The following is a 288,358-nucleotide window of genomic DNA, read 5'->3' as shown; positions in this document are numbered from 1 at the left end:
GGAAAAGCCAATATTAGCAACCACAGTTAACTGAAAATACGCATGAATATAGGCAGAGAACATGAAAAGTTTAGGGCCTCTATAGATGCATCAAAAATCCGTTATATACTTGAAACTGTACTTATTTTAATTTAATCACTTTTCATAAATTTCAGAAAGATTTTAATCATAAAAAACGAAGAACAAAACATCTAAAAACAAAAGGCTTGCCAAAAAAAGCTTGGACATCAAGCGCTAAGGCTATGAAGACAATCGTACGCTGGATTCCACTGTCAAAGATGACATGAACTTTTTTTGCTAGAGCTTCAAGCACTTGTCAATTTGACATAGTTTTAAAAGTAAAAAAATGAACGATTTACCAGCTAATTTCAAGTAGTTATTGAAATGGAAAATCCAATGTTACCAACAATTAGCTGAAAATATGCATGAATACCCTTCAAAAAAAAAAGGCATGAATATAGGTAGAGAACATGGAGTATCCAATACCTCAAAGTATCCAAATGACATTGAAAGCTATGTGTGATCACATTAAATCACACACACCACAACTAAGAGAACAATTCCTATACTCCCAAGTTCCCAAACACAAGAAAGATGCATTTACTTTGGACATGTTTGGCAATTCTGTAAAAAAAATTCACATAAAGTAATGATCACTCTATATGAACATAGTCCACTGACAATTTCAGAAGTTTTTTCACAATTTCCAGATCATTTTCCCTTTTCTTTGTTTTTCATTTATTTGAAATACTCTTTGTTACAATATCTTGTGTGCAAAAACTTCACATTTCTTTTTTTATGGTAGGCAAGCTGGGATTGAACCTCTGACCTCCAGGTTGAAGAACAAAGCCTTGATCATTGAGCTAAAGGCTAAATCCTTAACTTCACATTTCTTAGTGCATAATATTTTTAGGACATGAAGAAGCTCCTAATGTCAATTGATAAAAGGGAAGGGAAAAGGTACGTTTGAGTCAGCTGGGAACATTCATTTTTGTTATATACTTTTTTTTTGTCATTAAAAATATTTCTATCAGATCTAGCCCAGGTTTCTCAAGTAGTAACAAAATATACCCAAGCTTCGCACAATTTTAAATAAGGTTCCATAGAAGAAGGGCCAAGCAAAACCTTAGTAAGCTAAAAGTAAGCCTAAACACCATCTCAAGGTGAGCAATTGATCTCGTAAGAAAATGGCACTACGCAAGAAGGGATGTCAACAAAACATGTCTCCAAAGACGAAGTTGTAGTTACCAAAAGCCATACATCGAGGACTCACAATTCCTATAGTGAAATAGCATAATGTTTTGATAATGACAAAAGAAAACCAGTTAGTGGGTATAGGTGTTTATCACTTAGATCATAAAAATGAAGACCCAACAAAAATTCCATGAATCCTCATTCACTATAATACAAGTTGCTCATCCAACAACCACTATGTTTGTTGCTTCCAATAGCGAGCATGTATTTATGTGATAACAGAAATGTTAAGCAAATAAAAAAGAAAAGAAGAAAAATTCCTATAGTGCAATAGCATAATGTTTTGATAATGACAGAAGAAAACCAGTTAGTGGGTATAGGTGTTTATCACTTAGATCATAAAAATGAAGACCCAACAAAAATCCCATGAATCCTCATTCACTATTATACAAGTTGCTCATCCAACAACCACTATGTTTGTTGCTTCCAATAGCGAGCATGTATTTATGTGATAACAGAAATGTTAAGCAAATAAAAAAGAAACGATGAAAATAGAAATATGCTAGTGGCTCACCATGGCAATATCCATGATCATGACAAGGAAAGCCAACACTAACCAGTTCTCTGCCGTGGTTAAGAGCAGAATCACTGAAAATCAGGTATTGTTTGGTGCAAGAGAATCTGGAGGGCCTCCCGTAACAGGAAAAAAATTATAATCAAAGAAATCTGAAATGCCATTCTAGTGGCAGGCGCCTTAGCACCCTCTTCATCTTCCTGGTGTACATCTCGGGGAGAATTATAGAATTTTGTGTTAGGAGAACCACGTCAAATGGACGGCTGAATTTCTAAAAGGCATTATATGTTCAACTATTAAATTAACTCCTTATTGGATCCTTTGGTTTTGATGATCTCAAATGATGTAATGTGCTTCTTGTAAATTTCTGAAAGACATTATAGGTTCTGCTTCTAAATTAACATGTTATTGTATCCTTCCTTTGGATTAATAGATATCAAATTATGCGATGTGCTACTTGCCAATAAAGAGCAAAGCCGTCCATTGGATAATTGAAGCTCATATATTGATAGAAATAGGTATAAACATATCATGCCATAGCTCCTATGATTAAAGTGAGAGGCAGGTATTTTAACTCGAAACAGACTGGGTAGTTATGGTGCATTGCTCTTTCCACACAACGGTGGAAATCCTTCAATCGCTTTCCATAGCAACATCCGGATGCATGAATTGGAAACCCCAACAGTAGTTAGTCTACAGAAAACAAGAGGGCAAAGCTGACATTTAGATAAGCATATGATTAAATTAGCTTATCACGCTTATCACAGTGGAAAAAGTTATCCTTGCTGCCAGCTCTGTATCAAGGAACAAGAATGGAGAAATGTGTGACAAATATAAAAAACCACTTCTTAGAAGTTCCAATTAACAAAATAAGAAACCCCCTAGCAGATTTACCAACTAAATCTACATAGGAAAAGTTCACCTTTAGGTCCCATCTTCTCAACACCTTTATTTATGTAATTAAGTGGATTAATCATTGGTCTAGGCAGCTCATAAGTCCACTCGATGCTATTAACCAGATTACTCACATCTTGAAGCAAATGGTTCTTACAGGGAAACAAACTCTATGTCTAATAATTATGCTAGTTTTAAGGTCTAACTTGAATTAGGTTTTTAGAGGCGGGAGTGAATTTGAAAATATTCGTGAGTGCCCATTGCTCACTTGTTTAAATACTATACCTACTACTGAGAGAGAGAGAGAGAGAGAGAGAGAGAGAGAGAGAGAGAGAGAGAGAGAGAGAGAGAGAGAGAGAGAGAGAGAGAGAGAGAGAGTTGGGCATCATAAATAATTAAATATATCCAAAAAAAGCAATTATTTTACACCAAGTAATGAGTTACGGCACGTAAAAAGGTAACAAGAATACGTGCTGTATTTCCAATCAAATTTTTAAGGAAATAAATCTAAAGAAACCTTGAATTTTGCTAGAGTCTCACCTCTCTTTACCATTTCTCTAATTAAAGGCAGTTGATCCAATAGATCATTTTCAGGAGGCCACATTTCTCATAAGCTGCAAGTTAGACCAAAGTTAATAAGACTTGCACTTATCACTAACCTAAAAGATGAGAAACATAAATAATAACAGCAACAACATCAATAATAGTAAAAATAGATAGTAATAATCGGAGGCAAATGTTCAGAGTCACCCTCTAGATTCACATATTAAATGTATTTCTAGTTTTGATGTTTCACCTTTTTCCAAAAATATTGACCCTGTGCAGAAATCAATTGTTGATTGCTATTGTAAATGTAGGTACTAAAAATTGAAGATTCTCCGGACTTCTTCCATTAAGGCAGCATTGGATAACCATTATTATGGTTGGCAACTGACAATGCAATATTTCAATCCAAGCAAGGCCTGTGGAACCATGCCAAATGTGCATAACTCATTATGATTGAAAGTGTTCAAGTTATTGGAGGCATATTTGAGCTTAAAACCAGTAAGACAGGGAAAGTGTATTTCAATTGTTCCAGGCTTCGACCAAAAAAGAAGGAATACGATAGATATTAAGCATGAAGCAACTTACCAACCAACCGAGTATTGCTGAATATTTTCCAAAGCCCTGACAATTCTCCCTGATAAAAGCATGTTGGTGAGCATGGGAGACTTTATTTTTCAGAACTGCCAGTAAATAATCCTCAGGTTATGAAAATCACAGGATTTCATTTTGGAACTTGAGGGAACAAATTTGAAAAAAAGAAAGAAGAAACCCACAAAAGATTTCTGATTCCGTACCTGAAATTCTTTGATCTATATTGAACATATGCTTGGAAGAAGAAGCAAAGGAATTCTTTTTGAAACCAGTGGAGGAGAAGGTAATATCGGAAATGAGACACGGAGAAGGAAAGAAAAGATATACCTAGGGTTCTTCTCGTCGAAGAGATATGGGGGCTAGGATTTCCAAGCAAAGAATCCGCCAAAGAGGAGAAAAGGAACTGCACACAGATAAAAGAGGGTGTTTTTTCTGAACAGGGACGCGTGTTCTAGTGACGGAGAAACCAAGATAGGAAAAACACACAAGACACGCAATTGAAAACGCGTGGCCTGGAAAAGGAGATTACAAGTGGTGGTTTTTTGCATGCATCGAAGAAGAGTTGAAATGGCGAAAATGACCCGAAGAAATTGGATATACCGGGAAGAAATAGCAAAGCAGGGGCAGGTCATTACGGCAAAAGTTGGTTGACGAAATTTGAAGGTTTAGGCTTTTAGAATAGTAAGGATTTTTCACTTTTTTAACGTTTACGGATTCGACCTCTCTTCTTGGTTTTATGGAAGACACTTTCTCGATCAAAACCAAAACTCGTAGTCTTGTATGTTTTTTCAAAAAAGGGATGGTCCAAACGTTCCACTTGATGGCAACAACGTAAATAGGTCGTCCCCAAAAAATCATTTCTATAGTATGATATCTCAACCCTCCGATCTTTGAGGTTTTCATAAATTGAAGTCCTACATAGGTCGGAGGGCTAGGATCATCCTATGGAAATGTTTTTTTTTTCTTTTTGGGCACAACCTATTTACATTGTAGCCCATCTAATGGACGGTTTGGATCATCGATCCTATGGTGTGGAACGTGTTGGGGTTCCACGCGAAAGCAAATAGTCCCACATCGGTAAAGTGATGGGGATGGGTTATAAGGGAATGGGCACCCTCCCTCTAATGACTAGCTTTTAGGGCTGAGTTCTACCGGGTTAAATTCCCAACAGAACGTACAATATTTTTTGAAAAATAATGGACTATAAGAGCTTAAGCCATATAAAATCTCTATTTTTAGAATGCATTTTTAGATTTGTTAGGATTCTAGGTCTATTCCTTGTTTTCTTGCTCACCTAGTCACCTGTCAAAAAAGGATCGATCTCTTATTTTTTTTGCTAAACCTATTACCGTTTTGCAAGCAGTCCTCTTGTGTCTCAGGATAAGACCCGGTCTATTGTTACAAAACCTGTTCCTCTCCAACCATCTCAAAGTCATAAATTGAAGTCCTGAAATATCAATGCTATATCTGTATACCTCTTTGATTTATTTAGGAAGAAAGAAACTATTGGATTTAACAAGAGCGAGAAATATGCTATGAGAATATGTGAGATACACGAAAAATCGGGAACGTGAATGCACTGTGAAAAACGTGAAAGCAACACTCTGAAAATTCTATTCACTCGTCCAAATCTTATATACATCAACTTCGTGACTTTGTTGGATAACCATAACACCTGGGCTAGATAAAGTACAACTCTTTAAATTAGTCTAGTAAAAGAGTAAAAGACCTATACTGACACAGCTCTTTAAAAGCAGTACAAACCGTTTAAGGAAAACCACAAAACAATAACTAATAAGGACAGGACTCTAAGAGAGTCGGTGGTGACTCATGTTCACAATTCTCCCCCTCAACACCGACTCGCCAAACTACTCAAATCCGTCGGCCCGGCCCCTCTGACGCCGTGCACAAATCAGTGATGACTCTAGCACTCCCCTTCAGCGTTAACTCTCCACAAGTCACGCTTAGTTCCTTCCGAGCATTGACTCATACTCATCAAAGTGAGCTCTTCACCAAACTTTCTGAATTTGTCGATCAATAGCCCCTTCGTGAAAATATCCGCGACCTGCTCATTGGTTTCAGTCGGTGTTAGTGAAATTTTGCCACACAAAACCTTTTCTCGAATGTAATGATAATGAACTTCGATGTGTTTGGTTCTTGCGTGGAACACTGAATTCTTTGCGAATCGAATTGCACTTTCATTATCATAATTCAATCCAACCACATAATCAGTATCTTGCCCAACATCCCGCAACAGCTAAAGTAACCACGTACATTCTTGAGCTACCATCGTTGCTGCTCGATATTCCGCTTCAGTTGTTGACAACGCAACCGTTGATTGTCGCTTGCTACACCAAGATACTGCTCCAGATCCGTCACTGAATATGTATCCAGTTGTTGATCTGTGTGTAGAACATAACTAGCATCACAACAACCATAAATCTCAAATGGAACCCCTTTTTCATAAAGGATACTATAATCAATCGTGCCTGCAAGATATCGTAATATTCAACAAACTGCATCCAGATGTGGCTTTCTTGGTTTTCTGTGAATCGACTCACAACACTGACTGCATGAGTTATGTCAGGTCGTATAAGTGATAAATATATAAGACTCTCAACTAGCGGTCTATACATTGTAGTATCCTTCAAGATCTCACCATCTTCTTTCCGTAGTCGTTCTTTCACCGCAATCGAAGTTGAGATCGACTTGCAGTTTGTCATACCAAACTTCTCTAAGATGTCAGATGTGTATTTCTTCTGACACAAAAATAGACCCTTAGATCTATAGATTACCTCCAAACCAAGTCGTTGTTCCAAAGATAATTAGTTACGTATAAGGCCGCGCGTATACACTCTGCCCAATATTGAGGATGAACATTCTTCCCATGTAACATACTCCGGGACGTCTCAACTAAGTGCATGTTCTTTCTTTCCGTGTAAGCCCAAGGGTTAATCATTCCCCTTACCTTCTTTTTTTTATACTAGCAAACCAAATTGATTAGCATTTATGGACTAATGTGTTCCTTTGAGGTGTTGTGTTGTATATAGGAATTTCATATCATAATCGCCATTACACAACTCTTAACAACACATGGCTTGTGGATCAAGGAGCAAAGAAACCAAGAGCTTACACCTACAGTGAAGACATCCTCATTTGAAGATGTTCAATCAAGAAGCTCATCATGAAGATTCCACAAGTTCCTAACAAGTGTCAAGAAGGAGTTTGGAGTTGAACCAACCATTGGTGACACCTCATATACCATTCAACATGTATTGAAGATTGGAGGAGAAAATACAAGAGCCAAGCAAGGTCAAGAAGTTCACTCACAAGCTAAAGAAGTCCAAGAAAGTGCAAAAGAGCTTATACTTCCAAGAAGACTCAAGATTTACATATTTTAGATTGTATTTTGGAGTCCTCTTGATTTCATATTTAAAAACACTTTCAAAAGGTTTTCAAATGATTTTTATACTTAACATTTTACATCTTTGAAAACCATTAACACACCCAAAAATGTGTTTGAAAACCTAGGACTTTAGCCCAAAGACCATGGCCCAAAAACCCCTGATCTTTAAAGTTAAAAATGAAATTTTACACAGGGCCGGTCGACCGGGCTATGCCGGGCGACCGCGGGATGGTACCTGGAATTCCAGGATATCTCGAAATTTATAGGGCCGGTCGACCGGGTCAAGTCGGGCGACCGCAGATATGTTTCTATTTCAAACAGAAACAATCCAGCATGGTTTGGGCGGGCGACCGTCGTGGGTCGGTCGACCGAGATAGGTTTTTGAGACGGATTTTTGAGCAACCAGGTTAACCTCGCCGGATGACCGCCATGGGCCCGGTCGACCGTGACGGTAAGATATTTGAAAATATAAAAGAGCGCCCGACAGGGGCGGGCGACCGCGGTAGCTCGGTCGACCTCGACGGTCGGGCAAACTAGCCGTTGGGGCTTGCGCATGTTGACTTTTTCAATCCAGTTTTTTACAGTTTTACCCATAAACGGTCATATTTTCAAATACACTATATTTACATCATTAAAACCTATCTAAACAAGCTTTTGAACGTTTGAGAAAGATCAAATCTCATTTCTCTTTGAGCTTCATCTTTCAAACGAAAGCAAAAATCTCTTTAAGCTTGTATTTTTACATTTCATCAATAGGCACTCCATAGGGCTTTTCATTTGTATTTTCTTGGAGTGATTATGAGCTTATAATGTTGTAATCCGCCTATTAAGAGACATTGAGTGTTTTCCATTTTATTCTTTGTTCTTCATTGAGGGTCTTCTCTTCAGCCCATTAATAATTGTGAAGATGAGGGTCTTCGGTTCGGCCCGTTAAGAATAGTGAATCCAGCATATGAGGGTGTGTCCCCTTGCGGCAGACTTAGTGCAGATAGACTTATTCTTAGTGCAGATGGGCTTATTCTTTGGCTCTTGAGAAAGAAAAAGCTTGGTCATTGTAAATGGCTCATTGATCCGGCCTTGAAGGAGGATCGAGATAGTGGAACTCGCGCAAAGACGTGAAGAGTGAAGTAGGTCTTGTGATAGACTGAACCACTATAAATCTTGTGTTCATTGTCTCATTCTCTCGTCCTCTCCTTCTCTTGCACGTGTGGTGATTGGTAAACTCTAATCCTAACTTGTGTTTGTGCTTTTAATTAAACAAGGGTTAGTAAATGCACTTGATTAGAATGTTTAAACCTTAATTGTATTATAAACAAACGTTAGCAATTGTGCATGATTAGAATGTCAAAACCTAGCTTCCATTAATATTCCTATTTGAACAAGGGTTAGACTAATTAGTACTTAATTAAATGGATTAATTTTCAACCTTCCCTTAATTAAGCCTAAAATTTCTAATTGACCAATTCACCCCCCTCTTGGGTTGTCACACTTGTATTTCATTCCTCAACTTCGTTCTGTTGTGGAGTTTCAAAACAAGTGAATTGCCTTTTGATTTTGTGATCTCTTAGATAGGTGGAAAGAAACTGAGAAGTGTATTCTCCACCATTATCGGTTCTCAAACAATCAATCTTAAATCTTGTTTCAGCTTCTACACATGCACGGAAATCTTTGATCTTTTGAAAGACTTCAGATTCTCCTGTAGAAAATACACCCACACATATCTTGAAAAATCATCAACGAATATAAGAAAATAACGGTTTCCACTTACAGACTTCTGCTTAATTGGACCGCATACTTCAGAGTGAACCAACTCCAATGGTCGTTTTGAGTGAAACTCTGATCGAGAAAAAGGTTGACGGTGTGCTTTTCCAAACTGACATCCAGCACAGACCGTCTCGCCTATGTTCTCGAGAAGTGGTAAACCTCCAACAAGATTTCATTTCTCCATAATTTTTAACTTGTCATATGCGACATGGGCAAGACGCGCATGCCACAACTCTGGAGTTTCATTACGGCGAACTTTATCAACATACGCCGTTCCTACTAATAGTGCGTACATCATCTCCATCCGCTTCCCAAACATGATCGGATTGCAAGAAACATCCACTTTCTCGAACACCTTTACATCATCTGGTCCAAATAGCACATATATGCCCGCTGATGTGATCTACGCTACCGATACTAGATTCTTCGCCATACCCGGTACGTGATACACATCTTTGAGGATGTTATTTTCCCACCACACCATGAGGTAACCGTCACATCACCCACATTCTTCACAGCATGGACAGAATTATCCGCCGTGATAACCGCATGATTTCTATGATATTTTTGCAACCGCATAAACTTATTTCGATTTCCAGTCATGTAGTGCGAACATCCATAATCAATCAACCAATCATTCTCGTAGTCAACGGTCTTCTTTTCAGAAGAACTTGTTGCACACACTTGACTTTTCGTACTAGGAGATTCTGCAACATTCAGCGCAAAAGAAATCTCCCCCTCAAAGTCATATTCCGTAGCAGTATCTTCCACTGCCACATCACATGCAAATGAAGCTTGCATGTCCCATTCACCATCATCATCATCCTCCTTGTCTTTGGATTCGACGATAAAATTCTCATCATCGGTCTTAATCCTAGCCCGATAATTTCTTCTAATATGACCAGGCTTGCCACACCCATAACAATAAAAATCACATTTTTCTTGTGATTTTTCATTGTTATTAGCCCAATCACCTTTCTTATAGCCCTTCGGCTTTTTATTTTTCTGCCACTTCCGCTTGCTATTCACCGCAAGTGCTTCTTCACTTTCTTTCACAGACAATCCGGCCATCTGTCTTGCCAACATCTCTTGATTAATCAAGAAATTCTCCAACTCCATGAGAGACGCTTGCGTTGGCCAGCCACATATAGCTGTGATAAATCCGCTAAACTCGGGCCTCAAGCCGCGGATAATCATTCTCCTCATCCGGCTTTCACTAATCTTAAACTCCTCATCTAATTGAGATATCTCATTACCCAAGTTTTTAGCTTTCATAAAATAATCAGAAAAAAGATAAATTACCTTATGTTAATGAGCCGATTTCGTTCTCCAAGAATTGCAACCGTGCATCGTTTGCCCGTGAAAAGAGAGATGAGAGTGCCTCCCACGCTTCTTTCGGAGTTTTCGCATCTCTAATATGCTCGATCAACTCCTTCGGTGTTGACGCCTTCAAGACGTACAATGCTTTTCCGGCACGGATCTTCCACTTCCGTAACGTATCTGCTCACTCTTTTGGTACCTTGGTGTCGTTGCCATTCACTATCTCCCATAGATCCTGGCCTTGAAGATACGACTCCAAGCACGACTTCCAATAGATGTAATTAGTATTGTTGAGCTTTTCATTCCCCGACAACATACCAACACTTTCCGCCATCTCTTCTTCCAACTTCGATATCACCTCGAAGCAACCAAAGAACAAACCGGTATTCCCACTTCGATCCCCTCGAAGCAAATCCAAGAACAAACCGGTATTCCGATCGAACACCTACTTTGATACCACTTGTAAACCTCTTTGGTTTATTTAGGAAGAAAGAAACTATTGGATTTTACAAGAGCGAGAAATATGCTATGAGAATATGTGAGACATACGAAAAATCGGAAATGTGAAAAACGTGAAAGCATCACTTTGGAAATTCTATTCACTCGTCCAAATCTGATATACATCAACTTCTTGACTTTGTTGGATAACCATAACACCTAGTCTAGATAAAGAAGAACTCTTTCAACTGGTGTAGTAAAAGACCTATACTGACACAACTCTTTAAAAGCAATGCAAACCGTTTTTAAGGAAAGCCACAAAACGATAACTAACAAGGACTCTAAGAGAGTCGGTGGTGGTGGTGACTCATATCCACAATATCAGGACCCATCAAACATATAATTAATCAAGGGAAGTGATAAATCGACCCCCAAATATGATAAATCGACTCCCCATGTGTCTTTCTCTCTCCTCCGGGTTAGAGAGAGAAAGAGGAGAGAGATAGACACATTGGGAGTCGATTTATCATTTTGGGGGGTCGATTTATCACTGCCCTTAATCAATTGATAAATGATAAATTCTAGAAAGCGATATATTCAACCCGGCCCGGGCCGCACCCCTCTAGTGTATTCATCACTATATTCTTTTCACATTTCCCAGCTCAACCCGGCGTGAATATCGTCACCGACGTTGACGTTCTAGTGTTTTTTATTAGTTATTTTCTATCTTAGATAAGTATTGCTAAGAGGAGTTTTATTTATGTAGGGCTTTTATTAGATGAGGAACTCTAAACTGAAGGGAGCCCTTGCAAAAAAGAGGTGAAAGGGCTCTCCTATTGGCTACACATCACCATCATGCATTAATAACGGCTGAAAAGTCAAACGTGATGGTGATGTGCAGCCAATGGAGGTGCTCTTTCACCTCTTTTTTGCAAGGGCTTGTGGACCCAGATCCGGGACGGGGCGGGAGGACGTGCCCCCGCGCGAGTCTCAGGATCGTCCACGTGAAGGAGAGCCCCACCAAGGAACTCTCGAAAGAGTGCCCCTCACAGCATGAGCGGCGATGTAAAGTGAGATACCTCTCGATTCGGGGACTAGCCCAGATTCGAGGCGTACCTTAAACAAAGAAGAGTCGCCATCCAAGGAAGTGGGCCCTGGATCCCATGCTGTGCTCTATCGCAACAGATAACCAGAGATACAAAGGGTTCGTGCCTGATGACGAATGGGGAAGGGATTAGGCGCCCCCAATTCGCCCAAGTGCTAGCACCTGGTCTCTTATGCCATTTATTATTAATTTTGAAGAGTTTTGGGCGAAAATCATGCGAAATGGGAACGAATATCTCCGAGATAACGTCTAGCTAATCATGCATGTCTCGGAGATGAATAAGAAGCACACACAAAAGAAATGAAAGATATGTCGCCTAAGAATAGCTAGGTTATGAGTGCCATGCCTAATTGGTGTCTAAGTTCTGGTGGACAAGCACATGCATGTTACAGCTAAAGGTATAAGATCTGTACATAAAAATAAGAAAACACAGCAAAACACACAACACAACACGACTCGACACACGACCCGACACGACAAACCCTAGACTCTAATGCAATACTTGACTCGGACCAGAATGGCCATCCATCCTAGCTGCACTACGTATCCCGGCCTCGGGAAGAATCAGAGCCAACGTAGTTCGGTGCCCTATTCTAAACTACGATGCCTAAAACTCTAGGACCGCTATCCTAGACTCGATCCACTAGACTCGACTGATGTTTAAAGCTTTTTGTGCGATTGCTTAAATTCAAGTGGATTGTAATTTTTAGGACTCTATATGCCCTAACTAATGCAAGTTGATTAGCCTTGAGCTAATGCAGGTGGGCCCTATATCCTATGTGTATCTAGGCTGTGCATTCTAAGGAAAACCATGGGTTGACTATATGCTTCCTAGTCTAGCCATCGGTTCGACTAAATGTCTAACCGATCGACTTGAGGCCTCCTAACTCTAGGGACACTCACACGACAGGACACACCACATCAATACAAATCAAGACCGACTCCTAACTCTAAAACACCCTAAATATCTAGGACAGACTCCTAACTCTAGGGGAAGATCTTTTTGAAAAGGTTTTGAAGTTTTTTGTATTTTTGGGAGGTTTTGAAGTTATGAAAAATGGTGAAAGTTGTGAGAAATATTTACAAAAATGGTGACTGAAAATGGTGAAAGGGTGTAAAAATGGTGTCTAAAAATGGTGACTGAACTCAGGGTGCCAGCAGCACGCCTGAGCTGCCTACGTACCCCTCAGCTAGGGATCAAGCCATCCGTAGTTCGGACCAGAATTCCTAACTACTCTGCACATGACTCAAGATTTTTTTTGAAATTTTGATTTTTAAAATGCTTTTGGATTTTGAATTGTTTTTGAGATGTTTTTGAATTTTCAAGTGTTTTTTGGAATGTTTTTGTTGTTTTCAAGTATTTTTGAAATGTTTTTATTGTTTTTTGACACCAGAGAATAAAATCCTATCATCATACGGGTAGGGAGACTTCTGGAATCCCGCAAAGGTTGGATAGCATCCTATGCTTTGCGGGGGAACGAACAGGAAAATAACTCGGCACGGGTTGGACAGCATCCTATACCTTGCAGGAGCGGGTAAAGATCACGACTTGATGAGAGGATGGACAGAATCCTAACCCCTATGATGATAGGAAAAACTCCTGGACTGACTGAAGGACTGACTCCTGTGCTGAAGACTGTTATAATTACTATTTATAATTACTATACAAGATTACTATTCAAAAATACTATTCATAATTACTATTTATAGGTACTATTCAAAACTACTATTCATAATTACTATTTATAAGTACTATTCAAAACTACTATTCATAATTACTATTTATAAGTACTATTCAAAACTACTATTCATAGTAGGACCCGCTGATGTGGGACCCGCTGTTGTGGGACCCGCTGATGTGTGACCTGCTGTGGGACCCGCCGATGTGGGACCCGTTGTGGGACCCACTGATGTGGGACCCACTGCGGGACCGCTGGGACCCGCTGTGGGACCCGCTGGGACCCGCTGTGGGACCCGTTGTGGGACCCACTGATGTGGGACCCGCTGATGTGGGACCCGCGGATGTGGGACCCTCTGTGGGACCCGCTTTGGGACCCGCTGTGGGACCCGCGGATGTGGGACCCGCTGTGGGGCCCGTTGTGGGACCCGCTGTGGGACCTGTTGTGGGACCCACTGATGTGGGACCCGCGGATGTGGGACCCTCTGTGGGACCCGCTTTGGGACCCGCCGTGGGACCCGCTGTGGGACCCGCTGTGGGACCCGTTGTGGGACCCGCGGATGTGGGACCCGCTGTGGGACCCGTTGTGGGACCCGCGGATGTGGGACCCGCTGTGGGACCCGTTGTGGGACCCGCGGATGTGGGACCCGCTGTGGGACCTACTGATGTGGGATCCGCTGTGGGACCCGTGTAGTGCAAAGAATGAATAATTAAAAAATAAAAAAAATGAACTTACACCACAAGAGATCCAGGAAGGTGTTGACAGAGTCGTGCTTGTGTGGGGCCCGCTGATGTGGGGCCCGCTGGAGGTGGGGTGGAGGAGATGGGGATGATGGTGGAGAAAATAGGGGAGAATGATGGTGGAGGAAATGGTTTTGGGAGATGATCTCAAAGATCTGTAAAAAAAGATGGATCTAATGGTGAAGATGTGAAGGTAGGTGCAGGGTGACGGTTAGATCTCCGGCAAGATCGCCGGTGAAGGAGATTAAGAACCCCTCTCTCTCTCTCTGCCTCTCTCTCTCTCTCTCCAGATCTCCCCCTTTCTTTTCTTTTTTTCTTTTTTTTCTCTCTGCAGATCTCTCTCTCCCTCCCTCTCAGATCTTTTTCTCTCTCTCTCTCTCTTTTCTCTCTGCAGATCTCTGCAGATCGTTGGCGACCACCCGATGGTCGAATCCCTTTTTTTTTTTATTCGGGTGTTTTTCGGTTCATTTTCTTATTTTTTTATTTTTTGTGGTTTGACGTTTTGAAAGAGTGGTGGTAGGTGAAGAAAAAATGAGGAGGGAGGGGGGACAATGATGATGGGTTTTGACCCTTTTTATTATATATATTTTTTTTTGAAATGGGATTCCTTTCATTCAAAACCCCACTCGTTATTATATATATATTTTTTTGAAATGGGATTCCTTTCATTCAAAACCCCACTCGAGGCCCTTTTACAAATGAGAATGGGAGCTGATAAGAGCAACCTTTTAGCTTGGTAATTGCACTCCCCCTCATGTAATATTTTCACTCATTAGTTGCAACCACACAGTAATTGGCATTGGCACACCCATATGTGGATAAATCTAAAATAACCCTCCTTTTAATAGCAAATTCAGCCCCTCTCTCACTCTATGTATTGCCACTCACGCCCCTCTGCTTTCTGCAGGGTATCTTGGAAATAATAATGACCATTGATGGCTCTTTAAACATCAAAACAAGATTGTACGGGTAAGCCTCGGAGTTTGGGGGACCTCAATAGGGGAGTGCCAATACCAATGCTCAGGGGTATATTATTATTATTATTAGGGTCGAGACAGAATTATGATCGGTCAAAATGGGGTGTCTACAGATGCCCCTCTTTGGCAGAGCGCGCTTGTCGCGCGAATGTCAAAGCTGAACAGACAACACATTTTGACTGGCCCAAAATCAGAGGGTTTTTTTTTTGTTTTTTGTTTTTTTTTTTTTTGGATTTTTGAAAATGATACTCACAAAGATAACATGGTGAAATAGCCTTTCACCGGACTCTGACTCCACAAACGCGGGTGAGATAGCCTCTCTTGAACTCGTAACTCAAAAATAGATATATGGATGAGATAGCCTCTCTTGCAAAACTTTAAAGGATTGATTTGGCTGCGAGATAGCCGGGAAAGATATTGGTTTGGTAGCGATTGAACCAGAAGCCGAGAATTGACTTGACTGCGAATGAGTCGGAAGGTCAAAATTTGCTTGGTTGCGAGCGAACCGAAAAGCGAAGGGTTGACTTGACTGCAAAGGAGCCAAAATCAGGGATACTGGCCTAGTTGCGAATGAAGTATAAAGTGAGGGATTGACTCGACTGCGAATGAGTCAGAGTCAGGGAGATTAGCTTGATTGCGAATGAATCAAGAAATCAGCGAGAACTTTGGCAGCGAACGTGCCGAAGAGTCTAAGATTTGGACCCGATTGCGAATGAATCAAAAAGGCCGGAATGATGACTTGGTTGCGAACGAACTGAAGTCAAAGAGATTAATTTGACTGCGAATGAGTCAAAGGAACGGGAACTGGCTTGGTTGCGAACGAACTGAAGCGAACGAACCGAAAAGCAAAGGGTTTGACTTGACTGCGAGGGAGCCAGAGTCAAGGATACTGGCCTAGTTGCGAATGAACTAGAAAGTGAGGGATTGACTCGACTGCGAATGAGTCAGAGTCAGGGAGATTAGCTTGATTGCGAATGAATCAAGAAATCAGCAAGAAACTTGGCAGCGAATGAGCCGAAGAGTCTAAGATTTTAGCTTGGTTGCGAATGAACCAAAAGGATGGAATTTGATTTGAGCTGTGAATGAGTTAAGAATTGAAAGATTGACTCGACTGCGAAGGAGTCGAAGTCAGGGAGATTATCTTGATTGCGAATGAATCAAGAAATCAGCGAGAACTTGGCAGCGAATGTGCCGAAGAGTCCGAGATTTTGACCCGGTTGCGAATGAACCAAAAGGCCAGAATTATGACTTGGCTGCGAACGAACCGAAGTCAAAGAGATTAACTTGACTGCGAATGAGTCAAGAAATTAGAAAACAGGCCTGACTGCGAATGAGTCGGAAACCTAAGATTTTGACCCGGTTGCGAATGAACCAAAAGGTCGAGGATATGAGCGAGACTGCGAATGAGTCAAAACTCAAAGGATTGACCTGGTTGCGAATGAACCGAAAGGTCGAAGATATGCAAACCTGAATTTGGATCTGAGAAGATAGCATCTTGGCAGATGATCAGGGCGGAATGATTAGACAGTTATCATGATCAAACCTATGACCTGGTTGCGAATGAACCGAAAGGTCGAGGATATGAGCGAGACTGCGAATGAGTCAAAACTCAAAGGATTGACCTGGTTGCGAATGAACCGAAAGGTCGAAGATATGCAAACCTGAATTTGGATCTGAGAAGATAGCATCTTGGCAGATGATCAGGGCGGAATGATTAGACAGCTATCATGATCAAACCTAAATTGGGATCTGGGAAGATAGCATCTTGACAGATCAACATGGTGGAATGATTAGACAGCTATCATGATCAAACCTAAATTGGGATCTGGGAAGATAGCATCTTGACAGATCACCATGGCGGAATGATTAGACAGCTATCATGATCAAACCTAAATTGGGATCTGGGAAGATAGCATCTTGACAGATCAACACGGCGGAATGATTAGACAGCTATCATGATCAAACCTAAATTGGGATCTGGGAAGATAGCATCTTGACAGATCAACACGGCGGAATGATTAGACAGCTATCATGATCAAACCGAAATTGGGATCTGGGAAGATAGCATCTTGACAGATCAACACGGCGGAATGATTAGACAGCTATCATGATCAAACCGAAATTGGGATCTGGGAAGATAGCATCTTGACAGATCAACAGGGCGGAATGATTAGACAGTTATCATGATCAAACCTAAATTGGGGTCTGGGAAGATAACATCTAGACAGATCACCATGGCGGAATGATTAGACAACTATCATGATCATACCTAAATTGGGATATGAGAAGATAGCATCTTGACAGATCAACATGGCGGAATGATTAGACAGCTATCATGATCAAACCACTCTAAGAATCAAGAGCACGAAACTCAAGGAGGAACAATTTTGATTCAAGAAATCGAGATTTCGATCGATTCCATTACATGATTGATTGTCTCTTGCCAAGAACGTTAGGAGTGTGCGATCTCTGCTGAGAACCAGACACAGGTAACTTGCTGAGGTTTTGAGTATTGACCATTTTTCTGATTTTGCCGGGGATTGAAGGCTGCGCGAGCAAATTCTAGACTCTGCTTAGTGTAGACACCCCATTTTGCTCTACCTTAATCGATAAAGAAATTAGGGTTTGTTTTCCGTCGGTTTTCCAATGTCTTTCTTTCCCGCATCCGTTTGTTACATTTCTAAATATTTTTGGTCGTTTCCGTCGTGTTTCGTATTTTCCCGCTAAATGTTGAGAAGGATTATTCAGAAAAATCTAAACCAGAGAGAATTGGGACCCGTTTGGTGGGCCCGCATTGGGTGCTTCGATTAAATTTGGATCGAGAAAGTTGGACCCATTTGGTGGGGCCGCATGATGCATTTTGATTAAATTTGGACTCGTTTGGTGGGCCGGCATTGAACATTTGTTTAAAATCGAATCAACCGAGGGCCCACATTGTGGGGCCCGCGTTGTGGGGCCTCAGTGGGGCCTCTTGTGAGGCCTCTTATGAAGAGCAATGATGGTAGCTCTCCACTAAGACAACATGATGGGCCCTCCACTAAGAGCAATAATGATGGACTCTCCACTAAGAAACATGATGGGCCCTCCACTAAGAGCAATAATGATGGACTCTCCACTAAGAAACATGATGGGCCCTCCACTAAGAGCAATAATGATGGACTCTCCACTAAGAAACATGATGGGCCCTCCACTAAGAGCAATAATGATGGACTCTCCACTAAGAAACATGATGGGCCCTCCACTAAGAACAATAATGATGGATTCTCCACTAAGAGGGACAACATGATGAGCTCTCCACCAACATATCTCTCTCTCTCTCTTTCTCTCCCTATATATATCTCCCTTCCCATCCATAAGAGGGAGGAAAAAAAAAAGAAATTTATCTTCCATTATCTCTTTCTCTTCCATTATCTCTTCTAATCACTCCCTCCAATCCCTTTCCTCAATATATTCTTCCATCCCTCTCCCTAATATTCTTCTTCCATTATCTCTTCACTCCCTCAATCACTCCCTCTAAACACTCCAGAGAAAGCGAAAGACGGCGGAGCGGATCGGCGGCGGCAGGATTTTTTATATTTTTTTGGATTGGGCGGAGATCTTCACCACAGGTAGGTGCATTGTTCTCAAAATATTTCTGTATTTTTCCGAATTTTTCTGATTTTTTCCGCAAATTGTGTTTTAAAAATGGAAAACTCTTCAAAAAACATCTTTTGACGAAGAAAAATTAAATTATATACCAAACAGATTCTAAAATTAATGAAATTTCGTGGGAAAATAATATGTTACTGATTCATTTTACCATGAATTTGTAAAGATTTTTGGAGTTTATTTGGTATATTATTTAATATTTTCTTTGAAACTCATCAGATTTTAGGAGAATTTTTACTAACATCAGGTCATCATTAAAATTCATAAAATTTTTACAGTAGTCTTATCTTCCATATTACTTGTTACTGTAAACTTTTCGTGTGATTTGGATCTATTTGAATATGGGATGTAGTGTTAATTTATAATCTGGTCTGGAAATTGTAAAATCCGAAATTGGTAGTAAATAATTTCTACAATTCATGAAACTCTCACTGCATGCTATTTTGATTCATATAGTATTTCTGTAGAAATTTCATAGAATTTAGAGTTATATTTCTACTAGTTTATGTGTTAATTGTGCAATCTGGACATTTAATGGTTTAATCAAGATTAAATATGAATTTAATGTAAAAATATGCAAAACTCATCCTGTAAGCTACATACATTTTCATCTTGCTGCTGTAGAAATTTCAAATAATTTCGAATTCATTTGCAACAATTTCACTTGTAAAACCGCTCATATGCTTAAAATTGATAAAATCCATGGAAAATTCGAAATTAATTGAAAATCATATAAAAATTCCTAAAGAACTTTAAAATTCTGTCACATGTTCACTCCTTAATCCATTGAAACAGAAATTTTAGGATCTTTAGATTTTCCTGGAAAAATGGCCCGTGCATCCATAATCGTATCCCAATTGCAACTTGATCTTTGACAATTTGAATATTTAAGTTATAGCATGTTGTTGGCTCCGAGGTTAGTGTCCACGGAAATCCTGAGATTCTGCCAGGCAATAAGATGCTATAACCTAAGTATTAAATTGCACAAGGAAAGAGCGCACGATTCCCTCCTTTGGATGCCATTCAAGGCCGAAATTGGTGAACCCTAGAACCATTGGTAATCCTTAAATGTCTAGAAACTGAAAATCTTCGAAATCTGAAACTCATTAACCTCGAGAACTTAAATCGATTTATCTTGTGTCTTTCGGAACCATTGGATTATGGTTTCCAATCTAAGAACCATTAGAGCCCAATTTAGGAACACTGGTGTCGTGCCGTGTCCTAGGTTTTAGGGAGTCCTAGAGTTAGGAGTCCAGCCTCATCACGGACGCTTGCTATGAATAGCAACCGTACCATAGGTCCAGTTACACTAGTCACCCGATATTTCCCTAGGACAAGCCTAGTAAACTAGGATGTAGGCAAAACCTGCATTAGTCTAAGGGACAACTTGCATTCAGATAAGAATCATATAGCATCTTAGATGAAATCCTAAGATAATAAAATCCTCAACTTGAATTAAATAATTCCTCTTAAAACTGTTGAAACAGTCAAATCCGTCTAAGTCGGTGTCCTAGTTGAGTTAGGCATATGTAGCTTAGCTTAGGTGCACCGAACTACGTCGACTCTGATCCAGTGAGGCTTGGGTACGTAGGCAGCTTGGATGTCTGACGGCATACCACCCGCGAGTCGGCACCACAACAAATTGTGGTGTTTTGTATATTAATTTTCTTGTAAATACTTAATCAAATCAGTTAGGGTTTTCCATGAAATTAGAATTCTAGGAGAACTTTCACGTAGAATGAATCCAGACAAATTAATAAATCAAGATACACATCTAGGATTCACATTGAAATTAGATTCTATGATGCATGTCACTTAGTTCGCACATTAACATAGAGTTGAATGAGCCATTTAAAATAAATTTAAAAGAGTTAGCTTTTGGAATCGAAGACCGATTATCGGACAAGAATGGTGCATGTGGTGGATAACTCCCCATACCTTCCATTCTCGTAACCAGGTAGCGAGTCTAGATTTCTGGTTAATTACGGGTCCTAGATCCCACATCTAGGTGGCGACTCTGTCAGTCTCTTTCGTGTGGAATTCGGATTGCCTTAGTGATCCCAAGTCCACAGGAAAGACGAATTCAAATCAATATTAAAATGCACACGCCAATCGCGTGGGTACGAGAGACCAAGAGAGAGCGCGCGGCGGCTCGCGCCCCACGCCCCTCTCGCGGGATCATGTCCCACAGTCTGAAATTCATGAAAATCTCACTGCATGCTATTTTGATTCATATAGTATTTCTGTAGAAATTTCATAGAATTTAGAGTTACATTTCTACTAGTTTATGTGTTAATTGTGCAATCTGGACATTTAATGGTTTAATCAAGATTAAATGTGAATTTAATGTAAAAATATGCAAAACTCATCCTGTAAGCTACATACATTTTCATCTTGCTGCTGTAGAAATTTCAAATCATTTCGAATTTATTTGCAACAATTTCACTTGTAAAACCGCTCATATGCTTAAAATTGATAAAATCCATGGAAAATTCAAAATTAATTGAAAATCATATAAAAATTCCTAAAGAACTTTAAAATTCTGTCACATGTTCACTCCTTAATTCATTGAAACAGAAATTTTAGGATCTTTAGATTTCCCTGGAAAAATGGCCCGTGCATCCATAATCGTATCCCAATTGCAACTTGATCTTTGACAATTTGAATATTTAAGTTATAGCATGTTGTTGGCTCCGAGGTTGGTGTCCACGGAAATCCTGAGATTCTGCCAGGCAATAAGATGCTATAACCTAAGTATTAAATTGCACAAGGAAAGAGCGCACGATTCCCTCCTTTGGATGCCATTCAAGGCCGAAATTGGTGAACCCTAGAACCATTGGTAATCCTTAAATGTCTAGAAACTGAAAATCTTCGAAATCTGAAACTCATTAACCTCGAGAACTTAAATCGATTTATCTTGTGTCTTTCGGAACCATTGGATTATGGTTTCCAATCTAAGAACCATTAGAGCCCAATTTAGGAACACTGGTGTCGTGCCGTGTCCTAGGTTTTAGGGAGTCCTAGAGTTAGGAGTCCAGCCTCATCACGGACGCTTGCTATGAATAGCAACCGTACCATAGGTCCAGTTACACTAGTCACCCGATATTTCCCTAGGACAAGCCTAGTAAACTAGGATGTAGGCAAAACCTGCATTAGTCTAAGGGACAACTTGCATTCAGATAAGAATCATATAGCATCTTAGATGAAATCCTAAGATAATAAAATCCTCAACTTGAATTAAATAATTTCTCTTAAAACTGTTGAAACAGTCAAATCCGTCTAAGTCGGTGTCCTAGTTGAGTTAGGCATATGTAGCTTAGCTTAGGTGCACCGAACTACGTCGACTCTGATCCCAGTGAGGCTTGGGTACGTAGGCAGCTTGGATGTCTGATGGCATACCACCCGCGAGTCGGCACCACAACAAATTGTGGTGTTTTGTATATTAATTTTCTTGTAAATACTTAATCAAATCAGTTAGGGTTTTCCATGAAATTAGAATTCTAGGAGAACTTTCACTTAGAATGAATCCAGACAAATTAATAAATCAAGATACACATCTAGGATTCACATTGAAATTAGATTCTAGGATGCATGTCACTTAGTTCGCACATTAACATAGAGTTGAATGAGCCATTTAAAATAAATTTAAAAGAGTTAGCTTTTGGAATCGAAGACCGATTATCGGGTAGGAATGGTGCATGTGGTGGATAAATCCCCATACCTTCCATTCTTGTAACCAGGTAGCGAGTCTAGATTTCTGGTTAATTATGGGTCCTAGATCTCACATCTAGGTGGCGACTCTGTCAGTCTCTTTCGTGTGGAATTCGGATTGCCTTAGTGATCCCAAGTCCACAGGAAAGACGAATTCAAATCAATAATTAAATGCACACGCCAATCGCGTGGGTACAAGAGACCAAGAGAGAGAGCGCGGCGGCTCGCGCCCCACGCCCCTCTCGCGGGATCTGGCTCCCACAGTCTGGCGACTCTGCTGGGGACCACCTAACTTCATTAAAATTCCAAAAGATAATTCATTTGAATTTAATTTAACTGGCTCATAAAAACTCTATATTTGTTAGATTAGTTTGTCTTGTTTTATTTTCTCATCACATTTTACTTAAACTCAATCTAACAAAACCTGAAGGCATCATAGATTGCGTAAACTTATTGCACACACTTATATCACTTGCATCTAAACCCTTGCATTTCACATGCACACACATCCTATTTTAGGAACCCGGAGTGTTATCTAGCATGGTTGACTGGGATTTCATCACCTGGTGCCTCTGTGCTAGAGAAGCATTCCACCCTTAGCCTAGTACCTTTATGGTACGTAAACGGATCTCTTGTTCACGTACTGATACGCCGGACACTGGTACAGTATATCGAACAGGGATTCGCGCTAAGGGAACTCTTGGCCTTACCCCTAGATTAACCCACACATGCATGTAGTATACGAACACATGTGCATCACGTGTGTGAGCCTAGTTTAGGATATCTTACCCATTTGTGTCTAGATTAGGCCGTAGTCCATTTTCCAATGGCTACGATCGGTCCTTAGATACACGAACAAAGTAATGAGTCGAGATCCTCTCTCCACTCCGCTAGATTAGGAGTAAGGTTGATGCCTTCAGGTAACACTGATAAAATGTGTGAAGATTAAAAATTTTCCCTTTGGGGTTAGGATATAAATCCCATCATTTTCAAAGATCTCATAGGATTAGTCATTCATGATCTATCTGTTGAAAGCAATCTTATACTATCTCATCTAATCTCTTGATCGTGCGTCTTTCATTCTCCTGTCATACGATTCGATCGTATCTTCATGCCATCCCCTAACTGGCAGGAGCAGAATCTCACAATCTTTCGATTATGCAATCTCATGATCTGATCATGCCTGGTCCAGATGATCCAATCTTGCTTGTACCTTTGGTCCTTTCTTACTCTAAGGGCAACCTTTTTCAAGAATATTTTGCTAAGTCCTTCAGAGTTCACTATCATAATCCTTGAACTAGGGGCATTCCCCTATGCGAATCAGTCATCATGGTCAGTACAATTGTTGAGTCCGGTCTTACATTTCAAGGTCAATGCCTAGTCCAGGCAACTCATCTCTCTTTTTTATTTAGAGTTGTGAATCCTGAGCATGTTCAGGATAGGTCGTGTCCAATAATTCACTTGTGTCTGTTTCTTAAGTTTGCTTCTGATCTTAAAGTAAGACTCCCTCCTCAAATGAGGACAAAATTGACGAAACTCCACTTGAGTCACATCAATTACTTGAATAAGAGGAGGAGCGCCAATCTCAGCCTTTCAAAGATGAAATTAAAGTGGTAAACACTGGCACTGAAACCTTGATCCAGTAAATGCCGATTGAAAATACATTACCCTCTGAAAAGTGTGAAGAATTGGTAAACCCATTTTGAGGATAAAAAGATGGTCCGGTAAGTGTTACCATTAATGCCAAGAGAAAGACCCAGATAGAAGGTTCAAGAAAGAATGAAGTGAATATCATATGCTATGCAAGGGGCATGGAGTGGAAACAACTTTCATATTTCCAATCAATGACCTTGGTTCTCAAATTCATAACATGAAGCCATCAAATTCGAGATAAGAAGTTCAAGAGCAAGCATTGAAAAGTGATCATCAGATATCAAGAGTTACAAATCCATAGATGGAGGATGTCGAAGAACAAGTTTCGCTCTATGAAAGTCGAAGGCACGTATTAGAATCTTGAAAGAAGAAGATTTATTATCTCTTACCTGGAAATGCCGTCAAACTCCGTAAAAAAAAGAAAAAGAAAATAAAAAAATAAATAATCAGTACCAGAGGGACTCTAGTAAACTAGATCGACTCCCAATCTGAACATCGGAAGGCCTCCTTTGGCCGAATAAATCCCAAAATCAGAACCCAACGTCAAAAGAATACTGGTTTGCAAACCCTTCGAGCCTAAATGAAATTTTCTTGAAAACCCATCAAACTAGGGGCATTCGCCCCGAACTACGCGAGACCTGATCCCTACACTGGGGTACGTAGGCAGCTCGGTTAAACTGAGTTCGGTCAATTCAAAAAAGAAAAGCAATTCAATCAATCCAAAAAAAAAAAAGAAATTCAATCCTTTCAGGAAAAAAAAAAGGGGACAAGTTCCTAAAGAAGAGAAGTCAATTATTCCAGAAAGAAGAAAAAAAAGAAAAATCAATAAACTTTCGAACAATTTATCTTCAAACTAGGGGCATTCGCCCTGAACTATACACGACCTGATTCCTACCTTGGGATATGTAGGCAACCTATTCACAGGTTCGGTCGAAATCTTTGTTGAACCTTAAGCCATTCTTTGAAAAGCCCTATCCTACCTATAAAGTCCTTCCGGTGTTCAGAACTAATGATCTAGGTCCCGAAACAAAAAAAAATGATGATGAATAAAAAAAAATGGAGTTTGAAGATCTGCTAGACTGAAAACCTGAAAGGGCGGTTTAGGCAAAATTTAAGATCATTCCCCTGTTAAGTTGAAAACCCGAAAGGGCGGCTTAGGCAAAAGCTAAGGGGATAGCCTGCTGAATCGAAAACCTAGAAAGACGGTTCAGGCAAAAGTTAAGGCTACCACGGTCCGCCAAGTTAAAAACCCTGAAGAGGTGACTTGGTCACGGTAAGAGAATCATTATAAGAAGGCTACAGCCAGTATCAAGACTGAAGATCAACTGAAGTTCAAGCAAATTTATAAGAAGGTTACAGCCGGTATCAGGACTGAAGATCAATTGAAGTTCAAACAAATTCAAGCGACATCCTCAAAACTGGGGGCATTGGAGCTAAGCAATCCTAGGAGTTGTAATTAAATCATTGAGGCATTACTGTTTTAAGGAAAAAGTCCAGTGTTTACCAATTGAAAAAAATATTCCTTGAAAGGATAGACTTACCAAATAAAATGTTAACTAAGTCAGAAGCATTACTGTGTCTGTCAGTGTAGTTAATCAATCGTTGTTATTCTATGTTCACTCCTTTAGAGCTCCTCAATCCTTTGAGTAGTGCCTTTTATCTAAGTTTTCTATTTAAAAAGAGTCAATCGTCATCCATATGTCCAAATGATGCAACTGTCTCGGTGAAGGAGGCCCGGCCTCATCAGCTCCCTGCGATTGTACCTGAAAAAGTTCGAGAATCTAGTCAAACAGCTATATTTCAAAGATGATCAACCCAGAAGAATTCAGAAGTAGAAACATCAGAAAGCCCAGCTTCCGTAAAAAGATCATACCCCAGGAAGGCATCTTAAGCTTGGAAGAGCCTCAGATGCAATGATGGTCGAGCCAATTTCTCAGAAAGATGAACCGTTAAAATTCAGAATTTTCTTCCAGTTAGTTAAATACTTTCCTGATCAAGAAATGTTTATCTAAACACCTATCAAGAGGCAAGTCCCACTTTTCCATGATTATATCCAAGAGAGCCGTTGTTCTAGATTACCAATTTCAAGTGTCTTGTTCAAGGTTTCAGTCATCCAAATCCCCAAAGACAAGACCAGCAGTCTCTTTGAGAAAAATCTTGTTGAAGTTTCATAAAAGTGTTTCTAATCCATTCTTGTTAGTAATGGTTCTTCGGTTTGCCGTTTCATCATTCGTCAAAGTCCTAGTTTCCGATATCTTTGTCAGGCACGATCTATAACATCCTCGATTTCATTAAGTTCAAAAAAATCAAAAATTCATCAAATCCAATCCTATGTCAAATTCAAGTTCATGAAAAATCTCTAAATTCTTCGTTATTGAATTCATCAATCAAAGCTATCTTGTTTCTTTGAGCCTGTTTGTGAACGGTGCCTCTTTTCTCGAGTCCATTTGTAAATGGTCTCGTCTTCTCCTTGAACCCGTTTGTGAACGGTGTCTCATTTTTCTGAGTCCATTTACGGTCTCATGTCCTCCTTGAGCCCGTTTGTGGACGGTGCCTTATTTCTGAAAAATCAAAAATTCATCAAATCCAATCCTATGTCAAATTCAAGTTCATGAAAAAACTCTAAATTCTTCGTTGTTGAATTCATCAATCAAAGCTATCTTGTTTCTTTGAGCCTGTTTGTGAACGGTGCCTCTTTTCTCGAGTCCATTTGTAAATGGTCTCGTCTTCTCCTTGAACCCGTTTGTGAACGGTGTCTCATTTTTCTGAGTCCATTTACGGTCTCATGTCCTCCTTGAGCCCGTTTTTGGACGGTGCCTTATTTCTGAAAAATCAAAAATTCATCAAATCCAATCCTATGTCAAATTCAAGTTCATGAAAAAACTCTAAATTCTTCGTTGTTGAGTTCATCAATCAAAGCTATCTTGTTTCTTTGAGCCCGTTTGTGAACGGTGCCTCATTTCTCGAGTCCATTTGTAAATGGTCCCGTCTTCTCCTTAAGCCCGTTTGTGAACGGTACTTCATTTTCTGAGTCTATTTGTGAATGGTCTCATGTCCTCCTTGAGCCCGTTTGTGGACGCTGCCTTATTTCTGAAAAATCAAAAATTCATCAAATCCAATCCTACGTCAAATTCAAGTTTATGAAAAATCTCTAAATTCTTCGTGGTTGAAGCTATCTTGTTTCTTTGAGCCCATTTGTGAACGGTGCCTCATTTCTCGAGTCCATTTATGAATGGTCTCATGTTCTCCTAGAGCCCGTTTGTGAACGGTGCCTCGTTTCTCGAGTCCATTTGTAAATGGTCTCGTCTTCTCCTTGAACCCGTTTGTGAACGGTGTCTCATTTTTCTGAGTCCATTTACGGTCTCATGTCCTCCTTGAGCCCGTTTGTGGACGGTGCCTTATTTCTGAAAAATCAAAAATTCATCAAATCCAATCCTATGTCAAATTCAAGTTCATGAAAAAACTCTAAATTCTTCGTTGTTGAGTTCATCAATCAAAGCTATCTTGTTTCTTTGAGCCCGTTTGTGAACGGTGCCTCATTTCTCGAGTCCATTTGTAAATGGTCCCGTCTTCTCCTTAAGCCCGTTTGTGAACGGTACTTCATTTTCTGAGTCTATTTGTGAATGGTCTCATGTCCTCCTTGAGCCCGTTTGTGGACGCTGCCTTATTTCTGAAAAATCAAAAATTCATCAAATCCAATCCTACGTCAAATTCAAGTTTATGAAAAATCTCTAAATTCTTCGTGGTTGAAGCTATCTTGTTTCTTTGAGCCCATTTGTGAACGGTGCCTCATTTCTCGAGTCCATTTATGAATGGTCTCATGTTCTCCTAGAGCCCGTTTGTGAACGGTGCCTCGTTTCTCGAGTCCATTTGTGAATGGTCTCGTCTTCTCCTTAAGCCCGTTTGTGAACGGTACCTCATTTTCTGAGTCTATTTGTGAATGGTCTCATGTTTTCCTTGAGCCCGTTTGTGAACGGTGCCTCGTTTCTCGAATCCATTTATGAATGGTCTCGTCTTCTCCTTGAGCCCGTTGGTTAACGGTACCTCATTTTCTGAGCCCATTTGTGAATGGTCTTTTTATTCTCCTTGAGCCCGTTTGTGAACGGTACCTCATTTTCTGAGTCTATTTGTGAATGGTCTCATGTTTTCCTTGAGCCCGTTTGTGAACGGTGCCTCGTTTCTCGAATCCATTTGTGAATGGTCTCGTCTTCTCCTTGAGCCCGTTGGTGAACGGTACCTCATTTTCTGAGCCCATTTGTGAATGGTCTTTTATTCTCCTTGAGCCCGTTTGTGAATGGTACCTCATTTTCTGAGTCCATTTGTGAATGGTCTCATGTTCTCCTTGAGCCCGTTTGTGAACGGTGCCTCGTTTCTCGAGTCCATTTGTGAATGGTCATGTGTTCTCTTTAAGCCCGTTTGTAAACGGTACCTCATTTTCGAGTCCATTTGTGAATGGTCTCGTCTTCTCCTTGAGCCCGTTTGTGAACGGTACCTCATTTTCTGAATCCATTTGTGAATGGTCTCTTATCCTCCTTGAGCCCGCTTGTGAAAGATGTCTCATTTTCTTTTTTTTTTTTTAAAAAAAAAAAAAAAAAAAAAACCGCTTGAGAACGATCTTTGTTCTTTCTGTTCGGAATCCATTCGAAAGTGGTATCTCATTCTCTCGTTGCCCGTTTGTGAACGGCACCGCATCAGGATTTCTTATTATGTTCTAATTCTAGGATTTCATTTAGGGCCTTGCATTAGGTAGTAAATGTTTGCGTCTAAGTTCCGTTTGTGTAGAGTCTTTTGTCGATTAAAGCTACGCAAAATGGCTCTGTCATTTTGACTTTGGTATTCGATGACTACGTCATCTCTACCAAAGAGGGGCATCTGTAGACACCCCATTTTGCTCTACCTTAATCGATAAAGAAATTAGGGTTTGTTTTCCGTCGGTTTTCCAATGTCTTTCTTTCCCGCATCCGTTTGTTACATTTCTAAATATTTTTGGTCGTTTCCGTCGTGTTTCGTATTTTCCCGCTAAATGTTGAGAAGGATTATTCAGAAAAATCTAAACCAGAGAGAATTGGGACCCGTTTGGTGGGCCCGCATTGGGTGCTTCGATTAAATTTGGATCGAGAAAGTTGGACCCATTTGGTGGGGCCGCATGATGCATTTTGATTAAATTTGGACTCGTTTGGTGGGCCGGCATTGAACATTTGTTTAAAATCGAATCAACCGAGGGCCCACATTGTGGGGCCCGCGTTGTGGGGCCTCAGTGGGGCCTCTTGTGAGGCCTCTTATGAAGAGCAATGATGGTAGCTCTCCACTAAGACAACATGATGGGCCCTCCACTAAGAGCAATAATGATGGACTCTCCACTAAGAAACATGATGGGCCCTCCACTAAGAGCAATAATGATGGACTCTCCACTAAGAAACATGATGGGCCCTCCACTAAGAGCAATAATGATGGACTCTCCACTAAGAAACATGATGGGCCCTCCACTAAGAGCAATAATGATGGACTCTCCACTAAGAAACATGATGGGCCCTCCACTAAGAACAATAATGATGGATTCTCCACTAAGAGGGACAACATGATGAGCTCTCCACCAACATATCTCTCTCTCTCTCTTTCTCTCCCTATATATATCTCCCTTCCCATCCATAAGAGGGAGGAAAAAAAAAAGAAATTTATCTTCCATTATCTCTTTCTCTTCCATTATCTCTTCTAATCACTCCCTCCAATCCCTTTCCTCAATATATTCTTCCATCCCTCTCCCTAATATTCTTCTTCCATTATCTCTTCACTCCCTCAATCACTCCCTCTAAACACTCCAGAGAAAGCGAAAGACGGCGGAGCGGATCGGCGGCGGCAGGATTTTTTATATTTTTTTGGATTGGGCGGAGATCTTCACCACAGGTAGGTGCATTGTTCTCAAAATATTTCTGTATTTTTCCGAATTTTTCTGATTTTTTTCCGCAAATTGTGTTTTAAAAATGGAAAACTCTTCAAAAAACATCTTTTGAAGAAGAAAAATTAAATTATATACCAAACAGATTCTAAAATTAATGAAATTTCGTGGGAAACTAATATGTTACTTATTCATTTTACCATGAATTTATAAAGATTTTTGGAGTTTATTTGGTATATTATTTAATATTTTCTTTGAAACATATCAGATTTTAGGAGAATTTTTACTAACATCAGATCATCATTAAAATTCATAACATTTTTACAGTAGTCTTATCTTCCATATTACTTGTTACTGTAAAAGTTTCGTGTGATTTGGATCTGTTTTAATATGGGATGTAGTGTTAATTTATAATCTGGTCTGGAAATTGTAAAATCCGAAATTGGTAGTAAATAATTTCTCAAATTCATGAAAATCTCACTGCATGCTATTTTGATTCATATAGTATTTCTGTAGAAATTTCATAGAATTTAGAGTTACATTTCTACTAGTTTATGTGTTAATTGTGCAATCTGGACATTTAATGGTTTAATCAAGATTAAATGTGAATTTAATGTAAAAATATGCAAAACTCATCCTGTAAGCTACATACATTTTCATCTTGCTGCTGTAGAAATTTCAAATCATTTCGAATTTATTTGCAACAATTTCACTTGTAAAACCGCTCATATGCTTAAAATTGATAAAATCCATGGAAAATTCGAAATTAATTGAAAATCATATAAAAATTCCTAAAGAACTTTAAAATTCTGTCACATGTTCACTCCTTAATTCATTGAAACAGAAATTTTAGGATCTTTAGATTTCCCTGGAAAAATGGCCCGTGCATCCATAATCGTATCCCAATTGCAACTTGATCTTTGACAATTTGAATATTTAAGTTATAGCATGTTGTTGGCTCCGAGGTTGGTGTCCACGGAAATCCTGAGATTCTGCCAGGCAATAAGATGCTATAACCTAAGTATTAAATTGCACAAGGAAAGAGCGCACGATTCCCTCCTTTGGATGCCATTCAAGGCCGAAATTGGTGAACCCTAGAACCATTGGTAATCCTTAAATGTCTAGAAACTGAAAATCTTCGAAATCTGAAACTCATTAACCTCGAGAACTTAAATCGATTTATCTTGTGTCTTTCGGAACCATTGGATTATGGTTTCCAATCTAAGAACCATTAGAGCCCAATTTAGGAACACTGGTGTCGTGCCGTGTCCTAGGTTTTAGGGAGTCCTAGAGTTAGGAGTCCAGCCTCATCACGGACGCTTGCTATGAATAGCAACCGTACCATAGGTCCAGTTACACTAGTCACCCGATATTTCCCTAGGACAAGCCTAGTAAACTAGGATGTAGGCAAAACCTGCATTAGTCTAAGGGACAACTTGCATTCAGATAAGAATCATATAGCATCTTAGATGAAATCCTAAGATAATAAAATCCTCAACTTGAATTAAATAATTTCTCTTAAAACTGTTGAAACAGTCAAATCCGTCTAAGTCGGTGTCCTAGTTGAGTTAGGCATATGTAGCTTAGCTTAGGTGCACCGAACTACGTCGACTCTGATCCCAGTGAGGCTTGGGTACGTAGGCAGCTTGGATGTCTGATGGCATACCACCCGCGAGTCGGCACCACAACAAATTGTGGTGTTTTGTATATTAATTTTCTTGTAAATACTTAATCAAATCAGTTAGGGTTTTCCATGAAATTAGAATTCTAGGAGAACTTTCACTTAGAATGAATCCAGACAAATTAATAAATCAAGATACACATCTAGGATTCACATTGAAATTAGATTCTAGGATGCATGTCACTTAGTTCGCACATTAACATAGAGTTGAATGAGCCATTTAAAATAAATTTAAAAGAGTTAGCTTTTGGAATCGAAGACCGATTATCGGGTAGGAATGGTGCATGTGGTGGATAAATCCCCATACCTTCCATTCTTGTAACCAGGTAGCGAGTCTAGATTTCTGGTTAATTATGGGTCCTAGATCTCACATCTAGGTGGCGACTCTGTCAGTCTCTTTCGTGTGGAATTCGGATTGCCTTAGTGATCCCAAGTCCACAGGAAAGACGAATTCAAATCAATAATTAAATGCACACGCCAATCGCGTGGGTACAAGAGACCAAGAGAGAGAGCGCGGCGGCTCGCGCCCCACGCCCCTCTCGCGGGATCTGGCTCCCACACTTGGGAAACTGATTTTCTGGGGAAGTAGACCTTTTAGATAGTGCACTCGTCTGAGAAGTTTGAAGTTTGGCTCGAGATATACTCGTACATCTCTTATCTCAAATTACTGAAGACATTGGCACTGATTGCCTTTTGTGCTTGATATCTTTTATGACGCAAGTCATAAAAGATGCCCCTAGTATATTGTGTTTCCATGACAGGAGTTTTAAGGAGGCAGGGCAATGATGGTTGAAGAAAAGATGCTTCGTTTCATGAAGGCTCGAGGATGCAAAGTTCTTTTGTATGGAGAGAATAGGACAATAACCATGATGGCTGAGTCTGGAAATCTCTTCTTTCGCATGGCTCACTTTTGGAGGCTTAAGGTCTCTGGTAGGTTTGAACAAGATGTCTCCCGCCCCTTCTGATACCTAAACCAGGATTTACTCTGAATTTTCTTCGCATTTTGGATGGCACGCTCCCATTCTTCCAGCATCTGACAGTTTGGACTTCGCAAGGAGAGGGAACACAAATATGAAGGAGGAACAGATTTCCAAAGACTCAATCAAAGAAGATTCTCATTGTTCCAAGGACTCGACTCGCTTTTGACTCACTCTTGGATCTGATGTGTCATTTTTTAAGGGTATGGCTTAGCCACTCTTAGAGTATTTTGAAGACCGTGTCAAGATGCACAACTCTCCTTTTTCGGTGTTTATGTCATGGTTATTATCCCTTTTGGATTGCTCGGTTTCGATGCCCTCAGTTTAGAGGAATGTTAAAGTAAGCTTGCTGGCACTACTTGGACTCCGAGATTTTACCCTGGTTGAAGACTGTTTCTCCACCTCAATGATTCACTTTTTGCTGGAAGTCATTGCCATTGACCAGATTGCCTTTTCAGGTTTTCAATCTGACGGACCGCTTGCCCTAACTTTTGCCTGGTTCGCCCTTTCGGGTTTTCAATCCAGCGGGCTCGATACCCTAACTTTTGCCTAAGCTGACTTTTCAGTTGTCAACTTAGCGGGTGAATGGCCCTAAATTTTGCCTAGACCGCCCTCCCGGGTTTTCAGCCTAGCGGGTCTTCAGATTCCATCGTTTTTTGTTCTTGACTTTGAACCTCTGCTTGTTCACCAGAAGGACTTTCTAAGTGGGCTGGGGTTCAAAACGGTTGGATATTTCTTTTGGATTTCAAAGTTTCGACTAGACTTGGATTGGCCAGGTTGCCTAAGTACCCTAACAATGGAGGATCAGTGATGAACACATTTATGTGTGAATGGTAGTGATAGGAAACACACATATTTTGTCCTTTAAAGCAGTGCTACTAAGGTATTTTCTTGTTTTTGGTGTTTCAGGGTTCTAAGTGGATTTTTGAAGGAATTGAAGCTAAAAGATGAAATATTGAAGAGAAATAACCAATTTCCAATGTTGGCTGAATTTCACAAGAGACCAAGAGGGTGGAAATTTTGACTATATATGATGATCCAGACCATTTGTTGGGCAACCCAACTGTTGGATTTGTTGATATATCCGGACAAGATCATATTATTGGAATTGTAATGTCCCAATAAAGTGAATGGTTTGGATCGGCCGTGGGAAATGATTTGAGGGGTTTTACTAACATTCATTAAAATTGATGGTTCGGATCAAGTTATGGAGATGAATTAGAGGAGTACAACCAATTTACATTATCGCCCACTATTTGGACGGTTAGATTGCTCTATGAAAACCACTATGGAGACTTTCATATTGGTGGTTTGGATCATGCCATGATGCGCAATTCACTTTCTCTAAAAGAGGGAACTACATTAGCATTTTTAGAAAGTGATGGAATTTTTAGAAAGTGATGGATCAAGAAAAAGTAAACATTCTCGAACATGGAAAATAGCATATCTATTCTTTGATAAATAGAAGCTTCACTTTTATAATTTGGGCCCACTTGAGGTTTGCCTCAATTCAGAAAACGTTGGGAAAAAGGGGTTGTGGTTACTAATTTGAAAATTCTAAAAACTTTGGAATTGTTGACCATGGCAGTGAGCAAGATGCCATGTTTAGAATTTTCTTGTTCTATTCTTGCTTCAAGAAATCACATGCAGCCACTTTTTGGAAGGCAATATTTCCTAATTGCTACACATGCATACTCACGTGGGACCCACTTGGACATGGGTAAAAATATAGCATGCATGCAGCCCACGTTTTTGAATTTGTAAGAAAAGAAATACTTTGCAATTTTCTACATGCAATGGTGGGACCCACGTGTGGCTCTCTCTATTGGATTGGGAAAGCATCCCACGTTTTTGGTTTTTGGCTTGCAATATATATTATATAATATAAGTGGAACCCACCAAAGAAGGAAACAAAGAGTTGCCAAATTCTCCACCTTTCCCACGTATTTTCTAATTGCATGTAATTTATATATATTCAATTATGTGGGACCCACTTGCATTTGCTAAAATTCATTCCCTTTATGTATGAGATTTTATATGGTTTATAATATATGCATAATCATTCTATTTCGTCTTGTAGCAAAAATCTTAACCCATATTCCTACGTTGAAAGGTCAAAAAGGAAGAGACAACTTACCAAAAATGGGTGCTAAGTTGCTGAAATTGTGAAGAAAGAAAAGAGTAAGTTTGCTCTTACCAACAAATACTAAAAGTTTCAGAAATTGCCAAAGACAGGTGGGGTTGCCAAAAATACAAAAGATGCCAAGATTGTGTCTTTTCTTGGAGATAAAAATAGAAGGGGAAGAAAGCTACATATGGGAAAAAAGAAGACATTCTTTTCACTCTCTATTCTTCTTTTTTTTTCTCTCCACTACTCTCAAGCTCTCTCCCTTAGGTCTTCTTGTTCTTTTCTTTTTCTTTTTCTTTTCAACTCTCAATCCAAGGCATCATCACCACCATTCAAACTCAAGGTGACATTAAAGCTTGAAGGAGGAAGATGCAACCAAAGTTGGAGGAGAAAAAGACTAAGTTCTATTTAATTTTTGTTATTTATTTTAAGTTCAATTTGATGTAATTTTGTTTCAATTCAAGTTAGTGAAGAAGTAATTAGTTTTTGTTTAATTTTCTTTCAAGTTCTATATGGCAATTCTTCTCCCATCTATCTCGTTTATTTTTGTTTTTCTTCCCTTCTTCATGAGTAACTAAATCCTATTTACTTAGGGTTTAGTTGAAACCATGGGGAAGGAGAAATAATTACAATTAAATCAATCTACTCAATTGAAAAATTGTGTAGGAGTTTATGTTTGGAAAATCCCAATCATTCATGCCATTGGCTTTCCCCTTTCGTATGAATGATTGTTGATTAACAAATATAAAGTTCTATATAATCAATGTAAATTGGAGAGTGGATTTGATTAATTACTTATAAGGAATGACATCCCTTTGATCTTATTCTTTATTGACTAGTTAATCGAATTTTCAACCCAATTCAAGAGTTGTTTTAATTAATCAATTTAATCCAAACCCATGGTGGATTCTAACCCTAAGTAATCTTTTATATTGAATTAAGGTTTTTACACTATTCCAAATTACTTTCGCAATTTTTCAATTAACTTAGGCATTTAGAATTTTAGTTTTCTAATTAGATTAGATAAGTAGTTAATAAAGATCATTAGAATTTTGGTACACTTCCTAAATTAAGATTTCCAAATCAAGATCGCAGTTGAATTTGATTCTTAGATTGAATAGAATACACGCTTATATATAGTGTTGGCTCCGAGGTCTAAGTCCACGGAAATCCTGAGTCCATTCCAGGCAACATTATATCATAGCTAGTATTCTAATCGGTAAAAGAATAGGATTGACAACTAGATTTCTCTTCCTTGAGTTCGACCCGTATTTACACGATCCGTGCACTTGCGGTTATTTAATATTTCAAACAAGTTTTTGGCGCCGCTGCCGGGGAAGAGAGTTGCATTATAATCTTAATTATTCGAAGTGTTAGATTAGTAGTTATTTTTAGTTTAGTTATATTTTTGGTTTCTTGCCTATCCATCTCTCTTACTTGGTTTTCTTGTGTTTATGAGTGAAGGTTGGGTGCGGAACTCGGCCAATCGACTAGAAAGATCAAACCGGTTAGAGACGGCGGAAGACATCGCACCAAATCCAAATCAAGTAGTCATGGCGGAAGACCAAGAGACGCCCAAGAGTTTGCGCGATCGCTTCTATCCGGCCCGAACCGCGCAACCTTCTTGCATTAGATTGCCAGTTGCGCAGGGCAATAATTTTGAGCTAAAATCGCAATTTATTTCTTTGCTTCCTCATTTTCATGGCCTCCCTTCGGAGGATGCTTATTTATTTTTGCGTGAGTTTGAAGATGTATGTGCTTTAATTAAGATGCAACAACTTACCGATGATGCGGTAAAGTTGCGGTTTATTACGTTTTCACTCAAGGAGGGAGCTAAAAAGTGGCTCTATGGCTTACCAACGAACTCCATCACCACTTGGGAGGAGTTCGCCGTCGCTTTCCTAAAAAAGTTTTTTCCATTGCATAAAACTAATAAGCTTAGGAACGATATTTTACAATTCAAACAAAAGCCATTAGAGTCATTTTCTAAGTTTATGGAGAGGTTGAAAGACCTACTCCAAGAGTGTCCTCACCATGGAATTGATTTGTGGCACTTATGCCAAATTGTTTATGAGGGCATAGATTACCAAACAAAGCAACTTCTTGAATCCATGTGTCCTAACGGTTTTACATCTTTCACGGATGAGGCCGCGGCATGGAACTTCTTACTTGATTTGGCAGAAAAAACAAGAGAGTGGGAATCCACTCAAGACGGTGAGAGAGCCACTTCAAGTAAGGGATTTCTAATAGAGGGTGCCGTGGCAAAAGAGGCCCATCTTGATAGCCTAATCAAAAGGCTAGAAGCCATAGTTGTCAAAGGACCTTCACAGGTCCATCAAATTGCACATAGTGTTCCTATGTGCAATTGGTGTCAAGCCACGGACCATGTCATGGAAGAGTGCCCAACTCTTGCTAAATTTGGTAATTCTAATGAAAATGCAAGTGCCATGTTTTTAAATAATCCATATAGTAGCACTTATAATCCGGGATGGAGGAATCATCCTAACTTTTCTTGGAATCAAGGGAATTATCAAGGAGGGCCATCAAATTTCCAAGGTCAAGGCCAATTTGTCCAACCTAGGCCCACCTTCCCTTCTATGCATGTTCGACCACCCCTAACCACACCTCCACCTTTTCAAAACCCAATTTTAAATAATGTTTCAAATCAGCAACCACCGGGTTTTCAAAAACAAGGGGAGTCGGCACGCATAGCTTCCTTAGAAAAGAGCATAGAACTTCTCACTAGCACTTTCATGACAAGCCAACACAATATGGAGAAGCAAATCTCCCAACTTGCCATGGCTTTGCATGAAAGGGAAAAGGGGAAGATGCCAAGTCAACCCGTTCCTAATCCAAGGAACGTGAATATGAATGTGAATCAACAGGTACCGCAAAATCAGTTGAATGTCATTCAACCAATTCTGCCGCTGCAAGAGCCCTCCAATGAATGTAATGTCGTATATGCTTTAAGGAGTGGTAAAGATTACCACAATGAGGAGGTCAGATCTGAACCTTCTATAGATCCACAAGATACATCCAAAGAGGTAGGAAAAGACTCCCCTGCAACAGGGTCGATTGTGGAACCCAAACAGGTAAGTGAAGAGCAGGCAGTTTCTCCACCTGCAAAGGAGTATGTGCCTAAAGCTCCTTTTCCAAGGAGACTTGCTAATAATAAAAAGGTGGATGCCATGGATAAAATATTAAATGTGTTTAAACAAGTGCAAATTAATATTCCTTTATTAGATGCGATTTCCCAAGTCCCTACTTATGCCAAAGTGTTGAAAGATTTGTGCACACAAAAGCGCACAACTAATGTGCCCAAGAAGGCTTTCTTGGCCGCAAATATAAGTTCCATTTTATCTCAACAGATGGTGGCTAAGTATAAGGACCCGGGATGTCCCACTATTTCTTGCACTATTGGTAACACTAAAATTGAGCATGCTCTTTTAGATTTGGGTGCTAGTGTGAACCTCTTGCCATTTTCTGTATATATGCAATTAGGACTAGGAGACCTCAAACCAACCACCGTCACTCTCCAATTGGCGGATAGATCCATAAAGACACCTAAAGGGATGGTTGAGGATGTGTTAATTAAAGTAGGAGATTTTCTTTTTCCAGTCGATTTTATCGTGTTAGATACGGAACCTGTTGCTAATATCAAGGATCAAATCCCTATCATTCTTGGGAGGCCTTTCCTTGCTACTAGCAATGCTCTCATTAACTGTAGAAATGGCCTAATGAAACTCTCCTTTGGTAATACTTCAGTAGATTTTAATGTTTTTAGATTAGGTAAGCAACCCAATTTTCATGAAGATATTAATATGTTGCATGCCTTTCCTGAAGATGTTATGACTAATTTTGAAATCAACTTTGATGCAGGTTATCAAGAATGCTTGGATGCACTAGGAGATGATGGAGGAGATGATTTCTTTTCCAAAGCTTTTGCCATTCGAAACGTAGAGCCGGTGGGACCACTAGCCACATCGCTTCCAAAGCTTTCCATTGAAGAGGCCCCACAGCTAGACTTGAAGCCGCTTCCCTCTACTTTACGTTATGCTTTTCTTGGTGATAATTGTACTTTGCCTGTAATAATTGCTGCGGATCTAACCTCCACTCAAGAGGAGGAACTCATTAAATTGCTAAAAGATAACAAGGAAGCCATAGGTTGGACAATGGCCGACATCAAAGGAATTAGCCCTTCGATTGTGCAACACCACATCAACCTCATTGAGGGTTCCAAACCTTCAAGGGAACCTCAAAGAAGGGCTAATCCTGTGATGAAGGAAGCCATCCAAAAAGAAATTTTAAAATGGTTAGATAACGGGATCATATATCCCATATCGGATAGCCAATGGGTGAGTCCCGTTCAAGTAGTGCCTAAGAAGTCGGGAGTCACAGTTATACAATCTGCCACCAATGAACTCATTCCTACTCGTATTCAAACGGGGTGGCGGGTTTGTATTGACTACCGAAAGCTTAATGCCGCTACTTGGAAGGATCACTTTCCTTTGCCTTTTATTGATCAAATGTTAGAAAGGTTAGCGGGTCGTGAGTATTATTGCTTTCTTGATGGATATTCCGGTTATAACCAAATTCCCATAGCTCCTGAAGATCAAGAGAAAACGACCTTCACATGCCCCTTTGGAACGTTTGCTTATAGACGCATGCCTTTTGGGTTATGCAATGCACCGGCAACTTTCCAAAGATGCATGATGAGTATCTTTTCTGACATGGTGGAGACCTTCTTAGAGGTTTTTATGGATGATTTTTCTATTCATGGCTCCACCTATGCCGAATGTTTACATCACTTAAAATTGGTCTTAGAAAGGAGTAGAGAAAAGAACCTTGTCCTCAATTGGGAAAAGTGTCATTTTATGGTAAAAGAGGGCATCGTTCTAGGACATGTGATTTCTAAAGAGGGAATTAAGGTTGATAGAGCCAAGGTGGATCTCATTGTCCATCTTCCACCGCCCAAAAGTGTGAAGGATATTCGATCATTTTTAGGCCATGCGGGCTTTTACCGGCGTTTTATAAAAGATTTTTCTAAAAATGCTAGGCCTCTAACCAACTTGTTAGCAAAAGATCAAAAATTTGAGTTTTCCAAAGAATGCTTCGATTCTTTTGAGTGTTTAAAAAATGAGTTAACTACGGCTCCCATCATTCAAGCACCAAATTGGGCCGAACCGTTTGAAATTATGTGTGATGCTTCTGACTTTGCCATAGGAGCCGTTTTGGGCCAAAGATTCAATAAATTACCGCATGTCATCTATTATGCAAGTAGGACTCTCAATGATGCACAACTCAACTACACCACTACGGAAAAAGAATTTCTAGCGGTTGTGTTTGCATTAGAAAAATTTAGGTCCTACTTGATTGGATCGCATGTGATAATTTATACCGACCATTCGGCAATCAAGTATCTCGTTGGAAAGAAGGATGCTAAAGCTCGCCTCATTCGGTGGGTTTTACTTCTTCAGGAGTTTGATTTGGAGATTAGAGATAAAAAGGGTACGGAAAACTTGGTTGCCGATCACTTGTCTAGACTTCCTAATGCAAAGAATGACGAAGGTCCAATTAATGAAAACTTCCCTGATGAGCAATTGTTTGCTATTTCTAGTGAGCCATGGTATGCAGATATTGTGAATTACTTGGTTACAGGTGCTACACCGGATCATTGGTCCAACCAAGACAAATACCGGTTTCACTCACAGGTAAAGTATTTCTTTTGGGATGATCCCTATTTGTTCAAAACTTGTTCGGATCAAATTGTCCGACGATGTGTGTCCGATCATGAGCACCAATCGATTCTATCTTTTTGCCATGATCAAGCCTGTGGTGGCCACTTTAGTGCAAAGAAAACTGCGCACAAAGTTTTACAGTGTGGTTTCTATTGGCCAAGTCTTTTTAGGGATGCTTTTGATTTTTGTAAGGCATGTAGATCTTGTCAGTCATTAGGTAGAGTTACTAAGCGAAATATGATGCCCCTCAACCCAATCTTAGTAGTAGAAATCTTCGATGTGTGGGGTATTGATTTTATGGGTCCGTTTCCAAATTCATTTGGGAATTTGTATATTTTACTTGCAGTAGATTATGTTTCAAAGTGGATTGAAGCAATTGCTTGCAAAACCAATGACCACAAGGTAGTGGTCAAGTTTTTAAAAGAAAACATCCTATCGCGCTTCGGTACTCCTCGTGCGATCATTAGTGATAGGGGTAAACACTTTTGTAATAGACCTTTTGAAGCTCTTATGAAGAAATATGGTATTACTCATAAGTTGTCTACACCTTATCACCCACAAACGAGTGGCCAAGTGGAGGTTTCAAATAGGCAAATTAAGCAAATTTTGGAAAAGACAGTGAATCCAAACCGCAAAGATTGGTCCATTAGATTAGTGGATGCCTTGTGGGCTCATAGGACGGCATTCAAGACTGATCTTGGTCAGTCTCCTTACCGCCTTGTGTATGGCAAAGCTTGTCACCTCCCGGTTGAATTGGAACATAAAGCTTTTTGGGCTATTAAGAAACTAAACTTTGATTTGTCTTCTGCAGGTGTTCAAAGGCGATTACAACTTTCTGAATTGGAGGAGTTGCGCAATGAAGCGTATGAGAATGCAAAGATCTATAAAGAGAAGACAAAAGCTTTTCATGACAAACATATTTTGAGAAAATCGTTTCAAGAGGGCGAAAAAGTGCTTCTCTACAATTCAAGATTGCATATCTTTCCAGGTAAGTTAAGATCCCGTTGGGATGGACCATATGTGGTTAACAAAGTTTTCTCCCATGGTGCGGTCGAGGTTCTAAATCCCAGCAATGGTGAGATTTTTAAAGTTAATGGTCAACGTTTAAAGCCGTTCATTGAGTTGTCACAGCCGAATATGGAAGAAGTCATGGATCTCCATGAACCTTCCTATTCCAATTCTACTTAAGAAAATACGGTACGTACCCTCCTTTCTATTTTTAGTCCTCATATTTTTGTTTCTATTTTTAATGCCTTGAGGACAATGCATAAATCAAGTATGGGGGAGTAGCTTTTGGAAACTTTCTTTTCTAATCTTTTCTATAGTTAAAGTTAGAAATTTTCTTTTCCTTTTGTTTTTGGTAATTTTTCAAATTAGAAAGAACTTGTATTCTTAAAAAGAAAGTTGTTTTCCTATTTTAAGAAAGAAAGTTTGTGGATATTTTAATTTTGGAATTTAAAAAATTAGAAAGAATACTTTCCTTTCTTAGTTTTGTTTTCTTTTGGAATCTTTCTTTTAAAAGGATTTGAATAAGAAATAGAAATAGAAACTTGCTTTTTATATGGTATGGATAAAAAGGAAAGAAAGGTTGAAACAAAAGAAAGAAAGAATGATTTTTAGAAAGTTTGCTTCTTGATTATAGTTTTGATTTGTAGCCTTTTTGACTTGAGCTATTAAGTCTGAAGGGTTTTTATGCCTAGTTCCTTAAAGCCAACTGGCTTGAGAGCAACTGACTGAAAACTACATACATGGGTCAATTAGAAAGCTTAATAAATCAAAGCATTGCACATAATCAAAGGTAAAGCTTGAACTCATATGCATCAATGTCTATGACATATGCAAATCAAAGATTAGTCGGACACTGCTTAGTAGCCTGGGTGTCTGGTGCATGCCCTGCATGTCATTCACGCCAAAAGCAGTAGAGGATTACAAAAAAAAAAATGAGTTCTATTCTTAGAAACTATGGGAAAAGTTGAAAGTATGGTGGACCATATAAATTTGTAAGTTTTCTACGAAGTTTCCGAATCAAATTTCTTTTATGGTACGATTACATCAGAGGCAAGTTTAAGGGAGCAAAGTAGGACAAATTCAAAAGAGGATTCCTTAATTAAAATATTTTTCAAATTTTTCTGACTTGGGATAGGATGCAAAGTTTAAGTATATAGGTATTCTTGTTCTTCTATTTTGAGTAATTTATCAAACAAATAAAAAGGATTAGAAATTTTTAGCTTTATTCTATAGGGAGATTTGGAAAGAAAAGTTTATTTTTAGAATTTTGTGTGTATATTCACTGCAAACACTCACGAGACAAAACTCGTCCACTAGGGTAACCTAGGGGTTTAAAGGCTTATTGCACCTGCTAAGTGCAATCGTGATTCCTACGAAAGTGAGTTAGGATTTTATTTTATTCCTATTTTGTTTTAGTTTTTCTTTTTGTTTGCTTGAGGACAAGCAAAGCTCAAGTATGGGGGAATTTGATGAACACATTTATGTGTGAATGGTAGTGATAGGAAACACACATATTTTGTCCTTTAAAGCAGTGCTACTAAGGTATTTTCTTGTTTTTGGTGTTTCAGGGTTCTAAGTGGATTTTTGAAGGAATTGAAGCTAAAAGATGAAATATTGAAGAGAAATAACCAATTTCCAATGTTGGCTGAATTTCACAAGAGACCAAGAGGGTGGAAATTTTGACTATATATGATGATCCAGACCATTTGTTGGGCAACCCAACTGTTGGATTTGTTGATATATCCGGACAAGATCATATTATTGGAATTGTAATGTCCCAATAAAGTGAATGGTTTGGATCGGCCGTGGGAAATGATTTGAGGGGTTTTACTAACATTCATTAAAATTGATGGTTCGGATCAAGTTATGGAGATGAATTAGAGGAGTACAACCAATTTACATTATCGCCCACTATTTGGACGGTTAGATTGCTCTATGAAAACCACTATGGAGACTTTCATATTGGTGGTTTGGATCATGCCATGATGCGCAATTCACTTTCTCTAAAAGAGGGAACTACATTAGCATTTTTAGAAAGTGATGGAATTTTTAGAAAGTGATGGATCAAGAAAAAGTAAACATTCTCGAACATGGAAAATAGCATATCTATTCTTTGATAAATAGAAGCTTCACTTTTATAATTTGGGCCCACTTGAGGTTTGCCTCAATTCAGAAAACGTTGGGAAAAAGGGGTTGTGGTTACTAATTTGAAAATTCTAAAAACTTTGGAATTGTTGACCATGGCAGTGAGCAAGATGCCATGTTTAGAATTTTCTTGTTCTATTCTTGCTTCAAGAAATCACATGCAGCCACTTTTTGGAAGGCAATATTTCCTAATTGCTACACATGCATACTCACGTGGGACCCACTTGGACATGGGTAAAAATATAGCATGCATGCAGCCCACGTTTTTGAATTTGTAAGAAAAGAAATACTTTGCAATTTTCTACATGCAATGGTGGGACCCACGTGTGGCTCTCTCTATTGGATTGGGAAAGCATCCCACGTTTTTGGTTTTTGGCTTGCAATATATATTATATAATATAAGTGGAACCCACCAAAGAAGGAAACAAAGAGTTGCCAAATTCTCCACCTTTCCCACGTATTTTCTAATTGCATGTAATTTATATATATTCAATTATGTGGGACCCACTTGCATTTGCTAAAATTCATTCCCTTTATGTATGAGATTTTATATGGTTTATAATATATGCATAATCATTCTATTTCGTCTTGTAGCAAAAATCTTAACCCATATTCCTACGTTGAAAGGTCAAAAAGGAAGAGACAACTTACCAAAAATGGGTGCTAAGTTGCTGAAATTGTGAAGAAAGAAAAGAGTAAGTTTGCTCTTACCAACAAATACTAAAAGTTTCAGAAATTGCCAAAGACAGGTGGGGTTGCCAAAAATACAAAAGATGCCAAGATTGTGTCTTTTCTTGGAGATAAAAATAGAAGGGGAAGAAAGCTACATATGGGAAAAAAGAAGACATTCTTTTCACTCTCTATTCTTCTTTTTTTTTCTCTCCACTACTCTCAAGCTCTCTCCCTTAGGTCTTCTTGTTCTTTTCTTTTTCTTTTTCTTTTCAACTCTCAATCCAAGGCATCATCACCACCATTCAAACTCAAGGTGACATTAAAGCTTGAAGGAGGAAGATGCAACCAAAGTTGGAGGAGAAAAAGACTAAGTTCTATTTAATTTTTGTTATTTATTTTAAGTTCAATTTGATGTAATTTTGTTTCAATTCAAGTTAGTGAAGAAGTAATTAGTTTTTGTTTAATTTTCTTTCAAGTTCTATATGGCAATTCTTCTCCCATCTATCTCGTTTATTTTTGTTTTTCTTCCCTTCTTCATGAGTAACTAAATCCTATTTACTTAGGGTTTAGTTGAAACCATGGGGAAGGAGAAATAATTACAATTAAATCAATCTACTCAATTGAAAAATTGTGTAGGAGTTTATGTTTGGAAAATCCCAATCATTCATGCCATTGGCTTTCCCCTTTCGTATGAATGATTGTTGATTAACAAATATAAAGTTCTATATAATCAATGTAAATTGGAGAGTGGATTTGATTAATTACTTATAAGGAATGACATCCCTTTGATCTTATTCTTTATTGACTAGTTAATCGAATTTTCAACCCAATTCAAGAGTTGTTTTAATTAATCAATTTAATCCAAACCCATGGTGGATTCTAACCCTAAGTAATCTTTTATATTGAATTAAGGTTTTTACACTATTCCAAATTACTTTCGCAATTTTTCAATTAACTTAGGCATTTAGAATTTTAGTTTTCTAATTAGATTAGATAAGTAGTTAATAAAGATCATTAGAATTTTGGTACACTTCCTAAATTAAGATTTCCAAATCAAGATCGCAGTTGAATTTGATTCTTAGATTGAATAGAATACACGCTTATATATAGTGTTGGCTCCGAGGTCTAAGTCCACGGAAATCCTGAGTCCATTCCAGGCAACATTATATCATAGCTAGTATTCTAATCGGTAAAAGAATAGGATTGACAACTAGATTTCTCTTCCTTGAGTTCGACCCGTATTTACACGATCCGTGCACTTGCGGTTATTTAATTTCTCAATCAATCAGGTTCGAGTGGTTCGCTGGGGTTTGGAACAGAATGATTTGGCTTTTAAGCTCAAAGGTTGAAAGGGAATAATTTGACTTTTATCCCAAAGGTTGAAAGGGAATAATTTGACTTTTATCCCAAAGGTTGAAAGGGAATAATTTGACTTTTATCCCAAAGGTTGAAAGGGAATAATTTGATTTTTATCACAAAGGTTGACCGAACCTGAATTGATCAGGTTGCCTACGTACCCCCGAAGAGTTGGGGATCAGGTCAGACGTAGTTCGGGCCGAAATGCCCCTAATTTGCGGGTGTTTGAAAAGAATGTTTGATTTTGTTGAGGCTCGAAGGTGTTCGCAAAAGGATTTTTTTTTGAACTTGGGATTTTTGGCGTTTAAGGCTCAGGCGTCCAAGGATGGCCTTCTGATGTTTTGGCATACAAGCTTCTTGAATGGCTAAGGTTCAATGGCTTTGAACTTTTTTCCTTTCTCTTTTTTTTTGAGGAGTCTGGCGGCATTTCCTGGCAAGACTTCATCTGCACTGTGCAAGCTAGACTGATTGAATTCCCACTTTTTCTTTGGGATCTCGCACTGATATTCAGGATTCTACGGCTCTGGGTCTTCTATGAATGCTGAAGATGATTTTGAAATTTTCAATCCATTTATCGACTCTGCTTCCTGCGATTCTGACGTTCTTGAGGAGTTGACGTGGGGCATGCTCCCTTCTCCTTTCTTCTCTGGATTCTATCTTATTTTTCTTTGTTCATTCTGATTTTTATTTTTTTGCTTGGATGTGGGGAATGCCCCTACGCCTGGAATGCTTTAACTTGAAATTCCATCGCAATGTATAGCCCAAGTATTCTTTTTGGGGTTCATGCTCTATGCTCATGACTTTGTTGTCTGAAAGTCTTCTCTCAATTTTTCATTCACTGCATTTGATGTTTGGTATTCTTCATTTGATTTTTTTTGCTTTTTTGACCTGTCTGAAGCCGAGGGTGACTCACATTGAACGATGCCAAGGCACGCTTCTGGTTTATCCTCATAGGACCAAGCAACACTTCTTTGAACCCTCTAAATAGGTTTATCGATTCTTTGCGCTCTTCGGGAGATTTTGCCAATCCTTACTTCCCGAGTTTCGGATTTCGATACCACTATCCACGGTATCGATTTCATCTGCAAGTGGCTTTGCTCGACGCTCTTCCTCTCGTTTGATTATCTTTCAAATCACGAGGAGAATTTCATCGGCATCCTCGTCCGAGGAGGGTGTCTTTAGTTATTTTAAACATTAGATCCAAGAGTGAATCATAAAACATTGAAGATATTGAAATCAAACTTTATTGAATTGAAAACTTTCAAGTACATCAATAGTTCTCAACACGCCTCAGTGGGCTCTTCATCAGACTTGACAGAAAATAAAACACCGACTCTAAATGAAAAAGACTGACAAACAGGACACCCCCTTCTTTTTTTTTCTTTTTTTTTTGACATTGACACTATGACTCACCAACCTTCAACACAAGAGTTGGTATACACTCGATAGAAGTTAAATCTTGAAACATGACATTTGGAACACCTCACTTGAAACACGACACTTGGACGCGGACAAGGACTAGGCACTGAAGTTCAGAAGTACACGTCTTTCTCCATGATGTTGTCGGCTAGTGGTTTCGGTCCTGGTATAGGAATCTCGGAAGAGGTGGTCCCATGTAGTTCTGTCGACCTGGCCCAAACTGCCCCTGAAAACCTGCTGGTGGCATCATGCTCTCTGCCCTGACATTCTTCGGAGGCTCACATTCTGACATTTTTTCTTTCCCTTTTGATGCATCCCTCTGCTTTGATGCAGCATAAACAGAGGTGGTGGAACCGTTGAAGGGTTGAATAGGTCTAACCGGTGCATAATTCATGAAAGCACAGAGTTCAGGAAGAAGGGAAGAGTCTTCATCTATCTCGTCCTGAATTTTGTGTTTCAATGCCAGGCACTTTTCTGTTGTATGACCAATACCTCTATGGTACTCGCAATACTGATCTCTTCTCCAGTGCTTGGGGAGTGGGTTAGGAATAAGCTTCGGATCTAAAAGTGTCAAACGACCTTCGCTGACCCATTTCTTCATGATAACTTCCTGAGAACATGGTAGCTGAGCACATTCCCTCCTCAGTCTCTGACCCATCCTCTCTTCCACTGCTATGATTGGCTTCTTAAAAGGTTGACGATAGGGTTCAACATTCTGAACTTCACTGGGAACAAATACAGGCTTCGTCCCACTATGCAAATCAACATATCTGTCAAGAATTAAACTCTGAACTGATGTTTCTTCTGTCATAGTACCCATATCGGCAAACTGCTTAGGAGCTGAATCACATCCGGTAGACAGATATCGTATCTGAGTTTTCATCTCCTTCACTTCTTCAGTTAACATGGACATCTGACCAAAGAGTTTAACCATCCAGTTTTCCATTCGGATGAGGGCCGACCTTTCAAAAGATTCCTCCATTGGTCGAAAGTTTGATGGAACAGGTGGCATTTCTGAGATAGGACGAATAAGGGATGCAGGATCCAATAATGGTTCATCTGTAGAGATAGCTCCTACCATCGGTAAAGGGCTAACTGATCTTTGCACTGGTCTTTTGGTAGCCCCGGGTTCTCCAACAACTACCTTACCATCCTTGATAAGTTTTAGGATCTTATGCTTCAAGGCTTGGCAACTGTTGGTTGAATGTCCATGAACTCGATGATACTCACAGAAGTCTCGTTCATAAAAGTTGCTAGGAAGAGGATTTGGAGGAGGAGAAGGTTCAGGAAGTTCAAGTTTACCCACTTCGACCAATCCTCTCAAAGCTTTTTCAAAATTCTTCGGCAATGGAGGAATCTCTTTACCTGGTTTCTGAATAGGCTTATTTCTTTTCTGAGCCACCTTCTTGAAAGGTTGACGGGAGGTCTCCACATTACTGACTTCTTCAGCTGCTACCATAGTCCTCTTTCCGTCTCTAACATCAGTTGAGGTCCTTGTCTTTAGGCCTTTAGCCAGTGCATCCTCTACTTGGATTCCCGTCTTGATGAGATAGTTGAAATCGAGAAAGTATTGGATAGCCATATGATGGTAATACGGTGGAGACAGATTTTTCACCACAATTTTAATCTGATCTTCATCGGACAATCTGTGGGTCATCTGAGCAGCTTTTCTCCTCCATCTTCGGATGAAGGAAGTGAAAGTTTCATTATGCCCCTGTTTCAACATTTTCAGATCCCTTTTGGTTACCTCTATCCCTTCCTCCATGGAAAATTGATCCACAAACTTGTTAGCAATGTCTTCTAAGGTTCGGATCTCTTCAGACTTCAGACTCAAAAACCATTTCTTTGCAGTTCTGACTAGAGATCGAGGGAATACGAGGGCAATCTGCTCTGGAGAAAGTCCATGTTGCTGTAGAAGAGGAATGACAGATTTCAGATGACTGGTGGGGCATCCCGTCCCATCATACTTGTCAAGATCAGGTACTGTGAACTTAGGAGGAAGAACAACTCCCGGGACTATCATGAAGTCGGACATGCTCAACTTCTTAGGGCCTTGGAACTTCATGCTTTCCATTTCTCGGGTTAGCTTATCCAACCTATCTGTTATCGCTCTGCCCTCATTGGCTCTCTCCAGATGAGGGAGACAATTATCTTCTGCATACTGCTCATCCTCGACATCGTCTTCGACATTCAAAACAGCAAGCCTGGCCATTGCAGGAGGTGGGGGAGGTATAAGTGGAATTTGCCGGGGTACAGGTTCTTCAGAAGCAGAACCTCTATCACTTTTCAGACGGACTATCTCCTCACTCATACTATTCATCTGTTGGAGCATAGACTTCATCAACTCATTCATCTCGGCCAGAGTATTTCCAGATTCAGCCATAGGTTCTGGTGTGGGTTGAATAGAAATAGGTACTGCAAATGAGTGAGGTCAATAAGGTCAGACTCTCGCCATGGAATCGACAAACACTAGAGTTCAATATAGGGCAATCAAATGAAAATCCCATATACAAGCTGAGACAAAAGATGATACGAGTATATCCTCCCATGGATAAAATCCGGCAGCATAACATCTATGCAAGGAAATGTGGTAAGATAAGCACATAGAGTTTGTGAGCAAGTCTAAAGGATAATGACCAAACCCAAGGTATCTGAAAGAAAATCGGCAGCATGACGGCTATACTAGGAGGGTCTCATCAACTAAACATGAAGAGTATGCCGTCATGGTCAAGATAAAGCAGGGCTCTCAGCAAGAACACACACTCCGGTAATGATGATGGCAAGATAGACTCATAATCGACATGCGGAGTGATCTGATCAGGATCGATCAAATGATCAGGCTTACGGAAAACAGATCATGACTAAAAGAGCCAAGAATCTGATGATAATCCACAGAATGGATAGATGGGGAAAAATTGATTAGATTAGAAGGAAACCTAACTAAGAAGCAAGCCCTAATCTAATAATAAATATATACATATATATACATCCTAACCAGGGGCACCAACCCTAGTCTAATCTAGCGCAGCCAAGAAAATCTTGACCCAGAAGTGTCTGTGAGTGTACTAGATAACGCGGCGGGTAACCACGGTGTGACTTACCCTTCTACACTACATGGGTAGGCTGACTTCTATCCTAGGCTTACATATGCTGGTCGCACATGTTCGTCCTATATGAGTACATATATATAGTGTCCTAGCAAGGGTTCCCTAATTTTGGTTCTAAAGGGAGAAACTAATATATATACATAATATAATGAAATAAAAGTAGGGCCCGGGCATTTCTGCAGGGTACTATGCTTATGACCATACCCTTGATGTATAACGCCAGCACACCCAGCATTATACAAAGTATGTTCATTGCTCATCGGCTGCTGTAGAACACCAGCACACCCAGTGTCTACGGCTGCAGCTCCGGCGCATAGCTCGGAAATAGATACAACGGTTCCCATCTGGTACGCGTCATATCTATTCCCTGAGGCCAATAATGAAAATGATGAAAGAAATAAAGAATATGACAATGTATGATGTGCGATGTGTGAATCCCTTGTTTTATTTACGCGCCTACTTGGTGCCCCTGGATTTCTAACGATAAAGTTCCCATTTAACTCGATTTTGGCCCAAATTTCCTCAAAATTAGTAACAATGGCATTTTTACAGAGTTAGGCAATGTTTCAAGAAATCCCCAGCAGAGTCGCCAGCCTGTGGAACCAGATCCGGGACGGGCGTGAGGGGACGGGCCCCCGCGCGAGTCTCAGGATCGTCCACGTGAAGGAGAGCCCCACCAAGGAACTCTCGAAAGAGTGCCCCTCACAGCATGAGCGGCGATGTAAAGTGAGATACCTCTCGATTCGGGGACTAGCCCAGATTCGAGGCGTACCTTAAACAAAGAAGAGTCGCCATCCAAGGAAGTGGGCCCTGGATCCCATGCTGTGCTCTATCGCAACAGATAACCAGAGATACAAAGGGTTCGTGCCTGATGACGAATGGGGAAGGGATTAGGCGCCCCCAATTCGCCCAAGTGCTAGCACCTGGTCTCTTATGCCATTTATTATTAATTTTGAAGAGTTTTGGGCGAAAATCATGCGAAATGGGAACGAATATCTCCGAGATAACGTCTAGCTAATCATGCATGTCTCGGAGATGAATAAGAAGCACACACAAAAGAAATGAAAGATATGTCGCCTAAGAATAGCTAGGTTATGAGTGCCATGCCTAATTGGTGTCTAAGTTCTGGTGGACAAGCACATGCATGTTACAGCTAAAGGTATAAGATCTGTACATAAAAATAAGAAAACACAGCAAAACACACAACACAACACGACTCGACACACGACCCGACACGACAAACCCTAGACTCTAATGCAATACTTGACTCGGACCAGAATGGCCATCCATCCTAGCTGCACTACGTATCCCGGCCTCGGGAAGAATCAGAGCCAACGTAGTTCGGTGCCCTATTCTAAACTACGATGCCTAAAACTCTAGGACCGCTATCCTAGACTCGATCCACTAGACTCGACTGATGTTTAAAGCTTTTTGTGCGATTGCTTAAATTCAAGTGGATTGTAATTTTTAGGACTCTATATGCCCTAACTAATGCAAGTTGATTAGCCTTAAGCTAATGCAGGTGGGCCCTATATCCTATGTGTATCTAGGCTGTGCATTCTAAGGAAAACCATGGGTTGACTATATGCTTCCTAGTCTAGCCATCGGTTCGACTAAATGTCTAACCGATCGACTTGAGGCCTCCTAACTCTAGGGACACTCACACGACAGGACACACCACATCAATACAAATCAAGACCGACTCCTAACTCTAAAACACCCTAAATATCTAGGACAGACTCCTAACTCTAGGGGAAGATCTTTTTGAAAAGGTTTTGAAGTTTTTTGTATTTTTGGGAGGTTTTGAAGTTATGAAAAATGGTGAAAGTTGTGAGAAATATTTACAAAAATGGTGACTGAAAATGGTGAAAGGGTGTAAAAATGGTGTCTAAAAATGGTGACTGAACTCAGGGTGCCAGCAGCACGCCTGAGCTGCCTACGTACCCCTCAGCTAGGGATCAAGCCATCCGTAGTTCGGACCAGAACTCCTAACTACTCTGCACATGACTCAAGATTTTTTTTGAAATTTTGATTTTTAAAATGCTTTTGGATTTTGAATTGTTTTTGAGATGTTTTTGAATTTTCAAGTGTTTTTTGGAATGTTTTTGTTGTTTTCAAGTATTTTTGAAATGTTTTTATTGTTTTTTGACACCAGAGAATAAAATCCTATCATCATACGGGTAGGGAGACTTCTGGAATCCCGCAAAGGTTGGATAGCATCCTATGCTTTGCGGGGGAACGAACAGGAAAATAACTCGGCACGGGTTGGACAGCATCCTATACCTTGCAGGAGCGGGTAAAGATCACGACTTGATGAGAGGATGGACAGAATCCTAACCCCTATGATGATAGGAAAAACTCCTGGACTGACTGAAGGACTGACTCCTGTGCTGAAGACTGTTATAATTACTATTTATAATTACTATACAAGATTACTATTCAAAAATACTATTCATAATTACTATTTATAGGTACTATTCAAAACTACTATTCATAATTACTATTTATAAGTACTATTCAAAACTACTATTCATAATTACTATTTATAAGTACTATTCAAAACTACTATTCATAGTAGGACCCGCTGATGTGGGACCCGCTGTTGTGGGACCCGCTGTTGTGGGACCCGCTGATGTGTGACCTGCTGTGGGACCCGCCGATGTGGGACCCGTTGTGGGACCCACTGATGTGGGACCCACTGCGGGACCCGCTGGGACCCGCTGTGGGACCCGCTGGGACCCGCTGTGGGACCCGTTGTGGGACCCCACTGATGTGGGACCCGCTGATGTGGGACCCGCGGATGTGGGACCCTCTGTGGGACCCGCTTTGGGACCCGCGGATGTGGGACCCGCTGTGGGACCCGCGGATGTGGGACCCGCTATGGGGCCCGCTGTGGGGCCCGTTGTGGGACCCGCTGTGGGACCTGTTGTGGGACCCACTGATGTGGGACCCGCGGATGTGGGACCCTCTGTGAGACCCGCTTTGGGACCCGCTGTGGGACCCGCTGTGGGACCCGTTGTGGGACCCGCGGATGTGGGACCCGCTGTGGGACCCGCTGTGGGACCCGTTGTGGGACCCGCGGATGTGGGACCCGCTGTGGGACCCGTTGTGGGACCCGCGGATGTGGGACCCGCTGTGGGACCTACTGATGTGGGATCCGCTGTGGGACCCGTGTAGTGCAAAGAATGAATAATTAAAAAATAAAAAAAATGAACTTACACCACAAGAGATCCAGGAAGGTGTTGACAGAGTCGTGCTTGTGTGGGGCCCGCTGATGTGGGGCCCGCTGGAGGTGGGGCCCGCTGGAGGTGGGGTGGAGGAGATGGGGATGATGGTGGAGAAAATAGGGGAGAATGATGGTGGAGGAAATGGTTTTGGGAGATGATCTCAAAGATCTGTAAAAAAAGATGGATCTAATGGTGAAGATGTGAAGGTAGGTGCAGGGTGACGGTTAGATCTCCGGCAAGATCGCCGGTGAAGGAGATTAAGAACCCCTCTCTCTCTCTCTCTGCCTCTCTCTCTCTCTCTCCAGATCTCCCCCTTTCTTTTCTTTTTTTCTTTTTTTTCTCTCTGCAGATCTCTCTCTCCCTCCCTCTCAGATCTTTTTCTCTCTCTCTCTCTCTTTTCTCTCTGCAGATCTCTGCAGATCGTTGGCGACCACCCGATGGTCGAATCCCTTTTTTTTTTTATTCGGGTGTTTTTCGGTTCATTTTCTTATTTTTTTATTTTGTGTGGTTTGACGTTTTGAAAGAGTGGTGGTAGGTGAAGAAAAAATGAGGAGGGAGGGGGGACAATGATGATGGGTTTTGACCTTTTTATTATATATATATTTTTTTGAAATGGGATTCCTTTCATTCAAAACCCCACTCGTTATTATATATATATTTTTTTGAAATGGGATTCCTTTCATTCAAAACCCCACTCGAGGCCCTTTTACAAATGAGAATGGGAGCTGATAAGAGCAACCTTTTAGCTTGGTAATTGCACTCCCCCTCATGTAATATTTTCACTCATTAGTTGCAACCACACAGTAATTGGCATTGGCACACCCATATGTGGATAAATCTAAAATAACCCTCCTTTTAATAGCAAATTCAGCCCCTCTCTCACTCTATGTATTGCCACTCACGCCCCTCTGCTTTCTGCAGGGTATCTTGGAAATAATAATGACCATTGATGGCTCTTTAAACATCAAAACAAGATTGTACGGGTAAGCCTCGGAGTTTGGGGGACCTCAATAGGGGAGTGCCAATACCAATGCTCAGGGGTATATTATTATTATTATTAGGGTCGAGACAGAATTATGATCGGTCAAAATGGGGTGTCTACAGATGCCCCTCTTTGGCAGAGCGCGCTTGTCGCGCGAATGTCAAAGCTGAACAGACAACACATTTTGACTGGCCCAAAATCAGAGGGTTTTTTTTTTGTTTTTTGTTTTTTTTTTTTTTGGATTTTTGAAAATGATACTCACAAAGATAACATGGTGAAATAGCCTTTCACCGGACTCTGACTCCACAAACGCGGGTGAGATAGCCTCTCTTGAACTCGTAACTCAAAAATAGATATATGGATGAGATAGCCTCTCTTGCAAAACTTTAAAGGATTGATTTGGCTGCGAGATAGCCGGGAAAGATATTGGTTTGGTAGCGATTGAACCAGAAGCCGAGAATTGACTTGACTGCGAATGAGTCGGAAGGTCAAAATTTGCTTGGTTGCGAGCGAACCGAAAAGCGAAGGGTTGACTTGACTGCAAAGGAGCCAAAATCAGGGATACTGGCCTAGTTGCGAATGAACTATAAAGTGAGGGATTGACTTGACTGCGAATGAGTCAGAGTCGGGGAGATTAGCTTGATTGCGAATGAATCAAGAAATCAGCGAGAACTTTGGCAGCGAACGTGCCGAAGAGTCTAAGATTTGGACCCGATTGCGAATGAATCAAAAAGGCCGGAATGATGACTTGGTTGCGAACGAACTGAAGTCAAAGAGATTAATTTGACTGCGAATGAGTCAAAGGAACGGGAACTGGCTTGGTTGCGAACGAACTGAAGCGAACGAACCGAAAAGCAAAGGGTTTGACTTGACTGCGAGGGAGCCAGAGTCAAGGATACTGGCCTAGTTGCGAATGAACTAGAAAGTGAGGGATTGACTCAACTGCGAATGAGTCAGAGTCAGGGAGATTAGCTTGATTGCGAATGAATCAAGAAATCAGCAAGAAACTTGGCAGCGAATGAGCCGAAGAGTCTAAGATTTTAGCTTGGTTGCGAATGAACCAAAAGGATGGAATTTGATTTGAGCTGTGAATGAGTTAAGAATTGAAAGATTGACTCGACTGCGAAGGAGTCGAAGTCAGGGAGATTATCTTGATTGCGAATGAATCAAGAAATCAGCGAGAACTTGGCAGCGAATGTGCCGAAGAGTCCGAGATTTTGACCCGGTTGCGAATGAACCAAAAGGCCAGAATTATGACTTGGCTGCGAACGAACCGAAGTCAAAGAGATTAACTTGACTGCGAATGAGTCAAGAAATTAGAAAACAGGCCTGACTGCGAATGAGTCGGAAACCTAAGATTTTGACCCGGTTGCGAATGAACCAAAAGGTCGAGGATATGAGCGAGACTGCGAATGAGTCAAAACTCAAAGGATTGACCTGGTTGCGAATGAACCGAAAGGTCGAAGATATGCAAACCTGAATTTGGATCTGAGAAGATAGCATCTTGGCAGATGATCAGGGCGGAATGATTAGACAGTTATCATGATCAAACCTATGACCTGGTTGCGAATGAACCGAAAGGTCGAGGATATGAGCGAGACTGCGAATGAGTCAAAACTCAAAGGATTGACCTGGTTGCGAATGAACCGAAAGGTCGAAGATATGCAAACCTGAATTTGGATCTGAGAAGATAGCATCTTGGCAGATGATCAGGGCGGAATGATTAGACAGCTATCATGATCAAACCTAAATTGGGATCTGGGAAGATAGCATCTTGACAGATCAACATGGTGGAATGATTAGACAGCTATCATGATCAAACCTAAATTGGGATCTGGGAAGATAGCATCTTGACAGATCACCATGGCGGAATGATTAGACAGCTATCATGATCAAACCTAAATTGGGATCTGGGAAGATAGCATCTTGACAGATCAACACGGCGGAATGATTAGACAGCTATCATGATCAAACCTAAATTGGGATCTGGGAAGATAGCATCTTGACAGATCAACACGGCGGAATGATTAGACAGCTATCATGATCAAACCGAAATTGGGATCTGGGAAGATAGCATCTTGACAGATCAACACGGCGGAATGATTAGACAGCTATCATGATCAAACCGAAATTGGGATCTGGGAAGATAGCATCTTGACAGATCAACAGGGCGGAATGATTAGACAGTTATCATGATCAAACCTAAATTGGGGTCTGGGAAGATAACATCTAGACAGATCACCATGGCGGAATGATTAGACAGCTATCATGATCATACCTAAATTGGGATATGGGAAGATAGCATCTTGACAGATCAACATGGCGGAATGATTAGACAGCTATCATGATCAAACCACTCTAAGAATCAAGAGCACGAAACTCAAGGAGGAACAATTTTGATTCAAGAAATCGAGATTTCGATCGATTCCATTACATGATTGATTGTCTCTTGCCGAGAACGTTAGGAGTGTGCGATCTCTGCTGAGAACCAGACACAGGTAACTTGCTGAGGTTTTGAGTATTGACCATTTTTCTGATTTTGCCGGGGATTGAAGGCTGCGCGAGCAAATTCTAGACTCTGCTTGGGAAACTGATTTTCTGGGGAAGTAGACCTTTTAGATAGTGCACTCGTCTGAGAAGTTTGAAGTTTGGCTCGAGATATACTCGTACATCTCTTATCTCAAATTACTGAAGACATTGGCACTGATTGCCTTTTGTGCTTGATATCTTTTATGACGCAAGTCATAAAAGATGCCCCTAGTATATTGTGTTTCCATGACAGGAGTTTTAAGGAGGCAGGGCAATGATGGTTGAAGAAAAGATGCTTCGTTTCATGAAGGCTCGAGGATGCAAAGTTCTTTTGTATGGAGAGAATAGGACAATAACCATGATGGCTGAGTCTGGAAATCTCTTCTTTCGCATGGCTCACTTTTGGAGGCTTAAGGTCTCTGGTAGGTTTGAACAAGATGTCTCCCGCCCCTTCTGATACCTAAACCAGGATTTACTCTGAATTTTCTTCGCATTTTGGATGGCACGCTCCCATTCTTCCAGCATCTGACAGTTTGGACTTCGCAAGGAGAGGGAACACAAATATGAAGGAGGAACAGATTTCCAAAGACTCAATCAAAGAAGATTCTCATTGTTCCAAGGACTCGACTCGCTTTTGACTCACTCTTGGATCTGATGTGTCATTTTTTAAGGGTATGGCTTAGCCACTCTTAGAGTATTTTGAAGACCGTGTCAAGATGCACAACTCTCCTTTTTCGATGTTTATGTCATGGTTATTATCCCTTTTGGATTGCTCGGTTTCGATGCCCTCAGTTTAGAGGAATGTTAAAGTAAGCTTGCTGGCACTACTTGGACTCCGAGATTTTACCCTGGTTGAAGACTGTTTCTCCACCTCAATGATTCACTTTTTGCTGGAAGTCATTGCCATTGACCAGATTGCCTTTTCAGGTTTTCAATCTGACGGACCGCTTGCCCTAACTTTTGCCTGGTTCGCCCTTTCGGGTTTTCAATCCAGCGGGCTCGATACCCTAACTTTTGCCTAAGCTGACTTTTCAGTTGTCAACTTAGCGGGTGAATGGCCCTAAATTTTGCCTAGACCGCCCTCCCGGGTTTTCAGCCTAGCGGGTCTTCAGATTCCATCGTTTTTTGTTCTTGACTTTGAACCTCTGCTTGTTCACCAGAAGGACTTTCTAAGTGGGCTGGGGTTCAAAACGGTTGGATATTTCTTTTGGATTTCAAAGTTTCGACTAGACTTGGATTGGCCAGGTTGCCTAAGTACCCCAACAATGGAGGATCAGGTTCGAGTGGTTCGCTGGGGTTTGGAACAGAATGATTTGGCTTTTAAGCTCAAAGGTTGAAAGGGAATAATTTGACTTTTATCCCAAAGGTTGAAAGGGAATAATTTGACTTTTATCCCAAAGGTTGAAAGGGAATAATTTGATTTTTATCACAAAGGTTGACCGAACCTGAATTGATCAGGTTGCCTACGTACCCCCGAAGAGTTGGGGATCAGGTCAGACGTAGTTCGGGCCGAAATGCCCCTAATTTGCGGGTGTTTGAAAAGAATGTTTGATTTTGTTGAGGCTCGAAGGTGTTCGCAAAAGGATTTTTTTTTGAACTTGGGATTTTTGGCGTTTAAGGCTCAGGCGTCCAAGGATGGCCTTCTGATGTTTTGGCATACAAGCTTCTTGAATGGCTAAGGTTCAATGGCTTTGAACTTTTTTCCTTTCTCTTTTTTTTGAGGAGTCTGGCGGCATTTCCTGGCAAGACTTCATCTGCACTGTGCAAGCTAGACTGATTGAATTCTCACTTTTTCTTTGGGATCTCGCACTGATATTCGGGATTCTACGGCTCTGGGTCTTCTATGAATGCTGAAGATGATTTTGAAATTTTCAATCCATTTATCGACTCTGCTTCCTGCGATTCTGACGTTCTTGAGGAGTTGACGTGGGGCATGCTCCCTTCTCCTTTCTTCTCTGGATTCTATCTTATTTTTCTTTGTTCATTCTGATTTTTATTTTTTTGCTTGGATGTGGGGAATGCCCCTACGCCTGGAATGCTTTAACTTGAAATTCCATCGCAATGTATAGCCCAAGTATTCTTTTTGGGGTTCATGCTCTATGCTCATGACTTTGTTGTCTGAAAGTCTTCTCTCAATTTTTCATTCACTGCATTTGATGTTTGGTATTCTTCATTTGATTTTTTTTGCTTTTTTGACCTGTCTGAAGCCGAGGGTGACTCACATTGAACGATGCCAAGGCACGCTTCTGGTTTATCCTCATAGGACCAAGCAACACTTCTTTGAACCCTCTAAATAGGTTTATCGATTCTTTGCGCTCTTCGGGAGATTTTGCCAATCCTTACTTCCCGAGTTTCGGATTTCGATACCACTATCCACGGTATCGATTTCATCTGCAAGTGGCTTTGCTCGACGCTCTTCCTCTCGTTTGATTATCTTTCAAATCACGAGGAGAATTTCATCGGCATCCTCGTCCGAGGAGGGTGTCTTTAGTTATTTTAAACATTAGATCCAAGAGTGAATCATAAAACATTGAAGATATTGAAATCAAACTTTATTGAATTGAAAACTTTCAAGTACATCAATAGTTCTCAACACGCCTCAGTGGGCTCTTCATCAGACTTGACAGAAAATAAAACACCGACTCTAAATGAAAAAGACTGACAAACAGGACACCCCCTTCTTTTTTTTTCTTTTTTTTTTGACATTGACACTATGACTCACCAACCTTCAACACAAGAGTTGGTATACACTCGATAGAAGTTAAATCTTGAAACATGACATTTGGAACACCTCACTTGAAACACGACACTTGGACGCGGACAAGGACTAGGCACTGAAGTTCAGAAGTACACGTCTTTCTCCATGATGTTGTCGGCTAGTGGTTTCGGTCCTGGTATAGGAATCTCGGAAGAGGTGGTCCCATGTAGTTCTGTCGACCTGGCCCAAACTGCCCCTGAAAACCTGCTGGTGGCATCATGCTCTCTGCCCTGACATTCTTCGGAGGCTCACATTCTGACATTTTTTCTTTCCCTTTTGATGCATCCCTCTGCTTTGATGCAGCATAAACAGAGGTGGTGGAACCGTTGAAGGGTTGAATAGGTCTAACCGGTGCATAATTCATGAAAGCACAGAGTTCAGGAAGAAGGGAAGAGTCTTCATCTATCTCGTCCTGAATTTTGTGTTTCAATGCCAGGCACTTTTCTGTTGTATGACCAATACCTCTATGGTACTCGCAATACTGATCTCTTCTCCAGTGCTTGGGGAGTGGGTTAGGAATAAGCTTCGGATCTAAAAGTGTCAAACGACCTTCGCTGACCCATTTCTTCATGATAACTTCCTGAGAACATGGTAGCTGAGCACATTCCCTCCTCAGTCTCTGACCCATCCTCTCTTCCACTGCTATGATTGGCTTCTTAAAAGGTTGACGATAGGGTTCAACATTCTGAACTTCACTGGGAACAAATACAGGCTTCGTCCCACTATGCAAATCAACATATCTGTCAAGAATTAAACTCTGAACTGATGTTTCTTCTGTCATAGTACCCATATCGGCAAACTGCTTAGGAGCTGAATCACATCCGGTAGACAGATATCGTATCTGAGTTTTCATCTCCTTCACTTCTTCAGTTAACATGGACATCTGACCAAAGAGTTTAACCATCCAGTTTTCCATTCGGATGAGGGCCGACCTTTCAAAAGATTCCTCCATTGGTCGAAAGTTTGATGGAACAGGTGGCATTTCTGAGATAGGACGAATAAGGGATGCAGGATCCAATAATGGTTCATCTGTAGAGATAGCTCCTACCATCGGTAAAGGGCTAACTGATCTTTGCACTGGTCTTTTGGTAGCCCCGGGTTCTCCAACAACTACCTTACCATCCTTGATAAGTTTTAGGATCTTATGCTTCAAGGCTTGGCAACTGTTGGTTGAATGTCCATGAACTCGATGATACTCACAGAAGTCTCGTTCATAAAAGTTGCTAGGAAGAGGATTTGGAGGAGGAGAAGGTTCAGGAAGTTCAAGTTTACCCACTTCGACCAATCCTCTCAAAGCTTTTTCAAAATTCTTCGGCAATGGAGGAATCTCTTTACCTGGTTTCTGAATAGGCTTATTTCTTTTCTGAGCCACCTTCTTGAAAGGTTGACGGGAGGTCTCCACATTACTGACTTCTTCAGCTGCTACCATAGTCCTCTTTCCGTCTCTAACATCAGTTGAGGTCCTTGTCTTTAGGCCTTTAGCCAGTGCATCCTCTACTTGGATTCCCGTCTTGATGAGATAGTTGAAATCGAGAAAGTATTGGATAGCCATATGATGGTAATACGGTGGAGACAGATTTTTCACCACAATTTTAATCTGATCTTCATCGGACAATCTGTGGGTCATCTGAGCAGCTTTTCTCCTCCATCTTCGGATGAAGGAAGTGAAAGTTTCATTATGCCCCTGTTTCAACATTTTCAGATCCCTTTTGGTTACCTCTATCCCTTCCTCCATGGAAAATTGATCCACAAACTTGTTAGCAATGTCTTCTAAGGTTCGGATCTCTTCAGACTTCAGACTCAAAAACCATTTCTTTGCAGTTCTGACTAGAGATCGAGGGAATATGAGGGCAATCTGCTCTGGAGAAAGTCCATGTTGCTGTAGAAGAGGAATGACAGATTTCAGATGACTGGTGGGGCATCCCGTCCCATCATACTTGTCAAGATCAGGTACTGTGAACTTAGGAGGAAGAACAACTCCCGGGACTATCATGAAGTCGGACATGCTCAACTTCTTAGGGCCTTGGAACTTCATGCTTTCCATTTCTCGGGTTAGCTTATCCAACCTATCTGTTATCGCTCTGCCCTCATTGGCTCTCTCCAGATGAGGGAGACAATTATCTTCTGCATACTGCTCATCCTCGACATCGTCTTCGACATTCAAAACAGCAAGCCTGGCCATTGCAGGAGGTGGGGGAGGTATAAGTGGAATTTGCCGGGGTACAGGTTCTTCAGAAGCAGAACCTCTATCACTTTTCAGACGGACTATCTCCTCACTCATACTATTCATCTGTTGGAGCATAGACTTCATCAACTCATTCATCTCGGCCAGAGTATTTCCAGATTCAGCCATAGGTTCTGGTGTGGGTTGAATAGAAATAGGTACTGCAAATGAGTGAGGTCAATAAGGTCAGACTCTCGCCATGGAATCGACAAACACTAGAGTTCAATATAGGGCAATCAAATGAAAATCCCATATACAAGCTGAGACAAAAGATGATACGAGTATATCCTCCCATGGATAAAATCCGGCAGCATAACATCTATGCAAGGAAATGTGGTAAGATAAGCACATAGAGTTTGTGAGCAAGTCTAAAGGATAATGACCAAACCCAAGGTATCTGAAAGAAAATCGGCAGCATGACGGCTATACTAGGAGGGTCTCATCAACTAAACATGAAGAGTATGCCGTCATGGTCAAGATAAAGCAGGGCTCTCAGCAAGAACACACACTCCGGTAATGATGATGGCAAGATAGACTCATAATCGACATGCGGAGTGATCTGATCAGGATCGATCAAATGATCAGGCTTACGGAAAACAGATCATGACTAAAAGAGCCAAGAATCTGATGATAATCCACAGAATGGATAGATGGGGAAAAATTGATTAGATTAGAAGGAAACCTAACTAAGAAGCAAGCCCTAATCTAATAATAAATATGTACATATATATACATCCTAACCAGGGGCACCAACCCTAGTCTAATCTAGCGCAGCCAAGAAAATCTTGACCCAGAAGTGTCTGTGAGTGTACTAGATAACGCGGCGGGTAACCACGGTGTGACTTACCCTTCTACACTACATGGGTAGGCTGACTTCTATCCTAGGCTTACATATGCTGGTCGCACATGTTCGTCCTATATGAGTACATATATATAGTGTCCTAGCAAGGGTTCCCTAATTTTGGTTCTAAAGGGAGAAACTAATATATATACATAATATAATGAAATAAAAGTAGGGCCCGGGCATTTCTGCAGGGTACTATGCTTATGACCATACCCTTGATGTATAACGCCAGCACACCCAGCATTATACAAAGTATGTTCATTGCTCATCGGCTGCTGTAGAACACCAGCACACCCAGTGTCTACGGCTGCAGCTCCGGCGCATAGCTCGGAAATAGATACAACGGTTCCCATCTGGTACGCGTCATATCTATTCCCTGAGGCCAATAATGAAAATGATGAAAGAAATAAAGAATATGACAATGTATGATGTGCGATGTGTGAATCCCTTGTTTTATTTACGCGCCTACTTGGTGCCCCTGGATTTCTAACGATAAAGTTCCCATTTAACTCGATTTTGGCCCAAATTTCCTCAAAATTAGTAACAATGGCATTTTTACAGAGTTAGGCAATGTTTCAAGAAATCCCCAGCAGAGTCGCCAGCCTGTGGAACCAGATCCGGGACGGGCGTGAGGGGACGGGCCCCCGCGCGAGTCTCAGGATCGTCCACGTGAAGGAGAGCCCCACCAAGGAACTCTCGAAAGAGTGCCCCTCACAGCATGAGCGGCGATGTAAAGTGAGATACCTCTCGATTCGGGGACTAGCCCAGATTCGAGGCGTACCTTAAACAAAGAAGAGTCGCCATCCAAGGAAGTGGGCCCTGGATCCCATGCTGTGCTCTATCGCAACAGATAACCAGAGATACAAAGGGTTCGTGCCTGATGACGAATGGGGAAGGGATTAGGCGCCCCCAATTCGCCCAAGTGCTAGCACCTGGTCTCTTATGCCATTTATTATTAATTTTGAAGAGTTTTGGGCGAAAATCATGCGAAATGGGAACGAATATCTCCGAGATAACGTCTAGCTAATCATGCATGTCTCGGAGATGAATAAGAAGCACACACAAAAGAAATGAAAGATATGTCGCCTAAGAATAGCTAGGTTATGAGTGCCATGCCTAATTGGTGTCTAAGTTCTGGTGGACAAGCACATGCATGTTACAGCTAAAGGTATAAGATCTGTACATAAAAATAAGAAAACACAGCAAAACACACAACACAACACGACTCGACACACGACCCGACACGACAAACCCTAGACTCTAATGCAATACTTGACTCGGACCAGAATGGCCATCCATCCTAGCTGCACTACGTATCCCGGCCTCGGGAAGAATCAGAGCCAACGTAGTTCGGTGCCCTATTCTAAACTACGATGCCTAAAACTCTAGGACCGCTATCCTAGACTCGATCCACTAGACTCGACTGATGTTTAAAGCTTTTTGTGCGATTGCTTAAATTCAAGTGGATTGTAATTTTTAGGACTCTATATGCCCTAACTAATGCAAGTTGATTAGCCTTAAGCTAATGCAGGTGGGCCCTATATCCTATGTGTATCTAGGCTGTGCATTCTAAGGAAAACCATGGGTTGACTATATGCTTCCTAGTCTAGCCATCGGTTCGACTAAATGTCTAACCGATCGACTTGAGGCCTCCTAACTCTAGGGACACTCACACGACAGGACACACCACATCAATACAAATCAAGACCGACTCCTAACTCTAAAACACCCTAAATATCTAGGACAGACTCCTAACTCTAGGGGAAGATCTTTTTGAAAAGGTTTTGAAGTTTTTTGTATTTTTGGGAGGTTTGAAGTTATGAAAAATGGTGAAAGTTGTGAGAAATATTTACAAAAATGGTGACTGAAAATGGTGAAAGGGTGTAAAAATGGTGTCTAAAAATGGTGACTGAACTCAGGGTGCCAGCAGCACGCCTGAGCTGCCTACGTACCCCTCAGCTAGGGATCAAGCCATCCGTAGTTCGGACCAGAACTCCTAACTACTCTGCACATGACTCAAGATTTTTTTTGAAATTTTGATTTTTAAAATGCTTTTGGATTTTGAATTGTTTTTGAGATGTTTTTGAATTTTCAAGTGTTTTTTGGAATGTTTTTGTTGTTTTCAAGTATTTTTGAAATGTTTTTATTGTTTTTTGACACCAGAGAATAAAATCCTATCATCATACGGGTAGGGAGACTTCTGGAATCCCGCAAAGGTTGGATAGCATCCTATGCTTTGCGGGGGAACGAACAGGAAAATAACTCGGCACGGGTTGGACAGCATCCTATACCTTGCAGGAGCGGGTAAAGATCACGACTTGATGAGAGGATGGACAGAATCCTAACCCCTATGATGATAGGAAAAACTCCTGGACTGACTGAAGGACTGACTCCTGTGCTGAAGACTGTTATAATTACTATTTATAATTACTATACAAGATTACTATTCAAAAATACTATTCATAATTACTATTTATAGGTACTATTCAAAACTACTATTCATAATTACTATTTATAAGTACTATTCAAAACTACTATTCATAATTACTATTTATAAGTACTATTCAAAACTACTATTCATAGTAGGACCCGCTGATGTGGGACCCGCTGTTGTGGGACCCGCTGATGTGTGACCTGCTGTGGGACCCGCCGATGTGGGACCCGTTGTGGGACCCACTGATGTGGGACCCACTGCGGGACCCGCTGGGACCCGCTGTGGGACCCGCTGTGGGACCCGCTGTGGGACCCGTTGTGGGACCCACTGATGTGGGACCCGCTGATGTGGGACCCGCGGATGTGGGACCCTCTGTGGGACCCGCTTTGGGACCCGCTGTGGGACCCGCGGATGTGGGACCCGCTATGGGGCCCGCTGTGGGACCCGTTGTGGGACCCGCTGTGGGACCTGTTGTGGGACCCACTGATGTGGGACCCGCGGATGTGGGACCCGCTTTGGGACCCGTTGTGGGACCCGCGGATGTGGGACCCGCTGTGGGACCCGCTGTGGGACCCGTTGTGGGACCCGCGGATGTGGGACCCGCTGTGGGACCCGTTGTGGGACCCGCTGTGGGACCTACTGATGTGGGATCCGCTGTGGGACCCGTGTAGTGCAAAGAATGAATAATTAAAAAATAAAAAAAATGAACTTACACCACAAGAGATCCAGGAAGGTGTTGACAGAGTCGTGCTTGTGTGGGGCCCGCTGATGTGGGGCCCGCTGGAGGTGGGGCCCGCTGGAGGTGGGGTGGAGGAGATGGGGATGATGGTGGAGAAAATAGGGGAGAATGATGGTGGAGGAAATGGTTTTGGGAGATGATCTCAAAGATCTGTAAAAAAAGATGGATCTAATGGTGAAGATGTGAAGGTAGGTGCAGGGTGACGGTTAGATCTCCGGCAAGATCGCCGGTGAAGGAGATTAAGAACCCCTCTCTCTCTCTCTGCCTCTCTCTCTCTCTCTCCAGATCTCCCCCTTTCTTTTCTTTTTTTCTTTTTTTTCTCTCTGCAGATCTCTCTCTCCCTCCCTCTCAGATCTTTTTTTCTCTCTCTCTCTCTTTTCTCTCTGCAGATCTCTGCAGATCGTTGGCGACCACCCGATGGTCGAATCCCTTTTTTTTTTTATTCGGGTGTTTTTCGGTTCATTTTCTTATTTTTTTATTTTTTGTGGTTTGACGTTTTGAAAGAGTGGTGGTAGGTGAAGAAAAAATGAGGAGGGAGGGGGGACAATGATGATGGGTTTTGACCCTTTTTATTATATATATTTTTTTTTGAAATGGGATTCCTTTCATTCAAAACCCCACTCGTTATTATATATATATTTTTTTGAAATGGGATTCCTTTCATTCAAAACCCCACTCGAGGCCCTTTTACAAATGAGAATGGGAGCTGATAAGAGCAACCTTTTAGCTTGGTAATTGCACTCCCCCTCATGTAATATTTTCACTCATTAGTTGCAACCACACAGTAATTGGCATTGGCACACCCATATGTGGATAAATCTAAAATAACCCTCCTTTTAATAGCAAATTCAGCCCCTCTCTCACTCTATGTATTGCCACTCACGCCCCTCTGCTTTCTGCAGGGTATCTTGGAAATAATAATGACCATTGATGGCTCTTTAAACATCAAAACAAGATTGTACGGGTAAGCCTCGGAGTTTGGGGGACCTCAATAGGGGAGTGCCAATACCAATGCTCAGGGGTATATTATTATTATTATTAGGGTCGAGACAGAATTATGATCGGTCAAAATGGGGTGTCTACAGGGCTCCCTTCAGTTTAGACTTCCTCTTATTAGATTAGTTTGCAATAGTATTTTTTATCTAGAAGTTGGTGCTGTGGTTATAAGTTATAACACTAAGCAATATACTTCTGTGTATAGAGTTGACCTAAAAAATCTGAGTGCCGTTTTTGTTTTCTTTTACCGAGTTTGCTTTTACAATTTTCTCTTCTCACGTTTATTTGAAAATCCACTATTCTCACTTTGTTGCATTGCAATTTCTCCCTTTTGTTATGTTCTTTCTTCCAAAATACCAAAGTGGTATTAGAGCAAAGTGGCTGCTTCGAGGTGATATCGATGTTTGAAGAAGAAACTGCGAAAAACGTTATTATGTTGGCGGGGATTGAAAAGCTCAACAATAACAACTATATCTACTAAAGAAATAAATGTTTGCTCACAATTGCACCCCTATTTGCTCGACCCAAGTTGCAGAGTTATCCTCAGACCCTCAATTTAACTACCAAAAGTGATATATCCGCCCCTTTTGATCACCAGGAACACCCCCTGTGAGTGTTTGTCGCAATCAGGGGCACTGAATTTTTCTGACATAAGTACAACATCCCCCCTTTAGTCATTGATACACTGACAGAGGGTGTTCCAGGTGATCAAAAGGGGTGGATATATCACTTCCCAAGAAATTAATGTTTGCTCATAATTACGAATGCATGACACCACATGTATGAATTTCTCAACATGTGGCACAGTGTCAAAGTAACTCGTGTGATCCTTAAGCATTAGGCCATCTTAGTTGGATGCCTCGTGTCTCACTTGGCATTAAATAAGTTTACGTTGGATGCGAAATATAGCTTGCCTACATTTGGGCCCCAGTTTCACCTCATTCACGTGTCCATTTGTCAGTATCCATCAAAGGGCCCCACAACATGTTAGGTCATACGGATTGGATAATAATTAGTGACTTGAAAATGGGATGGAAGGTGATCGTCCACAGATACAGCATGTAACATGCTTAATTCCACCGTATCTTTAGGGCAGTGATAAATCGACTCCCCATGTGTCTTTCTCTCTCCTCTTTCTCTCTCTAACCAAGAGGAGAGAAAGACACATGGGAGTCGATTTATCAATTCGGGGAGTCTATTTATCACTCTCCTATCTTTATAATCTCACTAACTTACCTTTTCTTTTATGATTTATCAGTGGTCAAACGTTTATTACAATTCCCAAAAAGTTTTAGGCCGGAAACGAATTGAAACAGAAAAGAAGATGTAAGTTTGTGTAATTATCAAAACATAAAAAGCAGAATACACTTCCTAAAACATAAGGGTAGATGCTTACAGGTGGGTGCAACTATTAGAAGCGATACGTCATACGTGTGACGTGACTGCATGAGATTGTTGTGCTTAAAAACAGGCGGAAGGATTTTTACAGAGTAACTCTCGTCGACCCCCCCCCCCCCCCCCTTCTTTAGACTTTAGTCGACCTCAGAAAATATATCATTGGAGACAAATGTGGAAGGTAACGACAAAATAAAACGTTGGACACAGATCGATGGATGGATATTGAAGTAGAAGGTTCTACTTTTGACTTGTCTAAGTGAAGTCCCCGTGAATACAGAGGTTGGGCAATTTGTCTTACTGATTTTTTCACTTTTAATTTAAGAATAAAGGCCATTTAGAAATTCAAAATCTATTTATTTATTTTTATATGAAAAGTCATGCATATTATTAAGGTTGAATGTTCCTCTACAATTCCTATAAAGTCTTGCATATTTTTAAGGTTGAACTACAATTCCTATTGGAGTTAGAAATTATTTTTTTTTTTTTTTTTTTTATGGGTGTAATTCGAATTTTTACCCCAACAGACACACACAGTATGTAAATTAGGGTGGTGTTTGAATAAGTTCCAAAAATGTTTTTTTTTTTTTTTTTTTTTGTAAAATTTTAAAAAAATAATAAGAGAAGTATGTTTGGTATGTAGAATCAAGCATTAGTGAGAGAGACCGGGAGAAGGCCAGGAGAGGCTTGTGAGGCAATGAGAGAGGGGATTGTGACAAATGGCTGAAAATAGGAGAAAACACTATATTTTGAGTGTAGGTTTTTTTTTCTCATGCTATTCTCAGTCACTTCTCAGCCTCTCCTTACAGGCCCTCTCAAGTCTCTCTCTCTCACCTTCCCTACCCTTTTATCACGACTAGGTAAACTGTATTTCTCAAACATGGCCTAAAGGTTATGGAAAGACGAGAGAGTTGACTACAAAGATCCCAGAGCAATATAGCAAACCCTAAGACACAAGCTTAGCAAAGAATGAGCCTTGTGTAATGAGTTGACAAAAGAGGGCCAACATGACATGCTGAGCAGTGAATGCGCCTAATTTGACAAGTGAAACAAGAAAAGAAAGAGAGTAGTTAGGAAGACACACTTATGCTAGGGACATCCCCTGCTATTGCACCATGTGTTTAATCACAATAACAATAAAATTTTCATCGGAGAATAACCCTTGCTTTTCATGAAATGATATACATACACTTATCCTAGCAAACGATATCTGTTTGAAGCGATCCTAAATGCAATATTTGATGGGTGATGAATTCGCACCCCTTTAGCGTGCATTTTGTGGCAGACTTTAATGCTTTTTTCACCTTGAAGTGGTGCGAATTATCCCATAGGGGGTGTGAATTTATCATTGCCCTATTTGAAAATAGGAAAACACTTTGAAAATTAAACTGGGTGTTGAGAATAAAAAGGGATGGATTTGACTGTTGATTTGACCTTATAAAAATATATTTATGGAGATGATAAATTCGCACAGTCTGTAGGATGATTCGCACTCGTGTGAATTGTGGTAGACTTTTAATGCTTTTTGTCATAAAAAAAACTAGTTATGAGGGGTGCGAATCATCCAACAGAGGGTGCAAATATATCATCACCCTATATTTATTGCTTTTATGGGGATTTGAGCTCCCTTCCTTCGTATTTTAGTGGGCGTGGCTCTAATGAATGATCCCTTTTTTTTACACAAAATGGATTCCCGTTTTCATGACGGTGCTTTTTGAAATACCAAATATTGGTATGTGAGAGCCGATCGAATGAATGCTTTGGATCAGCCAAACAATGTGGCACCCGCTGTATTTTAAGCTCGTGTGTAGATAACTTATCTACAATAGTGTGGGGAAACTCTTCTCTCGTTATAAAATTAAGTACTGGACAAATATCAATCTCGATTTTTTTATACGTGGCAGTCGAAAATACAAACTACACCATCAGATATTTGGCGTTCCATGTCATTAATTTTCCTCAGCCTCGGTATGCAAAAAGGACAAAGAAAATGAAACATGTGGTGACCTCAAGGCCACAACATTTGATGTGGTCCCCAATTTCAATTTGATGGGGTCCCCAATCTCGACCAACCAACTAACTACATTATGAAACACACGTGTCCCCATCTGTCAGTATCCATCAAAGGGCCCCACAACATGTTAGGTCGTACGGATTGGATAACAAGAAAATGGGATGGAAGGTGATCGTCCACGATGTGTTCCGAATCTATTGACAATTCAGAAAGAGCATGTAACGTGTTTAATTAGAAACCATGAAAAAGAAGAAGAAGGGAGATGATATTTTCACCCCCCTTGCAATACGCATATGCTCACTTGATTTGACGTGAACATTGTGACAACTTTACAAGTGGGGGCGCATGCCTGCTGCAGGAGGGCGAAAATATCATTGCCCAAAAAAACTTGGGCTATTAATATTCGGGCAACCATATCCTTTATAAACGCAATAACTCACCTTGTCTTTTATGACTTATCAGCGGTCAAACGTTTATTACAATCCCCAAAAAGCACTCGGAAACCAATTAAAAGAGAAAAGAAGATGCAAGTTCGTTTAACTATCAAAACATAAAAAGCAATGGGAAATGTTATCAACACTACTGTATTTTGATGATGACACTCCTCGTTTTATTAAAAGTAGGGTATGGCACACACCATAGGATGATCCAAGCCGTCCATTAGATCGGCCGCAGCCTAGGTTGTGCCCCAAAAATCATTTCCATAGGTTGGTCCTAACCCTCCGATCTCCCACAACATAGGATGATCCAAGCCGTCCATTAGATGGGCCACAACCTAGGTTGTGCCCCAAAAATCATTTCCGTAGGTGGATCCTAACCCTCTATAGATCGGAGGTTTTCGATCAACCTATGGAAATGATTTTTGGGGCACAACCTTATTTAGGCTGTGGCCCATCTAATGGATGGTTTGGATCATCCTATGGTGCGGGCCATACCATACTTTTAATAATATAACGAGGAGTGCCATCATCAAATTGCAGTAGTGCTGGTAACATTTTCTGAGTTTTTATACGGTGGCCGACCGTCAAAGCCCCTGACATTTGATCCAACAGCAGCTCCCTTTTTAAGATTCTGCTGTTGGATCAAATATCATCATCACTTTTGAAGTACCGGGTTCATGTGACTCGACGGTCGGGCATTATATAATTTGTCACATTTCCCAAAGCAAAATACACCTCCTAAAACATAAGGGTGGATGCTTGCAGGTGGGTGCAAGTGTGCAACTTTAGTCGACCTCAGAAATTATTTGAAGCGATACGTGTGAGGTGACTCTGGTCGACCTCAGACATTATCATCACTGGGAGAAAGAAATGTGGAAGCTAACGACCAAATAAAACGTTGGACGCAGATGGATGGTTGTTGAAGTAGGAGCTTCTTCTTTTGACTTTTCCAAGGGAAGTTTCCGTGAATAAGGAGATTCGACTAGTTTGTCCTATTGATTTTTTCCCCTTAAATTTAAGAATAAAGGCCATTTAGAAATTCAAAATTTATTTCTTTATTTTTTAATTAAAAGTTCATGCATATATTTGAAGTAGGAGTTCCTCTACAATTCCTATAAAGTCATGCATATTTTTAAGGTTGAACTACAATTCCTATTGGAGTTCGAATTTTTTTTAAGGTTGAGCTACAATTCCTACTGGAGTTCCAATTTTTACCCCAACAGCAATTATGAAATTTTTTAAAAAATGGAATATTAGTTTTTCGGCTGCATCTCATGCTCTCCCCAGTCCCCACAACTTCGTCAACTCTCTCTCTCTCTCTCTCTCTCTCTCACACACACACACACACGCACACACACCACACACTATAGGTAAATTAGGGTGGTGTTTGAAAAAGTTCCAGAAAATGTCCCTTTTTTTTTTTTTTTTCCTGATTGTAAAATTATATAAAAATAATATGAGAAGTATGTTTGGTATGTAGAATCAAGCATTAGTGAGGGAGAAGGGGAGAAGGGGAGGCTTGGGAGGCAATGAGTGAGGAGACAGTGACAAATGGCTGAAAACAAGGGAGAACACTATATTTTGACTATAGTTATTGTTATTTTCAGCCACTTATCAACCTCTCCTCATTGGCCCTCTCAAGTCCCTCTCCCACCTTCCCCTACCCTTCTCTCACCACTGGGTAAACTGATTTTTCTATTGAAAAAATCCATGCTTGCCAAACATGGCCTAGAAGGTATGGAAAGACGAGAGACTTGACTACGAAAATCCCAGAGCAATATAGCAAGCCCTAAGACACAAGCTTAGCAAAGAATGAGTCTTGTGTAATGAGTTGACAAAAGAGGGCCAACATGACATGCTGAGCAGTAAATGCACCTAATTTGACAAGTGAAACAAGAAAAGAAAGAAAGTAGTTAGGAAGACACACTTATGCTAGGGACATCCCCTGCTATTGCACCATGTGTTTAATCACAATAACAATAAAATTTTCATCGGAGAATAACCCTTGCTTTTCATGAAATGATATACATACACTTATCATTGCTCTGTTTGAAAATAGGAAAACAGCTTGAAAACGGGATTCGGTGTTGAGAATAAAAGGGGGATGGATTTGACTGTTGATTTGACCTTTTAAAGATATGTTCAGGGAGATGATAAATTCACACCATTTAGGATGATTCACACCCCTGGTGAATTGTTACAGACTTTTATGCTTTTTGACGTAAAAACACGTTATAAGGGCTGCAAATCATCCCACAAAGGGGGTGAATATATCATCACCCTATATTTATTGCTTTTATGCGGATTTGAGGTCCCTTCCTTTGTATCTTAGTGGGTGTGGCTCTAATGAATGATGTCATCGGATTCCTGTTTTCATGACAGTTAGTTTGAAATATCGCGATGAGATTAGACGATATGATACCGGCATGCCTTCGAAATTGATATCGGCATGCCTTTGAAATTGATATCTCAACTGATATTTCGGGATATTTGAAGGCCAACCGTCAAAGAGGTGACTCAAGCGTATAAAGGCTCCCGGAAGAATAAAAGGCAATGTATCAAATCAAATAGCAATTGCAACTACGATTGTGGAAATGATATATGAAATATTCGCCCCTTTTTCTTCCCTGGGCCACCCCTTAAGTGTAAAAAAGTAGTCATAAAGACACTAGAATGAAGAGTAAATTAGAATATCTTATCTTTAATGAAAAGTTGGGGTAATTACAGGTTGATGTTAGCTGCAGTCGCTAGGTGACAAAACTGCAAAAAAATTAAAACTGATTTGAATAATTTGTTATACATGAAACGTTGATTGTAATGGTGTATTTATATACAAATTATCCCATATTTTGGGTGGTGAATAGTGATGGAAGGAGGCTGTATCTTTTGGGTTGCTAATAGAAGGGGATTAGGATCCTAAATGAGATGTGGAAAGGGAATGGTAGGCAACAATACTAATCCAATCCTTCCTAACCCCCAAAAATCAGGAATTAGCACGAATTGTGAAGACGTGTACGCGCGTGTCATAGGGTAGCATTCCTCCCAAAAAATCAATGAACTAGAATTAGATACAAGCATTCAGTCATCCCACAAAGAGAAGTCCACGTGGCAATCCATGTCATCACAATCCAACCCATTTTGTACTGGTGGAGGAGGTGAAAGGAGCAACCCCTCGGCCATGTCAGCAAGCACAGCTGGCATGTTGAACACCTCCTCTTCATCAATGAAGGACGTCGTAGGTTCTAGAAGCATCTTCGAGCAATTGACATGTGGCAATTCAACAGCAGAGGATGACGTCGACGATGACTTTGCAGGGTGAAACATATCGGCAGCTTCTAGTGCTGCCACCTGTATATCCTGGGCCGATGCTGACTTGGCGCGTGGCAAACGCGAAGTGGAATCCGGGAAGTTGAGTGGCGCCGAGTTACCCCGAAGTGCAATGGCCGCCACATCATATGCCCTGGCGGCCATCTCGGGGTACGGGAAAGTGCCGAGCCAAATCCTCGACTTCTTGTGGGGCTCGCGCACCTCGCACACCCATTTCCCGCCATTCCTCTCCCGGACCCCTCGATAGACCGGGTGTCGTGTCTCCCGGAATTTCTTCCGGCCCGCCTTTCGTTTGATCGACGTAGGGGACGACACGTGTGAGGAGGAGGTAGAACTAACATCAATTGTCACGTGGGAATTGGGTGAAAGTTCTTCTGACGGCACGTGAGAGGGAGAGAGGTCCTTAGATGAGGAAGATATGGAGGTAGTGTCTTCTAAGTTCATAGAGATAAGAGAAAAAGAGAGAGAGAGAGGTGGTGAATTAGAATTTAGAAAACTGTGGTAAGGAATATGAGAGAGGCAGAGTATAAAAGGAGGGAGAATGAGTTTGCGAAACGTACCGGTATCGGCCACAGAAACACGAGGCCGACCCGGTTACTGGTTTTGAGCACGAGGAACATATTTAAAAACAGCGCGTTAGAACAGCTGTGGTTTCTTAAGCGGATCAATAACCTTAAAGGGAACAGGGAATTATTAGTCGGTAGTTTGATGTTTGAATCAGGCTTGGGGCCCACTGGATTGATGGCAGAATTACAAGATTAGGATAAATGGAAACCTCTTTTTGGTGGCTTGGGCCCCACTACTTTGACGGTCTTAAAATCGTTTCTCACGAGAGTGGACCCACCGCCTGAAAAAGGATGTTAAACACTTAAACTTGGGAAGCCATACTACCAACTGACCCGTTCGTGCAAATATAGTTAACGGTTGCTGATTAGGGACAGGATATTTTATTATAAAAAAGCCCCCCCCCCCGGGGGGTTGGTCGGGAAGGATTTGTGCGACCTTTGCGTGACTTGAAGAGTCGTGACTTTTCAAAGGAATTTTAAAATAACTCCTTAGTAGCAAATCCGCGTACGGCATAGAATGTTTGTTGAAATGCCTAAATGGGTTATGGTTGAGGATTGGAGAATGCAGGCTTGAATTTATTCATTAGAAACTGATTAAGAATCGTAGAACTCCTGAAGCTATACGAAAAGCCCCATGTACTTGTCTATTTTTGGGTGCTCTGAGTTCATCATTAGATTCACATCCATTTAATGAAATCTGGCTATGAATCCACCTCCATTGTTTCCAATACATGAACTACAAACTTTGTAACAATGTTTTTTCCACCGGCTTTGTCTTGCTTTTGAACCTCATAGTATAGATAGTAAAATGAATTACACATTGAAGATGATCCAAAACAACCATATCAAGATGGCAGTTTAGATTGCCGGCATAGTTGGCTTGATTTTGGGGTTATAGGAGATCCAAACCAAGACCTATAGAGTGGACGGCTAAGATCAAACTAAAAAATAACTTATTATTGGCCTAGACAGATGAGCCTATAACCCTATCCAAAGTGAAATGACTACTTTAACAGGACCCACAAATGCACAATATTACTTCTATATTTTAGTAGGGCCCACAAATCCATGGGATCATAATAAAAATTGATTATTAAAACTCTAGGACTTCAAATTCACATATTTGTTGATGACTAACGGGTGATTTTAATGTCCTCGTGACTCTAAAAAGTCTCCTCCAAAGTCCTAAAAGTCCCAAGTGTCCGCAGATTAAAGTCCAAGTCCCCAAAGAGTCATGGACAATATGGAGAAGTCCGCACATTAATGTCCGCAAATTAAAATCCCCCCCCCCCACCCATTGCCTAATATGTCCAACAGCCTTTCTATTCAATTTTGGCCAATCCTTATCAGACATGCCAGTTGGCTTGGCCTTATCACCTTCAATGGGTTCATACAAATCCTTACAAAATATAATATCCTCCATCTTTGGTTTCCAAATCATCCAATTTGATCGAGTCAACTTGATCATAGTTCCTGAAGAACTCTCAATCTCAATCCACACAAACAACTATGCTTCCAAACAACCTCGGCTTTAATACCACTTGTTGGGTTTTTCACCAAAGAAAATCCACTTTAATTACGAAGCAAATAAATGTGGATTAAAGAAACCAAACCAACAAGAGAGCAATCACACAAGAGAACACAAAAGATTTAGGTGGAAAACCCTCCAACGAAGAGGGAAAAACCACGGGGCGAATCTGACAAAATATCCACTAATCAAATAAGTAATACAACGTCTTTCTCTCAAGTTTTCACCCGAAACTTGAGCCAATACAAGAAATAAGAAAGATAAAAGGGTTACCTCGTTGCGAACAACAAAACCCACTTTCACCAAAAATACCCACTTCGATCTTCAAGTCGAAGAAACCCAAATCCTCACGAAGTCTCCGTGCAACGAAAGGATTTGATGGCACGGTGAAAATCTCGAAGAAGAACGCTCCAAAATCTTGGTTTTGATTCCACACAAAACCCTCAAAAGAGCCACCAAGAAAAAACCCTTACTTTTCTTCTCCTTCTCTTTCTTTTTTCCTTTTCCTTTTTTTTTTCTTACTACGCACACACCCACGACACCACTTTCGTGTTTCCACTTGTAAAGTCTATAACTTCCTATATCACATAGGAACAAAGTAGTGGATGTGAAGCCTACATGGGCTGGACCCACAACAGGATCATCCTATGAAGTGGGCCAAACAGTACTTTTTGAGAAATTAGTAGACTATACGGCCACGCCGTATAAAAACTCGAAAATTTGTCCCATGGAATGTCCATGGCCCCATTGGGTGTGAGGGACAGATGAGGGAGAGTGAGCGAGTTGAATTGGTGTGACCGTGTGAGGGGAGATAGCATTAGAATTCCCAAAAATATTGAAAAAATAGTATCTTTTTAAAATTAGTAGTTATTTTTTTCTGATTTTCAAGTGCCTTTTACTTATAGGCCCCCCCTCTCAAGTTTATCCCTTTTGCACCCATTCTCACAATTGGCCTTAAAAACATTCCATGGAATTATTTTTAGGAAAAGTTGCCAAACATGGGCTTAATGGCTTAAAAAAGATGTGGGTATAAGGGTATTGATGGTAAATTTGCAATGAATGAGCTCACTTTGGAAATGAAAACAATAAACCCCACTAAGGAAAGCACGTCGGCTAAAAACAAGACGTGTGGATTTTTCTTTCGGCCACTACAGACGTCATCCATGACTCAAAGCGACTAGAGCAAGAAAAATGAAAAGGGATAATTACATTTACACCCCCTCTAGTTTCTGACACATCCACTTCCACCCCTATAGTTTAAAATGTGACAAATACACCCCTGTAGTTTCAATTTGTTTAAGGTAGGCCCCCTCAGCTGAAGGTTCGTCTATAGATTGAAGGGTTAGGATGATCCGATAGAGCTGGTTTTTTTGGCACACCCTATCTATGTCAGGACCCATCAAATGAACGCTTTGGATCATCCAAACAATGTGGACCCACATTGTTTGGATGATTTTTTGGTAGTGTTTGGATTCGGGTATGGGCCCACATTGTTTGGATGATCCAATGCGTTCATTTGATGTGTCCTGACATAGATAGGGTGTGCTCAAAAAATCAGCTCCATCGGATCATCCTAACCTTTCAATTTATGGACGAACCTTCAGTTGAGGGGCCTACCTTAAACAAATTGAAACTACAGGGGTGTATTTGTCACTTTTTAAACTATAGGGGTGGAAGTGGATGTGTCAGAAACTAGAGGGGGTGTAAATGTAATTATCCCAAATGAAAAACCTAGGTAAGGAACGTGACGTGCGATGATGATGCATCGAACCTCTCTTCGTTATTCCCAAAATACCCTTCCACCCGTATTAACGGACCCAAAATGCCCTCACGAATAGAATCCAGAATGGTATGTAAATTCTTGAAAAAAATCCAGAATGAATAAACCCCTATTTTAAGTGTGAATAGATCCAAACGGCCAAGATCTAGACACATTACCCCTGAAATTATTTTAATAGGATGATCCTAACCCTCTGATCTGGACGAATGCACGTTTTAGAAACCTATGGGTCATACGATGGTGGGTTAGGATCATCCTATGGAAATGATTTAGGACATACAGCCTCTTTACGTTGTGGCCCAACTAATGAACAGTTTGGATCATCCTATGAAGTGGGCCATATAGTACTTTGTGAGAAATACTAAACTATACAGCCAAACCATATAAAAACTCGAAAAATTGTCCCATGGAATCTCCATGGCCCCATTGGTTGTGAGGGACAGATGAGGGAGACTGAGCGACTTGAATAGTTATGAGAAATACTACACTATACGACCAAACCATATAAAAACTCGAAAAATTGTCCCATTCCCCATTGGGTGTGAGGGACAGATGAGGGAGACTGAGCGACTTAAATTGGTGCGTCTGGAGATAGCATTCGAATTCCCAAAAAATATTGAAAAAATAATATCTACTTAAAATTAGTTTTTTATTTTTCTGATTTTTAAGTGCCTCTTACTTTTAGTTTTAGGTCCCCCTCTCAACTTTTTTCCTTTTGATCCCATTCTCACAGTTGGCCTTAAAAACATTCCATGGAATTTTTGTTTTGGAAGTTGCCAAACATGGCCTTCATGGCTTAAAAAAGATGTGGGTTTTGATGGTAAATTTGCAATGAATGAGCTCACTTTGGAAATGAAAACAATAAACCCCACTGAGGAAAGCACGTCGGCTAAAAAATAGGTTTGGGTTTTTCTTTTGGCCACTAGAAACATCATCGATGACTCAAAGCGACCAGAGCAAGTAAGAGTGTCGATTTTAGCTCGGGCTCGGAAGCTCGGCTCAGTAGGTAAAATGTCAGCTCGAGCTTGGCTCGAATCCTTAACGAGCCGAGACGGTTGTCCAGGCTCGTTAAGCTTAACGAGCCGAGCCCGAGCGAGGCCAGGCTCGGCTCGTTAAGGATTTAATATATATATATATATATATATATATATATATATATATATATACACACACTAAAAGGGTTGTCCAGCGAGTGAAAGGAGAGGCAAAATATGTCACTTCTTTTTTGGAACCCCATTTGTTACTTGGACCACCCCCTTGGTGTAAAAAGAGTAGTCAAATTATACTAGATAGGGCTGTCCAGGGAAGATGAGGGGTGTGAATATATCATTGCCCTTAATATAACCCAAGCTAAGTAAGGCTCGAGCCTGGTTCGAGCCCGAGCCGAGCCGGGCCAAGCTCGACTAGGAACGTGACGTGCGATGATGATGCATCGAACCTCTCCTCGTTATTCCCAAAATACCCTTCCACCCGTATTAACGGACCCAAAATGCCCTCGCGCGAATAGAATCCAGAATGGTATATAAATTCTTGAAAAAAAATCCAGAATGAATAAACCCCTGTTTTAAGTGTGAATAGATCCAAATGGCCAAGACCTAGACACATTACCCGGGAAATTATTTTAATAGGATGATCCTAACCCTCCAATATGAAGGACTGCAAGTTATAGAAACCTATGGGTCATACGATGGTGGGTTAGGATCATCCTATAGAAATGATTTACGAGATACATCCTCTTTACGTTGTGGCCCAACTAATGAGCGGTTTGGATCATCCTATGAAGTGGGCCCGTCACTACTTTTTTTTTTTAAGTTTCCGGACTTCATGCCCACACAACATAGGTTCGCCTTGCACGCGTGCAGCAAGTACAGTGGGCCTACATGTTTGGATGATCGATACCATTGACTTGTTGGTCCCCACTGTAGATAGGTGGTGCCCAAAATAATTATTTCAACTGGATGAACCAAAACCTTATACTTGTAGAGATGCAACAAATTGACAGCAAAATTGATGAACAAATGGGCATCAAACATTATTCGATGAACTTTATAAAAGTTCATTACTTAAATAAAAATGGGGCAAAGCAAAGGATCTATTTCTGATGGAAGTTGAAGAATGAGGGTTGCCAAAGACCACTAGAGTTAGCATCAGAGGAGATCTCACTATTTCCATAGAGAACCACATAGAGCAACTAGTTTCTTGTCAAAGGGGGTGCCTCTATCCATTGCAGCAGACAATAGTGATGTGATTCAGCCCAGACTACACATGTTTAGAGAGACTCTATATTGATTCTATTTTCATTTTAATATTTAGGATCCTTTATTTTAGCAAATTATTAATCTAGAGTGTAGATATGGGGGATGTCCACATCATCTCTCATACTTTTACCTTGTTAGCCTTGAGGATGTTTATTCTTTTGTTAAGTCATTCACCAATGATTTAAGTTATCTTGTAACCTATTGGTTCATAGGGTAAACCCATTCACTGAAGCTATGTGATATCCTAGTGGCTAGTAGGGAGTGTTCATCAGTCCATCACTAAAAATATTATAGCATAGACCTAACACAAATTTTGAAGTTATTTTCGTGGAGCCCCCAAGGAGCAGCAATAAGTGGAGTTTCTCCACCGCCTTTGATGCGAAAAGGGGAAAATTCTCGTTAAGGTATCCATCCCTGGTCAGTTTTCTCCTCTATTTCTTCTCTCTTCCCTTCTTTATCTACAGCTGTTTTTGCAGTCTTGAGTTTAAGAGACCCTTTTCTCCTCACTTTTTTCCCCTTCTTCCTAACCCTTGTGTCGTCCTCTCCTTTATTGGTCCAACAGTGCATAGGACTGTTGTCATAACAATCATCTATTTTCTTTCTAGCGGGTATTACCTTGCCCGTTTCATTCTCAACCTCCTCCTTTATCTCTTTTTCCTTCTGTTTTTCTACACCCATTTCACTTAAACTCTGTTTGGTTGCTTGTGGATGCGTGGGAGATTAGGAGAAAAAGAAGTCAACGGGAGATAAAAGAAGATCTGGCAACGGGAAGATTAGTGGTGGATGTTAGGAGAAAAAGAAGTCAACGGGAGATAAAAGAAGATCTGGCAACGGGAAGATTAGTGGTGGATGTAAGGAAAGTTGTTGGTTGCTTGAAGATTTGTGGGAGATCTCCCAACTTCTCAACTCTATCTCCGCCAGATTTTCTCCTAAGGCTCTGTTCACTTGCCTTCTTGAGAAAGGAAAGGAGAAGAAAGTAAGCCAAATTTTCCCGTGATTGGACATGATTTGACATTTTCCGCCGTTCACTTGTTTTCTCGGGAAAGCAGAATTACACAGGTAGAACATATAAATAATGACATGGAAAACTAACTTTCTTGCACTTTCCCTCTAAATTTTCTCACTAAAAGGATGGAAAATCACTTTCCTAAGAAAACCACTTTGCCTGCATACTTTCTTTTCCTTTCTCAGCCAAGTGAACAACGGAATTTTCTCACAAAAGGAATTTTCTCACAGTTACTTTTCCTTTCTTTTTCAGTTTTTCACGTCAGATTCTTTTCCTTTCTTTTCTTTTCCTGCAGTTAGAAAACAAGTGAATAGAGACTAAGATTTCTTCATTTTGGTAAAATTTGCGAGCGAATTTAGAGGGCGCCACATTACCCGACCGGCTCCCGACAACCCCGGTGGTCAAAGACCCCAAAATTGCTAAAATAACGACCAAACAACCTTCGGCAAATTAGGAGAAGATCATGATCATTCCCCCATATTTTTCTCAAAAATAAGCAACCAAACAGAGCAACTGTTCGCTTTGTTGCCCGGGGTTTTGCAAGAGCATATCTCCATCATATTTTCCACTTCTTTGGTCTGTACAATGGGTGGCGGTTGCGGGTTCTGGACTGCTCGATCTTCCCGGATTCGCTACCCTCTTGGACCTCTGGTATACCAGCTTAGGGGTAATGCTCTTACTTTCCGGGTGAGATCTGTCTCTTTTTATTTTTGTCCCTATTAACCCTGATTTGGTTTATTGATACCCTTTTGACCCTACCACCTTTGCACCTATTTTAACCTTGAGACTGTTTATTCTGGGCCATAGAGTTCTCATTTTCTCTATTTTCAGATTGTAACCTAAACCATTATTGGCTGCTGCTCACATTTATCTAATTGTCATTTAGGTGTGGATTATTGTTGCTGATGATGCTTGGAGTGAGTTATATCTATTGATGATTTATCTCAAATGCTAACTTACGGTAAACACCCTAATATAACTTTGATTAACTTCTTGTTGCTTAATCTGAATTTTGGGACTGGTTGTGCAACTTTACTTGAAGTTTGACCTATCAAGCTCCTATGAATTCTCCAGAGTAACCTGCAAACCCTTGGGTTTATCGTAAGTTAGCTTCTCTTAAGGCAAGCCCAAGCTAGCTATCTCTTCCTTGCTCAACTTCCGACGTGCCTTCATGAATCAAAATTCAGAAGGAAGAGATAGCTAGCTTAAGGATAATAATGGAGTTGTATATACAACATGACATCCATTGCAATGGAGAAAGCAGTGAATATGGATACAGAGATGATCTTAGTCATGGAGTCCAACAGAAAATCTCCCCGGAACAACAATAGTATTCCGACCGCGAACTGCTAATATCTATGCATATTTGATCTGATCCTCCCATCGAAAAGTCCAGTAGGCATTTCAGTTTTCATATCACAAGGTTTGGGAAATCTATCATTACAGTGCATTCTTGATGTTAATTCAGAGTACGGATAGGTGTACCTGTTGGCATCGGGCATTCTGGTTCCAAATAAGGATCGAAATATGGCCTGCTGGCAGATACGGATGATGATCTCAGATCCATGAGAACGTGCCTGAAATTTCGAATCACTGAACGTTTTGCTGTCAGAATTGTTGTCTGACCAATCTGGGGTCTACTTCCTTTCATTTTTGGCTCCTTGGTATTCTTGGCCGGAGAGTAAGAATTCTTGAAAATCAGCATTGACCGTCTTTCTCTCATCATGTTGGTCCTGCAAGTGCTCAATGTTCGCATGCAAACTGTGGGTTGTTTGATTAGTAGGCGTAAGGCTATTTTCAAGAGCTCTAGAATCTAGATGTTACCTCTTCACTTTCACAAATTTCATCTACCTTCTGTTTTGCTCTATTGTAAGAGAGAATAACCAATAACGTCACCCGGTGTGAGGTGTCTTACAATGGAATTGTGTCAACTTGCTCTGCTGGATCTGTCTTTGGTTTATTCCTTTCTTCATTTATATCTTACTGGTTGCCAGGTTCACAAGAATCCTACAGGTTAGTATCCAAAAAAATTATTTAGTCTTTCACTGGTAAGGTGATAAGTGATCATAAAACAGTTTCCAGATGCAACATAACTGATTTGCAGAACATAACAGAAGAAAGTTTAAAGCTGCTGAAAGAGAGATCAAAAAATTAGATGAGTAACATCGCCACACCACTAAATAAGGTCTTCCTCATGTAACCTGTGGTTGGCACTGACATACACCAAGTGGGGCTCATCATAAACGTTCATCAATCTTAAGTCTTAAAACTATGGATCTATATTTCATACATAAAAAATGAAGTCAATAAAGAGCCACTACAAGTGAAAAGAACCCAATGCCTAATCTACATGCTTAGCTTGGTCATGATCCTAAATTACTCTGGAATTATGAAAGAGTGAAACCCACAAGAACCCAGAAGCCAAAGTTCGTCACTGCATCAAGTGAACAAGTCACATATCATCAATGGTACAAAAAGACAGATTTACACTTGCTTGGTCTACTTCTAATAATGTGTATGTGCTAATGAGGCAAGGAAGCAATCTCTTAAAGCATTGTTAATCAATCCCAGTGTCCCTTGACCTGCATCTTATTCCCTCCAGCATTGAATTGGCATGGTTTGTCCATGTATTAGTCAGTGCTACTCTCCCAAGGATTCTATGGGTTTCTTATTTTGGGGATTTTGGCCATAGGAAAAATGATATGAAGACAAGCATGTTTTAGGATTTGGCCCAAACAACCATCTTAGGCCCCTTATGTTTTGGATTTCGAAAATCTATTTTGAGTGCAAAACTGATTATTGGACTCAAAATTAAATGTTACTTTGGAAGAAACTCATTTTCAGAGCAGATACAAGGGAAACTAGATTCAGAACTGTATCATTACTTTCTAATCCATTGCCTTTAAAGTACCGTTTTTCGTTTGGACTTAAAGAGTAGCAATTGGAATTTATTTAGGGAAATGATATCTGCGCCAAGTGTTTCAATAAACATGCGCTCCACTTGTTTGTCGTGTAGTATTTAAAGGTTTTAAAGAGCTTTTTGAGAACCGCAATATCCTCTGAAATCCCTTTAAATACTACACGACAAACAAGTAGAGCGCTTGTTTATGGAAACACCTTGGCGCAGATATCATTTCCCTTTATTTATATTTGCATTTATGCAATAAGCATTCTTGGACAAAATTTATTTCATGGACTTCAGAAGCAATAAAGTGATAATGCCTCCATGGTCTTGGAGTTTGAGCTCCCTTTGCCAAATAATTGACATTTCCAAAACATTAGGAAATCTGCAATCGAAGGTCAAGGGATATCTTCTGGCTCTCTTTCAGAATAAGGGAAATCTTATAGGGGAACAGCTCAAGGATTTGGGATTTCTGAAATTAAGTAGTTTTATCATATCTAAAATTGAAATTTGAGAATGGATAGAGAGAGAAGATACATACCGGGATACAGCTGTTATTCTCTCTGATCTTCTCTTCCCATTCTCTTTGAGCATTTTCTTCTGCTTCATACTGATCTATGAGCTGGGCCTCCTGCTCTAGTGATTTTTCCATCTCGGCATCTCCATCACTTCCATGAATTCTGCCATCATTTTCTTTTCTTTGATATTCTAGATGGCGTGATTTTAGACCATTAGTAAATGCCATGCCATTCTCATTTTTAGACTCTTCATTTGAGATCTCAGGTTTCTGCTGCCGTCTTTTCAGCTTTGTTTCTCTGGATACTCACAATTTTTAGTTGTTCTTCTAGTTCCAGAACCTACGTTAATGGGATATATGGGTATTCAAAGAATTAAAAGAGTAACCACGAACATGGCCTTACCACATTGCAGTAATACTTAATGAAGTTTGGCAACTAAACGGAAGCAGGCCACAAAGAAAACTAACAGAGAAAGATATGCATAATAAGAAAGTAAAAGGCATTGCAACATTGCAGCAATGCTTCACGAAACATTCCTGATCCAAAAGAGAAAAGAAAAGAAACTAGAAAAGATGGAACAAAAGAAAAACATTACTGAATCCAATTATTAAGAGGTAGATAGAACAAGGGGGAAAAGACAGCTAAAACCAAACAACCCATTGAATTAACCCTTTTGGCCAGCTGATCAGCTCTGTCTTGCAGTTCTGGAAACAGATCTTCCGGACAGCAACCGAGCACTAAGGAATTCAATAGTCATTGCTGTGGAGTCCTCCATAGCAGAACTGTTCATGAAAACCACAAAAACCATAAACACACCTGTTGTGTTCAGGGAAAAGGGGGGGAAATACAGATACACTCCCTCAACTTTCTGACATTTTTGATACACTCCCTCAACTTTCTGACATTTTCAAAGATAACCCTGACTTTTCGAAGTCATCAATGACACCCCCTAACTTTTCATTGTCCATGACGTAGACTCACCGACTTTTCACCTTATAGTTCAAATTTCATCAAATACATCCAGTGAAAATTTCTTGGTTCCCGTCCACCCTTTATAAGCATTATTGAACACTAATGGGCTGTCATTGATGACTTCAAAGAGTCAGGTTTATCGTTGAAAATATCAGAAAGTTGAAATAGTGCATCTGTATTTTTCCCAAAAAAAAAATTCCCCCACGCTCACTAGTGATATAGTTCGCCAAGCTTTTAAATGAACTAAACAAGAGTGAAACAAAAGAAATCCAACAGGCTAAAACATAATAAAACGAAACCAAATCCCAACCTTAATTCCCTATACTTCCTCTAACCATTGATTTCAGGCATAAATAGAAAAATTAAAAGCAGCTGAAAATAAGATCAAAACTCGGACCCTGAAAACCAAACTTCCTATTACAAAAATAACCCTGAAACCCTCCTCTATGCACTTGCTAACTGAAAAAATTCAAAACAATTATTTCGTACTTACATCTATTTTTCTTCCCCTAAAATCAATCAAACAATGTCTCAAAAGAACTATAGTCCATTTGGCAGAAACACCGGATTCAAAGAAGCCCAATATAAATGGGGCGGGCTTCAACGTCCAATGGGTCCTAGCCCATATTCGAAAGGTTGCTGGGCTTCTCAGACCAGTGGATCCGAGACCATATAATTAATTAGGATGAACCTAACCCTCCGATTGTTTGATTTTTATAGAAATGTCTACAAATCCGAGGGTTAAGGTCATCCTCTGGAGCTGAATTTTAGGGCACAACTTATATATAGTGGGGCCCAACAAATGAGTAGTTTGGATTGTCCTATAACTATAGGAAGTGATAGATCCGCCCATTCCTTTCCCTGGCCCAGCCCTCTCTAGTGTATTCATGAATCACGATTCACGGGTCATGAGTCATTTCCAAGGTTTTAAATTTCGACCAAAATCTGAAATTTCAGGTTTCGGTCAACCCTGAAATCGAAATCTGTGATACCCGAAACGTTACATTATTTCAACCGAAATTTCGATTTCCTGAAATTTCAGTCTGAAATTTAAGGAATTTCACCAAAAAATCCGGATTTTATTCATTCTTTAATATTTCCCGAAATTTCGGTAATTAAGGCTGAAATTTTGTACGGGATAAAATATTAGTTTTTTTTTTTTAAATTTCATCCAATTTCAACCGAAATTTGAAACCTCGGTCGTGACTACCTTTTACACTACAAGCGGGTGGCCCAAGTAAGAAAAGAGGGGGAATATATCATTTCCCTTAAAATTATTTTGCAATTTGGGCGCTTTGCATAATTTAGCATAGACTAGAAAAAAAACCTTTACGATAACACATTTGGCTTAGATTTGAATGATTTCTTTTAGAAGAATTAATAAAATAAGGTAATTTGTTTAACATATACTCATTTATGAAACGTCCCTCCAATCATCCAGGTTTAAATTCTACTAAGCTTGTTGCATCAATATGAAGACTATAGCATTCAACTAAGTAATTTCAAGTCAAGCAAGCCATTGAAAAAAAAAATTGTCAATCAAGCAAAACAAAATGAGGAGTCTAGAGGCCAGAATAGTCACTACTTGGGTGCCCTGCATGCCATCACAATCCAGTGACATTCTATGGTGTCCTGAAATCATTTTCCTCTTGAATTATCTTTCAAGATGTGTTTTCTTGGGGATTACAAGATGGATTTCTATAAAATGAAAGAGTGGTCTTTCACGAAGTGAAGTTACCTTGATGCAGAGAAATTATATGGTCCCAGACCACCAAGTCCAGTGCGGGCGGTGCATCAAAAGTACAGCCCTTGATATTTGATCCAACTGCAGCCCACTTTTTAAGAGGCTCAAGGTCGCCCACACGGGACTCGACAGTTCGCGGCACCGTATAGTCACCAGCCGGGCCACCCCCTTACCTATTACACATATTAACGGACCAGATCAACAGGCTAAGCGGATCCAAGCTTTACCTTACATTCGGATTAGAGTTGGATTCGGGCTACTCATTTTTTCAGCAAACCCGTTATTATTTCCAGCCCATTGCACCCTACTTTTTCAAGCCCGGCCTATTACCTCATGTAAAAGGCTGGCCTTGCATCATCAAGGCCCAATGACCGGCCGAGCATGGCCCATTGACAATCCGAAGCAAAAAAGACAAGGATATTTCTGTCATTGTATGAGAAGGTAAGGATACACAGAGAAACCCAGTCTCCCCCAGTACATACACATACATACATACACGTCCTAATGTCTCTCTAGTTAATCTAACATCCCCTTCTGCCCGTTAGAAACCACCAATCAAATAAACAAATAAAGCAAAAACCTCAAGAAAAAAAAACCTCATCCACCGAGATCGACATAATGCTTGATTATTCAAAAGAGATCAACGTAAAGCTCCTCCACCAAGAACCCAAAAATGGCAAGCTCAATCTGAACCCCAATCTCTTGCACTTCCTTGTGATACCTACTCCAACTATCACCCTCTCTTCTAAGATCCATACCCACCATGGTGTTCATGGTGTTCGACTTGACGTCCTTCCACGATTTGATTCTCTTGCACACCTTTGTCATGGCTTCCATGCCTTCTGAACCCTCTACTTTCTCATCCTCGATTAGATCGGCAACTAGCCTCTTCATGGATGTAGGAATTCTTCGGAGATTAGAACAGCTGATTGATTGATTTAGAATGTCTCTCACAATTTCCTCTACTTCTTCATTCTCTAATGGTAGTGACTCAACTTCATCCTCATTTTCATCATCCTCGTAGTCAATGTCATCACTGTCATTATCATAATCTTCTTCTTCTTCTTCTTCTTCTTCTTCTTCTTCTTCTTCTTCTTCTTCTTCTTCTTCTTCGGCATATATCTTCTCTAATTCAATTGGATCTAAGTTGGCTAGTCTCTCGAACCGACGGAGTCTGTTCAATAGCAGATGTTTTGCTCCTGCATCATTTAAATACATTCAGTGGATGTTAGCATTTTTATGATTTGCGTAAATTGTTTAGCAAAAGGAGATCTAAAGCAAGGTCTATCAAATGGACAATTCAGAACATCAGATCAATCATAGATGAGATTAACAACGACATAGTGGGAACACCTGATTATATTACCATAAGGTCTCGCCTTAAGGCCTTGTTTGTTTTGGATTTTTGAAATTTATTATCAGTCCAAAACCGATTCTTGACAAACTGAGGTGCTTTGTTTGCTGTGCAGAATCAATTTTGAACTCACATTGATTCTACACCCCAGTAATATGTGTATTTTTTATGGGATGAAGAATCGATTAAGGACTGAAATCAACTCTACAGCTGCAAACCAAATGCCCAATTTGTCAAGAATCAGTTTTGGATTCGAAATCTAGTTTGAAACAACAAAATAAACAGGCATAAGGCTTCAATTATAATAAACTGGGTACCCCTTTAGGTGGCCCAAGAGACTAATCACTTATTCCCTTCAGGGGCTGGTCAGGTCTCATATTAATTTTCTCTGAGACAGTCTAATGTTACCACTTCCCTAATTAATAGTATCATAAATGCTCACATAGCCATTGCCTAGTATTTTCTTTGGATAACACCAAAATCACTCTATATATATCCAAATAAGGCTATCCTTAAACCTAATTTGTAAATAGGACATCAAGTTCACTTTGGAAGCCGTTAACTAAGATAGACATAAAACTATTATAACCATTATTTGCATATACGATTATATGCAAATAAGACTAAACGAATAAGATATGCAAATAATTTTTAGAGGTCCCTTAGGAGCCCCTAGAAATCCCATTTCTTTGATGTAGGCCTGTATTCATTGGTTTGGCCCGCCTGATGAACAGCCAAATCATGTCGATGACACATGGGTGGGTCCACCCAATAGGGTGTCACTCTCTAAAGACAAGATAAAGAGAAGTTTTTACGTACTTTGAACAGTGGCAAAGGTGTCTTGAAAGGTCTCCTCTTCCTCGTCGTGTCCTTCGTCATCTTCAAAGGGAGCGTCCAATACGGAAACAGGACTGAACTGGTCCTTTTCTTCTTCCTTTTCCTTTTTGCACTCTTCACCATATCTACTAAAGCTTCCATCATCGCTGCTCGTGCTCTTCCGTGAAAGAAGCTGACTGTCCTCTATCACCTGAGAAATCCAAACTTATTAACAGTCTAAATTAAGAGTTAACGTAAATTCATTAAACACTAATGCAAGTAGTAATAAAAGTAATATGCGTTTTTCTAATAAACAGAGGTCCAAATGTTAGAGAATTATATGGATCATTTTCATTTTTGGAAAAATTGAAATGATTTTCTCAATTATCTAGTGTGTTCTGTTTTCATTCTTTGTTTAGACAACTGGGTAGTTATGATACCACCTTTCTGTTTTTTTATTTGTCTTATATTTTTCGTTTTACATGGGAGAAATATTAGAGTAGTTGTGATCAAGGTTTAAAATTTCGGTTTCGGTACCGGTTTCGGACCTTGAAATTTCGAAACACAAATCAAACCAATATTTTATTCAATATTAAATTTCGGCCGAAATTACCGAAATTTCGGTGAAATATTAAATTAATTAAAAAAAAGATTTTTTGGGTCAAATTTCAGAAAAACCGAAATTTCGGCCGAAACAAATGACCATTTCGATTTTGGGTGGTTTCGGTGTCGGTCTCCACCGAAATCAGAAATTTCGGATTTCGGTTGAAATTTAAAACCATGGTTGTGATCCCACATGTTAGTTTGGTTTTAGATGTCAGGCAGGTTGCAGTTTTTTAATTATTCAAAGAAATTAGGTAGTATAGTTCAAAAGGAGGGTAGTTTCAGGGTTTGTCATTTTTCCATTTCTGGAACTCCAGAATGACTTCTACAGTTTACATAATCTGCTTCATTCTTTTAAACCAGACACCATTTTTTAATTTTCCATTCTCTGTAAGTAGAATTGCTCTAGAGAATATTTAGAAAAATAGACATTTTGTAGGTATTTCTGAGGGTTTTTGATAGGTATAATGGTCAGGCGTTTCGTGAATAAAATGGTGGCAGCTTAGGTTTTTAATGAAAAGCAAAAGGTAGAGGTACTTTAGGTTTCTAATTATTTTTCAAAAAATTACCATATGGCCCAGTTTATATGATGATCCAAACGGTTTATTTTGTGGGCCACAACCTATGTAGGTTGTGAGCAAAAGAATGATTTCCATAGGATGATTCTAACCCTCAACATTATAGATCGGAGGGTTAGGATCGTCCTATGGATATGATTTTTTGCGAACAGCCTATTTACGTTGTAGCACAACAAATGAACGGTTTGGATCATCTTATGAAGTGGGCACTTTTCTTTTTTATAGTTGTCTTAATTCTTAACTACTTTTAAAGCTACATGAATGAACAGAGAATGAAAAGAGCTTCTGTCTTTTCCCATAAATGATTTGTAAGTAAAAACAAAGGAAAAAATAGGAGAAGATAGTAAGAGTATGGTCAATACTGCCAATAAATAACCGGATGACGGAAATGCCCTGAAATGCTGAATTATTAACAAAAGGTATTTTTGTCTTTCAACCCTACATTTGTCTTTCTGGGAAAATAGAAATCAGACGTTTGAGTACCATCAAAATAAGGTTATAAAATGCCGATAATGACAAGTAAAATGAAAGAATTATCCGAAATTACAGCGTAAATTATATTTTTGGGAAGGGTATTTCCGTCATCCTGAGATGTCAGGTGAAACGTCAGTATTCCCAACCGACAACCGTGCCGACACCAACGAGGACGGAGTTCCGGCGATAAGTAGCCGGAAACATCATCGAACAGCGTGATTGAAAATATAAATTCACCCCCTCTAGGATGAATTCACCCCATATTTTTCCAAATGGACAGTACAGCCCACAGCATAGGACGATCCAAACAGTCCACTTGATGGGCACAGATGTAAATAGGTTGTGCCCCAAAATTCCTTTCTATAGGATGATCCCAACCGTCCGATCTATAGGAGTTTCTATAATGTGAGTCCCTCTTTAGATCGGGGGGTTAGAATCATCCTATGGAAATGATTTTTGGATTTGGATCATCCTATGCTGTTCATTTTTAAAAAAAATAAGGGGGTGAATTCATCCTAGAAGGGGGTGAATTTATCACTGCCCAAATATAAAATGTACTCACAATCCCATGAAATGACAGAAATACCCTTAAACAAAGCAAATTCATGCCCTTGTTACAAAGGGTATTCTCGTCATTTTATCGTTAACCTTCTCTGTTATGCTTTTTAAAAATAATAATAATAATAATAACACACCTCTGTTTTCCGGCGACCAGGAGACGACGCCGACGATGGGAATTCCGGCGTCCGACTGCCGGAATCTGGGCTGCTTTGAAGGTTCAAAAATCTAAAAGGGGTCAAACAAAACCCCTTTTCAAAAGATTCAAAATCTACTGTTTCTTCATTTACAACAAACACCCTCTCTTCAAAATCCTCCTCAGACCTACTGCTCGAACTCTCCAAATCCAACGATTTCTCTTGATAGCTCTCAGGCCAAAAGCTACTATTACAAGAACACGAAAAACCCATCTCAGAAACCTTCTCACCCTCCAAAAACTCCTCCATTTTCTGACCTTTTTCTACCCTTTCTTCTCTAAATTTCATTAACCCATCAAACGAATCCCACCTCAAAATATCCTTCACACAGATTTCCGGCTTCCGAGTCCGTTTCCGAGCCATTCTCTTCAGAAACGATCCGAATAACCCAAATCCAAGACTCTTAGTATTATTCTTGGGTTTTGAAGAAGACTGATTCTGAATCCTTAAAGCAGCTTCTAAAAGCAGAGCCATGGTTCTAGAAGGAATGTTAAGAAAAAGGGTATTTGGATTTCGAATGGGGCTTTTTACGGGTGAAGGGAAATCAAAAGGAGGGGATTTTTTTACGTTGGAATCACGGAAATGGAAAAAGCAGAAATTAGTAGGGGAAAAGGTTGGATTTTTAGAGATGGGTTTTGTTTTAAGATGTAGTTGGGGTTTAGATGAGATGGGTGTTTTGAGCTTACATCGTCTTTCATTGATGTAGTTTTTGAGGATGAAGGGCTCTTGTTCTTCGTTTAAGAGCTCATGCAGATGCTTTTTTTCCATGGGACTGATGATAATTTGTAACAAGAGATAATAAAATCTCTATACTCTATATCAATTTGTGGTTCAAAGAAAAGTTGAAGAGGTAACAACTGAAAGTAGTAGTTTGGAGAGCAAGATATATATAATGAAAAGGAATTGAAAAGGAATAAGCTATTTCAAAAAAAAAAAAAGGAATTGAAAAGGAATTGATCTGTGAGAGAGAGAGAGAGAGAGAGAGAGAGAGAGAGGAAAAAGGAAGGGGTGGGGAGACTTCCTTTGAAATCTCGTTGACGGTTTCGAGGCGTGAAAAAATAATAAGAAAGAGGCCCAAGAGCAGAGGTGGGATCAAGAGGCCACATCTCTCTCTCTCTCTCTAGTCTCTGCTGCTGTCTGAATAGTATTCCAGCAGAAAACTGTCACAAACATACGCGAGATATTTTTTTTCGTTTGCATTTTGCAAGTTGTTTCTCACATGAGGAGATCCCGTGGTCTCTTTATTACGTGACATCTATTATTGATAATTCCTCATTTTAACGCACTGTTACTTGGTCAAGGGGATGAAAAGGAAATTGCAACGATAACAATTACAAGAGGCTACTTATGTTGCCACAGCCATGGGTTGATAGTTGCAATAACTTACCTTGTCTTTTATTATTCAACCCTCTGTCAATACTTTTCACAACTCCCAAAAATCTCTAACAAGCCATCTAAAAAAGAAAAGAGAAGGTGATTTAATCCAATTATAAAAACATGGCAGTGCCAATATCGGTATTGACACTCCCATTTTTAATAATGGGACGAACTCACCTTCTCTTTATTACTTAACAAAGTGTCAACCTCTTACAAGTAACAACAAGCTCTCAACAGCCAATTAGAAAAGAAAGGACAAGGTGTATTGGCCCGTTATCAAACATGGGATGACGGATATTGGTAGTCTTGAAATAAGGGAGATGATATTTTCAACCCCCCTGCATTACTCGCACACTCTTTTATTATGTGAGTTGACGTGAAAAGTGGGCAACTTTAAACTCTTTTTGACGTCAAATCACCTTATAAGGTGGGCCTACTTAATGCAGGGAGGGGTGTGAAAATATCATCGCCCTAAAAAACAGAAATCCACCCTCCACTAAATTATCAACCATGTGAAGTAATATATTAGCCTCAATTTCCTCCCCAGGCCATCGGGTATCTTTATCACTACTGTGTTTACACTATAAAGGGGTGGCCTGGGAAGAAAAGGAATGGATAGGGGTGTAAACGGATCGAATTCGAATCGGATATAGCTATATCCGAATTCGATTACCGTATACAATATCCGAATTCGGATTCGGATTCGAATTTGACGGATATTTAATATCTATTACCGAATTCGTATCCGCCGGATATTGTTTGAATTCGGATATTATCCGTTAGGGCTGCACACGGTTCGGTTCGGTTCGGTTTAGGGGGATTTCTGGAACCGAACCGATGCCATCGGTTTGGAAGAATTCCAAACCGTAACCGAACCGTTTGGGGGGTAGAACCGAACCGAACCAAACCGGTTTTGACCGGATCGGTTCGGTTCGGTTCACGGTTTATCCGAATCCAAAACACAAGGCAAAAAGGGCTGCAAATGTGACAAATCCAAATCAAAATCTTCTTGGAAACCAAACAATTTCTTAACAGTGTAAATGTAAAGGGCTGCAATGCATAGTTTTCAACGTGAAATTCATGATATTTTATATTTTTCGCCCCTTTATTTAGTTGGGACACCCATTTGGTCCTCTTTCCAGTCAAAGATACACTAGATTTGGGTGTGCCAAGTAAAGAAAAGGGGCTGATATATGTGTATTTTTCGCCCCTTTACTTACTTGGACACCCATTTGGTCCTCTTTCCAGTCATAGATATTAGATATACTAGATTTGGGTGTGCCAAGTAAAGAAAAGGGGCTGATATATATGATTAAATAAATAAAACAAAAATTGCAAAAATGCCATCGGTTCGGTTCGGTTTTTCCGGTTCAAAAATTTTCTAAACCGTGACCGAACCGATCCAATCGGTTTATGAATAACGGAAACCGCGACCGAACCAATGGCACTAAAAACCGAACCGAACCGAACCGAAATGCCCGGTTCGGTTCGGTTTATCGGTTTAGACGGTTAAATGTGCAGCCCTATTATCCGTATCCTTTTATCCTGTAAATTCAAACATTTTATTGTAACACTTTATCTTTCTTCTCCTTCTTACTCCTCAAATGAATTTTCCAAACCCTAAAACCAGACCTCTACATTCTCTTCACAAAATTAACTCTCAAACCCTAAAATATATGAGATCATCTTCTTCCTTTTAAAACAAAGGAAAAAGAAAGGCGGTGGGGATAAATGATGGTGTTCGTAGTGGTCTTTGAGTTTTTTCTTTCTTTTTTGTGTGTGTATATGATGGAATGGGTTGGGCTATTTTGAACAGGGGAAGTGGGGGTGCTGATTGTGAAAGATGAAGAGAGATGGGGATTGGGTTAGAGATGAAGGTGACTGGCCGTGATGGAGGTGGCTGTGAGAAGGTGGAGACGGACGGCGGTGGATTTTTGTGGGGTTGGAGGCACCAAGAAATGCCGAAGATGGTGTCTCAGCCTCCTCATTTCTCCTCTCTCTTGTTTCTCCTTGCAAACCTTAGAAGTCCCCTCTTTTAATTACATTTTGTGATTTTATATAACCCTAAGTTGGAAAATTGATATGAGCCGTCCATTTACCATCAATGACCTAGATGGTCTTTTTGCTTTAGAATTCTCTAGAAACTATGACATCTTCTTTCAATCATCATCATCCATTTGTCTCTTTCATCCTACAGGCCACATTTATTGCTTCATAAAGAAGCCATGTCAAACTCCAAGAATGCCCTTAAAATGAGAGATTACTTCATTTCCTACCCAAAACACTTTTTGTTTTTGTTTTTTTCTAAAAAGAAAATTCAATTTTCTTTTAGAAACAAAAGATAGTGTGTCATTACTAAAAATAAATATTAATGATATTATTAATAATAAATAAACCGGATTCGAATGTTAACCGGATCGGATATACCATTTACCAGATTCGCATCCGCTAAAAGCCGGATATCTCATAAACGGATTCGGATAACATCCGCTTGAAACAGATCCGGATAATATTCGCTTTAAACGGATTCGGATGCGGATGGTAATCGAATTTTTAAATATCCATTTACACCCCTAGGAATGGATATATCATTTACCTACACAATTAGTCTGGCCAATTGTGAGAGAAAGGCAGACATGGAGAGACTTGAGAGGTGGGAGTGATGGAATCATCAAAAAGCTCTATAAAAACAAAAACAAAAACAATTTGAAATAGCTTTTTTCACTAATCTTTAGAAATTTCTAATGAACTCTCCACTCTTGCCCTCTCAAGTCTCTCCCCCTCCCCCTTCTCTGCTCCAAATTCAGAATTGGGTCACTGAATCTTCCAAGGAATAATATTTTCATGATTGCCAACAAGTGCCCTCAACCTCGAGGGCTATTCTGTAGCCCTAATCAAGAGCTATGCTATAACTATAAATCAAGTCTCAATCAAATATAACCCAAATTGAGAATTGTACATATGCAAATGTTTCGTTTTTGTTCATCTTATGGGCCATACACCGGATCCACTTAATCAGAGCTTCCCAACGACGTCACACCAGTTAGCAAAAGTACAATCATGGCCACTTGCTCAATGATCCAAACTATTTATGCTGTTCGTTTGAGATTGTACAACCAATTGTTAACCCCCAACCTAACCAATTGTTAACCCCCAACCTATCATGGGACTCGTCCAATGATAGGTTTTGAGCTCACAATCGGTTGTCACAATCTCAAACAAACATTCCCTTAATTTCTCAGCTAACAAAATCAATATTTGCTCCACGGTCCAAACCATTTAAGCCCTATTCATTTAAGATTATGCCAACCGGTTGCGAGTCCAAAACCAATTATTGGACTCACCCAAATTTACGTTTAATTTCAAGTCCAAAAAAAATTGGTTTTGGACTCACAATCAATTGGCATAATCTCAAAAGAACATGGCCTTTCTTTTTTAACCCGGAATTTATCTAAGAACCCAGGGCAACACCTTAAATAAAATAAGGCCATGTTCCTTCAGCCTTATTTAATTTCTCAACGACCAAAATCAATATCTATTCGAAGATTCTAACCCAAAATTTTGAAGAGCTTTCTTGATGAAAATAGACCACTGCTATTTTATCTTCTCATCATCCATTTAATGACAACAAATTGGACGGTTAGAATCATCTGATGGGGTCGATTTTAGTCCACGGCCCTCCATAGCAAGGCCAAGAAATTAAAAAAAGAAAAAGAAAAAAGGACAGATCATCGTGAGAATAGGCCCCGACTTGTACTTTTGTACGCTCAAATAAATGGTTTGGTTCATCGTGAGAATAGGCTCCTATCATGTACTTTTGTGCACTCATATATCTTTACTAGTAAAAAACCCGTGCGATGCACGGGCCGACAAAGAACGGTACGGACCACGTGATAGGTTGATCCAAACCGTCCATGTGATGGAACACAACATAAATAGATTGTGCCCCAAAAATCATTTCCATAGGCTGGGCCCTCCAATCTATAGATGTTTCCATAATTCATCTTATCTTAAATCGGATGGTCAAGATCACCCTATAGTTTTTTAATTAAAAAACCATAAAGGAGGGGGGTAAGATCGAAATTATACGCCTTTAATGAGTGCCTTTGTTAAAAGCATAAAGGGGGGGTAGGATTGAAATTATATGATTCAATGGGTGCCTTTGTTAAAAGCATAAAGGAGGGGGGTAGGATTGAAATTATATGAGTTGAATGGGGGCATTTGTTCAAAAAAGTCAAAAAATGTGACGTGTAATTCTCACGTGATTTTCAAAAAAATCGAAAAAACCCTCCTCTTTTCATCCCAGCTTATTATAGTAGATTGCTCCTCCTCTAGATCGTACCTCCAGTGTTTGTAGACATCTATCATGTTCTTGAGTTGATTATCTTGAGCAACCTATAACTAATTGGGATAGTCATTTTTTTTCTAAAAAAATCTATTACATAAGCTAGCCCTACTGCAAAAGTGGCAAAAATAAAATCTTAAATCCCACTTGTGAATAATTCAAGATACATGATGGATAATGAAACAGGGAAGGTACTAAAGAGACAAGAACAATGATCACTAATTCATTACCCAATATAGACTAGAAAAAAAAAATCCTAATTGCAAACAATGCTTTTTAATTTTTATTTTATAATTTGATTATTAGTTTAAAAGTCTTTTGGCAGACTAGAACTTCATAATTTTCATGAAATTACGATGCCTAAAAAACCTTATATTTTATTTAAAACCCACTTTAAAGACAAATTATTAATTCTCTTATTAAAACAAATGATTTACACCCTTTCTGAGGCGGCACGGCACGGCCCTTGGCCAAATCGTGCCGTGCCGTGCCCATGGGCCACACTAGGCCGAGAATTTTCATGCCGTGCGGCACGGCCCGTTTGCCACCTTGACAGTCTTTCTACCATGCCCACACATCAACTTTTTTTTTTTTTTTTTGCGAATTATTCATCGCCTGAGTGTATGAGCTGTAACAGTTATAACGGTGAATTCGTGATAGGAGTAGGGGTGTAAACGAGCCGAACTTGGCCGGGCTCGCGAGCTGCTCCCGAGCCTTACCGAGCTCGGGTTATATTAAGTTCACACCCCTCATCTTCTCTGGACAGCCCTACTAGTGTAATTTGACTACTTTTTTTACACTATGGGGGGTGGTCCTAGTAACAAATGGGGTTCCAAAAATGAAGTGACATATTTTGCCCCCCCTCCCTCCGGTTTCACTCCCTGGACAACCCTTTTAATGTATATATTAATATATATATATATATATATATATATATATATATATATATATATATATATATATATATTTAAATATATTAAATTCTTAACGAGCCGAGCCTGGCCTAAATCGGGTTTGGCTCGTTAAGCTTATTGAGCCTAGCGAGCCGGCTCGGCTCGGCTCGTTAAGGATTCGAGCCGAGCTTTTTTCGAGAGCCGAGCTCGAGCTCGCTTCCGAGCCCGAGCCAAAACTGACACCCTTACCGGAGATGATGTGATTTGAGGCCAACACAGAGATTCTTTAAAATATTTATAGTACATTGATAGGATATGAATCATCCAATCACTTTTCCAATCATCAACAGTTAATTGACTCGAGGTACGCCTGTTTTTTCCCTTGTACTCTCATCAAACTGATAATCGAGAACGTTTTGGTTTCTTCCTTGAAATTCTTATTATTATATGATGATTTGACACCATCTAATTTTTCTAATAGTAGGTAACTTGTCCTCGTTTCTACATATGACTCCACCAATATTACATGGTGGACCCATCTTTGCTGATCCTGACCGTCCACTTGACCAATATTAACATCCAATAATATGTATTTTGGTTGTTGAACGTCTATTGTTGGTTTTGGGACTTCTACTAGCGACAAAAGATTCAAATTATTGGATGTGATGATAGTCATAGTCTAATTAGTGTGATAAGTAGGCATTAGAGATCTGGCTTAGCGTGTATTTGATGGAAGGTGCAGGTCAATAAAAGGTGGAGTCATCTGCAGGCAACCATACAAATCAATGGAGATTACTTGTTTAGTTGGGATTTCTTATCTCCCCTTTGTAGGTTTTCCCAAGCCTTTTGTATGCGATTTATCCAATCCTAAAATCAATCCAAATAAAACAAGAAAATATAATAGAGTCCCTAACTGTTAGGTAGCAACCTAGCTAGCAACTCCAAACAAGATAAATTCGAATAATTTCTACCTTGGATTATTGGGCATCTACATTAATAATTTTTCTTGGCGTCTCTCCTCGTCTCCTATCAGTGCAAATCATTATTGGCCTTCTGAAGTACCAATTACACACATCAGTTAATCATCTTGGTCATGACTTTACGAGAATCGGTTACCGTGATCAATGTACATGTGTAGGAGCCCTACGTTAGCTCGTCTAGGCAACTATGAAGAGAAACATTTACATGTCTTCTCCCTTCAGATAAACTACACATCAACTTCGTCTGCCACCTGAAAATACATCACATTTCTCTCTGCCCCAATTGAAAACGTGACCATGCACGAGGCATTTATCAATAATATCTGCATTTTATTTTCATCCACCCTCGAGATCATAAAATTACTATAAGCCACTACATTCATCACTAGACGATATAATCTACCACACTCCTCTCCATTCATTAGAACTATGCAGGCATGTGCGATCTCTACAACCCCAATTGTATTTGTGTATCTGTAATCCCTAGAGTCTAACTAGCTAATGGATATTAGATTAAAGTTGAGGCCCTTGCTGCCATTTTTTACTAACCCACAGCACCAAATAATACTATGTTAAGTTGGTTGCCATAAGCAAAAGTAAAAAAATTGGCAAAGAAAAACGAAAGAACCAAACACAAGCAAATGCAAAAAATGTACGAAGATAAACATGATTTGGAGTAAAGCTTACATGCACCGTAGAGGCGACGAGAAGATCAACTATAGAAACACGAGATTACAAGAGAAGATCATCATCTCTCACCAAAACCCCGAAAAACCCTAGTATACCCTTGTCCACCTTTTTGCTCTAAACTCTCCTCTCAAAGAACAAGAGACCAAAACTAAGCCCTAACGCCCCTTTATATAAAACGGGCCAAAACTTACTCGAATCGGTTCAAAATCACTTAAAATGAGCCGGGCCAAGCGGCCCACCAGGTTAAATTCACGACACCTGACTCAATAAGCATGAAACTCTTTTTAACACATTGATTAATCTTAGCAATCTTAAATTAATTCATGAACCTCCAAAAATTAGCAAAAATAGTTTAGATAATAAATACATTGTTGAAAAACTCCACCTGCAACAAGAATCTCTCAGACAAGCTTTCTAATGCTACCATTCTCTAATGTAATCTGTCCAATAATTCTGTTTCTCCATTGCAGAAATCTCAATGGGCCAAATTTGGTCCAATCGGAGACAGAGTAAATGGTAACTTATCCTCTCCTATCTATTTTTCTCAATGATAATAAAATGCACTTCTTTCTTCTCTTCTCCAGGAGAGTACCCTGTATCTCAATGAGAAAAATGCTCCTCTGACATTTGGTCACATGATAATAGCCCCTCACCAACTTAACTCGTGCATCCTATTTTGTTCTTTACCAAACCTTCTGTATACGCTTCATCAAACCACACAATTTTTTGTAGTAAAACTAGTAAATTATTAGGGCCCCCAAATCTAACGCTGGAAAGAAGTCAATTCTCAATATGTGAAATGTCAAGAGCTTGATTTTTGGACTACATGAGATTCATACCCCAGGGCTACCAAATGAACAGTCGAGATCAATCGCTGGTGGGACCCACTATGATGTAGTGGGAGCACCACATTGTATTATAAATTTATAATCATATCGTTCTCCTCTAAAAGAGATGATTTCAAATTGTTTTTAAAGTAGTTTGGTTTCATATTATTTTACGGCGACTGATACTGTCACTGCCATGTTTTTATAATTGCATTAACTTACCTTGTCTTTGCTTTTTTTGGTTGCTTTTGAGAACTTTTTGGGAATTGTAACAGCCTTTGACAGCTGGTTAATAACAAAAGACAAGGTAAGCCGGTGCAATTATAAAAACATGGCAGTGACAATATCAGCAGCCATAAAATAATATGAAACCAACTACTTTGAAATCATCTTTTTTAGAGGAGAATGGTTCAATGTGGTGGTTCCACTAAAGCACAGTGGGTCCCACATCGATTGATCTTGACTGTTCATTTATGAAGCATCCTTATTTTGATACCTTGTCTATCTTAGCCTATTTTATTAGTATGCTCTTTAATCTTTATGTTGTAACTAATCCGATCAAGATTCTCTCCAACTTCTCTTCTCTTGTTAAATACTTTATGTATTTTATCCCAATTTCATGTTTCAACTTTCAATAAAAGGGCTTACTCTATTGTTTTCATAAATGTGGTTAATAAAGTGGAGAGAGTGCAATTACAAAATATAAGGAAAGTGCCAGGAGATTAGGTGGGGGGTGACCGGGTGGGCTCCAAAAAGCATTATATGCATAAAGACATTCTATTAGGCTTATTTATAACTACAAAGTTTAGGTGGGCCCACCGACCTTATTTTATCAGGCTTTATGGTAGTGTTAGAATTCAATCCATGTACGTCTCCCCTCAATTATTTATCCGTAAACAATATATAATTGGGCCCACAATGGATTTGCTATTAAAACTGAAGTGTAAAAATGAGGTATTTTTCTCACTTTAGAATTTAGATAGCAAAACCTAAAATGGGCAAACTGATTTGGGGAAAATTGGGTTGTATATTATATGTGGGCCCCATATTAGCTACCAGTACTGCCACATATAAGTTCCAGATGATGATTGGGGTTAGAAAAGTCTCCTATGATTTTCTATGTAATTGAATGCATCAATTATATGTTCTGTTCATTTTCTCTTACATTTCCTACCAAATGAAACACCAATCTCACAACTCTTTCTTTCCATTTCCATCATGTCATTTTCTTTTCCGGGGTTTTTGCAAAATAAGTCCTCTACTTTGCTCTATTTGCAAAAAACAGCCTTCTCGTTTGACAATTTGCAAATAGGGTCGTCACGTTTCAAAGAAATTTGCAAATCAGGTCAAGCCAACAATTAGTGACCAAACTACCCGTTGTAGATTTTTTGACTTGCAAAAGACCAAAATGTCCTTATATGTGAAAAGATAAAAAAAAAATACCTTGTAAAAGACTAAAATACATGTAATGCTCAATGATATGTCTTCATAGGGTGGGTCCCACCAGCTCAATTCAAACGATCATAGGTGGGGCCCACCATTTTGCCTCATGTTTTGATGGGGTACGTCCCACAATCCCCAACTGAGCCCACTTGTATGTTGGGGCCCACAATTTTACACGCCGTGTGTTTCATGGGGCGTGCCCATTTTTTTAGTACAAACTCATAAGAGAAAGCTAGTATATACAGAAATGATATTCCCACACCCTTTGATTCAAAACTTATCATTAACTGTCATGGGTATTTTGGTCACAAATTATTGGCATGACCTGATTTGCAAAATTCACTCAGACATGATGTCTCTATCTGCAAATCTTCAAACTAGAAGACTCCTTTTGCAAATAAAGCAAAGTAGAAGACTTCTTTTGCAAAAACCCCTTCTTTTCCTCTATGCTAACAAAAACTGAACAGACACTTAGAAGATACTTAGAGCACGCTTGATTAAATTATCCAAAGCCCTTATCCATTATACCTCCTTTTCATATAAATTCTCCCTGCAAGTGACTTTTTGAAATATCAAAGATTCAAATAGGAAAGAGTGTAGCACGTTCATGTAGGGGCCCATCTAACCAAAGACCCTATATAGCAAAAGAGTCGTGGGCCCTCCTAGCTGTTTTTACAGTGGGCCCTCCTAGCTGTTTTTACAGTACGTAAAAACGCGTGCAAGTCAAAAAGGATTATTTTCGGAGAGAGTGGAGGACATAATTCCGAGACGAAACGATACTCCGAATTTCTCACGAAGCGCGAGAAAAGAGAGAGAAGGAGAGGAGAGAGGGGGTGCCGTACCGGGTGTGCACCAGAGCCGAAACGGTAGCAAACAAAAAAATGAGACGCGTGCCGACAAATACCGATTCCGACAAGCGGGAAACCGCATCTTGACGCGATCTTTGACGGTCTCCCCCCACTCCGCTCCCCTCCACCAAAGTACTTACACCACTTATTCTGTATATTTTCCACTCCTAATCTTTATTTTTAAAACTCACCGTCATCATTTCATGTACTTTGCCTCATCTTCTTTCCATTTATAGGAAAGGTAGGGTGAGTATCAATGTGGAGTTCGGTGAGGACCAAAATATAGACCGAAATGTCGAAATTTTGGATTTTTTTTGGAAATTTTTTGACAAAATATTAATTTTGTATCCCTTTACATAATTTCAGCCGAAATTACTGAAATTTCGGCCCCAAAAAAAGACATTTCGAGCGCCTTTATCGAATGTCAACCTAAACTTGGGGATTCCGGCTAAAATTTCAATTTCGGTGAGGACCAAAATTACCCCCGAAACCAAAATTTAAAACCTTAGTTATACGCATGGTTTTAAATTTTGGTTTTGTTTCCCAATTTCGGTTGGAATCTGGTAATAGAAAAAAAAGTAATATTTTACTATGTCTAAAATTTCGAATTTCGTTAAATTTCGGTTTTGGTTTCAACCGAAATTCGAACGAAATTTAAACCATGGCTATAAGGGTGCAACTTGGGTCGGGCCCTACCCCGAACCAGGTTCAACTAGATTTCGGGTTGGCTTAGGGGGCAACTCGCCCCCGCAACCTCTATCCTCCAATTTTATCGTAATTATAGAGATCTCAAGGTTATGTTTTTTTTTTTTTTTTGGGTTTCTGCATGCCCTCCACTGACTTGAACCCAACCTAACCCGATTCGGGAAAAAAAAAGGTTAGATTGGTTGGATTAGAGTATGGATCATGTTTTGTTTCCGCTTGTGCAAAGTATCAACAAATATCAATACATAAGCCTTGTTGATTGGGCTTCATTGAATCTTGGAGACGAACTCGTGAATCCCCATTGCACATCATTCAAGTGGTGGGGAGATTGGGCGAGTATCATCTTAAGTAAAGCAACAAATTGTAACGTCCCTTGACCTTCATTTTATTCTACGTCTCCACTTAAAATTCATCCCTAGCTAACAAATTTTCTCCCACAAAGATGAACAGACTCAAGATGGCAAAAATTACTCCGAGGTGGAACAAAGGGAGAAAATGTCATATTCTATTTTCTGCCCAAGAGATGGTCAAAATTAAAAATTTATTGGATTTTTAATTATTTTGAAAATAATCATTCCATTTACAAAGGAATTAGAAGATGATTCCAATTCTTTATTCCGGCAATCCAAACTCAACCTTAATATTTTTTTTCCATCATCAATCATAGTGGACCTACATATTTTGTAGAGAAGAGTATATATATTTTTTCTTACGCATAGGCTTCGACTTGGCCACAGTAAAACAATGAGATATTTGTAGTACTCGATATGAAGAGGGCAATGATAAATATGCACCCCCTGTAGGAAAATTCGCGGGTACGAATTATCCTAAGGGGGGTGTGAATTTATCATCACCCATTGAGGATTTTACATGAAGAATTTAGTTTCTTGTGCAGTTTCTACTGACCACTCATTTGCAAGCCTTGAAAGTTCCTTTGATGGAACCAGTAGGATCCACCACCGTTCAATCGGTGTGGTTAATTTTTTTAAAATACGACAAAAGGTTTGTTCATGATAGGGCCCACCACAATGAATGGTGAGGACTCTATACAAATATAGGGAAGTGATAAACTCACCCCCTTTTCTTCCCTGGGCCACCTTGACCATTGTATTTATGACTACTCATTTTAGTTTTTACACGATGAGATAGTGGCCTGAGGAAGAAAAAGGGGCGAATATATCATTTTCCAAATATGGGATGAAATTACTGATATATAGGACAAAAGGCTTCCCAAATTACAATATTTTACCTTTATCCAAAATCTAATAAAATGACACTTGAAATTTGAAAAGACCTGTGCTTCGAGGCATTTCACTCCCCTGCATTACGCGCACGCTCCCCTTAAAACGTGATTTGACCTGAAAAGTTGGCAACTTTTAACGCTTTTTGACGTCAAATCACATTATAAGGGGAGCGTGCGTAATGCATGGGGAGTGAAAATATCATGTCCCTTTATCTTTAGAGTTTTTAATCTCTCATATCGGTTTTTCATCAAGACAACATAAGGTCAGGATATGATCCTAAAACAGTCCTTAACCTCCCCATTGATCATAATCTCAGCGCTCTTGGAATAATGGTTAACTCATTGAAGATGAAATCAATCCTCAATGGCATGTGTAGTTATGAACCATCAATCCATAAAATTGACGTAAATTCCATGTGTCGTGTATGGGCATGAGGCGAAGAGAAGAAAAAGGGGCGATATTTCACTTCCTTAGTAATTCATATCATACTAACATTATGTTAGTGGTAACATCATGTTAGTGGGCCCAAGCATCATTCTCCTATTAAAAAAAAGACCTTAATTATGTTTATCTATTTTTTTTCGAAATTAGAAGTTAATCTACATAACCCAAATTATTGTTTAGTGCTTGATTTATGATAATATAAGTTTTAAATGATAATTCTGTCTGTGTGTGCTAGAAGCTGTCGATTCCGAGGTGAACATGTTGAATAAATACCTTGATCTTTCTGAGGTTTGTTCTTTAATACAGAATTTTCTTATGCTTGACAATTATAGTACTAATTAGATACCCTGAAGTTAATTAAATGAAGTCACTCTTCATAAATAAAATAATGCTTCGCTAATCCAAGAACAGTTGTAAATTTCATGGAAATCAAGCTTACTCTATAGATGCGCAGCGAGTATTAAAAACCATTTTTGATTGAAAAATAAAAAATAAACCTTCCTTCTATTTGACAGAACTATTGTCGCCTTTCCTTACCAAGTGTAATTTTTTAAATAAATGGATCGTGATAATCTAGTAAGAAATGAAAAATGATCAACACTTTATATTCAACGAGTACAAATCCATTGAACCCGCTTATGCCAAACCAATATCTGCTTTTATTGTGACCCATCAAGTGATAGAGTCCACTGTATAATGACTGTGTATTATTTTTCCTATTGGCTGGTGGAAAAATTGGCTCATGAGGACGATAGATTGGCATGTATTATTAGATTTTTTTAAATATTTTTCAAAAAAATATAGTGGGGCTCATCTTGTTCGAAGATCCAAACCATTCATCCGTTGGGCCTTAATGTAAATTGATCGTGCCCGAATATCATCTCCATAAGATGATCCTACCCTTCCAATCTATGAAGGTGAGCCTCGTTGTCCACTTAAAAATCCCAGACATTCCCAGATGACCAATAATAGTCCACAGAACTTTACCAGAGTCACGAATAGTTCGCGAAGTCCACTTGGCGTTCAAAATCCTACCCAACTAAGCCACCCTTAAGCACAACAACTATCATGAAGAAACGGTACTAGGCATTATAACGCACAAGTCATGATTTTGATCTCTGATTCCACCAATAAATCATAATTTTAATCTCACATTCAGCAATTTCCATCCCCTTTCATAGCTCCATGGTTTAAAATTTTGGTTTCGGAATGTGTTTCGGTGTTCCCCAAAACTGAAATGTTGGCCGAAATCTGATGAAATCGATTAAAATAATATTTTATCTCATACAAAATTTCGGCCCGAAATTTTAGGAAAATAAAATATTAAATATGAACAAAATCGAAATTTTTGGGTGAAGAAAAACGAAATTTCAATCAAAATTTTGTATTGTTTCCGGTGTACCCAATTTCATACCTAAATTTCGAATTTCGGTCGAAATTTAAAACCATGCATAGCACTGCGACGTTTTTTTCTAACTAAGAAAAGATTAGTGAAAGACAAACGAAAGAGGTAAAAATACAACAAATTACCAATACTTAAACCGGGTCTTTAGAAATTATTTTGTTCTATTTTTCAAAGACTACGAGTAGAGACGACAAAATCGTATAAATGCACCGTCATTGGCCGCCTTCCCATACTATTTCGCAACGTCGAATCCCCACGTGTTAATGGTCGGGAATTTGTCCCACTATATATGTGGGCCCACCACCGTACCAATCTCGTTTAGTCAATGACAAACGCCATTACGCCACCGTCGTTTACGTGAAAGCACACCTCGGATACCCACGTCGCTAAAGGCCAAAAGAACAAAATGGATTCCACGAAAGGGCAAACAGAGTGAAACCCCCCAGAAAATACAATAAAATTGTTACACTCGAGACCACCGTAGTTGTAGTCCTTACGGTTCATGTGGCGTATAGGTGATTACAAAATGCTGTGGGACCATTGGGATTGGAGATTGACTAGTCGTGATCAAGGTTTTAAATTTCGACCGACCGAACAACACCGAAACCGAAACGTTCCCAAACAAAAATTCCTGAAACGTACCAAATTTCTGTTGAAAAAACGACATTTCGAACCCCCGTTACCGAATTTCGGCTGAAATTTCAGGATTTCGGCCAAATTTTCAGTTTCGGATAGGACCAAAATTACCTACAAAACCGGCATTTAAAACCTTGGTCGTGATAATCTCATCTTCAAGTGCGGAGATAGGAATTTTCACTTGGGGGGCCGGACTAATTTACACTTTGCCTGCATTGGTCATTGGAGGGCCGTGGTCATATCACTTGGAATTTCTGTACATATCAGTACTAATGAAAGGGATTTTGCAAATCATTGGGGGGCTGTGGCCCCCACGCTATATGTGCTTACTAACTCAATGTAGCATGTAGCATAGATATTTGCTTAGGCCCGTTTTAGATTAAGGCAGCCGATTGGTAGTCCCAAACCTCTTATTGGACTCAAAATCATAATTTGTTTGGGACTGACAATTTTGATGAACAAAATTACATTTAATTTTGAGTCCAATAATGGTTTGGCAGTTGTCATGATCTAAAATAAATGTGGCATTAGTGATTGATTTGATGGGCCATCATTAGGTCAAGAAGATATCATTTGCAAGATAAAATCAATGTCTTAACCACATCTTAAAAGATATTTTTATTCAATATGCTTGATAAAGGTCTAGAATCATCTAGTGATGGTAGGACCAAATGAGCAAATAAATACACTAGTGATTGTAGGATAAACAGAGTAGTCTGAGTAGTCATAAATATACTAGAAGGGGTGGCCTAGGAAGGAAATGGAGCAAATATATTACTTCCCTATTGATAAATTGGTAGAGTATTGAACCGGACTACCAATCGGTCCTACCATCACTACCAATTGGTCCTACCATTATCAGAAAAGATTTCCTAGACACTAGTGTAGATAAGTTATCTACACACTAGCTTAAAATACAGTGGGGACCACATTGTTTGGGTGATCCAAACCATTCATTTGAATGGTCCTCACAGAGATAGGGTGTGCCCAAAAAAAATCAGCTCCATTGGATCATTCTAACCATTCAAACAGTAGAGGCAAAAAATGGACAGATTTGTGAAGGTTTATACATATACATTTTACCGCCACAAATCGAATTGTTGGAATGATCTTATGGAGCTGAGTTTTTGGGCACACCCTATCTAGGTGAGGGCCAATCAAATGAATACTTTGGATCACCCAAACAATTTAGCCCCCACTGTATTTGAAGCTAGTGTATAGATTATCTACACTAGTGTGTAGAACACAAGTAGAAACCGTTTTCTCATATATTATAGTAAGGTATGTTCCCATTTTTTATTTTTTTTTCCACATGCCCTATCTTCCACCTCAAAGTTAGAAAAAACATATTGAATGGAAAAAAAACAATGGCCGGATCTTTTATTTTCGTATCTCTTTGTCTGCACTGTTCAATTTATGGAAAGCCAGTTATGGTAGATCTGTTTTCCGTATTGAAAATGTAAATGTTGGAAACTATTAAGACATGCAATCCACATGTCAACATAGGAAGAGACGAAAGAAGAGACACCTTTCGAGCCACCCATGTAACTTGTGTGCTTGGAATGGACCACCCTAATGGTAAAAATTTGGGTGCACTGTTTGCCACTTGTCAGTTTTGGAGTATAGTTGTAGAGTGTTTTATTTTTATTTTTTTTCCTGAGGGAAAGAAAAACAAAAAGGGGTGAGGTGGAAATATCATTTCAGTCACACATGTATGTTTTCTTCTCAAGGTTTAACATGTTAATGGATGCAAGTTACTGAGGTTTAATTTTCTTAATGGGTTATTTCACTTTATTAGCAAGTTAACTAGTTTTAGACCCAGTCGAGTCAACTCAAACGAGTTTAATCAATCTTGGCTCAGGTTATTTTTTAAGGCCCTGTTCATTAGCCCTGTTCATTTGAGATTATGACAAACGATGGGGAGCCCCCAAACCGATTACCGGACTCAAATTACATTAATTTTGAGTGCAGTGATCGGTTTGGGGCTCCCCATTGGGTATCATAATCTCAAACGAACAGGGCCTTAAGATTATGACAACCGGTTGTGAGTGTCAAACTGATTATTGAGTTTAATCTAAAACCGAGTCAAATAATGAGCTTGGCACTCATAATCGGTTATAATCTTAAACAAACAGGGCATAAGTGGACACCGCTCACCTTGCCGGGGCTTCAAACTCTGCCCACTTAGGCTAGGGCTAGGGCTTGCATATGTTGAATGGGTCAGGTTCTATGGAGTTCATCCTGTACTGGGCTCGACCCAAGTCGCCAGTTGCACACAGAGCCCTACTAAGCAAACGGTACCTATCTAAGGCCATATTTGTTTTGTATTTTGAGAACCAATTGTGTGTCAAAAACTGGTTATTGGAGTCAAAATTAAACATAAATTTGAGTCCAATAATCAATTTTGGACTCGCGTTCAGTGCTCAAAAGCCAAAACAACCTAGGCCTTGTGGAGGTTTGACATTTTGTCAAAGGTAACTAATTAGACATCTCATTTGCAAAATCATGTGACATAATCCTAATCCTATCACAATTAAAGAAGTGAAGATGGGAATGGATCAAAGAGTGCTAAGGACTGAAATGAAAGGCCCCTGGCCCGACATCTAGCTACAACATCTTTGAAGGTCATTGTAGAAGCTCAGGCTCTGTTTCTTTCAGCCGCAGTTTCTTTCTACGTAAAATGGGCGTTTTTTAAGTTGAAAGAAGCAGAGCATGTTCAAGTATAAAAGATATAGAACGCCTTTCTCCAATAGCTTAAGCTATTGGAGAAGTTGGTAAGTTAACATGGTATCAGAGCCAAAGGTCTTAAGTTCAAACCTCCCGGATAGCAAAAATCCACATGTGATGGTCAGTCCAAAGTGGGGCCACACGTGCGGGGGAGTGTTAAAGTATAAAAGATATAGAACGCCTTTCTCCAATAGATAGCTTAAGCTATTGGAGAAGTTGGTAAGTTAACAGAGCACAAAAAAAATTTACTTGAGTTTTTTCAAAATAAAAATAAAAATAAATTTTAAGCTCACTTTTTGTCAAAAGGAACGGAGCCTTAAGAAAACTGCACCACCTACGCTCACCCAAATATCAGCAATCCCCCATGTACTCAACCCTCTAATCCCGAACAATCCTGGTTAACCAAGTTACTAGAGCTCTTGGAAGAATTTTTATATTGAATTTTGGGGCGGTCCTCAAAATGTATAGATGATATGGAACTAACAAGAGGAGGATGAGCCCCAAGCTAGCCTCTGGGAAGAAAAAGGGGACGCAGCCCTTTACATGAAAGAAAACAAAAACGAATGCTTCCAAGTTTCAGCCATGTTGAATGGATACATAAAGTTCACTAATTAGCATAAAACAGCTCCAACTGATGACTCAAAATAGGATATGATCTAAGAATAATCAATTGTCACAGTGTGATCATAAAGCTTCACCCCACCAAATTTCGGCTTAACCAATGATGAATCATGGTGTGGGATTAACTCTCAAATTCTAACCACACTTGATATAAGTAATTTTTATGCTATATATATCCTTTGTATAGTCTTTCACCAATCCAGATGTATTCTAAGCACCAATATATCCACATAGCTCTCTAAACATCTATGAACTGTTAACTTAGCTCCCTAGTAAGATTCTCAAGTTTTCCTTTGAAGAAATCCCAAATACACAGCCTTCGTAGAGAATTGAATACTTGTAAAACGCACTTCAGTTCTAATCAAGTTCCTTGAAACATTTTCTTCCAAATACCTGTATAAACCATAAATTCAGTATTCGTAGTGTTGATTACTTTTCAAACTCTCCCTGTTTTCTATGGATACACCCTTTGACAAGGATTAGAATTGGATTCAGTAAATCTAAAACAAACTTTCGAAATCCAATTGGTGGTATTTGGATTCAATTAGGACTATTATCATATATGTCCTAATTGTATTCTAACCTCAACTTAGTTGAGAATGTTGGTAGTCCAACTTTCAGACAGCCCAAGTAACTGTATTATACTCAAATGAACCTCATTTACTCTCTGAGACTATATTTCTCCATTAATTTCCACAGAAGCCATCCCATCCCTTCCCTACCCTTTGGACACTAGGCAATCATCTAGACTCTCTTCAACACTAAGGTGTAGTATAACCTTTGGCTGATAAGTGATCTTCGCGCTGTTCTTGAACCTGGCTTAATCCTAGATATCGAGTTGAAATGACCCCATTAGTTTGATTTCTAAATAATAATAGCTCTCCATCCAAAATCACCTAAAATAGGCCCTACAAATCTAATAGCAACTACAAATTATAAGATAATTTTCGATTTGATATGTACGATTAAAACATATTAGAGTTGTAATATGGTAAGAAGAATTTGTATTGTTATAACTATAATATGTTATTAACCCAAACCAGGAGGGTTAATTACCACATTATTCACAACAAATCTGATGAAGATAGGCTTCAAACTTCCATCAAGATGCAGTATATGCACTTCTACTCAGAATCTTCCAACTACTAATGCTTCTAATATACATAGCTGAAATCTGGAATATATTTTCCAAACTTTTCTCAATTCAAATTAGCTGCTGTTTCTAACCAACATTCAAACTTCAACCATTCTTAGCTGGTATGTCAAGATTCAGAGAAGGATTCCAGATAACTTCTTTTGATCTGCTCCAGTGCAACACCATGGTTTGATCCCTAGACTACTTGGCCCTTAAAGGAAAAAGAGAAAGTACATACCAGCTTGGATTGCAAGAATTTTCTAGAAATGCTTGGAAAATACTTTTTTTTTCAAAAATTTTGTGCTTTTTGATTGTTTGATTATATATGAAAAGAGAGACTTGAACAGCCATAGTTCAGGTTTTATTTACAGGGACACTTAATTTACAATGATGTCCATAAAAATTATCATTTCCCTCTACATTATAGAAACAAAAAAAAATCCTAGAATAAAATTTGGGCAGTGATCAATCGACCCCCATATATCTTAAATCGACTCCCCATGTGTCTATCTCTAACCCAGAGGAGCTTTCTCTCTCCTCTGGGTTAGAGATAGACACATGGGGAGTCGATTTAAGATCTATGGGGGTCGATTTATCACTCCCCTAAATTTTTCCTTAAAAAATGTTTTTTCCAAGGCGTAAGAATATCAAATTACATGAATTTCAGTCATTGAAGAAGCATCTTCATCACATGTTATAGCTACTGAATGCCCATTCAATTTTTCTAAATGCAACGCCCAAAATTTGCCCATTCACTTTCTTGTGGATAGATGAGAGTAGTCTAACTTAAAAACAGTCTTCTTTTTTTCTTTTTTTTTAAATCAGCTCACTATTTATAGCTACTGAATACCTTACATGTAAGAGCAATGTTTTCACCTAGTAAAAATTTAGCTACTGAATACCTTATATGTATGAGCAATGTTTTCACCTAGTAAAAACACTTGTGTTTTTGCTGCATTTTCTTGTTTTCCCTAAAAAGAATTAAAAATCATCCTCGTTCCTACCAGTTGAACTCACGATCCACACAGTCTTTACTGCCGATTTGTCGAATTATTCATAACTGTTCATCGGTTCGATCCAACTGCCAACATTACATTGCCAAGATAATCTTAGCCATTCAATTTTGGCATGCAAAATGAAAAATGGATAGATAGATTGGCACTGCACTCAGCTGTTTACTACCTGTTTGTTTTGGATTTAGAGAACGATTTGTGAGCCTAAAATTGATTATTGGACCCAAAATTAAGGTCTTGGTTGTTTTGGATTTTGAGAACTGATTATGAATTCAAAACAAAATCTTAGACTCAAATTTATGCTGAGGACATGCTTGTTTTGGATTCTGAGAATTGATTGTGAGTCCAAAACTGATTATTATACTCGAATTTTTGTTTAATTTTAACTCCAATAATCACTTTTGGACTTAAAATTGGTTTTCAAAACCCAAAGCAAACATGGTCTGTTGATGCTGAAATCTGGTTCAGGGGTTGGTGGAGGGCAGAGCTCCAATCCGTGCTCTTCTTGCACTCAAAGAGCATGCGTCAGGGATCCTAGAGTTTGGATTCTGAGAGACCACTCCGACACTCAAGTAAGAAATCAGCACACTGAAACCCAAGCAATGGGAGAATAATAGAGTTGGAAAGCTGGAAGCTAATGTAGCGAATGAAGGTGATGAAGATGATGCATACCTTTGAGCTTGGGGGTCCTTTTATAGAGGAGTCGTCCTAGGCAGTTTAAGAGACTTGCCTTGGTGGGAGTCTTTCCTTATTGTCGACTTCCCTTAGAGTTAGTTTCCATACAGGTTTCCTCATGGGACTAGTTGCTATATTGGTCTACCGATCTTACAGGAGAGTACTCGTTCATGACAAGGACTTTGCCTTTGGAGCACTTTCCTACTTACGCGACATTACTAAATCAGATGAGTGCATATTTTAGCATTTTGACTAAGTGCCACGTGTCATACGCTTATAGGGAGTGAATATTTTACCTTAACATGGCCTAACCATAATTTTGAGTCCAATAATCAATTTTTGACTAACAAACAATTATGAGAATCCAAAGGCTCTGTTCATTTTGGATTTTTGAGATACTACTGGGAGTCCAAAATTGTTTATTGGAATTAAACATAAATTTGAGTCTAATAATCAAAACAGTTTTAGACTCACAATCGCTCTCATACGGCAAAAAATATAAATAAACAAAAAAAATGAAGAAGAGAGAAGTGAAGAAGAAAGAGGGCAATGAATGTATTTTGGACCTCACAGAAGTTCTTATTAGATGAAGGGTAATGATCACTGGGAACATGAGTTTACACATGCTTTGATGAAAAAAAAAATATCTCTCAAAACGGGTGTAAAAGTATGGCCGTTTGGATACACGGATTTTAGAATCCAAGTTTTTAGTTTGAAAACAATGTAAAAGAGAAGTTCATGATCAAGCAGTTGTATGCTGTCCTGGTAGCGTTTCTTTGATTTTAAGTGAGAAATCTAGGTTTTAAAAATCTCTCATGGACACTGAGATTTCTAGAACCTGAAAATATGGGACGATCTGCTACTCTCTTGCTGTTGGAAAGAAGGGCGAGAAGTAAAAAACGAGTCAAGAACGAGTGTTAGTCCCCTTCTCTCTTAGCTACAATTTTGAAGAAATCCTAGATTCTAAAATCTTCGTATAAAAATCATGTCACAGTGGTTATTAAATCATGCTTAATCAGTGCCATAAGGGGGGCTTTGTTAACAAAAAAAACTCTTAGATGAATGGTTCCGATTACCCCTAGTAGGCCACGTGTACGGACGTGATTGAAGAAACTAACTAACTGGCATTGCAGGCCCAGTCCTCACAACCACGTCTCCACGTTTCTCGATCCCCTTTCTTACGAAATTAGAAGGCGCCGATCTCAATCGCCCTTTATCAGTAGGTTTTCCGAAACCCCTTGTAAGAAAAAAATAAAGCTGTCGCGCAGAGAAGCAAAGGTGGAGGGATCCAGAAAAAAACAAATGAAAATGGCTTCCCGCCCTTCTTTGCAGAAGGTCAGAAATTTCTCAGATTTCTAGGGTTAGGGTTTCTTCTTTCTCACTCATGCACAATTTCATGTTCTTCGACGAATCCGTGATTGTTTTTTCTAGGGTTAGGAAATCGTTTCTAGGGTTAGGGTTTCTTGTTTATCATGCACAATTTCATGTTCTCCTTGAACAGATGCATGCATGATTGTTTTTTTCTAGGGTTTGGAATTTTCCTTTATCTATTGTTTTTGTTTCCCCGTCTCGTTCGATCTCTGTTGTTTTTCTAGGGTTTTGTCGCATCTCTAGGGTTTTGATTTTCCTTTATTACGATTGCTTGTTTTTCTCAGTGCTGGGGTTCCTTTGACGCACAGATCCTGTAGAAATCTGGGGGATGATATTCGCCTTTGGAACGATCAAAGCAAAACCTTAGTTTTGGAAAAAAAATAATTTCTTTTCTTTCTCGCTGGTTCTAGCTAGTCTTAAAGATGCGTTCTCGAAGGCCTGGGGGTGGTAGAGATCGTTCTCCTCCCCCTGCGAAGATTAGGGATCATCGATCTGAATGGCGTTCAAACCCTTACCATGGTGGCCGCGGCAAGGCACTACACTCTCCGCGGCGTGCATCCCCCCGGAGTCTTAGCCCTATGGGGCGCGAAAGGAATCGAAGGGCTTTAGGTGGTGGAGACCGGAGTCATAGCCCTATGGGGCGCGAAAGGAATCGAAGGGCTTTAGGCGGTGGGGATCGGAGTCTTAGCCCTATGGGGCGCGAAAGGATTCGAAGGGCTTTAGGTGGCGGAGATCGGAGTCTTAGCCCTATGGGGCGTGAAAGGATACGACGGCCTTTACATGGTGGAGATCATCGGAGCACTTCAGTTGAGAGGAGAGACTACAACAGGCATTTGAATTCTGATGGCAATAGAGACATTGGCTTCGACCGATTGCGACAGTCCCCATCTGGACTATCCCGAAACGGGTTGCAGCTCCAGGATCAGTTTCCATATCGAGACTCGTCGTCTGGCAAACTCCGTCATGAGTACTTTTTACCGGAACCCCCTGCTAGTTTGGACATCAAACCAAACCATAAGGATCATCACATTGGCATTAGCGGAGGTGGTGGTAGTTCCAGAGCTAATAAAGATAAGGATTTCCAAGGGAATGGTGCTTTGGGTCTTGATGGCCATGGGATGCTAGTTCAGAAATCTATGTGTTTGGATGATGGGTCAGTCAGGACCTTCTTTACACTGCCTCCTGATGCTGGGTGTTCATCAGGTCCTGCTTTGAATTTGGGTAATTTGAATATTGGCTTTCATGAGGATGAACACCTTCGGCACCACGACAGCCTACATCTGAGCAAAATGACGCTGAGAGAATCTTATGAAGAAGAAAATAAGTCATTTTATCCAAGGGACGCTTCTTATCATTCAATTCCATCCTCACAGTCCAAGGCTTATGGGCATGCCGCAAGTGGCCTTGGAAGGGAAGACTTCTTTGGTTCATATAGAGACGGTATGCATCCACAATCTGGTGGTTTTGGTAGGAGCAATGAAAAGTTCTCTGATCCTTTGGACTCCGATGGATACGGTCGTACACAACTCTTTGAATCTAGAAATGGCCCTGACCTTCCTTCAAAAGATCCTAACCCTTATCAGCGGGTTCCACTTAGTCCAGCTCGAGATGAGCCCCGGGATTACGGTTACCCCGAACTTAGTCGAAGAGACAGGGGTGACGCAAGCTTTCTCTCTGACGAATTATACAAAAATGTGCAGCCAGGTGCTCGAGGGGACTATGCTCATAGGGGGGAGCCGTCAGGATCAACTTTCATGGACCTTGTTGGAGACAGAATTGTTGATACTGAAACTTCTCGTAGAAACCTGAGAGAGGGTGGTGTATGGGATCACCATTCTCTTCCCAGAGATCCAATCCCCAAATACCATGATTTGAACCCATCAACAATGGATCGGTATGGGGATTTTCTTGGTTCTAGAAGCACCAATCTTGAGTTTGGAACAAAAACATCCCAAGAAAATGGAATCATGCATTTTGGAAAAGATTATGATTTTGGAAGAGATGCGGGTCCAGTAGATTACAGAGGAAGATTAAAGAGTCCACCATTGTTGGAACGTGATCTGGATATCTACAGACTCGATGCAAGCGCCCAACGGAGGTCTAATGCAGAGGAGATTGGTGTTTATGACACATCTGAGAGGACGCTGAAAAGAAAATATGTTGTAGACGAGATGAATAGGCATAACCCAAGAAGCACAGGACCAAGTAATCTGGATACCTTTGGAAGAATCCAGGAGCTGGGTGGCAGTGATGAGCCGTGGATTGGTCAAGAGCGTGTCAGGTTATTGCCATCTAAAAAATTGGGACTTGGACACACCCAAAATAGAATGCCTGGGAGGTTGTTTAATGGCTCACCTAAAGCATCTGTATCTGATGCTTGGCAGCCACCTGAAGATGTACCAGCACGTGCCAAAGGGAGATTGACCGAATTCCGTCTTCGCGGTGGCCGAGATATTAACATAAAAAGCCGTTTGAGACCTGGTTCCTCAGATTCTCATGGTTCATTTCCATTCGATAACAAACAAGAATTCCGTAGGCCATACAAGTTTCGAAAAGGGCACGGAGAAGATAGGCATGGCAGTGCGAATGAACAGAGGCATGGCTATCGGAATGAGCATGTTGGAGATCCACTAAAAGATGCAGTGGTTCGTGTGAAGTCTGATCCTCCGGAAGGGTCAGAGGAATTTAGCCAGCAGGTCCATAGAGTCTTCCTTCGGTTTTCTAAGCACTTGTATGAGAACCCCGCTCAGCAAAGGAGATACCAGGAGCAAGGAAAATTTGGTAGCCTGCTTTGCAGCGTATGTGGCAGGTCTGTCTTTCTAATTTGTGATGTTTCTGGAAGCAGAGCTCATTTTCCTCCCTATATTTTGATACAGAAGTTGCATATATGTCGTTTAATCAGTTGCCTCCAATCATTAGATGTTAATAGCACTTTTTTTCAATTTAGAAGGATGTTATCTGTTAGGTATTGTTTGTGAGTTCGTTCTAGTTGCAGGCAAGTTTTGAAGGATTGTTACTGTCCCTGAGAGGTTTTCATCTCATGTAAAAGAGGATAAAGCTGAAAATCCAATGGTTTATAGTCCCTAGCAAATCGTCATTTCTGATGGAACACAACTCTGCAAGGTAAGGAGAAGCTTTGCATATTTTGAAATATGCATATTTCAAGCATTTTATGGGGGTCGTTGCTCGGATATTAGTCGCGCTGTGATCAATAGTAGAGGGCTGTTGGTCAAGGAGTAACTGCAGTTGTTCCTAACAAATGGTGAAACTGCTTCTTTAATCTGAATGAACAAATTCTGGGAACATGAAAGAAAAGTATGAGATGTTTGCCACTGGAAGTTTGTAGCTGTTGGAATATGCATACTTCAAACATTTTTGGGGGCCGTTGTTCAGATATTAGTCGCACTGTGATAAATGATAGATGGTTGCTGGTCAAAAGAGTAATTGGAGTTGTGCCTACCAATTGATGAAACTACAACGTAAATCTGGATGAACAAATTCATGAAAGAAAAATTATGTTATGTTTGGCACTGGAAACTCTTTTTAGATTGTATGACCACCAATTTTCTTTTAATTGGTTGCTGGTTTCCAGTATCAGAGAATGTTTGCATACTCGGGGGATATGTGACTCATGTCAAGTGAACCCTGCCAGTGAAGTAACCCTTTTGTTAGCACTTTGTTGGTGCCTTTTTTTTAATATTCTAATCAGCGTCATGAGATAATAGAACATCGATTGTTCACTTGGATTGTGTACTTAAGCCACTACTGATGGAAATAGTCTAGAATCTAGCTGCATGGCTGTAGTGCATCTGTTGATGGATTTCTTTGAAACGGGATGGAGCATGTTATTGCAGTCACATGGGATTTATAGAGGGCACCTTCACTGAATTTCAAATGTGAACAACTCGAGTCTAAGCCTCCAATTATATAATCCCACCACCATGATAAGAGGAGGCACTCCTTTTGGTTTCACCTGCTAGTATTTCAGCATCAGTCGGTCCAATATGATCGATGGTTGCATACTTGGGGAAATAGTATGCTATATTGTTAAACTTTGATATGTATTTGACATTGCACTTTGATTCCTCCATCGTATGATTGAGTGTCATGTTACAGTTGATTGGCATTTTGATTACAGCGTACATATTTTTAACATTTCACCTTCTCTATGCTTCGATGTAGGTTTAGAAGGGTACTGATTTTTACACTGTTTAATTGCAAGCAATTCATGTAGTTATTGCCCAACTATACCATGATCAGTACCTCAGGTAAGCATTCTGGAATGCTGACTTTTGAGGAAAGGGCTTTTTATGTGTTATTTTTGTGTACTTTGGCTGTTTGGCATCATAGAGACTTCACTATTAAGATCAAATTAGGTGTAAAGCTACACGAGATGTGGTGAACAATTGTGTGGAAAAGCTGTAGTTTCCAAAGTGGGAGGCGAATGCGAGAAGTGGTGTAGTAGGCAGCATCAAGAGGTTAAGGCCCTGAAATAGAGAAATGCAAGAAGCATAAGTACTAAGCGAGGGGAAAGCAAAGAGAAATGTGTGAGGGGAGCATCATGGCCCTCATGGGAAGTGAACGTGAAGCATGTAAGAAGCATAATTGGAAGTGAAAGTGATTGTATAGAAAGAGACAAGGTTATAGTAGTTTAGATAGGGAGAGTGAACGTAGGTTAGGGTTATAAGTTAAGGAGGACTTCTCAGTTGATTAGGGGTACAAGTTTTAGGGATTTGTAGATTTATAATTTTGACATTTTAGTCATTAGATTTGATTTTAAGCTATGGTCTAAAATCCACCCTTAATATTTATTTTTTCAAAAAAGTAAAATAAAAAACACTCCTTCAGAGTGTATTTTAAGGAGTACCAAGTTTTAAATACACAATGTTGGTATTACCAAAGGAAAAATAGTCTTTCGGAAAAGTAATTACCTAAATAAGAACCATACTCTTCACTGAAAAAGAGTATTACTGGTTACTGCTAAAATTTGGAAGCAATAAGAATTTGTCTTATGAAGCAAGCTTCTAACCTTAATAGGAAAGTGAATATGATTTTGATTTCATCAAATGAAACATTGAATTATTCATGGAGTATTGTTTTAGAAATGACACTAAAAAATTACTAGGTCGCGAAGATTAGGATCTCAAATATGTTGTTAAAGTAAGGCCTGTGTTGCACAACTTGATTGAAATTAATAAGTTGTAGCTAACATTTCTATATCAAGATCTAATACTTCAGTCTATTATATGTCATTATTTAAGATCCTGTTTACGGTCACAAAGAAATTGAAAAAAGTTCAAAAGGATTTTCTTTGGGAAGGCAAGGAAGAAGGGAAAAGTTAAAACACTAGTTAACTTGAAATCAAGTGTGCTTACCAAAGAAAGGAGGAGGTTTGGGCATTGGAAATTTAATCAGGAGAAACAAAGCTCTCTTGGGGAAATGGCTTTGGCGCTTTGTAACTGAAAAGAACGCTCTTTAGAGGAATGTTATAAAAAGCAAATATTGAGAATCAAAGCAAGGGGTGAGAGGTAGGTAGATTAGGTAGAAGTCGAGGCTTAGAGGCGTGAGGTCTATTTTTCCTATTTTTGACGCATTCTGTCAAACGATTAGATTTAGTGTGGGGGATGAGAAGAGTGCGAGTTTTTGGAGAGATAGGTGGTTAGGTATTATTTTGTTGTCCCACGTTTTCCCGTGTCTTTTTATGATTGCTTGGAATAAAAATATGAGAGTGTTTCCGAAGGGTAGGGGGAAGGGTGGTGTGGGGAGTAGAAATGTCTAGGGAACCTTATAGACCCCCAGTATATTTGTTATACTAGCCTTCTATGCAGGTTGGAGGAGATCTACATTACTTTGGATAAGCCAGATCATAGACTTTGGGCCTCGGAATCAAATGTCATATTCTCAGTTAAATCGCTATTTAGATTTTTTTGGCAATCCCTCGGTGTCTTCTTTTACGTGGCATATTATTTGAAAATCCCTTGTTCCGCCAAGAGTTCAAGTTTTTTGGACTCTTAATAGTATCAACATGAAGGATAGGCTTGAAGATCGTCTTCAACTGGCGAATAAGTGCTACCTTTGTGATTCATTGTGACCTAGTGGTCATGGGTTCGAGTCATGAAAACAGCCTCTCTGCAAAGCAGGGGTAAGGCTGCGTACATTTAACCCTCCCCAGACCTAGCAATGGCGGGAGCCTCGTGCACTGGGCCGCCCTTTTTGTGATCCAAATGAGGAATCCTCTTCACATCATTTCATTCACGACGGGTTGCCTACTCTCATTTGGGACTAGGTTCTCAGTTGGTTTGGAGTCAATTGGGTATTTCCGAATTCTATTCAAGAACTATTATGTAGTTGGAGAATAACAGGTTTGGGCTCTCTCAGTCTAATGCTATGGTGCCTCACACCTTTTGCTATATTCTAGAATATTTGGAAGGAAAGGAGTTCACACATCTTTGAAGGAAGAGGCTCCTTTCTTGATCTGGATGGTTTGGAACATTAGATCAATAATAGTATCTTGGGCTTTTCATCATCATTTGGTTTCAGGATACTCTGCAGATATCATCATTAGAAATTGGAATACAATTTTGAGAAGAGGCGTACCAAATTTAAAGTGGTAGCGAGATGACAACTCCCTCCTAGAAATGTCATAAAACTCCATGTCGACAGTTGCTCCCTTGGTAACCCGAGCAATCCAGGCATTGGAGGAATCTTTAAGAATTCTTTGGGTGACATATCTACTTGAATGCGAGCCCAATCATTGATTCCACTGCAGCCGAGAACCATGCTCTTTACCAAGGATTGACCATTTTCATCACAAGGATGGAGGGCAGCTTGGAAGTGGAAAGCCGTTTCTCTAACACTATTTCGCGGGTCAAAGGGATATTTGATGGGCCATGGAGACTTCCCATTGTCATCGATGAGATTACATTTCTGTGTTTGCATGGTGTTCTTATTTTCTCTCATTCCTAGAAGTGCTAATGATTTGGCTGATCACCTAGCCAAATCAGGAGCATCTAGTGTCTCACTGTACATGGGGCAATCTTTACACCCCGAAGTGCACTTGTAATATTTTATTTTTGAAAAAAGGGAGATGATTTTTTCGCATCCCCTTAAGGATAATGTGTCCCCCTTTTAACGTGATTTGACGTTGAAAGGGGGGCGCATTATCCTACAGGGGGCAAGAAAATCATCACCCTAATAAAATTGTTTATTTATTTCCCAAAAAAAAGAAAGATCAAGGATGCACTGGGCATGGGCAATAGGAGTGATTTGACCCTTCCAGAGAAGGAAGTTATCATGGGATAATTTAATAGTAACCAATCGAGAAATGAGGATAAAGTAGCGGAAGAGGAAGCCATGTGAATCATGGGTTTCAATGTGGGATATGGATATCTAAGGTTTCAAAGGGATATCATGGGATTTTGGAATGGTCAAAAGGAGGAGAATGGAGATGGAGTTAATGGGAGAGAAGAAAAGGATGTTGGAGATGGGCAAAGGGTTGACTTAGCATTATTGGAGAGTAATTCAAAAATGAGAGTTGCGATTTTGGGGTGTTTGAAGATGAGGTTAGGTTTTTCGTGGTCGAATATGGGTTTTGGTGTTTAGTTGGTTCAAAGATGAGATTTGGAATTTAGGGTGTCCAAGGGCTGGGGTTTTGTGAGTAAAGAAGGTATGATTGAGAAAAAAGAATAGGATGCTGGGGATTGGATAAAGTGAAGAAGAAGAGATGATGGATCTAGGTTTACGAAAGAGAGTGAAGAGGAGAGGAGAGGAAAGAGAAGACGCAAAGATAGATTTGAGTGTGCTAGTACGTCTGTTTGATCAACTGGAATTGCCATTGAGTCTTGATCAACGTTGCTCAGATACCATGTTATTATCAAGAACTTTCATTGGTGGGGCTAGAACTTTCATTCATTGTGTTCTAAATGTACAATAGCTTATATACAACCAAGTTTAAAAATACCATACTGCCCATATTGAGATGCATCGTAATGCTATGTTTTGTTTCCAACAGTTTCTGCCTGTTCTTTTGCAGTTCTCATTTTGGCATGTTGCACTGCAGCTCCTATCTATAGCTCTTCTAGGCTTGATGTGTGGTTAGCTCGACATGTTCTCTCTCTGTCTCTCATCCTGTAGCCTTATTCATCCCTATCTATACCTTTACACTTGCCCGTAGTGCGAACCCAACTGTGGACTTCCTTGCTAATAGGGCTGTATATGGATCTTTATTGTTTGTGGGGCAATCTCTAACCCCCTATTTAGCTCTCTAGTTTTTTTTTTTTTTTTCCAGTTCTTAATAAAGTTTTCTGCTAACTTTTCAGAAGAAGATACTTTTCCTTGTAGCTGGTGCCCACTTTTAGTTTGTTTAGTATGTCGTTTCATCTATTTTTTTGAATGGCATGAATTTATTTTGTCTCTTGCTTTTTTATATCCTACGGGAGGTCTTTGTACTTGGGAATATATTGGAACTATTGAATTAGGACAGGGAGAAAGGTTTCCGCTGGTAATCGAACAAACCTATTCTGATCTCAAGAAAAACGTGAGATTTCCTCTCTAGTTGGAGCAACCACCACAGGAGGCCATTATCCTTCCATATCCATCTTAAATAGGATTAAGATTCAATTGTATCATCGTCAATGTGGAGGCAATAAAGAGACATCTAGTTACCTGAAGATCAATGAGTCAGTGGTAACTTCAGCCATGGATTTGTTATCAGAGAAGCAAAAAACAATATAGGGTTATCATTCTATGCCATGTGCCCAGTGGCTATGATATTGTTCTGCCAGGATCTTAGTTGAGTGAGCTTGGGTTTCTCGTGAGAGTGTATGGGTGCTTTCAATTTTCTTGTTTATCATACTCAAATTTCAAAATACATTGGCATTCATTTCTCGTCATGTTGCTCACTGTTGTTGATGATATTCACGATGCTCCCGAACTCAGTTATCTTCCTAACAATTGCTAGTTCGATCTGAATTTGTTTTGTTCAGCCACTCAAAGGAGTTTGTGGACACACACAGCTTGGTAACCCATGCATTCCATTCTCTCAAGGTTGGCTTAAGAACAGATCACTTGGGTCTTCACAAAGCCATGTGTGTTATGATGGGGTGGAGCAGTCTCGTGGCTCCTGACACTGGGAAGGCGTACCAATCCATGCCTGTTTCCGAAGCTTCAGCTCTGAAGGAGGACCTCATTCTCTGGCCTCCACTTGTAATCATTCATAACAGTTCCATGGAAAACAAGAACACCAATGCACACAAGGTCATAACAAATGAAAGGATGGGGGAGATACTCAAAGGTATGCAACTCACTTCAGTTCCACATATTCTGTTTTTTTTAAAATGGAGTTCCACATATTCTGTTGATTCTAGCAAAAGCAATAAAGAAAACGTATCTCTTGTTTTCTTTATGTGGCCTTTTGGAAGTACGAAAAGCATTCCCAATTTTCCTTTTTATTCCATATTATTATTTTTTCAAGTTTGAACTTCCATTGGAATAATCTGGGAGTGTCCCATATTTTTCATACATGACTAAAAGGCGCTTGGGTTCTTCGGACTCAACCCATGGAAGTAAGATATCTTTTGCTTATTTTTTCCCCCTTTTCCAAAAGCAGAATTGTATAACCAAAACTCTCAAAATCAATAAATGGCAGATCTCTCTAGAATATTTATCTTTTATGCTGTATTTCTTCTGTATTTTTACAAATAAGTTGAGCATATTCAGCCAATGTCTTTGTTTTTATTAGTATCAAAATGCTATTATTTTATTTGATTTCTTCTGTTAAAAAATATGTACATTCACTGAGTATGCAGAATATGGAACAAATATGTATATTATTCTAATGCTTTAAAGATTGATGTGACTCGTAATTTATTATTTGTCTTTTAGCAACGTTTGTTGTCATTTTACTCCTTTTTATTGTTCTTTTTCTTTTTCTTTGGTTGCAGAGATGGGATTTGGTGGAGGAAAAGGCAAAGTTTGTCGTGGGAAGCCTGCAAATCAGAGCATTTTGTTGGTGAAGTACAATGGAACCTTTTCAGGACTGCAAGAAGCAGAAAGGCTACATAAATACTATGTCGAAAACAAGCGCGGGAGAAAAGAGTTCCAGCGGTTTGCACTCAAAGACTCTAATGGTGGCAGCGAAGTGAAGGGGGAGAAGGTGGACTTGCTATTGTATGGGTACTTGGGGATTGCAGAAGACTTGAATAAACTCGACTCTGAAACCAAGAAGAGGTGTCATATTAGGAGCAAGAAGGAGATTGAAGCCATTGCAGATGCTCCTCTCAAAGCTGATTGAGAAAACTCAACCCACTGTGAGTAAAATTGATTGGTTGATCAATGCTTTACTCACCACAAAGAGCAACTTATCAATTGAATTTTGATTTTGGTTACTGATTATTTGATTGTTTTCTTATAGGTCTACATTGGTTGATTCACTTTCTTTTGGTGCTAAGTTCCAGTTGATGCTGAAATATGTCTTTGTCATCAGAGGTTCTTGGAAATGTGACAATTATATGTTCTTTGATATGCTTTTGCATGGTTTGGTTATGGAAGAATTGTACTAAAGGTTTTTAGAACGAAAGTATAGTATTACTGTGAAGAGTGTTTCAGAGATGTGTTTAAGACTTGGATAAAACCCTAAGCCACGTCATTTTGATCTGATTTTTCGCATGCGATTGAGGCTAGACAGTAATCTATCTTTTAACAGTTGGTCCTTGCATTTCTAACAGTAGTTTCTGGCGAAGAACTTAAAATGTCTCTTCTCTATCACTGTTTTTTGCTTGAATGATTTTATGTGAAGCATTTATATCGAAATATTATCAGCCAAGTTTTGTAGTATTAGTGCTCAAGTTTGATTGACTCACCTTTGAATGATCTCAACTGTTCATTTGACACGTCTTGCTTTGGATCTCCTACAGCATAAAAATTATGCTGTCCTTCATCATAACATCCAATTATATCTACTTTTCCTCATGGAAGGCAATGTGCACATTCAACAAAAAATTCACTTTGGTAGTGGTAAGATTTTATGAATGGCGTAATTTTGGGCTACAGGAGGATCCACAGCAAGTCATGTCAGATGGACGGTTCAGATCATTCAATAGTGAGACCCCTTTTTATGCTGTAGCTAGCTGTGCTACAGTGGGGTGGCTCAATAATACTAAGAGCGTTCTTATCCTCCTATTTTTGGAAACAATTGTCTGATTCCGGCCGTAGGTAAGCTGGGAAATCTCGACTGATCAAACAATCAAAGTCAAGCCAATCACTAATCGGATTATTTTTTGGCAGAACTCAATCTTGCAAAATGGGTTTCCTATTTAAGGTAGCCCGAAATCAGCACATTCACTTTCCCGTGAATGGCTGAGATTATTATAATTGAGAATGGGTTGATTTTGGACGAGACACACTCAGCAACGGAGGTGAAATCAACTCTAAATTCTTAATACCATTATGCAAGGGAAACCCCCAAGGTTTATTTAAAAACCTTATAAATATGGAGCTACTCTTAAGTATTAAATAAAAAAAACCTGTATTTTTTGTACATTATTTATTGTCGACCAACATAGTAGCAGCCCTGGAAACAGTTTATATGCTCAGTAATGTGCTTATCGTGGATATAATTTATTTTGCTAATCAGTACAGCTATACAGAAATCGAAAAATTGAAGCATCAAACATCAAAGCACGTAAGAGGAGGCGAACAGATGCGCCTTCTTTCTCTGTTCAGTGCCAATCTCACAGGCTTCCAACTGTGTACTTCTTGAAGTTCAGCATTCTTTGCATATTTGAGAAGACAATCCAAGTGGAGAAAGCTAGAAACCTCGAATATTCAAAGCACTGAGATTGCTAAACTGCATCATATTTACAGAAACTCGTTTCTTACATACTAGATGGCTCGTGGCCTCGGTCCTTCCCTTTAGTCCAGCTCTCTGTTAGGGCGTAGACAACAGCTGTTCTAGATGGGGCATAGATCATGAAAGAATTGGGCCGATTATCAAACCACCCTTCCTACAGATCAGCAATATAGAAATTAAGGATGATTTATTGTGTTTGAGTGTGACAGATTTTGGGAAAGTAATGGCTAAAGTGAATAATCTTACAGCGCTTAAGTATTCTGCTGTGTGGTCTATTCTACTAAATCCACCAAATAGTTTGTCATCCGAGTCCAAAATCACCTGCAAAAGTAACATAATTTAGTTCAGGACAATCTGTGCATGACTGCAGCATTTTAGAGAAGTTCAGAAAGGTCCAGACTATTTAGACATGAAAAATAGCTGGAATAATCAAATGCCTGTAATAATGTGTGCTATTCAGTGTTAGAACTCGACTCATAAATCGGCTAATTTCTGACTCCAAGTTCGACTCAGCTTAAGCAACTCGGTCAAAGTTGACGAAATCCAATTAGTGGTAAGAAATCGTTGAGAAAAGAAAAACACAGAGATTGGTAGAAAAAAAATTGTGTGTAAGCCTTGGTTTTTGGGATGACTTCGAGAGAGAAAAAAAGAAAGATAATCCATTGCAACATTTACATCAGCACTCATTTTTGGATTAGTGGCAGAAAGAACTTCACGTCGAATGCATAGAATTTAACCCTCACTGTGGAAATATCATAAGAAACTACATTCAGCTATCTCATTAGATGGCTTCAGATGAGTAACCCTTGGTTCCGTGATGATTTGGAGAAAAAGGGTAATCCATTACAACATCTACAGTGGGCCTTAAAAACCTAAATATGATTAGTTAGACTATGCCATAAAGACATTGCCTGTGCGTGGGACGTGTTTTGATATGGTAGGGGAAGAAATCATAATTATATATCTCACTTTTGATATAACCTCTAGTAGGAAAGATTGGTAGTATGAGATTCTAAGTTGCACAGGGACAGGTAAGAAGTATTGAAATTCGTTACCGGCACTGATGTGATTCAGGGAAGGGAAAATAGAAGATAGAGTGGAAAAGAGACGAAGGGGAAGGTAAGAAGAATGAGAGAAGAAGAAACACACAGTGGGTTTTATAGTATAATTTAATCAATTCTAAAAATTCAATATTTTTATAGAATAATGTGGTCACAATAGGTTTTCTTTAATAAAAAGTTTTAATAGGTAAAAGAATATAATGTTTTATTTTTTATATAAAATCTTATGATTGAGATGGGTAGAACTAAAAAATGATGGTAATGGTAAAGTCAAGACTCATGAAGCGTGTGGTTCATAAAAAACTACGGACAAAAGTATAGCAATTAAATCTGTGGGGTGCCGGTATCAAACATGTGTCCAAAATGAGTACTTTGCCCATTTAGAAAAATCCATGCAACATAGGTGCAATTGTTACAGGGACACTCAATGGAGGAGGTGGAGGTACTGGTTAAATGCCTATGCCAAAAGGCGCACCTTTGAGTGAGTGTCTTAGTTATGGGATTTGGTTTTGTTTCATCCGGGATTCCGGAATCCTCCTATACGCCGTTTTGCCCCGAGTTTCGTCCTGATTCGCCCTGTTTCATTTTAAAAGAGGCGGCGAAATGCCCTGTTTTGGCCGAAAAACTTTTCACTTTTTAAGTAAATGTCTTTACTATTTTTTTAATATCCATTTACTTGAGATTTATATGTAAATAGGGGAATACCCCCCATTTGGATTTATTAAAAAAACTTTCAAGACCCAATTCTAAAAGGATAAAAAGTCAACTCTCCAATTCTAGTACAAAATTCGACCTTTTTCGCTCAGTTCGGGCTAGGTCAAAATCTTAACTTCCAAACGATGGGGTCATTTTTCAATTTTAAAAATTCATAAATTTTATCATATGTAAACACTATCCCAAAAGTCGGGTAAAAGAAATCTCATAATTTAACCTCTAAAATTTTTTCATCTGATCTGGCATAGGTCAACACAAGGCAATTCAGCTGACATTGATTTTCATTAAATATTGGATCTTTACTACGTTGATGTTATGATGGATTGGGTTGCATAGGATGACCTGTTGTTCCAATTTTCAGCAATATTTTATTTTTTGATTTTTTTACTACTAATTTTTTTTGCTCGTCGCGTCTTTTCCAGAATGAAACGCCTAAATATCCCGTTTCACTAACAAAAACGAAACGACAACTGAAACAAAATCGATAACTAAGGTGAGTACAGTCACAACTGTTGAGATATTAAGGCATATGCCTGCTAACACCATTTCTGGAAGGGAGACCTATCAACACAGACAAAATTGAGGAGTATCATCCCTCCTCTCACCATTTTTTCTTTCCTTTGTTTAGCTTCCACCTAATCTAATACTTGTGTGCAAGAGGATGGGGCAGATAAAAATGTTTTGAGAAAAAGATTTAATCTTCATTTGAGGGTTAGAGAGGAGTTGGGATTTGGGGGGTTAAAGTTTTGTTGTTTCACTATTTTCTCAATTACTCTACAGACATGTTAACCGTTACGATTTTCTAAGCTTGTTGTCTGGCATTGAAAATTTCCATTTTAAAATTGCCTAGGTTAGAGAGGAGTGGTTTTCTGTTAAAAACTGAATTTACTTGAAAAAATTATACACTATCTGCTATTTCTTTTTCTTTTTCTTTTTTTGACTGATTTGCAACTTTCTTTCAATCTTCATCAATTATTTCTGAAACTTTCCTCAACCACTTGCACATGTCAAATCAGCAGTCAATTCAAAACCCAGAATGAGGTGGTATTGACAAAACTAGGGAAGAATACCATACCTTATACTTTCCAGGCTTTAAACAGCCAACTCTGTAATTTGTATAACTGTTAGTGCAGTGAAAATTAAAAACAAATACCAAGTCTCCTCGCTCAAAAACGATCATCTTTTCTCCTCCATCTTTTCGTGATATATATTGGTGCTTTGAAGTCATAAACTGCAAAGACAAACCATAAATACTAACTAAGCTTTCACCAGAAATACCACGTAAATTTCATAACATCATACAAAGTTTAAATATACAGAATATCATAACTACATCAAACCAAATTTGAATATAATGATGACATTATGGTTCATAAGCGCGAAAAAACTTAATGGAATTGCAATCGGGAATTATACATATAAGAATAATGCTTTGGTCATTCCACCAAAGCAACTGAATAAAACACTCAAACCATAAGTTGCAAAAACAAATGAACTCCATTAATTTCATAACATGTGGAAAGTGAGAACTTTTTTTTTGAAGAAGAAGAAGGTGGAAAGTGAGAGCTTAAACCATAAGTTGCACAAAATCGTTTTGTCGGAACTTTAAGGGCATCACCAGTCAAAGGCAGCACAATGCCAGTGCTTTAGTCATCCAAGTAGAAAGATTGGCAGTCGGAAAGTACGGCACTTGCAAGCAATGGGAGTGACAAATGCCAATGTTGATCCTCACTTCCATGGTGTTGGAAATATCATATACAGAATTAATACGAAAATGTGGAGGTTTCAACTATTACGTAAGTTAATCAAGCAAAGCATGCAGTACAAGATAAACCTGCAATTTGTCAAAAACTGGGTTTTGTTTGAAGGAAAATCACTGCTTGCCTTTTGCTTCAGAAGTTATAACTCAAAACTATTATGAGGGAGGTTTAAATTATGAGGAATGATAGAATGAAAGGCACCCTTGCAAAAATCAGCTTCAAGGGCGCCCTTATTGGTTGATTTCTGCAAAGTCAACAAGGTTTCCACTTTTTTAGGCATCATCCACTTTTATTTGGTGCCACAGGGGGCGGCCCAGTGCACGAGGCTACCGCCATTGAGGGGTCTAGGGAGGGCTAGATGTACGCAGCCTTACCCCTGCTTTGCGGAGAGGCTGTTTCCGTGACTCGAACCCGTGAGCACCAGGTCACAATGGAGCAACCTTACCGTTGCGCCAAGGCTCGCCCTCTTTGCGCCACTCTTTTGCAGAAATTAAGCAGTAGGGGCGCCCTCGAAGCTGACTTTTGCAAGGGTGCCCTTCATTCTATCATTTCTCTTAAATTATAAACCATAATAGAACAGCAGATGTTCATGGATCCATAGCTCCTTTTCGTTAAGAATGACCAAGCTGGTAAACAATGCCAGTAATTAGCGTTAAAATACATACTTCATAAGTCTCCTCAAGATGTTGCATCGCTCGATCAAACTCTTGCATTCCATGATATCTTAGATAATCTGCATCACCCTGCGTTCACAGAACAAACAATTGATAACAAAATTAAAATCTTATGCTCCAACATGAAGACCTTAAAAGTTATTCTATAAATGTCTACAGTTGATAACTAAATTGAACTCTTATGCTCCAACATAAAGACCTTTAAGGTCATTCTACAAATGCAGTTCTACATGAAATCTATCTGGAAACTTTAGAACTGGAAACAATCATTGATTGGGTTCAATATATGTTGAATGAACGGGGTCATTATAAAAGATGAAACGTGCATAAATTTGAGATAAGGAAATGATATTCACTCTCCTTTCTTTTGATAGTGGCAGACCTCTTTACAATTCTTTCCCATTGGATATTACAAATCTGAACATGCTACCATCATCAAATAGAGGAAGTTTAAAATGGAGAGAGGGTTGCAGATATCAAAACAAGGGAGTGCAAATATCACCGCTACGAGACTATTAAAAGTTGGACTGACTCCAACTTTAAGAGTAGAACAAGAACAAATGCTAACAAACACATCAAATTATATACAGAAATAGGAACACTGAGAACATGATTTCACAAGAAGAAAATTAATCAACCCGTATCTCCAAATTTAGAGCCAAAGTATGGTGTTGGCCTTAAGTTTCATATACTAGTCCTTCTAAGCAATAAGTTAGAAGATTCAATGTTTGAGGGCCTACGTATTGTATTCTATCATCATCTTTGTAGTTTGTGATTCATACTTCTGTCTTGTGTGCTATTTGTCAATTGTCAAACTCATACACTCATAATCATAGTCTCAATAATCTCAGTCCCTGTCTCATGCATAGACAATTATGGTTCAATATAGACATATAGCATACAAAACTGGCACTACTGTACTAGTCACTGGCAAGTAGTAGTTATATAGTAAAAAAATCAAAAAATGAAAAAGCTTATGGAAGACAAACTCTAAGCAGAAGTATCATTTAACAGGTAAGTAGGTAAATTGGTAAATAAAACTGACATATCATAGAACTAAAGGCTAGGATAAACACTTGATTTTGAAAAGTGACATTCCATTCCCATTTTCCATGTTCTTTTCACCTGTCCAAATGTCTCAGAGATCCCAGACTTTAAACATTGCAATGGAGTTACAACTTAGGTGCCAAATAAAAATTCTTGACAGAATGAACTATGGGTCTGAATGTGTAATTAGTACTCCATTTTGTCCTCCATTTGGATAGGGTTTTTTCTTTGTAGTTAGCCATTTGGGCCTTAAACTTTCGCATATTCCAGTTAACTTTATTACCCTTTTGATATATTTTGCTTGAATTGATCAGAAACCATAAAAAAAATCAACAAAAGAGAAAATGAATTATATTAAACAAATTGCATACCCCATAGAGAAATAAAGATATACATGAAACCAAATTAATTTCTACTATTTGTTGTTTCTTATAACCCAGATCACTGTTAACGAAATAAAGCCAAAAACATATGAGCTTACTAAGTCAAATCTACGCCGGCACTTATCATAGCTATTATTGTTCCCTGGGATAACCTTCCCAGTTGGAAGGCGTTGTTCACACCTAGGAAAGTCTATCCACTCTGCAAATATCAAAGGAAAAAAGAAACATCAATACATGGTGGCCATTAAAACATAGAAACAGTTCAATTTAGTGATGCTAAACAATGGTCAAGGATCATGGTAAAAAATTCAATTTAGATGAACTAAACAATCCATTTTTACCTGGATGCCCAAATTCATTTCCCATGAAATTGAGATATCCTTCTCCACCTAGCCCCATTGTGACTAGTCTGATCATTTTGTGCAGAGCTATCCCCCGATCTACCCGAGGAGTTGATGGTCCATCGAAAGCCATGAAATCATACATATCCTGCATAAAACACAAAACATGGATGATTTAATAGATCAATTATCAAATTTAGTATAACAATTTCCTCGTCTCCATAAGTTTTTTGTTAATAAATTAACATGGACTATTGATGCATTTTCTTTCACACTAGTGCAATTCAAACAAGCAGCAAACAGAAGGGTATAATAATCTCTGTACACGCAGTAACTACATGTAACCCTAATTTGGGCATATATATATATATATATATATATATATATATATATATCGGGGCGAGGTTTCTGCTCAGCCTGAGCAAGCCACTATAAATACACCATCTCCTATAGAATGAATGGGTTGGATGAGTCAAACAACATGGAAGATGGTGTATTTAGTGGGTTGCTCAGGCTAAGCGATACCTCAGAAATCATCTCCATAGGATCATGGTAAGCGTTGATTTGTGGAGTTTTAAAATGGATGGCTCCATTTTGTGCTTCTATAGATCGAATGGTTAGGATGATCCTATGGAGATGATTTGTTAGGAACGCCCTATCTATGTGAGGTTCTATGGAATTAATGGGTTGGATGACTCAAATAAAATGGAGATGGTGTATACCTTATATATATATATATATATATATATATATATATATATATATAGAGAGAGAGAGAGAGAGAGAGAGAGAGAGAGAGAGAGAGAAGTGTAGATAAGTTATCTACTCTGTCGGCTTAAAATATAGTGGACCCACATTGTTTGGGTGATCCAAACCATTCATTTGATAGGCCCCTCACATAGATAGGGTGTGCCCAAACCATTCAAAAATGGGCAGATTTGTGAAGGTTTATATCCGTCCATTTTGACCTTCACAAATCGAAGGGTTGGGATGATCCTATGGAGCTGATTTTTTGGGCACACCCTATCTATGCAAGAGCCCATCAAATGAATGGTTTGCATCACCCAAACCATTGTTTTGAAAATCTTACGATTTACGGTTCGATTTACGATTCAATTTACGATTCTTAGGCAAAACGATTTGAATCCCATGATTGAATCTTAATTTGTATGAATCTTACGATTCGATAGTGAATCGTACGATTCATACGATTTATGCGATTTATCCAAATTAAGTTTTGTATTAAAGAAAATATGTCTTTCTTTCAAAAGACCTCATTTCCTTTCTACATTACAAGAAGCCTTTGAAATCCCTCTCTTTAGAAGGAAGAAGACAGAGGAGTAGGACTTCGAACGAATTGAACCAGTCGAGCACAAAGCATTTGGTGAGGCCTAAGCGCATTACTCACATCGAGGTGGAAGTCAAGGTGGGAGACTACCATGATAAGGACAACATTGATTCCTGTCTTTTATGATTGATATTTGTCATTTGATGTTTGAGACTTTGAGAATTGATATGATCTTGTGTCTTTTTTTAAAGATTATTAACCAAGATGCATGGGTTTGGATGAGAATTAGATGATTAGTATGTGTCAAGTTTGTCAGCAAACAATTCATATTAAAATGCTAATCATGGTAGTTTCTGTTTGAATTAATGAATTTGGATGAAAAATGAATAATTGGCTATTTTTATTCTTTAATTTATTTATAATTTTTTATTATACATATTTTTTATATTTTTGAATGAATCTTACGATTTACGATACGATTTACAATCCGATACGATTCGACCCCAATTACGATTTACGATTCGATTCTGATTTTCAAAACATTGACCCAAACAATGTGGGCCCCCACTGTATTTTAAGCCGATGAAGTAGATAACTTACCTACATGATCGTGTAGGAACACTTCTCTCTCTCTCTCTCTCTCTCTATATATATATATATATATATATATATATATATATATGAGAAAACGGTTCCTACACATATGTGTAGAGAGTTCTCTACACACTCGCTTAAAATACAGTGGGATGTCTTTAAACCTTTACAAATTAGTCCATTTTTTTGCCTCCACAGTTCGAATGGTTAGGATGATCCTATGGATGTGATTTTTTGTGGACACCCTATCTATGTGAGGGCCTTAAAAATGAATGGTTTGGATCACCCAAATAATGTGGCCCCCACTGTATTTTAAGCTAGTGTGTAGATAACTTATCTACACATATGTGTAGGAACGGTTCTCTCATATGAGAAAACGGTTCCTACACATATGTGTAGAGAGTTCTCTACACACTAGCTTAAAATACAGTGGGGGCCCACATTGTTTGGGTGATCCAAGCCATCCATTTTAAAGGCCCTCACATAGATAGGGTGTCTACAAAAAATCAGATCCATAGGATCATCCCAACCCTACGATTTGTGGAGGTAAAATGGATGTCTTTAAACCTTTACAAATTAGTCCATTTTTTTGCCTCCACAGTTCGAATGGTTAGGATGATCCTATGGATCTGATTTTTTGTGGACACCCTATCTATGTGAGGGCCTTAAAAATGAATGGTTTGGATCACCCAAATAATGTGGCCCCCACTGTATTTTAAGCTAGTGTGTAGATAACTTATCTACACATATGTGTAGGAACCGTTCTCTCTCTCTCTCTCTCTCTCTCTCTCTATATATATATATATATATATATATATATATATATATATATATATATATCTATATATATATATATATGTGTGTGTGTGTGTGTAAACGTTTAAAATTTCGGTCGAAATCTGGTACAAAAGTTGAAATCAATATTTCGAAATTTCGGTGAAATATTAAATTAATTAAAAAAAAAAACAGATTTTAATTGACCGTTTCGGTTTTTAGTGGTTTCGGTGTCGGTCTCCACCTAAATCCGAAATTTCGGATTTCGGTCGAAATTTAAAACCATGGTGTGTGTGTGTATGTGTGTGTGTGTGTGTATATATATATATATATATATATATATATATATATAGAGAGAGAGAGAGAGAGAGAGAGAGAGAGAGAGAGAGAGAGAGGAATGATAGATGCAAGGGCCCTCTTTATGCAAGGGCTGGAGAAGGGCCCTTGAATAGATCCATGCCATTTTTAAAGTTGGTTGAGAAACTGAATTCGGTTGCACTTAATGACATGGATCTATTCAAGGGCCCTTCTTTAGCCCTTGCATAAAGAGGGCCCTTGCATCTATCAGTCCTCATATATATATATATATATATATATATATATATATATATATATATATATATATATATATAGGAGAGAGAAGTGTTCCTACACGATCGTATATATACCCAAAATAGAATGGGTAGGGTCCACTATTTTACACTTGATCTTATTTCCCCATACACCATGTCTTGAACTTTTGATGGGGTGGGGCCCATATTCTATACCCAATAATAGCATGGGTATGGTCCACTATTTTACACTTGATTCGGTGAACCCACCAACTCTATCCAAACTCGTGTGTATATCATGGGACCAACTATTTTAAACCTATCCAATCCAATATTTAATGACCATGCCTTAGGATGCGTGAGGCCCACCATCTCTACGCAAACCAATGCAGAAGGTGGGGCCCACCACTTTACCTCTAATGTTATTGACGAGGTGGGGTCCACATCCCTCCCCAAACCTATGCATTTGATTGGAGCACACCATTTTACATCTCATGTTTTGATGGCATGGGGCCCACCATTTTACACCATGCATAGCATGGGACTGAATACTAGTAAATAATATGCTTGCAACTTCATGCACAAAAATAATTAAGTTCTAAGTTCCAACTTCCAAGTTTTCAACCATCAAAATAAAAAAGCCCAGGCCCAACGACTCGATTCGACTCGTAAGAGTTTTTTTTTTTTGAGTCGATTCGCAATGACTCGTTAGAGTCACCAGAAGACTCGTAAGAGTCTTCAACAGAGGCGAGTCACCCATGCGACTTGCCTCGAAAGCCCAGTGACTCGACTCGACTCAACTTGAGAGTTGACTTGTAGACTCGTAAGAGTTTGACAGCTAGTGAGCCCGTTTTAGGCACCTACAACTTATAAAAACAAAGTGACATTGGTGGGAAAAGACTCTGGTACCCCTCCTATAACTTAAGGGACTTAAAAGACACCTAAAGGACACTTAAAAGTTAGACTATGGGCCCTTGTATGGTCCTCAACACTAATCCATTAACAGAGAAAGGTGGAACTTGCATGTTGAGAAGCACCGAAATAAAGGCAGTTTGCTTTTTTTGTCTATGAAAAACTATTGTCACAGATATTGGTATTCACAGTAAGATTATAGAAAAAGCAATAGGTTCATAACAGATGATGCCTCTCAACTACAGAAGTGGTTCTCCACACATCTACAAAAGAAACCGTCAGAGGTACGACCGACAAAACATGACCATGTTATCATGGGCCTGCAGAACTCTTGCTATGACAACATTCATAAAATCATGACATAAAACTTTAATTAGTTAAAGAAACAACTCACGTTATAACATTCTCAATTTCTAGGAAGAAGACAATCATGACAGAAGGCAATCATGACAACAGAAATCAATGGCTTCAGAGGTTCAAAGAGTAAATTGAATCTGGGCAGCCAGAATTCCAAATAGAATAGGGGGCCGTTTGGATACGCGGATTTTAGAGTCCAGGTTTTTAGTTTGAAAGCGGTGTAAAATTCTGGATGTTACAATCCATTATCCAGGATTTTAAGTGAGAAATCCAGGTTTTAGAAATCTCTCCCCCATCCTGAGATTTGTAAAATCAGGAAACACGGGAGGATCTCCTACTCTCTCTCTCATCCAAGATTTTGAGGAAATCCAATATTCTAAAATCCGCGTATCCAAACGGCCCCTAAGTGTTGCAAGTTGCAACCACTTAAATGCTTCAATCTAGTCCAAGTACAGCTGGACGTGATTCATGCTTAGTAAAATAAATAGATAAAGATGCAGCAATAACTTATGACAACCTTGTCCATCAGCCAGAAAGCAATAGTTTTGTCCCCAACAAGAGCTTGATCATGACTTTCAGCATAAGAGACACATTTCTCTGCCCACCTTCTGTTTGTAAGTGTGTAAACAATATCACCCATTTCCCAATCCTCATCGCTTTTCCTGTACCAAAGGGTAAGGCATATAAGAAACAAATGTTCTTGGCATCTGAAAAAATTGTAAACAGATCTACATACAATGACCACATATATTCATTGATTAATAAAGCAGAATATCTGGACAAAGTATACATTTTCAAAAAAAAAAAAAAAAAACTGGACAAAAGTCTCATCAGATAATTTTCAAGTATACATTCTGATAGGATCCTCCCTATTTAGTCGCGAGTTAACAGTGCGTTTTGAGTTTCACCAAGGAATCATAAATGGTCTGTTTCATGTGGTATTAAGCTTCTTGTAGACAAGACATTTTTTAGACATGCCCTTCAGGTGGGAAGTTCCTGGAGTTCAGGATAAATCTACATTTAGATAATTTCAGGTTGACTATTAATATATTGTTTTGTTCCCAATGCCAAAATCCCATGGTACAAAAATAGAGTAGACATTACAAAATATTGTGGCTAGGAAGTCCAAAACTGTCCGATTCTCTTTTTATTAATTTTGTGAAAGTGACCGATTCTCCTTTTATTATGAGAAGAGTACAAACATGGTGGCGGAATCTAGAGCTCTATTGGACGGTTTGCGTGGTTGCTCATCATTTGAGATGGAAAACGTGATTTTAGAATCGGACAGTCAGGTCTTAATTGATCTTAACATGGGCAATGGGCAGATCCAGTGGTAGATCAAGTACTTATGGCCAGAAATTCAGTCGCTTCTCGATATCATTTCTCTCATATGCCAGCTACAATATAGAAGTTACTAATTGGAAGTACCCAAGAGAAAAATAAAGTATTAACAGAAAGCATTCAATAAGCAAGAGAGCAAGAAGCAAATTAATGTGGCTAAGTTCAGCTCAAATTGCTCAAAACCTAATTCTTGAAACACTTTTTTTTTTAACTTTAATTCTTGAAACCTTAATAGCTCTCTATCTCAAGTTAAGAACCCTAATTTTTGTTTCCAGATTTTCAAAACCCTAATCTACTTCTTTCTTCTTCACTCCCTAAGGCTTTATCTCTTCACTTTGTGCACAAACAACCTGTGGGATCTGCTCTATAACTGTTGTGCCCTAGAGTAGTTTGTTAAATTATAGAGGAAGAACTGTCATGTTTATGTGCATGAAGTGATGGAATTTTCTCCTTTTATGGACTACCATCACTTCGTATGGAATCCCTTGCCAAAGTGTGAATTGTTGTGCCTACATGAGAAGGTAACTTCACCTTTTTTAGTGTACTGATGTGTTTTTCATGGAGCGTGTTGCTCTCTATCGAGAGCTGTAGTTCCGTATGTGGACTGCTACAACATCTGGTGGGCTGTTGTATCCTTACAGCAGTTCCATCCTTTTGTGTGGTTATTGTACCTTTGAGTGTTGTTGCTCTTCCATTGGAGGGTTGATGTACCTTCTTTGTTGGTTGTTGTGTTCTAATAGACTGTTGTTATCCTTGTTTGTGGACTGCTACAGATTTATGTGACTATCCTCGAGAGCTAATGTGACTATTATGTCATATTTGCCATTTGTGTGGGCTGTTGTGCCTTCTCATGGCTTCTTTCTGTGAAGTGTGGTTGTGCTTTGATTCCCTTGGATACGTTGTGTTGATTCCTTTGCATGCTAATGAAGTTTTGGCAGAGAAAGGGGTTGTGTGAAAGAATATAATAATTGTTATCTATTCAGTATGAAAGATCCAAAGTCTGTTTAAACGTATTTGTTCCAAGCAGGGCATGATGTCATCTATATTCCAGCTTGAGGGGGGTGTTTAAAAGTTATAGCTTAGGTTGGTTTATATTTATGTTTCAGTGTGGTTCTTTAAGTGAGTTATTTCATATAATCAGGATAGAGCCCATCATTACTGGCAGCTTATGTAATTAGTGGAACTTAGTTATTACACAAAAGCTATTGGCTGTGGGGTCGGAGATTAACCCCCACGAAGTCACTTCTCCCCCTCTTCTTTCTCTTGTCTTTCTCTCTTCTTCCATCCTACTAGATTTTATCTTTCTTCCTTATGGTTGATGAAGATGCCTTAACATTACTTTAACAGATATATATGATGAACCTTTTTTTTTTTTTTGAACTTGAAACAGCATGGGTGTTAGTAACATATATATGATGAACTTGAAACAGCATAAGACCACAAAAGAGAATTTTATATGGTATGAGGACTTACTTGAGAAGTTCAATCCATTTATCGGCAATGGCCATATGAAGGCGATAATCAAATCCTATGCCACCATCTTGAACTGGTAAGCAGAATGTTGGCATTCCACTGACCTATAAATGGCGCATATGTAAACCATGCAAGCTAGGTTAAAACATGTCAAAGAAATAACAATGTCACAAACAAAACACAGAACTGCATTATAATTAGGTATGATGTACACCAAAGGTTATGATTAAGAATATATAACACATGGGGGTTAGTAACAAAGAATATGTAGCAGACAGGTGTTAAATAGGGGTAAGATCTCTCTCTCTCTCTCTCTCTCCCTCTCTCTCTCTCTCTCTCTCTCTCTCTCTCTCTCTCTCTCTCTCTCTCTCACACACACACACACACAAACTCACACTAGCTTAAAATACTCTGCGTGTGTGTGTTGTTGTTGGGGGGGGGGTGTCACATTGTTTGGGTGATCCAAAGCATTCATTTCATTGGCCCTCACATAGATAGGGTGTGCCCAAAAAATCAGCTCCATAGGATCATCCCTACGCTACGATTTGTGGAGGTAAAATGGACGTGTATAAACCTTCACAAATCTGTCCATTTTTTGGCCTATGGAGCTGATTTTTTGGGCAAACCCTATCTATGTGAGGTCCCATCAAATGAATGCTTTGGATCACCCAAACAATGTGGCCCCCACTGTATTTTAAGCTACTGTGTAGATAACTTATCTACACTAGTGTGTAGAAACTCTTTTCTCTCTCTCTCTCACACACACACACATATAACTTTTCTCATATAGCTTTTGTCTCCATTCACGAGGTGGATGGTCTGACATGCGACAGACCAGCCGCGAAATGCCTTTTGCGATGGACACTAGCAATTCCCATATATATATATATATATATATATATATATATATATATATATGGGAAAGGTGTGCGTACTCGGTCGAGTAGATAAGCTTATCTACTCGGTCGGGTTAAAAACAGTGGGGGCCCACATTTTTGGGGTGATCCAAATCATTCATTTGAAAGGCCCTTACCTAGATAAGGTGTCCACGAAAAATCAGCCCAATAGGATCATCCTAACCCATCCAACAGTGGAGGGAAAAATGGGCAGATTTGTGGACAAGCTGTGTTTGTCCATTTTTTCCCATTTTTCCCTCCACTGTTGCATGGGATAGGATGATCCTATGGGGCTGATTTTTGGTGGACACCCTATCTAGGTAAGGGCCTTTCAAATGAATGGTTTGGATCACCCCAAAAATGTGGGCCCCCACTGTTTTTAACCCAACCGAGTAGATAAGGTTATCTACTCGATCGAGTACGCACACCTTTCCCTATATATATATATATATAAATATATTATGAGTTAAGTGAAGCTACACATACGTGTAGCTAACTTAGCTACACCAACGGCTTAAAATACAGTGGGCCCACATTGTTTGGGTGATCCAAACCATTCATTTGATAGGCCCTCACATTGATAGGGTGTGCCCAAAAAATCAGCTCCATAGGATCATCCCCACCCTTCAAACTGTGGAGGCAAAAATGGACAGATTTGTGAAGGTTTTTACGCGTCCATTTTTGCCTCCACAAATCGTAGGGTTGGGATGATCCTATAGAGCTGATTTTTTGGGCACACCCTATCTATATGAGGGCCCATCAAATGAATGGTTTGCATCACCCAAACAATGTGGGGTCCACAGTATTTTAAGCCGTTGGTGTAGCAAAGTTAGCTACACGTATGTGTAGCTACACTTTTCTCATATTATATATATATATATATATATATATATATATATATATATATATATATATACTAGTAAAAACCCCGTGCGATGCATGGGCCGACAAAGAACTGTACGGACCACATCATAGGTTGATCCAAATCGTCCATGTGACGGAACACAACATCAATAGGTAGGTTGTGCCCGTAAAATCATTTCCATAGGCTGATCCTAGCCCTCCAATCTATAGAGGTTTCCATAATTAAAAAAGCATAAAGGACGAGGGTAGGATTGAAATTATGTGGCTTTAATGGGTGCCTTTGTTAAAAAGCATAAAGGAGGGGGTAGGATTGAAAATATGTGGGTTGAATGGTGCCTTTGTTAAAAAAAGTCAAAAAAAGTGATGTGTAATTCTATTAGAATTTTGGGAGAAATTCAAATAATTCTCTCCTTTTCTCTTCTGCTATATATATTAGAAATTATATAATAATTCTATTAGAAATTCTATATATATATATATATATATATATAAAATATATTAGAAATTATATATATATATATATATATATTAGAAATTATATATATATATATATATATATATATATTATATAATAATTCTATTAGAAATAATTCTAAATTATATATATATATATATATTATATAATAATTCTATTAGAAATAATTCTCTCCTTTTCTCTTCTGCTATATATATATCATGGTTTTAAGTTTCGGCCGAAATACCAAAATTTTGGATTTCGGTTGGGACCGACACTGAAAGCACATAAATCTGAAATTTCGGCCAAAATCCAAATTTTCGGCTGAAGTTTCATGAAAATGTAATTTTTTTTAAAAAAATTTCATGAAATTTACTTTTTTTTTTTCCAAAATTTCGGCACAATAATGAAATTTGTTTTTTTTACCGAATTTGAGTCTAAATTTCGGTCCTCATCCCTCCGAGACAAGATCATCATCCTAAAACCATACGGATTTGCTATGTCCGAAACCAAAACTGAAATTTTAAACCTTGTATATATCAAAAACCACAAATATTCCAGCAATGAACATCTCCATTGTTGTAAGCAGAAACCATAAGAAAAGAATTGTGTGAAAAACTTAAATGACTTCCTCACATGCAAAAATTATCCAAGCCACCTATAGAGCTGTAACCTAGCACCCGTCATGCTGGAGTTTATCGTGCAGTAGGCAAACGGATTTAGACCCACTGATGTCATACTTATTGCTTTTTTTCATTTTTATCTCAGCTTTTCACCTTTTCTGAAAGGCTGATTTCACTGCAATGGAGCTCCAGCAGGACGGATCCTAGACTGCCTCACCTTCTATTAAACCAAGGAATTGAAATATCAGTAATCCACAATGTGAAAACAGGGAGGCTAACTGGGACCTTGGTCGAGTTGACTGGCCTTTCTGGTACCTACACACATCGCATGAAAAGCTAATGGACTCTATAGTCTATACACCCTCTAGTGACTGTGTCTCAAGTGACTTCATCTTTGACTTAGCAAATCTTTCAAAATGTTGAAAGCTTCAAGTGTAAAAGGACTCTCTTTCTTTATTTTTTTTATTATAATCGCTACCAATACTATGCTACTATCATCATCATTATTGTTGCTATCATAGTTCTCTTTTTCACTTTCCCTTCTTTCAATACTTTTAAGTTACCCCGATACATAACTTCCCGCTTAATAACCCAAGGAAAACACTTCCAAAATGGAGTTAAATAAAGACAAAAGTGAAAATGGCCAATGATTTGGTAGTTTTCACCATGATTTTTGGTTTTGGTGGGGATTGGTGCTCTTGTAAAATGGATTTCCGTTTTGCTAGCAGCCCTCATAACTAAAAATGAACAAAAAATGAACAACATTGGGATCTTTTATTTGTGAACATGTAACACATAGTTGGATCACATCTATGAGGCCATCTCTAATCAGTTACATTATCATATATGGAGAATTTTGTAGGATGTACACATTATGTCTTGGTAAATCCAAATGATGATAAATGGCATTAAGTTCAGGATGTGAAAAGTTTTCACTTACATCTTCACCAATTGCAACTGCTTCAGGAAAGAGCCCATGAATGAGATCATTTACCAGCATCAAATAAACCACTGCATCCACATCAGTTGCAAACCCAAAATACTCACTGTAGTTTCCTGTGAATGTTACCTGGAATAAAAGTAGATTCAATTACAAGAAATTAACATAGACAGACATAAGAATCACCATATCAAACAAATAACAAACATTTATGACCGGGATAAAATAGAAAATGCCAATAGCATGGTATCAGAATCTCAGTAGGTATACGTAAGGAAAACAATATAGTTTGCTAGGTCCACACCCATCATGCATTTCCCGTAAATGCATTACAAGTCCAACATTTATCTTTAGCAAAAGAAACCACTTCAATTATGCATCAGCTACTTAAGGGTTTAGGAATATCACAAAACAGTGATGTGTTTGAACTTGCACAGGCACCTACATTACAGATGTATTAATGATCATAAGGCAATTTAAAATCGCATGCTAGTTGGTAAGTGGCATTCTGATCTGATAAAAAAGAAAAGAAAAAGAAAAATAGAAAATACCTGACCAGACTAATATGAATTGTTGTCCAATTTAACTCATTAGCAGGGCTTAATCCTGCCGACCCCAACTAGTTTCGGACAAAGGCTTAGTTGAGTTGAGTTGAGTTGAGCAGGGCTTAAACCTGCTATACAGGGACCAGACACATTTGAAGTACCCATTGCACGAACAAAATATTTTTTGAGACTCATCCGGTCAACTAGTCATAGTTCCAAAGCACATATACTATATTATTATCTCGCCATCAAGTTTCCATGCACAGCTAACAATGACCCATTGCACAGACAGGCACTCTAAATATCAGCTGCTTGAAAGAATAAAACATAATAACAAAATAAATAGCATGTAAACAGAAGCACAATTTATTTACAACATGACAAGCCTTGATTCATTGAATTGACATATCTAGAATTTGAGATACCCAACTTAAATCACTCTATATCAACGGTATCTCTTTTCAGCCATTCCATACCACCCTCAAGTACAAACTGCTAGAAAATTACGTTGTGAAAATATGCTAATGCATATCGGCCAGTATAAACCTTTCATAATTAGAGAGATTGAGCTTTGAAAGAGAATTTGCTAGATTGGGAGGCTTAATAAAGAAAAACACACATTGAAGTGTAGAGGAGGGATTATCCGATTATGGAGGTTGATGGTAGTTGTGAAGGAGAAGTTTGAACCTGGCCTATGCTGGAAACAATTTGAAAACTGTGAAACACCATCACACAGATGATTATGTCAAAAGGAACCCTCAGCACTCAGCAGAGATGGCATTTTGTAAGAGGTGCATACAAGGTTTAAAATTTATTGAAGTGCAAAAAGAAAGGAGACAGGGGTTCATACTTGAGCCAGTTGGCAATCACATGGCACAGGCAGATGTTTCAAGTTCAAAGGAAAAATTCTTCTGACACAAACAAGTTAAAATAGAAGATAAGGTTGGCAATTCCAGAGGGGAAGATCAGTAAGAGTTAGATTTTTTTTTTAAAGATGACAGATATTAGAAAGGCATTGGGGACCAGGAGTCCCGCCCTGCATTACAACATATCAATAAGACTGGACCAGGCATACACGGAACCAGAAAAGGTAAAATTAACCAAAATATCTTTACAATAAAATAGAATTTCCTTCACTATACCATTCAGACCCTCCTATGATTCCAAAAAAATTGCGGCATTCCTCTCTTTTTAAAGCCAAAGTCTATTTCTCAAGTTAGCGCCAATAGAAACAAAATACCAGAAGTTAAAAGCAGCAGAGTCAAATACACCCAAAAGGCTCCTGCTATATCTATAAGATCAATGGGGACATAGAGACAATCTTCCTTACCCTGAGCATTTCTCCAAATCTTCCAGAGTGGAGATGAATTCACCAAGGACCAATTCCCCATCGGAAGCTTGGTCTTCCTCATTCAATTTAGATTTTTCCGAACCCGCTGCGCTTGACATCCAATCCTCCAGCCTTCGAAGTCTATCCTCTTTCTTTGCTTCCCAATTCAATCTCCTTTCTTGTCTTTCATCCATCATGAATTTAACAAAGAGGGGGTGTTTGTGCAAGAGTTTATGGGTTTCTTTAACATCGTATAGCCCGGTTAACTGAAAGAAGACCTCGCTCCTCCTATTGGCCTCTCTCTTAAAACTAGTCCATTCCTTTTTCAAGAATGCACCAATATCCTCTCTGAGTGTCGGAGAGGATTTTGAACCCTTTTCTTCATTATAGCTTAGTCCCCTGAAATGAAGAAGGAATTCCTCCCGATCTAAGGACCGCTTCCTTTTCCTACTTGGTCCAGCAACAGAAGAGGGGGAAGAGGGGGAAGGTTGGTTCTGATCCATACTCCGGATAGTCTGAGAAGTGATTCCAAGGATGAAAGACTGAAAGGTAACCGCCAAGGCGTTTTTGGCCCCAGGCACTGTAACCACCATAAACACAGGGTGCCCACCTGGAATTTTACTCAGATAGGACCCCTTCAAACTTCCTGACTAATTATCTCTGGCTTTTCAAGTGCCCAATATAAAGACAAAATCCTGATTTTATGAATGTATCGATATAAGGACCCTAGCATGTACTCTGTCATCTTATAATCATTCTCTTTAAGGGACAGCACATTGAATCATCTTATTAGATGATTCTTAGAATATTGTAGGAGAAGAAAGGGCAAGTAAGATGGAGAGGAAAAATGCAGTTTAATTTTATATTCAATTAGGAAAATGTTTATGACCCACAAATACAATCACATGACGGAGAGACAAAAATACCCTTTAATGAAAATATAAATGTTCTAAAAGGTTTTGAGATTCCCTCTTCAGCATCCATGCTTCCTTGCAATATCACCCGCTTGGTTTCTATTGTGATGATCAACAATAAGCCCATTTGAAAAAAAAATATATGCTTCATTTATTTGACTATTAATAGATTTTGGAGACGGCCCATCATCTCCAAAAGGGTAGTCAATTTCAAAATGTTGAGATCTCTATGTCAGCCCATTGCAAGTCGTGGAAATTTATCATCTCAATTCATTTTTTCAAGATGAAATAATGAAGAATATAAACTCAGACCTTATTTGACACTCAATGAGGATTCGCATATATGATGTATACCAAAAGAAATGGTTATATTCCATGTTACCTGCAACCCATGGTGAGTGTACATCATCGAAGTCACACCATCAAACCGAAACCCATCAAACTTGAACTCATCCAGCCACCATCTTGTATTTGAAAGAAGAAACCTTAGTACCTAGAAGTTAACATGAGACGGAAGAATAAATCAGTAAACATGATAGACCGAAGCATATAATGGAATACATCATCAATCAAAAAGCAATAATAATCCAATTTAATTTCAAAGATTGTAAGATGGATCGTACTTCCCAATGTCCGTAGTTGAAAAGGCGAGAATCCCACATCCAATGATGACCCCTTGATCCAGAGTGAAAGTAGTGGCTGTCTGTTCCATCAAACATATTCAATCCATCCAACACATTGTTTGATGCATGGCTGGATGCAATGAACACTTCCAATTATAAGATATAAGGTTAAAGTTAAATTGTAATAAATGGAGGAGCTGAAAAAGGAGCGTGTGAAAATAAATAGTGATTTATAAAATAAAATGATTATGCAACAAAGAATAATATATCCTCAAACAACAGTTTTTTTTTTGCAACTGGCACTGGGAATGACAGCAAAATACATACAGAATGAGCAAGTGCAACTTATGCTTGCTGCAAGTGTAAAAACAGAATTAGCACCATTACACTCACAATAGTTGATGCATGTGTAAGCCATGGCCCACCAAAGATTGCCACCCATGAAGGCCATGGTCCACCAAAGGTCCACATGACCTTAGAAATCCTAGGGAGGCCTTTTATTTAAGCATTTAGTTAATACCTTTCTTTTATTTACTTGTGGTAGTTTGACAATAAAGGGCATGCATTTGTGTTAGAGTGGGGATTTAAGTGAGAGGTAAATTGGTATTTTCATGTTTCATATGCAAAGTTTAAAAGGGGAATCAAATCGCACAAAACTTAGGTCATTGGTTTTATTTTGAAAAGACGGTCGTCTCTTCTTGGCTGCATCCTCCAATTCCTGGGATTTGGGCATGGAGCTTAGGGCTAAAATTCAAGTATTTTCCCTTAAAGCAACTGTTTAACTTCTTTAATTTCTCCTCTCTCTAATTTGGATTATTGCTTGTTGTTTGTGTGGATATATTCTTAATCTCTTATTTTATACCCTAGATCTGTTCATGCACTAATAGTCTGTATTAGTCCAACAATCATCTTGGACTATTTGTGTCTGAAACCCTTGCCAGGATGGCATCAAAAGTATTTTTAGAAACAAAGGTCTACAGATAATTTCATTTTTGTTCAAGTGAATTCCCAATTCCGGTTATATTTCCAACATTTCTAGGAATTTAACTTCAATAACAAATTTAGAATTATTTCTCAGTTGTTACAGACCATAAAAAGACGTCGGTGATACTCTTACCACCCATACATACACATATTTATTTGTGCAAATATGCACATACATTCATACACATTTTATATTATACAATACAAGCACACGAGCGCATAGAAGCAAATCATGTAGGCCACTGCAAAGTCATTTACTTTCTTTAGATAAAAAGTAAGCTAATTTACCATAATGTTTATAGGAGAATGGTTTTAAATTTTCACCGAAACCGACATGAAACAAACGAATTGTTTCAATTTCCGTTCCCACCAAAACAGTATTGAAACCAAAACACATACCGAAACCAAAATCGTAAGTGCAATAATTGTAATGGTATACCATATCACTATTGCTTACATAAGAGTAACATAACTATATTTATATAAATTGCATGTGATAGTGCAATAATTGTAATGGTATACCATATCACTATTGTTTACATAAGAGTAACATAACTATATTTATATAAATTGCATGTGATATGTGCTATAGCATTATGTATAAATATTTATGTGAATTTTATGTGAATGGTGGTATGCACTGAATTATCAGACATGTGTGACAACGTATGTCATTGGGTGTTCGATGTTAGTAAACCCTTATGGATGGTTGTCTTGCGTATGTGATGGCTTTATCTTAAATTTTTATTATTCGCATATGTTTCCATACGTTTCTATGATTTTACAGCATTTCCACCAATACTTCCAACTGAAACGTTTCTGTTTCCTTCCAACTGAAATGTTTCTGTTTCCGTGGAGACCAAAACCAAAACCGAAATTTAAAACCATATATAAGAGTTATTGCCCATATGTATGGGTCCAAAGCAATATCAGAACATATTATTTTTAGGCATGCAGAGAACAAATTAATTGATCACCCTTACAGTCATTGCTTCATGGTTTGTGACATTAACGATCATTTCCCAAAATTATTTGGAACTAAATAAGTTTATCAAGAACTGTTTGTTAACGATCATTTCGCAAAATTATTTAGAACTTAATAAGCTTATCAAGAAAAGTTTGTTGGTTTGATCGATGGTCAGCCAGTTTGTCCTTTTGGTAGTAGAGGTAGAATGCTCTCGAGGGTCCAACCTTTTGCCCTTTGTGGGGCAACCACCAGAAGCGAATATGGGAATTTTCAAAGACCAGTGTCACGGGCCAAATGTTTGAGTAGCGGAATAACCCGTAAGGCGCCCCAACATGCCCGAATGCTAGGGCAAGCCTTCAATCGTGCAAGGCTTTAAAGGCCCTACACGCCAACACCCCTTGATGTTTCGAATATGCATACAAACTCTAAGCTGTTCAACAGGCTACTTGGCTCAGATCTTGACATGCGCTTCTAGATACCCACACTCATGATCAGCCTGCATCATGAGTACATCGAACATAAGGCCTTGGGGCCCAATGCAAAGTCCATCGAGTACGAGGCATGACGATGCCATGCACCAATCCGCCAAGCGTTGGGGCTTGGTCATCCAAGGAGCAAGATGCCCCATGGACTGATCCGCAAGGTGTACACCTCGCGAGGGCAACCAAGGTCGCCCCGGCACGAACTCATAGAAGGCCCAGAGATTGGCCTGCTCACAAGACATACAGCGGTGCAAGAGGCAAACAGTATAGCTAGCCCCTTGCACCAGTCCGTACGCGCAATGCATGTGGGAACCCAACCCAACATGCACTGTCTTTGGCCCCCATCCTCGACCAAAGAAACTGGAGCATCCCTGTGGATAGCTCGCAGTCCGCACTCAAAGCTCCCTTAGGACACGCCTACAAGTTGAAGTATGATTTCCTGCTGTGTGCGTCAGATGCACAAGTAAGTCCTCTGGCAACCCATGAGCAAACCGCCAAGGTTCCTGCCCACACCTGCTGGACCTAACGGGGGAGGAGTCAACAGGTCACGGGGCCAACTCTCCCTATAGAGTTTGGCCAACCAACCCCCCCCTCAACCACCAGTGGCAACCAAAGGTGCTGTAAATGATGACTTCTCAAGACGCAACGAGACGAGGTAAGTTTGGATTTTAATACCGGTTGTGTCCTGAACTGTTTTCCCGTGACATAAGGCTCCAAATGGGAAAACTGAGAAGCAACATGAATCTCATCCAGTCTTCAAAAAGAGCAAGTATGGGAATATTGAGGCAGTAATGTGATTGATTTGGCTAGAGACTTGATATTAGTGATTGAAAGTTGGAAACGGATACGAAAGCTAGTATCGAGAAAACATAACACTGATCGTGCTCCACGCAATAATATGGGACCGACACCCATTACTAATGTCAAAATATATGACAGAGAAAGATTGTATCACAAAATAAACATTTAAAATGTCCACTCTTTCCTCCCTTTTCTATCTATTTTACACATCTCCGTGCAAATTATTTCTTATTAACCATGTTAACGCCCAATAGATCAAAAGCTGAAAAGCACTCCAAGAACCACAAACATTTGTGAAAATTAACTTCAAAGGTAGGTTTAAATAAAAAAATCCAATAAATTAGGGATTTCTACTCACCAAGCAAAGGAGTGCACCACGACAAATGAATCCAGTACCAATAGCTTCATTTTGATGAAAGAAAGCCACGCAAGTGATAGCTTCTGATCCTTTGAATGGTTAGGGAGAAATTACCAAAACAATATCTAGGGGAAAACTGCCTATAACCTCAAAACTCTCTAAAATCTCTAAAATCCTATATGTTAGATCCTCAAATAGGTCTTATAAGGTCCCCCCTTAACCTAACTTAAACATTGGTAGAGGTTTAGGGAAGAAAAAACCCACAAAAAAAAAAGAGTAAAAAAATGGGATTCAAGTTGCAAAAACGACACCTAAGATGCAATGCCAATAAGGCGTGCGTTTTAAGTGAAAGGTGTATGCCTTACAGTGCCTTTTTAAGCATTTTACTTTGGGGTATAACATGTTTTTCCACTGTGCCTTGATGCATTTTTGACGCACCATGCCTTGAGGCATACACCTCTGAAGCCTTTGAAAACACATTATCATGTAGACCTGCACTTTCTGAGACCAAAATTTCTCTTTTCCCAAAGTCAAAGACCTCTCCAAAGTCATTTATTTTGGGATTCTGTTTGTCCCGGACCACTTCCCTAGAACAAGTCATCTCAACTACGGAATAGCATCGTCTCCTGCTTCTTCATAAACTTCCTGGCAAATACATTAAGGGAGCCATTGGTGACTGAAACATCAGAAACGGGGACTCCTCGAGCTAATGATAGAGGCAAGAACACTTTCCGGCCAGGACTCATTGATTGATCATAACGATATCATGGAAATGCTGCACGGACCCATATATATAGGAACGGAAATAGAATCACCTTGATACTAAACCGGATCGAGCCCGGGATCTTCTTGGAAATGGGAAGATCTAGGATTGGCGGCAAACCTCCTGGAGAGAGCGATGTGCATGGACCAGGGGAGTAGGGATGCAGCTCCGTGGACCGCTCATCGGGCCTGATAGGTGGTGGTATCACACCCTTCTCAAAGGAACCGTACGTGACACTCTCACGTCATACGGCTCCGTCCCGGAATCTGAACCTGCCCTTTCCTTTGACCAACAAGTCCTCGAACCCCTCGCATGGAGGTTCCTTTTCATTCATTCATTGATTGATGAAAGGTATTGATTGATGAAAGGTATAGCTTTAGCTTGCCATTGATTGAAGCGGTAGAAGCTAGTCGCCAGTGAGTGATCAAAAATATTCCACCTGAACCCATTTCTCAATATCGATGAACACAACACCTCAAATTAAGAACCAAGGGACTAATTCAAGTTCATAGGTGGCTACTTTTTTCATCGTCCAACAAATTAAAAAGGTAAAGACATCTAAGCTTCTTCCAACTAACAAGGTAAGAATTACCATTCAAAAAAAAAACCCTAACGACGTAAGAATGTGATCTTAACATCTAGCTGATGAAAGGACCGCTATAGACTCACTTCTATTGAGAATATCACTTTTTTTCTGAATGGTTCTATTGAGAAAATCACTATTTAAAAATTCTCTGAGTCAATCACTGACTCGCCCAAGTCGACCCAGCTTTGGCCTAAGTTAATCAAATTCTTCTATGACTTGTCGAGTTGGTAAAAAGAAACTAGCTGCATCCATCATTGGAAACAAGCAAAAAAAAAGTAAATTTTGAGGACTGCAAGTATATCATCTCTTATAGGGAAAACAGAACTGAGCACAACTCAGGCCAATAAACATTTTGTACCTTCACTGAAGTGAGATAAATGCAGATGGACATAAAAAGATCCTGTCATATTATTCTTGAATTCTAAAATGGGTTTCTTTCTCTGCATATTCTCCCCCTCCAAACTCCTAAGTCCCACCAACAGGGAGTTCCATAGAAGACAAGGGAAAAATTCGAGACAAAAACAGAACTGAGCACAACTCAGGCCAATAAACATTTTGTACCTTCACTGAAGGGAGATAAATGCAGATGGACAAAAAAGATCCTGTCATATTATTCTTGAATTCTAAAATGGGTTTCTTTCTCTGCAAATTCTCCCCCTCCAAACTCCTAAGTCCCACCAACAGGGAGTTCCATAGAAGACAAGGGAAAAATTCGAGACAGTCGACTCACAACTTCTCAAAGAAAATCAGATTTCCTAATCTGCTCAATCATGAATTCAATAGACCCAAGCATGGTTCATGAGACCTACTAACATGGGAAAACAAAACTTCAAAGTTCAATATCTTATGAGTGACTGATACAGCTGAATAATTACAGCCAATGTGGAATAATACTTAACTTTTCCATCTTTGCATTCGGAGCATGCCATAAATAAAATATTCAATGGACCTAACAGAGTTCATATTCTATAGAGTTCAAATTGCACGTTGGAAAACCCAAATGTCACCTGTGCACTATATCCATAAGGACGAGCAGACCCATCTCATGAGCCCTGTCAATCAAAGACTTGAGTTCGTCTGGAGTACCAAAGCGACTGCTAGGTGCAAAAAAATTGGTAACATGGTACCTAGCACACAGAAATAGAAAATTGCAATTATGGTCTATAAAAAACAATATTCAGTACAGAGCAACCACTACAAGAAAGTAATCTTGAAGACATGACTTAATATTACCCATATCAATATGATAAGTTGGCAACAAAATTTACAAGTCTACATGTCTGAGAAAATTCTCAAGGTCTATTTCATTGAATTAACATGTTTGTCCAAATCTCCAAATTCTTTGTCCAAATCTGCAAATTATTCATACATGTAACAAATAGCATTAAGCAAATCTACAATTTAAGTTGGCAAACAGATTTAGATTATCCACATGTCTGAGAGAATTTTCACTGCTCATTTCATGGAGACAATATAGTTACCAAAATCTGTAAATTATTCATAAATGTACAAAACAAACAGCATCAATCAAATCTATGATATAATGCTTCGGCAATTGGAAGGGTTAAACTGAACACCATAACAACAGTTGTCTACAAATTGCATTTGTCATGAGCATAGAGCAAAGCACAGACAAAATGTTTGGGAAGCGCCTTAGCGCCATCTAAAGTTAACATGAAGCATGTAATAAGTAAGCCTCATTGGATGCGAACAAGAAGCATATAAAAAGAAATAAGATTACAGTAGGTTAGAGTGGAAGGATTAATGTAGGTTAGGGTTACAAGTAGTAAAGAAGACTCCACGGTTGATCACGATTACATGGTTTAGGGATATATCATATATAATTTTGAATGTTTTATTAATGTAGATTTAATGTTGGGCTTTTGGAGAAAAAGATCCACATAAGTTTTATTTGAAACTTAAGATGAGGTTTACATTTTGAATATATATTTTTTAAACACGCTATTAGGCATTATCGAAAGAAGAAACACCCTTTTAGGAAGAAATAACCACTTAAATAGGAAGCGTGCTTCCCCTGAATTTGGGAAGAAAGAGGAATTTAGCACTCAAGGCAAGCTTCCCAACTAACTAGCAAGCTTCCGTAACTACGGTCATGAAAGTTATTCAAAAGGACTAGTTAAAGTATTGCCCACGAAAAGTGAATCACACTGTACATCATCAAGAGTAAGGTACAGTCAGACGATGGAAATGAAAAGAAAACAATAGAACTGTTGAACTTCTACTATATGAACTGCAAGAAATTTAGTAACAGCTGTTTTATCTGATCAGACATATACCATGTTTCTCATCGATGAAAGGATTAATTGTTCACATGTGAAATTACAGAATGGATGCCTGATAAGTCTAACACTTAAATAGATGTTTGGTGCCTCCACATAATATACAGCCACATAGGCATGTAGAAAACTACACCATATAATGTGATCATTTCTCCCAAGGTTTATCAACGTTTGTGAGTCCAGTTCAAATTTATTCTATTACAAAGTCCATGTATGAGTCAGAATAAATAATTGTTTTTTAAACGGCAGAGATATTTCATTAGATAGAAAAATTGAAAGAGACCGAGATGGTCAATACAAGAAAGAACCAAAGCTATCAAAGGAGCTACAAAGCAACAATCCGAATCGTTGACACAACGAGTGAAAAAAAAGGAGAGAAGTCAAGGATGGAGGAAATCGAACAATTTCAAGCCCTCCTTCGACCCCCGTCCTTAGCTAATCTATTGGCATCACCATTGGCTGACCTCCTGATGTGCTGAAAAGAAATCCTAGAAACTGCCATCCAATTTTGAATCTCATCAAAGATGTTGAATAATGTATTCGAGGTAGTTTAGTCATTACTAGTAGATTAAGGGTATTGTAGTCATTGTTGTACATTGTTTCCCTAGTTAACAAAAGAATTGGGCGAATCTCCATGGGAGAGGATGACAGCATCTAAGCCAGTGAATCGCATTGAGACATTATTTGTTTTTTGAGGCGGAGAAGCTCATTGGGGGGGGGGGGGGGGGGCTACATCCCAGAATCATGTAAAATATTCATTTTAGTAGGTATATGGTAATTAATCAGGCATTAATTGCCACTATTTTGTGCTGACATCTGATTTTCCAGTGATATCAGCTTAAATCAGTTGTTTTAAGTCTGAATAAAACTCTGCCTCTAAGATCTCGACTCAAGAATAAAAAAACTTATTGATGATAAAAAAAAATTTTAATTGCCCAAACAGTAAGCTTGAAATTTTATTTGAATGGTGAAAATCTGTTGCCTGCATGTTGATAAATTGGTTGCTAAATAGTAAATTTAGAATCATATAGGGCTCGCATATCATGTTGAGAAGTGGGACCATTCCATCAGAAATCCCGCCAAATTGCTTCTATTTCCCATGTGATGTAAAAGGTCGTTCACAGAAAGGTCTACAACAAATGGAACTCATATTAAGAGATTCAATTAATTTGTCAAAATAAAAAATAAAATAGATGTTCACTTAACCCTTTGTTTAGACTTTAGACCATAATCTGGAGTTTCTGACAGTTAACTATGCATCATGAAGAAAGAATACCCAAAACTCGCGTAATATGAATGCTCTTGAATGGCCATAATTTGAACAGCATTGTAGCCAAGCTTCTTAATGCGAGGGAGTACATCATCTCTAAAGCTAGCATAAGTGTTGATCTTTGGTTCCTGCAGTTCAAATCCAACTCGTTAATAATGATAATAATAAAAATTACTGTAAAAAAACATGATTAAACAAAAGAAAAGGAAAGGGACTTCAAAATAAGGTTCATGTCAATAGTAAGAAAGAGAAGACACTAAGGTCACGAATTTGCATCGTCATTTTCTACAGGAGAAACTCACTACCAACTTCAATACACTACATCACATGATTGTATCAGTCAGAAATTTTACTAAGCCAATGACAATATAGACTTGTTATTCAAGGAAAACTCTAACATAAGATCAACACCAAAGTTTGGGTTGGACGGGTGCTCTCCCATTTCCATCAGTCAGAAATTTTACTAAGCCAATGACAAAATAGACTTGTTATTCCAGGAAAACTCATTCCCATGTGTCATTCGTGAAAGAATTAGATTCCCTTTGTAGTTCACTAAGAGGGAGTTCACATCAGTACTTTGCAGGGAGGGTAAAAAAAACCTCTTCTAGCCCTTTAAATAGGGCTTGGTTGAGTGATTAGCAGGAATTGTTGATTGCTCGTTCTAACATAAGAGCAGCACTAAAGTTTAGGTTGGAGGGGTGCTCTCTCATTTCCATCAAGCGAAATTTCTGATTGATGGCATATTCATTTTCGCTAAGATGATAAATAATTGACAACGATTTCTAAGAAATTATGGAAATAGAGAAAGTACATATAAAATTCACCTATTCATAACATTTCCACAAAAACAAAAAGAAAAATATACAAATAAGTGGCCACCTGTTCTAGCATTTCAGAGAAGATGCCCTAATTTAAGGTTGTTACAAACGGATGCTAGAAAAATACAAAAGACATCATTGTGCTGTACAAAGCAAAAACCCACGACGGATACAATGGACAAGAGAGTGAACTCAGATGCGATAATATAATGGCATGCCACTCATTGGTGCATTGCCATGGCAATTGTATTAACATACCCAAGTAGTAGAGTTTGAGTCCTTTAACCATGAATGATCCAAACCAGTGTTTAAAAACGCGGATATGATGCAGAACGCTGCCAAGAAAAATCCTTGTCGACTAGGCGCGGACGCAGACAAGAATGCGGTTGACGCAGTCATAACTCGGGAGAGTCAAAGGAGTTTTTATTGACGCTATTGGGAAAACACGGAATGCGGATGCAGTGCAACTCAGAACGCGGATAAGGTAAAAGGGAGTGGATTCGGGCGAGTTCCAAATCTAGTCAACAGGTTTTTAAACATTGATCCAAACAAATATAATAGCGATAAAACAATAACACAATTATTCCGGGGTTCCTTGGACAGGTTTGGCATTTGTTTATGCATTGAAAAATGGCTAAAGCAGTGTGGGGTCGCTTATTGGACAGGTTTGGCATATCTTGAGTGTTTCCTGACAAATTAGTTGATCTTTTGGAAAGTTGGTATGTGGTTCCTTAAAAAAAGAAGGGGACGATTTTATGTAATTTCTCTTTCCTTGCAACAATTAGGGTCTTATTTTTTTGAAAGATGACAATTTTATTGATACTATGAAAGTTACATTGGGGACCAGAGGTCCCGACTTGCAATACATAGAATCAATTAAGGATGGCCAGGAGCATACTCCTAGACCAGTTATGCAAAAGAAAAGATCTTCTAATTCATCCACAACCGAGTTGAAAAAGAAGCACCTTGCCCATATTGATACCCCGAAAAAGGTATTCCAGTTGCATATCGGTATCTATACACCTCTACAGTGAGGATCACCCATCCATACACTGCCAACCTACCGAGTAACTACTTTACTTCCCTACTATCTAGGAGCACAGCCTAGAGAATCTTCTTTACTCCCAAAAAGCTCCGTAGCACTACCCCAAGGCCTTCAAAAGGTCGAATCCAACGAAAAGTGCCATATTTTGGGGCCTCTCATGCAAGGCTTTCCTCAAACTAGACTTGTCATCACTATTTAGATAGTCATTTAGTTTGGTGATCTAGGCAAGCCAACAAAACCGGGATAGACTCAAACATGCTATGCTGAATCTGAGATTCAAGCAGATATATAACCCCAGACAACGGGATCAGGAATTCCAGAGGGTCGCTGATCGACAGGCCAGCCTCCTCCATACTGTAACCCCTCATCTTAAAGAGGAAGCAATTTCGTCTCCATCCAATATAACGTCGAAGCCCCAAAATCCTGCTAAAATCCCAGAACAAAAAGAGCAGGTTCTTTAGAGAAGCTTATTATCCCGGAACCTCAAGGGAGGCCATTCCTACACAAAGTTAGGATTCTGTCTCCAAACCTAGATGAGTAAGTTCTTTTTATAGCAAAACTAAGGGCGGGCCTTGGAGCCTCCGCTCCTAGGGAGGAGAGATATAAGTCGGACAATACGCCTCCCTAGATCCAAAAGACAAAAAACGTAGCACTTTCCAACCCTGGGACCCCGACTATAGATCTAGCTATGGATACTGCCAAACCTAGGAGGCCTGAAATAGGTCTTTAAAAGTCTAATCAATCTATTACTATCTTCTTTACACCCGGTTCGAAACCCAAGATAGTGCTCATCTTATTCCTAATGAAATGGTCTTGGGAACTTAAGCCCCTGACAGAGGAGGTTAAATTGTAAAATCCGCCAGGGGCGCGATTGACGAAATTCTTTCTGACAAATGGAGCATGCTTCCGTCTGAAATGGGGGGTAGGTTTCTTGGGGATCACCACCAAATCCAAAAAAACTTCATTTCTCTGTTCAGGTCCCATCAAGTCATTTTCTGGAATAGCTAACGGCTCTTTCTCAGGCCTTCCAACAATGAAATTTGAATTTGAATTTAAAATCCCAATGGGGCCCAACGGATCACCAGGAAAGGTCATTGAGGTTGCCAGAATCCGATCCGCCGCTAAGGAGGAATCTGATTCCTGGGTGGTAGATTCAGGAATTTCCTTCGAGATCTCAACCCCAATGGGATAGAACTGGTCATAAATTTTGAGCATTACACCAGAATTAGGAAAAAGCCATCGAGGGGCTAGAACCTTAGCCGAAACGAAGCTCATACAATTATGATGATTTCCCTCCAATTTTGTTTCTATAATCTTGCCAAAAAGACCCCCTAAAGCCTCCACCGTAGAGACAGCCCAGGCATGCAAAGGGATGCCATAAAACTTCCCTGCTTTAGGTTGAATCGGCTTTCGATTTATGGCATGGGTGGAGGGGATTATACTTTAGTTCTTATCAGAGACCTAAGATAGTGTAAAGTTGGGAGTCACCCGATCCTGGCTTCTTTAAACTTAATTTTGACGGTTCAAGTTTGAGAAATCTTGGCCCCTCAGGTATAGGGGGCCTCCTTAGAGACGACTTGGGAGCAATGAAGTGGGCCTTCTCTAGTCCCATAGGGGTGGCAGATGCCAGTGCAACGGAAGTGCAAGCCGTCCTTCAAGGGATCAAATTGTTAGACCGAGATATGTTGGATACGGTTGTGGTAGAAGGGAACTCCTTAAATGTAATTAAATGGCTTGGCGGATTGGCTTCTGTTCCCTTGGAGATTTGCCCCCATTTTGATGAGATAAATGACAAAGCTGGCAGTCTTGGGATCTCTTTTCACCATGTGCAAAGATTGGCAAATAGGGAAGCCGATAAACTTGCAAGGGATGGTGTCTCTAAAGAGAGTTTGGAGCTCTGTGATTTCCTCCCACGCTGATCTCGTCCCTCTTTTTGCTACTTTGGTTTTCTTTAAATCTTGTATTTTTTTATTGTTTCTATATCTGTACTTTTGACCATCTCGGTCTCTTTTTTCAATGAATTGCCTCACCATTTCAAAAAACACACACACAGACACTCAATTATTCCCTCATCTAAACCATAGTTTCACTAATCACATGAAATCCAATAAAATTTTATAAATGGAGTACCTCTGTCACTCTACCCTTCATGGAGTCTGTTTTCTTGGCAGTAAAATCACTACTTCCAAAAAAATTAATGATAAAAGCAACCATAAGATAGCAGAAGCTATACTGAATATTGGAGCAACCAATAACTAGACAGTTCAAACTAAGGCCACAGTTAAAGGATGAAAGTTTATAAACCTAGATCAAGACATTATAATAGTAGTTAATTATAAAGGATGAAAGGAGGCATGCATACCGTGCTACTCATTCCAACATGTGACTCGTAAATCCGAAGCGATTTAGGTCGTTTTGGCTGAGGATGTTCAAATACATACTTCTCCTGTAAGAGCAAAAAGAGAGCTTCACTAGACAAATATTATAGTCATGAATACAGAAAGGACCTGCATCTACCCTGAGAGAGCTGAAAATATAAACAAATTAGTTTAAAAGCATCAAAATACTTTCTAGAACATTTTTTCTCTCAAAGTTAATACTTGGAAAATTACCTCTTCTGGAGGATCATAATATATTCCATTGTATGGAATTTCACCCGGAGCTTGTACAGAAAACTTGATCCAAGCAGGAATTGAATCTTTAAAACCGGATGGAGTATCCATATGTATCTATGATTCCATGATTAAGATAAGAGTTAGTATCGAGATTACTACAGCCTCCAGATATGTCTCAGTTGGAAAATGCAAGATAGAGCTCATGATCATTGCTCACCGAAATTGTTTTAACACGAGAAATTCAGAAAACAGCAGAAATTTAGGCTGCACAATATAAAACTAAACAACACATAAGCACCAGGTTCTCTAATTCCACTATTTCTATGAATGCATCAGCATCTCTATCACCATACTAAAAACACAATGGCCTTCAATATTACATCATTAAGAAAGTAAGACTCGACAGCAATATATATATATATATATATATATATATATATATATATATATATTGAAAGGAAGACTTGACAGCATTACTTGTGGCTTCTGTGTGGATATAAGATTTTCTTTATTATTCGACAGTCCATAATGGATCAAGTTAGAGAAAAGATTGGAACTTTCTGGACCATGCCCCCATTATTAGTACCGATCCATAACAGCAGCAGATAAAATTATAACTTCTGAATCTGTATAACTTGAAGCTACAATACAAATTTTCCGAATAGGATAAAGAATGTCAGACTAATGATGTACTTGCTAATGATTGATGGATATGGACAAGCAACCAATCAACATTTTGGCATCAAATTGAAGATGGGGAACCCCTCTCTTTTATTTTTCTCTGATGGGTGTTTCATATTCATCAAGAAGCAATTTCCTTTTAACTGGAGAAATGGGCCATGGGTTACCGGTGTGTTGACCTTACTTTTCCCATACGAAGCCAATGTTACTCTAGAAATACTTTTTCCCCCAGGAAGAGGTAAAAGAGAAAGCCCTTGGTCCATACACTTTTTTCGTATGGATACCCTTTGATGATATTCTTATTTATAGCCAAAGAATGGAAGAACGTATTTATCATTGAATGGAGATTCTTTGAAAGAAAAAGGTTTACATTAAGTTGGAAAAGTGCAACGTGAAAACAGAAGTTGTCTTCCTTGGCTATGTGGCATCTTCTGAATGGGTGAAGGTCGAACAAGAAAAGGTGAAATCAATTGTGGAGCGGCCTAGGCCTACTACGGTTGGTGAAGCAAGCAGTTTCCATGGGTTGGCAACATTATATCGCCGATGCATAAGAAATATCAGCACCATCATTTGCTCATGTGACTGAATGCACAAAACAAATGACCTTTTATTTGGTCTAAGGAAGCCGATAAGAGTTTTCAACTAGTGAAAAAATGGATGAACAAGGCACGTATACTTGCATTTCCAAATTTTGAGAAGACATTCGAAGTGGATTGTGATGCTCCACATATATGAATTAGAGCATTCTTAACCAAGAGGGATGCCAAATAGATTTCTTTTGTGAAAATCTACATGAAGTATGGAAGCATTGGAGACATTACCTTATTCACTGTGAGTTCGTTCTTTATTCCGGCAATGAATCATTAACACACTCGAATTCTCAACAAAATCTCAATGCTTGAGGTTTGAAGTGGAGCGCTTTCCATCAAGAGTACATTTTTGAGCTCAAACACAAATTGGAATAACAAAAAAAGGTGGTTGAAGGCAAATGCCACTACTAAGTACCTTATCGATTGACTTTTTGGTATTTGAAATCGTGAAGGAGAGTTATAAATCAGACCTCCATTTTGTCTCTATTTCACAAGAGCTTGAAGACAAAAAAGTGGCAGAATTCTAAAGTTCACACAATGATAGGTATCTTTTGTGCAGTCAATTATGTGTTCCTCAAGGATCTTTGACGGAAAAACTCATTAAAAAATTTCATTGAGGTAGTTTGGGAGGGCATTTTGGTAGTGATTCATGACGAGACATTTCCTTAGTGAAAGATACGTACTATTGGCCAAAGCTAACGAGCAAAGTAGAGCACTTCGTCAAAAGATGGCGTATTAGCCAACTTGCAAAAAAAAAAAGAAAAGGAAAAAGATGACATGTTTGCCAACTTGCAAAGGGAAAAAAAAAAAATACAAGATTGTATACACCACTTCCTATTCCCTCTTCACTTTGGATGCATCTATCTATCGATTTCATGTTGGGTCCTCCATGGACTCAACAAGGTAATGATTCAATCTTTATCATAGTAGTCCAAATCTATAAAATGGCACATTTCTATGTTTTTTTAAAAAAACATTGGATCCTTTTCATGCGGATGATTTATTTTTCAACTGTTAAAGTATAAAAGATAAATAATGCCTTTCTCCAACAGCTTCAGCTTTTGGAGAAGTTGGTAAGTTAACATGGTATCAAAGCCAAAAGTCTTGAGTTCAAACCTCCTGGATAGCAAACATCCACATGCAATGGTCGGCCCAAAGTGGGACCACATGTGCCACGTGTTTGTCAAGTGGGCCACACGTGCGGGGGAGTGTTAAAGTATAAAAGATAAATAACGCCTTTCTCCAACAGCTTAAGCTTTTGGAGAAGTTGGTAAGTTAACATCAACAAAGTGGCACATTTGCATATCGTTCCACTTTATATTCCATACAACAGTGATGATAAGTTTGTAAACTATTCTTGAAAGAGGTTATTAAGAAAGTTGAATACTAAGTAGCAATTTTCTACTGCCTATCATCTCCAAAGACGCAAACAAAAGTGGTTAATAGAAACTTAAGAAATTTGCTATGATGTTTAGTGGCAGAGCATGTTCAATTGTGGGCCAAAATATAGGCCCAAGCAAAATCTGCAAATGACAGTTCCATTAATTGGACTATAGGAAAACTCCATTTGAAGCAAGTTGTGGGTTCTCTCCACAACACATTCTTGACTCGGTACCACTACCTCCGAGTGTTAGGTCAAGTGATGGGATGGAGGCACATGTCAACCATTTTCAGAACATTCACAAAGTATGAAGATCATATGATCTCCTTTTCCATATGGCAATAAAGTGCACAAAAGGGAAAGTCAAGCCAAGCAAGCCGCTGCTGAGCGTAGGCCTCTCAGCTACAGGGTGAAAGAATATGAAGAGGGTGAACACATATTGGTGTATTTTCATAAAGAGCACTTTCCCAAGGGCCCTATCACAAATTTACAAGCCACGAAGTTTGGACCTTGCAAGATTTTGAAGAAAGTGTGCCCAAATGCCAATTTACTCGAGCTTCCAAGTGATCTCAACATCAGCCTTATCTCCAATATCTGTGTTGTATGGATTCTTAGCCCCCCCTATGCCGAATCCGTTTCGACGCATGATTCGCATGGGACACAGATGGATTCTTGTCGTAGCCGTGTACCACACGAATCCTGTTTTTTCGGGCAAATCCGACACACCATTTTTTCTTTTAAAATGTGAATCCTGTATATTTTTCCTTTAGACGGGTTTTTTCTTAACATTATTTTATAAAAGCACAGCTCATCCTCCCTTAATAGAAACCCTAGTGCCTAGACCTTCCACCGTCAAACATCGACTCCCTTCACCCTTCTTCTTCGACTCTCTTAGTCAAAACCATAACGTCTCGACCCTCTACCTTCAAAATTTTCATGAATATATGCGCGCGCGCGCGCGCGCACACACACACACACACACATATATATATATATATATATATATATATATATATATTAATTTTTAAAATTTTAAATTTTATTTTATTTTATTTAGTATAAATTACTGAATCCACAAATCCTACTTTTTGGGGTTTTCCGAATCTAACACCTCGAATACGTGTCGGATCCCGACGCGCAAATCCGAATCCATGCAACACAGTTCAAATATATATGATTTATATGATTTTTTGGTTAAAATGAAGAGCAACCAACAATGATTGAAGAACAGATAGAGCACCTAAAATTCATGAAAAGATTGAATATATCATTGGCACTTGAATATCCCATAAAAAATCATTAGAACTTGAATATTAGGGACACGAGGAAGAAAATTCACTAAATTTTTTAGTAAATAGAAGAACTAAGTATGAGGCCTCTCCAGGACATTGGGTGTCAAAGGACAAATTTAGACAGCCAGGCAGGACAATTTGGAGGGACATACTAGATCTTAGCAACTTGTTTGAGGCTGGCATAAGATTCAAGGTATATGAAGGGAACATGATTCGTTTTTAGCGTGATAAGTGGTGCTCAAACCATCCCCTTAAAGATATGTTTCCAGAGTTGCTTGTTTTGGCAGAGAATAAAGACGGAGTTGTGAAGGTCTTCATGGAAAAAAGTGGAGGAAAGGTAGTATGGGAGCCGCTTTTCAGGAGAAATTTGTTCGACTGGGAGATAACACCTATGGCTAGACTGCTAGAAGTTCTGGAAGAGGGTTATGCCAAGCAAGATGGGGAGGATAAGAGGGTTTGTATCAGGAATTCATCAGGATACTTCACGGTAAAGTCTTTTTATTTTCAACTGGTTGTATGCCTTGTGTCTGCAAAAAATTGCCAAAGTATGGGCAATCCAAGCACTTCCAAGAGTTGGTGTTTTTGGGTGGGCGGCTTGTCTTGAGAGGATCCAGACTGTGGACTTCTTGAGAAAAAGGAAGATAATAATTATAGACCATTGCCCAATATGCATTAAGGCAGGTGAAACAGCTAACCATCTCCTGCTCCATTATGAAGTGGCGAGGGTAGTTTGGAGCAAGTTACTAAATCGGTTTGGTATCCATTGGGTTTTTCCTGAAACTATTATGGAGCTTCTAGAAGGTTGATCACTGGTCCCATGGAAGAAAAACGGGAAATTTTTTTGGGATGTCTCATTCCTATCCACAATATGGGTGTTATGGAAGGAAAGAAATGCCAGACTGTTTAAAGGCTATAAGCGAAGTCCTGATTATCTTTTCATTAAAGTGATAGCCCCTTACAATATCATGGGTGAAATCTCTTCCTAGCTTTCCATTCGTTTCAGCATATGACTTGTGAGAAGGTTGGAGTGAAGTTTGCTTTAGTTTGGAAAGGAAATAATTGGGCACTCAAAATTGGAATCCCTCACTTACAGGGATATCTAAAACTAAACTTTGATGTTCCAGTTTGGGCAATCCGGGGCTGGCGGATTTTATTTTATTTTTGGGTGGGGTGGGGGGGTGGGGGGGTGCTTAGAAATGATCAAGGGATAGTTGTTTTGGCATTCACGGGCCCTATTGGGGTAGCGGATGCTTCGAAAGCAGAGGTTTGTGCCGCCCATCAAGGCATTAAATTATTGGTAACAAACGGTTTAGACAATGTGGAGGTCGAGGGGGACTCTTTAAATGTCATCAAGTGACTTAAGGGTGCACAGAAGAATCCTCAGAAGTTCGATACATATTTTGATGAGATATCGGACTGTAGCAGAAATATATCGCAATCCTACAATCATGTTCGTCATTCGGCTAATGAGGTGGCAGACAGTTTGGTTAGATCGGGGGTGTCGAAAGAAGCTTTAGCCCTTTTCGATTCTCTTCCTCCCTGATTTCTTTGGTTTTTCGTTAAACTACCTCTATGTATTTTTCTTTGCGTGTATCTTGACCATCTCGGTCTTCTTCTTTCTAATAAAATTGGCCATCATTCAAAAAAAAAAATACTCCAAACTAGCGACATAAAAGATATGCAGTTCTGTGCCCAATTTTAACATATGACTTCCATATTTCTAGCTCTCATGAACATTTTTCACCTTCTACTTTTAGTATCTACTTCTAACCTCACATGTATTTGGGTATTTTGTATTTGGGTATTTGGGAAGGATTTGAATATTTACCTGAATACAACTGAAGATGGTGCAAGAGTGTATTAAAATAGGGAATAGAAGTTAACCAAATAAGCCAACCAATAGCAAACTGGTCCATATATGAAGTATCAACTGCGAACCGCGAACCTGGAGCAAGTGAACCAGAGAGCCATGAATTTGACCCTTATTGATGTTATGATGATCCTAGGACAACCTGATAATGTCAGCAAATGGGATTATTACTATTTTATTTATTTTTTGGATGGGTTTTATGTAGTTTTACAAAGTCCCAATATGACTTATTGAAGGACTGCTTTGAGGTTTAAAGTTTCTACTTTTAATAGTAGTTGGAGTCCAAGTTAAAATAAAAGTCTTTTTGGCCTTCTTTAAAGTTGGAAAGTATCTAGGATTAGGAGTCCTTGTTTTGGGAAGGTTTGTATTCATAATAGGACAAGTATATGGTCCACATATGGGATCTTTGGGATGGTTTTGTGAGCATTACGAAAATTGAAGTTTATGCAAGGAGTCTTACTCTTTTATTTGATGTTTTCTCCTTGAGGCAGCACCATATTCTACTCTCCATGTCCTTCATTAAGGTATGCTTGGTTTTGTTTAATGTTTGAATTTAAGTTTGAAATGAGCATGTTATTCTATTTCTTCTACACCAACTTCTTTTTTGAATGATGCCCTTTACAATATGCATCATTACAAAGAAAATCAATACAACGGAATGCTAACTTACACTTGAACTAAATTGTAAATACATTACATATATCAGGAAAAATGAATGTTACTCATGTTTTGGGCAAAAGTCAATGAGGTTGTGTGGATCATCTTTCTAAACCAGTAACATCATTTATGGATGATAACTTTGATCCTCCCAAAAATAGTTCATATTATATATGATCATTCTGAAAGAATTATACTTGATTATAATGAACTGTATTTTATTAATGAAATGGCAGGGGCACCAACAAACCCCAACATGCCTACCAATTTTGGTTTGTGTTATGTAGCTTCAATATTCTTTATTTAGCTACCAATTTTAACATGCCTACCAATTTTGGTCTGTGTTATGTAGCTTCAATATTCTTTAACATAATCCATTTCAATTGATCAAGAAATAACGAATCAAAACACATAAATTTCAACTAAATGCACACAGTCACATTTATATTCTGCACTGAAAAAGGAAGAAAATATGGGCCTTGAAATTAAGGAGTATATGTTAAGCCTTTTCCATTGATGCCCTCAAAGCGTGTAGAGTGGTCAGGGTTCAAACAATATCCTTACCTACCAAACGAAAAAAATGAAATCCAGTATGAATTATCAACTATATGAAGCAATTTTAATCTCTGAAGGCAAAGCATTACCTTTACTCGAGAACCATGGGGAATTGCAGGTGAGCCATCAACATTGTTTGGCAAAAAAATCTCCCATACACCAAACTCATTCTGTACATAGATAATCATTGAATGTCTTGGCACACAAAGAATCAAGGAATGAAAGTCATACATTGAACCAAAAACAAAAGCTCAACCATCACCAAATTGAAAGCGAAGTAAACTCAAGAAATGACCAACAAATATTTATTAGAGAGAAACAACCTAATTAAACTTAAACCTCGTAAACTTTGAATTTCAACTGCAAAAATAAGCTAAAAAGAATCAAAGAATCAAGCATAAATTTCATATCTAATAATCAATGATATGGGGATACCTATGTAGGCCCAATGTGTTGTGTCCAACATGATAAGATACTAATACTGCTAGCAAAAATTTCACAGATGATTTTGTGTCGAATCAAATACCATGCTTCAGAAATATGGCACTCTCACCGAATTACATACCATGCTTCTAGTTTGTTAATGCTGCATATTTGCAGTTTAAATTTTTAACTAAGTGGGTCATGTAGATGCTATGATAAATATATTATTAGTTCCTTCCATAAGCCTTCCAGTTTTTATTTGTATGTCTTGTGTCTTATCTCATGGTAGGGATACCCTTATCCGTATCTCTGTCTTGGATTTTAGAAATGTTAAATCACACAAAATGATGATGATGGTAGAAGAATTCAATAACAAATGTCAGGTAGAAAGGCAGATTTATGAGGAACTAGGGCTCATCCCCCATGTGTATATGGTCATTGTTGAGTGGCAAATCGTAGAACAATAGGTGCAACTCGGGTCGTGTTCAACCTGAACCCGTCGGGATCGGGGTCGGGTTGAGTTTCCCCAACCCAGGTTGAGTTCGGGTCGGGTTCGGGTTGAGGGATTGGGCAATCCGACCCGAGTGAAACCCAACATTTTTTATCTTTTTTCTTTGTAGTGAGCTTAAAAACTCGGGTCGGGTCGGGTCAAGTTCGGGTTGGAAAGGGTTCCTTGGGTCAGGTTGGGTCGGGTTCGGGTTGAGGCCAACCCGAGTTGCACCCCGACAAAACAAGAGTTTCATCAGAGCTACTCTTGCATCATGTATGCATCTGCTTCCAGTTATCATAGCTAATTTTTTTTGAAAGATGACGAAGATATATTAAGATCATACGAAGAATAGATGCACGGGGACTAATAGTCCCCCAAATATTACAACGTATGAAGACCTGGATCAATCCAGGTCGAAGAAACAAAAACGGACAACTATAAAACCAACGATTGGCCCTCCCAATCGTCGTCCAGGTCCACCAAAAAGCAATTCTGAATTCATCACGACCCAACCATCTTACAAAATATTCTTCCCATCTCCAAGCATCAGGAGATCTAGTCACCCCTGAAAATTTTCAAAAGATTTTACTAAAACCATTGCGATCTTCCACCGAAGATCTTGAAAACCATTGGGGCCATTATTCCTTTAGGGAACTTCTTCTTTTCCTATCCTCAAAATGGTCCCCCTCTCAACTGTACACTTGCCTAGTGCCTTTAACAAAATACTTCCAACAAAAAGTTCCTAAGGACAAATCTTCCAGCATCCTGATATGTATTTTCCTAGACCTGGACATCCTACTATCGAACTTCATAAGGCTCTCCCTAAGGTGAGCATTTCTTTAAGTCCGACAGAAGTCTTTCCGTCTCAGATGTAAAAACCTCCTCGTCAAGTTTAGCAGTCTTTCCATCTCAGATGAAAAAACCTCCTCAGGTGCTCTTTTCTGTTTAATCATAGCCTCCAATTTCTTAATTCTTGATTCCTTGTCTTCTTCCCAACTTAACCGCCTCAAGGTCTTTTCCTCCTCTAAAACCTTGGTGAAGGAGGGATGCGTATGCATCGGTGAGTGGGTTTCCTTTAACATTATGTGACCCAGATACAGTAAAGAATATTTCCGGCCTCCTATTAGCCGCCTCCTTGAAAAGCTTTCATTGCCTTTTCAAGAAGTCTCTGATAAGTTCTCTCGGTGTTGGCACTAATTTAGAAGCCAACTCTATAGTGTAAACCATTGCCTTTACCTTGCTTAATGTTTCCTCTATCTCAAATAACTCCATAGTACGCTTCCTCTTCCGGCCCGCCATGGAGGAAGAGGGCTGAGGTAAGGCGGTATTGTTCAAGTTTTCCATCTGGTTTCCTCGAGTGTTTTCTTTTCCTCTACTCTCAATGAAATCGAATTATTATGTATATCACCGCCACGAAGGGACCTCTGACCAAGGGACAGGTGTCAATATACATACTCCTTTGCGTACAAAAAACTCCTCCTACCATAAATGTGCATTAACGGCGTCGTATTACTCATTGACATCCATCCCAACTCGAGGAAACCTTTTCGACTTCCCATAATGAGGAAAACTTTCGAGAAATGAATACTTCAAATAAAAGTTTTAAAATTCCTTAAATGCTTATCCCAAAAAACGGAAATCCATGTCCTTCCTTTAATTAAAAGTGTTTATTCCTTAGTGGAATCTGCCTTAAAAGCTTATCAATACTGCCAATGGCTGGGTCAATAAATAGTAGATGTACCTTCTCCGAGTCCCTCCCACATCCAAGCACCATCATCCAGATTTTGGGGAGTCCCAAATAGACTTCATCCACAAGCAACACTTACCTTTGGTATTTGAGCAACCCATCCAGAATTCACAAGGGTCGCAGCAGCATATTTCTTTTTATTCTTCAGCCCTTCGGAAGGAAGTTTAATGCGAGCATCCATGAATTTCATAGGAGGTTTTCCTCGGGGATACCCCTTAAGGTGGCCAGACCCATCCACTTTAGATTTTTGCCTCCATGCAAAGCTAGATATCCACTTTCATGGTCTGGGTTCCGACCTAAAGGATATCCCAGAAGAAGAGAACCCAGAATTGCCATATTTAGAGCCTCCCAAAACTTTCCCAGATTTCGCAACTCTCCATCCGGGTCAACAAGCGTGCCAAGCTAGCACTCCTAGCCCCGGATGAGTGATAAGAACCCTTCAACTTGAAACCTTCCTTACAGGGGTCCGGAAAGTAGGTAAAAGGCTATCTTGTACGGGTTGAAAGTTAGATGATCCCAAGGCACCTCCATCAATCATAGGAGGGATCAAAACAGGAGGAAAAAGATCTTCCTGCATATTTCCTAACACTGCAGCTGAGCAGTGAAATTTGAAATTTGAATTCACAGGAGCGGGCCCCAGGGGATCAACGGCTCTCCTTCCTTGAAGATCCAGAGGCTGTAAAGGAGGCCCCATCACCATCACTGATGGCTGCCTATCCAAAATCGGATTATCCTAAGATGGTAGCTCCAAAGGAGTAGAGTCGAAGCCCAACTGTGATTTCTGGACTTAGATATTGGCTATGAAATATTGGCCCAAGATCCGAATTTGGGTAAGGGAAGGAGGTAATTTCCACCATGAAAAGAGGATTTTGGCAAACACAAAGCTCATACATTGGTTATGGCTCCCTTCCATTTTTACCTCCAGAACTCGGCCAAAGAGGTTTCTTAGGGCTTCAACCGTTGAGGTAGCCTAGACGTGAAGTGGGATGCCATAGAAGTTAACCCAGAGAGCTTCCATGCCTTGAATATAATCACAACTCCAAGTGGACAAAGAGTGCAGTTGACTACCCCATACCTCGATACCTTTAGCCAGGGTCTCAGCAGCCTCCTCCTATGATTCAAACATAAATAAAACTTTGTACTGTGATAGGATACACGGACAAGGGAGGGATGGGGTATCCCATGCTCCTTTAGCCCACATCCAAAGATCATTAAGGGACCAAGAAGTCACCTTCCTCCTTCCTATCAAGTAGGCTTTTAGGGTATCCAACCTCGATTATACCTCCTTACCCGATATAGATAAAAGCGGAGAACCGCCCTTGATCAATGAGAGGATCGTCCCAGAGTCCGGCCAGTAGTCGTCATCCTTACTGGCCATAGGGGCTTCCGAAATGGTGTGGTTTGCGTCAAGGGTTGGAGTACCCTTCTTTCTGTCCAAATGGCACCTCCGACATCTACCCCGCCATCTGAAATTAAGATAGTCGAAAGATAAACAATCCCAGTCACCAGGCCCTCGAAATGATTCCCCCTTGTTTCTTGTTTTCCACAACTTCTTCTTTGGAGATGGGGTAACTCAGGTGGTCACTCTTATTCTGCTTACACCATCGACAACAACTCCACTATTTAAAGTTGTAGTGAGCACAAGATAAGAAGAGCCAATCACCCACCCGCCTGTCCATCCTCTTTTTTAAATTCTCCAATTATCACAGCGAATAATGCAATTAAAATTTCAACCATTCTCAACTCAACTCAACAAAGCCTTTGTCCCAAACTAGTTGGGATCGGCTAAATGAATCCTTTAGAAACATTTCATGAAGAAGGTGAAAGGAATCTACCCGGCTCTAATCCTGGCTCTAATTGGGTTCTTCTACGTGGATCATTTTCTTCCATTCTATCCTATCCAAGGTCATGTTCTCTGTTATGCTCCTAACTATCAAGTCTTTCCTCACTGTTTCTACCCAAGTTGTTTTTGGTCTGCCCCAACCTCTTTTTACTCCATCAATTTGGCATGAGTCGCCTCTTTTCACCAGAGCATCCAAAGGCCTATGTTGGATATGTCCAAACCATCTTAAGCGGTGCTCTCTCATCTTCTCCTCAATTGGTGTCACGCCCACCTTTCTTCAAATGTCTTCATTTTTTATTCTATCTAACCTTGTGTGGCCGCACATCCATCTAAGCATTCGCATCTCCGCTAAACTCATCTTATGCACATGCTGCTTCTTGGTGGCCCAACATTATGAGTCGTACAGCATGGCTGGCCTCACAGCTGTCTTATAAAACTTTCCCTTCAACTTGGTAGGGATTTTACGGTGGCACAGAACTCCCGAGGCAAGCTTCCACTTCAACCAACCTGCTCTTATTCTATGATTAACACACTCTTCAATCTCTCCTTCCTTATGTAGAATTGAACAAAGATAGCGAAAGATATCCCTCTTAGATACCTCCTGTCCAGTCAAGTTTACTACATCCTCGTCCCGCCTCCTTACATTACTAAAGTTACACTCCATATACTCTCTCTTAGTCCTACTCAATCTAAAACCTTTGGATTCCAAAGTAGTTCTCCATAACTCTAACTTAGCAATTTATTCCTGCTTTGGTTTCGTCGATTAATACTATGTCATCTGCAAATAACACCACAGCACCTCATCCTGGATACCCCTCCGTAAGCTCATCCATAACTAGCGTAAAAAGATAAGGGCTTAGAGCTGATCCTTGGTGCAGTCCTATTGCAATTGGAAACTCAATAGACGTGCCATCCGTGGTTCTGACACTAGTTACTGCTCCATCGTACATATCCTTAATCACATCAACATATTTAGTAGGCTCTTTTTTTCCTTTCAAAGACCTACCACATAACACTCCTGGGAACCCTATCATACGCTTTCTCCAAATCAATGAAAACCATATGAAGGTCCTTTTTATTTTCTCTAAATCTCTCTATTAACCGCCTAATCAAGAAGATAGCTTCCATAGTCGATCGTCCGGGCATGAAGCCAAACTGATTCTCTGACACTTTAGTCTCTTTTCTTAGTCTATGCTCAATTACCCTCTCCCAAAGCTTCATAGTATGACTCATTAGCTTAATTCCCCGGTAATTGGTGCAACTCTGAATATCCCCTTTATTCTTATAAATAGGTAGAAATTTACTCTTTTTTCCACTCATCAGGCATCTTCTTAGTCTTCAAAATATTGTTAAATAATCTAGCTAACCAAAACAAACCCACATCACCCAAGCATCTCCAATTCTCAAAAGGAATAATGTCAGGCCCCCAAGCCTTACCTAATTTCATATTTTTCATAGCTAATCTTACCTCTAATGTTCGGATTCTATGAACAAACCGGAAGCGTTATCAAGTTCTCCCAAATTCGCTACAGGTTCTCCATTAAACAACTTATCGAAGTAACTTCTCCACCTCTCTTTAACCTCGTTTTCTTTTACTAACAATCTTTGATTCTCGTCTTTGATGCATTTTATATGCTTCAAGTCCCTGCTCTTCCTTTCTCTCATCTTAGCAAGCTTGTAGACATTTTTTCACCATTTTTCGTCCCTAACCTGTGGTACAATCCTCATATGCCTTGTCTCTAGCTTCCCTTAATGCCTTCTAAGCTTCTTTTCTAGCCAATTTATACTTCTCAATGTTCTCCTCATTTCTACACTATGCAAACTTTTATAACACCCTCTTTTAGACCTAATCAGGTTTTGGACCTCTTCGTTCCACCACCACGTGTCTTTAGACGGCGGCTCACTTCCTCTAGATTCTTCAAGTACCTCTCTAACCACTTTCCTAATATAACTAGACATCCCATTCCACATAATATTAGTCCCCTCGTCAAGACTCCAAGGTCCTTCTTTAAGCAGTCTATCCTTAAACATCTTTAGTTTTTCCCCTTTGAGATCCCACCACCTAGTCCTCGGATGTCTAACATCTCTATCTTTTCTCCTCCAACATTTGATGCATATATCCAACACCACCAGCCTATGTTGTGTGACTAAATTCTCTAATATAGCTAACATGTGAATGAACAAAATGCTTTCATGAGATGAAAAAAAGTAAATCACAGATAGCTTTTGTACAATATGTATCAAATATGGGCATGGCACCCATGTTTTTTAACATAGAAGACAAATACCTAGGATCATTCAAAAAAAAGACAAATACCTAGGATTATATACAATTTTCTAACAATAAAATCATACACAATAGTAATTTCTTCAAGAAACACGCATGATATTTAAAGATAAGAAACAAAACAACAATCCGGTGGTGAAATTGAAAAGGCATAGCTCACTACATTGGAAAGTAAAGCGAGAACAAAAGAAAAGAAAGATAAAGATTCCAAAACTTGGGTCAATTCAGAAAAAAGCATGAGGGAAGACCAGCAAAAACAATTCCTATGACCATGCCAAATCTAACTACATGTACTTATGAAATTCCACAGCAAGAAAAGATAGCGCATTAAAGTAGGTGTATGTGACATACCCGGGTCATAATATCCGCATTGGGGTTCCAATTATTAAAATCTCCTATCAGCGCTGCTGACTAGAAAAAAAGAAATTAAAAAAATTATTTTATGAAAATAAAAACAAATAAAGCACAGCATGGATCCATAATAACCAAAGAAGCATGTTCAGTAAGAGAAGTTATTTATAAAGCAAATCGGAAATTCAAATTTTGGATATTTCTCATTTATGGGGCTTCAATGATTATTCTTCTGAAATTTTATACATTAGTTTTATGGAGTTTCTAAAACCCTCGTAGTCTCTAAACCTATGTGACCAAAAATTGGAAAGACTTTCTATCAAACTTGGAAACTTCCTACGCAAGAAAATGCAGAATGTGGACAGCAATAGATTTAGAGGATGAATTTGGGAGAAGCACATTTAGCAGGACCCAGCACTTTCAGGAGGAATTGAAGAGCAAATTTCTAGATTTTATAGAGATTTTGAAGGATGGTTTTCATTTTCTGAACAGTTCAGCAGTTCCAGTTTGGTCAGAATCAGAAACCTGGAGTGCATGCAGGGAGTTATATACAGGTAAGAAGCAGATTTCAGCTATTGAATCAGCATTTGTTAATGAGATCTAAAAGCAGAAAATCAATTGGAAGCGATCCCTTTCATAAATATATTGTCATTTGCATGTTTTGATCATTTCTATTCAGCTTGATTTTTTGTTTGTTTGAATGTTAGGATGCCAAGGTAGTTATGTTCATCAAATGATTTGACTGACTATATCTTAAAAAAGCCACATCGGTTACCTTCACTAAATGAGTGAATGTGTATGCTATACAAGATACACCAGTAAATCACAAGAAAATATGAGTGACACGATAGTACAATACCAGGTTCCACAGGTTTGGACAAGGACTGACATATTACATCAACTTGGGTTTGAATATCCATATGACAAAAAAATAGAGAAAATAAGGTCCTTTAAAAGGTTTCGGAATCAAAGCAAGCCTCTCTTGTTCTGTCCATAGGTGATTGTACCATCCAATGAGAGAGAATATGTGATTGTCACTCAAAAATCTAACACAAAGTATGTTTCAGAATCCTGAGCAAAACGGACTGTTTCGGTCATATTTTATAATGCCATGTCTTCATCTCCCTTTTTTATGGCTGTGCATGGAAAATTTTCTACCGTTAATCAACTGTATAAGAAAAAAGTCTCTAAGATGACTAAGTTGCATGGAGGAAACCCCATAACACATTTTCATTCATTGTGCGTCTAAGTTGTCAACTCCGTTTCATTTGCCGCTTTGTTTTGGTCAGTGGAACTAAATATTTCGGTGTTTCGGCGTTTCGTTTTGGAAAAGACGCTACAGCCAAAGAATTTTTTTTAATAGTTGAAAATCAAAAAAAAAAAAAAAAAAATTGCTAGAAAAAATATAAGAAACCATTATATGAACCAAATTTAACAAAAAACAGATTTTATTTATTAAAACATTAAATTTATTGCAATATATCAATAAAAGAAAGAAAATTAATTGGGTTCAGATAGGTTTACATAGGATTTAGATGTGTTTATATAGGGTTTTTCATATTTGGGCAGAAAAAAAAGTGCGAAAAATACCCTTTGAACGGCTATAAAATGGTTAAAAACGCTAAAAAATAGGATAAAAGGTAAAAAAACAAAAAAGAGGCCATTAAGGGGGGAAAATATAAATTTTCAAAAAAACAATAATAATAAGTGTATCAGCAGAAACAGAACGACACAACCGAAACAGAACAGCTGGTGTTTCTGTAATGTTTTTTTTTTTCTGGAATGAAATGTTTTGGCCCAAACAAAACAAAATTGGTACCTTAGCTGTACATGGTCAGCCCAAATTTGGTGTTTTTTATTTTCTCTATTCAAAGTACTTCCAAGTCTTAACAATTCCTCCAAAGTGATTTTGAGCATGGTGATGCTCACTGGTTGGCAAACAAAAATTTTCCGTGTCTGGAAGATTTTTCTCCATTAGTGCTTTTGGCTTGTTTGGAAATAAAGAAATGATCGAATGCTTTCTGGAAAAGAATATCGGTAGGGTAATTAATAATACAATTATTCTTGGAATGATATTTGCAAGATTGTAAAAGATCTGTCTTCAGTATCTAATTGGCGAAGATAAAGTTATTAACGTTTAAACCCATCCTCCCTCCCCAGTTGGTTGCATAAAGCTAAACTTTGAAGAAAGCAACAAAGGTATTAAAGTCAACAATGCTGAAATCTGCAAGCCGGGAAATTGGGTTGGGAGTTGTGAGGCCTATATCTCATTCTAATGATAATATAGACTTGGCATATGAAGGCTTTTACGGTCATGCAATTGAGGCAGAAATCGAGGCTTTGTGGCAGAGGCTATATCAAATGGGGTCTATTGGTCAATCGAAAGCTCGGACTGAAGGAGATTCTCTCAACACCATAAGATGGCTTAAGACTCAAGATCTGGATTTGGGAGATTATATCTAATTCTAATGGTAATATAGTTTTAGCATGTGGAGGCTCTTGTGGGGAGAGTTGTGCAATTGAGGAAGAAATCAGGGAAGGATATAAATCAGATGGTGTCGATTGGTAGATTTCAAGCTTGATTTGAAAGAGATTCGCTCAACATCATAAGATGGGTTAAGGAAGATGTTTTCGGAAATATTTCAGAAAATGATCGAGGCATGTTCTAAGTTTGTTGGACTCTCCTTTTCCCATATTAACCGTGAACGAAACTCAAATTAACTGTGATTTATCTTGTACTGAGCTTGTTGAGTCGTACTACATGCTGAACTTGCAGTCGTTCTTTCCTTTTAGTCTTTGCTTTCATTTGTTATTTGCAAGAGTTGTGCTGGCCTGTTCCTTTTCTTTCCTTGGTTGATTATTAATGAATTCTCTATTTGAAAATGGGTGTCGGTGTGTGTGTTGGGTGGGGGTTGTGTGTGTGTGTGTGTGTTGGTGGGGGGTGGGTGCGTGGGTGTGAGTGTGTGAGTGTGTGAGTGTGAGTGTGTGAGTGTGGGTGTGGGTGGGTGTGTGTGTGTGTGTGTGTGGATGGGGGGGCCAGCTATGTGATGGGCTCCATACAAACGAAAGTAGTTCATTGAACAAGCATCTCTGCCAATAAAGCCATGAGAAGAAACTGACCTTTGCTCCAGGTGCCCATTCCCTATAAGTAATACCTGTGGCACTGAAAAAAGTTTGAGATAGAATTAAGAAACTATGCAATCTTAACTGTCATAACATTTATAAAAGAGGGAAAGATAAATTCGATACAAGAGAATACAATATTTAAAGATGAGACAAGTTGTAAAAACATGTTACAATTTTATCATAAAAAAAAGTGAGAAACAACCATGAGGAGAGGAATATAGCCGTCATTGAAATAGATGGAGTGCAAAAAAAATGGCTGATGAACTATACAGATTGATTAAATACTATTGGCAGAAGATACGCTCTCTTATCCTTGATTTGAAGCCTAAATGACACATAAGATCAGAAAGGGGACCAGATTGCGGATCACCCTGCTGGACTCTGCTTGGATGTGTAAAAAATAATGCTTTTTGGCATTGGAGAGATCTTCCTACGTTGACTAAAGACGTTGTGAGATGTGATTTCTTGGGAATCCCTGGCATTCATGAAAGGTGAGATTTTTATCAATTTGTTGGTTTTTGTTTCCCAAGGTGAGGTGAAATGTCCCCCTCGTGTACGTTTGTGACTCCTTGGGCATTCCAAGCATTTGTAGCAGGTAGGTTTTTTGTATTAGTTTTGTGTATCTGGAAAAAGTGTTATGTCCCCCTCTTTGTACTCCTTTATTATATCAATAAAATTTAAGGTGCTGACCCACATTCCTAGATGAATTCCGGATTAAAAAAATATACATTCTCCACAAGCAAATCCTTAGATACGACGGTTAAAGGGTTTGTAATGTTAGTCCGCAAAGAAACAATATCTAGCCAGAACAACGAACTCGTAGAATGATTTCCCTAATTGAAGATATTCAGTTTTGAAACTCTTTTAGAAATTTGGTCTTAAGCAAGATCCTAGATGTTTCCTTGAGAACTTCCAAAGACTTGCATTGCATGCAGTCTACAGTAGTCAAAAAATAATTGCCACAAGAAAATTCTGATCAACCCTCCAAAAGCCCCCTTAGTAATTAATGTGTTACTGCATGCTACCCACTTGAACCAAGAAACATGCACCAAAACCCATAAGACAACTTTCTATCAACCTAGACCAACATACTTAGGCACAACCAGACTTCCAAAGACTTCAGTGTACTTCCTTAAATTACAACAACTAAATCAAATTGTTCAGCTCAACACCCAATGTAAGAATAAAATTGTCATATGATTTATAAACCATCAATAGATATTGAAAGAGTATAACTCAACCTCAAAGTGACAAAGGCTATGAGTTATATGTATTTACGCAACGGAAATAATATTTATAATGAACTGCATCAGTATATAATCTCACCCAAAAGAAAAAGATTTTAAATAGTTGAAAAGGAGAAAGAGTAATACCTACGATTGAAGCCAAATTTTTCGTACCCACGAGAAAATGCATCCAAACCACCTTCATACTTATCAATCAGCTCACGCATGTTCTTATATTGGCCATATCTGTAATTGAGAAACTATACATAAGTTAGTGTAATCTGTATCTTACATGGAACAAAACAAGAGGTAAGAGAAAAGTCAACAAATGAATATAAACACTATCAGAAGAACAACCACAACCTTATGTTGAAGGGAAACAAAAAATTAACCTGAAGTTAAAGGGGTCGATAGAGTATTTTACAAAGGAAAAGCTACCAGAAAACTACCTCACCAACCCCTTCCAAATGAAACAACGAAAAATAAAAATATCTGCATACCACTGCATATTAAATGACAAAGCAAAAGTTCGAAAAAAAATTGATAAACTTGGACAAAAGCATAGAGGAAAATGTGCAATGTTGTCAACAACAGATTGAACTCACATGGAAACTAAGCACTGTCAAAAGATAGATATATTGAGTGTGATTGTTTTGTGCTTTATCCCTTCTAAGAATAAAAAAACTACCACAAAAGATGGGAGTGATCCAAATCACATACTAAAGCTCCTGAACATGGTGGGATTTTTTATGTTAAATCTTATTATGCAATTTGCTAGGCAATTTCGCAGAAAGCCATTTCGCGGCTGGCTTTTGCATGATAGAACAGCCACACAGGTTGACTCTTTGAGATATTTTGTCCAATTCATTTTGTGAAACTACCAATTACTCCAAAAGCTTGAGCTGTTGGAGAAGGCGTTATTTAATCTTTTCATACTTTAACACTACCCCTCATGTAGGTTGAAGTAGATTGGCCATGTTACTTTTAGTTTGCCATGATGTGGTAAGAAATAATATAACATAAAAGATACAAAAGAACATAAAAAATGTTAAAAAGGAAATGTACAAACTGGTAACATAAATAGCTCTTACCGGTAGTCAAGATGCGCACTGTGATCTTTCAAAAGTGGATCAATTTCATATATTTTCTGTCCAGTACCAGGTGGAGGTATTGATTTTTGTTCAACGTCAACTTTCATATCGTGTTCAATTGCTTGCTGAGGAACAGATTTTAGTGCAACCTCAGCCTTCTGATCATCATCCATGGATAGTGAAAGAACAGATTTTTGTTGAACCTCGACATTATCACCATCTTCCGTTGGTAGATCAACTACTTCTTGGATAACCTTCAAAAATCATGAAAAGTAAAAACATGTTATGATAAAAGAATGCCATAGTGAAATATAGCACGCCTATTAACACAAAAATAATTCCAAAATCCAAATCGAAGCTTTTAGAAGAAAAAGAGGCTTTGAAAAGATAGAAATTTCAATTCAATTCTCCACAGACAGAAAGGAACCCAAGCAGTCTTACCAAAACAGAACCAACTAACAGGAAATGTCAAAAGATTAATAAACAACACAATCCAATAGAAAAATGTAGTAGTTTAATGATGCCCATGGGTTCCTACTTCCAAGTGTATATATCTTTTGCATAGGCTTTGGCTGCACATAAATCCTAAGAATTATGTCTTACATTGTTTACACCTTGACATGGATAAGGGGACTTTTACTCTCAAGTGGCAATAAATACATCACAACCTATATATATGCACACAATCTGAGAGAGGATGCGCGCAAACATTTGGAGGAAGCACGTATAAATTAAAATGCAACCAATCAAATAAAAATAAATAAGGCCATCAACCTGAAAATATTTATTGGTCTGTCACCATTAGATTTGGAGGAAGCACGTATAAATTAAAATGCAACAAATCAAATAAAAATAAATAAGGCCATCAACCTGAAAATATTTATTGGTCTGTCACCATTAGCTTTGAGAGTAAATGAAGGGCTTTATTGTACTTTCGAGCGAAAATCATGTGTTTGCACTAATTTTGTGTATCTTGCAGTAATGTAGCATTTTGGCAGTATAATATATAGTTTTTTGGTTTTATAATGGATGCATATGCTTGCATTATTTTCATTCTCTGTTGGACATACATGGGTACAATGTACGTAATGTCACACTTGGCAAACACAAAAAGAATAGGATTCGTGAATTTGACAGTATATTTTAATTAATTTCAAATTTTAATATTCATAAATAATTCACAGGTGACCATCCCTGGCTTCTTAAATTCTTCAGACTGTCTTTATCATTTATGAGAATATTTTCAACGGGGGGCCAATATCATCAATGGTTAAGGTCCATTAAGCACATCTATGAGATGAGGTGATGTCATTTCACTTAAGTGGCAAGAGACCCCCAGAAGGAAATTTCCATGGGACGTGAATGGGGTAAGGAATTTAATTTCAGGAATGTTTATTCTAGGTAGTTCTTTAGTAGTTTGTTTCTACGAGTCCTAGTTGTAGGAAAGTTATATAGATGTTAGAAGTTAGAACTTGCCTTTGATTTAATCTTAGGATGTCGTATGTTCCTATTGGAACTCCCATGCCTTCTTGCAATAGGATTAGGAGTCTCGTTAAGATTTTCATGAGGATGGAGCTTTCTATATAGAGTAATGGCCATTGGCCTTGGGAATTATGAATGAATGATTGAATGATGAGTTTAACTTCGGCTCAGGATTGTGATTTTAACCTCTTGCTTTCTCTCTTACAGCTTTCATTCTCTTTCTTTTCCAAACCTGCATCCTTCAAACTTATCGACCAGACGACCACCACCACCACTTCACCCTCCCATCAATCCACTGACTACTTTAATAATGTAGGACCAACTACAGGAGGGAACTTACATAAAATTGTAGAGTCTGAACTTTTGGGAGAATTGGTCATATATAGTGATTTTGGTAAGGAATAGGTTTAGTTTTTAGGGTTTGAAAATATTGTTTAAACTGGACTAAATGGGCTTAATAAGATAACTTGGATGGTTAGAAAACGCGTAAGAATGGATGAATCGAAACCAACGGCCAGATCTGATATATAGTTATAAACTTTCCAAACAGCATCAAGGACTTGCATGGGGATTATCAATAAGAAAAAAACATAAAAGCCAGGTTTAAAACTGATCGGAAAATATTACTTCGGAAATTCTTTACCTTGGTAGGAAACTACTTTCTTCATTCAATCACATCAAGAGAACAGCCCATGATATAGTAGAGACTAGAGACTATGCCTAGCGGACGAGAGGATTAACTAGAGGTTTGTATTAGGAAAGAAATGCCTCTTCCTTTTTCATCTCAGGGCTTGTGCCTATAAAGTTCTTTTTTAATATGTTTATAAGGGGTTTTCTAGGGACTTTTGCAAAAAGGCATTTCGCAGCTGGCTGTTGCATGAGAGAGCAGTCACACAGGCTCACTTTTCAGCAGCTTTTGTCTTATTCATTTAATTCATTTTAGGTGGCTGCTCTCTCATGCAACAGCCAGCTGCAAAATGCCTTTCTGCAAAATACCCTAGCAAATCCCTATTTAAAATTATCATTAACCCTCAAGAAAAGTTCTTGTGAAGATTAAGAAGTTGTAGAGTCGTCTAGGGAAGTGGTATTAATGATGTCACAAAAATAAAACTAGAATAACTAGGAAAAAATGAATCCTTGCATTGTTTCTATGCAAACCTGGTCACCATCGGAGACTGCTTCATAATGTTCCACTAAATTTGTAGAGGATGAAGAGGCGTCACTCTTTCCACCTGGAACAAGTACTTTCTCAGATGCAGCAACCGTCGTAGATGTAGAATCAGTGTCATAAGATGACTTCCCAGCAAAAATCTTCCCTAAAAGGCAATAACAAAAAGAAAGAATGAAGGGACAAACCAAACATGCAGAACTAAACATGCAGAAACAATGGAAAATATATATCCAAAAGATTTATAGAAAAAGCACACTTTTCACATCCTTATGGTGATGAAAATCCCTGTTAATCAAGGCTTTCTTCTGCAAGGTATACTCAAAATGCCCAATTTACATGAGAAATAATGTTTTTAGAGGAAATCCGCTATGGTGTGTGCGCGCGCGGACGTGGGTGTAGGGGAGAGGGGAGCCCATTAGAAGAACCTCGTTTAGCTAGCTAAGTTCACTTAGTTTCCCTGTTATTATCTCCATATACCCCCAAGAAAGGTTACCGCAAGCCCAACTATGAAGGGGTGCATTAAGAAATTCGAGTTCGCCCAAATCTGAATGTGTATAAATAGAGGAGGTTCTTTGGCAATTATCAACAACCTCAATAATGCAACTAACAAAAAAATCCAATTTCAATGAAGTGGTTGGGAGTTCAATCGAATTTAGCTAAATTTAAGGCCGAAAAAAGGGGTTTATTCTGTACATTCTAAAGTTCTAATAGATGTTTCAAAATTGAGGGCTTTTTTAGAGTGGTGACGAATGGTGTACTTCTTCAAGAGTCTTCGGCCACTTGATTCATCAAAATTTTTCTTTGTCAATTATGGTGGGAGATAACTTTGGGGTTTAACAAAGAGTAGTAGTATTTCACCGAAAAAGATCCCATTATGTTCAGAAGATCAAACAATTGCATCAGGATAGTTGTGAAACAACCAATTACTCCAAAAGCTTAAGCCGTTCGAGTTGGTGTTATTTAATCATTTATACATCAACAGTAGTCAACATTAGGGAAGTATATCTTTGACATTGTATTAGTTAGATTGAAGAACTCCTGGAAGAATGGCATACCCTCCTAAAGAATAGGGGTGATAATATGAGCGAGGGTTCTTCTCATTGTTATTCTTCCTCCACTTCATCTTATTTCATTATAGTCTCTAAGACCTTCACATCCCTAATGATGTGCATAAGATTCATCCTAGTTACCATCATCAACATGAACAGGGATTCCTATGTCCCCATTTAGTGCTCTTTAGAGCATTTTCTTCTCCAACCACAATATCCATTGAAGATGGTGTAAACATTGTTTCAAAACTCCCCGACTCAATCAGTGATTTCATGAGTCCACTCCCTTTTACATTGGCCACAAGGCCACATTTTTCTATACCAAGTCAATCAAAACTCCTTTGACTCGCCCAAGTTATGATCGTGTTGATCATTGACTCACCCAAGTCAACTCCCTTTTACCTTGGCCGAGTTCTCGTCTGAGTCCAAGTGTTGAAAATCTGGTTGTAACAAGTGGTCCACCATGCAAGATCTCTATAGTTCATACAGTTGCTTTGTTGGGTTTTAGAAGTCTAAGTAACACCCTCCAAAAAAAGTCTAAGCAAGTAGCTTCTCTCAACCATTTTCTATGGACTGCTAAAGCTTAACTTTGAAAGTCATTGCAAAGTAGTCTTCATATGAGTGATAGCAAAGGTGACTTTGAGTCGAGAAATTTGGGAGGGTTTACACATATGGTAAAGGCCTGCTCATGAAAGGACAGGTTATAAGTTGAGGTTCTTGCATTCTCCTTGTTGGCGGTTGCTAACTAAATCTCAATCAAAGCAACACATCCTCCATTTTATTCTCATGGATTTTACCTTGCACATTCATCAACAGAAAAACTAAATAAATAAATAAAAAAAACTGTAGCTCTGATAAGCTAGCTTGCAGTTGATAGACAATTCATTGATGACTTGAAACTATTATGACATCTATGGGATTTTCAGGAGTGGATCACCTTTTCTTTGGTACATTTAGTCATCTACAAAAGAAAAGGAAAAAGAACAAAAGCACGCATGGACAGGTACAGGCACAAAGATGTTGGAAATTCAAGACCCAATTCCTAAAATGCACGACCAACATGGCACTATATCTGAGTCGTTTATAAAGAACGAATTCACACATCCCTTTTTTAATAAAGATAACAAAATATATTAAAAACAATGAGAAATTACAACAGAACATCACTGCGCAAAGACAGCCCAAAGTACAGTGGATCACGCCACCACCGTCTTAGCCAAATGATCAGCTAGACTATTCGCAAATGAATGCACACATCTAGCTCACCATAGGCAGGGTTGTTCGCCATAATAGCCACGTATATTAGGCACCCGATCAGACGTAACTAGATGAACATTAACCTCAAGGGAATACCTTAAGTAGCAGATTACTTCACATCAAGCTCACTAGTATCTACACAGGTTTGATGCCACCCACTAGCAAGTTATTTTGCCCATATCTTAACTCGGTTAAATTCTACCCTGTAAGCTTTCTTTTTTTTTTAAATTGTGCACATTGCTGATTACCGCCTCTCAATGCAATTCAACATCGACTCAAAAAACCCACAGGAGGAACCAATTCAATCATGTCCTAACATTACCTCCACAAGGTCCAAACCAAATATAACCAGTTGAAAATATCAATCCAATGATCAGCAAGCAGAAATCTAAACTACACATGAAAAGAAAAAAGAATGCCCTAGATGTGCTTGATACTTAGCAACAGGACATCAACTCAAAATTCCATAGACAGAACCAATTCAACCCTCTGCCCTAACAGTAACTCCAAAGATACAAGCCAGACATAACCAGTCAAAAATATCGATCAATCGATGCAACTGATGAGCAATCACAAATCTAAAGTTCTAAACCACATGCAAAAACAAAAAGTAAACCCTCACTTCCAAGTTTAAAAAACAATAAATAAATAAGAAGCAACAACAAAAATAAAAATAAAAAATAGATTCTGAAGACTACAAAATCTGCCAAATCCAAAGAAAAGGAGACACTAGCACTATGTTACGGTCCTAAGTGGGGGCCCACCTAGGTATGGGACTGGCCATGGGACCCAGCCTGGTATGGGACAGGTTTAAAGGGCCTTGCCTAACGCGTTCCATCAGCTCTGGAGCTTTTGGCGTATCGGTAAGGTTCCTAACATTTGGTCAATGTTACGTGACTGAATGGGTCCCACGTGGGCTTGAATAAATTAATTAGATATTTTAGTGAATAATATTATATCAGATCTTACCAAATCTGATATATTTAGTAGTTATGTTGGATTAGGATACCTACTTTAGGATAATCTTTATTTGGCTATTTCTATTCTTAACATAAGATCTTTCTAGATCTCTCTATGTTTATCATTTTCTATTTTTATCTGTAAGTGCTTTATATAAGCACATGCTACTGTTAATGAAAGGAAGGAAGAAATCATATTAGAATTGTATCTTTTGCCCAAAGGAGGATTGATCTCCCTCGAAGTGGATCAAGAGGCCGATCTTCCCTCTAAGAAGATCAATCGCGTTACGAACCGATTCGGGTTTGTAACAATTGGTATCAAAGCGGTCGATCCTGCGTCATGGCTACGTCTTCAGAGATTTGGGAATCGATACGTGAAGATCTGCAGGAGATCAAAGCACTTCTTTTGAAAATGAAGGAAGCACATCGACGGTTTACGGAAGGCTTGAACAAAATCGGCACAATGGTCGAAAAAGCTTGTACGATGAAAAAGAAACCACAAAACAGGAAAAAAAAAGGGAAGAAGAAGAGAGAGAAAAATCAAAGAAGAAAACGAGAAAAAGCCTCAAAAGAAAAGTGTAGATGATTATCAGCATCATCGATTCCGACAAGGTTGTAGACGGAGATTTTATCGTTTTGCTGCATTTGCTCAATGTCATTAAAAAGGTCCTCACCCACGGCCATCCGTTCGTCAACGTTCCGATCAAAAGACAAAACAAAGGAGCTTGGATGAACGACGGAATAAGATCGATTTGAAAGGGAAGTTGCCGCAACCTCTTGTGACAACATACGAAATGGTGACTAATCGCAAGACAAAGAGAATCAGAAAGGGAAAGATAACGAAAAAGAAAAAGAGAATGAAGACTTTCGGAAAATGCAGTTTTTTCACAAATTGGTCATCTATCTCCAACCTTAAGGACAAGGTTGATTTCAAGGGGGAAGGAATGTTACCTGACTGAATGGGTCCCACGTGGGCTGGAAAAATTAATTAGATATTTTAGTGAATAATATCATATCAGATCTTACCTCCAGATCTATATATTTAGTAGTTATGTTGGATTAGGATACCTACTTTAGGATGATCTTAATTTGGCTATTTCTATTCTTATCATAAGATCTTTCTAGATCTCTCTCTATGTATATCATTTTCTATTTTTATCTGTAAGTGCTCTATATAAGCACATGCTACTGTTAATGAAAGGAAGGAAGAAATCATTTTAGAATTGTGTCTTTTTGCACAAAGGAGGATTGATCTTTCCATCAAAGTCAAGAGGCCGATCTTCCCTCTAAGAAGATCAATCGCGTTACCACAAACCATCAGATTGCTAGAAAAACGGAATTAAATTATAACTGAAACAGAGAAAAGGAATAACAAAAACATGAAGCAACACAATAAAGATTCTTAAACCTAATAACTTCAATAACGAGATCTGCGAAAACAAAGAGACAGAGAGTGAAAGAGTGAGAGTGATAAACTTACAAGACAAAGAATCCTTCTTTGAGATAGAATAGAGATTCAAGCTCTTCCGATCACCACTTATGCTGGATCGAGACGGAGTAGAAACAGGAGAAGTGGCAGGGAAACGGATTCCTGCGAGCGAAAACGCCATTATTCTGTGAAGACTAGGGTTTCCAGAAATATAAAAGGAATTTGAAGAGAACAGCTGAACAGGTGTCTTTATCATAATAATAATTCAGATTATAAAAACAGTGAGACGATCCAAGATAAACATCTCTCTACCGTTGTTTCTATGGGAGCATCAATATAGAAAGGATTTGGCCGTTTTGTGGGGACCACTCCAGACGTCTATCTTTCGTTTCGATTCGCTCAAAATCTCACAGGCTCACGTGGTTTCAGATCAGAAACGAAAGGTGACCTTTTCTCTCTGCCCTTTTAGCTTCTCGGGATGTATGAAATTACTACGTTGTCCTTGGTGTTTGAGTAAATGTCGAGATTGCTCATTATCATCGGTTAACGAGAAAATACCTTCTTTTCGAACTTCGAAGGATCATGGGCCCACGTGACTTGGTGGGTCCAGGTATATTCCATCCATCGGGTTGAAGGGTTACAGACGATCAATGGCTCGAAGAAACCCTTATCGCAATCATTGAAAACTGTTTCCTGAAATTCTTTTTACTTGAAATCACGATTTTTCCGAGGTTTTACCTGAAATCACTTTTACGCAAGTGGGGGCATTTACAAACGGTTGGGAAGTCGTTTCCCCAGGAAATATTTTCACGAATGCGGGGGACATGCATCATCTAATGAAGATTGCATTTCCACCCCTCTTGTGGGACCCCTTTTGTCATTCAGGGCTATACAAACAAAAGACGAAGGAAATTGAATTATTTGTAGTAAAAGACAAACAAAAAATGAGTAGAATTGATGGAAAGAAAGTATTCACGGAAAGCATCCATTTATAATTGATGGAAAGTATTCACAAAAGGTGAAAGTATTCATGTAAGGAAAATAAATTAGTGGTTGTGCTTTGTCAATATTAGGGCTGCAACTCGGGTCGGGCGGGTCGGGTTTTGGAGAACCCAACCCTACCCGAGAAATATCTCGGGTCGGGTTTTTTTTCGAAAAACCCACGATTCCCAAACCCGGCCCTACCCATGATAAATCTCGGGTCAGGTCGGGTTTTTTCACGTTGACGCAAATTTTTAAGGAAAATTCTTGTTTGGCAAGGCAACTCAACTCATAGAAGCAGAAATTACACTCACATTACACTTGAATCAAATAATGATGTAATTACACTCACATCACACTTGAATCAAACAATGCTGTAATCAAACAATGTTGTAATTACAATCAAACAATGCTGAATCGAACACTTGAATCAACTCAACTCATAGAAGCAGAAATTACTCTCACATACAGTAACAGTGGGTGCGTGGGTTTTCACTTTTAACATTGGGATAATTACATTTACACCCCCTCTAGTTTCTGACACATCCACTTCCACCCCTATAGTTTAAAACGTGACAAATACACCCCTGTAGTTTCAATTTGTTTAAGGTTTGCCCCCTTAGTTGAAGGTTCGTCCATAGATTGAAGGGTTAGGATGATCCGATGGAGCTGATTTTTTGGGCACACCATATCTATGTCAGGACCCATCAAATGAACGCTTTGGATCATCCAAATAATGTGGGCCCCTGCCCGAATCCAAACACTACCAAAAAATCATCCAAATAATGTGGGCCCACATTGTTTGGATGATCCAAAGCGTTCATTTGATGGGTCCTGACATAGATAGGATGTGCCCAAAAAATCAGCTCCATCGGATCATCCTAACCCTTCAATCTATGGACGAACCTTCAGCTGAGTGGGCCTACCTTAAACAAATTGAAACTACAAGGGTGTATATGTCACATTTTAAACTATAGGGGTGGAAGTGGATGTGTCAGAAACTAGAGGGGGTGTAAATGTAATTATCCCTTTAACCTTTAACTAACAATAGAAAAAAATGTACATGCTATAACTTATGTAACTCGGGTCGGGTCGGGTCGGGCCCCTTCAAACCCGGCTCGACCCGAGATTCATGCGGGCTTTTGAATCCTGAACCCGGCTCGACCCGAAACCCGTGAAACCTGAACCCCACCCAAGCTATTTTCGGGTCGGGTCGGGTCGATGCGGGTCGGGTAAAACCCGGCTCGAGTTGCAGCCCTAGTCAATATCATGACATGCATATATATTAAGTTCGATGTGATTTTTTACCTAGCGAAATGCCCGTTGAGGACACCGGTGATTAGGGGTGTAAACGAGACGAGACGAGGCGAGCCCAGCCCAGCCCAACTCGCTCGGCTCCGCTCATTAAGCTCAACACATGAGCTTGGGATCGGCTCGGTCAGGCTCGCGGGGCTTACGGAGAGTACCTGTCAGCATAATAGTCAGGCTCTTCTAATTTTGGGAAGTGATAAATCCGCCCCTTTTTATTACTCTGGACACCCAGAGCAGAGCAATGTATCAATGACTTCAGAGGGGCTGATGTACTTCGTGTCAGAAGGATTCAATAGGGTTGATTGCCACATACGCTTCTGCCGGGTGTCCCAAGTAATCAAAAGGGGCGGATATATCACTTCCCTAATTTTTTGTTTATATTGTAATTAGCGACTAATAGATGGGCTTTTTGGTCATTTTTCAGTGAACCCTTTCATAAAGAGCCACAAAAGGGCTCTTCATCGGATCATGTCATTTTCAGTTACATTTTAAAATCAGTTGAATCGACAAGGAACATTATTTCTAGATGCAATTATTTCCATTGAAATATACCCGAATATTCCGTTTCTGATTTATCCCTTCAAATGGGTTAGTGTAAGCAACTGATATATAAAAAGGTCCCTTCTGATAATGACACTCTTTCAGTCTTTCTTAACACTTTTTCTGATTGGATGGATGTCTATAGCTTTACAGTAATTGTAAGAACTTGTAACTGCCAACTTTTTTAATCAATCACTGCTTTTGTTAAACAAACATCATATGGCTTGGACCCACTATCTTGTTGGGCATCACAACTCACAAGTATGGTTCATTGCCCTTGTCCACACATCATTGGATGATTCTAGATCTTTGATCAAGCTTGATAAAAAAATTAAGGAAGTTTCTAGATCTTTGATCAAGCGAGATGAATCTAGATCCTTGTTCTTTGATCAAGCTATATTAATGGTCCAGATCAGCATTAGAATGTCACATCATCTCGCATGAATCGGTCTCTTACGAATGTCTTTTATATGTGCATCTCATGCTACCATATTCCGCTGAGTTTCATACTTTCATTTAGTCAAGGCTACTGTTATTGGCAATACCATGTTTTGATAACCGCACTAATTCATCTTGTCTTTTATTATTTAAACAGCTGTAAAAAGTTATTAAAAAAGAAAAGACAGGCTGAGTTTGTGTAATTGTTAAAGCATGTTCGTGGAGCCTTAGTTAAACATGTTATAAATTACATTAATGTCCAATATAATTCTTAATCTTTTTGTGTGAACTATAAATGTAAGGATTTTAAATATATTATTATTTCTCTTTCAAATTGAAGAAGATGTTTTCTCAACCTCATAAAAAGGAAAAGGGATATGCTAGGCAATTTCGCGGAAAGCCATTTCGCGGCTCACTTTTGCAGGAGAGAACAGCCACATCAAATTAATTAAATGAATAAGACAAAATCTTCTAAAAGTGAGCATTTCTGGCTGTTCTCTGCTGATATATGTCTAAGTTTTACATAATATGGAAATGTAAAATGCGGGGAGTAACAATCAAAGCTTAATATGAAATGTTGATATCTGCGGCCACAACCAGGGGGGGGGGGGCATGATCTCAATTCCGTGAGGGTCGAGTAGTCTTAATCGGAAACCACATGTCACATTTTGGTGGGCCATAGATAAAACTGGAAAGCACAACATTAGTTCTCTCTACGTCGGGAGACCCTGCGACAGACCAGCCGCGAAATACCTTTTGCGATGGACCCTAGCAAATCCCGTTTATTAAATTTCTGCATACTTCAGATACTTTACAGGTACCAAGTATATTCGCCTAGAACAAGCTTTTCCTTCATTCCAGATGTTTTATCTGTGTTCCGTCAATTTGAGGACTAAGCGGACGGTGATGGATCAACGGATGGCTTGAGTTATTGTCGATCGACGGATAGACATGCTTTCAATCACTAATTTAGTGTAATCATTTTATTTGGCACTCACTAGAGAGGGAGTGTTGCAGGTCCACCTAGCCTAGTGTACTTGGTAATTAATGGGCGTTAAGGGTGCTAGACAGGCCACTAGAAAACCAAAACATTCTCCCACTTGGGGCTGAGTGTTCAACAATCATTTTTGGACTCAAATCGGAAAAAAAAAAAAAACAAAAAAACCTGGGCCTTACGCCTAAGACACTGTTGTCTAGTTTAAAACTGATTATTGGTCTCAAAATTAAACGTAAATTTGAGCCCAATAATCAGTTTTGGACTCCCAATGAGTACTCGAAATCCAAAACAAACAGGGCCTCTGTTATGGTGAATTAACTATGATTATAGTGAACCCATGGCGCATGTAGTAGGTGTTTAAGACCATTGATTTGATGGAGATATCTTAAATAGTAATTGTATTTATTAATGAAAATGTCCACTATTTAAAGGTATTTTCTCGCTAAATAACGTGCCGAAGCTAAGAAGACATGCCACTTTCATGGAAGTGCCTAACAGCCCTTTGTATTACGCCACGTTTGCAACACCACATTAATAAAAAATTCTTCTTGGCAAGAATGTCCTTGTTTTCTTTTTTTAAAGTAACAACTAACAAAGATACCCCTGGAACAATCCTAAGACAACTGTCTGTATCGTCTTCCTCAACTTCTAAGAACAGGGAAAGTAACCAAATAGTGACTATCCCAAACCTCCACCATACACAAGGCTCACCCTTGGAAGAAGAGTCCTTAAGACAGCCTTGAGTGGCTGATCTTGCCCCATTTCCTAATCCAACCTATTGTTTCCAGTTGGGACTGAGGTTAGATCTCCTCAAATCAAAGGCTGACACTTGCACCATCCATCTCCAAAATCCCAACAACTTCATTGGATATTCAGCACAACTTTTTATACATAAATACATATTCACATTCGATCTCTCTATTTCCTTTTCAATAATCTGATGAGAAATACATTGGCATTTTCATATATTTGAATAGAAATTACAAGGCAATAACTACAATATCACACTATAGAAAGAGAGGGAGTGAAATAAATCACCCTCCTGACCCATGTAAAATTACAGTAAGAATCAAACAAAGAGAGACAGTTATCTTCTTCCTTCCTATCTAACTGTATATACTCTCCTTCCCATAATTTACAATTCCGGCCATCCCACTTGGACATAGTTCCGTAGCATTCTCATCTTTTCTGGAAGTTAAAGTATTTGATGCTATATGCAAAGATGAATAAGAAGAGGATGACGAATGCGAGATGCGCCATTGCAACAGTTCCGAGGAAACTGTGCTCAAATCCCAAGTGGTCCTTGAGAAACACTATGAGGGGCTTGCTAGGCTCTCCTGGTATCTCTATCAGGTCCTCCTCCTCACCAAACATAGACACCACAAGGCCGTAGATAGTCCACGCAGCTGGAGAGGCCCAATAATTCCACCTCCACCATATTGGGATCATCTGTAACAAGAACAATAGTGTGAGAGCCATGTATTTTTGTAGTAGTAGTAGTAGCCAGAAAGACAAACAAACAGAAAAATTAGACAGAAGAGCACAATTGTCAAATATAAGAAATTTACGTGGCTTGTCACGTTGTGAATATATCCACGGACCAAGACAATCCAAGAGATTCCACTATATGCAAATATTACAGAATACAAGATACCCACAAGATCTACAACCAAGGTTTTTATAGAGAATATAGAATCCCAGCGTTAATTCCAATGCAGCAGTTTCTCCAAAAGATCAAAATTTTACGATTATAACATGGCATAAATAGTCAAAATACCACTATTTTTGTGCTTTGGGGGCACTGTCACCCAGGACCCCCTTGGATGACTTTCTTATGGGGCAGGAGCACCTTCGAGCCCTCATTGTAATGCGGGGGTGGCGAAGGCTAGGAAAGTAGGAATATATATGGGATAAATTCAAGAAATAAACATAACATTAGTAGTAGTAATAATAGCAGCAGCAACTGCTGGCCCCCAACTGGATGGATCGATTATTTAGTGTCGTAATGCATAAGAGAGGGTAAGGAAAAGGGTGCTAGGGAGATGCACAACCAAAGGGGCCTGTGTAGAGCTCTACCAAAAACACAAATGAACAACAAAATATAAACTTTTATATATCTCAAAACAGTTAACAAGAGACCGGGTGTTCTTTCCCCCCTTTCCTGAGAATCTATACACCACTTCTTTTCTCTTGTTTTCTCCTTCTTCAAACTTTCTTTAACTTCGAAGATTTTCCCTTGACAATCTCTACACATGTGACTTCTTACTTGTAGACATAAAACACTCCTAAAATAGCTAATTACATTAAACACTTTGTTGTAGTCCCCACGAGCCCTTTAGGTATCCTAAGAAACATCATAAGAACTCCTAATATACTCTTTGATGATCTAATCTAAACATCAAGGACCCTAGAAAACATATAAGGACTCTTTGATAATCTAGCCTAAACATTAAAGACCCTTGAAAACATGCAAGGACTCTTCCATTTTCAACGCATAATAACTATCCTAGAATACTACAATGACTTTTCACAAAACAATAAACATTGAATTTTATTTACAATTTCCAACAGCAATATAAGCACATACCGGTCTAGTGATGATGAAGCCAGAGAACAAATTCCAGAGGCTTATGAAAAAGGACATAACAATGGCAGCAATTTGGTGGCCTGGAGTGATTGCGACCACCATCATCCCATACAACGTGAAGTAGACGAAGCACATGAACATGAAGTAGAGGAACCAAAAGAACTTGTCTGCTTGCCAAGGGAAATTGATCATAGGGTAAAGCAGCAGACAATACACAATAGACTGCAATGCTATGTAAATTATCTCAATGCCCACCTACAAACATGAGATTGTTAGGATGTAGTTTTCTCATATCAAAACAATAAAGACACATAGTAGTTTTGCCAATCCACTTGAAGTGTGAAGATTGTTTCAATCATCCTTCCATGGTCCTCATTTCATATCTTCTCTAGAGTAGGAGGCACCAAGTTTTCAAAATGAATAGTTGTAATCAAAGTGTTAAAACCATCCAATGAAGAAAATAACATGGTTAGAGCAAAGGGTTTACTTGAGCAAATGCATAAGGCAGTGCCGAATACATCCCTGCTGCTTTTTCACGGTAGAAAACTGTCCTCTCGATAGACACAACAGGCTGCACCGTGGTTGCATTGGTGGCTCCAATGAAGAAAATGGATGCATACATGGCTCCAAGCAAATTAAGCAATTCTTGTTGCTTGCTACTGTAAATTTAACAGAAATATATAAACATTGGATCTGAGAATATGATAGATGGACCACAGTACCAGCCAGAATATATAATGATGAAAAGTAAGTAATGGAGATGCTCCTTATTTCCAAAATCGGTTTAATCAGTTCTTGGTTTCCTGAAAGGATCAAAATACTCCATTCCATTAACAGAATCTGTTTTAAAAAAATCTGTTTAATAATGCAAATGGCATTTATGAATTTTGGCTTTCCCAAGAGGTCTTTAAGGAACAATTATTTCAGTATGAATACCGACACTTGCAGTTCTAGAAAGTTTTAGGTGTTCTGGTCAGTGCCTAATGAAATCAAGAGTATCTCGATACCTTTCGCATTCCAAAATATTTGCAAATCAAGCCACTTTGAGAGAATCCTACAGGATTTCATAAAATTTCACATACATGAAAGACCAACCAAAATGATTTCAGAGCTGAGAATATGGCATGCAAAAACTCAGCTGAAACTTTTAGTATAAAACTAAAAACATAACTCTTTTATTTCTGTGCTGGTGAGTGATGACCAGAATTTCCTACAATCAAGTGCTATTGCTTGATCATTTTGGACACATTTCAACCCATTTATTTCTTTTTTTATTTCTTTTCAGAATATAAAATCAACACTGGTATTATTGTTAGTACTTCTTGTGGTATTGTCTGTCGTTGCTTCTGTTGTTTATGTTATTATAAGCATGTAGCAATTTTTACATCAACAGGAAAATAGTAACAAACTTCAAAACTTACAACTTTTTTCCAGTGTTCCAAAAGATGGTCCCAAATAGAATACCAATGACGACCGTCAAGAAGAACCGGACGGCATTATATTGAGGGTTTCTCCAATAGGACCAGTGTTGCTTCCAGAAACAGGCCACGCATTGAGTAGAAAAGCTTTGAGAGTATTTAGAAGGGAAGGAAAGATCCTTAGAACCTGGTGGTGCAGTGCTCAGATCCTCGATAAGCTCCTGATTCCTCCTGAAATACATTTAAAGGAAGACAAGTAGAATAAGAAACATAAATCAGAAGGAGGTATAAGCAAAAAAAGAATTTAGTATATACTAATATTTTATTACACTTACTGATATAAGCTTGAATTGGAATAAGCTTCCGCAAAATCCAGATCAAGGTGAGTTTCAATTGAAGAGGAGCTGACCTCTAACATCCATGTAGCAGGATTGACACCATCTTTGATCTTGGGAACACCTGGGATTGCCTACAAGAGGTCTTCCAACATAAGCTACATATATTACAACTGAGGCTTTTTCTGTGAAGATACAGTTGGGTATCTCATACCATCTTTCATTGATGTACTTGTTAAAGTATAAAAGATTAAATAACACCATTTCCAATGGCTTAAGCTTCTGGAGCAATTGGTTGTTTCACATGGTATCAGAGCAAAGGTTCTGGTTTCAAAACTCCTTGATATTAAAAAATCACATGTAATGGCCAACCCAAAAGAGGGTCCACATATGCCATGTGTAGGGCCAACCCTGGAAAGAGGGGCCACACGTGAGGTGGAGTGTTAAAGTAAAAAAGATTAAATAACACCATTTCCAACGGCTTAAGCTTTTTGAGTAATTGGTTGTTTCACAGTACTAATTAAAACACTTACACAAACCTGTGTAGAGGCATACGAGCGTGTATATACAACATACGTCTGAATGTATAGATGTAGATATAAATATATCAAAATTTTCTTAGTCTGCGTTTGGAGAAAGGCAAGCCAGATTAATGTGTAATTACTTATTAAATGTTTTTTAGAATCTAAAAGTGGACAAATAGTTTAACCAACCAGATAACCACATATTTTCTACTAACATTAGTTCCATAGAACAATTACGTGAATTGACCAGAAAGTATGTTGTTATAAAGAAAGGGCATCTTTCACCTTTTCTTTTGGAATAAAATTACTTAAAACAATAACTATATTCCTCTGCAAACTAAGATCCTATTGAGCTGTCAGTATCGATTGCCAACATGGACGTTTAAAAGCTGTAAGAGATATTTTATGTCATTTCCCATTCTTGATTAAATACTCATTAATATATGACCTTGTTGATTTTCCCTAAACAGTCTAATCTCTGCTAACATGCAAATAAGTGACACAGGAAAATGAAATCTTACTTCAAAATACTCTATCAGGTTTTGAGAATATTGACCAAGAGGTCCCGTGTAAATGACTTGCCCTCCTCTCTTCATCAAGAGAAGCTGTGAACAAAATGTTATCAATTTGGTATGCATGTACTTAAAAAAATGAAAAGAACTGCATGAAAATTGAAGTAAAAAACTCAAAAAAATGAGAGAAGTGGGAAGTCACCTCATCAAAAGCTTCAAAAATGTCAATGCTTGGTTGGTGAATTGTACAAACCACAGTACGTCCTGTATTGACCGTGTTCCTCACCGTCCGCATAACAATTGCCGCGGCTCTAGCATCAAGCCCTGATGTTGGCTCATCCATGAATATTATGGATGGATTTGCAACCAACTCCACGGCTATTGTAAGCCGTTTTCTCTGTTCAGTTGACAGACCATCTACTCCGGGAAGGCCAACTAGACCATCCCTCAGTTGATTAAGCTCAACTAGCTCCATAACTTCCTCAACAAACATCTACAGCATGGAAAACTACATTAGTCAGTAGCTGGATTTACCATAATAAGAATAAAATCCGTCAGATAATTGGGTACTCAAAACTCAAAAGTTCGGATTAACCTGCAACAGGTAACCAATGAGCTGAAATATGCATAGAAAGATGTTGTTTTTTTTCACAGATATGGTTGAGAAATTCTTGATTTATAAAGAATTTTATAGCCCCAAAAATCAAAACCATGGGTTGGATGTATAATTCAGTTTTCAGGTAACTCAGTTGTTCATGCATGTCAGATTGTCAGCTCAAAATTCAGTGGAAATCGGAAAACCATGAATAAAACAGAAAATATGGAAAATTGTGAAAATGAATAGGTTTCCGGTTTTGGTGACTTACCATCCGTGTTTCTGATTTTATTTCAGGAGGAAGCCGGAGCCAGGCCGAGTATATGAGAGACTCATAAACAGTTACATGTGGTGAATGGATATCATTCTGTTCACAATAACCACAAACCCGAGCAAATGTTGCTTGGTTTTTTGGGTAACCAGATATGCTAATACTCCCTTCGATATATCCTCCTGTCTTCCTTCCAGCCAGGACATCCATCAAGGTGGTCTTTCCGGCACCACTAATGCCAACTAAGGCCGTCAGGACACCTGGTCTGAAAGCACCACTAACATCACGTAGTAGCTGGAGACGGCTTTCGTCAATTCCCTGGCTCTTCATTTCCTAAAAAGAAAACAGTTTTCCAGCATAAAATTTTTGTTTATATTGGACTTGTAACTCCATGGAGTTTATAATATTCATAAAAATAATCTCCGCAAATTACCCAATAGCCCATCAACCGCAAGGAATTGATAACGAGTAATATCTTGGAAAGAATATCTAAAATTATTGTGTGTTCATACTCACCAACAAGACCATACATTTGATTAGTGACATTTAGAAACATCTTGGAAAATAGAAGACTTTTTTTTTTTTGAAAATTGCAGCTGGTTTTATTGAAAAAAGAGGAGACCGAGATGGTCAGAACAAGAAGAAGGCAGACACAATACAATATGGATATTCCGAAGAAAAAGAGAAAATCATGGCAGGAGAGAATCAAATAGTGCCAAATCTTCCATGGACGCTCAGTCTTTAGCTAGACTATCTGCCACCTTGTTGGCGGAGCGACATACATGCTGGAACTAAACAGGAAAAGATTTGACCCAATCGAACATCTCATCAAACAGTCTATCAAATCTCCGAGGCGGTTTTTGCGATCCATTGAGCCATCGGATGACATCAAGAGAGTCCCCTTCAGCCATCGCATTATGAAGATGATTTGAGAATTTGAATTATTTAAAATTTCTTTTGCATCTAGATTAGTCTATGGTTTAAGTCATTTATAATACTCTCAAGAATCAATAGACCCAATTAACTATAAAGTACAGACCGCAGTGCCAGCTGATGCAAAATCCTCTCTGTTCCAATCTTCAAAACTTAAACTGCGTTCAGTTTAGACTGGCAATTATTATGCTAGCATAATTAACAAAGAAATGAGCAACCAAAAAAAAAAATGCCCTATTTAAAAAAAAAAAAAAAAAAAAAAGGTTTTTCATCAAATTTCTGAAGAGCGAATGTGGGATTCCTACCTAATGATATCATGAGTTCTGAAGTAGAGAAAACAAAGAAAGCCCTTCTGAAGTAGTGGTCATTTAAATACTTAAAAGACTTACAGCAGGCATGTTGACATAGTAATTCACATGATTGAATGCAAGTGAAAGAGGCTGGAATGGCAAAACCATTCCTCTTCCAGGTGTGTGGTTTGGAACACTAGCACTTGATCTGGTAGCAGCAGAACCATTCCCCACAGACTTGTCAATAACTGCAATGCAGGAAACAATACCTAGGATTAGTAAATGATGAACCATCAAAGTGGTCACTATTATACCCATTTCAAGTTATAAATGACTTCGTGGCTCAAAAGTTGTGACAATTGGGTGATCCTAACCATCCTATCATTTACTGAACAAACGGTTAAAATAAAATTATCCAATGATCCACATTAAAAAAAAAGGGCAGCCCAGTGCAAGAGACTCCCGCCATTGCAGGGTCTGGGAAGGGCTAGATGTACGCAGCCTTACCCCTGCTTTGCGGAGAGGCTGTTTCCACATTCCAATGATCCACATTCAATTTACAAATTGTGATATCTGTGACATTTCCTTTCCACATTCCACAGTATGGCACTCCAGATGAGCAGTAAAAATCATCAAACATGTGCATGAGTTTATGATGGAAATTGGTTGTGATTCATTGCACTTTATGAAATGTGGTCAACACATCATATAATTTCTGTAATTTTAAAGTGGGTGTGAAAATAGTAATAAATGAATGTCCAGTAGTAGTATTGAGGATGTTGTCTACAATGAATAGAGATAAAACTGTGTCTTCCTATGTACAAGATCTGAAATTCATTGTAGTCTATCTACTCAGTAAGAGTAGGAATAGGTTAACAGATTGTTTATTCATTTCCACGCATTAATCTACACAATAACCTGCTTATGTGTAACCTAGTCTCTTCTAGTTGGCGTTATGGGATTGAAAGTGTGTCCTCTGTTGCAACTTGTGTAACTTATTCTCTTCAAGTTGGCTTTAGGGAATTGACAGTGTGACCTCTGTTGCAACCTTTTCATCCTAACTGCTACGAGCCTATAACTTGAGCCTTGTCTTAAAAGTGTTGCCTCATAACAAAACTAATAGCACCTGATATTTCATTAAATCTAGTTTCTCTTTGTGGGGAACCTAAACATATTAAGGGCATCAATGAGATGACCCAATGGGTAATTGGCCTAAAATTAACTTTGTAGTCAGGCTGTTCATTCATTTTCTAACCATTATCTCGAGCCTGGCTCAGCCCATTGATACCCATGAAAATATTTTTTTTTACTGTATTTATTTCAGTCTACAAAATCTTTAGGTATTTATAAACAAGTCTATCGGATCAGATGAAGTGTGTTTCAGAAAACTTGAAAAAAAATTTACAACCATCCCTCAATCCATCTCCTGATTGCAAGAACCAGTTCACTATTTCCAGGTCCTACTTTGGGATCTTTCTCTAGTTGTAACTCCTTAACCCAGTTATTAGTCATTTATTGCATCTACCTACTATGAATAGTGAACATCATCAGTTGGGAAATGATGCAAAAATTGGGAAAGATGACATCTGTTGTGGATCTATTCGTGTTGTTATTACATTAAAATGGCTTATTAGTTTCAATTTAACTTCTTGACCATCGATTTATAAATAAATGATTATCAGAAGTAAATTGAAAGTCGTACAATCTTAAGTTCTAGCAACCATTGAAAACAATAATAAAGCAACTGACATGAGAAGAAAGGGTAATAATAACTCATAAGTCAAAATCTTAAAATGTAGGGTTAGTCCATGCTTAACTGGTTTCGGTGCCTTTTGGGGTTTGTATTGTGTTGGAGGATGACTTATCCTTGCATTCCTTCTCTGCATCCCCATCCACAATTACAGCCTGGGAATTGGCCAAAGCTGAAGATCCATTCCACGGAATTGGTAAGTGTACAGATCTTACTTGAATGATGGAAACTCAAAATAATAACAAGAAGTGATAACTTACGGTTCAAATAAGTCAATGCGGCAATAAAACAAAGATTAAAAATGATAGAAAACCCAATAAGCGCTCCAATAGAAATCCAATACCAATAGTCATCGACGAATAGGCCTCGGGATTTTAGAACGGCCTTTCCAACTGTGGGTGCATTAATGGTGGTATCATTGTTGGGCTGTAAAAGAGAAAAACAGAAAGACATCAAAGTTGGATAATGTCATTAGAACCAGTGAGACAACTTCTAATTCTAGTTTTGAGTGATTAAGCATTCCGAGATTATAAAAGTTAAATAATCATGGTGAGCCTTTAAAAGAGATTTTACAGTGCTCCATCTTTCATCAAGAAATTCATTGATGGCTATGGCATTCTGTCCATACATCATAGGAGAAATCCAATATGCCCATATCCACCATGGCTGAATGAAATCTGCAGAAAGAGAAACTGCTTTAAAAATTATCTCAACTATCCCAGAAAAATGGACGAATTTATCACCTTCCGGAAAAATTTAAACTTCACAAACCATTGATCTTTGTAGCACATTTGGATGGTGAGATTCAGATTCTAATTATTACATAGAATTAGACTAACATATTTATTAGATTTCATTGTCAGCATTTAGAGTTCAGCCTGTGAATTATGCTTTCTTGTTCAGTTGGAGGCCACAAGAGTTGGGATTAGCTAACCTTTAGAGACAACGAATCCTCCAAACACAAAAACCAAAAGCAAAGAAACAGTTCCAAGTGCATTTGCCACAACCATTGTTCTTGCAATCGCGGCAATAAAGCGAAAGACAGAGAGGGCCATTTGATGTGTAAAAAAGAATGCCAACAACTGACGGAAGAATCTGAACAATTTCGAAACATGTCAATAGAATGGCACAATTTATTTGTTGTCAGAGTCCTTAATGCATGGTCCATGCAGTGCGATGCACACAAAAATTACTCATTCAAGAAATAAAATATGAAAGTTCACGATAAGTTTACCTACTGACATCAGGCGCAAAACCAACCGTATAATAAGTAAGAATGACCCATATCCCTGATTCCAATAGTGAGACAGGAATCCTAAGGATCCAAATTGGTAACCCAAAAGCCCATGGAGGGTAGAACAAAAAGTCTCTCTGCTTATAAAACACAGGAAGCCTGTAAACAGTCATTGCCATCTCCGCCATGCCATTAAACATCACATTAACTAGACTAAAAAATAACACTCCAAAGTATTTTCCTCCATCGGCAATTGTTCTGTGCTTCATCACCGTTCTCAGGAACACAGTCATGGTGATTGTTGACATGATTGTTATCTGTGTGGTTTTGAATATGTACACAAAAGAATTTCGCTTCATTAGCAACCACTCTCTCGAGAAACACGCCTTGAAGAGCTCCCAGCTAGAGATACCATACTTATCTCTTGCTAATGATCCAGGGTGGGCCCTAGATTTATCATAAGGAGTTTTAAGTTCTTCTATAAGCTGTCTCCCGACGTGGAAAGAGTTGAAGGACTCTACAAACTTGGCAACAGAGATATATCGGTAAGGTGTGTTCTTATCAAACCAGTATTGTTCCTGATCCTTCTTTGAAGTTACCTCTTGTAGAAAGTCCGCAACTCCTTTCCTTTCGGGACATTTGAAACCCATGAACTCAAAGAACTCAAGGATATTCTCACGAGGTCCTTGATAGACAATCTGACCCTCTGACATTAGCGTAACTTCATCAAAAAGATCAAATGTTTCGGGCGCAGGCTGCAGAAGAGAGATGATCATGGTTCCATCCATAATATGAACCATCTGCCTCATGAACTTGACAATTTGGAAGGTGGTGGAACTGTCCAGCCCAGTTGATATCTCATCCATAAAGAGAGCTCTTGCAGGTCCAGCCAACATCTCTCCTGCATAAAAAAAAGTTTGACTCTTAGACTGTTAGTGGATAATTTACAAACAATATGGGTCATGCTAAAACATGTTGGTGAGTGTTTATATGAGAAAAAGAAGAGAAGAAATATCAAAAGCATGAATTACTTGAAGTTAGAATGGAATATATTTATTTTTCAGAACAGTAAAAGAGTGAGGTGTTATGCCAAAATATCAAATGTGCCATATGCTTTGAAATGTGCATACTCCATACTTTGTAAAGGATTTCCTTTTGACTTACTAATTTCCAATCATGTACTAAATAATTAATGTGTTTCTAATTAAAGCTTAAATGCTTCCAGGAAAAATACTCCATTAGGTAATTTTGGGGAAAAAACTTAAGATTTTATGGAATTATAGGCATTGGCCATGCTATAGCTAATGTTTAGATGAAACGGTGGCATTTAAGCTGTTACACCCAAATATTCAGGGAGACATCTAATGGACCACTACTTAAATGGATGATCATTTTCCACATCATAAAATGCAAGTATGTATATAAAATACTACCATGAACTATATTTTATCATGGCATGCTAAAAGAGATTGGTTTATCTTTACAATTTTTTGCAGTAATAAACATACCAGTAGTCACACGCTTCTTTTGTCCGCCCGAAATTCCCCTTAGCATATCATTTCCCAATAGAATATCCGCACATATATCCAAACCAAGTAACTGTAACACAATTTTGATAATTTAGGCTTGCCAAACTTGCTTTTCCAAAATTACCACAACAGAGTAACATATTCCTTGCACCCCTGTTAGAAGGAGGAACTAACCTTGAGAATATAATCTGTGACTAAACTAGTTTCCTGGCCTTGCAAGGCAGTGACCTTCATGAATGCATCAATCTGAGGGTCTGGTTTAATTCCAGCTTCCTTCTCTCTTCTCGACAATTCCATCAACATTTCATATCTAGTTCCAACCCCCAAGCATCGTCCTGAGAAATCCAATGTCTCTCTTACTGTCATTTCACCATTGTGAAGATCATGCTGACTAATGTAAGCACAGGTCCTCTGAGGTATGAATTCTGATAATTCATGACCACAGTAAGTTACTTTCCCACTTACCTGTTGATCATACAGAACATCAAGTATGTGAAAACTAAGTCATGCAAATTTTGCATATGTTAATACTTAATACCCATACAGGATATATATATATATATATATATATATAGAGAGAGAGAGAGAGAGAGAGAGAGAGAGAGAGAGAGTGCACCCTTAGTTTTTTATCAAGTTTCCCTGCAAGAGCCAGCAACAGGGTTGTTTTCCCTGAGCCTGGAGGTCCAAGAAGCAGTGTCATCCTGAAAAAGAAAGGCAATGAATAGAAATAAAAGAGGAATCTTAGAGTTCTCATTAACATAAAAACAACAAAAGATACCTTTTTCAGCGGAGCGATTGAAACAAAAAATAATATTTCTCTCTGTTGTTGAAGACCATGTTTTGATAAGGAGACGAACTCATGTTGTTTTACATGTTAAAGAGCTCTCAAAGGCTATTAGTGGGGGCAACAACCACGCTGATTCATCACGTCCATCGCGGGAACCATCATCTTCATATAATGGGTCCGTACCTACCCTATTTGAAAAAAAATTGAATTTTCTCATTTTAAAGGGGAGAAAACCAAGGGTTGGGAGTACCGATGTGAGAGATTCTTCGACTTCAATCAAATAGATGAAGCTCACAAGGTACAACCGGCCTCCATTCACTTTGCTCTGGTTGGTTGCTCAAAGTTGGCTGGGAGAATAGTGGAAGATGAAGTCAAAGGGGAGTAGACAAGCATGGAAGATGGGAGAAGACTAGTGGAAGAGCGGTAAGTAGTGTTTGGTTGCGTGATCCTCAAGAAGATTAGTGGAATATGTAGGAGTGTCATTACCAAAATAGAGAGAGAAAGAGAATAAGACAAGACCTTTTCTTCTCTTCTTCCACCTAAACGGTGAAAGATGGGGAGAAGATTAGAGAGGGAACATTTCCCCCACATAAGCGCCACGTTGGAAAAAAAGGCAATTATGATGTCTGGGAGTCAAAGGGAGTTTCAATGCAAAATGGCAACAAAAAATGCGTTGGGCAGATAAGTGGAAGATCATCGGCATTTCATACACCGATGATCTCCTTGCTTTGAGCAACCAAACAGGGCTCCCGTTGGATGGTGCTCCTGTTTGATGGGTGGAGTTTGTGAAATCCTTATGCCCCCGTTTTGAGCAAACGACGTATGAGGATTCAAGCAGAGAATTGACCAAGCTGAGGCTGATCGGATTGGTCAAGATATATTAGGAAAAGTTCGAAGAGCTTTCTAATCGCTCCCACGGATTACCATATACATTTTTTTTGAGCTACTTCATCAGTGGTCTCAGAGAAGAAATCATGGCCGGAGTTCGCATGTTCAAACGCACAACAATCAGCTAGTCCATGCATGATTACAAGAGGAAAGTATAGACGTTGTTGCAAGACGGACAAGGGATCCCTGCAAACCGCCAACACAAGATAACAACAGCACCAAAGCTGCCTCTTCGTCTTCTCTACCCCTATATTAAGATTGACTCAGGCACAAATGAATGAGAGGAGGACCAAAGGCCTATGCTACAATTGCGATGGACGATACACTATGAGGCACAAATGCAAAAGATAGGAATTTTTTACTTGACGTCGAGGAGGGACCACATGATGCTTCAGAAGAAACTGAGGGGTCAGTTGAAGAACTTGAAATTTCAGTATATGCCTTGGCAGGTTCTAACTTATATGTCCCACCATACCATGCGGATCAAGGAGTCCATAAAAAGTATGGTCATTCTAATATACTCAGGAAGTATGCACAATTTTCAGGATCTAGAAGTGTCCAATGGAGCGGGGTGTGATGTGCACCCAACCAAGCCTCTCTCCGATACAGTTTCATTGATCCCACTAATTGAATGAGTCGCTTTTGATAATAGGGTATGGAATCAGAAATTTGCAAACTGTGATAGCATTTTTTTATGACCCTAACACGGGATGATTACATCGGCGACGGTGGAGATCATCTTTGTTTGACACTGGCATGCATCAAATCGAACTCCAAGTACAACGATTTAGAATTTTAGCTGTCTCTTGAAAGTACTTGAGGAGCAGCACATCCAAACCATCCTTGTTAGGTCTTTACAAGCTTCATATGGTTGTATTGTTGGATCTTGTGGCCATCAGCCCTCGATCGGAGATCCATGATGGTGTCGATCATCACATGACAATCTCAGACATGTATTATGCACATGCACATGCATTGATTTATAAATTATGCTATATTTATTATTTTGTATTGAAAACTGATTTCCAAATTAGTGTCTTTATCAATCTCGTGGGATGTGCAATGGAGATATTAGGAAAGGATGAGCTTGCCACATCTATTGGTGAACCGGCTTGGTGTGTCATCGGGGGTTGACAATATGTCACCGAGTGAGAGGATAGTTCTCTTAGGTGGTTGACAATATCTTGCTTTTGACAATATCTCAAGTGGTCAACAATATCTCACCTAGTGAGAGAGTAGTTGTCTTAGGTAGGTGTGTACGAAGGGTTGTAGTGAGCTATGGTGGGGAAGAGAAGTCACTCCACTAAGGTTGATTATGAATTGACCTAATATATAGGCCATGACTGAAAATGAAAAGTCTTTTTCAGGAAAGTTGCTAGAAAATAAAGTAATTGCCACCACATAGGGTATACATACCTAGGAATAAGAAAAGTCATCCTAGTCACATATGCTGAAAAAAGGATTGGTGAGTCCGCACCCTCATGAGAGAAGAACTCACGCGATAAAAGAAACCCTAATTTCTCTCCCACTTTGCCCTTTTAGCATCCATCCGCTTGATCTAGGCATCCTGAGTTTTGCAGGTACCCAGGTATTCTTAGAGGATCTTCATGTATCTAAATAGTACTCTGCCTCACCATTCTCACATAAATCTGAATGATCCTCCAAAATTCAGTTGCTAAGTTGAAGTTATAGTTACCCAAAGGCGACCGACTTCAACCATAGCATTAGCCACTTCCCCAGAAGGTAGGGCTGCACATGGTTCGGTTAAGAGAGTTTTTTTGAATCGGTTCGATCGGTTTGGAGAAAATCCAAGCCGTAACCGAACCGATGGGGGTATAACCGAACCGGTCAAAACCGGTTTGGTTCGGTTCACGGTTTATCTGGTACAGATCCAAATCAAGTAGTTAAATATGTTTATCTATTAAAAAAAAAAAAGGTTTATCTATCCAAATCAGCCATCAATCCAACCATCAACTTTAAAACATATCAAAATCAAGTCATCAACACAAATACACAAGTCATCAACACAAATACACAATCAGTCGTAAATAAGTTTAATACACAAATACAGATAAGACGAACAAGATGATGCAAGTGGACTGAAATTTAACGAAGTGACATGTCTCTTTTTCAAGCAAACATAAATTGAAGTAGAAAGCACAACATTGTTTTTCCTTTGTTGTGGGTTAATTACTTGGGATTTTGAACTTAAAGCTATTTTGAACCTAGTGGTAGTGAACACGAGAGACAAAAAGGAAAATCAACGGTCGAACTTGACGGACTTACCTCGATGGCCTCAATATTCCAGACACGTTCCGGAGTATCTTGTGGACCCTTTTCTTTGATGGAGAGAGTCGGAAAAGTCCAAGAATTCCCTGAGATGGAAATGCCAAAATTTAAATTAAAAGACGCACACACTGTAAAAAATTAATCTTTTTAATTTATTTAGAGCAACATTACTGTAAAAATGAATCTTTTTTACTCATTTGGAGCAACATTTTCGTGTCTTCTTTTAATAATTTCTTCATGAGAATTTATATGATGGGTGGGTGGCCGTGAAAAATCTTGAAGTCTAAAAAAAAGTAGGTACGGCCCACTTTTTTTTATGATCCAAACCGTTCATCTGTTTGGGCACAACGTAAATAGGTTGTGCCCCAAAAATCATTTCCATAGGATGACCCTAACCCTCCGATCTGAACTGATCTGAATATGAAGATTTCCAAAAATCATTTACGGAATCTTCTACAGATTGGAGGGTTAGGATCATCCTATAAAATTTTTTTTTTGGGCACAACCTATTTACGTTGTGGCCAAACAGATGAACGGTTTGGATCATATAAATTCTCTATGCTTGATTGCTTCATATCAAATAACCCATAAATAGCCGAAGAGGGATGCCCTGCCCCAACCCAAGGGGCCCACGATGTCGCCTCTGTTGAAAGTTGGGCTGAATACTGATCGATCTGTACCGTCGATATTGTGGCCCCACAATCGATTGCCATGACCCAATCAATAGCCTCCAGATGAATGGTGACAAAATATACAGGGTATAATCAAAATTTGACGGGGCGAAAATCCCCCAACGGTGAAGATCATATGATTGCCAAACTAAGTGGACGGTCAGATCAATAAAAGGTGCAGCCACTATGAATACGTGCAATGCAACATCAGTTGATGTAGACGGCCGGACATTGAAGGATTTCCCTTTAAGAGGCGGACCCAAGGAAAGAGGTCCACATCATGCAAGAGCAATTGACAAAATAGTTTGTCACCATCACACTCCACTTCTTAGCAACTTAGAGAGTTTTGGTCTCTCACTCAATTGAGTTATTGCCTTCAGTATCTAACCAAAGTGAGCAAACGTGAAAGGCGAAAACGACTGAAAGAATGTTGAATGACTTACAGGCTAAAAGCAAAGAGCTCTCCTTTTCCCAAATATCTTCAACTCCTCTATTTTATGAATATATGACTTCTTGTGGAAATTACGAAAGTGGGCAAAGCTTTAAATTTTCTTCTACATAAAGATGGGAAATGATATATTCGCCCCCTTTTCTTCCCAAGGTGCACCCACTTTGCATTACATGCTACATCATATTGAAGTTGACAACCCCTCATTGAAGGGTTCCTATTTAAGAGGTGGAGCCAAGTAAATAGGTCCGAATAAAAAAGAAGAAGAAGAAGCACAGTTCATCTTGTCTGCGGCTTGGAAGTTTTGGTCTTCCACTCAATAGAGTTTATTGGCATCAGTATCAAAACAAAGTGATCAAACATGACAGGCCGAAAACGACTGAACCAATGTTTAAATAACTTCCCAGCTAAAACCCACAAAGTAAAAGAGCCCTGATTTTCCACACTCTTCTCATGACGTATGCATGACTTATGATGGAAATTACGAAAGTGGGCTAGTTTTGAACCTTCTTCTCCGTAAATTAATCAAAAGTTGTTAGGCTGCCTCTGGAAATTGGTCATCAACCGACTTTTCAAAGGCCCTCTTTATGTATGCAAGGGCTAAAGAAGGGCCACCCACTGATACATCAAAGAGACCCTAAACTTTCAAAGAAAACAATGACAGTAGATAGGTCTATAATGACAACCCTTCACGTTGTGCCACATGTACAAACCCACTCCGTCAGTAATGGCTTTGACACCCGTAAAAGGACAGACATGACCCTACTTCGGTAGACATGGTAACTTTGATGTGGCGTGCACGGCCACGGGACCATGCTAAAACAGGACTGTTTTGTTTATATCATTTTTCTAATAATAATACTGATATTAAAATAATGAGTTTTTATATGGTATTTGTACATACATGCATGTATTTTTTTAAAAATAAAACAGGGCCAAATTATTTGATGATCCAAGCCATTCATTTGTTGGGTCCCAGCATCATTAAGCCGGTCCGGTCCGGCCGTGCCCCAAAACTATCTCCACAGGATGATTCTAACCCTTCGATCTATAGAGGGTTCTATAATGCGTCGTCTCTTACTCTTCAAAAGGTTAGGATAATCCGATGAGGATGATTTTCAGGGCACTACGGAACAAATCAGTGGTTTGGATCACTGAGTAATGCAGGCCCACAGTATCATTTAATGATACCAACTCCACAATATTATGGTAATGTTGAGGTCAAAACATAGTAAAACAAAGATGGGCTCCACCTTGATCTATATGGATCCACCTTGGAATGTCCATTAAACAAAATTATTATAGTTGGATGATCCTAACTTCCAACCAGTAACCAACAAGTAGAAGGTAAAAGAATATGTAATGTACCACATTAGTTAGGTTATAGGATTGTTTAATTAAACCGTTTTCAAGGCACGGACATTATTAGGATTGCGCCGCTTTAATAAAGGCAGATGATGTATTCACCCCCTTTTCTTCCCTGGGACAGCCCCTTGTAGTGTAGAAAGACTGAAAGAGTAGTAAAAAATACACCAGAGGGGGCTGTCCCAGGAGGGAAGAAAAGGGTATCACTTCCCTTTACCGAATGGTCCAAATTAAGGTGTGGGTCATTGTATGATTAGGAGGTAGCTCTGTAGTATGTCATTCCTCGTTATAATAGGAAGAAGAAGAGCAATAAAAAAGTAATTACAAAGAAAGAATGAAAAAGACAAAAACCTCTAGTGTGTTCACTGTGGCATTTAGCAGAGTAGGAAGTGCCCTTCTTCCAACATACGCATCTGCCTCCACTGATAAATGCTCGAACCGGACTTCAATTTTGGGAAGATCAATTCCAACCCTGTTTCAGATAAACCACCAATTTTTATTTTTTTATTTTTTTTGCCGAAAAACATTTTTTGTCTGTATTTCTCATATTAAAAATAAGGGATTTGCTAGGGACCATCGCAAAAGGAATTTCGAAGATGGTCTGTTGCATGAGAGAGCAGACACCTCATTAATAAAGACAAAAAATCTGCTAAAAAGTGAGGCTACGTCGCTGCTCTCTCAAGCAACAGACCATCCACGAATTTCCTTCCGGGATGGTCCCTAGCAAATCCCTAAAAACGAAGTGCTCATAACAACCTATGAACAGCTTCTAAAATAAGTATAGTATTGAAAGTATTTTCTAATATAAGTTCTTCATAACTAATTGGAATATAATTATTGATTTATAGGTAAAAACCCCTTAAAAAGAAGTAAGAATAGGGGGATAAAAAATATCAATTTTTTGGTAAAATCATGATTTCTGCATAATTAATTAGAATATATTTTAGGGATTACTAATTTATAGGTAAAAACATCTTAAAAAGAAGTAAGACTATTTCCACCCACTTTTATCTTTCCTAAAGCTGCATGTATTTTCCACCCATTCTCTTCTTTTTCTGAAAATATCTTCATTTTCAGGAAAAGACAAACGAAAGTGGTTGAAAATGATGGAAAAAGGGTTGAAAATATCATTTCCACACAGACATTCTAGGGAGTTAAAAGCAAATTCAACAATGGCAAAAAAAAACAAAATAAGCTACTGATATTTGCACTACCATGTTTTGATAATGACAAAAACTTAATTTGTCTTTTATTATTTAACCAATTATCAAGAGCTATTACAATTCCCAAAAATCTCTCAGCCCCGGATTAAAAAAGAAAAGACAAGGTTAGTATGTGCAATTATCAAAACATGATAGTGCCAATATTAGTAGCAAAAAATATTTCAATTTCAAACAAAAAGACTGTATTCAAAATAAATAAAGCTATTGATATTGGCACTACATTATTTTTTATAATTGCACAAATCCAACTTGTCATTTCCTTTTCAATTGGCTTTTGAGCATTTTTTGTGAACTGTAATAACCTTGGATAGCTGTTTAAATAGTAAAAGACAAGATGAATTAGTGCAATTATCAACAAATGGTAATGCCAAAAAAGGAGGAGAAATGAGAAGATTGAAATTTAAGGGAGAGAAAGAGAGAGACAGACCTGTCAATCCGGTCTCTGAGGGAATGAAGGAATCGATCGTTGTCTTCTTCCACCAACTTAAAGATGTTGTCCATAAGAACCTTCTTCTCACGCATCCTCAACTTGGTCACATCAATTTCATCGTGAACCACCTTCCCGTTCTCCATCACCTGTCTCAATAACCCCTTCCTCATCCGATCATATGTTGGAAGTTTCTCCAAAGCTGCCCATCTTAATTCCTTCTCCTCTTCCTCTGATATACTCCGCCGGAATTCGTCCACCGGATTACTCAATACATCTCGAAAGCTCCCAGCCGTCCATGACCTCCTGCTGCTCATCGATCTCACCGCCAGATCGTCCGCACCTGCCATGGCTGATCAAACCAGTGTTTAAAAATGCGGATGCGGATCAAAATGCGGTCAAGAAAAATCTCCGTTCGACTTGGAGCGGACACAGAGTACTTGGTTTACGCGGTCATAGCTCGGGAGATTCAAATGAGTTTTTTTTTACTCTGTAATGCAAAACGTAGAACGCAGCCAAAGTAAAGGGGGTCGACTCGGGGGAGTCCAGGATGAAGTGGGGGAGTTTTAAAACTATGGGTCAAAGTCACTTTATTGTGCGCGAAAAAATGGGGCGATAAAAATTGCAAAAGAGAAATAAGGAAGAAGGAGAAGAAGGTGAAGAAAAATGTTAGGATTGGAACAGGGATTGTTTGTGTTTGAGAAGAGAGAATTGAAAGGAATATAAGAGGATTTTTTTTTTTTGGCACTCTATCGATCGGTGGTTCGTTAGTATATATAGGGAAGAAGAGGGAAAATGTGAGAGAATATTGGGTTTGGGTTGTGGAGAGAGAGAGAGAAGGTGATGAGATGGTTATTGTTGGGGGTCGTTGTAGTACTACGAGTAGAAGTAGGAGTCAATTAATTTATGAGAGAGTGAGAGAGATGGGAGATGACAATGAAGCCATTCTCTCTTTCTTCCTTTGGGAAATGAAATTTACACCCTTTTTTTTGTTACGGGCGCTCCCCACTTTATCAACACAGCAACACTTATCAGATCGACTGTTGATAAATTCCTCAGCTTTATTAATAACAGAATTGCTTTAATTGGGCGCGAAGTGGGTCCCACCTTTGGTTGATCAGAACCGTCCATTTGATAGCTTGCTTTGGATCTCTTATGGCCCAAAAATAAAGCCAATCGTGAAATCTTAACATCCATTTATTAACAAAAAAAATTGAAGTAAATGAGCATTAATAAATATGAATTCCAAAGCGGGGCCTATAAAATTAACGGTCATGATCAATCAAAGGTGGGACCCATTATGTATGTGCCTCATTGTATTACAATGACGTCGTGCCTTCTCAAGCATTCCTCATATCTAGAGCTGAAAAGCATAAGACAACTGGAGGGGTGCCATTATCAGAACAAGGGAGTCAGAATATCATCTCTCCTTTTTATTATTTTCACGGCGAAGATGATTAGAATATATGCGTGATGAGAAAGGAGTTCCGAGTTTGTCTGGTGCTGCATGGATGATGCCGTTGTGAGAAGTGGAGAGAATCTGCAAAACCATTGGTTAGGCATTTGGACTTTTCATTTTTTTTTATTACTTTATGTTCCCTTCACTATGCATGAAACATGATTTGTTCTACACAAGAAATCAAGGTGGCATGCATGATCTCTAAATGCAGATTAAGAATGAATGAGTAGTAAGGTCGCAATGGAGATTCATTGCACCAAAATTCAGCCCTTTGAATTCTGAGAAGGCTTCGGATAGAAGGCAACAAGGACAATGTCATGTATTTTTTTTTTGGGAATTGCTACGTCCATCGCAAAAGGCATTTTGCAGGTGGTCTGTCGCACATCATACCAGCCACCTCGTGAATGGAGACAAAAGCTGTTGTCTTCATTCACGACGTGGCTGGTCTGAAATGCAACAGACCAGCCGTAAAATGCCTTTTGCGATGGACCCTAGCAAATCCTTTTTTTTTTTTTGTTTATGCTGCTACTAACTATGTCAGCGATGACGTTAGATTGCCTCTTATTTTTTATTTTGGGATTATAATAAAGCAATTAGAGCAATATAAAATAAAAGTTTTTTACCTGTAAATCCCTGCTATGTAGAGTATATATATTATATCATTTAGTTTAAGACTAATGATTTTGCCTTCCCTAATAAAGGAGTCATAGTGTCTAACAGAGATATTTTAGTGAGAGGGAAATTAATTAGTATCTAAGATGATTTCTTAATGAGGGGGTTTTCGAGAAAGATGATATAAAATAATAAGGTAAAAAGAAAAACTTTAATAAATAGGGATTTACTAGGTACCATCTCAGAAGTCATTTCTTGGACCTGCTGTTGCATGAAAGAGCAGCCACATAAGATCACTTTTTGTCTTATTCATTTATAATTCATCCTATGTGCCTGCTCTCTCATGCAACAGCCGGTCTGAGAATGTTTGTGCGATGTTCTCTAGCAAATAATATCTCTCGGAAACACTATATGATCGATCATTAAAGAGAAGTTAAAATACTTATTCTAATATATAAGTCTTTGGAGAATACTAATGGGAGATTATGTTAGTACTCCCTTTTTTTTTTTTAATAGGTTCCCTTGTTTAATATTGACACTCGGTTTTCTATTTTAAACATCTCATTTGCCTTTGTAATTCCCATACTAGTGTCAACTTCAAAGGATGAATGTGAATATTATAATGAAAATCGGTACCGTACTTTGTAATAAATAAAGAGAGACTATATGATGAGTGGGTGGACATGTTCATGTTGGTGTTCTATCAAAACTGATATTTGATCCAACAACTGTTTCTCAAAACTGATTTCTTGTTGGATCAAATGTCAAATACCATGGGGCAAGGGCTGTACCTCCAACACGAGCTTGTCCACCCACTCAGCATATAAAAATGCAAAAAGAAACAAAGCAAACACAACAGAGTATTTAAGTGGTTCAGTTATAATGCCTACATCTACTCGCACGAGTGAGATTACAATCTTCTACTACAAGAGAAGAAAAGATCACAAGAGATCTTATGAATTATGATCGGGTAAAAACTGATAAGATGAGAGGATCATGAGACATGGCGCCTGGCCCCAAGCACCTGCTTTAAAGTGCCCCTAGCAACTTAAAGTCACAACGGTGCCCTAGCCTTGGACGTATGCAAGCCCATCCCCATCCTCCGATTGGCCAACCGTTCAACCTCCCAGGACGTCCAGTCAACTCAATCAGAAGCGACTATACACCACTAGGCACCAATATTGCCTCATAGCAAATAGCATGACACATTGTCATCACACCAAATCGCGAGCAACGTAGGGTTTCCTCTAGGTGGTCCCTAACATGTTGTCTATGAACTTACTTATCTTGGTTAAGATGCTGATTAGAAGCCAAAGAGATTAGATATTTTAATAAAAGTGAAGGTACAATCTCACTCTTAACTAGTAAGAAGGCTAATTAAGTAGCTTTTAACTTTAAGATTTAACATCTTACCATGTAGCTAATACCACACAAGGAGAATATACATATATATAGTGCTATATTCTCCTCACCGTTGGTGTCAGATAACAGACGTGACCGGCACCTTCATAGCCATTCGTTCCCTTGCACATATTTGAGCACCAACAGATTATCGCCCATGGTAAAAGAGCGCTCAGCACCATGCTAATGAACACTCAATCGACCAGTAAGCATCTTCTCCAGCACTAACCGCGATAGCGGGGAAGAGCTCCTCCTGCTCCTTCATCAGAGGCCCTTAGCCAAAATCCATGTGAAGACTGAAGAGCGAATGGACCATCTACACTAGCAAATGGTGCGTTTAACACTTTAACTACCCTAGTACATCACCTGCCACGGTAATTCCCATAGTAGTGTCAACTGTCAACATCAAATCATGATTGTGATTTTATAACCAAAATCAATACCGTACTTTGTAATAAATAAAGAGAAAGGGAGATGATAAAATCAGGATGATGATAAATTCGCGCCCCCCCCCCCCCCCCCCCTCGAATAATTCGCACCACTTTAAGCATCAAAAAGGTTTAAAGTCTGCCACATACCCTCCTTTCCAGTGGTGCGAATTTATCTTCGCCCTAAAATTATATGATGAGAGAGTGTGGACATGCTCATATTGGTGCTACGATGGAAGTACGACCCTTGATATTTGATCCAACAACAGTTTCTCAAAACTGATTTGCTAATGGATCAAATATCAATTATCAAGGGCGGTACCTCGAACACCGGCGTGTCCGCCCACTCAGCATATCAAGGGCGGTACCTCAAAGATGTCAAGATATTATGTGGAAACTATTAAAAATACAGAAGATGACCCCATTTAGAAATATTTTGATTCGATACAAGAGTGTAGTACCAACTAACAACCACTTTTAGAGAAAAAAAAATGAAATTTTTTGTCTTAACTGCCATTGTTTTTCACACAAAAATTAATGGCAGATAAAAGAACAGGTGGGACCACTTTTCATTTAAGCAAACCATTTACTCATTTGTTCTTTTCCTAAAAACAAAGTCATGTTCAGGAAAAGAAAACGAAAAGAAGGAAATGCTGAGAAAGGTGGGTAAAAGTAACATTTTCTAAATGAAATAATATTAGGGAAATGATAACCACGCTCATCCTTTTCATAAGGCCACTCTACCCTTCATTAATTACTTTTCTGATCAGCAATTGAAGGCATCTTGGGAATTATAAAAGCCTTTAAAGGAGATTAAACAGTTCAAAGGCTCCTCTTCTTTGACCTAAAGTGGTTATAAGTGGAAAATGAGTGTGAAAATTGTTTTACCCCTATAAGTGAAAGAAAGAGCCAGAGTGAAAAGTAGAGTGACATTATTGAAAAGTTTTAATATCAGTCTCCTAATCTAATACTTCCCTTTGGATGAACTTATGACTATTAAATGACTTGATGGGTGATAGCATCAGGGGTTATCCGATTTGGGTAAGACCAAGTGCCCCACCATGATTCACAGAACTCTCTGACCATACATCTGGTGGTTCCGATAGACTTTGTTTCAGATGAAGGGTTAAGAATTTACAGTGGTAAAATCTGTATCTAATATCTAATCTTCATCTTACATTCATTTCAGATGAACGGTCTAGATCATGTGGGCTCAATCAATATTGCATGATCTGGACCGTACACGCACACATTTAAATCACATGATGTTGGAAATTAAAGAAAAAAAAAAGATTAAACGGAGAAATTATTTCTTGGATTTTTTAATCCCTGTCAGTCTCCTCAAATGTTTATATGTATAGGTGCCAAAGATTTTCCCGTTATCCTTGGGATTTTGTTCCATTTTTCCGTTTCTTTACTCTTTGCATTAGTGAGGTGTATTGGGCATTCTCACAAGCAACTAAATTTTTTTACAACTCTGCCACTCTAATTCGGTACAGGTGCTTCTGTCTTTATGATATCCACCGCCCATACAGTTGACTCTATTAGAATATAATGATCTTGACTATTTAATTAGAAGACTTGTGGCCTTCTAGAAATATCCAGCTGGACGGTCAGGATCACAGGTGTTCGATCCATGATGGGCCCCGCAGTGAACGCTGGGTCTAGATGAACATTCGCGCATCTCGATCTTGCCTTGATCATCAACAAAACCCAGATGAGCAGAAGGATTACTTATTGCTCACGTCACTAGTGATCATCAATCTAGACCGTCCATCTTGTACTCAACATAAGATCATTGAAATCCGCATTGGACACGTGGGGCCCAGAGAGTTGCAGTACTAAATCGACGGCCCTAAATCATGAATGGCCACGATGTAAGAAGATTCATGTTAGCTGTACTACACATATGATCATAAGGCTACTACATGTGGATCACTAAGGCCATCTTTGACAACCATGATAAATTATTCCTAGAATAATCGCAGGTCCAACTCTGTGAGGTAGGGAGCCAGTCCTTATAAGAAAGGAGTGGGAGAGGATTTAGTAGGAGAGAGTAGAGATGGCATGTCAAATTCCTAAAACGTAGTGAAAAGAAAATACCTATTTAGAATTGGTTTTTCGTTTTCCGGAAATGATATCAAAACTCCAATGTCTTGATATCACGCTCTACTAGCTTTGCCTTTTAGCATTTAAAAGGCCGTCAACAGGTTATTACAGTTCCCAAAAAGCTCTCAAAATCCCATTAAATAATAAAAAGACAAGCAAGAAGAGCCTGGATATCAAAATATTTGAAGTGCTGATATCATTTCCCCTTGTTTTTAGGAGCTTAATTTTCATGTTTCTCTCACTCCCACACTCGCAAGTCTCAAGTGTCTCCATCTATGGCCCCTTCAACAGAACTGGCCCAACACATAGAGAGAGAAAGACACATAGGGAGTCGATTTAAGATATTTGGAGGTCTATTTATCACTCGCCTAAATATATCACAGAATATTTTTTTCATGGTGGCCAAACACGGCCTGAACTTCCTTTTCTTTTCCTTTTTTTGAACCGTAAAACAGGACCGGACCTGCAATGAAAATATGCCATGTGTTAAAGAAAAATTTACTTTTTATGATTTTCCTAAACTTAAAGGGATTGCTCACGTCACTAGTGATGATGTTGTGGCGTGAAACAATTTGTTCGGTCCCTTTTAGGTCCTACGACTCTCAGTTTCGCTAGCATTGCTCTAAATTTTATTGACGCCAAACAATCTTTCTACAGCCAAGAATCATAGTTAGCCAAATATCCCACCGTAGAGAACTTCAAGCACAAGAAACGGGTTTGAGATGTTTGGCTTAAAAAAAAAGGACAACGAACAAAGTTGTGGGTGAAGAAAGATGTGTAAACTCTACTGTGTTAATAAAAAAAATTTGGATACATACACGATATTTTATATGCCGTATGCGCGTAAAGTCTAATATTTTTCAAAATGTACTGTGGGGCTGCTTCAAAGGATGATCCAAACCGTTAACTTGTTAGGCCGCAACTTACATAGGCTGTACCCTGTAAATCATCTTTACAGGATGATCCCAACTCTCCGATCTATAGATGTTTTTATGGTGCAGTTCCTCGACAAATCGGATGGTTAGGATCATCCTATGGAAATGATTTTTTGGGCACATAACCCCAACAAATGAACGGTTTGGTTCATCCTTCACACGCACAGCATATAAAACCTCATGTATATATACATCCAAAATTCTAAAATAATTGTCGATGCATGTCTAAATAATAATCGAAGATTAATTTATACCTTAATATACACAAAATGAAATAGTTTTAAGATTGATGAAAGTGGTATGAATCTTCACATGACATGAAGGGTCTTAATGCTGGCTCTACATAACCTGGGACTAAGAAAGAACACTATTTTAAAAGTTCTTATAAGACATTTGGAGCTTATCAGCATAGAATCAAAGTTGATTGTTTAAAGGTAGACACTAGTTCAGGTAAGAGTGCTTGTGGGGTACTGATTTTTCTTCCTTTTTTCTCCTTTTCCTGAGGGATCAACTGAATTTTCAGTGTTACAAATTTAGTGTGATAATATTACACAAAATCTACAGATCATCATCATCTATACAAATTAAAATATTTTCTTAATTACAGTTGTAGAATCAGCACCTAGCCCCCCACGGAAAATCATAGACCATAGACCGATAACAAACTGCCTTGTGATCCTATATATACAGATGGTTCCACCACATCCACGCATTTATGATGGTTGCATACACAAACCCTCCATTACCAAGTACTCAAGCAATAACAACCATGGGAGAAGCCATGAGAGACTCCTCTTCAGCTGGCTCGGCAATCTTGAGGGCCATGACGGATTTGTAGGTTGCCAAGTTGGCGTTCTGTGTGAGCTTCGAGGCATTAAAGAGAGCTAAGAAGTCCACCGGAAAATCATAGATAGTAACAAAATGCGCTCGAGATTGTATACAGATAGTTCACCACATCGACGAATTTATGATGGCTGTGTACTTTTATCCCCATTGTGAAGCACCAAACCAATAAGCATGGAAGAAGCCTCAAGAGACTCTTCGACTGCCTCGGCAATCTTGAATGCCATGACAGATTTGTATGTTGCCAGCTCAGCATTCTGCCAGAGCATCCGGGCTTTCCTTCTCTTGACTCCAGCTATCTCCACAAGCCTTTTTGCTTCCTGCTCAGTTTTCCGGACTCTCTTCATGGCCTCTTGTATTTCTTTTTGCTTATCTTCCAGTAATCTCTTCATGGCCTCCTGTTCTGCTTTGTACTCAGCTTCCTTTAATCTCTTCATGGCCTCCTGTTCTGCTTTGTGCTCAGCTTCCTTTAATCTCTTCATGGCCTCCTGTTCTGCTTTGTGCTCAGCTTCCTTTAATCTCTTCATGGCCTCCTGTTCTGCTTTGTGCTCAGCTTCTTTTAATCTCTTCATGGCCTCCTGTTCTGCGTGGGCTGCATATGGATATGAAAGAGAATAATTAGATAATGTGCTTCTCCTGCTGAATTTGAAAATAGCCATTCAAAAGAACACATGGAGATCGGAGTGGTGAAAATATTTCTAATGCATATGTATGAATTGCTACTAGGGGTGCAACTCAGGCCAGCTGGGTCGAGTTGAGGCCAACCCAGTAGTCCAAACCCAATGTTACCTCAACCCTAAACCGGCCCAACACAGACCTCGAGTCGAGAAGGTTCAAACCTAACCGGATTTTCCAAATAACGAGAAAATAAGGGAAGAAAAGGGCACATTTAGGGCCTCTTTGGGTACCTCCAAAACAAGTTCTTATTTACAAAGATCATTTCAAGTTAATTTTATTTGGAAAAGGGACATTAAGGCTACTTTAGAAGCCATTAACTAGGATATTAAACTAGTATAGCCATTATTTGCATATGAGATTATGTGCAAATAAACTTTACGGGTATCCAGAAAGGCCTTTGCATTTATGCAAATAAACATGAGCGGTATCCAGATTCCAGAAAGGCCTTTGCATTTATGCAAATAAACGTTAACGGGTATCCAGAAAGGCCTTTGGGCTTGGCAGAGTTCAGGAACGGAGCCAAGTTCATGCAACCCATATGCAAATAATGTGAAAATGGCTCGAGCTAGTCTTATCTGACTGTCAAATGCACGCTGGAATTTCTTTGGAAGTGCATATGCTCAGGACTCATTTGTGGTCTCCCAAATGGAACCAAGCACATCTCAACTCAGCCTCAATTTTGGGACCGCAAGCAGGCAGTAAAGGTAACTCTTGTTGGGTGCATACATAGAAGAGGAAGGGTGAACTGAAATTGCATGTGAGCGCTGCTGCTAAAGGTCTACTCTTATAGGTTGTATAGCAGCACATGCAAGTGTGACAGATCTTGCTTTGAAATTAAAACAAGGAAAGAGCAAAACCAACCTTTCAAGAAACTTGCTGGCTCGCCTCTTCCCGGAAAGATCCCTTCTTCCCAGAAAGATCTCTTCTTTCCAGAAGACGGCTCATGTGTCCTTCCCCACTCTGGTGGTTGCCCCTTTTCAGAGAGATCATTCAAGTTATAAGATGGCTCGCCTCTTCCCGGAAAGATCCCTTCTTCCTGGAAAGATCTCTTCTTTCCAGAAGACGGCTCATTTATCCTTCCCCACTCTGGTGGTTGCCCCTGTTCAGAGAGATCATTCAAGTTATAAGATACATATCAAGGTTGGGTCAACAGGGGGAACAGTTCGGGTCATAACAACATTTACAAATGATCTCATGCCGCCTCGCATAATGAGAGTACATATTCTGAGAAAGAAGAAAAGACTGAAACAATCGCTAATAAACAGAGTTGTACAAAGCACCATACCTTTTCCACATAGAAAACATGCATGTAAGACAAACTGTAAAAAATGTAAAAATTAAAAAAAAAAAAAAAATCCAACTCCCTATATAATGATTAGCTACGGAGCTCTGCTTCAAGCTTTCAAACTGCAGAGAGTAAAGATGCGTTGTTCTGAAATAAGAAACAACAACCAAAGGTCAAGGACCCAAAGCATCCTCATTAGGTCAATTATTGCATAGCAAAATATTCAGTATTCAACTTACATTTGCCTGAGTAAGGAAAGGCTAAAAATTGCATACTTATTACATCTGACTGAGCAAGGAAAGGCTAAAAAATGTGCATTGTATCTACCTATCATCAGGGAACATAATGATTACGGATACTTGTTCCAGGCACTCTCAATGACAAGAATGCCTTTTCCCTAGAGGGTTGGCAAGGGATCTAGTTAATTATTATTCCGTGCATCTAGCGTCTCCCCAAAAAATGTCTTTTCTCTTTAGGGTTGGCAAGGGATTTAGTTAAATATTATTCTGTGCATCTAAGCTTTTCTCCAAAAAATCATCACCACAAGGGGGGAAATAGCCAAAGAAACTCCAAGCCCTCATTTCTAGAAAAATTCTCACTGGTCATATTTATCAAACACATCATGAGTTTGTGCATTGCTAAGAGGAAAAGGTAATTGACCAGGATTGGGAAGGTGTCATAAAGCATAACAAATGAAATACAGATGTATAAGGAATGAGCAAGAGCTGAGAGAACCATGTTCAGCTCTTCTTCCAGCATGCCAGGAGTGGCTCCATCATGTTTAGCAGACCACAACCATTGAACCACTAACATTTTCATGCTAGTCCGGAATACGAACAGCAAACACCCCATCATGCAACATACTTGTTTATTTCCATCATGATGAACAAGATGGTCTCAGTGTAGCATCTACCTTGAAGTCTCTGCTCTTTTGCTCCATTTAGCACTTAGAAGTTCAAATTTGATGTCTTAATTTCAAAAATAAAATGAACAAATGTATATCCAAATCAAGTATAATAATTTTTATGACATTCAATTAACCTTGGAGGACTTAAAAAAACATTGTTCTCCAATGTTGATAGAACGCTAGAGAAAAAAGTAACAAACACTCTCAACATTGGATATCTGGGAGAATCACATCACAGCTTTACTGAAAATATAGCATCTGATCCATTCCAACATGGTAGCTTTTTCATAACCTTCAACCACATAAATGTTTCATTTTGACCCAATAACACAAATAACAATCAATTCCCATTTTCAAAGATTGCTAGTTCAATTCCTTGAAGTGGGAAGAAATTATCTCAGCACAACACCAGTAATTAACTCTTTTTTTTAATGGTGCAAGTAACACTTTTAGATTGAGAGTTCCAACTTTTGCAGCATTTAGCAATATAAGTTCAACATTGAAATTCTCATTAACAGTACGGAACTGGGTCAGGTAGAAAGATATGCAACACAATTCTACAGTGTTGCATGAATGCTAGGAACAACGGTGATATATACCAATACAATGTTCGAGATACCCATAAAGAAATAAAGAGCAACTAAAGGAACCGGAGAAAAAACGAAACACTTGCAAAACATCAGGCACTCAGGACCATCTCATTCAAGAACTTTCAGGTGCAGCCTAAACTATTAATAACAAAGAGACTCGGACTAAGCCAACCCCACAGTGACATACTTACTTGAAAAGAAAAAATTATTAATAAAACATGCCTTGATTACCAGTGGTACAAGAGTTAATGGCAAACAATGTATGATATTCACATCTTCAATGACCAAAGTATAATAAACTTATGCAGACCACCCAATAGCAGAAGGATCCATTCCACAAGAGCATATCAAAATAAATATAGAACATGATATAGATACAAACAAAAAACGTACATAGCAAAGCATTTTTTACCTGGAAAATCCTAACCAGCCATGACTCTTTTTGATTCCTCTTTTTTAACCAGTAGCCATAGACAGCTGCCACCATGTCCCTCCTCCCTAAATCTAAACACAGGCTAGTAGCCCTATTCTCATCAGAGACATCAATGGGATGAGTATAAGCAGCCTTCTCAAACGCATATATAATCTTCTCGAAATTGTCCTTTGAAATATGACCTGCAGTACCATCGCTGTCATGAAAATTGGAATTCAACTTTTCTAACCACTTCTCGTCTACAGAATCCATATCGTAGTAAGTATTCTCAGTCAATAAAGCTCTACCAACTTCATCAGATTTAGTAGTGATGTACATATAAGGCTGCACAAAAGGAACTGCCTCACCATCCCCATAACCAAACATCTCTCGCACTCCTAGCATAGGGATTAGCCTGACAGGAGCACCCTGCTTATTCCTCTCACAACATTCCTTATGAAGCTCCTTGAATACACGCCAATATTTTCGATCACAGAACTCTAGCTTCCAGCTACTTTCACCGGTCCATATAATGGCACGCGTGTAACGATTGTATGTGCCACGCCTCATTTCTTGTGCCTTGTGTAGGTACCTTGTTGACCCTCGTGCCTTCACCGCAAGCAACCATTCATTGGAACCAGAGCATTCCAACATAACCTCTGCCCCACATTCCCTCCAACATCTATTGGATTCGATAACCAAAATATTCGCACTACAACTTACTGAGTCTATGTTCTGATTTCGATCTATTAAGGTCGAGTTCAATTCCTTACCCTTCGGGGCAGAACTATTCCTGGCAGACTTCCTCTGTCTGTGACTAGACCTTGGAGAAGAGTATACAACATTATCATTCCTAATTCCTAAGAAATTAGTACCACAAATGTCAAAGGTTTTTTCACGGATAGGCACCAGTAAGCCTTTAGCAGCTGAGTGAAGCTTCATGTTACCATTGAGCTCAGAATGTAAGCCTCCATTGTTTAGTTTCATCAATGATTTTTTCGGAACCCTAGCAGACCTCATAGAACTCCTCCTCTTTTGATGTTTCCATAACTTCACACAATGCCGTACTAATACATTACTATCATCTAATTCAGTTAATTCGAATGTGCAATCCACTGCACTCCTCTTCACAGAAGGACTTCCAGAATCCAAAATCTTGATTTTGGAAATACCCATCTCCGTTGGAATGCAAGAATCACGTTCAGAGCAATGAATATCACTCGTAGCATTTTCAAAATAACTTACAAGTATGCCTGGAAGAAATTCAGAAGCAAGAAATAGACCCGAAAGCAAGCTCATAAAATACAAAGGAGCAACTGAAAAATTCAGCGAAACCAACGGAACGAAACACCGGGCCCCAAAAATCGTGCAAACGCCAACAGTAGGAAAAGCACCTCGACAAGAAGCGATGCAAGAAAGACACTGAAGAAAGAAAAGATTAAACACTACAAGAAAATAGCAAATAAGAAATTCTGATTACAGAAGAGTCTTAGAAAGAAAAGCTTACATCTTCTGAACTAGGAACAGCCAAGAAATGAATTCCATCCATGGACAAAATTTTAGCAATCCACTCCAAAGACAAAAAAGCGTACAGTTCTGACAATCTCAACCTGGACCTCCTTAACAATCCCAAAACATAAACCAGGAACAAAACAAAAAGACGCGAACTAACAGGAGAAGACTCTACAAAGGCAATGAGCAAAATCCGCCCACGAACAAAATTGGGAGAATTTAAGACTGTCTCAGTGATTTCACTTTCTTTATTTTGTTCTGAGATTTCGGTTCTAAGGGGCACAATCAATTTCTTCCTACTCTGTTTCTTAACGAAAGGAATTCCGTACATCCGATCAATCGAAACCCTAGCTTCCGGCAATCTCTGGCGCTTCCTATTATATACAATCCCATACATTCTATCCCTATCTTCCCCTTTGCATCTACAAAAATCCGCCCTGTGAGGATTTTCGAGCAATCCGAGCCATTCATCTTCCTCTCCTTTCTGCTTCCTCGTGACAGACTCCGATGAGATCAGTCTCTCTCCCGATCGCAAAACCCTAATTTCATCAGAATCAGAAGACTTTGCAACCGATTTCGGTATGAAAACCCTTGTAGATCGCCGAGTCCCCATAGAGCAGAGATTACGAACCCTAGGGTTTATATAAAGAATGAAAAAACATCGTTTCTCCTCAACCAGTTTTGCTGAAAAAACAACTGAAAATGTGCCATTTAGAGCTCTGCAACTCCTACTCACCCCCGCTGCAAAATCGAGAGTATGAAATAAAGAATGAAAGAATGGGATCAATCAAGTGGAAAAATACCGGTAAAAACGCCATTAAAGGCCTCTGCAAGCTCTTTACTCATATGGAAGAAACATGGACATATTCAAGAAAATATTTCCTTCTTCTTTTTGTCCTTTCTTGATTTTCCCCTTTTCTTTATCGAATTAACATCGACATTGTCGTTTCACGTATTTCTTGTTGCAGAGAGAGAGAGAGAGAGAGAGAGAGAGTACTAGGGTTTATATAAACGATAGAAACAGCGGCAAGCGCTGGATGAGAAATGGACGGACTAGATCTTAAGATGGCAGTGAATAAACCATACCTCCAATTCTCCTATACCGACGTTTTTCTCGGCAATGAGAGACAGAGAGAGCGGGAGGAGGATGCTTTAAACAGCTCCGTAACCGTCCCTGACATTTATAATAATTACGAATCGGTCCAACTGTAGATTTTTCTAAAACAGGCGGGAGGATTGACGCTGAGATTAATTAAAGAAAGATGCTATTGCCAGTTTGCCGCTAAACATATTTAGGGCATCAAAATTTAGGTTATCTTTTTAATTTTCACCTAAAAATAGCAACAGCTTTGCCGATTGCCGTATACAGATGATGTTGCGTTTCCCAAAACAGCCTTCCAAGTGGAATTTTCCATTAGGGTGCGTACCTTACCGATACGCCAAAAGCTCCAGAGCTGATGGGACGCGTTAGGCAAGGCCCTTTAAACCTGTCCCATACCAAGCTGGGTCCCACCCAGTCGCATACCTAGGTGGGCCCCTACGTAGGACCGTAACATTACCACCACGTTTCCGAATCCGCCCTCCTCGGTGGTCCACTCTGTGACGGCTTTCACTCTGGTCTTTTTTCCAAGTAGCTATTTCCACAGGTCACCCCTTCCGCGGCGGCCCACTCTGTGGCAATTGAACTTTCCTTCGGGCCGCGCTTATGTGTAGCCGTCGTCTTGTCAAGCCGAGCGTTCAGAGCAGAATCTCTTCCACGACCATCTGTGTGTCAAAATTTCAAAAAATTAGGGCAATGAGCTTTGGTGATCAATACAATTAGATTCATTTGAAAATGGAGTTCGCTCAACCCTGGATGATGCCATACAAAATGGAGACTAATCGTAGGACCAAGAAAAGAAGAAAGGGAGCAAGAAGGAAAAAGAAAAAAGATAAGAGAGAAGACTTTTGAAAAGTCCTACACAAGAAGATTTCATTATTCTCCAACTAGCCGGTGCTTCGTCTCCAACCTTGAGGACAAGGTTGATTCCAAGAGGGGTGGACTGTTACGTATTCACTTGTTGAGATTTTTAAGGGATTTGAATATGGACGGGGGTTATTGGGTAGATTTTAGTTAAAAACGATTTGTGTAGGCTATGGTTATCACTTTGCAATGTTTTAGGAAAGTTGCTATTGTTTAGGATTTGGCACACAGTATGTTGGTTGCTAAGGTTTAGGTTACGTGGTAAGTTATTTTCTCTTTAAATAATATGTAGTCATAAGGAATGAAAAAAAGTCTTTCAAAACGTGTCTCGTGCACAAAAGATGATTGATCCTTCCCTCGAAGTGGATCAAGAGGCCGATCTTCCCTCTAAGAAGATCAATCCGTTGCAAACCTGATCGGGTTCGTAACAAATTAAGTGGTATTAGAGCAAGGCATGGATGATCCAAGGATCGGACGGTTGGAAGCTGCGTTGTGTTCACTTGCGGTGGGACAAGAGAGGATGATCAAGGAGATTCATGTGATGTTTTTTTACTCTGATACCAAATGTTAGGTACCTTACCGATACGCCAAAAGCTCCAGAGCTGATGGAACGCGTTAGGCAAGGCCCTTTAAACTTGTCCATACCAGGCTGAGTCCCACCCAGTCCCATACCTAGTTGGGCCCCCACTTAGGACCGTAACAGTGTCACCTCACTGTAATACCTTGCAGCATCTGTTACAGCATAGCGGGTCTTATATTGATTGATCCAAACGGTTCATTTGAGGGAATTCATTTTACTTTTGGACTGAATAATAGATTCATGCAAGGCCTACTAAATGGACGGTCCAAATTAATTTATAGTGGGACCCACTATGTCATCCTGGCACGCATCGTTTGTATCATACTGAGGTGACGCCCTGCTAATTGGGATGCAATTTGGGTGGGATCGGGTTTGATAGAGTTGAGTGGGAATCAGAACTCAGAACCCGACCGGATCTTAATATAAAAGCTCCACCCAAATTCCCAAAAATTGACCGCGAGGTAGCCCCCCAGCTTCCTTATTAAAACAGGAGTGAGAATATTTCCGTATTAGAGTTTTTATATGGTCGACAGTAGTGAAGCAGAAGGAAAAAAGAAAAAAGAAAAAAAAGAGGTACTCTAGACTGAAGGGCGCCCCCAGGCGCTGAAAGGGGCGGTTGTGCATTTATAATGGCTGAAAGTTAGTGTAGAGCCGTCTCTAGCAGCCACCGGGAGCGCCCTTCATTTTAGAATACCTCAAAAAATATACAGTGGAGCCCAAATTATTGGGTGATCTAAACCATCCATCTGTTGGGTCTGATATAGATAAGTTATGCTCTAAAAATCCTCTCCATAGGATGATCTTAATACGGAGTAGATCACCTAACAATGTAGGTTTTTTTACTGCACGTGCTTGCATTTCCATCCACGTTGTGTTCATCTGTGTTTAAGATGTTGTATTACAATGGATATGTAGAGAATTTTGCAAACAGGAAAAAAAAACTTTATTTTAGGTAGAGTCACCGCTCCTCTCCAATTCAATACTTAGGAGGTCCAGTTGCCTTGAAAAAACCTCTCAACCCCTCTTTTCTATCTTTTAATTTATTTATTTGTGTCACAGCCGATTACGTACGTAACACGCACCTGACATTCTGGGTTCCAAACACAGTCTCTTATCAGTAGTCCCTTATAACGTGATTTGATGTGAAAAGTGGGCAACTTTAATGCTTTTTGACGTCAAATCACGTTATAAGGGGAGCGTGCAAGTAATGCAGGGGGAGTGAAAATATCATCTCCCTTGAAGTATTGTCTTCTCTGTAAAAAAATAAATAAATACTTTACCCTATGAAGAAATGGTTGCAGAAAGCTGTGGTGGTTGTGCTCTTGGAGGATTAGGATGTTGAAGCATGTCTGGTTCTACGATGATGGGGAGACCATTATAGGAACAAAGTTTAAATGTTTGGGCTCTTAGATTGGTTGAGATCTTATAGCTATTGTATAAGAATTAATAAAATGATTAGTGGGGGCCTCCAAGATCAAAGTCACTTCAAATATCTGAACTGAATCATCGTTTCCACACATCTGCAAATAATCAGAAAAGTTTAATAATCCAAAAAAACATTTTCAGTCACTACTAAGAAGAGATATGTATGGTGATGATAACAGCGTCTTCTCAGAAGAATAACTCAGATGGATTGAACAATAGAGGCAAAGAGAGGCATCCGCTATTAAGCACAGTGTATAAAGAATCTAACTCATCACATGTTTCAGTACAAGCTGATGCCTTTGGTTTTAGAACTTACTTAACAGAAGAAAACCTCTCCAAAGCTTCGACTTCGTAGTAAGGATTGAACAACAAACTTGCCTTGAAGAACTACGTATCAGAAATTTGACTGCTATCTGCCGCTATGCTGTTGAGTAAAGATTCACAAGCATCTTCTAGAATATCCAAAACCTGCAACCACATGAAATAACCGACTTAAGCATCAGGACTCCTCAAGAAAGGGTGATCTATTCTGAAGATAAGATAGAAATATTCTTGAACAGAATTGGACCACAAGATATTTGAAGGGAAGATCCATTCAAACCGTAAAATTGGATCCAAGACTAACATCAAAGTATAGTATTATCCATTTACAACATTGCACATTATTTTCCACAATTTAAGTAGAACATGCATTCCAGTATAAAATGGAAAGATATATATCCATTTCAAAAAAAATGGAAAGATATCAAGCTTAGTGTTAACTGCAATCCCATTTTAGCCATTCCCAATAAAATAAACTGCAATCCCATTTTATCTTCCTAAAGTCTAAGGCCCTGTTCTTTTAAGATTATGGCAATCAATTGTGAGTGCCAAACCGATTATTGGACTCAAATTGTTGGCACTCACAATGAATTGCCATAATTTTAAACAAACAGGGGCTTAAATGACCAAAATGCATCTAAGAACAGACATTCTGTTTTTCGAGAAAATTTCATGATTCAGATAATTTTTTATCAAATTGTATTCAATTCTCATTTTTCATTAAATCCAGAACAATGTACAGGATTTGAATCAAACTGAACTTGGAAGATCTAACTGGAAGAAAATAATCGGGAAGCAAGAAAGATCACACGTGTTTTCATGGGGTTTGCATCATGTCTTGAGATTCAAGCATAAGTAGGCACTTAACATAAAATCTTAGAATTCCTGTCACCTTTCACTGGTGTTACCTATTTTGATACAATAATCCATATGGATCCAATAGCGGTTGAGAAATGAAATTCTCCGATGTGCTTCCACAGGCAAGATCAAGTGAAATCGACTAAAATCTTATTAAAACTCCTGTAAATCCATCAGACCTAGTCTACTTGATCATTCTTTTGCCTAATTTAATTTTCACCAGTCCAAGGTAGAGAATGGAAGTGCATAAAGTAATAGATGAACGTGCCCCAATGTTTTATTCTAGAATCATTTCCTGAAGAATACGTATTTTCTATGATTTGTGGACACGGACACGAGTGTCGTGTGTTGACACGGACACGGAGTGTCAGACACGGCAAACCTCCAAAATTTAGAAACGGGGACACGGCTAAAATAGAAAGGATATATATCATACAACAACAAATATTAGTAAAGAAGAGCTAAAAAAGAGTTTATAATCAAAGAATAGTTAATAATAAAATAGGTAAATGCAATATGCAGTGATAAAACAGAATGTTACACTTGACACGACACAAAAACGTGTCCACACACCCACATTAAGTCTAACACTTATAACAATACATTTAAAAGTGTCCAAAAGAGTGTCGACACGGGTGGACACGTGTGTCGTGTTGGACACGGCAAGACACGTGTGTCAGCAGTAAATTCAAAGTGTCGGCCAAATCATAGCGTATTTTAAGAGCATCAATATACTGGTCATCATGCAACTAGCAATCAAACACAGATATCGCTGTCAGGTACAGCAACCACAAAAAAACCTGGACTGACACATCGACATCTACATTTAGCATATATTATAATATAACTATATAATCAGGCAACAAAGAGCACATATATGAATGAACCACTGTTCAGAAGCTAACCAAGTTGACACCCTTTTACCTTGGCCGAGTTCTCACCCAAGTTTGAGTTTTGCCCTACCAAATCAACCAAAAGTCGAAACTCCTTTGGATCACCCGATGAAAAATTAACTGTGTCAATCATTGGATCGCCCTAGTTTGACCCCCCTTTTACTATGGCCAAGTTCTCATCTGGATCCCAGTTTCAAACACTGATATGAACTATGCAACTAAAAAATGTCCATGGCGGCAACAAGGAAATCAGAATTCTCAGTGGAAACGAGGCAAGCAAACCTGCACAGTAGTTTTCTTATACTCAAAGTTGTGTAATACACCTAATCTAAGCCCGATCTGCAATTACAAGGAAGATAGGTGGTACTTACAACAAGCCTGGTGAAGGCACATTCAATCAGAAAATAAAAGCCAATTTTAGATGGATCAAGACTCAATAATATATCATGTGCCTACCTTCCTCAATACCATCTACCACGTATTGTCTTCACGTGTTAGTGTAGGCCTTGTTACCTGACCTATGCCTTTTCCTGGGTGGTATGTAAATAACTGAATACTCATAATAGTGATAAATACATAATGAAGAAATGCCTAAATCAAGTTGTTTAGAACAATTAAAACATGCTAAAGCAATGATGCCCGAATACTTGTATTAGACGGAAATATTTAGGCAGATATCACCTGCTAGAAATACTAGCACCAACATATGGTCAGATGATTCTTAAGCTATTTCCTGTTTATTTTTAACGCTATAGTCAACTATTCATTCCCCCACATGGTTTCTTCAAATATCCATTTCTTGGATAGGATATGCTCACATCCTTCCCCAAGTTTAAGAGAAATGTATCCACATTTGTATCAAGATATAAATGGGCATGGCATGCTGTAAGGTATTTCAGTTGGAAATCCAAACTCCTATCTTGAATGAGATCGAACAGATTCAGCAGTAACCCCGGTCATTTACCTTTTCAAAACCTTGTGGTCCACCATAGTAAGGATCAGGCACTTGAGTTTCCTTGTGCTTCTTACAATAGGAGCACATTAACCTAACCTGCAATGAACAATTTCAGAGCCAATACAAGGCAGTCAGTTGCGCACTCGAGAAACTAAGGACATTGGAGTTTACTGACATATCAAAGAAACATCGATGCATCTACAAACCTTTTTATAGGCATCTGCAGGGAGGGACTCCTTGGTTTTCCACCTATCATAAGCTTCTAATATGTCAGCTGCAGGCAGAAAAACATTCATGAATAGAATTCGACAGGAGCACCAACGAACAGTAAAAACTTAAAACAGACGAGCAATGCATTCATCTGTAGTTCACATAAATTAAAGCATGAATTCTGATACTATCTATCTCCTCAGACAAACGTCACATTTTTGTTAAAGAAATATCTCAGATCAAAATCGCCAAAAGCAAATGCAAAAGAAGGAAAACCATCAATCAAAACCATACCTAATCAAATTAAAACATATCACTCAGATAAATTTCCCTACCTCTGTTTTGCATGTCCATCGCTACTATTAGATCAAAATCAATGAAGTCCGATGGTCGTATGGGCCTTGAAATGGAGGTTATCTCTATTCCACGTCTTTTTGCTGCAGCTCTCATCCGCGGATCAGCGTCATTACCCTTTATGAGAAGAGGTTTCAGTCATCAAAAGATTCAACAGAAAGACACTTTTCAAGATTTCATACAAGATTTTTTATTGGAAGTTGGTTAAATTGAACTTTTAATTGAAGATAAATGTTTAGCTGTTATTGAGAATGGCTTTTTTTTTAATGGAAACAAGTTTTGCAGGAGTTGAGAATGGTTTGAGAAAAAATTCTAAAAAGGGTGTTGAAAATCATGTCATAATAGAGAGTGAGGTGAACATCCTAAAGCGCTAGGGCAGAGTGACCGAAATTTGGTCTAAGGAACATTCCATCGACTTCCTCTCGTCAGTCAAAGGAATGGGTGGGTGTTGGGTTGGGTTTTTTTTTTTGCGAGGGGGGGGGGGGGGGGGGGGGGTTGCAACATTATCGATGGTGACTTGCTCGTTAGAGTCAAAAGAATTACACGAGAACTTTCATTTTCTATAAGGTGGAAGCAGCAATTATCCTTAAACAAGGGAAAGTGTAAAAGTTCAAAGCTAAAGTGGGCAGTTATTGCAAGTTCCCTATCAAAGAACATGGCATGGTGGTAAGCAATTATAGATGAAAAGCTACAAGGGACGACTGCTTCAGATGAAGAGGTCCCATAACCAACACCAAACATTTTTTTTTTAAAGGTAACGAGATTGCATTAAATCAAAAGTAGTACAAAGGGACAACATGTCCCCGCAGACAACAATGAAAGTGCAAGAGGCCCATCCGAAAAAAGAAACACGGCCGAAAAGAAGAACAGAAAAAGTTACAAAACGGAAGGGGTATCAACGACCAAAGAATCGCAATCCACCCCAGCCTTAGCAAGAACATCAACAAGATCATTGCCAGATCGCCACGTATGTTTCAGCACAGGACGAAGAGAGGCCACCGAGTCCCTTATTTCGTCAATCTTGAAAGCAAGGCACCACGAGCCATAAGCCTTACTGCTGGCCCACGCAATAGCTTTGGACGAGTCACCTTCAGCGATCAGAGGCCCGAGAATATGCTTTGCGTACCACTGTAGACCAAAAAGAAGGGCGGAGACCTCCGCTTCATTTCCGTCACGGACACCCAACGGCCCCGAGAAAGTCATGCATATATTTCCATTATGATCTCGGAAGGCACCACCAATGCCGGCCCTTCTCGGATTGCCCCGTGAGCTCCCATCAAAATTGAATTTGAACCATTCCTCCCGTGGAGGTATCCACCGAGGGGAAACCAATGACTCATATTTCCTCTCCGAGATCACCGCCACCCAATTTCTAAGCATTTCACCTGTCGAATAATGTACACGGCCCCTAATTTTTGCCCAGTTGATAATCGTTAGCTCAAGGTCGAGAATAATGCCAAAGCAACTCCGCTCCTTTCCCTTGAATATACGATTGTTGCGCTCTGCCCATAGAAGCCAAACAATTGCATACGGGATAGAATGCCACATAGTGTCTCTGAGGCGGCCAACAAAGACGCCCCACCAATTAGAGATAACATCCCGAATATCCCCCTGTAGTACCCATGAAAACTCGAAGGACTTGAATATTCCCATCCAAACCTGAAAAGAGAAGGGGCAGAGAAGGAATAGGTGATCGAGATTTTCTTCCGCATTCTTGCAAAGTGCGCACCGATTTGCTAAGTGGAATCCCCGGGACTTTAGCTTTTCACACGTGTTTACGCCATTGAGTAATAGGGTCCATAAGAAAGCTGTGATGCGAGGTGGTGCCACATTTTTCTAGATCTTGGCTAAGGTGGATGGGCTGCCGCCATCGTCGTTTAGTTTTCTGAAGAAGGATTTCACTGAAAACACCCCCTGAGAATCAGGTATCCAAATCCACCGGTCCTCTTCCGTAGGTGAGAGATATGTGGCCGAGAGTTTCCGAAGGAGAGAACCAAAGTTTTCAATTTCAGAATCCTTTAAGTTTCGCCACAGTCTAATATCCCAGACATAATTGGCATGGCCAGGACTTCGAATCAAATTTTGTGCGATGGTAGAACCCGGGTCAGAGGCAAGTCCGAATAAGTCAGGGAACACCTCAGCCAAAGTGTCATTGCCCACCCATTTGTCAACCCAAAAACGCACCGAGTTGCCTTCTCCAGGCTTAAATCGCACCACAGGAAGGAAGGCATCCCTTGCAGATGAAACCGATTTCCAAATACCCGACCCCTTCTGATTTGTGACACCGTTACAGATCCAATCGCCCCAACCTCGGCCATATTTCTCACCCACTACATTTTGCCACATCGCTTCCTTTTCCGTACCGAAGCGCCAAAACCACTTACCCAAAAGAGCCTTGTTCTGGACTCTGATTTTGCCAATTCCCAATCCCTCATTTCTTTTAGATTGGCAAACCCTTTTCCACCCTATTAGGTGTTTGAGCCTCTTCCCACACTCTTTGCCTTCCCAAAGAAAATCCCTTTGTATTTTTTTGATTCGTGAAGCAATGGCCGCAAGGATCTTAAACACCGACATAAAATATACCGGCATATTGGCTAGAGCAGCCTTAATTAAAGTGATTCGTCCCTCGAAGGATAGGTAGTTCCTCTTCCACGATGCCAGTTTCCTTTCAATCTGCTCAATAATCGGGTCCCATTGCGAGGCTTTAGGGATACCGTACCCGAGAGGCAATCCAAGATATTTTATTGGGAGCGTGGCAACTTGACACCCAAGAATACGAGCATATCTGGCCGTGGTAGAAGGGTCCACATTAATACCAGTGACCGTGCTTTTTGATAGATTAATTTTGAGACCAAAAATAATCTCAAACCATCGAAAGATACGTTTCGCGTTGACCACCTGAGTAATATTATCTTCCAAGAAAAGTATAGTATCGTCAGCGAACTACAAGTGCGATATTGTAGACGAAGCCACGGGACATATGCCATGGATGTAGCCACGATCTTCAGCTTTGGCAATAAGAGAGTGCAACGACTCCGCCACGATGATAAACAGATAAGGGGCCAAAGGATTGCCTGACGCAATCCACGAGAGCAGCCAAAATACCCTTCAGGTGATCTGTTAATTAAGATTGAGAACATAGCCGATTTAAGACAGGCCGACATCCAGGAGTGCCATTTCACACCAAAACCCATACGCGATAGAATGTAGTTCAAAACCTCCCAGTCGACATGATCATAGGCTTTCTCAAAATCGACCCTAATCAAAATACCACTCTCCCCCTTCCGCTTCATAGTATCAAGGATCTCATTCGCAATGAGAATGCCATCCAATATTTGACAATCTCTAACGAAGGCCTCTTGGTATTTAGATATAATATGCTTCATAACAGCACATAAACGCCTCGCGAGTACCTTAGATAAAAGCTTGTAGATCCCGTGAAGAAGACTAATCGGCCGGAAGTCCTGTATGGAAGCCGCCCCCTCCTTTTTTGGTATTAAAGTGGTAAATGTAGAATTCGTATCTTTGCTAATGATACCCCGCTCGTGGAATTCCAACATGAATGCAAACACATCAGACTTCATAGTGTCCCAGTATCGTTGATAAAACCCCGATGGGAGGCTGTCAGGACCTGGTGCCTTGTCCTTTTGTAATGACTCCAAAGCCCCCTCAACCTCATCCATAGAGAAAGGACGTTCAAGCCATTGAGCCCGGTCGATAGATATGCTGTTAAAGTCTAGACCATCAAACTTTGGTCGCCAGTTATGCTTCCGAGTGTATAGATTGCTATAGAACTCCACCACTTTGTTACGAATAACCGCTTTATCATCAACCAGCACCCCATTGATGGATAGACATCTAATTGAGTTAGCCCATCGGCGATTTGAAGCAATTCGATGGAAAAACTTCGTGTTGTTGTCACCCTCTTTGAGCCACACAGCACAGGATTTTTGCCTCCAGCTCATCTCATCCCGCCTAAGAATTTCATCATATTCAGTTTTGAGGTTAGCTCTGGATTGTTGCTCCAAATCAGTTAGAGGGGCAGACTCTTCTTTAGTCTCCAATGCCGATAATAACTGCAGAAGCTCTACCTTTCTCTTCTCAATTTTTACCTTTTCGCCACGGGCCCATGATTTGATCAAACCTTTCAATGCCTGAATTTTTTTACTTATAATAAATCCTTTCCACCCCACCACCCATCGATGGAGTCATTGAAATCTGAAGACTCACACCATGCCATATCCATCTTAAACGGGCATGGTCCCTCGTAGCATTCAGAGAGCTCCAGCAAGATCAGATTATGATCCGAGATTGGCTTCGGCAATGCACTTTGAGAGATCAACGGGAAAGCATCGAGCCATTCCTTGGAAATAAGAATTTGGTCCAGAGGGCTCATCACTAGTCGATCTTGATTGTTGGACCATGTGAAAGAAGCACCGGACAATGGTAGATCCATAAGTTCAGCTTCCATAATGAAGTCAGAGAAATTCCGCAAAGTAGTGGTAATACGGCCAGGCCGGCTTTTCTCGTGCAGAAAACGAATGGTATTGAAGTCACCCCCTACAACCCACGAACCGGCCCAATGATGACGAATGTTGAGTAATTCAGTCCATAATCCCCTCCTTTCCCGCGCACGTACAGGTCCATATACAGCCGTAAACAACCAGACATTAGAGGTGCCCCTATCGGAGAAGAGAATAGACACCGAATGATTTCGAATCCAACTTTCCACAGCAGTGAATAGATGATCCTTCCATACCACAATAATCCGCCCAGATGCACTAATTGCGTCTTTAGATACCCATTCGTGATTCGCCCTCCCCCAAAATTTATTGATATCCCCATCAGCAACCCCAACCAACTTGGATTCAAGAATTACAAGAATATCAGGGCATCGGATTCTGCAAAGGTCTTTTACAGCCAGCACCTTCCGGTCCGATCCCATTCCCCTTATATTCCAGAAAATTAACTTCATGATAACAGACATAAAACCCGACACCCGCCAGCCGGTTATCCATCTCAGAGCAGACGCCGTAGCTCCCGCGACCCCTTGGCATTTGATTTAATATTTGAAGGCTGAATTCCTTCAACATCCCTCCCTTCAATCTCTATGAACATGTTGCGAGTTGCAGGAACATTTTCTTTGTACAAGATCCCAATGCTGTCCGCCATCAGGGCCATTTCCCCAAACTCGTCTACATTTCCTTGATTATCATTCGTCATTTGCTCCTCCCCTCGATGTAAGCATTCGTGTACCTTTTCCCGTAGTTCAATCTCCAAGGAATCTTTTTCTGATTCCAAATTGGTTGATCCCAACGAGTTCTCCACAGCGATCAATATATTATTATCATGCTGCATGACGTTGTCTGGCCTTGACGTTACACGGCCATTACAGCATGATGACCCATCCACCTGGTTTGCATTCACCCCATCGTGGACTCAGGTTCCACCCAGTTACTAGCAATGATGGTCTTCTCCCCCATACAACCTTCCTCATTCACCCCCAGCAGGGGCTCAGAGGTCTCCCCCATGAATGCCGCCGGTTCCATCCTTGCTATTTCGGTAACCTCCGCAGGCCCGGAACACCCATCAAGCTTCGCCCCCGTCAAGGGTGTGACAAGCCTCACACCAGAAGATCCATCATCATCAGATTTCTTCCTATTGTGTTTAATGTATTCCCGAATAATTTCTTCGACACCAAACATGTCTTAGCATTTAGATTTATCTTTACATTTCCGCATTGTTATTTACTTTTCGCAGCTGTAACTTATCCTCGAAGAATTAAAGTCACGACGGAATGGATTCATCTTCTCAGGTGAGCATTTCACTTTAAGCCCCTATCCCTCGCATTAGCATATGTTTGTGTGGTTTTGTTAGCAAGCTAATCAGATACCGGTCGATCCTAATTTATTTTGCAATCTGCGTGCAATGACGTCGTCATTGTTTGTGTTCTACACGCATTGACATCTAACGTGAGTCGTTCACATTCTACGTGTCTCAACGTTCCACGTTGGCATCGTGTTGTTCTAGAAAAGTCCTTTTGTTCAGAAAGGCATTAGTGCCGAAGGAATAAGTGATGTTCCCCTCTTCTTCTCAATCGCCTTAAATCCAATCCGGGGGGATAGAAAATTCAGCCGACCATCCCTAGAATTGAATTTTGGACCGTTTATTAAAATTGGCATGCCCACGCATTCATCGCTGACCACACACGCATCACTTGCACTGACCGACCAAGGCAATCACATCGGCACATGACCTTTGACCGAAACAAGAGTGGGTCATCGAGGATGCTAGATGCGGAAGCGCGGTGGAATGTGCGCGGCACTAGGTGGGACCGAACCTGGTAAGGAACGGGTTTAAAGGGCCTAGCCTAATGCTCATCAGTCCATAGGCTTCTGACCTATTGGTTAGGTACTTAATATAATCTAGACCATCCATCAATCTGGCCCTGCTGTGGACAGCAACCTGTAAATTTCAAACCAATCGAACAGGACTATCTTAACCACCCAAACCAGAAATTGGATAGCTAAAACAATTCACAAATGCCTATTGTAATTATCCATCTCCAACCAATCGTTTTGGATGACTAGGAATATCCCAAAAGAGCGACTTTAAAACCATGGACAATCCAAGGTGGGTTTACAAGATATAAAGCCCAGATGGATTATTAGGCCATCCGCCAATTTTGGGCGATTTTATTTTTGCATGAATGGAGAGGGTACCTCGTGGTAATCAATTGTTCCCGCAGAATCAATCCTGAAATTAGGTAGAATCCCTTTGTTACTCACAATACCTCTGAATACTCCCTCTGCCGCTGGGCTTCTACAAATATTACCTGAAATTGAAAACGAAAATAAAAAATCAGCATCATTACATATTATAGAGAAATAATAAGAGACAATTTTCCTATGATTGAAAAAAAAAAAAAAAAGAGCGAAACTCGCCAAGGCAAACGAAGAGAACGGAGAAGGGTTTTGATGGTTGTGGTGATGAAGGGGATGTGGAAGAAGCCATGGATGCTGTAACTATAAATGATGGGTATTTGGATTTGGCGATTGAGAGAGAAAGAGGAAGATTTTGTCGGAGGAATGGAGGAAGAGAAGGTTTTGCTGTTTTCAGAAGAGGAGGAAATAATAGAGGAGAGGGATGGCAAAATTGTGAATTTGGTGATAAATATGGTGTTGACAATCTGCCGGAGATTCCTCTCATATCCCCTCTCGTACTCCTTTTTTGTAACACACTGGACTTTGAGTTCAAGTTGAAGGCTATGTTGTGGATTTGTGGGTGTGTGTATAGAGGGTGATTTGGGAATTATCCAAAAGGGAAATGATATATTCGCCCCTTTCTCTTCCTTGGGACAGCCCCTTGATATTGATGGGTCATGAAACAAAATCAAAGGTTCTAACCTTCGAATTTGTATCCATAATACAGGCAGTTGCTTTTATTGTTTTCTCACCGTTGATTTAACAGCCACAAATTAGAGGGTTAGAATTGTCTATAAATGACCCATTTAGGGCTGCACCAATAAAAGATTTTTGTAGTCCAACAAAGAGACGTCTTTTGGGGATGGGACCAGGACCAGGACCAAGACCAAGACCAAGTGCTACAAGATTAACAAACTTGATCTCACATACATGCCTCCTACTTCCACAGCCCACAAAAAGACATCTATTGTGCCCCACTTATGCCTCGTTTAGAAGTATAACTAGCGATGAAAAAAAATTCTAATTTTTCCACATATTTTGGCTCTGCGTGAAGGCCGAAACAGATAAATGTGCTCATCTTCAGTTGCATCTCTCCTATGCAACCCTACTATCAAGAAGAGGAAGAAAAAGGGTCTCTTTTTTCAACCATGAGCTACAATATTATAGACGTGGTAAGCTTACTGGCATTTACATTAAGATCTATCCGTTACAACAAGAGATCAAGTAAGAAAAACAGCACATCAAAATAGATCCTTTACTAGAACAGCTCAAACTCCAAATGCTCTTTGGTCATCCTGAAATCCAGACACTTAATCTCCTTATTCTGACACACCACAGGCAGAGTTCTTAGATCACAGGCCTTTGGCATCTCCGGTGGCATGGCGCACCGAATCAGAGCCCAATTCAGCCCCTCAAAAAATGGATGCTGCTTTATCTCGGCCGCCCCTCTTATAGATGCCAACCGATTTTCCGGCTCCTTTACCAAAAGCCCTCCAATCAAGTCCCTTGCTGCACAACTTACAGAAGGACTTTCAGGGAACTTGAGACTCTGTGACACTGCATTGGCTAAGGTCTCTTCATTTCCTGATCCCTTGAAAGGAGTCCTACCGAACAGAAGCTCATAGAGAAAGACCCCAAATGTCCACCAATCCACGGCACTCCCATGGCCTTCTCCTTTGATGATTTCAGGGGCCAAGTACTCGTGGGTCCCTACAAAAGAATTGGACCGTGCGCTGGTGGGCTCCGCCACGAGCTGTGGAAGTGGGCTAATCTGGGCCGCCAGATCGGATTTCAGCTTCCGGGTCTTCGCGGCAGTGGATATAAGCCTAGGTGTGAAGCAGGGCATTTGAACCCAGGATGGTTGGAGGCAGAGAGGGTCAATACAGTTAGAATCGGCACAAGGGCCGGATGACACTCTTTTTGGAGGCTCTTCGATTGGTGACGACGATTTAAGAAGAGTGGGACTTACAGTGCATCTGAAGGACAGGTCAAAGTCGGAAAGCATGATGTGACCGTCCTCTCGAACTAGAATGTTTTCTGGTTTCAGATCTCGATATACCACCCCCAGCATGTGCAGATACTCTAAAGCAAGGAGGACTTCTGCAACGTAAAACCTGTAGAAAGATATGGCATGAAAGTAGTCCAGTGCATCAAATCGCGATAGGGCAAGAACTCATTGTGAATATATTTAAGCATACAACTAATGAAAGCAGTGATAATAGAGAGAATTTGAACCGTGACCTTACTAAGCCATTTTCTGGCATCATGGCAAAGTCTTTGATCCAGGTCAAAGTCATGGCTGAAATAATCATATTTTTGTACAATGACCTTAATTAAACATACAGCACCAACTTCTATTAAGTTTTACAATAGTTATGGTACAGCCACTTTATGTTCAACATTCATTTTCTGAATCTACAAACAAGGTGTCAAATTCAAAAGTTGCCTCCCAAACAACAGAACAATATGCATCAAGTGAAACAAATGGCTTTAAGCAGTATCAGATCTAGTTCTGCCGAACCCATCTCGTTTTAACTGCAAGTAGATTAAAGGCCAATGTGAATTACTCACACACCCTGTAAAGCAGCTTTAGAAAGAACCAACTCACCAGAGCCAACTCACCAGAACCATCAAGTGAAACAAATGCCCTATGAAACACATCTTCTCATCTAGACTCCAATATGAGCCATGAAAAAATAGGTAGACTGGACAGACACTGATTGCCCTGGGTAATCCCAGCCAAATTCAATGATCTATTGGGGTGCTGGTCATTGGTTCCTTGGAAGAAGAAAGGGTAGATTCTCTGGAACGCATCTTTCTAAGCAACAATTTAGGTTCTTTGCAAAGAGAGAGATGCTCGAGTTTTCAAACGAAAAGCTAAGAGTTCTTCCTCCCTTTACTTCAAAGCGATTGCCCTGACGATCTCCTGGGTGAAGATCCTTCCCAGCTTCATATTTGTTTCTGCTATGACTTATAGAATTGATGAAAGGAGATTTGCTTTAGTACAGAAAGGGGGCCCATGATAGTGTAGGAACGGGAACCTCCTGCGGAAGGCCTAGTGAAGCTCGATTTTGATGGCTCCAGTTTGGGGAACCCAGGGCCAGCTGGAATCGGGGAGTGCTAAGAGATGAAATGAGGTCAGTAAGATAGGCTTTTACAGGCCCCAAAAGTCACAGATTCTAATGAGACGGAGGTGCATGCAGTACATCGGGTATATAATCATTGGAAAGAGAATCCATGGAACGGAGTGGCTGATAGGCTAGCTAGAGAGGGGTCTCCAGGGAGGTTCTCTCTCTCTCTCTCTCTCTCTCTCTCTCTCTCTCTCTCTCTCTCTCTCTCTCTCTCTCTCTCTCTCTCTCGGGATCTCTATTTTGTAGTTCCTCTTGTTACTTGTGAAATCCTCCTTGTTTGTATCTTGCTTCTTTTTGTTCAGTTTTTTCGCCTGTATTGACCGTCTTGGTCCCTTCCTATTTACGTTTTAATGAAATTTGATGTCATTCAAAAAAAAAAGGTAGAATGTCCCTCGGTTGATTGTTAGTAAACAAAGTCAGAAAATATTACAAGACTGTCTCCTTTGCTAGTTTTTTTTTTTTTAAATCAATCTTGTACACCCAAACTAACAAACTCTATGTTCTCTCTGCCTTGGAGTGCTAGGTTTCGACAAATTAATTTAGGAAAACCGAACTCAAAAATAAGCAAGGTTCATGTTTCTTTTCCGGTTGCTGCATACCATATATATGGAAATGATATTTCCACCCCTTTTATAGCCAATCCACCCATCTGCCATTGTTTTTTTTTTTTCCTAATTTCAATGAAAAAAATATTGTCTACTTGTCGCCTCCTTTCCATGGTTTTCTTTCATCACAATTTGGAGGTTTCCTCCTTTCTGAATAAACCATCCTTTTCTCAGTAAGAAAACTAAAATGGTCTGAAATATATGTGATTTGTGGTCACGAACACGAGTACCGTGTGTCGACACAGACATCGAGTGCCGGACACGGCGAACTCCCAAAATTTAGAAATGGGGACACGCCTAAAATAGAAAGTACATATAATCATGATTTGTGGACACGGATTCGTGTGCCGAGTTTCGACATGGATATGAGGTATCTAACATGGCAACCCTTAAAAATCTAGAAATAGTGTCACACTTATACACATACATACATAAAAAGTTACTAACACTTCTAGTTGCACACTTAAAAGTGTCTAAAGGAGTGTCGACACGACACGCGGCAATAAATTCAAAGTGTTGGCCAAATCATAGTCTGAAATGTATTCAATACTCTCTAGGCTCCCAGCAAGCCCACAAATCCATTTCTCCAGTTCCTCTCATCCCAACCATGCCCCAAATCTCCTTTCTTTATTTCCTCTCATACCAAAAAAAAAACTCGAAACTCATTCTCCACTTCCACCCGGCACAAATTTGTTTATATCCACTTTCATTTCTGCCCAAGGCGATGAATTGTTAGAGGGGAAAATCATTGATGACATCGTAGCTGGAAGGCAATGAGTGAATGAATCCACTAATGCTCGAGAGCCCTGAGATGTGATGGCTTAGTTATCGATTCCGTTTCATTCGCCATTTCGTTTTGATCGGTGGAACGGAACGTTTCGGCGTTCGACATTAAGATAGTAAAGATATTGGAACAACAAGGTCATCCTCTAAACCCAATCCATCATGAAATCAAGGTTGTAAAGATCTAACATTTAGTTAAAGGAAAATCACTATAAGTTGAAATGACTCAACTCAACTCAACTCAACTAACCCTTTGTCCCAAACTAGTTGGGGTTGGCTAATGAATCCTCTAGAAAATTTTCACGAAGAAGGTGAAAGAATCTACCCGGCTCAAATTGATAAGTCTAATCCTGACACTAGTTGGTTCGTCTACATGGATCATTTTCTTCCATTCTCTCCTATGCAAGGTCATGTTCTGTGTTATGTTCCTAGCCATCAAGTCTTTCCTCACTGTTTCTACCCAAGTTGTTTTTCAGTCTGCCCCTATCTTTTTTTGCTCCATTAACTTGGCACGAGTCACTTCTTTTCACTGGAGCATCCAAAGGCCTACGTTGAATATGCCCAAACCATCTTAAGCGGTGCTCTCTCATCTTCTCCTCGATTGGTGCCACCCCCACCTTTTTACGAATGTCTTCATTTTTAATTCTATCTAACCTTGTGTGACTGCACATCCATCTAAGTATTCGCATCTCTGCTACACTCATCGTATGCACACGCTGCTTCTTGGTAGCCCAACATTCTGAGCCGTACAACATGGCTGGCCTCTTCAACTTGGTTGGATTTTACAATCGCACAGAACTTCTGAAGCATGCTTCCACTTCAACCAACCTGCTCTTATTCTGGGGTTAACATCCCCTTCAATCTCTCCTTCCTTATGTAGGATTGAACCAAGATTGCGAAAGATATCCCTCTTAGGTACCTCCTATCCAGTCATATTTACTACATCATCACCGTGCCTCCTTACATTACTAAAGTTGCACTTCATATACTCTGTCTTAGTTTTACTCAATCTAAAACCTTTGGATTCCAAAGTAGTTCTCCATAACTCTACCTTCGTATTTACTCCTGCTTTGGTTTCGTCAATTAATACTATGTCTTCTGCAAATAACATATATCACGGCACCTCATCTTAGATACCCTCCGTCAGTTCATCCATAACTAGTGTAAAAAGATAAGGGCTTAGGCTGATCCTTAGTGCAGTCCTATTGTAATTGGAATATCACTAGACGTGCCATCCGTATAAGTTGAAATGACTAGATGAAAAAAAAATTAAAGACCAAATTATGAGATTTTTTTTACCGGACTTTTGAGATTTAATAATTTTTGGACATAATAAAATTTATGATTTTTTTTTTTTTTTTTGAAAGATAAAAATTTATGAATTTTTAAAATTGAAAAATACGAAATCATTTGGAAGTTCAGAATTTGACCCGGCCCGAAATGACCGAAAAAGGTAAAATTTTGTACTAGAACCGGAAAGTTCACTTTTTATACTTTTAGAAGCGGGTCTTGAAAGTTTTTTTTTTTTTTTTTGAATGGGTCTTGAAACTATTTTTAATAAATCCAAATGGGGGGTATTCCCTTATTTACATGTAAATCTTAAGTAAATGGCATTTACTTAAATAACTTTGCACATAAATACCCAGTTCTAAGAAAAGGAAAGAAGAAGAGAAGGAAACTAAGAAGAGATCACAAGAAGAGAAGAGGAAAAAAGTAAAAGAGGATGTTTCGGACGAAACTGGACAAAGCACCCTATTTTGTCTGAAACGGAACAATACACAGGCCGAAACAGAATATGGGGGATATTCCTTTTCGGTTTTCTGGATGAAGGCCATTTCGGCCGAAACAAAACGAAATCGATAACTGTGTAATGGGCTTTCATCTGGTTCCATGGGGCGTGATCAACAACTGTTGCTTAAGTATTGGCATCTCACCTTTCATCATCATTCTCTACCCAAATCAGCACTAAGATGTGAAGGGCTTTCGATTTTTTCTTTTAATTTCTATATTTCTGCCATTTTGATTATGCATCTACTACATTTTGATTGAAGGCTCCATTTGCAAGGAGCAAGGTTTTGGCAAAAGGAGACGCAGGTCGAGGTAGAAGACAATGACCATCCCCCGTTCTCAGTCTAACATGAAGCATGATCATAGCTCAACATCGAGAGAGAGAGAGAGAGAAGGAAAGAATATTTTGTAATTTAAAAAATATGATTAAAGTAAAGATAAGATGGAATGGCTACTGGGGCGTGGAAATATTAGCAGGAGAATATTCAAATTATTGTATAATAAATAGACCAGTTTTTCCATTAATAAATATACATAAGAGTTCAGGCTTGAAATAAAGCTCCATGCCACTAGAGATTTCAAAAGTCAAGCCCATGCATCACAATTATCTGTAAGTAATAACAAACCTTTTAGGGGAATACAATAACAATTTCATCCATCACACCCTTTCTCTGATAATAACAAAGGTGTAAATCAGCAGCGAACTGGATGAATGAAGCCCCACAAATTGGAGTATTGGACTGCTTAGATGTGTGTTTGACAAGAAATAGCAAAAGAGTTTAGGATAAATAGCTACTAAATGGCAAAATTGGAGTACTAAATGACAAGCATAAGATTAACTAAATAATACAAGTCAACCAGTAATAATAGCTGTAGCAGAAAAACCAGGGAATTAAATGTCAGAATTATATTTGTATTATGAAAAAAATATATAAGCAGAGTAAGCATTTTCTCAACTAAATTTTCAATTGGATTATAAATAAATGCATGCACAAGAAATCCAGAATTGGAGCTTTGGTTTAGTGTCCTTACCGAGCTGCTTGTTCGGAGAAACTCTTGCTAGGCTGCCTCTGTCGGAGAGCGTGAAGATCCCCACCAGGACAATACTCCATTACCAAGCACGAGAGTTTATCCGTCGTGAAATGGGTATACAACGTTGGTAGGAAAGGATGATCCAGCATTTGAAGTATCTCTCTCTCTGTTTGAGACCTAAGCATCTTCTTTCTACTTGTCAAAAAATCATTATCCATAACCTTCAATGCAAATACGCATCTCGTTCCGGTTAGCTCAGCAAGATAAACAGTCCCGATATCTCCGCAGCCAAGCTTTTTGAGAAGCTTGAAATGCCTCAATCCTAAGCTCCCATGTTGCATCTCGATTTGGTGAATGGCTTCCCATCTCACATCTTTAGACATGTGTGGCCTATTGCCATTACAACTAGAGCCACTTAGATTGCTTTCCTCACTGATGCTTGTGCTACTGCTATATTCACCCATGCTACTTTTTGAGCTTTGGGAGCATTCTCCTTTTTCTCTTGATCTCGAGCTTTCACTCATTTTCACACCCACAGTTCTATCCCCCTTAGAGCTATTTGAACTAAAATCGGTTTTACTACTGGCATTCACAATACTTGAACTTACTTCAACATTAGGACTTGCAATGCTAGATGCCAAAGATACAGATTGTTTCAAAGCATTTTTTAAAGTACCATGGTCCGTCTGGGAACCAAGTTTACTTGTATTAGGGCCCAAGGCAACCCTATCAACCTCAGCACATGTATTGGAACTTCCAGTGGTGGATTTTGAATCCTGCTTTCCTTTCTTCTTAACAAATACCTTGTTCCTGAAGACTGGCTTAACCACACGGGGACTTGCACCCGAATTGCTTATATTAGAACCAATATTGGAGGTAGATATAGCTGTGGAACTCATCTTTCCTTTCATTCGTGGCTCGGCAGTTGATCTTTTGGATGTAACATCTGACAAAGCAGAAGATATCACATTTTGAGAAGATTTTTTGGTCTTTATCGCCTTTGATGTGGTTGCAGTAGCACAAACGGGAGAAGAAACAGCAGTTTTATTCGATGACTCCAAGTTGGAAACTTGCAAGGATCCATTTGTCTTTTCAGATGAAGTTTGGGTGCTTTTTTCTGGAACAAGGGATATTTCTACTAAAGTGCCTTTATCTTCACTGAGTGGCAGACCAGATTCATTGGACTGCACAACTACTGTCCTGTACAACCTTTTAATGTTGCCAGCCTCTGAGACCCTTGATAGGCCCGCTGGCTTTGATAACCGCTTTGCGGCAGCCATTTCTGACGCATGAGAAATGCATAATCCTCTTAATGCTTGCTTCAAGGTCACAGACTCGGAAATTCCTATTCCTGAAACTCCCGAAGCTTGGGATATACCAACTCTAATTGGCCTTTTTTGGGTATTTTTCTGCAATGAACCCACACCTGATTGGTGTGAAGTACCCAAACCCCTGGATGACGTTCTGAGGTCTATCGCCTCAATAAGTTGATTAAGTTCCTCTTCTACTGAATAACGTTCCGACATTGGCAGCAGATGTTTTCCAGTACTGCCATCTGCTCTCGGTTTAAAACGTAAAGGATTTAATCCATTAGAATGATGAACCAAATCCATTTCATCCTTTGATTCAATAATTTCAGAAGTACCAGAAAATGAACCCATTTCTAGGGGCGACCACGTCTGTAGCCTAACTGTATCTGATACAACAACAAACAAACAGGAGATACGGTTGCAGCTTAAGCTAACCCATTTCCAAGGAAGCTATTCATAGATAGCGGAGGACACAGATTGAAAGAAACCAGGCATGTCCTTTAAGGTTTTGTTCGAGCATATTGAATCCTGGATTTGAAGGATCTTTACTGACTTCAAATTGCAACATCCAAATCCTGCCAACCAAGGTTTAGATAAACATAAAAAAAAAGTGATTGCATCAAGAAGCAATCTCTCTGGCTTTAAAGAAACAATAATCACTACCCATTATAGACCTGAAAAATGAACTCATATCAAATTGTACAGGTATTTTAGTTCAAAATATCAAGTGAAGGGTAATTCAGTAACAATTTGAGTTTTAGTTGCAGAAGTAGCTGCTTGTTCAGAGTTCAAACCAAGGTTTAAAACCACAAAACTCAAATTGGACTCAAAGAAACCCAAATCCATGCTGGCTTGCTCATGTGAGTACTAGATGGTGTATTTCAAGTATACAGCAATGAATCGAGTTTTTTGAGTTTCCCAAGGAATTGATCAAAGTTATTTAAGTACTCAATTGAATTTTCTCAGGTTTTAAAAAGCTAGGTTACCCAGGTCTTGATTGAGATGAGTAGTCTGTACCCGACCGACTTTTCGAGTATTTGCGTGTAACAGAGCTGAGTGGCATTCAGTCACAACCATTTATATGAAGAATTTGTGTTTGTTCAGAATAAAGTCTAAACCACAGTTTCCATGATCGCAGTTTGGTTGAAGTTCGATTTATTGTGCACAATTATCAGGGTCCCTGATGAACTAATTCATCTAGTTTGGTCCATGGTTGTATCACGGGATTTCTTAAAATTTTATGCTATTTTTGGGTTTCAATAGGGACAAGGTGAAAAAATAAAATATTTAAAATATAAAATTTAAGAACCAAATTAGGACAACAAATAATATCATGTATTTATAGGGATACTTTCGTGACAATTTTGTGATAAAAATAAAATAAGAAAAATAACTTGGTGATTTTTGAGAATCTTGGAAATATTTCAGAATTTCGTTGTTTTATAAAATAAAATAAAAAGGAAAATATTGCGATAAATATCGGATATATTTGTGGCATGGTTTGGTCTGTGTGCTGTTACCTTGCCAGTGCTGGAGTTGGTGCAAGAAATCAAAAACACGATGAAAAAACAACCAAAAGTCTTTATTGCAAGATGGGTTGAAAAAATCTTAAAAATCCACCTTTGTTGAAGAACTGAGAGAAAAGGGGTATCATTTTCCTTCATTCAATTACATCTCAAAAACTACTCAAAACACCCTCTCCCTTTTGGTTACAAGAGGCTTAGAAAATCCATGAAAATGGGGTGCCCGCCAATAATTTCATCACATTTTTTTTTTTTGAAAATGAATAATTTCATCACATGCATCAAATTAAAAGGTAAAAATATAGAGGTAAAATGCAATCGGGCCAACAGAGACAAGGCCCATAAAAATCAAACAAATCCATATGAAAGCATGAACATAAACTAGAGTGAAACTATATCGTAGGTCCCAAAGACCATTGACACTAATAATTCTCCTGCAATCACAGTAACAAAGTTTTGTACGTCCCTTCCAGCACTTGTATGAATAAATTTTGCCATAAAACTAGTTTGTAACCTGTTCTTCATCGCTTTCTAAGTTCATAGACTCCATTAGTTGAATTAGAGGGGTTCATATGAGATGATGATATTTTTAGAGGTATTTCCGACTAAAGTTTTTCACAATGTAATCGCTCAAGATGGCAACAGTATTCTTAGGTTTATATATGGGCTCAGAACTGCAACTTAGATATAACACAGCATATTTTTTGCATCCTAAGCGCATTTCCACTTATTTAAAAGAGCTTATAAAAATATTTTGATTAAAAAGCATTGACATTCGAAATTCAGTAGTCTGACTAATGAACTAAGCAATCATTTTAAAAAAAAAAAACTAATGAACTAAGCAAATTACGAACTCAATAAGCCAATTTGATGGGGGAATGAGAAACCAAATACAATTCCTAAACTGAAAGACCAACTAAAGAAAATAAACAAAAAAGCCTCATAGGATGAGCGATCAGCCTAGTGATTGTGCTTTTTACAAAACTCAGAAAGACAAATGGCAAGAAACCGAGAACAATTGAACAGAAAAGCAAACATTCGGAAAAAAAATGAAAAATAAAACCAAACGATCTCGTGTAAGAAACGTCAGCTAATCAAATAATTACCTCAAATCCTTAAATAAAGCAAAAAAAAGGAAAATTGTTTTTCTCTCAAACAGAACTAGAACGGATTTTCCTTTCATCTTTCACAAAAATGAAATCAACCAAAAAGAAAAAGAAGGACATCTTCAGAGAATAAGCAGCAAAGATTCAAAAGCAAAAAAAATCCAAATAAATCCTGAATAAAAAAAATAAAAAAAGAGTTACCTGTAACAAGAAACGCTGAATCCGATCCGAGAATCTGTTGTACGGAAACGGAATCGAAAATAGTGAAGATCGAAGGAGTAGAGATGTAGGGTTTAAGGAGAAAGAGCAATAGACGGGATCAGAGGAGAGATAAATTAGGGCACGAGAAGGGGAGAGAGAAAAGCGAATGTAGGAGAGGAAAAAGGGAGCGAGGTGAAAAATGCAAATCACGAGAAGAATCACCCTCTCTCTCTCTCTCTCTCTCTCTCTCTCTGAATGAAAAGAGTGGCGGAAAAAGGAATCCCTCTCTGCCCCCCATACCAAAGTACCAAACAAGCTCAAAAATATCACACAAAACACACCGCCCGCGCACGTTAGCGTCGTGCCTTGACTAGGCCTCGGCTTCGTGTCTAACCACAGGTTTTCAGATAATAACGATTATGCCATGGGATTTAAAATTTCGATTTTTTTTTTTCTTGGTTTTAAGAGAAATCGAATCACATATCGGTGGGAAATATGGCGTCTGTTTCAGGCTTTCAGCCCAACGTAAAATTGAAGTGGGCCCCACCTAATTTAGATGATCTAAGCCGTTCATTTTTTTTGTCCAGCCATACATAGGCTTCTTCATGACCCTAACCCTCCTCTCAATAAGCTGGTGGTGTAGAATGGAGCGTAACTAAAAAAATGATTTTTACTGAACAAAGAAGCCATCTTATCTAACCTTCTATTCAATTCAGCCAAGAGAGGAATCAATAATAGGTGGTTTCATTAGAAGCCAGGGCGCGGGAGCCCGCTACACTCAGTCAAGTAGGGAGGAAAAGCAAAGGGGAATGAATGTCAAGAAGCGACTGATGAGTGAGAGCGCTGCGAATAAGAGCAAGTGCTTTCTATGGAGATGATTTTTAGGGCATGGCCTGTTTATGGTGGGAACCACCAAATGAATGGTTTTGATCATCCAGACAAGTGGGCTCATTTTTCTTTTATGTGGGGACCCCATTCCTCTATTAGCCCGAGTCATCATTGTTGCTATAATGGGCCCCACAGGTAGATGTTTTGCCTTTCGAAAGGTGCAATCATAAGTCAAATGTAATTATTTGATTAATACAATTTTTGACCATTGGATAAAGCATCTATGAGATAAATAATTGGCTGTTTGGATGTATGGAAAAAATATTCCATGATATTGGTTTCCACATAAATTAAATTTTCTATCATTCCGTAAATATAATTTTCATGGGAAAAATTTTCAAAATAAAAAAACAATCCCACTTTTCAAGGAACAAAGCAAACCTACTAGGCCCTATAATTTATTTTTCCATGTAATATTTACTTTGCATAGAAACGTTTGTTTTTTTTTTCCAGTAGTGTTTTTTTCTTAATCCAAACAGCCCCTGTGAGTTTCGATAGCAAAGTCTTTATAGTTGTGACCGGCTCGACCCATTATACACTTGGCATACTAATATGATAATCAGCATGTTGCTAATATAAAAAAAAGGCCGCCCAGTGCACAAGCTCCCGCAATTGCAGAGTCTGAGACAAGCTAGGCGTACGCAGCCTTACCCCTGCTTTGCACATAGGCTGTTTCCTTGATAGGCAAACGGAATTCCATTTTGGAAAAATAGAAGAAGGGGGCATTAACCGGAGCCACATCCACTAAAAGATAAATGGAGGGAGCTCAAATCCCCATAAAAGCAATAAATTCACATTAAAAAAGGTCAAATCAACGGTCGTTTCAGTCCCCTTTTTATTTTCCAAATTAGTACAACCGTGAAACTTAGTTGGAGATAGCTAAGTAATATTGTTTGGAAAATAAACCCCCAAGACAGAGTACTTTTGTCATTTTCTACCTAGCATTATCTCTCACCTGCAAACAAAGTCTCATTTTCAAATGCTTTTCTAATATCATAGTTTTGAAAAGAAATAGTTCGTCAGTTTCGAGTGAGACAACACAACCATTTTTAGAAATTGATGCATGTTGATTGATATCAGACTCACAAGCAAATCTTCTCATCCTAAAAACTAGCGACATTAAAAATGTGACAAGTTGAAATAGATTTCACAGAAATCAGTCCAAAATCCAAACGGTATAAAGCTAGGTAGCTGAATATTGAGAAAGGGTTTTATGTAATTTATGTGGAATTAAAGGTCTAATTCTAAGAAGTAGATAAAGACACGGTTTGCCACCTTAATCCTAACATGTAATATTGGTACTATCATTTTTGGAATAAAAAAATAGAAAAGCGAGAGTGCTAGAAATAAGCACATAAAATATGGATTGTACATGCTACCTACCATTGAAACTGATTATTGTGCTGCCTAAAATCTCTACGCAGCAAATGGAACATTTTCTCGTTAAACTTACCCACAACACCAAAATTTTATTCAGTTTTGGACTCAAAATCAAAATCAAAAGTTCAAAACCAAACAGAGGGTCAGCACACCGATTTTGTATACGAGAAATTATTATAATTTGGAGTAGTGATCATGAAATGGGCTTTGTAAAGTGCATTTAATTTTGGAGGTTGTTTCATGTACTTAGCCACTGTGTCAACGGAACAATAGGCCTTTCACCATTTTGTAAAGGACTGCCTTTAAAAAAATAAAAGGAACAATTACCAATGGGGGACAAAAATTAGGCGGAGTTATCAGTAGGACCCCTGCTTTTCAAAAATTATCAACGAGGGACAAAAGAGGTCTTGTCAGTAAAAGCTGGACGAAAATGTCCTTAGGCATTTACAACATGTTTTCACCTTTTTTTCCTTCTTCCCTCTTCTTTTACTTTTCCATTTCCAACTATTTGATTTTTTACCTTACTAGTCGTCTTCCTCCTTGTTCAACCACCATTATTGCTGGCAGGTCTTGAAAATTTGAAAGTTGAGTTCTTAACCTCTATCTCTATGTATCTAGGTTTTGTTTTTCTTTTTTTTAGGGTTTTGCACTATTTTTCATTTCTCTATTTCTGATTTATCTTGTTAGGGTTTAAGCGGTTTGTATTTAGGGTGTGTTTTGGAGATAATGCATGGATGGCTTCACTTACTTTTTGGAAGACAAGTGGTTGTATAAGAAAAATTTGAGGTAATACATTAATGGATGGCTACACATTTTTTGATGTACTTAAAAAAAAATTAATACACGGATTGGGATGTAATACATGAAGCACATTTAATGAATACGACATGCATTTCTTTTGTTATTCCTATTATGAACAGAATTGTAATGCCATTAGAGGAGTTGCTATAGGCAGGGGGTTTTGTAGCAGAAGGAGTTTATCAACTCTCTACAAGGGGGTTAGCGGCTCTCAAAAGTAGGGTTACCAATTTCTGAATGAGCTTATCAAGTGCCTGAAAATTGGCCGAGGGTATTGGAGTTTTGGAAAGGGGTTTTCAAGTCTCTCGGATTGGGGTTATCTAGTATAAAAAATGGGGTTACCAATTTCCGAATGGGCTTATCAAGTGCCTAAAAATTGGCCGAGGGTGCTGGAGTTTTAGAAGGGGGTTTTCAAGTCTCTGTGATTGGGGTTATCTGATATCAAAATAGGGTTACCAATTTCCGAATGGGCTTATCAAGTCCCTGGAAATTGGCCGAGGGTGTTGGAATTTTGGAAGGGGGTTTTCAAGTCTTTGGGATTGGGGTTATCTAGTATCAAAATGGGGTTACCAATTTCTGAATGGGCTTATCAAGTCCTTGAAAATTGGCCAGGGGGTGCTGGAAGTTTGGAAGGGGGTTTTCAAGTCTCTGGGATTGGGGTTATCCATCATCAAAATGGGGTTACCAATTTTCGAATGGGCTTATCAAGTCCCTTATAACACATTTTTACTTCCTGTTTTTTTCACTCATTCATTTTCACCGTGTTTTTTTCTTTCTACCCTACGATTTATCTTCCTCATCCACCATTGAAAGGAGAAGGAAAAATGCAAAACCCTAAAACAAATGAAAAACAAAACCTAGATACAGAGAGATAGATGCGAATGAACTCATGTTTCAAATTTTCAAGACTTCCTAGCGACAATGGTGGTTGAACGATGAGGAAGATGACTGGTAGGGTAAAAAAGCAAAGTTGAAATGGAAAAGTTAAAAAAAAAAAAGAGAGAAGAGGGAAAAGTGGAAAAGCAAAACTTGTTTTCTAAGAGAAGGGCATTTTCGTCCAGCTTTTACTGACAATTCCTCTTTTGTCCCTAGTTGATAATTTTAGAAAAGCATGGGTCATGTTGATAATTCCGTCTAATTTTTGTCCTCCATTGGTAATTGTTCCAAAATAAAACATGCATCGGGGTTGATATGAAAAACCTGTTTTTTTTGGAGTTTCACTTTTTTGCAAACAGCTGAGATTTAAAAAATATGTTTTTTGGAGAGTGTCATCTCTCAGTTCTAACAAAAAAGTGAAAGGCTGATTTTTAGGCGACAAATTTAGGTGACAAGCCCTTAAGTTTTATTATTGTCATAATCCAAATAGCCTGTTTGTTTTGGATTTTGATAACTAATTATAGTCAAATTAACTATCGGACTCAAAAATTGGAGTTTTTACATGGTGTAGGCCTTACAACTATATATATGGTAGAGGTGCCACCCTTGATATTTGATCCAACAAGAGCTCACTTTTTTGAGAAGCTGCTGTTCGATCAAACATCAAGGATAGTACCTCCACCGTGCAAAGGCCTTATTGTTGTAAGGCCGTACACCATATAATTTCTCCAAAAATTGTTTGTTGTGGATTTTGAGAATTAATTGTGAGTCTAAAACTGATTATTAGACTCAAAATTGAGCGTGGTTTTGAGTCCGATAATCAATTGGTTCTTGATCCGGGTGGATCTCAGAAGTATGTGAGTCCATATAAGAGGGTCCTACATGCAAAAAACAAAAGAAGAAAAAGATCGCATGTGCGCATGTTGAATATGTTTAAATAATACGATAAGCATCAATGAGCTAGTTGGCAGGATTCTCCCTGATTTTGTTGGAAAAATACTTATTGTCTTGAAAAAAAGAAGAGAAAATATTCCCGAGAAAATATCTCCAACTTCTATTTCCTAGCAAACTCACTGTTTATGATAAGTCCACCATTTATTATTTATTTTAAGTATGCAACTAAGTATGAGCGTGGGCGGATTTTTTAACATCCTTTTTGAAGGCAGACCCCCACCCCCACAAATTGACTTGCAAAATCCCTTTATGTACATGCATGCAAGTGTAAATTAGTCTGGCCCCCCAAGTGTAAATTCCTTGCTCCGCCTCTCACAGGCACATTGTGTTTGCTTTATTTTCTTCATTGCTCCGTGATTTAAACTGGCTTCTTATTCAAAGGATAGATAGTGTCGAGCAATCCAATCGTAAATTAAATAGCCTTCAAGGTTGCCAATTGAATTCTTCAACTCAATGCAGGGTTCATTTTTCAACTACTCAAACCATTCAATTCAATAGTGTACATGTATTACGGCTTAAGAATGTATGCTGCAGTGCTGCCAGACCAGGGATTTTATACAATGTGAGCTGTGAAGTCCAATATTTTTCAGAAAGTACAGTGGGCCCACTTCTTAAAACGATCCAAACCTATCATTTAATAGGGCACAACGTAAATAGGCTGTACCCATAAATCATCTCCATCGGATGATCCTAACCCTCCAATTTGTAGATGAATCACAGTGGTACAGCCTATTTTAAGTTGTGGCCCATCAAATGAATGGACCCCACCGTACTCTGAAAATTACTAAACGTCACGTGCACGGTGCTTCGAGCATTATAAAATCAGTCTCCATTAAATAAGGGATGATCTTATCTCAGTCACAACATGGATACGCAAATCTAGTAATCTACCATACAAATATTCTTGAGGTCTAAGATTTCAAAACAGAAAGCGAAACAAGCCACTTGTAAATCGTGTTGACATCAGCCACTTGATAGTCCTATTGTCTATGTGGCGACCAAGGTTAATCTTCCACGTGGAGTCAACAAGCCATTTTTTCAATAGGCCAATACCCCACCGCCGTGAAATTCTTCTGGCTAATCGTCGTAGGAATTTTATAATATTTTTTCTTGAGGAACCATTCATTTTAATATAAATGCACTCCCAAAGACATAATAGGTCCCACCCTGTCCGATCTCATAATAGCCTTAATTCCGATCTCCTATAAACTCAAAATATGCAATCCTAGATTAAAGCCACGTTGGAGATTTAGATTTGAATTTCTCACATTTGCAGTTGAGATTACTGGATCATCGTTAGATTTCCAAATCAGCAGAAAAAAAATCCGATTTGCAAATCTGTTCTACAAGACATTATTTGGAAATCAATATTTGTGGCAATTACCTTAACCCTCCCTGCTCCTCGACCCTGTTAGCATTAGCGAGACGTCTCTCTCTCTCTCTCTCTCTCTCACAATTTTGAATTTTCTATACAAAATTCAAATCCAAATCCAAATACAAATACACGAGGTATCCAAACATGGCCTAAAGGAAAACACTTTGAAAACGGGATTCCGTTTTGGAAATAAAAACGGGCGTGACATGACCGTTGATTTGACCATTTTCAAAGTGTATTTATTGCTTTTATGGGGATTTATGCTCCATTTGTCTTTTAGTAGACGTGGCTCCAATGGTTGGTGCCCCTTTTTTTCCCAAAACGGAATCCCGTTTTCCTACCACTGCTCTAAATTAAATAGGGTGATGATATTTTCACCCCCTGCAGTACTTGCACACCCCCTTATAACGTGATTTGACATAAAGTTGCCCACTTTTCACGTCAAATCAGGTTATAAGAGGGGTGTGCACGTAATGCAGGGGTGAAAATATCATCCCCCATTAAATAATGTGTCGTTTTTCTTGTCCAAAGTAATTTCTCATGGTCACACAAGAAAGCCCGTTTTTTACTTTTCTACTACTCTCCGCTTCTCCGGTCTCTCCATCTCTAGACCCTTTCTCACAACCTGTGCCACATATTATTCTATAAATTATATGCCGTTAGATTTGTTCGGTAGAAAGGCAATTTGCGGCTCTCCGTTGCATGAATTAAATGAATAAGACAAAATCTAATAAAAAGTGAGCCAGTGTGGCTGCTCTCACGTGAAGCAGCCAGCGGCCGAATTTATCTCTGGGATGGCCCCTAGCCAGCTAGCCATCCCATTTTTCCTTAGTTGCCAAAGATGCCCTAAATGTCATCCATCTTTATCGCTCGTCCACTCAATAGAAGGGGCTTCGCCAGCAAAACCACCTTTTTTGGTTGTCAATATAGAATTGAAATTCCTACATACGACCAGGGATGTCTCTGGGTAAATCATTGCTTGTTGTTTGCTAATATGTCACCATGTCTCATCCCAATAAAATCCAAGCCAAAAACCATAGAGGTGGCTTTTTTTGTTTGGATTTATTGTGAATAATGTTTCTTCCTTTATCTCTCGTCCCTCCCCTATTTATTGGTAATGACAGTCACTAGTACTACTTTACAAGGCTGACAAGTGACAATCAAACACTAATTACCTATCCTACGAAGTTCCGCGTATATCGATGCTTGTCTCCTCCCTGTTGACTATTTACACTACTTTATGAGGTGAATACTTCCAACTTAACATAGAGTGTGCGGATTGTCATTATCAGTATCAATGATCAACCATCAATTTATGAATGTTCATTTAAGATTATGAGAAGAGTCCCAAACCGATTATTGGACTCAAAATTATAGAGAGCCTTATGGATCATGAACCATCATGCTAGATTAGATCATGCTAGATTAGTGATATAAAAATTACTTGGATTAATCTCTTTAAGAAGGGCATTTTTGGAATGTGTTTTATAAGACCACTAAAGAGGGCTTTTATCTTTAAGTGGGGGACTTGTTTTCTTAAGTTAGGTGAAGAGCTTTTCTCTACAAGAAAAGGAGTTTTCTCTCTCCAAGGATTTCTTCTTCTTCTCTTGCAAGGACTTTGATCAGGTTGTTGGTATGACGTTTTTGAGGTTGTGAAAACATTGTGAAAGGGAGTTGGGTTTTTTGCTCTAGTTGCAAGAAGAGATTGTTGGTGGGGTTTTCACCATTGTTGGAAAGGTGAGGGTTTTAACCCTTGTTTGTAATTTTTCATTATTCATTGTGAATTTCTACTGGACGGATTGCATGTTGAGTAGGCCAAGTGCCACACCACGTAAATCTCTTGTCTCTCTTGGTTTGTTGTTTTCCTTTCTTTATTTCACAATACTCTTGATTTGTTGCACATAGTCCTTTAGGCTAATTCTATGGGTTATTGGAGGCTATTTGGTATTGTTTGGTTTGAGTGGTTTCTGGTACCGAATCTCTAGCAGTAAGGTCTTGCCACTACCATGGTTTTAAATTTCGGTTTCGGCTAAAATTTTGTACTCAGCTGAAATTTCAGGCGAAATTCTATACTAGCTATCGAAATGCCCTTTTTTTGGGAAGAAATTTCAACCGAAATTATTAAAATTTCGGCAGGAATAAAAAATTAATATTTTATAGCAAATTTTGCCTAAATTCCCAAAATTTCAACCGAAATTTGGTAAATTTCTGTCGGCTTCGGTTACGGTCCTCACCGAAATGTCGAAATTTAAAACCATGGCAACTACACATCATCCACAAGGTGTTCTCCTCCCTATTTGGCCAAATTTGTGGTCCGTGGTCAGATCAAAAGCTGCAATCATGTCTACGTGGCGCACATGGGCTCAATAGGTGGCTGCTCAGAAACAGCCCAACAACAACCTTTTTTAGCTTTTTTCTGCCCAATTGTAAAGAAACACAGCGAAATCACAGCTTAATCATGGCATCTCCATGGGAGTAATCATATCATTTTTGGCTTTGGTTTTTTTACTTAAATTAGAGTGTGGTCGATTAGTTTGAGGTTTACAGTCGAGAAATGCATTCGGTGGAAATGGCATTGCTCTCTAAAAACGCTCATGTTTTAGGGTTAATGTTGCCACGTCCATCAAAGTGGGGATTTATTTGTCATTATATAAGAAAATAAGGGTATGTTTATTACGAAATAATGTTCTAAACGGAGGATCTGCACGCGTGGCAAAACATGAAGTGTTGTCTGGATCACCATGAATCGTAGCGTGTCTGCAAAGCCCCTTCCACTAGAGATATACAAAACCGACAGAAATCTTGGCTCTCTCAAAATCCAAATAATCATATTGCCTGGATAAATGTATATGGATAACAACATTTACCCCTTTTTTGACGGAATCTTTACTTTTACCCTCCTTTTTTTAGGCGACTAATATTTGCACTACCATGTTTTGATAATTGCACCAACTCTTATGGTCTTTTATTATTAAACAGAGGCTATTACACTACCCAAAAAGTCCTCAAAAACCAAGTAAAAAAGAAAAGAAAAGCTGACTTCGAGCAATTATTAAAACACAGTAGTGCCAATATTAGTGGCCCTTGTTTTTTAAGAAAGTGATATCTTCACCCGGTTTTCACTTGGGACACCCCCTAGTGTATTTATGAGTATTATGACTACTCTTTTACACTAGTAGGTTCTGAACTTTGCTCCGTTTGGTGGCCAGAATTGCACGAAACCCCAAGAAGGAAAAAAAAATACTCCCAATAACCAAAATAATCCCGGGAACCAAAAATAAGTTTGGAGAAGGATTTTTTTTCTTCCCAACAGTCCAAGCAACCAAAGAAAGTATTTTTTTTTCCACTATAATCCGATCAACCAAACATGGGATTTTCATTTTACCGGGATACTTCCAGGGAGATTTTTTTTTCCCACTAATCTCCCAGGAAGTTTTTTGTTCCGCAAAAATCCCAAGAACCAAAAAAATTCCGGAGTGTCGGACCAACTGAATGAGTTGATTAAGTTAAACGACAACAACAGGAATCATATCTTCGCCCCTTCTTTTCACCAGGGACTGTCCAAGTAAAAAATTGGGGCAAATATATCATTTCCCACAAAAACTATCATTTCTAGAAGATCAATCACATCAAGGGTATTTACGTCCACCAAAAAATCATATTGCGTAATACACACTATTCAGTCGTACGATTCCAACAGCTCATCCTAAAAAATATTGGGGCCCACCTACACGACAGTGCGCGATTGCTCACCGCGCGCTATTTTAAAATTTCGTAGAAAAAAATATGAAAATTTGAAACAAAAATTCCAAGATAATCTTTTCCTTAAAAATAAAATTCACAATTCCAATTCTACCCTTCACCACCACAACAGATCCCGTTAAACGAAACAGGGAATCTCCCACCATGTGCCTGAGCATTCTCTTGCCGAGGTGGCAAAACCCTCCCGTCGGCGAACAAAACTCCGTTCACCTCCACCGGCGCCGGTTCAATCTCCGGTGGCACTCCGTAAAAAAAGCGATTTTCCGTTCCGTCTCCAAATCTCCGTTCGAACTCGAGAAAATCCCCCAAAGAAGGAGTCTTGTTGTCTTCTCTGCAGAGCATCCACCAACGTTTTCCGTTATGTCGCCGTCTCTCAACTGACTGTTTCTTGCTTTTCCGTCTAACGGCGTTTCCTCCGCTGGTAACGGCGTTATTGTTTCCCTCGGATGAAACCCTAACGGAAATGGGAGGGAAAGTGACGCCCATTAGGGTTCCTAATGTCGTGCTCCTGTCGTGGAAAAACGATCCTGTAGACTGCAAAAAAAAAAAAAAAAAAGATTTTTGGATAAATGGAAAATAAAATGAGATTTTTTTAAATTTTGATAAATATGATTTTACAGACCTCTGTGTCTAAATCTGAGGAAGAGAGGGATGAGATTGTGGGTGAAGAAGGAAGCAAATCGTTCCCTTGATCCATGACGCGATTTTTAGGGCGAAATGCGAAATAAGGGGAATGGAGGAGAGAAAAATAGGGGAAGAAAGTGGGGAGAAGGTGAACTAAAAGCAAAAGGATGTGTGGGGATACGGAATTATGGAAATCACGGGGACTCTCTCGCTCTCTCTGCAAAAATTAAAAGAAGAAAAAGGGCACGGATAAATTCGCACCCTCTAGAGGATAATTCGCATCATTGTAACGTGAATGATGTGGCAGACTTTAATGTTTTTTTTTAACTTTTAGAGGGGTGAGAATTATCCTACAGTGGAGTGCGAATTTAAAAGAAAAGGCAAAGAGTAAAGTAAAGCCAAAGTATGGAAGAAAATGCACTACCGGCGCACGTTAGAGTTTTGCCAGTCTAAAAGTCTAAACAATTGTTGTTCTTTACATTTTTCAGGCATCGGGTTCACTGCTTTAGGTGGTTGCAGCATCGCATTCTCCAGTGTTTTTGTCTTTTCCCTTCTTTTTTTCTCCTCTTATAGATAAAGAATTCAAATTTAAAATATGTGGATGTCTTTGGCAACCACGAGAAAATAAAATAAGGGCTAGAGACTTTTTTTTTTCCTTAGAACACGATTTTTGTAAGGTTTGTTAATGTCTATTCTAGCAAAAAGTTAATTTTGTTAAGACATTTCTAGCGAAAAGACCATATGAATTTTTACTGATGTAATTTCTACCTAAACAATGGGGTTAACAAACTTTAAAAAAATTGTTAACTCGAACAAAACTTAGAAAATGCTTTTGATGTAAATAAATTCGCCCCATTGCGATATACAAGGCACATATAGGAGAGATAATAAACAAAGCATATCCATAATGATAGCTGAGTGATTCGGCAAAAAAATAGGATGGCAAAAATTTGAGTTTAATACGGTATTGGTTAAAATAATGTAAAAAAAAAAAAAAAAAAAAAAAACAGAAACACAAAAAAATGAGTTTAGAATTTTGTCATTTACAAAATATAGTGGTGTAAAATTGAAAGTTGGCCAAAAAACCTGTTTAAAACGTATTTTAAACATGTTTAGAACGTTTGCCCCAAAAAACAGAGTTTTATTTGTTGTAAAAGTTTTAAACGGAATTTTAAACGGCACACAAATAAAGTGTGTTTTAAAAAAATACGCTGTTTAAAACGAAGTTTTACTAACTGCGCTCAAGATTGCATGTGCCAGCGAACGAGTAGATGAGAAATTCACAATGAACAAAGAGCAAACGATGGGATTTGCTAGGCAATTTCGCGGAAAGTCATTACGTGGCTGGCTTTTGCATGTGAGAACAGCCACGTCAGATGAATTAAATGCACAAGACAAAATCTGCTAAAAAGTTAACCTATGTGGCTCTTCTCACTTGCAAAAGCCAGCCACGAAATGGTTTCTCGTAGATCAACTATACAAAACCCTTTCTCTTGTCTTCTTTCAAATTGTGTTAATCCCTCTCTTATTATTCTCACAAGAGAGCTCTGTTACACCCAAAACCGCACCTTTTGAGGAAGTAAATAAGACATTGTATCTTCAAATTTTCTAAATCTAAACGCAAGTTTCATTGCCATTTTGCATTGAAACTGCCTTTGACCCCGACATCATTATTGCGTTTTTTCATGCATGGCACTGCAATGTCCCCTTCTCTGATCTTCCCCCCAAATTTCACCAATTTGGTGGAATTTGGGTGGAAGAGGAGGAGAAGATCTATCTTATTCTCTTTTCTCCCTTCCCTTTCTCTCTCTTCCACTCTCTATTTTGATAATGACACCCTTACATCTTCTCGAGGATTGTTGCGACAACCAAATTGTAGGGAACTTATCAGGGTAGAACTCACACCTAAGCTGTTAGAGGGAGGGTGCACATTCCCTTATAACTCATCCCCATCCCTATCACTTTACCGATGTGGGACTATTTGCTTTTGTGTGGAACCCCAACAATCTCCCCCTCCACACGGAAGCAATGTGGACAATCTTGCCCCTCCACGCAGAGACAACGTTGGAACCATGAGATCCTGTACCGGGGTTTTCGAAATCTTCCTCAAGGGACATTCCCACCCTCGAAGGCAAACCGGGGTTACCACGTCCTGAGCTCTAATACCATTTGTCGGGAATTTAACTGGGTAGAACTTGTTAGGGTCAAGCAAGGTTGCTTGAAGCATTACACCCTAGGTATCTAGTTTGGAATACCTAGTTTGTTGCCTCCAACCCCTATATATATAGAGATACACTAGGGTTATTGACTGGTTAATGGACTCTAGCTCATGTAGGCCCACTACACCGGTCCATTATCTTATTGGGCTTATATTATAACATATATAGGGTTATACTATATACCCAACATAACTCACCCCTAAAAGCTAGCCGTTAGAGGGAGGGTGCCGATTCCCTTATAACCCATCCCCATCTATCTCAATTTACCGATGTGGGACTGTTTTGCTTTTGTGTGGAACCCCAACAATCTCCCCCTCCATGCCGAAGCAATGTGGACAATCTCACCCCTCTACGCGGCGGCAACGTGGGAACCACGAGATACTACACCGGTGTTTCCGAGATCTTCCCCGAGGGACATTCCTGCCCTCGGAGGCAAACCGGGATTACCACGCCCTGAGCTCTGATACCATTTGTAGGAAATTTATCCGGGTAGAACTCACCCCTAAAAGCTAGCTGATCCCCATCACTTTACTGATGTGGGACTATTTGCTTTTGTGTGGAACCCCAACGTGGACAATCTCGCCCCTCCACGCGATGGCAACGTGGGAACCACGAGATACTACATCGGGTTTCCAAGATCTTCCTCGAGGGACATTCCCACCCTCGGAGGCAAACCGGGGTTACCACGCCCTGAGCTCTGATACCATTTGTTGGGAATTTGTTGGGTATAACTTACCCCTAAAAGCCAACTGTTAGAGGGAGGGTGCCCATTCCCTTATAACCCATCCCCATCCATCTCAATTTACCGATGTGGGACTATTTTGCTTTTGCGTGGAACCCCAATACAAACACTTCTCGCCACTCCTCCACTATTCTTCTCCCCATCTTCTATGCTCCTCTTCTTCCCTTTGACTTCTTATACAAATCTCCCAACTGATAGCATATGTATTTCTATGTTTGTTATAGTATTGTAATATCGCTCTTATCTAAGGGCATTATTGTCTTGTAATAATTATATAGTTAATATAAATAGCAGCCACATCTATCATTGATGTGCAGTTTGCAGAATTACTCAAAATATCTAGCTGTCTTCATGGTATCAAAGCCGAGAACGATCTTTCTCACCGATTCCTTCAAATTTCATTTTGGTAACCAATATTCTCTCGATTTTAGTTACACAATATCTTTCCCACTGATTCTCTTCGAAATTTTCGTTAAACAATATTCCTCCTGCCGATTCTCTTTCCCCTTTATTTATGTTATTCAACGGGTATCTTAGAATCCATCTATTATGGCCTCTGGACTTCCACCAATTTCTTCGAATCCAACTCCATTAACCAAAGCTAGTATTGCTTCCTCTGAAAATATTACTTCATCTTCTTCACTTTCTCAACCTCATCCAATTTTTGAGATAGGAAATATTAAATCACTTGTTCCTATCAATCTTGACCATGAAAATTTCATACTATGGCAAACTCTATTCGTTCCCATTCTCAATAGTCATGATGTTTTACATCATGTTGATGGAACTTCTCTCCCCCCACCTTCTACAATTCTTTCCGATTCTGGTATACTAATCATAAATCATGATTTCACTCAATGGAAAAAAAAATGATGATCGCGTTGTGTCTTGGCTAAACGCTACTCTATCCACTGATGTTCTCAAACAAATACTTAAACCTTATCATTCTCTCACTACTCGTGAAACTTGGACTGCGATTGAAAAATTATTCCACGATCAAGCAAACGCACGATACCTACAATTGAAAGTCGCATTTAGTGAAATTAAAAAGGCAAACAAAACTATGGTTTTATTTACTATATCTGATTCTCTTTCTTGCATTGGTCATCCATTAGATGATGATGACTTAGTAATGCAAACTCTTCGTGGACTTCCCTCTGAATATGATAGCTTTGTTTCTGCCACTACTTCTAGACCCCCCCTTATTACATTCGATTAAATCAGTCCCATTCTTCTTGTTCAGAAAACTCGTATTGTACAGCATAATCCTTCCCCACCCCCTGTTGACAAAGTTTTACTCAAAATATCTAACTGTCTTCAACAACCACCTTTGAGCAACCAAACAGAGCACAAGGAACAATCTTTAGTTGCGGGGCTATTGTGTGATTTCGGATCATAACAGTGACTGGTGAAGTTGCCATGATAATCCTGTAGAAAATAGGAGTAAGAACCGTGAGGTAAAGAGTGAATTTCTCGGCCACTGAAACATGGGATTCCCTAGGGACCATCACAGAAGACATTTCGTGGACAGTCCGTTGCATGAGAGAGCAGCCACCTCGTGAATAGTGGCTGCTCTCCCATGCAACAGACAATCCGCCAAATGCCTTATGTGATGGACCCTAGCAAATCCGGGTGCAACGAGTTGTTTTTTACGTCATCATTTATCTTCATGGTATGTCCTACAAGATCAACAGTCTCGATTACAGATACATGTCTCCATGTGCGAGATTACGGCAGTGTTATTTTGTATATTGTTTTGATAATGGCACTCACCTCTTTGCAAGGTCAAATATCGAAAACAAACCCATAAAAAAAACATCTCTCTCTCTCTCTCTCTCTCCGGGTATTTTTTTATGTGCGCTTATTAACCTCATACGCTTTTGATAATGCAACCGTACAAAGGAATAGGTGCAAGTATTTTTGTTTCTCTTCTTAATTTTTCATGAAAATTTGGAATTTTTGTTGATTCTATTGCAAGTGTATTTGATTTTTTGACAAAAATCCGTTGATTTCTTACAGAAATTTCCGTCTTCATTCTTCTCCCAGATTAGTGATCTTTTGGGTTCGGATCTGTTCCCATCACTGTTTACTTTTAGGTTTTAGAAATCTCAGGATGGGGGAGAGATTTCTAAAACCTGGATTTCCTACTTAAAATCAAGGATAATGGATTGTAAAATCCAGAATTTTACACCGCTTTCAAACTAAAACCTGGATTCTAAAATCCACGTACCCAAAAAGCCCCTTAGGGTTTGAGAAATCGCTGAAAATCCATGTCATTCGTCTTGATCTAGTAGTTAGTTTGGAAATTGAGACTATTTATTGCATTTCAGAGTTCGATGTTTCTGATTTTTCTAGTTTTAGGACCCTCTATGATCGACCAAATATAAACATGACTACCGATTCATGTTGGTTAAAATGTTGCTTCTTCGTTTGCCTATTAATCCTATAAAAATGAGTTCAGATTCATGTTGATTAAAATGTGGCTTATTCGTTTGTGTATTGATCGAAATGCGTCTCTATGAGTAATGCAAATACTCTTTACCATTGTAGAGAACTCTTAGTTTAGTTTTCTATAGCATTTAAGAGGTAATCTCATCAATGTTTATTGATTCCTAACATGATTAAATTAGATTATCAAATGGATAATAAGCTAATGTATTCTAGCAGTTGTCTTCCATTGAGAACTCTCTTCTCTTGCTCAAAAATCGCAAAAGGTTCTTCGGTTAGGGAGCACTAGCTCTTTCTCAAACTTATTAAATATTTGGAATAAGTTATAACATTATCAAGCTGAATGTGACTTCGAAAGAGTTGATGATTTACCTTCATGTAGCTGAGGATCTGATTAAGGAGAAAAGACCTAAATCCGTTCGGGTTTACCAGCATGTTATGTTTAATTTTGTGTATATTTTTATTCTCAAATGATAGCCTGCATATTCGTGGGTGTTTACGCTATTCAGGGATCAAGCTTTCTATTCCTTTCTTATTTTTGTGTCTGGTACTTTATAATCTGTTGAGGCCAATCATATAATTCAAATTCATTTCCCTTTTATGCTGCTTTCTTGTATCCTCAATTTGAGTTGTTCCTTTGAATATTTGGCACAACTAGATTATTTTTGGTTTCAATCTACCAAGCATTAGAGGCCAATTTTTTCTTCACTCTTCAGTCAACCTGTTTTATGTCCGTGCCTGTTTTTCTATAATTTTTCTTCGGTCATCTTGTTTTATATTCATGCCTGTTTTCCGCTTTAATCTTTATTCAGAATGTTCCGGTGATTCGAATTTTTTCAGCATCATTTTCACTTCTTGTGATGCCTCTTTATATCAACTTCTTACACCCATAATCTTCAAAGGAACTTGGATTTGCTTCATGCCTTGAGGTTTGGATAGATGCAGTGAAAATTGCACCATCGAAGTCTAGACGCAATGAAAATTGCTAAGGGAGTGAAAATTGTACCATCTAACTTATACATGACAAGAAAATTTTAACTTTAGAAATTTTCTTGTTTTCCAATCTGAAAAATTCAGCTTGGTGGCAGGTTCAATCCCAGCTTCCCCCCTTCCTCAACCCCAAAGAAAAAAGTTCTAGCGTGGGATTTCACTTCCTATGGGCAAAACGTCTCTCTCGTCTATGCAGAGCAGAGCAGAGCAGAGAGAAAAGGGTGAAGGCAGTTTAGTGGCACCATTCTCAATTTCCCTGCCTCTGTGGGATCTCAATTTTGGTCCCTGATCTGAAGACTGCAGGGACCCGGTAATTTCCAACTCTAGTTTCAATCTCCTTGCCTTAGTATTTCTTTTCCCTTTTCAAATCTCATTTTCTTTTCGAAATCATGCAGTTTCCCAATCTGTCACCTATTTATTGTGATTTTTTTGGGAAAAGACACCCTTATATTTGTTTTCTTGGAAGATATGCAGTTTCTCTTTTCTCCATCTAAGTGTCTTTTGCATCCAAAAGAAAAAAAAAAGATTCCTATTTTAGTCTACCATGTACCAAGGTTGAAATTGGTTTTGGTGCCCCAAACTTATATACTTACTATTTTCTGCTAGGTGTTTTACTATTTTCTGGTAGGTGTTTTTTTAGTGTTGAAAGTAGTGGAAGCATGGCAGATTCATTCGTTAACAGTCCCATAAGAATGCTGAGTTTATCAAAGGAGAGGGCCACCGTCTCCCTTTTAGATTTGGATTCAGATGAAAACGTTTCTGAATACCCTGTATCATCAGAGGAGCAGGGACCAAAATCTTTCGAAATTTATGTTTTTGCTGGGTCCATCACAACTGTCGTTACCACAGGTCGGCTCCAACTCTCTCTAAATCAAACTTTTTTAGTATTTCAATGTAATAAGCAAAGTGGGGAAAAATGTGGTCCACTTTCGAATAAAAGCTTTCTTTTGAGAAGGGTTGGACTCAACATGCATAGCATTATGTTTCTTGCTCTTTAAATCTTTGAATTTCTTACAAGAAAGGTTTAGTATCATGATTTAGATCCTACTTGTAGTAGAGCCTGCGTAATGTGCATTTATGGAGGCTGATAGTTTACTATACCCGTTTCAGATATATGATAATACTCCTTACAAGAGATGTAGCTTAGAATTCAGTGAACAGCCTCAAGATGTAGAGCCCATGGGCATGCATGAACTAACTTACCACACTCTCACTCCATAAGAAAGACTAGAAGCATCAGTTTTCCAAATTGACAAAAAGAAAAGAAATCTAGTCAGTAGTAAGTGCTGGACATCGATCTATTAAGTATTACTGTATCCTCGATCAATTTTCAACTGATATTGCCCTTAGATATCTGTGTTTTGGAGATAAACTCTTTCTCAATTCTAACTATGAATTCTGTTAACCTTGAACATTTTTTTAAAAGATTTTTCTTCTTCTGAAAGATAGTTAACCTTGAACATGGGGCGTACATCTAGCCCTCCCCAGACCCCGCAATGGCGGCAGCCTCATGCACTGGGCCGCCCCCCATAGCTAACCTTGAACATGAAAACTGCAGAAATAAGCTGAAAATTTGCATTTCTTGTGAGCCTGCTTGTCTATTTTATCAAGTACCTGCATCATCATTCTTTATGGAAGGATATATTTTCTTTTAATGTTTCTCCTTTAACATCGCTCATCAATTTATTTTGCAGCATTCATTTCTCGTGATATTAGCGGAGCTTTGCTTTTCTGCTATCTTTGTTTAACTCTATCTCCCTCTCCCTCTCTCTCTCTCTGAGAGAGAGAGAGAGAGAGAGAGAGAGAGAGAGAGAGAGAGAGAGAGAGAGAGAGAGAGAGAGAGAGAGAGAGAGAGAGAGAGAGAGAGTTGTTGTTGCGCTCGAGCGCAGCTAAGCTTAGCTGTGCTCGAGCACAGAAACAGGGTGGGGCCACATTTTGGGTGGGATCCAAAGCATTCATTTGATGGGCCCTTTCATGGGTAGGGTGTCCCCCAAAATCAGCTCCATTGGATCACCTTAGGGTGTCCATTTGTGGGGCCAAAAATGGACAGATTTGTGGACAAACAGTATCTGTCCATTTTTGGCCCCAAATGGACACCCATTGGTGATCCAATCGAGCTGATTTTTGGTAGGCCCCCCATCCATGATGGGGCCTTCCAAATGAATGGTTAGGATCACCCTCCAATGTCCCCACCCTCCTGTTTCTGTGCTCGAGCGCAACAACTCTTTTCTCACATATATATATATATATATATTCAAATTAGGCTAAGGGATGAAGTGAACTTGTGTTTTATCTCATTAATGGATTTTTAACCTCAGTTTTCATTGACAAGAGCATTTTAACTGCAATCCTCTTGCATTTTTGTGTTTCTTGTGATTCTAATTCTTTTGAGAGAACTGATATGCCTCTGGTGTTTGTTTCAGCTATTTACTTGATATGGGCATATACTCCCGAGCCATGTCTATACTCTTTAGGAATTACTTACTATCCAAGCAGGTCTGTAAGCTTAGAATTTTGTGCCTGCTTTGTACAAATTTCTAAAGGCAACTCGTTATTTGTGGCATTTTCCAATGTATGATTCACACTAGTTGTGTTTAAAATGAGTTTCCTGCTGACAAGAGATGCTCACAAGGCTTATTATCCCATGTAACAGTGTTATTTGATACACCTGAACTCTACACTTAATCATAGCAATGCGGATGCTAGATATCAGACACCAGTGTCATTTCGGATGATATTTATCCGTCGAAAAATGATAAAAATCTAGTGCTGCTGGGATCTTTCCCAAAAGCCACTTTTTTGGCCCCTACATTTGCCATGAGGATATAATCAGATCCATCGATCCGATCGGTGACTGCAAGTCAAGCCCATTTAGTTGACTCCACATTGATCAGATGATTCTAGCCCCTCGATCCATCTAGTCTCAATTCTGCAAGAGAATTGCTTATGGAAATGTTCCTTTTCAATCCCAATGGACAAGCCCAAAATCAACTGTTTAGCTTAGCGTCAAGTCTTTCTACCACCACAGTGTTCTTTGCCCTCTTTCTTCGCACTTGGGCAAAATGTGGCGCATTCCTGCTCCTCCTCGAGTATGTGCCTTCGAATGGACTGCTTTTCTGGACAAGATTTTCACGGTAAACTATCTGCGAAACTGCAAGATGTTGAATAAAGATCATTGTTCCCTATGTGTGGAGGCAGGGGAGTTTTTGTGGACCATATCTTTATCTACTGCAAGTTTGCTAGAGATGAAAGGGGTGCTACCAGGTGCGCTTTTTCAGATCCCATGGGGATTATTGACTCCATCAAAGCAGAATTGAGGGTGGTGCTCCAGGGCATCAGAATCAGGATCATAGATAATAGATATTTGAGTAGATTAGTTGTGAACGGAGACTCCCTTTACGTCATTAGGTGGATGTTTGTATTATCAATGCTTGTACAGAATCTTAGTAGGAGTCTTCTCATAGAGTATCTACTTAACATGGATATTAAGAAATGATAATTTTGTCATTATTTCGGGGAAGTGGCATATTTGAAAAAAATTGAACAAATAATATTTGTTTGATGTGTTTGTTTCTTGAAAAAAGCCCCATGATATATTACAGCTTTGTATCAAATGAAACTCAAGTAGCTCTTCTGATGCAGATCATGCAGCACGGAACATGCACTCCAACTTCTATTTTTGTCATCTTATTTGTAGCATAATTTTTGGGCTTCAAATCTTGCTTGCGTGGCTCGATTTTTGTATCCTTAGAAGGGTTTTCCGATTACCTATCCAACGAGTTCAAGATCATGCTATTTGGATGTGATTTGACAAAGTTATGGATAATTTAAAGACGAGCTACATATTTATTGCGGGATTTATATTTTAGGATTATTTTATTAGTGGTTCTAACTTTTATTTGTGTTGCTTTAAATAGTAGATTAGGATTAATTGTTTAGGTAAGTTAGCATTTAGGGTTTCTATTTTTAGGTTTTGTTCATGTATATAATGTAATGACATGAGGAAAGAAAGAGAGAGATTTGAATGAAGCTAATTTTTGGAACATCACTTGTGAAGAGAGCCTTTGCTCTTTCACGTGATTCAAGGAGCTTGGTTCCCTCACATGTCATATTGAGCTTTTTCTCCTAAACTGTGTTTTGGATTTTCAAACACCCATGAGTTGTTTTAGTTGCTCTTTGCGTGATCTCCATTGTGTCACTGCTCGATCTTCCAGCATCAGTTGGTATCAGAGCATAGGGTATCTCTGACACATGCATGATGGGATGAAGAAGTCGCTGCACTGGTCATTGGCCAGCCTAATCTAGCTGCGAAGAACGAGCAACTCCAACAACAATTGGAGACTTTCACGCGCAAGTTAGCTATGCTTGAAGCCCGCGTCTATTAGCAAGATACCTATGGATCTGAGAGCGCCTTCGGGAGTCCTTTCATGGCTAAGCATCATGTAAGGGATCACAAAAAGATGAGAAAAGGAAGGGAGAAAGGAAGGTGGATGAAACCTTGTTGTTATGATGTCTTCATTGGGAAACAATTAGATTTGGAATATAATGGCATAAACTCGAGGTCATCTGTTAGCAAGATACCTATGGATCTGAGAGTGCCTCCGGGAGCTCTTTTCATGGCTAAGCATCATGTAAGGGATCACAAAAAGATGAGAGAAGGAAGGAAGAAAGAAAGGAAGAAAGGAAGGTGGATGAAACCTTGTTGTTATGATGTCTTCACTGGGAAACAATTAGATTTGGAATATAATGGCATAAACTCGAGGTGGGTTTTCTTCAAGCGGGGCTGAATGATGTAGAATGGGTGGCATGGAACAAGTCCTTCAACTTCTATTTTCGTCATCATATTTGTAGCATATTTTGTCGGCATCAAATCTTGTTTGTTTGTCTTGATTTTTGTATCCTTAGAAAGGTTTTTAGATTGCCTATCTATTAGAGTTTCCATTTTTAGGTTTTGGCTGTAATGAAACAAGGACAGAAAGACAAAGATTTGAATAAAGTTAAATTTTGGAACATCGCTGGTGAAGAGCTCCTGAGCTCTTTCACTTGTCATATTGGAGTTTTTCTCCAAAACCGTGGTATGTGATTTTCAAACCCCCCAAGTTGTTTTAGACTTTTAGTTGCTCTTTGTGCGATCTCCATCTTGTGTTGCTGCTCGACGCTCCCTAATAAACTATACATTAATTAGTTGATGCGGGATGATATTTGTACTACATATGTTTGAACTAACTATTTAAGTAGAGGAAACTTATGGTGAGCTTAAGCTCACCAAACTTATGGTGAGCTAGCTTGCCCAATCACATGGGGGCCCACTTTGTTAGGATGATCCAAACCATTCATTTGAATGTCCCTTACATAGATGGGGGGTGTACCAAAAATCAGCTCCATAGGATCATCCTAACCCCTCCATTTGTGGAGGACAAAAATGGACAGACGCAAATTTGCCTCATTTTTGTCCTCCACAAATGGAGGGGTTAGGATGATCCTATGGAGCTGATTTTTGGTACACCCCCTATCTATGATAAGGCCTTGCAAATGAATGGTTTGGATCACTCCCCAAAATGTGGGACCCATGTGATTGGGCAAGCTAGCTCACCATAAGTTTGGTTAAGCTCACCAACAGTTTCCTCATTTAAGTATGCATTTAAAGTCGCATTGGTCGTGCGAATAAACTCTCCCGACATAATATTTATTTATCAATATGTTAATGTATAAACTATTTTTTCCCCTCTGTTGATAGGCACTCGCATAGACATCTTGGATGGGGCAGGAATCCCCCAGTCGTATGGGTGAAAAGGCATTAACATGCCAAATTTAAAGTGAAAATCGGGTTAGCCCTTAAGTAGGTGGTCCTGTCAGGTTTCCTGATTAAGAATGTGTATAATGTTGAGTCTGATGTAGTTTCCAAAACAATCTAGGAAGAAAAACAAAAGAACAAAGAACTTGTATATTGAGATTTGAGGTAGACAGGAAGTGTTAGTGATTTTGGTTTTTTTCAAAATCATGTATTTTTTCATGTTTTAGTGTTTTGGAAAATGTTTTATCAAAATCATTTGGGAAAAAGAAAATGTTTTCTTGGAAAGATTTGCTTTTACAAAAGGATGTAGAAGTGTAGTTGAAAAGATAATCCCGTACCGAATGAGAGAAAGGAAAGAGAAGGGCTTATAAAGCACTACACTTCTCTAATACTTGTTTGATTGCACATTGGGTTGAACCCATGGCTGGACCCGCCGGACGGTACAACGCACCGTTCGCACACGCGCTCGCGTGGCGTGGGCATGGGCTATAGGGCGCATAGTGGCGATTTATTGGCGCTTTTTTAGGCGCACTTTGCACTTTGCACTTCGCACGTACGCAACGTCGCGAGGAGTGATTGGAGCCTTTGTTTTTTCCAGATTTGATCTGGACCGTTGGATCAAGATGAAGGTTGCCAGAACTCCAACGGTCAAGGAGTGTGATCAAATGGGTTGTGTCCCTTCCCCCAATGGTCAAGAGCCAAGGGGGTGTGATCCGCACCATAGATAATTGATCTAACGATGAAGAGGTTGGAGAGAGGTTTTACTCAAACCAACACTCACCTCTAAGATCGATCAGGACCGTTCAATATCAAATGCGATCTAACGGTCAGAGTTCAATCATTATGGAAAGGTGCCCTCTAGAGGTGTTTTACACACTGAAAAGACACCTGGTAGTCTGTAAATAGGGCTGGCAACGGGGCGGGTCGGGGCCGGATGTTGGGGTCCCCTACCCCTTCCCCTCCCCTTTGCGGGGAATTTCCCCCCTCCCCTTCCCCTCCCCTCTGCGGGGAATTTCCCCCCTCCCCTTCCCCTCCCCTCTGCGGGGATGGTGGGGAATCCCCCTCCCCTCCCCGCGGGGAATATCTAATCCCCTTCCCCTCCCCGCATCCTTCGGGGACAAAATCCCCACCCCGCATCCTTCGGGGACAAAATCCCCACCCCGCTCCAACATCACCCTCTCTTTAGTCATTGATACACTGATGATGGGTGTTCCTAATCAACTTGATGCAATTTCAATATATAAAAATGTTATAAACTAACATACTTGTAGACGAAGGAGATATATTTCTTACTCTTCAGAAGATAGCAAAATCCTTTGAAGTACTGACTTGACTCTTGAGTGTCCTCGCAGCAGTCGCACTAACAGGCGTTATAAACCCAAATAGATGCCTGAGCAATGTTCAGAGGCTTGGGAATCACCAAAATGCAAAAAGTGAACTGTGTCCCTAACCTGAGCAATGTTTCTTTCGTGGGAAGGAATTAAGGAAACCCTAAGTCCCTAACCAAAATAAAAATGCAATTTATTATTTTATTTTCGCCACCGATGTTGGCACTACGATTTTTTGATAATGGCATACACTCAGCTTGTCTTTATTATTTCAACATCTGTCAAAAGGTTATTATAGTTCCCAAAATGCTCTCAGAAGCTAATTAAAACGAAAAGACAAGCTAAGTTTATGTTTGGGGGAATCTTATAGCCGATCCACAGAGTTTCTAGTAGTTTTCCTAAAAAAAAAACACTTAAAAATATACAAAAAAATGGCATTGATTAACGGGGCGGGGCGGGGAGGGGACAACTACATCCCCTTCCCCTTCCCCTCCCCGCACCGGGGAATTTTTAAATTCCCCTTCCCCTTCCCCTATCAAATCGGGGAATCCCCGCCCCAAACGGGGCGGGGCGGATCCCCTCTTTTTCGGGTGAAATTGCCAGCCCTATCTGTAAAATGTGCAGAATTCGGTCATTTAAGAACACAATCGAATTACCAATTTCCTTCTGCTATTCTGACAGATTCTAAACACAATTCTACATTCTTACAAATTCCCCAAGTATTTCTACATACTGTTTTCTTTTGTTTTATTATTCTAGATACTGTTCTTCTGCAGAAACAGTATCTGGAAATTTCTCTAAGGCTTGAAATTTCTGAAGGGCATTTCGGGTTTGATTTCGCTAGTGGCCCCCACCAGTAGTGTGCAAAGGGGATCCGCGAATTGCCTCTAAGATACAATGAAGCCTAGTAGGGAAGCCCTACTAACGTTTGATGACGCCTCGCACTAGCGGAATCAAACCCGAAATGCCCTTCAGAAATTTCAAGCCTTAGAGAAATTTTCAGATACTGTTTCTGCAGAAGAACAGTATCTTGAATAATAAAACAAAAGAAAACAGTATGTAGGAATACTTGGGGAATTTGTAAGAATGTAGAAGTGTGTTTAGAATCTGTCAGAATAGCAGAGGGAAATTGGTAATTCGATTTTGTTCTTAAATGACCGAATTATGCACATTTTACAGACCACCAGGTGTCTTTTCATAGTGATAAATGACTGAATTCTGCACATTTTAGAACTTCTAACTTGTTAGATTTAATACATAGTGATGTATATGACATACATAGTGTTCCCACAAAGGGAGGTCAAAAGTACTTTGTTACATTTATTGATGATTATTTTAAGTACTGTTATGTATTTCTACTTGGTCATAAAGATGAGGTTTTGGAAAGTGATATCACGCCTTGAAGCAACAGTCTTTAGTTTCTGTTTTCTATCACAAACAGTACCCTCGAATTCTCCAACAATCTTAAGGCAAGATTTGATCTACTGTTGTTTCAATGGCACTATATTCAGTTCGTCAAATGACCCAGGATTTTGTCAAACTCGAACGTTTCGACAAAGGAAATTTCAAGCGCTGGCAGAAGAAGTTGCACTTCATTTTGGCATCACTCAAAGTGGTCCGGGTTCTCACTACTCTAAAGCCGGAAGCAAATGAAAATGAAACTTTGGCGGAGGCTCATGCAAGGATGAAGTGGGAACAGGATGACTACATTTGCAAAGGGCACATCTTTAATGCTATGTCAGATACACTATTTGACATCTATCAAGGCATGGGATCAGCAAGTGAAATATGGAATGCACTTGAAGCCAAATACTTGGCGGAAGATGCCAGTAGCAAGAAATTCACTGTGAGTCGAATTTTAAATTTTAAAATGGTAGATGATAAGTCTGTTATTGATCAATTACATGAAATACAACATGTAATTAGTCAAATTCATTTGCAAGGCATCCTTCTTGATGATTCCTTCATTGTCCCTTCAATTATTGACAAACTTCCACCAACTTGGAAAGACTTTAGAAAAAGTCTAAAACACAAGAAAGAGGAAATGTCTATTGAAGACTTGGCTCAATGCCTCAGGATTGAGGAAGAGTCAAGAATCAGAGACAAGAAAGAAGATGAATCTGTATCCTCTAAGATCCATTTGGTGGAAAATGTCAAGTATCCGAACCAACAAGGAAAAGGCAATCGGAAGAGAAACAAACACCCTGAAAAGAAGACTAATAATAATAAGAAAAGAAAAGGTGCTTGTTTCAACCATGGCACACCAGGCCATTACAAGAGTGAGTGCCGACTTCTTAAGGATAAGAAGTCGGGTGCACCAACAGACAAAGAAAAGTTTGTCGCCATGATTTCAGAGGCAAATATGCTTGAAGATGGCAATGATTGGTGGATTAACTCTGGTGCGACGAGGCATGTCTGTAAAGACAGGAACCTGTTTTCAACTTATGAAACAGTTGAAGATGGAAGCGTGTTATACATGGGAAATTCGTCGACAGTAGAAGTCAAAGGGAAGGGCAAGGTGGAACTTGAGTTCACATCTGGCAAGCGACTCTCTCTAATCGATGTCTACCATGTACCAGAAGTTAGAAAGAATTTAGTGTCTGGAAGCATTCTCAACAAGAATGGCTTCAAACTTGTATTTGAATCTGACAAGTTTATTCTTTGTAAGGGGGGTACTTTTGTTGGGAAGGGATATATGTATGAAGGGATGTTCAAACTTAATATCAATAAAGTGAATGTCTTTGCTTATGTTTTGGATTCTTCTTTATCTTTATGAGATAATCGTTTAGGACATGTAAATACTAGGAAAATGAATGATATGGTTAAGTTAGCCTTAATTCCTAAATATGAAAATGACTTAGTAGATAGATGTAAAACATGCATGCAAACCGAGATAATCACTAAGTCATTTCCTAAAGTGGATAGAACTTCTAACTTGTTAGATTTAATACATAGTGGTGTATGTGACATACATAGTGTTCCCACAAAGGGAGGTAAAAAGTACTTTGTTACATGTATTGATGATTATTCTAAGTACTGTTATGTATTTTTACTTAGTCATAAAGATGAGGTTTTAGAAAGTGATATCACGCCTTGAAGCAACAGTCTTTAGTTTCTATTTTCTATCACAAACAGTACCCTCGAATTCTCCAACAGGAAGGACTATCATAGTGTCCATATATTCTTGAATTCAGCAGTCAAAATCATTGTGGCAGTGATGAATGGTCGGAACTATAAATAATAATTCTTGATTATTAGTTGCAAAATCTTATTATATATGATATCCTTTCAATTAGGAGGCCTATGTTTGCAAGAGATAATTAATTAGATAAGAAAGATACTGCTACTATGATGTGAGATAACTTGACAATGTTATGCTGATTACCTTTGTAAGGGTCAGCTGTGCATATGATTATAGAGTCAGAGCCCAAGTGGATGAGTATTTGTTCAATGAACAGGCAGAGAAACCATTTTTCCCATTATATATTTGAATTCAAAGGTTTTCCAAGCAGAGCTAGTAGTTTGAACAGACATGCAACATGCTTTTGTACAACCAACAAAACAATTTGCAGGGTACTAAGTGGTGGGGATCATCCCTTACAAGAACCAAGAAGTTTGCCAGGATTATGGAGCCCATTTAGCCTTACGATCGAGAAACTTTACACAGGTTTAAGATCGACTTGGACTTCATCTATGAATCCTACACCGCTAAGACCGCACGTTAAATGGGAAGAAGCAGCTTCATCTTCGATGGAGGCTAACCATGGGTATGGGTAACTCATTTGATTGTTCAGTGTATCATCCACTTTTGTTCTATTTTCATCATGTAGCCCCTTCTCTTTGATCGATGTTCAAGAGTAGCTTTTTTCTTTTCTTTTATGGTAGAGCTCCCTGGTGGAGAGCTTATGTTATATAGTTCTTTTTTTTTTGAATGGTGCGCTTATGTTATATAGTTCTCATGAAATATTGGAGACTCCTAGAGTCCTACTAATTCCATCTACTGTTTCACAGAAATATTTATCTGACAATAGTTGTCGTTTTCCAATCTTCTATATCTAATTTGCCTAGATATAGGCCCTCCCATCTATGCAGAAAGTCCGTAAATGTGGGACACCTGTGTTTATGTCCTAGACCATCATCATAAATGTTTGTGTCTATTGCTAATGAGAACATGCAAGTTATATCTCGAAAAGTTTGTTTATGGAAATTACTTGTCCATAGCTTTTGTTTGCTTTTTTTTTTATATATATATTATAAGTCTTATCTATTCTGAATTTAGGCCCTATTTGTTTTGGATTTTGAGAACTGATTGTGAGTCCAAAACAAACAGGGGTGTCTATTGCTAAAGAGAACATGCAAGTTATATCTCGTAAAGTTTGTTTATGGAAATTACTTGTCCATAGCTTTTGTTCGCTTTTTTTTTAATATATTATAAGTCTTATCTATTCTGAATTTAGACCCTATTTGTTTTGGATTTTGAGAACCGATTGTGAGTCCAAAACAAACTGGGCCTTAGTGAAATGGCTTTTGGATTATTGCTGCTTGACTGCTGAGGGGTTGGCAATCTTCCTTTCAGGTACTGGGCATTGTCATTGCCAGCTTTTGCTATGGTGGCTGTTGTTTTAGCCATGGTATTTTACATCGGACTGAACTTCATGGTCACTCCACTGCCAACTTCCTTAAACACAATGTTTGGTATGCCTCATATACCTTGACAACAATTGAATTAGTGTTTAGAAGAAGTACCCAAAGTCCATGTGTCAGTATTCAATGAATTTATGATATATGTCCATATTTTCCCTTGAAAAATATGAGCGGGCAGAAGGACAAGTGGGGCTACTTGCTCAATCATCTAAACCATTAGCTGTGGGGCCTGATTAAGGATGGTGCACACACTAAGGTTCTTTCCCATCCGATATTTCCATGCCTCCAATTTGTTGCCTTAAATGGACGGTTTGGAAATAAAGAAAGAATGGTCTATATTCATGAAGAAAACCTCCACAAATCAAAGGGCTAGGATAACTGATTGTGGAAGCTTTTTTTGTGGGCGGGGCCCCAACAGTAGCAAGGTCGAACAGATAAATAGTTTGGATCATTGAACAAGTGGCAGCCGCATGTAGTTCTGCCCGCTCTTATTTTTTCTATACCAAGACGGATGAGTAGGTTGGTAATGCAGAACTCGGCAACATAGATGCATAACTTTGGGAGAAGGTGTGCCTCCTCACATAGGGGGGGTCGCAATGGCCAAGCTTGGGCAATTGTTTACCAAAGACACAGGTCTCCACAAAGTCGTAAGACCATGTATGAGGGCTAGTGCCTGCACAGTGCTGAAGGTCAAGCAAGTTGGTGAATGACAGGGGAGCAGGCGACCGGAGCTCCAATGAACAGCAGCCGTAACTATAATGGGCTAATGTAGCGAAATTCCTTGCCGGGTAAGTTCTGACCTGCAGGGAAACTAATGGCCATTAGTGGTGTCAATGGGCCAAATCCACATGCTAACCGGATCAAAACTTCACCTTATATCCAGGTCGGATCCGAATACAAACTATTCATTTTTCTGATAAACGTGTGGTTGGGTTCAGCCCATTTACACCCTTAATGGTCATGTGTCAGCCCCATAACTCAATGATGTGGGCATTGGCTTCTGGTGGCACCTTGCACCCTTGCCAATAGCCAAGTGGTCATGGGGAGATATGCCAAAGAGCAATCAAGGTGGGAGAAGACCATTAGCATGAGGCCATGGCAATGTAAAGTCCATGTGTGGTAGGGCACTACAGATGTTGAAATGAGCACCTAGGCTTGCTGTTGGTGCAGGAGTGCAGTATGGCTGGGCAGTTTCAACTAGTGGTGCCACATTGTGGCTTGTGAATGCAAGTGCATGAGCACATTTGCCCTTTGGACATTTGTAAATTGGCCGATGGCGTGTGAGTAGTTGTAAAAATAGGCTAGTAAGTAGGCCTATTCCTCATGTGATCAGGGCATGGGGAATGAGTGTGTTTTCGAGTGAAAGCTTTCTTGGTAAAAGGCTAAGGGCTAGGGCGGGAGTTCCCCTTTGAGTAAAGGCAATACAGATTGTCGTGGAAGTGGGCACTGTTTGGCTGAACCACGTTAAAAATTTGACGTCGAATGTGGGTTGGCTGACTAAGTTGGGACGACTTAGTGCCATCACCCGTGTTCTTTGAGAAGATCAAAACTACCCCGTGACATCATGCATCATATAACAACTCAGTATTCAATATACACATCAGAGGTTATTGATCTGCCTACGAAACATCCCTCTTAGAAACCCTAGACCCATGTTAATATCACAATGCCCTTCAATCTCTTTCCAAGGAATAGCACTGAATCTACTGTATAATTCTGCTTTCAATACTAGAATTGTTGGAGTTATATTATTCGTTAAAATTGTTTTGCTTTGCAGATGTGCACTGTAGAGAGCGCTCGATGTTTGTGGCTTCAGGGAAAGGTGAAGTGCAGCCCATTGAGCCCATCTCTGATATCTCCATCAGCCAAATAAATGATCTTATGTTCAGGTGAACTGCAAATTTTAAAAAGCTAACTAAGCATGTTATTCATTTGTTGTGATAAGAGATTAATGCCTAAAAAGAGAAAAAAATGGGGAAATAATGACACTCCTTTCTTTATTTACACTTTTATAATTCACTGTTAAAGGCCATTACGACTCACAAAAAAGCTATCAGCAACCAATCAGATAAGTGTTTGATACAGGAGTGCCATTATTAAAAAATAAGATGGGAGTGTGGATATCATGTCCTAAAAAATTTGCACAAGTACATAATAGATATGAATTTCCTTATTTTACTAGTGAAGGAGATGAGCTGGTGTTATATGTGTAGGGAAATGTTATCAGCACTACTGCATTTTGATAGGGCACTTCTCACTTTATTAAAAGTACGGTATGGCCTGCACCACAGGATGATCCAAACCGTCCATTAGATGGGCCACATCCTAAATAGGTTGTGCCTCAAAAATCATTTCCATAGGTTGATCCTAACCCTCCGATCTGAATGTTAGAGGGTTGATCCTAACCCTCTATAGATCGGCTATCATAATCTAAAACAAACAGGGCCTAATTGTGTCAAATAATCAATTTTTGACACACAATAGGTTATCAAAATCCAAAATTGACAAAAGTTTGAACTTTGAAGCTGCATTTATTGGATTTAGGCTAAACTTCCAGAAAGGTAAGAAATGAGAAAGTGACAAGTTAAAAAAAAAATCACTAAACAAAACCAGTCTTCTTGGCAATGTTATGTAGCTTTTTAAAGCTCAGTCACCAAAACAGACAAGTTGAAACAATATCGATAAAGATGAATTTCCATCATCAACTATGTGTTCACGAGATGACTATAAGAACAGCCCCATGAATCCATGATGTTTTGTATATCTAACTTCGGGTGTCGTAAGCTTGGAAAAGCAAGACAAAGGTGGTGGCTAGGCAGATGCTCCATTGTTTACTAGGGAACAGAAAAACTCTATTCGAGATAGAGGTTTTCCCCTTATTTTTCAAATACCCACCACAGGTCCACAAGGTAAACTAATATTTCATGGAAAAAAAACTTCATGGTTGCCGAACATGGGCTTAGTTTCAAATCGTGGTTATAATGCCCAGATTTTTCACCTCTCTCCATCTCTTGTTTTTCTCATACTGCAAAAATGTTTACAATTTGACGGGAAAAAGGTGCAAGAAGTCATGAAGAGGCCAATGAAGTATAGGTCTACGTCGCTTCAGTTGGAGTGTGCACTTCTTCTTGGCCTTCTTCCACTGACCGAGGTTTCTGATCATACTTCTGCATGAAAAGAAAAAGAAAAGTTGGCAGCCTAACCACGCAAAAAATACAGCCATATATATAATTTAGTTCCTTGGCAAGCTTTATACGTTTTGGTAGCATTAGCAATTTGAATGCCAAGCGATTGTGAGTGTACGAGTTAGGGGTCCTCACCATCGGTTGTCACAATCTGAAACGAGCCCTGTTGGTTTCATATTGTTACAACCGATTGTGGCCCCCAAACTGATTATTGGACTCCAAATTAAGTTTAGTTTGGAGTCCGATAGTCGGTTTGCGGTGCACAATTGGCTGAAACAATCTGAAACGAACAGGGCCCTTAGTATGATGGATAGTTTGTAGAAGCCTGAGGAGACAAACTTTAACATATAACCTCCTTTTTTCTTTTATGAAACTTGACTTAGGTTCTGTTTGGGTTGCAGGAAAAAGATTTTCTTGAGGAAATTTTTTTGTGTCTCGAATAATTTAGAGAAAAATGATAAATTTTAGGGAGCCATTAATAAAATGATAAATTTTCGGTATCAGATTATAAATTAAAAGTCCCTGTAATTAAAATTTGAACTGTCGTGGTTCCAGTTTACTTTTTTCACGAGTAATCGAGCCGTGGGAGAGCAAGAAACTTTGAAAAAGTTTTGGGAGATGATATTTTCACCCCCCTCCCCCTTGCAGTAAGCATTCACTCCCCTTATAACGTGAACAGTGGGCAACTTTAACGCCTTTTGATGTCAGATCATGTTTTAAGGGGGGGGGGGCGAATGCTTACTGGTTTTTTCTTTTACCGATAAACGCCCCCCCCCCCTCCTCACCCGACGTTTTTCGTTAAGTTTTTAAGGCAAAGAAAAACGTTAAAGGAGGTGAATTTATCCTCAAGCAGTGAACCATTCTCACAGAAATCGGAGGAGTGGGGCGTTATCATTTCCCAAAAATTATTGCTATCCAAATTGGGCCTTAGGTGTTCATTGCAGTAGACATAGCGAGGTATATGAAATCCCTCTTAGGTCCCGTGCAAGTGTTAAAAAGTTGATTGGAGACAAACACGAAGACTCGCTTGTGTCAGGGTTGTGCCAAACAGCCAGGCTCATAATAGGTATCATGCGTACTTAAAATAGAGGCATGTTTATCATTTTAATAGTATAGATACTTCTGTCATTAAAAGATGGCCATTGATGTAGTGTTAGATAATTGGCTCGATAGGGAGGGTTATTAAGAAACTCCATGGCACGGGCGTGTCTCCCTAGCAGTTCTCAAATAAAAATTTGTTCAAAGTCAGACAACTAGAGCTTACTTAAGATTGAAGAAAGAAGTCTAAAATTTCATAAATTGAAAATCCAAACAAACACTAAACATTTGGAAATTAGCTTTTGGTCTTAGGATTCATATGCTTAGATTGTGGATTAGTGAAGAGTTTTATAATAGAGATTCCCAGGGACAGAAGGTTAGAAATGAGCAAGATAGAAGATACAAAAAAATATAGCACTAAACAAAACCAGTCTTCTTGTCAATGTTCTATAGCTTTGTAAAAGCCAGTATCCAAAACCGACAAGAGGAAACTTTATTCGAAAAATAAGAAAAACTAACATGAAGTTGATGGAAAGTAACTGCTGAAAACGAGGCCAAAGGTAGAAACACATCCACAGCCTTCCACTTCAAATGGGAGCTCCAAAAAGGAAGACAAAACCCATTAAACAAGGATCATGTCGGATTATTAAATATGTATTGTTCATTTAAGGGGCAAATGTTGTGTGTGTTGCAAGTGAGATTCATGGATTTTCTCCCTTGGCCATTCTCCTCAGCTGTATTTATGAATTATAACTACCTCTTACACAAAAAGTGGGTGGCCCATGGAAGAAAATGGGGCGAGTATGACTACTCTTTTACAGCAGATGGAGCTGTCCCAAGTAAAAAAAAAGGGACGAATATATCATTTCCTGGAGAAGGCCTAGCTCCCGCCAAAGCGGTCTAGCCATGGCTCAACCGGGGGATGAACCATGATGTCATTAATAAATCTTTGTATGTTAGAAAGTTAGAAGAAAATCAAGAAATCAACTGCCTTAAAGTAGATTTTATAGTAAGTAAAATAACTAATAAGTAACTTGGTAGGCTTTTTAATGATTAAAGATACTATTTCAAGTAATTAAGAGGATAACTTGGAGGGTTGGAAAATGCTGTTTTCAAATGGTTTTCAATTGGGTTCTGAAACTTATGCTGATCAAAGAAGGAGCCCTAAAAAATGAATGGTTCAGGTTGAACTGGCCGATTCTCTCTGATTTTTAAAACATTGAAACAATCACACCAAACCTTTGATCAGAGGAGTTTTACCCATCGAATGTCTTGGTCATTTTGTTGATTTTTTTTTTTTTTTTTGGAAGTGATTGCCACATACACTCGCCCTGGGTGTCCCAAGTAATCAAAAGGAGTGGATATATCACTGCCCTCTTTCTCATTATTTAAAACTTATTTTAAAATATCAAGTCTTGTGATAGCAATACCCATCCGTTGCATATGGTGTTGCTGGAAATAAATTTTTTAATAATCTCTTTCAGACAAGGACTCTCTATAAACTAATTATCGTTAAAGTGTTTTAAGGGTTATCGTTTTGTTCCTTTTATTTTGGCTGTGAAGTATGAAGATTGGAAGATACAAAGAGATGAGAAGAAAATACAAAAAGACACGAGGGTGGGTCCGAGTCTCCTGACCACAAATGGAGCTCGTGTCCTAACTTTGTGCAGGGTTCGAAAGTCGCAGCTGCATGTGGGGCTTGAGTGTCTGCAGCCTATGTGGGGCTCATGTGTTGCAACCCAATTGTACACACTCTGAGATAGGGATCCACATGTTTGTTCTTACTCAGAATTTGATTTAAGGGTAATACATCCCCGGAGTTGGATTTCAGGCAATTAAGAAGAAGAGGAGAGTCTACTTTTTTCCTTTTCTTGCCACACCCTGTTACGTGCCTGAACGGCCGTAACAGAATTAAACAAAGAAAAAAGATAGAAAGAGATGGGGGGATGGTTGCTCCTAATGGTTCAAATCGAGCTCTCTTAAACAAAGTCTCCTTTGCTGTAATTTTTTCCTCTCCTCCATTACATTGAAATTCATAAACTTAAATACAAGCATAATGAGATTGCCACATCATCAACCCACTTACCAATAACATGACACATAAGAAAAACTAACACTCATGACTCTAAAACACATACCCATAAACCTAAAATGCAAATCCCTACAATAACTACCTCGCAACTACCTCCTATACACCATACATATACGTATCATTCCTTCCCCCTTACAAACGACTTTGTCCTCAAGGTAGAAAAATTAAATAAAATACTTCAATCCGCCGGGGTCCCAAATCTTAATGGTCCCGATCAATTTAACCTCGCCTTTAAAATTCGATGCAATCAAACTCAAACAGAAATATGATCTTTCATGACACCACATTGAAATAATGGAATGATTGAATGGCTGGAAAAAAACACTAAGATCCTCAGCAGAACGTTCAACTTGTTGCGATCAAATCTCGAACTTTTCTCTACACGAACAATAGCTTTCTCAAGTGTCAACTTTTGATCTTCTTTTCGCATTTCCTTAATCGCTTTGCTGATTTCTTCCAAGCTCTCTCCAAATCGTGTTTGTCCTTCCATCATTTTCAAAACCGATGCTTTAATTTCCTCCAGATCTTCACGTACCGATTCCCAGAACTTCGACGACATGGCCATGGCGTAGGATTGACGGCTCTGATACCACTTGTTACGTGCCTGAACGGCCGTAACATAATTAAGCAAAGAAAAAAGATAGAAAGAGATGGGGGAATGGTTGATTCGAGACAACTGGACCTCCTAATGGTTCAAATCGAGAGGAACCGTGACTCCCCTAAAGAAAGTCTCATTTGCTGTAAAATTTTCTTCTCCTTCATTACATTGAAATACATAAACTTAAATACAAGCATAATGAGATTGTCATAACATCAACCCACTTACTACTAACATGACACATAATAAAGACTAACACCCATGACTCTAAAACACATACCCACAAACCTAAAATGCAAATCCCTACAATAACTACCTCGCAACTACCTCACATACACCATACATATATGTATCACACCCATAGTTAGCAAAACGTGATTCGGTAAAAAAACCGGGACAACAAAAATTCGAGTTTAATACGTTACTGGTTCAAAAAAAATGGAAACACAAGAAAATGAGTTTAGAATTTTGTCATTTACAAAAAACCGTAGGGGTAAAATTGGAAAGTTGGCCAAAAAAGTGTTCAAAACGCATTTTAAATGTGTTTAAAACGTTTGCCTAAATAAAAACAGAGTTTCATTCGTTGTAGAAGTTTTAAATGGTTAAACAACACACCAATAAAATGCGGTTTTTTTTCTTCAAAAATACGCTGTTTAAAACGGAGTTTTGCTAACTATGGTCATGCACGAAGCCGGGGTATGTGACAGTGGCGAGTCCCCACATGCCAACCTCGCGGGAAGGCGCACGGTTCCAAACAATCACCTGTCTAATAGATATACAGAGCAGCTAAAGGGAAAACATACCTTAACCCATAAATAATCCAAATGAATTAATTTTCATAATTCACTTCCTTAAAAAAAAATGGATTTCAAATTGCCAAAATACAAATAGCAATGAAACAGAAATGAACAGTAACAGGAACCAATGTGTCGACAGATAGCAAGAAACTAAAAGGAATGGCTCACCATTGAAGATGATTCCATCGTACTTCTAACATCCATATCTGAGAATTAAATTATGTTGGAAATTTTAAAGAATTTGAAAAATCAAAAGTGCTTTTGCCTTGTCTTTAAAATTTAGAGGGAAAGATTCAAAATTTGATTTCCCTTTTATTTCAAAAGCTAGTGACTTTTGAGTGCTTTTTTGGGTTTAAATGAAAAAAGAAGAAGATCTGTTTAATGCCCAAAACAGTTTCCATTTTACCCCATTAATTGCTAAACGGTTATGATAATAACGCCTATTAAAGTTGCAAAACCGTTTAATCTCCAACGGTCACAGATATGAATGTTGGAAGAGAAACGTTCAAGGCTTTTAATGGTGGCTTTTCTCAACATTAATACCCATTATTGGTGGCTCTTTCCAACAGACACTTTGTGGTCTATAAAAAGGAGAAGAGAATACAGTTTGGGTAAGGCTAAGAGTTTTTGGGGTCTACGTTTGGGGTGGCTTTTGCCAACAGAAAAATAAAGAGGTTTACACAGAAAAAGGGTTATGTTTTCTGGTTTTGCTTTATCTCCTTCTGTTCCTTCTGTGTCTGAGCACAGTTCTAAGGTGGTTCTGGGTGGACCAGTCAGCGAGTGCACATGGACTGGAGCCAACTTTGGC

The 288,358-nt window shown here is 39.1% G+C and overlaps 10 protein-coding genes and 2 long non-coding RNA genes across 22 annotated transcripts in view; 3 read left to right on the top strand and 9 right to left on the bottom strand.

Moving 5' to 3' along the window:
* The window catches only part of LOC143877598 (uncharacterized), a 7,651-nt gene extending 3,383 nt beyond the window's left edge, over positions 1–4,268 (bottom strand). Inside the window, exons 1-4 of one of the 5 annotated variants that reach the window (XR_013250680.1) lie at positions 4,003–4,268; positions 3,794–3,888; positions 3,459–3,624; positions 3,203–3,276 (exon numbers count right to left, since the gene is read on the bottom strand). This is a non-coding gene — a long non-coding RNA (uncharacterized LOC143877598). The remainder of the gene's footprint in view (positions 1–3,202; positions 3,277–3,458; positions 3,625–3,793; positions 3,889–4,002) is intronic. The other 4 variants (XR_013250679.1, XR_013250681.1, XR_013250678.1 and 1 more) reach the window with 4 other exon arrangements.
* A 69,372-nt stretch (positions 4,269–73,640) lies between these two features.
* LOC143877596 (dehydration-responsive element-binding protein 1F-like) lies at positions 73,641–74,863 on the bottom strand. Its single transcript, XM_077379743.1, has one exon. It carries the CDS (start codon positions 74,718–74,720, stop codon positions 74,028–74,030), a length of 693 nt encoding a protein of 230 aa, XP_077235858.1. The 5' UTR covers positions 74,721–74,863; the 3' UTR covers positions 73,641–74,027.
* A 5,828-nt stretch (positions 74,864–80,691) lies between these two features.
* Positions 80,692–83,349, top strand: LOC143877597 (uncharacterized). Of its 2 annotated transcripts, XR_013250676.1 has the most exons (4): positions 80,692–81,467; positions 81,710–82,081; positions 82,301–82,375; positions 82,489–83,349. It is a non-coding gene; the product is annotated as an uncharacterized LOC143877597 (long non-coding RNA). The 2 variants fall into 2 exon arrangements; XR_013250675.1 differs by having other exon boundaries at positions 80,693–81,467; positions 82,301–83,349.
* Positions 83,350–87,953: 4,604 nt separating this feature from the next.
* Positions 87,954–93,266, bottom strand: LOC143877595 (uncharacterized). Of its 2 annotated transcripts, XM_077379742.1 has the most exons (4): positions 92,071–93,266; positions 89,724–89,931; positions 88,664–88,749; positions 87,954–88,627 (listed from the first exon to the last, which is right to left on the bottom strand). In XM_077379742.1, the coding sequence occupies exons 1-4, from the start codon at positions 92,896–92,898 to the stop codon at positions 88,181–88,183; spliced, it is 1,569 nt and encodes a 522-aa protein (XP_077235857.1). In that variant the 5' UTR covers positions 92,899–93,266; the 3' UTR covers positions 87,954–88,180. The 2 variants fall into 2 exon arrangements, with proteins under 2 accessions (XP_077235857.1, XP_077235856.1); XM_077379741.1 differs by having other exon boundaries at positions 87,954–88,749; positions 92,071–93,265.
* Positions 93,267–115,277: 22,011 nt separating this feature from the next.
* Positions 115,278–126,232, top strand: LOC143877592 (uncharacterized). The gene is made up of 5 exons (XM_077379738.1): positions 115,278–115,473; positions 115,794–118,318; positions 124,494–124,801; positions 125,451–125,816; positions 125,921–126,232. Exons 2-4 carry the CDS (start codon positions 115,932–115,934, stop codon positions 125,798–125,800), a joined length of 3,045 nt encoding a protein of 1,014 aa, XP_077235853.1. The 5' UTR covers positions 115,278–115,473; positions 115,794–115,931; the 3' UTR covers positions 125,801–125,816; positions 125,921–126,232.
* Positions 126,233–126,998: 766 nt separating this feature from the next.
* On the bottom strand, positions 126,999–188,059 carry LOC143877594 (1,4-alpha-glucan-branching enzyme 1, chloroplastic/amyloplastic). 2 transcript variants are annotated; one of them, XM_077379739.1, is made up of 22 exons: positions 187,814–188,059; positions 183,056–183,213; positions 180,416–180,669; positions 179,472–179,570; positions 178,093–178,135; positions 174,973–175,032; positions 167,921–168,001; positions 160,803–160,919; positions 160,553–160,636; positions 156,334–156,455; positions 153,765–153,884; positions 147,817–147,946; positions 147,576–147,686; positions 144,405–144,533; positions 140,628–140,731; positions 138,331–138,475; positions 133,338–133,485; positions 133,095–133,195; positions 131,558–131,635; positions 130,208–130,363; positions 127,604–127,678; positions 126,999–127,511 (listed from the first exon to the last, which is right to left on the bottom strand). In XM_077379739.1, the coding sequence occupies exons 1-22, from the start codon at positions 188,016–188,018 to the stop codon at positions 127,383–127,385; spliced, it is 2,649 nt and encodes an 882-aa protein (XP_077235854.1). In that variant the 5' UTR covers positions 188,019–188,059; the 3' UTR covers positions 126,999–127,382. The 2 variants fall into 2 exon arrangements, with proteins under 2 accessions (XP_077235854.1, XP_077235855.1); XM_077379740.1 differs by lacking the exons at positions 183,056–183,213; positions 187,814–188,059 and having other exon boundaries at positions 179,472–179,584; positions 180,416–180,537.
* Positions 188,060–192,911: 4,852 nt separating this feature from the next.
* LOC143877591 (pleiotropic drug resistance protein 2-like) lies at positions 192,912–212,949 on the bottom strand. The gene is made up of 20 exons (XM_077379737.1): positions 212,106–212,949; positions 210,807–210,927; positions 207,969–208,057; positions 204,624–204,708; positions 204,182–204,472; positions 203,987–204,077; positions 202,479–203,379; positions 202,179–202,339; positions 201,818–201,921; positions 201,505–201,670; positions 201,312–201,416; positions 199,594–199,742; positions 198,272–198,604; positions 197,608–197,898; positions 197,415–197,498; positions 196,370–196,503; positions 196,038–196,265; positions 195,104–195,275; positions 194,617–194,871; positions 192,912–193,478 (listed from the first exon to the last, which is right to left on the bottom strand). Exons 1-20 carry the CDS (start codon positions 212,453–212,455, stop codon positions 193,209–193,211), a joined length of 4,380 nt encoding a protein of 1,459 aa, XP_077235852.1. The 5' UTR covers positions 212,456–212,949; the 3' UTR covers positions 192,912–193,208.
* Positions 212,950–219,494: 6,545 nt separating this feature from the next.
* On the bottom strand, positions 219,495–229,236 carry LOC143877588 (uncharacterized). Its single transcript, XM_077379734.1, has 5 exons — positions 229,100–229,236; positions 225,272–227,040; positions 223,765–225,186; positions 221,432–221,669; positions 219,495–220,484 (listed from the first exon to the last, which is right to left on the bottom strand). Exons 2-5 carry the CDS (start codon positions 225,887–225,889, stop codon positions 220,015–220,017), a joined length of 2,748 nt encoding a protein of 915 aa, XP_077235849.1. The 5' UTR covers positions 225,890–227,040; positions 229,100–229,236; the 3' UTR covers positions 219,495–220,014.
* A 191-nt stretch (positions 229,237–229,427) lies between these two features.
* On the bottom strand, positions 229,428–240,113 carry LOC143877590 (protein-tyrosine phosphatase). The gene is made up of 6 exons (XM_077379736.1): positions 239,780–240,113; positions 239,558–239,670; positions 232,817–232,952; positions 232,478–232,545; positions 232,281–232,367; positions 229,428–229,712 (listed from the first exon to the last, which is right to left on the bottom strand). The coding sequence occupies exons 1-6, from the start codon at positions 240,042–240,044 to the stop codon at positions 229,632–229,634; spliced, it is 750 nt and encodes a 249-aa protein (XP_077235851.1). The 5' UTR covers positions 240,045–240,113; the 3' UTR covers positions 229,428–229,631.
* Positions 240,114–240,541: 428 nt separating this feature from the next.
* On the bottom strand, positions 240,542–251,324 carry LOC143877589 (serine/threonine-protein kinase KIPK2-like). The gene is made up of 3 exons (XM_077379735.1): positions 251,019–251,324; positions 246,879–248,763; positions 240,542–241,653 (listed from the first exon to the last, which is right to left on the bottom strand). The coding sequence occupies exons 2-3, from the start codon at positions 248,537–248,539 to the stop codon at positions 240,798–240,800; spliced, it is 2,517 nt and encodes an 838-aa protein (XP_077235850.1). The 5' UTR covers positions 248,540–248,763; positions 251,019–251,324; the 3' UTR covers positions 240,542–240,797.
* A 9,785-nt stretch (positions 251,325–261,109) lies between these two features.
* Positions 261,110–261,969, bottom strand: LOC143876680 (uncharacterized protein At3g17950). Its single transcript, XM_077378367.1, has 2 exons — positions 261,674–261,969; positions 261,110–261,585 (listed from the first exon to the last, which is right to left on the bottom strand). The coding sequence occupies exons 1-2, from the start codon at positions 261,746–261,748 to the stop codon at positions 261,142–261,144; spliced, it is 519 nt and encodes a 172-aa protein (XP_077234482.1). The 5' UTR covers positions 261,749–261,969; the 3' UTR covers positions 261,110–261,141.
* Positions 261,970–266,422: 4,453 nt separating this feature from the next.
* Positions 266,423–281,840, top strand: LOC143877587 (phosphatidylinositol N-acetylglucosaminyltransferase subunit P-like). 4 transcript variants are annotated; one of them, XM_077379732.1, is made up of 5 exons: positions 266,423–266,544; positions 270,498–270,570; positions 278,655–278,963; positions 279,773–279,891; positions 281,618–281,840. In XM_077379732.1, exons 1-5 carry the CDS (start codon positions 266,523–266,525, stop codon positions 281,731–281,733), a joined length of 639 nt encoding a protein of 212 aa, XP_077235847.1. In that variant the 5' UTR covers positions 266,423–266,522; the 3' UTR covers positions 281,734–281,840. The 4 variants fall into 4 exon arrangements, with proteins under 4 accessions (XP_077235847.1, XP_077235845.1, XP_077235844.1 ...); XM_077379730.1 differs by having other exon boundaries at positions 266,501–266,550; XM_077379729.1 differs by lacking the exon at positions 266,423–266,544 and adding an exon at positions 268,391–268,923.
* The last annotated feature ends 6,518 nt before the right edge of the window (positions 281,841–288,358 follow it).

The sequence above is a fragment of the Tasmannia lanceolata genome, unplaced genomic scaffold (genome assembly GCF_043159265.1).
Source record: "Tasmannia lanceolata isolate RefF3 unplaced genomic scaffold, GAP_Taslan_0.1 ptg000005l, whole genome shotgun sequence".
Classification (NCBI taxonomy): domain Eukaryota; kingdom Viridiplantae; phylum Streptophyta; class Magnoliopsida; order Canellales; family Winteraceae; genus Tasmannia; species Tasmannia lanceolata.
Note: the sequence above shows the minus strand (reverse complement) of the source record. Positions and strands in the feature narration are given on the sequence as shown.

Bases quoted from the DNA above. Each gene is read 5' to 3' on its own strand.
- LOC143877596 (XM_077379743.1), bottom strand. From the start codon at position 74,720: ATGAACTTAGAAGACACTACCTCCATATCTTCCTCATCTAAGGACCTC.
- LOC143877590 (XM_077379736.1), bottom strand. From the start codon at position 240,044: ATGAGAGGAATCTCCGGCAGATTGTCAACACCATATTTATCACCAAAT. The intron at 239,671-239,779 runs GCGAGTTTCGCT...TTTCAATTTCAG, and splicing joins CGTTCTCTTCGTTTGCCTTG to GTAATATTTGTAGAAGCCCA. The intron at 232,953-239,557 runs GTACCCTCTCCA...CTTCTCATAAAG, and splicing joins GAACAATTGATTACCACGAG to GGTAATGACGCTGATCCGCG.
- LOC143877591 (XM_077379737.1), bottom strand. From the start codon at position 212,455: ATGGCAGGTGCGGACGATCTGGCGGTGAGATCGATGAGCAGCAGGAGG. The intron at 204,473-204,623 runs GTGCACTCTCTC...TATGATCAACAG, and splicing joins AACTTGATAAAAAACTAAGG to GTAAGTGGGAAAGTAACTTA. The intron at 203,380-203,986 runs GTATGTTTATTA...TTTTTTATGCAG, and splicing joins AAAGAAGCGTGTGACTACTG to GAGAGATGTTGGCTGGACCT.
- LOC143877595 (XM_077379741.1), bottom strand. From the start codon at position 92,898: ATGGAAAAAAAGCATCTGCATGAGCTCTTAAACGAAGAACAAGAGCCC. The intron at 89,932-92,070 runs GTGTGTTATTAT...TGGATTTCTCAG, and splicing joins CTGGTCGCCGGAAAACAGAG to GTGATAGAGGACAGTCAGCT. The intron at 88,750-89,723 runs GTACGTAAAAAC...TAAATGATGCAG, and splicing joins CACCTTTGCCACTGTTCAAA to GAGCAAAACATCTGCTATTG.
- LOC143877589 (XM_077379735.1), bottom strand. From the start codon at position 248,539: ATGGGTTCATTTTCTGGTACTTCTGAAATTATTGAATCAAAGGATGAA. The intron at 241,654-246,878 runs GTAAGGACACTA...ATCTTTCTACAG, and splicing joins TTCTCCGAACAAGCAGCTCG to GTTTTACGTTGCAGAAGTCC.
- LOC143876680 (XM_077378367.1), bottom strand. From the start codon at position 261,748: ATGGATCAAGGGAACGATTTGCTTCCTTCTTCACCCACAATCTCATCC. The intron at 261,586-261,673 runs GTCTGTAAAATC...TTTTTTTTGCAG, and splicing joins CCTCAGATTTAGACACAGAG to TCTACAGGATCGTTTTTCCA.
- LOC143877594 (XM_077379739.1), bottom strand. From the start codon at position 188,018: ATGATAAAGACACCTGTTCAGCTGTTCTCTTCAAATTCCTTTTATATT. The intron at 168,002-174,972 runs GTATGTCACATA...ATCTATGTACAG, and splicing joins ATGCGGATATTATGACCCGG to AATGAGTTTGGTGTATGGGA. The intron at 147,687-147,816 runs GTACGATCCATC...GTTAACTTCTAG, and splicing joins TCAACTACGGACATTGGGAA to GTACTAAGGTTTCTTCTTTC.
- LOC143877587 (XM_077379729.1), top strand. From the start codon at position 268,734: ATGGCAGATTCATTCGTTAACAGTCCCATAAGAATGCTGAGTTTATCA. The intron at 270,571-278,654 runs GTCTGTAAGCTT...TTCAATGAACAG, and splicing joins ATTACTTACTATCCAAGCAG to GCAGAGAAACCATTTTTCCC. The intron at 278,964-279,772 runs GTATGGGTAACT...TCTTCCTTTCAG, and splicing joins TCGATGGAGGCTAACCATGG to GTACTGGGCATTGTCATTGC.
- LOC143877588 (XM_077379734.1), bottom strand. From the start codon at position 225,889: ATGGGGACTCGGCGATCTACAAGGGTTTTCATACCGAAATCGGTTGCA. The intron at 225,187-225,271 runs GTAAGCTTTTCT...TTCTTTCTTCAG, and splicing joins CTGTTCCTAGTTCAGAAGAT to TGTCTTTCTTGCATCGCTTC. The intron at 220,485-221,431 runs GTTGGTTTTGCT...ATCCATATGCAG, and splicing joins GCCAGCAAGTTTCTTGAAAG to CCCACGCAGAACAGGAGGCC.
- LOC143877592 (XM_077379738.1), top strand. From the start codon at position 115,932: ATGCGTTCTCGAAGGCCTGGGGGTGGTAGAGATCGTTCTCCTCCCCCT. The intron at 118,319-124,493 runs GTCTGTCTTTCT...TGTTTTGTTCAG, and splicing joins CTTTGCAGCGTATGTGGCAG to CCACTCAAAGGAGTTTGTGG. The intron at 124,802-125,450 runs GTATGCAACTCA...CTTTGGTTGCAG, and splicing joins GATGGGGGAGATACTCAAAG to AGATGGGATTTGGTGGAGGA.